The following is a 225,766-nucleotide window of genomic DNA, read 5'->3' as shown; positions in this document are numbered from 1 at the left end:
ATGTGGAATGTTGTATAAATGTGGAATATAAATGAAATCTGATGAGGGTTTTTTTGAAACACGAAAAAGATAGGAACACAATTATGAACGCTTTAAAAGCTGTGTGCGAGTGAAGAGGAGGAAAGCTGGACCATGAATAATCTGCTGTGTGGATTAGGTTGCTGTAAATTTGAGTTTATTGATATGCTAGGATCATAAACTACCATTTGATCCTGGCCCGTTAGAACAAACCATGGTTTAAATCAAGTGAGGGAAACGTATGGCCCTTCAAATATTGTTGGACTACAACTCCCATAATCCCTGACCACAGGCCACACTAACTGGCCTGCATCTCTCAAGAAGGCCAACAGGGATTATAGGGCTTGTAATTCAGTAACGTCTTGTGGCCCACAAGTTTCCCACTCCTGGTTTAAACTAAACAGAGTTTCCCAGAAGTGGCCCCAGTAGCTCACTGACAGCTAGTACAGTGTTTTGAGGATTGAGGTGCCATGATCCCCTCTCCCTGCTTCGGCACAACAACTGAGCAATGGCATTCTGTATTGGCAGCAGTTTCTGAACCATTCTCAAGGGTAGCCCCATGTAGAGTGCATTGCAGTAGTCTGTACTAGAGGCTAACTGTACATGGGTAACAGAGGCCAAACTATTTCAGCTGTAGCCAGCCAAAGCTGGGCCTAGGCATTCTTCACCACTGAAGCCACATGGGCCCTCCAGCGGCATCAAGGAACACCTTCAAGATATGGACCTTCTCTTTCAGGATGAGTGCTACCCCATAAGGATTGGGAATTTCCACAGTTTCTAGACTTGGGGAACTGCTGAGCCATAGCACCTCCATTTTGTAAGGAGTTGACGTCCATTTATTGGTTCTCATCCAGGCCATTGCTCAATCCAGATGCTTTTCCAGCACTTGTATAGCCTCCACTGATTCAGATGGAATGGGGAAACAAGAGCTGGGTATCACCTGCCTGTTGGTGGGGCTGCACTCCTAATCCCAGGGTGATGCCTCCCAGTGGTTTCACATAGATGTTGAATGCCTTGGGGAGCAAGACGGAACCTTGTAGGACCCAACAGGTAGGTCCAAACAGCAGCCTGTCAATACTGTTTTAGTGAGCCAGTAAATACGACTGGAACCATTGCAACATAGGAGCCAGCTCCCCAATAAAATGTTTGTGGATGCTGTCCCCCCCCCAAAGTTGATGAGAATTAACTTTAAAATGGCGTGTGTGCACTGCATAATGCGTTCAATTATGCAGGCCCCCCAAATATTTTATTCAATGCAACCTGCACTGCAATGCAACTGGGCAGTACATGCGCCATGGCTCTGAGTCAAGGGAGGGATTTTCCATGGGCGAGTGTGATTCTACACATGCCCAGCACCCTAAACTGGATTGGTTCTGCCCCCACCTCAGCTTACAACCCTCCCAGGGTGACAGAGCTATCTGAAGGAGAGTCTAACTTGATCTCATCCTATGGGCAGGTTGATAGAATTTGCCTCTGTTCCACATGAGGCAGAACATTGTCTCTCTTGTCTTTTCAGAACCTATTGAAAACCTTCCCCTTTCAACAGGTCTCTTAAATGGAGATTATTATCCCAGTCTGCATCTGTATTGGAGCTATTCTTTTAAGTGGAATCATTTTTAAATGTCTGTGTGGTGTGTATGCATGCAATTGTTTTATATAGGGAACTGTTTTTTGTTTTTGTTTTGTTTTACTCTTTTCTATAGAATCATTTTTGAGTTGGAAGAGGCCCTAAGGATCTTCTAGTCCACCCCGCTACGGTGCAGGAATCATGCATTTGTTGTATCATCGGATATTTTATTGTGGCAACCCACTCTGAGACCTTATGGTGAAATGAGGATGGTGAGAAATCTAACAAAATAAACATTGCGTCAAGCTCTCAGGGCACAAATCATATACAAAGCATAGTATAAGATTTCCCATGATGTGCAAAAGAATATAAACTTGAAAAAAATGTGTCTGGACCACCCTGGGATCTATGGGTAAAGGTAAAGGTACCCTTGATCGTTAGGTCTAGTCACATACGACTCTGGGGTTACAGTGCTCATCTCACTGTACTGGCCAAGGGAGCTGGCGTTTGTCCGCAGACAGCTTCCAGGTCATGCAGCCAGCATGACTAAGCCGTTTCTGGCGAACCAGAGCAGTGCATGGAAATGCCATTTACCTTTCTGCCAGAGTGGTACCTATTTATCTACTTGCACTTTGACGCACTTTCAAACTGCTAGGTGGGCAGGAGCTGGGACCGAACAACGGGAGCTCACCCCGTCGTGGGGATTCGAATCGCCGACCTTCCGATCGGCAAGCCCTAGACTCTGTGGTTTAGACCACAGCACCACCTGCGTCCCATTAAAGGTATGGGTAGAGGGCATTATACAAATTTAATAAATAAAACAAAATGTAACCTGAAATCAAAGAGTTAGGGAATAAATAGCTCAGTCTATTTACCTTGGCCTTTTCGTATAATTACATCCATCTCCTCTCACCAACACATTTGAGCATGGGCAGGGGGATTGTCATATGTGAGGCCGATCACATACTTTGTATTTGATTTTGAAGAGATGGATCTCTCTGCCCTCTCTACAGGGCAGGCCAGCCTGCAGATGCTCAAAATAAGCTGTGCACACATGGATAGCGGTGCTGCTGCTGTTGCCAGGCAACCACTCTGAGCAACGGGATGAATGAAGAAATATATATATTTCTGGGTCAAGCGAGTGGATCGCTTTGCCAGTTTAGCTGCTCTTTTCACTTCTGCTCCCTCGGTCTCTCCATCCTGGGCAACAAGGGTCCCTGCCTGTTTATGTGGCACTTTGCATGCCTGTATGCGGGAGCCCATGAAGACTTTCATGTCTATGTTATCTTGCTCATGATGATGCCAGTGAAAAGCATGCTCCTGCAGCTCAGTGTCTGCTGAGCCTTGTGATCCATTAACATCCAGTAACAGAAGTGATGGATTTTTGCCTCATTATCTTGGGGAGCCATTTAGGAGGCTAATGTGTCTTGTGATTAGGGAGCTTTCCCTGGTGCTTAGATTAGAGGCAACTCTGCACAATTTAATCCATCACTCCTTGTTATGCAAACCAGTCCTTATAAAGGCTGTTTGTTGGCTCCCTTTGACCCTCAGTATAATAGATTTCATTCAATATTTAGGCCCAGCACTTAGCTATACTTGAGGAAGGGGGTGGGGGGGTGGGGACGACATAGGAAGCCTTATGTTAAAACTATGGGTTCCCATATGTGCTGTGATTGACAGCTGCTCTCCCAGGATTCAGGAGGAAGCTTTCCCAGTCCCGGGCTGTTTACATTCATATGTATTGAACAGTATTCATTAACATTATTTATATATATATATTAGTGGCCATGTGATAATTTTAGCTTATAAATTTTATTGTTTAAAGTCTTAACTTGTATACTGTATTAAGGTACTTTTATAGCTCTGTTTAAAGTAGGTAATGTCTTGATAATATAAATGTTTTAAGTTTTTTGTATCAGTCCAGTATATTTTCTTTTAATTGTTGAATGATTCTATGTACTTTGCAGCAGCCTTTGGCTATGTGCAATAAAACTGGCTGGCTGACTGTATTGTACAGTATGTGTGTTTGCATTTACATGCATTGGAAAACAATACAGTTGGCCTGCTACCTGACGCCACCAGTGGCAAGCATTGATCCTCATGGTGTTGGTTAGCGGCCAAGTTGAAGTAGCAAGATCAGCAATGAATGAGACAAAAATCACCAATAATAGTTCCATATCCTAGCCCTGGTTAGTACCTCCTTCCTGAAGATACTTTCCCTCTTACTTTGTATTTTCGATTACAATGACTGCTGGATGCAATGCCCGGAAATGCTCAGCCATTGGCACCTTGATGAAAAAAATTCATTAGATGATGATGTTATGCTTTGAACACAACTCATGCAATATTCATTTGCTAGTGGTGCAAGTTATAGGACAGAAATGTTATGCCACTATAGTTTACTGTTAAAACAAAAATCTATATTTATATATAATGGTAATGTATTTCATTTATGAACTGCTTACCATGTTTTCACAGTAGAATAAAAAAAAGAAACAATTGTGTGTGTAAATAATAAATAATGATATGTGTGTGTGTGTGTGTGTGTGTGTGTGTGTGTGTGTGTGCGGGCGCGTGTGTGTAAGTAAAACAATTGCATATAAAGCAATGAATCCAATACAGAGACAGACTCCCCAAGGCTTACTGAATATACAGTATACGGATGTAGTGCAAAACATTTACAGCTAGCCTAATATATAGATGCAAAGATTAGTAACTGTATTCTTAAAGTACAGTTGTGATATTTTTCTTGATGTTACAGTCTATCTTTTGTAAACCACTTTGAGGTTTTTCCCCCCCTTTTACAAGGAAAAGTGGTGTGTAAATATATATATCTATGTATGTGTGTGTGTGATATAATATATATATAAAACATATAAAAATTATATAATTTATTGATCTTTGTATTTTTACAAAGCAGTGTGTTCACGTGGATTTCCTGGATCCGAAAACCAACACTTTAGTCACTGCAAAACAGCAGCTTTCAAAAACATAGACGTTTTCTAAACCCGGGAGTTGCATTTCCCTCTGGGCAGCCTTCCAGGGACCCCACAGACAAGGTCAGAGGCAGAAGTGGGTAGAGCAACAAATGTAAATATTAGACTAGTTCTGCACACACTAACACACTCTCCTCTCTCTTCCACCCAGCCAAGCAAGAAGCCTTATCAGTGTTTGAAGACACATTCCAGTCGGGCAAAAACACTCAGGAAGGATGCAAATCAAGGCAAGTGAGTGGCATGGCCTGGGGAGGTGCGTGTGGCTAAGGAGGGAGTCTGACCCCGGGGAGACTCATGAAGGCTGGATAGAAAGGCCTGGAGGGGCTGCATTTGTCCCTTGAGCCTGAGGTCCCCCAGCCTAGCTATAGAATGGAAGGTGGATTCTTTTCCCCAAAACAAGATGCCTCACATTCCTATAAACACATAGGAAACCAGAGATTCAATGTAACAGAATTCCCAGACTGCAACCCGAGACCAGCATGCTGCTGCTGCTGCAGCATTGCGACAGCTGCCCCATGTATTCCTGTCTGACCTTGGTCTTTAATAATTGCTGCGGCCAGGGCCTCCGCCGGTCACCTTCTCAGAGTAATTTTGCAACAATGCAAGTGAGCACCAGCAAAAATGTCTGAAAGGGGAGATAAAAGGCGAGTTCTCGGCTGCTCCAAAGAAAGACCACTCTGCCTGGTGTGAAGTCTTGAAGACCTTCTATTCATGGCATCCTGTGGGCCTGAAAACAGCCGGGGACAGTGGAATCCAAAGCAGCAGCGACCCCGGACTGTTCAGCCGTGCTATGAATACACTGCTTCTGTTCAGTGAAGTGCCACCTGTCAAAAATGCATCTGTGTGCATGGATCTCTAGGTCAGGGGTTCCCAAACTCTGTCCCTGCCCCATCACCATGGACCACTTGAAAAGCGCTAAGGGTCTTGGCGGACTCCTTAATGATTTCCCCCCCGTCTGTTGTGGCAATTGTAATGTGCTGGGTAAGATGCTGTTTTACCCCTCGCTACTTGGTGTCTCTCAGCAATGCCACAAATATTGACACTGCCCAAGGCTGTCGAAGAAGAAAGGAGACTTCTGCTTCAAAGGGAATTAAAAACTGGGAAACAGTGGGGGAAGGAGGGTGTAAGCAGGGGATGATACTGTACTGGGCCCGGGGGTAACCCATGAAACACAGTCCAGGACCAGTCCAGAATCCGAAGGTTCCACTGGGAGTCATCCGACAGGGACGAGGCAGGAAACCAGACAAGGATAGGTACAGGATCTAGTATACAGCAATGTTGCTCCCACAACCTGGGGCGGGGTCCGACAGCCTTTTCTCTTTGTCGGGGTAGCAGCCAGTCCTGATCCCCCGGTGACTCACCTCCCTTTTTCACCAGAAGGCAAGGTACTCAGGCGAGTACTCAGGTCTCTTCTTCTCTCAGACCTTAGTCTCTGCAGCTCGAGAGACGGTGGGTTACTAGACCCAGGAGCCGCCTCAGCCTCCCCTGACCAAAAGCGGTAGTGGAGCAGCTGCAAGTGATGCCCCAGCTGAAGGCAAAGAGGTAATTCCCGCATCTGGAGCCAGGGCAGGCTCAGGCCCCTGACTCGGCCCAGCTGGTGTTTGTTGCAGGGGAACCTGTGCAGACTGGGACGCTTCAGGGTCAGACTCCAGACTTGGTTCAAATGATGCCTGAGGCAAAGGATCCGGTGCAGACTGAGTCTCCTCTGGTTCTGAGTTCGAGCCTGAGTCCCAGGTCATCACAGATACCATGGCTTGGCCACACTCTCAACATACATTTAAAGCACTATGACAGGCTTCCTCAAACTTGGCCCTCCAGATGTTTTGGCCTACAACTCCCATGATCCCTAGCTAGCAAGACCAGCTGTCAGGGATGATGGGAATTGTAGTCTCAAAACATCTGACCTAGTTTGAGGAAGCCTGCACTATGATGTCACTTTAAACCATGGATAGGCAAACTAAGGCCCAGGGGCTGGATCTGGCCCTATCGCCTTCTAAATCCGGCCTGAGGACGGTCTGGGAATCGTGTTTTTACATGAGTAGAATGTGTCCTTTTATTTAAAATGTATCTCTGGGTTATTTGTGGGGCATGGGAATTCATTCATATTTCCCCCCATAATATAGTCCGGCCCCCCACAAGGTCTGAGGGACAGTGAACCGGCCCCCTGCTGAAAAAGTTTGTTGACCCCTGCAAGTTTAAATAGTCATGGTTTTCCCTCCATCCCTCCAAAGAATCCTGGGAGCTGTCACTTGTTAAGGGTGCTGAGAGTTGTTATGAGACCCCTATTCCCCCCACAGAGCTACAGTTCCCTGGGTAGAGGAATTGTTTGTTAAAACACCCTGAGAATTGCAGCTCTGTAAGGGGAATAGGGGTTGCCTAACAACTCTCAGCACCCTCAACAAACTACCATAATTCTTTGGGAGGGAGCTGTGACCGCTTGAGGTGGTATCCTAGTGCTTCAGTTGTATTGTGTTTGCCAAGCTCTCCCTTGTCTGACTTGCTCTGGGCCTTGGCACACATGCACAAGAGTGGGAAGGGCCACCAGGAGGATGCCGGCTCCCTCCCTTCTGGGCAGAAGACTTTGAAAGAGATAAGGGAAATGCTGGTTGCTTTGCTAGCCGTGGGAGAAGCAGCAAAAAATGCAAAGCATCTTCTTCAAAGACACACCATAGACCACCATCATGAAGCTCATGGACCACTCGTGGCCCATGAACCACAGTTTGGGAATCTCTGCTCCAAGTAATAATAGAGAGGCATGGGGAGACAAGAGGAAAAAGTAGGTTGCAGATTCCTTCACACTATTTATGCCGCTGGGGTCTCAGATTTGGCTACTAGCAAGGCAAAAATAGGATGCCATAAAACTGAGCTGGCTGTGTAATTTGAGAAATACCTCCTCCTCACTTTCTGCATATTTATATATTCATAATTTATGGATGCCTCAAAGTGTTTCTAAAGTCTCAGATCGTGTTTAAAAAATTATCGCTCACAGACAGAGCCTCTGGAGTGGAAGCTATTTTCTGCGTGTCAGGGCTCATTCATTTAAATACATTTTCACTCAGCAAAAAATGAGGGATTTCTAGCTTCTCCTGTGGTTGCTCTTCCACTAGGGGCAGAATTTCGTAATATGGCATCGTGAGTGAGGACAGCATTTGGTGCCACCCACCACAAATATTTCTTATTTTCACAATAATTCCTTTCGGTACAGTAGATTTATTAACGGCTCTTCTCAGTAGGTACCCAAACAAATCTAGGTTGCTGTCGTTGTTATGCACCCCCAACCGCCCGCACTGAACTAAATCCAGTGCTGCTTTCACTCTTGCATCCAATTTAAGCTGCAGCCCTTTTCTTCGAAACCAATAAAACTTTATAGCATAACTCAGTGGTGGGCAGCCTTTTTGGAGTCAGGGACCACATCCCCATGGAGAAACGTGGGTTGCGGGACATGGGTGTAGCCAGAATTTATTTTAGGACGACAGGTTTTATGTTGGGGGAGCAGAAATGAGTTGTCTGCAATGCAGTTGGTCAGTTAATTAAATATGTTTATTTATTTGCTTAATTTGGGGGGGGGAGCTGCCCCCCAGCTATGCCCATGTTGTGGAACATATATCACTGACAGCAAAATTTCTTCCCTTCTCTGTCTCCCCTTTCTTCATCCATCATGATCCATTCATACTTTTCACTTCCCAAGTTCAGACCATATTACTATGCAGTTTTTGTAGGGACTTCTCAGTGTCGCAGGCAGATGTGAAGGAAGACAAGCGCCAGTGTAGAATAATGGCTAGGATGCTGACCCCAGTGTCATAAGTGCTGTGCTCCACATTGGCCACCACTGCCCCTAACATACCCCCAATTTACCCACTTTTGGTACCTACCCATGTTGCAGCTCATCCAGGGGCTTGGAACCTCAGGACCTCTGCCAACTCTCTGATTCTGTTATCTACGATCAACTGGGCAAGAGCAACAGAAGATTCCTTTGGCTACTGGGATGCCCAGGGACCATAGGATTGCAGGGTTATAAGTGAGTAATAATAAAAACATGAATGAATGTTGGTAAGTAGCTGTAAGGTCTATGGAATAAACGTTGTTGTTGTTGTTTCTTATTATTTGCATACTGCCCTATACCGCTAGATTTCAGGGCGGTTCACAACATAAAATCACAATGTAAAAATACAGAATAATAATAATAATAATAATAATAATAATACAAAAATAAATGAACTACAGTGGTACCTCGGGTTACATACGCTTCAGGTTACATACGCTTCAGGTAACAGACTCCGCTAACCCAGAAATATTACCTCGGGTTAAGAACTTTGCTTCAGGATGAGAACAGAAATCGTGCTCCGGCGGCACAACGGCAGTAGGAGGCCCCATTAGCTAAAGTGGTGCTTCAGGTTAAGAACAGTTTCAGGTTAAGTACGGACCTCCGGAACGAATTAAGTACTTAACCCGAGGTACCACTGCATATATATTTACAAGGTACCTTCAAAGCACAAATTTAAGTAAATTCAGCATATTTCAATTTATATAACTGATTAAGAACAATGGATAGAAACGACACAACTCTCCTAGAATTAGTTACTCAGAGGGATGTCTATCTTATAGGACTACTGTCATCAATTATAAATTGCCTAAATATGTGCTAGGTGCATGGGAGGACTGTGGTAATGTATTATGTTTGCTTAGGTTGTCTTTGACTGGAGACAATAGATACGGAAGGGGCAGTGAAAAGACATTGCTGTCTTGGAAAAGACAGCGGCAGGTTTTACATAATATTTGTAGTAAAATGATCAAAGTGAATTATATTTATAAAGACTTGGTTGAAGTATGTTTGATTGGTATAACTGTACAAAATCGCACTATTATTATCATAAATATTTTTAAAAGGTAATAAAAGAAATGAAAGTTTGCTATCTGGAGCGAACAAAGCATCTGATCCAACACTCAGATTGCTTAAGGCTGCAATCCAACACACACTTACCTGGGAATAAGACCCATTCCAAGACCCAAAAGGGTATATACCTCAGAGCTGAGCAGGGGTTGTGCTGCAAATTCGATTGACTTTAACGAAATTTAAGCAGACTGGCTAATCTGTGCAGGACTGCAATAAGAGCTGGATGCTGGCTCATTAGTGGAAGCAGTTAGATGGTGGAGAGGGTTAAGGCTTAATCAAAGGAGGAAGTTAATTAGTTAGTTTTATTTTGCCTTTCAGGAAACAAACTCTTCCAAGTCAGTTTACAAGAACAACAAACAATATCAATAACCAGGATCCCTTCTACACAGGGCCCTTCTGCGGCTTGGGTGCAGGGAGTTGACAGCGAAAGCCCAGATGCGCTTTGCTTACATCCACACTATTTTAACATTTACTTTGTCGGGGCTCCCTGCCTAGAAAAAACACACCCCAGAACTATAGTTTGTTAAAGGTCCTGAGAATTATTAGGACACCCCCACATAGCTAGAATTCCCAGCACCCTTAACAAACTACAATTCCCAGGATTCCTTGGGGGGGGCAGGCATGGCTGTTTAAAGTGGTACGGTACTGCTTTTAATGTATAGAGCACAAGGCATTACATAATTCCTTCCTAAACAAAAATGTTTGTAGCAGGTGCCAAAAAGAGTACATTGGAGGTGTCCCTTGATGTCACTAGGCAGGGAGTTCCAAAGTGTGCCTGCTGTTGCATTAAAATACATTTTTCTTACAAATGCAAAATGAGCACTTGTGTGGCACCTTAAGCCGTGCCTGTTCCACAGATTGAAGTGATTGAGTGGGCATATATGGGATTATTATGTAAATAAAGACAAAGCAACAAGCATTTGCTCATGCATTAAGTCTGGGATCTGCTTGGATGCCTAAGACGATCCACTTCCTGATTTTGCTTGGATTATTTCGATGCTGCTATAAAGTACCTGCAAGGGTTTTTCCTGCTTATTTTGGCAAATTCCTGGGCTAAGGTTGGGGTGGTGGCAGCACAGAATCCAATTCTTCTTCCTCCAGATATTTTAAAGCCCCCTAAGAATCTGAAGTCCAAGATACATGCCTGATTGGTCTGTGGGTAAATCTAGATTTTTCCAATCATGCGTTTGGAAAAGAAAATTGAAAAGATCCAAACTGTGTGTGCTGAGACTTTGGATGGAGTTGCCTTTAAAAGAAATCTCTTGTCCCTGGTTCTTATTTGCAAACCTCACCAAAAAATAAATAAATTGGAATTTCAAAGCAAAGGGGGTTGTTTATTTATTTAGCGCGAGGGGAGAGAACTGCTTTTCATTTTAATCTAATGTTCACCAAGGAGGGATACTCCTGTGCTTGTCCTTTATGTGACCTTAATTTTGTGTTGCATAAAGTGCTACTGGGAAAGAAGGGCAGTTTTGTTCAGAGATTACAGCTGCTCCTTTCAGCAGTCCTTCCACTGGCTTGGGAAGCGGGGAAGTGGCAGAAACTGCACCTGGTGCCTTCTTAAGTATTAATGCATGGGAGAAGAGTGTGCATGGAATGATTCTGGTGATTCTCCAGAACAAATTTGCGAAGGGAAGGAGGGAAAAAAAAGGAGACCCTGCATCCTCATGAGTTTTAATGACTTCCAAAGTTCTTATTCATCGCGAGCCATCACACCTTCAAAGTATTCTTACAATCTAATCCTCATTTGCTTCAGCAGAGCACACCGTACACGAGCCCATTAAACTGCAATCCTGCAGGCATTTTTTAAGGGGTTCCTGTCCTTTTTAAAAGTCAGTTATGTATTTATTCTTCTTGTTTCTATTTTGTTTTCAAACCAGGGCAGGCCTCCAACCTATCCGGAACCGGCTGACATACTGTCACTGTTTAGGAAAGAGTACAAAATTATTTGCTCAAATGCCAGTTAAATGGTGAGAATCTCTTGTTGCTCTCCTCTGCATATTCACATTCATTCTTGACCACCCCTGCCCCCGCCGCTCCGTAGTTAAATCTAGAAATCTTTGGCCTTTTCCATAATGTGAAGTGAACCAGTTGCTGTGCATGTTGATAGATTTGAGGTGACAGCAGGGATTGGTTTAGAGGTTTCTGATGTCACGGTGTTCCGTAAAGCAGGGATTGACAGCAGTTGTTTTTGGCTATTATCACATTTGATGCCCCTTTTAGAATAGGTACAATCACATCCATGGTGGCAGGGCCCTCCCTCTGCTGATGCAACTCTGCAAGAAAACCGCCAAATCCAGTCAGAGAATGTCACTCAGCAGCAACTTAACACACTGAAACAACTTTGTCGTGCCTCTTTCTCACAAATATCTACTTTCCGCTGAATCGTGTTATATATTGAAGTTCTCACCCTAGCCAAAAGGAGTATCGCGTATGTAGTTTTCACTCAGGTCCATGTCAGTTACTTTAGGCGGGAAACCCTGGGTTGTTGTTGCTACAATGTTGACAGCCGGCTGCCTATAAAAGCAGGCCGGCTGAGCTGTTTGCTGTTCAGTTCTGTTCCAGCTTACAAATAAAGAGCTGCTTTGGAGAAATTGCTGTGTCGTCTGCTATGTCTACCCACAACTTAACAGTAAGACAAGAGGAGAAAGAGGGTGATAGGAAAAATCTGATCACAGGATTATTATTTATTTGATATATTTGTATACCGCCCTCAGGGCAGTTCACAACATAAAATTCCAATATAAAAACCGCAAAATACTTAGTAAAAATAACAACAAACCAATAATTCCGCCCTCTCACAATACACTTAGAAGAGCATTGGATGTCAATCATCTAGAGGCTGGGTTGTAGAGGAACGTTTACACCTGGTGCCTAAAGGTCTATCATGAAGGCCTCAGTTGAACCTCCCTGGGGAGAGCATTCCACAAATGGGGAGCCACTGCAGAAAAGGCCCATTCTCGTGTTGCCACCCTCCAGACATCTCATGGAGGAGACTGCTTGGCAATTTGATGCTTTATGCAATGGTGGCTGGTACCCAAGGGCTGGAAGGGCAGAAGGAAGGGAGACCAATAGTGGGGGGAGCCCATGCCAATGAAAGACAGTTCTGTCCCCATCCTCTTCCCTGCTGAGTTCTAAGAGGGCAAAACAGAGACCAAGGAAAAGGAAGCGAATGGCCAAAAACACTCCCTGGACATGTAGTATATATGAAGGCAGGCAGATGGGAGCTGGCTGAGTCAGTGGGGCAGTGCCCCATTTGCCCTAATGTGCCAGCTTCCCCTGCCTATGCCACTTGTTAAAGAGGTGCCACTGCAGCAATTCTCTGCAGACAGCAGCAGGATTGGACCATGCCTATTTCTTTAGTGAGAAGAGCACACAGCTTCATGTAGAACATGGCTGGTAAGGAGCCTACAAAGCCATGCATTCTGATGCTCTGTTCAGCTTCTCCTGTTACCGGACAGGCTAGAAATGTGATCTATTACAGAGCCACTTTACAATTTCCTCTATTTTATCGAGGACGACTTGTATCTGAAGGGACGAGTGTCGGCACAATGCTTCGTTTCCTCCTTGCTGTGATGTATGTGTGGCACGCCGGCAGAAGACGGGGAAGAGAAATCGACTTCGGTTGGGGAGGCCGGCCCGGCAGAGGAACAACTCTCGGTTTACCGCGCCAGCATTGCCGGCATCCTAGGAGGACCTCGGAGGCCTTTTGTTCTCGCGCCGGGCGGGAAAGGGGACGATGCCGGGGATGCCGCCGATGCTGCGCGCGCGCGCGGGGGAGAAATCGGAGAATACCGTCGCAGCGCAAGGAGGAGGTTCCCGCTTTCCCTTGCGCGCAGCTGAAGGGCGCCCCCTCCCCAACCCCCAGTTCCCCACGCGGCGCGCTCCCGCCTCCTTCCCAAGCCCCGCGTCCGCTTGGCGCAGCGCACGGAACCGCAGCGGGGAAGAAGGGAAGGAAGGAGAGGCGGAGCCGGAGCTGGTGACATCACGACGCGCCCCCCCCTTTAGGAGCCCGCCTTCCCCACTCTCCCCCCCCCCAAGTTGTGAGGCGAACCGGGGGGGGGGGTTGCTAATGAAAACGTCTGCTGTACTCCGCCTCCTTCCCGGCGCGCCCTCGCTCGCCTTGCACTACCCTGCCAAGGAGTTGGTTGCGCCGCGCGCGCGCGCGCCTTCCATGCTGGGCGCCACCTCTCCGGCTCGCTCGCGCGCAGGTGTTGCCCTCTCCAGTCGCCGAGCTCTTTTGCGCTCTCTCTTGCCTTCCCCCCGCTCTCTCGCCCGCCCGCCGGCCGCGCTCTCCTCTCTTCCCTCCCGCCCGGGAAGGCGGAGGACGGGCTCCTTCTCGGAGGAGGGGCCGGGGAGGAGGAGGAGGAGGAGGAGGAGGAGGGAGCAGCCAGGAGGAGAAGAGGAGGGAGGTTCCCCGTTAGCAACAGCGCCGCCGAAGCCTCCCCCCCTCAGCCAGCGCCGCCTTCCCACGTGAAGAGCCGGGAAAGGCCAAGCAGCGAGCGGCAGCAGCGCCCCGCCAGCCAGCCGGCCAGCCTGCTGGTGGAAGAAGAAGACGAGAGCCGCGGCCCAGCCGCCGCAGACCCGCTCGCCGCCTCCGCCGCCTCTGCCTGCCTGCTCCCCTCCTGGCATTACAGACCCTTCCTTGGCAACCCTTTTCGGCGCCCTGCTCTCGCCTTCCCTTTACGCACAGCTCTCCCCCCCCCACCTCTCATGTGACCTTTCTCTAGATCCCCCCCCCTTTGCAATTGTGTGCACCTCCCTTTCTTCCCCACCCCAGTGCAAGACCTCCCTCCCCCCCACTCTTTCTCTCCCCCAGCCTTGCATCCCCCCTCCCCGTTTCAGCGCAGGCTCCCCCCCCCCCTCCTCCTCTCCATCTCTTGCAATTGCTCCGGCTCCATCCTCCCACGCCTTCCCGCTCCCCCCCCTCCCCCCGCATCTCCCGGCAACGGGATACTCCGATCCACTTTCCCCTCTCTTTAAGAGGATCGCCTCTCCTTTCACTCCGTCCCCTCCGTTACGGCTCTCTTTCCCCTTTTCTCCTCCTCCTCCTCCCGCTCCATAGTTCAGGCTCTCACTTTGATTCTCTCTCCTGCCTCCCCCCACTTGTTCTTCGGAGCCTCCCTCCATCTCTCCCCCCTCCACCTGCTTCTCCCCTCTGCTCCGACCCCTCTTATTTCACAACAATTTTCGGGAGGTGGTGGTGGTGGTTCTGCCTCGGCTTGGAGAGCCGGGGAGGGGGGCGCCTGGCTGTAACCCCCTCCCCATGCCTCTGACGCCCGCCCGCCTGCCTGCCGGTGTTGGATGCTCCAAGGAGGAAGCGGGGAGGCCTCCCGGCTCTTTCTTCTGGGGGGTGCGCGGGGGGCCCGAGATGATGACTTGATGCTTGGCTTTGCCATGGATGGGATGACATGCTTCATGGTTGCCTTGGTCACGCTGCTGCTCTCTTGCCCGGGTCCACCTTGGTGCGTTGCCCGCCGCCTGGTGCTTCCGACGGGTCTCCCGGTTCTGCTGCCTCTGCTGCTGTCTCTGCCGGCCTCTCTGGCTTCCCCGGTAGCAGGTAAGGGGATGTGGGGAGGCTGGCTTCAGTCCTGGGCGGATGCTACCTGGCGTCTAGGTGCTACTCTCAGGCTTCTTTTGTTGGGACCCTGGAGGCCAAGATAAGCTTCCCTCTGGCAACCTCTTGCAAATTCTCCTCTTTTGCGTTGCCAGGATATGTTGCACTTGGCCACTGGATGTTTTTATCATTGAGCATATACAAGAAAGCCAGAGCAATCTTTTATTTTTATTTAATGAAAGACACCCCTAATAAGAAACTCATATATTTTTCAGGGTTACATAACTGAACACCCACCTAGCAAAAAATAAATAAAAAGGCAGCAGATGGGTCTATTGGAATTGAATTAAAATATAAGAATTGTGCTCCACTGTAACTTGAAATAGGTTTGGAAATTGGGTATCCAGTCTTCTATGACGTCATCTGAAAGCTGATGTACAGCTGAAGCCCATTTGAGATTTGCTTATTTCTGGGGAATGGTGGAGTATTTTATTTTTTTTAATATGAATGCTTTGGCACTTTTGAAGGTTTTAGTATTAGCTTGTAGTAGCATTTCTAGGATTCCAGATATATTCACTGGGAGCTCAGTATGGAACCGCAGAGTTTGGAAATGAGGAAGGTAATCCACTATACAACTTTGTAAGACTAAACACTGCTCACTTCAGAAAAAATAAACACCACGTAATGGGTCTGGTTTTTCCATTGAAACAATAACTATTGTGCTTTGTTAGTATTTTTTCAGTACTTTGAAATTGCAGAGACTATTTTCATCTGATAATAGAAAAATATACAGAATTATAATGCAGTTGCTAAATTGCAGCAAATGGTTTCCGTATGCAGACATCCACTTGTAGAAGAAACCCCCCCCCTTCTTCTGTTTGCTCTCTTTCTCAGAAAAGGAAAATGTTATCCTAAAGTTCACAAAACATAGTTGAGAGAGCCAGTCACCACCTGCTATTGTATGCTTTTGTTGAAATCAAGTTTCTCTCTTTCTCTTTTTTATCAAAGATATTAATAAAATAGTACATCATAAATCTTTTTTTCAGTAGCCATCCAGAGAAATAACTGGAAAGAGTAATTTTACCATTGTCAAAAGCTTAATTTCTTATTAATAGCCAAGCAGTATTCAATATTTTTCATTTTGGTCATCTTTTCCTGTCTTAGGCTGCAGCCCTAACTTCGGTTACTGGGGAGTAAGCCTCACTGAAATGAATATGATTTACCGGAACTTCTGAATGGATGTAGTTAGAATTGTGCTGTTACTTCCTTAGTATTTGCATTTTATCCATGGAAGCTAACCAAAAGAATGACAGTAAGGGAAGGGACCATTCCATTAATCTTACTGGCCATTGAACTGGGTCAAACACAAGGTGAAAATCAGAGGTAATTTTGACAGATTTAGCATGTGGACTAAATAAATGATACATCCGTGTATGGCTATATTGGAGTTAATGGTTTTCAAGCACGCAAGTGAGATGTTCAACATCGAAGGTGTCATTGGAAATATACTGTTCATTAGGAGGACACAGCTGACTTTTCCTATTTCATTAACATCAACTGGAAAGTATGACAATGGGCATATTCATGATTGTGGCATGGCTCTTGTTGCTAACGTTGTGCAGCCAGATGATACGGTGAAAAGCCCTGTGAATTTTTTTAAAAAATGAAGTAGCCTCTCCAAAGTCATAAGGAGGTTTTTAAAACATAGTTTTGGTTTCTTGGTCTTTAAAACATAATGTCAGTGTTGAAAACTTCCCTTAGATACAAGCAAAGCATAAGAATTTCTCAGCAAAGGAAACTCTGACCTCTGAATTGTAGATAATCTATCTGTACTCTTATTCTTGGAAAGTGTTGAGTCCCTTCAGCTTGCTATACTGTTTATCTCTGAGCGCAATTCAAAATGCAATTTTCGACCCTTAGGTTTTGACCTAAGCAGCTCGGGCTTAGGGTATCTGAAGGACCTCTTAATTGTATACTCTGCCATTTAATATTTTAAAAGGGAACTGTGCACTGTATGCTACCACTAATAGAACTTGGTAAGTATATGAGATCAGGCCTTCTCTACGGTTGACCGTAAGCCAGGGATGAGGAACCATTAGCACTCCCAGATTTTGTTGGTTTCTGCCTGCCTCGACCAGTACAACCTGTGTCAGCGATGATGGAGGTTGCAGTCCAACAACATCTGAAGGAGCATAGGCCCCTTGCTTTAGGTTTTGCCTCTCTTCCCTAAGAGGTGCAGTTGAACGATAATTTTAAACAATGAAACATCATAAAGTTATGTAAGAAATACACACACCATACAGGCCAAGAGCAGATAACCAAAAGCAAGTGAGCTGTTGATGCAAGAGCTTGCCAGTGCTTGAGCGAACAAGGATGTATTCCGTTGAATGCCTTGTATAAGGAGGAGGAAAGCTGAGGATCACCCCTCTTCAGCAGGTTGTTTTCTGATATTTAATTCCTGAAGTTTGTATGCTGAAGACAATTGACCTCCTCACGTGTTTTTCCATGCCAGGGATGAGGGAACATGGGGGGCTACCCTGTGGTTTGACCCCAGCTCTCATCACCCTGACTGTTTGATGGACATTGTAGTCCAAAGCATCTGGAGGTCACCAGGTTGGGGGTGGTAGCTCTAGACACTAGGCTGGGGAAAATTGGGATGGGTTGGAGCTATTGGGGAGGGAGAAGGCTCGGCAAAGATAATGGGTCTTGGGCTTCTCTTCTAGCTTTGATGGTTGTAGGGATTTGGGCTGTACCATTTCTAGAGAGAATGGAAATGTATCCAACCCTTTTTGAAAGACAGTGTCGAGGCCAAATGCAATCGGAGAGTATGGCAATATTTAAAAATATATTTTTAATTTTAATGTGTGTTAACCATTGCATACATATTACTGTTGCATAAGGTGGAAATAGTTCTTATTTCTTGCATAGAAAAGATGGGTGGTGCTCCTTTTTTAAGACTTGTTAGGTAATTTATGTCTTTCAGAGTTTGCCATGCATTGCTTTTGCACAGCCATCCCTCTTTTCCAAGAAGTTCCAGCTTCCTTTGTCAGCTCCGTCTATTCTTCCTGATTCTCTTTTAGTCTCCTTTACCAGAATGCCTGTCTCCTTTCTTCTTGATATATCAAAATTTACTTCTCCACAGACAGTGTTCCTGCTGCTGTGCAAAGTCTGTTCCCTGTGCTTGTGCTGTCTCTCCTGTCTGCAGTGAAGACAGGTGTGGGAACAGTGGAGCTAGAGAGCTGGTGATTTGTGGGCAGCAAGGCTGGATGCACATGGGAAGCTGATATGATTACCCCTACCTCCACGAAAGCAGTGGGTCGTATCCCTCTAAGTTATTCTCTGAATAGACCCATTAAAATTAAAGGAGCATAAGAACTGGTGGTGCATCTCTTAGTAGCTGCTTGAGCGTTGATATGAAGAAAACAAGAACTCCCAACTGTTGAAGACTGTGAAATAAAGGGGAATTGTATAGATGGTTAAACTAACTAATATACTAATGAAAAAATTCCTTCCAGTAGCAACTTAGAGACCAACTAGGTTTGTTACTGGTATGAGCTTTCGTGTGCATGCACACTTCTTCAGATACACTGAAACAGAAGTCATCAGACCCTTATACGGTATATAGTGAGAGGGTGGGGAGGGGTATTACTCAGAAGGGTGGTGGGAATGGGTGATTGGCTGATAGGTGTGGTAAACCTGTTGACGACTGTTACGACTGCAATTGGTCTTACAGGAAAAAGCAAGGGGTGAGATGGCTAAAAATAGTTTTATCATGTATAATGAGATAAGAATCCAATGTCTCTATTCAGACCAGGTCTCTTCCTGGTTTTAAGTTTGGTAATAAGTTGCAATTTAGCAACTTCTCTTTCCAGTCTTATTTCTGAAATTCTTTTGTCATAAGACAGCTACTTTGAGATCTTGTATAGAATGTCCTGGGAGATTGAAGTGTTCTCCTACTGGCTTCTCTGTCTTGTGATTCCTTATGTCAGATTTATGTCCATTTATCCTTTGGCATAGGGTTTGGCCTGTTTGTCCAATGTAGAGAGCTGAAGGGCACTGTTGGCATTTGATGGCATACACAATGTTAGAAGATGAGCAATTAAATAGTCCTGAGATGGTATGATTGATGTTGTTGGGGCCAGCAATGGTGTTGTCTAGGTGTATGTGGCAGCAAAGTTGGCATCTCGGTTTATTGCAGGCTCTGGTACCAGTGTCCATGTTAACTCTGGTTGTTGTATTATTGTGGATGAGGAGTTGTTTAAGATTGGGTGGCTGTCTGTAGGCAATGAAAGGTCTTCCTCCCAGAGCTTGAGAAAGAGAACTGCCATTATCTAGGAGAGGTTGTAGATCTCTGATGATGCGTTGAACTGTTTTAACTTGGGAGCTGTATGTGATTAGTAGTGGTGTTCTGTTATTTTCTTTTTTGGGTCTGTCTTGCAGCAAGTTATCTCTGGGTATCAGTCTGGCTCTGTTGCTCTGTTGTTTAACTTCATCAGGCGGATATTTTAGTTCTAAAAAGGTTTGCTGTGGATCTCTTAGGTGAGATTCTCTGTCTGTAGAGTTGGAACAGATGTGGCTGTAACGTAGGGCCTGGCTATATACAATGGATTGTTTGGGATGGTAGTTAGAAGCATGTGGATATGTTTGTTGGTCAGTTGGTTTACGGTATAAGGTGGTGCGTATAAGGTAGTGTCTATATGCCCCCAAAAATGTATTTCTTGCATAGATTAACAATGAACCAATCTATGCAAGAAATACATTTTTTGGACACTGCTATAAAAACACAGGATGGGCGTATAGACACCACCTTATACCATAAACCAACTGACCGACAAACATATCTACATGGCATAAAAATAATCTGATTTAGATTCTCCCCTAGTTGCTTTTCTTTGTTATGTGGTATGCTCAGAGAGAGCTATATCCCAGACCTTACCAAACCAGTAACCAAGTGAGGAAGGTGAGCAAGATTTCCACTGACTGGCTATTGATATTCTTGCCACAACTAGTAATAGAAAGACCAGGGTGTTCGGAGATACTCTGGTGTCTGCATTGCTTTCTGTCGAAAGCAAGGCCAAGAATGGATCTGGTGTTACTGATTGCTCTATGATTTGAGAGATAATGGTAAGAGCCTTTATCCAAAAGCTCTATAAAACTTTGATGTATTGGATGAATATTGATGATGATGATGATGATACAAAAGAAAAAAGGAGGAGGAAAAAAGTAAGGAACATAAGATTGTCATAGCTATTAATTTCATTGGGTCTGTACTGAGCAGGAGTGTTGGATAAAGCCCAGTGTGTGCAGATGTTGTCCTACTGTAACTTAAGGATGGTAGTCTTAACTCAAGAAGATAGGAGGCAGGAAGATATGAGGCACCCAGTGTGTTATGTACAATTGCAGCTCCTTCTGGGTAGTCATCTTTAAGTACCCTGGCCAAGAGGCAATACAAATGAACATTCAACAAGAAATCTGAGATACTTGGAAGCCTGCTGTAGTCTCTTTGACGGGGTGCGTGAGTTTATGCTAATTTTCCAAATATTTTATTTTCTGTTAACCTAAAGCGAAGAAAAGGTTAAATATTGGGACCCCAAATAATTACTCAATAGGTTGGTTTCACAACTAAAAATAACTAGATAGGTCATCTCTGCCTCGGCCCTGCCTCCTTATATTCCACTCTGGTAACTTTTTCTGGCTTGCTTACTCTTCCCAGTTAAGACTGAAATCTTGAAGCCAAGGATATACTGTCTTCTTTGTGGTCCTCTGCTATTTCCACATTGCAAACGGACTCCTGTTTATCCAGTCTTGTGATTTATCTGTATATTTGGGATGTTTGCAAGGTTGTTCAGGAGAAAAAACACCAGTTCACAGAAATAAGTATTTTCAGTACATTAGCAGTAGCTGTGTTGTTGTTTTTGTCCACTGAGGACGATTCTTGACTTTCATGACTTTTCTGTTTTTGCTTGGTCTTTTTTATTTTATTTTAAGATGCTGGTGAAATTTGTTTCTTCTGCTGTGTGATTATAAATCTGGCAGTGAGGAAAAGATCATCCTCGTACTTTCCTGTTCAGCATGATGCCATTTAAAGAGCTGTCTTGTCTTGTATTCATTCCTGTTATGACATTGTTATATTTCATGCCTTGTTTCCAAAACATGTTTAAGGTATTTTGCCTGAGCTGCTTCATTGCTTATCACTTTGATGAAACTGGCAATTTCTATATAAGCTACTTGCTTATTTCATTGCCTCATTTAACCAGTAACAAAGTCGTATTCTACTTTAAAATGCTGTACTGTGTTACGATTAGCAAAACTAATGACTTTTATATTAGATTGAATCATCCTTTCAGCTATCTCAAGAGTTACCTCATATCTAGCAATCCTAGAATAATTATTGTGTTATATAGAATAAAATTGTCAGCTTATACCAGTTAGTGATAAAGTTTCCAGATTTGTAAAACTTTTTTTTTTCTGAATAGGCATGTAAACTAATTGATTGCTACTAGAATGAAAGTATACCTAGTAGGGCTTTTACTTGTATTTATGGTTTAGTGTCACTCCATGATACAGAAATTAAACACCTGTACTATTGGGTTGACATTCTAAATTCATAATAATCCCAAGAACATTTGATTTAAAAATTGAGGGTTTTTTTTGTCTCTAGTTTGTTCACTTTACATATAAAAGCAAGCATTAACTCGCTGACCATGGGACCTTTAGCATAAGACCATGATTTTAATTCATATAACCCTGATCTAAAACAGCTGCATTTCTGGGCTGAATTCAAGGTGCTCTTGCTAGTTTTTAAAGCCCTAAATCACTTAGGTCCCAAATATCTTCTTCCCTACAGTTCATCTTTGGTGTTGGGATCAGAATGGGCCTTCTTGGTAGTTCTGCTGCCCTCAGACGTTCAGAGGTGGTCAAGGGTGGCAGCCCAGGAGACAACATTCTCTGTGTCAGCCCCTAAGTTGTGGAATTCCTTTCCCACAAAGATGTATTCAAGACCCTCACTATGTAGTTCTCAGCAGACGCTGAAGATGCGAATAGCAGCCTGCTGCCGGCGCGTGGGGCGCCCTGCCCTCGCTTCGGGCAGACACCGGCCAGCCCCACAAGCTTGGGGGACAGCGGAGAGGCACAGCGTCGCCATCCCGCTCTTCCCTGACCTGGTTTGGTTTCCCCGACCTGGTTTTTTTTGGGGGGGGGAATAAAGGAATTCCCCCCCCTTTATTTCCCCCCCAAAAAACTAGGTTCGCCCTATGGGACGGAGCATCCTATGGGACGAAAAATACGGTATAACAAATTCACACTGGTCCTGAATCAAAGATGATTTGGTATGCATTTACTGGTACTTAACTTGGAAAAAATATAATCTCTCCCCCCCCCCCCAATTCACAAGAATTCTCAAAGTGGGAACGATTTTTTTAAAAAAAACAACAACCTTAAAAACACAATATAAAGGATACAGTAGCATGGGATCTACTAAATATATAAATTAACCCAAAGGAAGGTTATTAATCGTACAGGACAAATAATGAAATAACTGATTGCCAAGAGTGGTTGTTGTTTTTAATTGATTTCTACAGGGCTAAATTTCTCATTAATCTCTAGTTACGAGTGAATTTATGTATCATTTTTTAGAAGTGGGATAATAACTGCTCTTTTCTGTTACTTCAAATATGGATTATTTTATTACTTTACGCCCACCAACCCCATCTATATGCAGCTCTGTGTATCTTTAATTTTGCTAATAGCAATGATGGCTTAAAGTTCAATCTTCACTACATGTGTTCATTCATATACCGGTAATTAGTGATGTCTATTCCATGCCATTTAAAGGAAAAAGGTTTAGGCTGCGCTATGAAGTGATATGGAAAATGGTGTCATCAGTAAACCTGCGTCCTCTGGAAGGAGGAAACCCATGTTGCCAGCCTGGGCTCCTTTGGGCGTATGGGTGGGAAATACATTCAATAAAAAAGAAAGAAAAAGAAAATGTATACTATGGAAGCTTAGTTTTGAGGCATATGTATTGATTTTAAAGCAAACCTTTTTCCTGCTGGGTAATCAGATTTTGCAACATGAGTCTATAGTGAAGATTTCCCTTTCTCCTTTACCCTTTGCCCAAGTAAGAACTTCGCTGAATATTGAATGGCTGAAATGCTCCTTTCAAACAGTGCTTTGAAAACACTTTACTAAGTAAAAAGTAGCAGTGCTCTCTACAAACTGTTGTATAGTATTTGTAATTTTTGCCCGAAGAGAGACTAAATTCTTATAGTAGCTTTCCCAGTGACTGCTCCCAGATTGTGTAATTCTCTTCCATGGGAAGTTAGGTTCTTTTTGCTTTCCTTTTGCAGGTAGGCAAATACTTTTTTTTTTTATTCCAACAGGCCTTTGGCCACTGATTGGCTATTGTGGCAGCGACTTCTAAGAGTGGACATTCTTCATCTGGTCCGCTGTCCCCCTGGTACTTTAAAATGGTTTTAAGAATTTTTAGTTCTGTTAATTTTACTTAATTATTTAATCAGTTTTTAAAAATATTGTGTTTTTTAAAGCTGCATTTGTTTTTATTTACACGGTGGGTCACCTTGGGCCCTGCACTGCGAGGAAGGTGGGGACCATTTTGCGCAGGGGTTCCAGTTCCTGCTGGAGCATGTATAAGCACCCTATGCCCCATTATTCCCCGCCCCTGTTGCCCTCCATTCCACCCCTGTTCTGCTGTCTTCTGGGTCCAAAAGGACACGTACGTGAGCCATCACATCAATTTGGGATGCAAGTGGTGCTGTGGGTTAAACCACAGAGCCTAGGACTTGCCGATCAGAAGCTTGGCAGTTCGAATCTCTGTGATGGGGTGAGCTCCCATTGCTCGGTCCCTGCTCCTGCCAACCACTCTGGCGGGAAGGTAAACGGCATTTCCATGCGCTGCTCTGGTTCGCCAGAAGCGGCTTAGTCATGCTGGCGACATGATGAGGGAGCTGTACGTCAGCTCCCTCGGCGAATAAAGCGAGATGAGCGCCTCAACCCCACAGTCGGTCATGACTGGACCTAATGGTCAGGGGTCCCTTTACCTTTAACGTGGTCACTGCCTGTATGGCTTTTTAAATATGTTTGTGGGAAGGGGCTATTAATTTGTTTTTTGTTTTATTATGTATTTTGTATTCTCATTTTTTATTTTTATTTTTCTGCTGTGAACCGCCCTGGTATCTTTGGATTAAGGGTTGTATGCAAATTTAATAAATAATAAGGAAAGGAAAGGAAAACAAAGTATGGCTGAGCAGTAGGCAGGACTGTTCAGCACAAGCTGCCAAGGCAAAATTGCAGAATTTTGTTTGTTTGTCACCTTAAAGGATGACCAGGCCCTCTTGTGTGTTTCATCCTACCTGCTCCTTTTAGGTTGTTGCCAGGCTTTACTTGGCTGTCAAGAGTGTCTGGAGTTGCTGACCTCAACAAGACATTATATTTATGGGCCACTTTAGTGGAAAGAAATAGAGGGCTGATCAACAACAGCAGCGATCCTTCCCCATCACCCCCGGCATTGTCTTGCATTCTCCACAGAGCCTAAAACAGAACACCCATAATTTTTCTCTTGACGCACATGGACACAAAAAGCACCGCTGCACCAGCCGACAAAACAAGATTTATAAGTGACAGTTGGCTGTTTGCTGATAAGGCGGCTCATGGGAGGTTTATATTTTAGTCTGGGTTTTCAAATTGTGGTGGTTCATGTTGCATGCAGGTCGATAACACACAGCAAGCTATATATATGTTTTAAAAAGTCCCTGGAACCTCTTTTTCTTACACTGAAATTACAGATGGACTGTAGTGCACCTTTCGTGTTAAAAATTCTAGTCCGTAATAATGTTTCATTCTTTGTGGGGTTCAGTAGGAATAGTAGGGGACCCCAGCATGTGACTGAAGCCCGATCCCCACATCACATTTTTTTATGGTATACAGATGTGAGGATTTACTTGCACATGCGCAGAAGCAGTCTAGCTTTGGAACAGTAACCCATACACCTGAGAATTTAGGACATTAGCTTAGTACATGAATGTCTGACTTAGTGTTAGAAACTCAGATGTGTAAGCTAGAGGGCAAATGGCTCCTTAAACCAAGCTTGTCGTCACCAAAATGGAATGTCTAGTTGCCATTTGGGGGCAATATGGCTCTAAGGTTTTTCAGATGATGGAATGCCTGTGATTGATTCTCAGTTAAACTCCTGGCTAGTTCAGATGACAACCCTGAGCCTAAGATATTATTTTTTTCCCAGAAAATCCAGTTCATGAAATGTGCTGTATTAATACTGTATTATTCTGCCTTTCATGCTGGGTAGGTTATTAAGAGTTTGGACTTGGTATCCCACTTGGAAGAGTTTGGACTTGGTATCCCACTTTATCACTACCCGAAGGAGTCTCAAAGCGGCTAACATTCTCCTTTCCCTTCCTCCCCCAAAACAAACACTCTGTGAGGTGAGTGGGGCTGAGAGACTACAGAGAAGTGTGACTAGCCCAAGGTCACCCAGCAGCTGCATGTCGAGGAGCGGGGAATCAAACCCGGTTCATCAGATTATGACTCTACCGCTCTTAACCACTACACCACACTGGCTCCCAGAAGAAAAGTCACTTGATCCAGGGACAGTACACATGCACATTGGCCTATTCCAACATCTTTTTCTTCATGGTGACTGACTGTTCCTGCTCAGGCTTCACAGAAAAAGCATTTTGGTTCCAGAAATTTATTTTGATTGTACAGATAAAACATAACTGGTAGAATTCTGCAGGATATTATTCCAAAACCAATGATTCCCAGGTATGTGCCTCCAGTTGGTGGAGATGTCAGGCGCCATTCTGGTGCCCAAATATCTTCACTGGTTGAAAGCCAGGTGCAAAATGCACCTGGCTAATTTCAAACACTGGCTTGACTGCCTGCAAAATGTGTGCCCTTGCTATGCTACATCATATTTCCCTGCCCCTTCATAGGAGGCTATTTACAGGTGACTTCCTCACCTTCACACATAACCAATTTGAGTTGCTCCTAAGAGGATCAATCAGAGTTGCAAAATCCCTATGGGTGGAAAAGAAGGCAGATTCTCAAGATCTGAAAACCATGTTGGGCTGCCCGAAGAACTAACACCCAGAGAGAGAGAGAGAGAGAGATTACACTGTTCTTTCCTTAATGTGATTTCAGGAAAGCACTGTTTTGGCTTTTCTAAACAAGAGGGCATCATTCACAGACACAGCTGACTATGTTGGGAATGCTTTTTGCCTCAGAGCATATATGCTGCTGCATAGAGACTTGGGACCAGCTGTGAAATATTTCTGAGTAAAAGCAAACTATCCATCAAGGATTTCTTTAAGTCTTCTGTTGCAGCGGACTGTGTCTAAAATAAACTGTATACAACAAGATTCGGGTATCATATGCACACAGAGCCCCTCAGCTGTCAAGAAGATGGTTTGTATCTGTTACATTATGTATATAGCGTATCCCTAGAGTGAGATTGCTTCTTAATTTAGTGGCTGCTGTGTGCCACGGAAAAGGATTAAAGGACACAAGATATACACCATATTCTGGAATCTAGCATCTTTACAAATTCCAGACTCTATTCGTACAGATTCATCGTGGAAGGCATCCTTTCCCTGTCCAGAAAATCCAGTTCATGAAATGTGCTGTATTAATACTGTATTATTCTGCCTTTCATGCTGGGTAGGTTATTAATATTTTAATTTTGGCATCTTTTCGAGCATGGACACCACCTCTTTCCTCCCTCCCCTTTCCAGTTATGCAACAAAGCAACAGCTGCCAAGTTTTAAGCCATGGGGAAATCTTAGAAATTTAGGACACAGAGAGAGTCTTGCTTAAATGTGCTGCAGCAAGAATCACAGCTTTGCCTGGTGGGGGCAAAAAGATGCACATTCACAGCTGCACCCCCAGTTGAAGTGAATTGAGTGCGCCCAGTTATCCCATGGCTTCATTTCCATGGCGTGGCACATGGTTCCATGGTTTGGAACATGGAGTTTTGGTGAAGAGGATGTTCTCAGAAGCCTATTCCCAATTAGCAGAATATTTCTCGACCCCTCATTGCTTTGCCTTTTCCAAAGGTTTGCAAATTATTGTTGTGTTGCCCTTCACCAGCAGGTCCCAAGGCAGGTTGCGACAATGTAAAATTGAGAGTTAAAACCAGAGTACAGTCACCGGAATAGGGTTTGCCCTGAAAACACACATCTCAAGGGCCAAAGGTCAGGGTAAAGAGGTGTGTCTTCAGCATCCTCCAAAAGTTTTACAGGTTAAGAAGCCGGACACAACTCTGGGGGGAAGGAATTCCACAACTTAGGGGCTACCACAGATAAGGCCCTCTCTTGGGCCATGCCACACCCCAAACTTCTGAGAGAGGTGGAGCTACCAAAAAGCCCCCCCCCCGCTGCTTTTAGCATCCAGGGGGATCTTTAGATGGTCTTTCAGCTATGTGGGGCCTAAGTCGTTTAAGGCTTTAAACACCAATGTGAGCGGCTTGAATTGGGCCTAGAAATGAACTGGCAGCCAATTAACCGTGGTTAAGATTTGTATTGAGGTAGGCATAATGTTGCACCGTGGCTATTTCCCCCCCAAAAGAGAAAGGGGCATTCATGAAGAGAAAGAATGAGGTGCTGTTAGGAGACCCCTGTTTTTCTCACAGTTACAGTTGTCCAAGCGGATTTACAATCAACCCCTCTTCCCAGGGAACTCTTGGGATTTGTAGCTGGGGGTGAGCAGGGAGAAGTAGGGGTTGCCTAACAACTCTTGACACCCCTTGACAAACCACAGCTCCCAGAATCCTTTTGGGGGAGCCATGACTGTTTATCGGTGGCATCCTAGTGCTTTCAGAAGGAGCTGAAGGAGCGTCTCCACCCCCATCGTTCAGCCCGGACACTGAGATCCAGCGCCGAGGGCCTTCTGGCGGTTCCCTCATTGCGAGAAGTGAGGCTACAGGGAACCAGACAGAGGGCCTTCTCGGTAGTGGCGCCCGCCCTGTGGAACGCCCTCCCATCAGATGTCAAAGAGATAAAGAATTACCTGACGTTCAGAAGACATCTTAAGGCAGCCCTGTTCAGGGATGTTTTTAATATGTAATGCTGTATTGTTTTTAATACTGATTGGGAGCCGCCCAGAGTGGCTGGGGAAACTCAGCCAGATGGGCGGGGTATAAATAATAAATTATTATATTATTATTATTTCAGATCTACAGTGTGGCTGTAGCCAAAGCTAGTCTAATTTTGTATGTTGGATACTACCATGCTGTATTTCTTATGAAGAGCATGGCCTGTAAATTATTTAGATAGATAGATGATAGATAGATAGATAGATAGATAGATAGATAGATAGATAGATTAATAATAATAATAATAATAATAATAATAATAATAATAATAATAATAATTTATTATTTATACCCCGCCCATCTGGCTGGGCCTCCCCAGCCACTCTGGGCGGCTTCCAAAAGAATATTAAAATACTATGATACATCAAACATTAAAAGCATCCCTAAAGAGGGCTGCCTTCAGATGTCTTCTAAAAGTCTGGTAGTTGTTGTTCTCTTTGACATCTGGTGGGAGGGCATTCCACAGGGAGGGCGCCACTACCGAGAAGGCCCTCTGCCTGGTTCCCTGTAACTTGGCTTCTCGCAGTGAGGGAACCGCCAGAAGGCCCTCGGTGCTGGACCTCAGTGTCCGGGTAGAATGATGGGGGTGAAGACGCTCCTTCAGGTATACTGGACCGAGGCCGTTTAGGGCTTTAAAGGTCAGCACCAACACTTTGAATTGTGCTCGGAAACGTACTGGGAGCCAATGTAGGTCTTTCAAGACCGGTGTTATATGGTCTCGGCGGCCGCTCCCAGTCACCAGTCTGGCTGCTGCGTTCTGGATTAGTTGTAGTTTCCGGGTCACCTTCAAAGGTAGCCCCACGTAGAGTGCATTGCAGTAGTCCAAGCGGGAGATAACCAGAGCATGCACCACTCTGGCGAGGCAGTCCACAGGCAGATAGGGTCTCAGCCTGCGTACCAGATGGAGCTGGTACACAGCTGCCCTGGACACGGATTTAACCTGTGCCTCCATGGACAGCTGTGAGTCCAAAATGACTCCCAGGCTGCGCACCTGGTCCTTCAGGGGCACAGGTACCCCATTCAGGACCAGGGAGTCCTCCACACCTGCCCGCCTCCTGTCCCCCAGAAACAGTACTTCTGTCTTGTCAGGATTCAATCTCAATCTGTTAGCCGCCATCCATCCTCCAACCGCCTCCAGACACTCACACAGGACCTTTACCGCCTTCACTGGTTCTGATTTGAAAGAGAGGTAGAGCTGGGTATCATCCGCATACTGATGAACACCCAGCCCAAACCCCCTGATGATCTCTCCCAGCGGCTGCATGTAGATGTTGAAAAGCATGGGGGAGAGGACAGAACCCTGAGGCACCCCATAAGTGAGAGCCCAGGGGTCTGAACACTCATCCCCCACCACCACTTTCTGAACACGGCCCAGGAGGAAGGAGCGGAACCACTGTATGACAGTGCCCCCAGCTCCCAGCCCCTCAAGACGGTCCAGAAGGATGTTATGGTCGATGGTATCAAACGCCGCTGAGAGATCCAGCAGAACTAGGAAACAGCTCTCACCTTTGTCCCTAGCCCGCCGGAGATCATCAACCAGTGCGGGTGTGATGGCCTGGGATTCCGAGTCTGAGAGTGATCCGGAGGAATCCCAGCCGGCGCAGGAGTCCCCGCCTCCAGGGCCGGCTGAACTGGGGCAAGGCCTAGTTGCTGAGGAAACTCAAGAGCAGGCACCAGGTGAAATCATTCAGGCCCCAGAGGTGCTGGAAGACTCAGTGGCTACAGGTGAGCCTCCCCCGGGGCCCAGTAACCCTTCGGCCTCTCCTGATCTGCAGAGGCTTAGGGCAGAGAGGCGAAGGGAACTGGTGTCTCCCAGGAGGAGTGCTCGCCTTAAGGCCAAGAGAGGCGGGGCTTCTGGGGGCCGGGACCGCCCCCGGCCTTAGAAGAAGATAAAGGTCAGGCAGCCCGGTCCCAGGTTGCGGGAGCAACGTCGTTGTGAAGTATCTGCTTTACCCAGTCCTTGTTCGGCACTCCCAGTGTGCCTGTTCCTCGCCCGGCTTCCTGCTTCTGCCTTACCAGTGTTCCTGTTCCCCGCCTGGACTCCTGCTCTGCCTTACCAGTGTTCCTGTTCCCCGCCTGGACTCCTGCTTTGCCTTACCAGTGTTCCTGTTCCCCGCCTGGACTCCTGCTTCTACCCTACCAGTGTTCCGGTTCCTCGCCTGGCTTCCTGCTTCTGCCCTACCATCGTTCCTGCTACCCCGCCCGGCTCCCTGTTGATCTTGGCCTACGGTAATAGTACCTCATCCCCCCTGGGACCAGCACAGTTTGCTCCCGCCATACCCGCACTCCCCCTTCGTAGGGGTGCGTTCGGGAAGAGCCAGAGGCCATGGCTGACCAGGCGGCTGCACTGGTGGATTTGGCCCAGAGGAACCAGACCTTGACTCACACCGTGCAGCAGCTCAGTGACGCGGTTGTGGCACTTCAGCAACGCTTGGAAGCCCTACCGGCTCCTGGGGCCGACGCCCCGGCTCCTGGCAAGTACCCAGTGGCTTTGCCTGAGAAATTTGATGGAGCCCCGGCCAGCTTTCCCATGTTCCTGGCCCAGGCCAAGCTGTATATTCAGGGGCGAGCCCGGAACTTTCCTGACGACCGCACCAAGGTGCACTTTTTGATTAGTTTGTTAAAGGACCAGGCGGCCAAGTGGGCGTTGCCGCTACTCAGGCAAGACTCCCCCTTGCTGGCAGACTATACGGGGTTTTGCAATCATTTGGAGGCCGCGTTCGGCAATCCCCAGAAAGGGAGTCAAGCCAACCGGGCGATTCGGCGTTTGAAACAGGGCAAGTCCACGGTGGCCGCATATACCACGGAGTTTCGGCTGCTGGCACAGGACTTGACCTGGAATGATTCGGCACTGCGGGACCAGTATCTCGAGGGGCTTTCAGACGAGGTACTGGACCAGTTGGCCACAATGGAACGCCCCACCACGCTAGACACTCTCATTCAACGGTGTCTACAAATAGACGATCGGTTGGAGGATCGTCGTCAGGCCCGGGGTCGCCGACACTTCCAGTTCACGGCACCAGCTTTTTCCAGCAGCCCCACGGTCACAACTGATTTAACGGAGGAGCCTATGCAGCTCGGGGCAGTGCGGCCACGCCTTTCCCCTGCAGAGAAGGCGCGGCGTCGGGAGGGAAATCTCTGTCTTTACTGTGGCGGAAGTGGACACTTCGCTCGGTCTTGTCCAGAGAAACGCCAGCCGCAGGGGAAACCGCCAACCCCAGTAGCTGATGGCCCTAGCTACCGGGGGTCCCAAACAGCACAGAATGGGGCCGCACCAATTGAATTACAACACCTTATGGTTCCGGTACATCTATACCCTCCAGGAGGGCCATGGATTCTTACCCATGCTCTGGTGGATTCAGGGGCAACCCGCTCTTATATGGACGCTGCTTTTGCTGCCCAGCATCGGGTGCCACTTCGGAACAAGCCAGAACCGGTACAGGTGGAGGCAATCGACGGACGGCCACTGCGTTCGGGCGCCGTCACTCAAGAGACCCAGCCCCTGGTCCTGTGCCTCCAGCAGCACCGTGAGAGGCGAACTCTGGATATTGCTTCCATGCCCCGGTTCCCCCTGGTGCTTGGGATGGACTGGCTAGAGGCTCACAATGTGCAGATTGACTGGGTCAAACGGACTGTACACTTCCCAGACCCCAATTCTCCTGCTGAGACTGAGATGCTAGCAGCTGCGCCCACTGAGGAGGCGGCTGCGACGCTCCCCGCTGAGTACCGGGACTATCACGACGTGTTCGAGGAACGGGGGGCAGACCAGCTGCCGCCGCATCGGTCCTTTGACTGCGGCATAGACCTCCAGCCCGGAGCGCCTCTACCGGTGAGTCGCTTATACTCGTTAACAGAGCCAGAGCGCGAGGCTTTGCAGGACTTCTTGCGCAAGAACCTGGAGCGTGGGTTCATTAGACCCTCTACCTCGCCCACTGCTGCACCAGTGCTCTTTGTTAAAAAGAAATGTGGGGAGCTCCGCCTTTGCCATGATTACCGGGCCCTGAACAAAATTACCATCCCGGACCGGTACCCCTTGCCCCTTATTTCGGAGTTACTGGAGCGGGTGCAAGGGGCGCAGGTGTTCACCAAGCTAGACCTCCGGGGAGCCTACAATTTGATTCGGATCCGCGCCGGGGATGAGTGGAAGACAGCATTCGGGACCCGGTACGGACAGTTTGAATACCTGGTTATGCCCTTTGGTTTGTGCAACGCGCCTGCTGTGTTCCAACGGTACATCAACCACGTGTTCCAGGACTTGCTAGACAAGTACGTGGTGGTGTACTTGGATGACATTCTGGTTTACTCCCGTGACCCGGCGTGCCACGAGGGCCATGTCCGGACCGTGCTGCAGCGCTTGCACGAGCATCGTCTGTATGCAAAGCTCAGCAAGTGCGAGTTCCATCAGCAGTCAGTGGACTTCCTGGGTCATCGACTCTCACCAGGTGGGGTGCAAATGGATCCTGGGAAGGTGGCAGCGGTTCGAGAATGGGCGGCACCTCGGAACCGCAAGGACCTACAGCGTTTCCTGGGGTTCGCCAACTATTACCGGACCTTCATTGCGGATTATGCTCACCGCACCACCCCGTTGACCCGGCTTCTGCGCCCCAAGACGCCGTTTTCCTGGGACAAGGAGGCGGAGGAGGCATTTCAAGGGTTGAAGGCCTGTTTCCAGAGAGCGCCAATCTTGCAACATCCGGATCCTTCTCGACCCTTTGTGGTAGAGACTGACGCCTCCAGTACGGCTCTCGGTGCCGTCTTGTCTCAGCAGCACGGACCGGAAGCGCCACTCTTACCCTGCGCCTTCTATTCCCGCCAGCTCCTTCCAGCGGAGCGTAACTATACCGTGTGGGAGCGGGAACTGCTGGCCATCAAGGTGGCCTTTGAGGTTTGGCGCCACCATCTGGAAGGAGCAAGACACCCGGTGGAGGTGAGAACCGACCACCGGAACCTAGAATACCTCCAGACCACCCGCAAGCTGAACCAAAGGCAGATCCGGTGGGCGTTGTTCTTTTCCCGGTTCCAGTTCCGGATCCGCTACATCCCTAGCTCCCAAAACCAGAAGGCGGATGCCTTGTCCCGGAAACCTGAAGACAACGCAGACACGGTTCAGCAAGCAGCACCCACCACGATCCTACCACCAGCTGCGTTCCTGGCCACCCAGGAGGTCGAGCCACTGCAGGCTCGGGTGCGGGAACAGCAGCGGGTCGACGCTTGGGCCCAGGAACGACTCCGGGAACTGGCCGAAGGATCATGCCCTCAGTATCCAGGGCTGGTCTCGCATCAGGGTCTTCTGCTGCACTACGGGCGCCTGTACATCCCACCAGGGCCGCTGCGGGCTGAGGTTCTCCGGATGACCCATGACGCTCCAGCGGCGGGGCACTTTGGGCGGTATCGGACCACCCATCTGGTAAGCCGTGAGTTTTGGTGGCCCCGTTTGAAGGCTGACGTGGCTCGCTACGTCGCTGGTTGTGACGTCTGCAGGCGGGCCAAGGGGCCTACCGGGCGACCCCCCGGCCTCCTTCAGCCGTTGCCGGTTCCACCACGTCCTTGGCACACAGTTTCTCTAGACTTTGTAGTGGAGTTACCCCCGTCTCGTGGCTGCACCTGCCTTCTAGTTTTCTCCGACCACTTCACGAAGATGGTGCACTGTGCCCCCTGCCCATCCATACCCTCAGCTAAGGAAACCGCGCAGCTGTACCTTCAGCATGTCTTCCGCCTGCATGGCCTACCTGAGCGTGTAGTATCCGACCGCGGCGTTCAGTTCACGTCCCGGTTTTGGCGTGCTTTGCACCAGGCCCTCGGAACAGAGGTCTGTCTCTCATCTGCTTACCACCCACAGACTGATGGCCAGACGGAACGGGTGAACGCGGTACTGGAACAGTACCTCCGGTGTTACTGCAGCTACCAGCAGGACGACTGGGTCGACCACCTAGCATTGGCGGAGTTCGCTTATAACAACGCGGTGAATGCGTCCACCCAGCAGACCCCGTTCCAAGCCAGTTATGGCCTTCATCCACGGTTGTTTCCGGATGTGCTGCCGGCATCTACGGTCCCTGCGGTGACAGAGTGGCTTCAGGAGCTCCAGTCCCAGCAACAGCTGTTGATGGAGCAGCTGCACCAGGCCAAGGAGGCGTACAAGGTCCAGGCCGACCGCCACCGCCAGGTGGGGCCGGAACTTCACGTCGGTGACTTGGTATGGCTTTCCACTCGCCACCTCCACCCTTCTCGACCTTCGCGGAAGCTGGACGCCCGGTTCACCGGCCCGTTCCCTATCGTGGACCAGGTCTCGCCTGTGGCATTCCGTCTCCGGTTGCCAGCAAACCTGAAGGTTCACCCGGTATTCCACAGGTCCCTTCTGAGTCCGGTGGCCCCACCCGACGAGTTCCACCCGGACCGTCCCCGACCGCAGCCAGTCTTGGTGCAGGGAGAGCCTGAGTACGAGGTGGAACGCATTCTGGACTCCCGATACCGCAGGGGAAGGCTGCAGTATCTCATTGACTGGAAGGGGTATGGGCCAGAGGACCGTTCCTGGGAACCAGCGGTCAACGTCCACGCACCTGCCTGCATCCGGGAGTTTCATGCAGCGTACCCCAGCAAGCCGGGTCCGGGCCCTCAAGTGAGGGGGGGGCCTGGGAGGGGGGGTGGTGTGATGGCCTGGGATTCCGAGTCTGAGAGTGATCCGGAGGAATCCCAGCCGGCACAGGAGTCCCCGCCTCCAGGGCCGGCTGAACTGGGGCAAGGCCTAGTTGCTGAGGAAACTCAAGAGCAGGCACCAGGTGAAATCATTCAGGCCCCAGAGGTGCTGGAAGACTCAGTGGCTACAGGTGAGCCTCCCCCGGGGCCCAGTAACCCTTCGGCCTCTCCTGATCTGCAGAGGCTTAGGGCAGAGAGGCGAAGGGAACTGGTGTCTCCCAGGAGGAGTGCTCGCCTTAAGGCCAAGAGAGGCGGGGCTTCTGGGGGCCGGGACCGCCCCCGGCCTTAGAAGAAGATAAAGGTCAGGCAGCCCGGTCCCAGGTTGCGGGAGCAACGTCGTTGTGAAGTATCTGCTTTACCCAGTCCTTGTTCGGCACTCCCAGTGTGCCTGTTCCTCGCCCGGCTTCCTGCTTCTGCCTTACCAGTGTTCCTGTTCCCCGCCTGGACTCCTGCTCTGCCTTACCAGTGTTCCTGTTCCCCGCCTGGACTCCTGCTTTGCCTTACCAGTGTTCCTGTTCCCCGCCTGGACTCCTGCTTCTACCCTACCAGTGTTCCGGTTCCTCGCCTGGCTTCCTGCTTCTGCCCTACCATCGTTCCTGCTACCCCGCCCGGCTCCCTGTTGATCTTGGCCTACGGTAATAGTACCTCATCCCCCCTGGGACCAGCACAGCGACCAAGGCAGTTTCAGTCCCATGATGAGGCCTGAATCCCGACTGGAAGGGATCCAAATGGTCCGCTTCTTTCAGGCGTGCCTGGAGTTGTTCAGCAACCACTTGCTCAATCACCTTGCCCAAGAATGGAAGATTTGAGACTGGGCGATAGTTGGTCATCGTGGCCGCATCTAAAGATGGTTTTTTAAGAAGTGGTTTGATAACCGCCTCTTTCAGCGGGTCTGGGAAGGCTCCCTCACGGAGGGAAGCATTTACCACCCCACGAAGCCCATCGCCCAGTCCTTCCTGGCTAGCTTTTATAAGCCAGGATGGGCAAGGATCAAGGAGACAGGTGGTTGGTTTCACTCGTCCAAGCAGCCTGTCCACATCCTCGGAGGTAACAGATTGGAATTGATCCCATGCAATTTGACTAGACAGGACTCTAGCACTCTCCCGCCCCGGCTCTGCTCCCACGGTGGCGTCTACCTCTTCCCGAATCTGAGCGACTTTATCTGCAAAAAACTTTGCAAAATCATTGCAGGAGATCATGTGGCCCGTACTGGGCCCCGATATAGCAGGTGGTTCCGCTAAATTGTGGACCACCTGAAAAAGTCTCCTGCTGCTGTTTTCTGCAGATGCAATAGAGGCGGTGAAGAAAGTCTTCTTCGCCGTCGCTACCGCCACTTGGTAGGCTCGACATTGAGCTCTAACCTGTGTCCGGTCAGCTTCAGAATGAGTTATCCGCCACCGGCGCTCTAGCCGTCTCAACGATTGTTTCATTGCCCTCAGATCCGTGGAAAACCACGGGGCTCTCCAGGCTCCATGCAATCGGAGAGGGCGCTTCGGAGCCAAACAGTCAATAGCCCTGGTTAACTCCACATTCCAGCGGGCCACCAGGGAATCAGCTGAAAGGCCATCAACATGGGATAAAGCATCCCCTACCACTCTCTGGAAACCATTTGGATCCATTAAGTGGCGGGGGCGGACCATCCGAATCGGTCCTACCTCCCTGCAGAGGGGAAGGGTAGCGGAGAAGTCCAGTTGCACCAGGAAGTGATCTGACCATGGCACTTCTTTTGTTTCACTTTTAGTTAGTGTCAGGTCACCAACATCCGTAGAGGTAAACACCAGGTCCAAGGCATGTCCGCGGCTATGGGTTGGGCCAAACTTATTCAGGGACAGCCCCATGGAGGCCATGCTTTCCACGAAGTCCCGAGCGGCCCCTTGTAAGGTCGTGTCGGCATGGATATTAAAATCCCCTAGGACAACCAAACTAGGCGTCTCCAGGAGAACATCCGCCACGACCTGAAGCAGCTCGGGCAGGGAATCCTTGGTGCAGCGGGGAGGTCGGTACACCAAAAGGAATCCTGTACTGCCCCTATTGCCCAACTTCCAGAACATGCACTCAGAGAACTGGGTCTTCCCAATAGGACGCCTGGTGCAAACTAATGATAGAGATAGATTCTTCCTCAGTCCCCTTGACTTTTAGAGAATTGTGCTCTTGCTCTCGTCTCTGCAACCACTGTGTATTTATACATAAAAAAGCAAGGACTGACAAAAGAAGTTGCCATCCACCAGAGGATAGTTAATTTGTCTCTACAGCTTGTCATCCCTTTTGTTCGTCTCTTGCACTGCAGACTCCTGTGCTGAAAATCCTGTTGGCGTGTGAAGGCATGGTGCCTTGGGCTATTTTCCAACTACAGTTCTTACTGGTGACGTGGTATCTATATATTTTCCCCCCCTATCTGGCGATAGGGTACAGTACTTTTCAGAGAATAAATACATAAAATAAAAAATAAAAAACACCGAATTGTTCTGGATTTTGGTGGTGGCTGGAGATCAGCCCTTAAATTGCGTTAATTGCTTTCCAGGCAATTAATGTCACCATTGATAGATGCTGAGAAGACCGAACAGATTGCAGACCACAGAATACTCTGCAGCCTTCAAAAATCTGCCTTAATGTCATATGCTTGATCTCCAGCGTTTATTACACAGGAGGTACATGTGGCGCCGATTGAAGGGATCACAGTGTGAGAAAATCTGCATTCCTGTGGTGCCTGGTGACTCACATTATACAAATTGTAACTGTAAATTTGCCCACCAATAACGATAAACATTTTGCACATCTTTGTATTCACTGAAAATTTAACTGCTGGATATTATTTTTTCCCCAGAGATTCAAAACTCGGTATGTGTTAACAAAGTTATTAGAATGCCTTCTTTTGTGTTTTGCTGTCAGCACTTTCAGCCGATTGCATCCTATTGTACTCGTGCCTAGTGTTTGTGCACATTCATTATACACCAGTTATTGGTACGTGAAGTAAGAAAATTGGTATTGTATCTGTTAAATAGGGACAATTTAATGCTGTGCACCTCTAGAACTAAAATGCCTATGGAATATTTCACAGTTTTCTTTTCAGTACTGCAGAAACAATTTTCCATCTCTCATATATATGAAATGTGTGCTAAATAAGTTTTTGGATTACAGAAATTTTGGATGGCAGACATGGACCTTTTAATAAAAATTACTTGCCGGTCTCTTTGTAGCCAGAGCAGCAAGGAAAATTCCTCCTGGCTCAGGCGAAATTAATTCAAATAGGACCATACTGGCCTCCCATTTTTCCTTGGCTGATGAAAATGTCCCGACACCCTCCATGGAAATTACCTAGCAAAAGGAACTTATTGAAGGAGGTTCCCATTCATCATTTTGACACCCCACTGCCTGAGAATTACCAGCCAAGTTAACTGGCCCCATGGATATTCATAAGCTTTTGTTGATCTTAACACTAAATGAGTTGTCTAGCTTTGCAGCCCTACATGAAGCAGGTTTGTTATTGCTGAGAGGGACACTTTTTCCACTTGGCAAAAGAGTGGAATTTTTATTAGTTAGACATATTCCGGATAATATTTTCTTTACTGTCAAATTAAGTCTTCAGAGTTGCAGTGACAGCACTAAGAAGTATCAGCACTTCCTGTGAAGTATTTTTCTTGGCACCGTTGTGTTGCGCTGTGGGCACTCTGAAGTCCTGCACTTCTGCACCCTGACACCCCCAACTGAACTTTTTAATTGCTCATATCATGGTGCATTTTTCTGCCTTGAAGTGAAAAGCTTTGGGATGGAAGTATTGCAAGTGTGTATCTGTGCCACAGCTGACAAGAAAAGCAATGGGATTAGCTTCCCCCTTTTTAATAACAACTAAGAGTCCTGTGGCATCTTAAAAGACTAAGAAATTTATTATGCCCTAGACAGAGTCATGGGTTCAAAAGATTCCTGCATTGCAGCGGGTTGGACTAGATAACCCTTGTGGTCCCTTCCAACTCTACAATTCTATGATTCTATGAACTTTTGTGGGCTGCAGTCCATATCAACCTATGCAGGGATCAGCAAACTTTTTCAGCAGGGGGCCGGTCCACTGTCCCTCAGACCTGGGGGGCGAACTTTTTTTTGGGGTGGTGAACGAATTCCTATGCCCCACAAATAACCCAGAGATGCATTTTAAATTAAAGGGCACATTCTACTCATGTAAAAACACACTGATTCCCGGACTGTCCGTGGGCCGGATTTAGAAGGCGATTTCGCCGGATCCGGCCCCCGGGCCTTAGTTTGCCTACCCATGAACTAATGCATGCGTCAGATAAAATGGACTGCATACAGGCCACAACCGTCTGATGTGCACATTGAATGAGGCGGTCTGCAGTCCACAAAAGTTACAGACCACAATACATTTCTTAAACGTTAAGATGTTGCAAAACTTTTTGTTTTTTTGCTGCAGTAGACTAAGGTTAGTTCTACTGTTAGGCAGAGAGAGGCAACCACCTCAGGTGGCAGTTTTGGCAGGGCCAGCATTCCCCTGAACTGGCCTCATGCCCTTAGGTGCTGTGGAAGATGCTGTCCGTTGCCAGTGCTGGAAGAAACTGTCAGTTTCATCAGCTTCTGTTTGTGGAATGAGAGGCATCATCTTGTCCTTTCCGTTGGGCAGCAAATGTCTTGAACTATCCCTCGCAGCTACCCATCTGGAAGTTAAATTTTAAATGCACCCAGAATAAACTCCATAAGACAGCACAGAAAAGAGAGGTGGTGAAAGACATTTGGGTCTGCAGCATTTTCTGACACCTACAGTGTGAAAAACTATAGTTTGTGGGCCACCTAAAAAATAGGTGTCTGGCACCTGGATTCATGCACAGGGCAAGAGCTCTGTTTCCTTTCCTCACTTGTGGGCTGCTACGGACTTGGCTATTTCTCCTCCGACTCCTACTTCCTCAGCCCAAATTGTACCCAATAGTCTTTTGCAAGACGCATTACTCAGAACTCTAAGGTGATGATTCCATGTAGGCTCCCCTGGAAGGGGATAAAAAGAGAGAAGAGAACAGGAACTGACCTCTCCAAGGCAGACTCAGGTCTCCATGTCTCCTCCCTTCCAAGTGGAGCTTAGTAAATCTCTCTGGCTGCTAGGTTTGGCCAACATCTTTTTGGATGACTGCATGTGTGTGGAGAAACCAAGCTCCATGTCCTATTCCCCATATCTGGCCCAGTGTCTGGAGGAGCGCAAGTCCATGTAGCCCCTCCTCACTCATCCACACATGCAGCATCCCTGTACGTATGCATGAAGATGGGATATGGCAAACACCATTTGCATGCATGCACTACTGTGCACAAGTTTAATATTTCCTCATAAAACCAGGGAACCAGTCCGGTGCGTCTCACCTTTGTGTCTCAAACTGCACCTGCAGAGGTTGCATCCATAGTTTACAGCCAGTCTGTTGCCCCAGACAGCAGTTCAGGTCAGCCGCCTCTCCTGTTTGAGGAGAGAGGGAGAGAAAGAGGGAGAGTTAGGTGTGACCTTGTAAGGTGGTTCTCTGCAGGACACCATAGCGCAGTTCTCATTGCACCGAACAGTGGCTCCCCATTGCCCACAATGGACAAGGCCCCATAGGTAGGAGTAGTGCCACTGCAATGCAGTACCCCCTACACCTAACCTTTGGAGCTGGTCCAGAAGGATGCTGTGGTCAGCAGGATAAAAAGTAGCAGCAAGGTCAAGGAGAAGCAGCAGAGTCGTACTGCCCCCTCTTTCTCTTCTTACAAAGTGCATTAACCAGGGTGACCAAGGCTGTTTCAGTTCCAAACCTGGCTTGAAGCTAGAATGTATAACCTGTTTCTTCCATGCCTGCCTGCTGTTGAACATCTTCTTGAGCACCTCAAGGGAATATTTGTGACTGGGTGGTAGTTATTCAACACTTACAGGTCCAGGGTGTTCCTCTGAAGGGAAGGCAATGCCACCACCTCCTTTAGGGCTGGCAGCACCTGCCTCTCCCGCAAGGAGGAAATAGCCACTTCATGGACCCCTTCTAATGTAGATATCTTCACTAAGTTTTTTTTTGGGGGGGGAGCCAAAAAAACCTAGAGCACATACACCCACACTCCTTTATTTTCCAGAAGTGCAGAATCAGTTTTGCTGATGTTAGCATCTTTGAAAACTATGCCACCAGCCTTTTGGCTCCTGGACTTAACTGGCTTTCAGCATCTCTGCTTGTCTTTTTAGAAATTCCCTGGGGACTTTGAGCCCTTGTTTCAATATTCAAGCACAGCCAGTCTCTGAGATCCTTTGTACCTAAAGATGATGAACCCTTCAGGGCACCTGTGATAGCAGCCTATCACATTGATCAGTGTGATTTGCTTTTCTCCTTTTCATATTAATCTGGTACATTTTAAAACAAGCCTCTAAGGCTGGTGAAAAGCTTGAGATCATAGATAGGTTCCTGCATGTCAAAATATAGGGAGATTTCTTTTTCTTGCTCTGGTTTTTGCCTGAGGTAATCTCTTTGCTGTTCCTCAACAGAATAAAATACATTTGATCTTGCAGCACTAAGATGGGGTACTTCTGTAGGTGGTAAATCACTTAAAGATCAAGCATGGCGGTTTTGCTTAATTTAAATTTCTCAAGAAAGCTGTTAGCTGCTCATGGCACTAGTTGCCGGCCAAGTTCTTGTGGATTCAAAGTCGTTGGCAATATGTGAAATGCTTTTATTTCCTTGCAGCGTTTGCAGTTCACTGATGCTGCTATCTAGACCCAGTTCAAAGGACTATGCATTCCCCTGCAAAGGCTTTGATTTTGGCATATCTATGACCCTCAGTTAGTTCCAATATTTTGCCAAACCATCATTCTGTGCTGTATGAGTGAGCCTTGTTCTCCCGTTCACTTTCCCCCTTGCACACTGGTTTCCCCTGAGCAAACCACAGCTTGCTACTGAGGGCACACTATGGGTTGGCACTAAATGGAAAGTGATGGGGCACTCAGGGGAAGGGAGAGGAGGATGCACAGCCCCAAACCACAGCTTGGGATTGCATCTGAACTAACCCATTGCCTCCATCCCCTGTGTCCCATTGCTATATCTAAAAGTGACGTAGAAAATGGCCTTAAGTACACCATGGCAAGTTAGACTCTGAGGAACATAGACATTCTTGGGTTCTTCCCCTGCAGTTGTAGCATTTTCGTTTCTTGAAAGTCACTAAAACAGGGTTAAGCTTGGTTCACACAATCATTCCCAGCTTTTAAACTATACGGTTTATGAAGCCAGTAATGAATGTTGCGGCCAAGCATTCCTCTGATTCTGGCTTATCATCCTGATTTATTAACTGACTAAGCCAGAGTTCACTGATTTAGATATAATCGGGAACCTGGGCTTAATACAAGCTGAGAATGAAGCACTGTAGCTGCTGCATGAGAGCTTGCAGGATCAAAGTGGGATAAGAGAAGAGAGCACACATGACTCACTGAGGTGGGAAAGAGAGTTTGAACAATGTGGTTTCCCTCTGTTTCGTTTAATTTTCTTGATGGCTGTTGTCAAGTAATTGAATTTACTGGGTATGTCTTTGCCTTCCATTTATGTACCACCTAAGACAGTATTCAGTTGCTGACATGAACCCATCCCACTTGGATCAAGAAGAGTAAACAACAAGCCAACAAACCCAGCATAGTGGCAACCTCTCATTTAGTCATTTAGTCTTCAGTTTCAGCAGCAAAAGGTTTCCAGACACTTGAAGAATAAGTCTGGATTACTTCATGGTGCTGGCTAACAGCCATTTGTTAAAACAGGCAGCATGAATTTGTATAATCTTTGCTGCGCTTTCCAAGGTGCCTCAGAGTAATTAATTCCCCAGGTTAATTCACAATATATGATGCCCCGTCGTTAGTGGAGTCAATCTCGTGAGGTTTGCAGCTGGACCTTCCTTTGCTTCTTGGTGCAAGAACACTCCCGATTCTTTCCTTTGAAGTTGGGTCACCTGATGCCATGGTGACATCAGGTGATTGGCGGGGGAATAACACCCCCCTTGTCAAAGTGGCTTGCAGGGGATGGGGGAGGTCAGGATTTGAGCTGCTGGCTGGATCCTATTCCCTACCCCAAGTTAAATAAAGGTAAAGGAACCCCTGACCATAAGGTCCAGTCATGGCTGACTCTGGGGTTGCGGCGCTCATCTCGCTTTACTGGCCGAGGGACCCGGCGTACAGCTTCTGGGTCATGTGGCCAGCACGACGAAGCCGCTTCTGACGAACCAGAGCAGCCCACGGAAACGCCGTTTACCTTCCCACCGGAGCGGTACCTATTTATCTACTTGCACTTTGTTGTGCTTTCAAACTGCTAGGTTGGCAGGAGCAGAGACCGAGCAACGGGTTAAATAGTAACTTACTAATAAAATTACTGTGATATACTCAATATGGGCTCACTATTGGTGATTTTTTTTGGGGTGGGGGAGCTATACCTCCCCTTTCCTCAACCTGGTGCCCTCCAATTGATCTGCCTGGATGGAAGAAAGACCATCTGGGTGTCTGGTGTATGTCAGCTTGAGTTCTGTTGTGAAGGAAAGGCAGGATATAGATGAAATAAATATGGCACACGTCTGTGTTAATGTAAGCACGGCGAAAAGGAATCCTTGAAGACTCTGCCTTCCATTGTTGGACAATAGCTGTCTTTCTGTGATTTTGATTCAGAACAGTGATGAGAAATGGAAAAGGTTCTTGAGCTTTTTGAATGTGTCCTCCAGTCAACTTAAAGGAGTCCCTTCAGGAATTAATTTTGCATTGTAAAAATGCAGCTTGGGCCTGACGTTATGTCACTTTATAACTGAATTTTCTGCCTAGATTTAACTTTGTTATTTTTAGTCCACGGCTTGTGTGTTGATACTTTTTATTTTATTTTATGGACTCTTTATTTTAATTTCTTATTTTATAAAGAAGTGATTCAGAAACAGGACTTTTTGAGGCTCCTCTAAGAAAAGATGTCCGTTAAGCCAATTTCCTTTTGTATGGAGTAAAATCGTAAGCAGATGTTTTTGGATTTTATGGAAGTTATGCTTCCCTTGATTATTTAACTGAGCCAGCATGTTTTTTATCTAGTAACTCTGTAAAGGTATGAATTAGGCACCTGCTATTTTCTAATCGTCGGTGTCTTAAAGGCATAGCTAGGATGATATGCTAATTTAGAGATGCTCTTTAGAGAGCTATCCTAAGCATGTTTCTCAGTTTAGGTTGACAAGATTTTCTTGAGGTCTAGTACAGAGTTTTCTCACATCTGTGTATCTATCCATCCATCCATCCATCTATCAATCAATCAATCAATCAATCAATCAATTATTGAGAGGTCTGTATGTGAAGACTTCAGATTTTAGTACCCTGGCTGTAGTTTTTTAATACTTCAGGCAGTTGCACTAATTTATGCTAATAAAATTATCCTTCTGTTTGTATATAGTTGCTTACAAAACAAATAATAATAATAATAAATTTTATTTATATCCCGCCCTCCCCAGCCGAAGCCAGGCTCAGGGCAGCTAACAACAATAAAATAGTACAACATTCTAATGGGGAAAAAGAAACTTTGTCAGCTCACATTAACAATAAAAATAACCATCAATCCCCCCCCCCCCCGTCTCTTTCACACACTGTTGACTCTGGTTAAGCTTGTGGTTTACTAAGACCCCTAGATCCTTTTCACATGTACTACTGGCAAGACAGTTATCCCCCATCTTATATTTGTGCAACTGGTTCTTCCTGCCTAAGTGTAGAACCTTACGTTTGTCCCTATTGGAATTCATTTTGTTAGTTTGGGCTCAATTCTCCAATCTGTTATGGTCATCTTGAATCCCAATTCTGTCTTCAGCTGCATTGGCTACCGTCCTAGTTTGGTATCATCTATCATCTTCAGATTAGATGAGCATCCCCTCAATACCTTTATCCAAGTTGTTTATAAAGATGTTGCAGAACAATGGGCCCAGGACAGAACCCCCACTGGCCAGTTTTCCCCAGGGTGACGAGGAACCTTTAGTGAGCACTCTTTGAGCTTGGTCAGTCAACCAGCTAACAGTTATCTCATCTAGTCCACATTTTACCAGCATCGGGAACCATGAACAACAATTTCTGACCAGAAAGAAGACACTGTAGGACATCTCCACATTATATTCTTCAAAGAGCTGTGGACAAACAGTGGCTCCCTCAGCCTGAAAAGCGAGATGAGTGCAGCACCCCAGACTCGCCTTTGACTGCACTTAACCGTTCAGGGGTCTTTTATCTTTACCTTTTACATCACCAGCATCTATTTGAACTAGCCAGTTTCTTTCCATAAAGGCCCTGTGGAGTCCATTATACCTGGAACATCGATTTTTGTTGAACCTGTCTCAGTAATGCTTCTTTAGATTTAAAATTTAGCAGAATTGTTATTATTTCATTTTTCTTTCATCACAACCTTGTGATGAAGGTTAGGCAGTTTTGCTTTATGTGTAAATATGTATATTCCAGAGTTAGTGTGCTATAATGGCTTCAAGTGTTTGGAGAACATTTTTTCAAGACCTCTGGTAATATTTGGTTCTGTTATGCTGTTTTTCCAGTAGTCATGGCCTGATTTTGGTACATCAACAACAGAACGTCAGCTGGCATCTTCTGTCCATTTCAATGCTATTTTTGCCTGTCTTTTGCCATTTTCCAGGTCTTTAGGCGGTGCCAGTCACTGCGGTGCCTTGCATGGTTACGTAAACCCAGAGCTTCCTGTTTTGTTCTCTTTTAATATAAAGCAAAGCTTTGCACTCTGGCACCAAACTGCATTGTTCCTGCTTCCTTCCAGTTCATCTGTTTAAGGGGAGGAAGGCAAGATGTGATACAATGGCTCTGATTCCGTTGATCTGCCCTCTATGTGCTGCAATCCACAAGCCACTTAAAGAGGGGCACACTTGCATTTTAGCTAACTTGTCCGTCCGTCCCCCCCCCCATTTCCATACTAGTTCAGTGCAGAGATAGAGAGCTAATATTTCGATATTATGGTGTTTTGTTTCAGCTAGTATAGCTTTAGCCAGTGGTTTTTTTCTGGGGGGACACAGGGGTAGTCATACCCCTAAAGATTTTGTGGATCTAAGTTTGGCCTCATTGAGGGGCAGTATTTCAATATGAGTAGGAAAATGAGAGTACCCCTAAACATTAATTTAGGGGGGAAAGCACTGGCTTAAGCCATAGATAGCCCATGCATTGCCCTCCAGATGTGGTCAGCTCCCATCATCCCTGAGCATTGACCATGCTGGGTGGGGGTTGGGAGTCTGGCAACATCTGGAAGGCACCTCATTGACCAGCCATGGCTTATCCTTCTCCAGGCGTTTTGCTTTGTCTTCTTACATTTAGCAATTTATTTCATAGAAGGCACATCTCTTTTAACAGGAAGGCTTTATAGTCTTAGGGCTGCAGTACAATGAAAGGTAACATACCTACATTTCTGCTTTCTCTTTTTTCAGCCTAAGGGCCACATTCTGCCATGGGCAGACATCTGGGGGCCAGAAGGCAAAGGCTCTGGCTCCACGCAGAGGTTTCTGCATGCACAGACATTTGTCCATCCGCCATACAGATAAGTGAGATGAGTCATCTCTGCCCAAGGACACATTCCACCCAAACAAAAGCAATTGAGTTGGGATCAAAGCAGGGTCTGTAAGGGATGTGGGCTCTAGGGAGACTTCTACGGGCCAGATTTTTTAAAAATATATAGTTTTATTGATTTCCAATATATAACAACAATTGCAACAAAGGGAAAAGATACAAAATCCCCTCCCCAGTCCAAGGCAGATCAGTCTAGTTAAGTTTGCCCAAGTCCAATCTGTGATTTCTGTGGTTGCTGTTCTTCAGGGTTATCAGTAAATACTTTTTATAAAAGGATGCCATATTTCAACGAATACATCATTTGTATTATTTCTACATCATTTGTATTATTCAATGCATGTAATCTCTTGGTTTATTTTTCTGATTCAGCCATTGACCCTGCATTGTGTTTCCAATGAGAAATACAGTGGTACCTTGGGTTACAGACGCTTCCGGTTACAGACTCCGCTAACCCAGAAATAGTACCTCGGGTTAAGAACTTTACCTCAGGATGAAAACAGAAATTGTGCGGCGGCAGCGCAGCAGCAGCGAGAGGCCCCATTAGCTAAAGTAGCGCCTCAGGTTACGAACAGTTTCAGGTTAAGAACGGACCTCCAGAATGAATTAAGTTCTTAACCCGAGGTACTACTGTACAAGGGCCGGATTGAGAGAGCATTTGGTCTGTCCCAGTACCCACCCCGAGGTTCCCCACCCATTACTCTAGTGCAGAGCTTTCCCAAATTTTCATGTTGATGGCACACTTTTTAGATGTGCATTATTTTGCAATGTAGTAATTCAGTTTTCCTAGAAAACCGGAGGTTAAACTAACCCCTTTCCAACCCCGGGAGGACCACAAGGGAGCGTTCGCGTGACACACCTACACACTGCAGCTGACACACTAACGTGTCACATGACACACAGTTTGGAAAGCTCTGCTCTACTGCATAACTTTGCAGACATGGAAAGATGTGGCAGATGGTCTCAGCCACTCGCTTTTGTTATTTCTGGCGGCAAAAGGTTTGTTGTAGAGAGGTGTGACTTTATAGATCCTCAGATACCTTCGGTTTTAATTTACGTGAGGAAAGTTAATCATTGCAGGATGGTGTGCATAAGATTAAAATCTGCACCCAGACAGTTCAGATTCTGTGCTAAGAAAAGAGAAATTTGCTAGCACATGCTCTGTCTTCTGAGATGTCAGCAGGCATTGCCCACACACTGTCAAACATAACTTCAAAATTATAAGGGCTAAATCCTCCCCACCCATTAAAGCAAAAGCTGAACTTGCTAGCTAAACTTTTTTTGCACCCAGTATCACCTTATGTACTTTTTTACTGCCTCCTGCATATTACAGCTGTAGCAATCGGTTTTGATTGCGTAGAGGATAGCTGGGAAGAACTTAATGCCATAACTCAAGTCTTACAGATAAATTTGTTTATACTTGCCAGCTTGCAGACCATTTCCCCCCAGCCTGCCCACTCATGTGTTTATAGGACAACTTCAGCAGCAGGACTGGACAGCTACTTATCCAGAAGTAATTGTTGTTTGCTCCAGACATGTGGCCGACTGCCAGGCTGCAATAATGGAATACAAAACTCTTGCGTTGCTCATTTGTGCCATCTGGAATATTCATGGTGCCTGCCTCATTTCAATTGGAGAGATTCTGTGTTGACCCTGTCGGGAAACACTTGCCACAACTGTGTCTGACCAAAAAATGAATATAAAAAGACTATTATATGTTTGGGGAACTTTATCCAAGTCTTTTGTTGCAGAGGACTTTGTCACCTTGCTTTACCTGTAAAGTATATCTGTCAGTTCAGTAATATGCTCATTGTTTTTCCAAGGTTGTCTTAACCATATTGCGTTTCTTGTCTTGGGGCTTGGAATTATGTTTTATTTATTTAAAAGAAGCAAATCAAAACTGCAGCACAATTTAACCATGATCAAGCAGATTTTTTAAAGCCCCATTAATTTAAAAAGTGTTAAAACTCTGTGCTGAAGCCTCTAACTTTGAAATCTGTGGGATTCAGAAATATGTAACTTTGGCTTACCATTTACTTCAGACTTCCCCAACCTGCTTTTACTAGCAAACCAGAGGTTGAACTAACCTCTTTCCAGCCCCGGGAGCTGTGCGGGGAGCGTTTGCACAGCACACCTACATGCTGTAGCCAACACCAATGTGTCTCAACACACAGTTTGGAAAGCTCTGGTTTACATCATCGCATGGGGTTGATAGGAGCTGAAGTCCCAAGTTTCTGGAGCACACCACGTTGGGGAAGACTAATATTCTTTCCCCTGACACCTGGCTTACTGTAGTTTTGACAGAAACCAACACTTCATGCTGTTATGTTGTGGTCACATAGTATGTGTATTAATGGCCAGTGCCTTTTTTCTAAAAAAACACATTTTGGGGTACTCTCATTTTTCTATTCCTGTTGAAATGCTGCCCTCAATGAGGCCAAACTTAGATTCACAAAATGTTTAGGGGTATGTGTCCCCCCAGAAAAGAAACACTGCTAATGGCTGTAAAATCTCAGGCAACTGGGCTTGTGGTGGGTGAAACCAGAGGAAGCCCCCTTATATAGATCCAGATCGCAAATTAATGTTGCTTAGTATTGTGTGCATCAAGGGGCCGATGAACCTTTTTCACCCTGAGAGCTGCGTTTCCCTGTAAGGCACCTTCCGGGGTCACCTGCCAGAGGTGGTTGAAGCCTGAGGCAAAAGTGGGCGAAGCAAGACGCAACACCTCCCTTTGTACAGAAGGCTACATTCCAGCCATGTAGAAGCTAGAGGTTCACCTGTTCTGTCTATGAAGGCACACAACAGGCGTTATCGCTGCTGCTTCAAGTGCACCTCCCAGTTGGGCGAAAGAGCCCAGGAGGGAACAGAGCGGGTTCAACGAGGGGTGTGGCCTATGGAGAGGGGTGTGGCCGAGGAAGAGTACTGAGGGGGTGGTTAGAGAGGTATGGGCCTGAGGTTCCTCACAACCAGGCATACACTTCACAGGCACCAGCTCTCCAGGATCTCAAACAGAAGGTTTCTGATTGGTGCTACTGGGGATTAAATCTGGGTCCATTTACATGCAAAGCAGCTGGGTTTTGAGTTCTCAAAGCATTACACTGCTTGTAAGTGGGTTTTTTTCTCCAGAAGTCTCTGAACATGTACAATGCAGTACCCATAATTTCTTTTCTTTTCTTTTCTTTTAAAGGGCTGCTTTTTCATTTAACAACAGTTTTCTTGTTGTAAATTTGGTTGCTGCCCTGTAGGGCAAGCTTTGGCTCCATGCTGAGACGTTTTGACATCCTCTCCACTATAAGCGTGAATACTTTTTTTACCTAGTGGTTGAGCTGGAAAGCGCTTTGTTAGTTCAGAAAGGTCCAGGTCATTGTGAAGGGTCATGTGTCTGCTTATTCTTGTAATACATAACAGCCCTACAAATTGCTTTGTGACCTGGAGTGCAAGCTAAAAATTTAAAACTGATCCATAATACTGGTTGCTCGCATGTTGCTAGTGACACTGAAAAGGGAAGATTTTTATTGGCCTCATGGATAACCAGTAAAATCATTCCATGACTTCACTTCGCATTTTTGTGGTCATTCTAGTTTATTTTTGGTTCAACCTGCCAGAAATTCCATCAACACACAAGTTGCATTAAAATAAAATAAAAAGTTGTAACTACAGAAAACTGTTATCTGATTATTTTATAACACACTCTTTAGATTTTAAAAGTTTGACCTTAGGTGATACATCACTTTTTCTTTCAAAGCCTCTGCATTTAGTATGATTTTTAACCTAGCTGTTTTCTTTTATTTCCAGTTATTTAAAACTATTTTTGAATCAGTGAGGTTTATATGCTGCTTAAGATGCTGCAGTTTGGCTTGTAAAGCCCACAAAGGATTGCATAATCTTTGCTAAAATGATAATATGGTTTGAATTAGTGTTGTATAAATTAGCTTCCTTTGTAGTTCTAAAGGAAAAATAATAAAAAAAAATAATGTTATGAATTTACTTAAGTTACTTTCTATTTTTTATTATTGTGGTTTGTTTTTTAGATATTCCAGTTCCTTTAGACATAGAATCATAGAATTGTAGAGTTGGAAGGGACCACGGGGGTCATCTAGTCCAACTCCCTGCAAATGCAGGAATATTTTGCCCTGTGTGGGCTTGAACCCACAACCCTGAGATTAAGTGTCTCATGCTCCACTGAGCTACTCTTACTCCCAGACACTGTATTCCTCTCAGTTATGTGACTTTGATAACTTTAGCAACTTTCCTGGCAGACGACATCAAACATCTACACCACAAAACTAACATTTGCCTTTCTCAAACTTGGACTGTGAATCCATGGTTTTCGTCTTCAGAAGAGAAGCTCACTCTGGCTTCATCTATTGGCCAAAAGACTAAGGATCACTGGGAAGCTGAACCCTCTTCCTCCCAGGAAGAACCTCGTGGCAAGAGAAAACCAGCCTGGCTCCATCTGCTATCCAGAGAAGAAGCTTGATTCTGTGCTCCCACCCTCCACGCCAGAAATAACAGTCTGCCACAAAAGGTGTTCTGACTCCACCCATAAGCCAAAGGACCAAGAATAGCTTGGGGTGTGTGAATTTCTGGCAGTGTAGGAGAAGCAAGTTCCCTGAAGCTGCTCCTTCTCTGGCTGCAATATAAAAGCTATTGAAGATTCGAAACAACAGTGACATGGAATATCTGGGACTGCCTCTTCCCACCCTTTAAAAAACCCCACCCCCCAAAAATCTTTAAAACAGCAATGGTGTTCGTATGGGTTTTGTGTGTGTGATTTAATCAGAGGCAAAACACTGGAATGGTGTAATATGTCTTAGACCTGCTACAATGGTTAGTTCCTAAGCTTTGTTCTTCCAAGGCTGTGGTTTCACATTTTGTACTTCTTTAATAGCTGGTTGACTGTAATAAACATTTGCTTGAACAGAGTAGTGGTGCCAGGGAAAGGGGTTGTTCATCCTTCCCTCGCCCAGCGTTGTTCTCCAATTGTAAAAATCTCTGCTGGGAACCTGCTCTTGACTCCTACCTGGGTAAATACAGAGGCATTTATAATATGCCTGCATATCTTACCCCTGCAACCCGCTCTTACTTGCTGGCGAGTAGCAGTTTGGGGAGGACATTAATAGTTGCAGGAGGAAATTAAATAATCCTCCCTACTTCAGTCAAAAGCACATCCCCCTGACTTAGTGGCTGCTTTCAAGCTTTAAAAAGGTAAAGGGACCCCTGACCATTAGGTCCAGTCGTGACCGACTCTGGGGTTGTGGCGCTCATCTCGCTTTATTGGCCAAGGGAGCCAGCGTACAGCTTCCGGGTCATGTGGCCAGCATGACTAAGCCACTTCTGGCAAACCAGAGCAGCGCATGGAAACGCCGTTTACCTTCCCACCGGAGCGGTATCTATTTATCTACTTGCACTTTGGCGTGCTTTCGAACTGCTAGGTTGGCAGGAGCAGGGACTGAGCAACGGGAGCTCACCCCGTCGTGGGGATTCAAACTGCCAACCTTCTGATCGGCAAGTCCTAGGCTCTGTGGTTTAACCCACAGCGCCACCCACGTCCCTTCAAGCTTTAAAACACCCCAAAAAAACATTGGGGGGAGCCATTCACAGATCTCCTGCGTTACATCTGTTGACAACCCTGAAATCCTAATTCAGGGATAGTCAGTATGGTGCTCTCTAGACGTTCTGGATTACAACTCCTACAGTTAGTGATGCTGGCTGGGGCGAATGGAAGCTGTAGCCCACAATGTCTGAAGGTACAACATTGGCTCTCCCTGCCGTAATCGTAGGTCGTGTGTGCTTGGCAACAAATCCCACTGTATTCAAAGGGGCTTATTGCTTGTAAGGCGTCTAAGGCTGATGGACGGTACCAGTTTCTGGGGAAGATGAGAGTGGAGAGTGTTGCTGCACTCACGTCCTGCCTGTAGGCTTCCAGTCTTGTTGGCTACTCTGGGAACAAGACTAGATGGGGCTTTGTACTGATCCAGCAGGACTGCTCTTAACGTTCTTAACCTCCCTCTTTTACTTTGCACTTCTAAAATGCTTCTGTTTCTCAAGGTTTCATCCTCTGGAGCTTTCCAGCCACCTCTTCTTGGTGCTTTTCATAGGGTGTTCATTATATCTCTTCTGGCAGAACTAGGACACCCGCAGTTTTCAAGTTAGGGGCAGTTGTAAGCAATGCACTGTTAAGAATTTACCAAGGAAAATCCCCCTGTGTTTAAATGATAACACAACAACAGAAGGAATTCAGCAGAGACCAACAATTCTCTTTGGGAACCATGCGAGGTAGTTTTTACTGTTGTGGGAAGATGTTTGAGGGGAGATGGGTTAACATGATTAGAGCAACGGTTGGCCTCACTGTTCATCTCCCGTTACCCTCAAAAGACCACCCCTTTTTCTTTTCCCAGTGGCTACTGGTGCGATTTATCGATTGTCCAGAATTTGGCATGAAGATTGAATTCTTAGGAACTAGTATTTAAATTTCTTCAAAGAGTGCCATTATCTGCATGCATAAAGCATTAAAACTACTTCACAGAGTTTGTGGTGAGGATAAAATGGGGAAAGGGGCTTGTGGGATCAAAGGGGGCAGGGCGGAAAACCATGTAGGCTGCCTTAGGGGTAAAGTAGGATATATATGTAACAGTCTCCAGCCCAGTTGCATAGCCACTTTAAGATGCTGTAGAGGTGGGTACCAGCCCATTCCCTAGCTTGGAAAACACCCACCCACACCCACCCATCTAGAATTAATCGAGCTCTGAGCACCAAGGAGTTTTTGAGAGAGACTACAGACAAATCTTTGACCTTTGAGTTAAGGATGAGGAACCTGTAGCCTTCCAGATTTTGTTTCACTCCAACTCCCATCATCCCTTGGCCACTGGATGTGCTGGCTTTGGCTCATGAGATTTGGAGTTCCAGCAACTTTTGAAGGACCACAGGTTTCCCACCCTTGGTTTAAGATACGGTCTTTCTTTTTCTCCATGCTGTGAGAAGGCAGTTTATTTTTAGGAAAGTTAAAAGCTACAGATCTGTTGACTGAAAAGGAAAGCTAATGAAAAAAGTAAATATGGTTTTGTAAATGCCAAAAAAGGTAGCAAAAGTGTATCTGACTGTTGAAACACCCCTGTCCTTTTAAAGAGGAGACTTCTTGACATGGCTGCTTCAGCTTTCTATGTAGTGGTCTAAATTTGCATTTTCCTTTAACCCAGCTGAAGTTTGTCCATGCTGCCAGGTGTGTCTGCTCATACCGCTGTGTGTTTTTGCTCACATGAGTTCCCTACCACCACATGTGAGCTACTGTATACTTGTATTTCCTGTGCTCATCCTTGAGCCCATCTGTCTGTCCAAGCTACTGTCTCCTGGAAATTAAAGAAGCAAAGTAATTGTGTATATCTGTTTCTTCAACTTTTTGGACAATTTGGGTAAGGAGAACAGATCTCAGGGATTTGCAGATCACCAAGTTACCCGATTCCGTGGTGTCTAGAACCATTTTAGCAGCTGTTACCCTATGGGGAAGTGGGGAAGCAAACACGTTGTATAAATGAGACAAAACACTGTTGGTGCTTATACAACACATTCTGTGGTCATAGAAGAAACTTGTACCCTATACAAAACTTTACCAACCTGGTTCCTTTCATATACGGTACTTTGAGCTACAGCTCAAGGGCTGAGGCCCTTGGTAGTTGTAGTTCAAACATCTGGAGGGCACCAGGTTGTCAAAGGCTGCCCTGTACAGTTCTTCATTGTCTACTTTCATGAGTGATTAAACCAAGACCAGCTGGAGCTGACTTTGGGGCAGCAGAAAAAGAAAATATTTCATCTTTCGTATTTTTATTCCGTTGTCATCTAAGAATCTAAAAGTGGTCATAAATAGTTATTTCATTTATTTGTCTAAAAATTACTATTAGAAGGGGGAAGGTTTATACAGAAAAGTAAGGTTCCTAATTCAGTTTTGATTTGTACCAGCAAAATAAAATTATTTTGAATTCCAAAATCTGCTATCCAAGCTTCCCCTGCACAATCAAGTGAAATAAAGCAAGTCAAGCCCCCACTTCCTTGGCTTTTTAAAGATTTCTTAACAGCTGGCTAGTTAAAAGTGTTATAAACCACTTCCTACTGGTGTGTTCATGACTTTTTATGAAAAAAAAGTTGGCACATATTTTTAGTTACGTTTGTTCTGCTTTGCTTATTTGTTTTGATGTTTATTGCCCTGAACTCTTTTTGAGGAAGGGGGAATCTATAAATATTCTAAATGAAAATAAATTAAATATAGCCTGATTTTTTTTAAAAAAACTAGTAGCACTTTTTTTTTAAAAAAAAAAAACACAGTCTACACAAACTGGTGACTAGCAGTCAAAGATGGAGCGATCTAAACTGCATGAGGCAAGGTGTTCCATAGCACTGGTGCAGCTATGGAAAAGATTCCTCTCTCCCAACCAATCATGCTTCTGCTATACGTTGGACACAGAATCTAAATGATTGGGGGGAGGGGCTGGATTGGGAAGAGACCATAGAAACCATATTGTATGTATGTGCACGCCTACTCTTTGCTTCCATCACTTGTTATGTGTTACTCCTTAACTCAAGCTAACAGCATTTGTAGTGGCAGTAACCCATGATACTAGCAATCAGTGTGGCCCTCTTAGCAGTGGCTCAGCAGACACTAAGAGCTACTGCTATTGTAGAGACAAGTGGGAGGTAGGAGACCAGCCAACATGGCCAGCACCCGAGGTAGCGGAAAGCCTTAAGCAACAAGCCAAGAACCCCACTACTCCCAGGTCACCAGGCATACACTATCTGTGTCATTTCCTCCCATGCAAAAACAGCACATGTGCAAAACAGTATACGACATGATATTTTTAAAACCTAGATTTGCCTTTTTGCAGTCTCCTATTAAGTATTGCTTGGTAAAAGATATTAAATAAGGGGTGGGAGCCCTTTTGTTTTCCCATAGGCAACTTTGGCTGCCAATAAGCACAGTCCATTCTAGCATTTTGTTCTTAATTATGGGAATTTGGTAGCTTGGCTGAGTGTGCATTCCAAAAATGTCATTGAATTTATTACGGGGTGGTTTTATGTTTTAGGCCCTTCCCCCCCCCAAAAAAGGACATTATTTTTGCGAGAAAATAGCAGTTTGAGGCATAATTTAGGGTTCATTGAAATTATCATTTCTGCAGTTGTAGATTGCAAATTTAAAACAAGATTCTTCTCTGAAGTCTTCCAAGGCATTTCTCTGTTGGTGACAGCCTTTGTGGCTCGGGATACAAAATGAAGCAATTTTGGTTGCATATAATACAGACCATTTAGTGGCATTTTTCATTTGATATTCTAGTCTTTTCACTTATTACCATCATCTCAAGTCCATTTTAAGGGATACTGTGTTGATAGTATGGTGCATTCTTTTCTGTGAGTTACATCATACTGTGTGTTCATTTCCATGAGTAATTCTGATCGGTGGATTTCCCCTATGTGTAAGAGGCAGAGTTAATTTCCTGGATGGTAATTTTCTTTACGGGTTCAGTGACCTCTTGCATAAGGGAATAAACTTTACTTGTTCTCTAGTCACTGATGTGGATAGGCTGGAGCATGGGCAACATCCAGTGTTGTGTGAGTGTACATCCACTTCTTTTCCACCTAGCTTTCTGTAGCCTTGTTAAAAGGTAAATGTAAAGGGACCCCTGACCATTAGGTCCAGTCGTGACCGGCTCTGGGGTTGCGGCGCTCATCTCGCTTTATTGACCGAGGGAGCCGGCGTACAGCTTCCGGGTCATGTGGCCAGCATGACTAAGCTGCTTCTGGCGAACCAGAGCAGCACACGGAAACGCAGTTTACCTTCCCGCCGGAGCAGTACCTATTTCTCTACTTGCACTTTGATGTGCTTTCAAACTGCTAGGTTGGCAGGAGCAGGGACCGAGCAACAAGAGCTCACCCCGTCGCAGGGATTCGAACCGCCGACCTTCTGATCGGCAAGTCCTAGGCTCTGTGGTTTAACCCACAGCGCCACCCGCGTCCCGTAGCCTTGTTAGGTGCTTCTAATTTGCTCCAGAGGGTCTCCCGGCCTTCCGGAGCAGGTTTGGAGAGTATGTGGGGGCTGCAGACAGAAAATCAATTCTTCTGCCAATGGTGCCCACTGGTGGACGGACGCAGGTAGATTTCACTCAAAACCTCCAAGGGCTTTGCTTTTCATTCTTACTGTGGCCCTAAAACCGATGCTCTTATCTTGAAGCACTGCGCTAGGTCTGTGGTTACATCAGCTGCCTTTGCCAAAGATGTTCCTGTTACCGGCATCTGCCACATGGCCTGTGGCTTCCAAGATCTGATGTGAAATGAGCTTTGGAAGAGCTATCTTGCACGATCTCTTCATTTGATAGTCCTCTGTTTCCTCATTTGGGTAACTGAGCTCACTCGGCTCCCATGTGGAGGACCGCACAGAATCTGCAAAGAAGAAAACACAGTAGCTCACCAGTAACTTCTGCTCATTGAGTGAGCCTTCTGTGCAGCCCTCCCTCCTGTCTGCTGTTCCCTCATTAGGAGACTCCCCAGAGAGTCATGACCGCAATTTTAAGGGTATTTAGGTCATGCTCTCTGTGACAGTCACTGGCTAGAACTGAGCAAATACGCACCGGGTCTGTCTTTGCTCCCCACGTAAGGAACACAACTGTGTGTGGTTAGATGAGGACAATGCCTCGGTTCTTCTGGAGCTGCCTCATAAGTCCTACCTGCAGTCTTCCCAGGTGCATTCCTTTCCATGGTACAGTAAAGAAGAGTAGATAAGAAATCATGTTTTTTTCCTGAATGCAAGGAGCAACAACTGGGTTATGCTAAACTCATTCGGTCAATCAATATTGCATATTGTCCTCAGAGGAATGTGCATATTGTTCATGTCTCATGGAAGAGTATGCTAAGTTTTCTGCCAAGAAAATACTCTTTCTGATTTGAGTCTCTCCTGTTCTGAATAATTTTTTGATTACATTGTATTTCAGACTCTCAGAAATGGGATGCTTTGGGGCATATAGGCAAATATACTACCTGTGCCATTATATCATTTATACCCCTGGTGTAATCCTTGGACTTTGTGTGCTAATATAATGCCCTGAGCTTGGCACCTGAAACTTGAAGGCATGTTACACCAGCATTGTAGTGGGCACGTTTACTGAGTGGGCCATTTAGGTTGCTAGTGTTCCAAGGGTCTATCTTGCGCATGTGTAATGCTCTCAACGGCCTTTGACACCATTGACCATGACATCCTTCTGGACTGTCTAGAGGAGTTGGGAGCTGGGGGCACTGTTATGCAGTGGTTCTGCTCCTTTCTACTGGGCCTTGTCCAGAAAGTGGTGTTGGGGGATGAGTGTTCAGACCTTTGGGCTCTCACTTGTGGGGTGAGAACATCTATATGAAGCCGCTTGGAGAGATCATCAGAGAGTTTGGGCTGGGTGTTCACCAGTATGTGGATGATACCCAGCTCTACCTCTCCTTCATATCAGAACCAGTGAAGGCAGTGAAGGTCCTGTGTGAGTGTCTGGAGGCGGTTGGAGGATGGATGGCGGCTAGCAGATTGAGGTTGAATCCTGACAAGACAGAAGTACTGTTTTGGAGGATGGGGGCAGGCAGGTGTTGAAGACTCCCAGGTCCTGAATGGGGTAACTGTGCCCCTGAAGAACCAGGTGCACAGCCTGGGAGTCATTTTGAACTCACAGCTGTGCATGGAAGTGCAGGTCAATTCTTTACCTCAGGTAACTGGTTACAGAATTGCATCCGTGGTCTCGATTCGACCCAATGAACCAGGATGTGCTTTGGAGGGGAGGGGGAGTTATAAGCTGAAAATTATCTGGGGCGTAGACGATTTGCACTCTGTAGTGTTGGTGGTCCCCCCCCCCTTAATTAAAGAAGGCAGATGATAGCAGGGCAACATTGCAAATGAAAAGAGCTACCATTGCACTGAATGCACAAATGCCATCAAAACAAAATAATCTGGCACTCCAGGGGAAGCAGCCTTGTTGACAGGCAACATTCAGTAGTTTGGGTTCATTTACTTGGAAGAATACATGAGGTAGCTGTATTATAATTAATGAGCTTGCTAGTAACAATTTATGATTCCAATTTATGTAACTGGCCTTTTAGGGAATGCTGAAGGCTTGAATCCTGGCACTTGAAGGCTCCATTTTTTAAAGTCTCTTGTTTAATTTTTTCTTAAGCTTGCTGAATTGGCAGGATGCATTGGAAACGGAAGCTTTTTTAGCTGTTAATCTTTCTAAAAACAACAACAACAAAAACGGTGAAGTTTTTAACCACCCATGTGTAAGATTCTTAGTAAGTTTTCAAAAATGGATACAGCCATTCTGTATGTATAGATGATACTGATATATCAAATGTCCAATAAAAATTGAGTAAGAGGGTTTTTTCCTGCAAATGAAATTACCTCATGCATCTTGCACGCTTTCAAGTGTTTCATATACATTATCTCTCTAATCCTTGCAACAACCCTGCAAAGCTGTCCTCAAATTTATTTATTTATTTTTTGGGGGGGAGCTATTGGCATGTGTCCCCCACTTTACTTTGTATTATGAATTGTGGTGAAGCAAATGGCAGTCATTGTTGGTTGTCTTCATCCCATAAGACAAAACCTTATTAATTTATTCTTGTGTTTTGTCTGGATTTCTTAATCCCCAGCTCAGATTCCTGTTTAAGCAGATTGTGGTCTCATTGGCCGCACCCCCGGTATAAAGTCTCTCCAGGACATTCTGTGGTTAAAAGCAGTGATTTAAATCAACACTGCGTATCTGGGGGATGCTACTTAATTTCCCCACAATTCCACAGAGAGATGCTATGTCAGAGGCATTGTGTGGGAAACTTACACAGCAGCACCAAACCCCCTCAAAGCACTATTGCCAGCAACACCAGACCCCTTTTTAAATTCCCTACAAAATTTCCCGGGGTTAAGCTATGCCAGGGAGCATTGTGGGAAATTTTAATTTCAGCACCCGGACTCGGTAGGTCAGTTTTATTATCCCCATATTGCAGATAGGACTGAGACTGAGAAGAGAATTAGCTTGAGGAACACCTACAGAACTCACAGGAGAGATTAAAATGAAGGGAATTCCTGGTTTGTAGCTTGGTCTCTAAACCATTATTAACTCTTTGAACCTGTTTTGTTTTTGAAGAGCACATAACTGGGAGGACAGCACTGTAAATAAAGAGGGGCAACAAAATCTACTGTATGAAGGGGGTGACATTTGGCAATTTCTAGGAACCTTTCATTTTTTTTTTTTGCTTGTGATTTATACTGGATTCTTATTGCCCGCCTTCAGAAACTGAAGAAACTCTCCTTTTACCTGGAGAGCACATTTGATTTAAGTGGAACTTCCAAGAAATTGTAGTTTAGGCTTTTAGCCTTAAAATTGTCTGTTGTTGGGTGATAATTGGGCAATAATTGGTGATTTATTTATTTTTATGCCCCAACTTTTTTTCTTTTAAGCTTTAAATCTCTCTTCCCCTTCCCTTGATAGTTCTTGGTTTGCACAAAGACATGCATAGTAAGAAAAGAAAATAATTAGTGAAGGGCTGGTGGGTTTGTAATCATTAATGTATTTTCTGTTCAAACCTGTTTAATTCCTTTGGTTTAAAGAATGCTTAACTGTATCTAAAACAAATATCCGCCCTGGACTGCATCTATATTCACATCCTGTGATTATTTCAGTAGTAGTTAGTATTCAACACATATATGTTGAGAAGCCTTATATAATTTCAAAGTTCGCACTTTCAGCATTTTTTATTATTCATTGGCCCAGTTAAAGGAGCTGCCTTACTTACGCTGTGTTTCTTCTTAGTGATCAGCACAACTGCTTGGAAACTCTGTCAGGTTTTTAGTTTTTGTTATCTCACTGGTTTTTAGAAAGTGAGCTAGCTCTGACCAAATATTTTGAGAATGTTCCTGGGCTGCACTAGATAACAGTTATGTTAATCAAATAAGTTACAATGGTAGTTTTTTTTTAAAAGGTGACCCAAAGGCTGAGGAATTTAATCAATATTCTCCCGGTTTGGTGGTGACTGACTTACAACACAGAAGTCAAAATGAGAGATAGCGGAGTTATTTGGCTCTCTCCTACGTGGCTTTTATTTATTTGTTATTAATATAAAGTTATACCCCACCTTTCTCTGCAAAGCAGGCTCAAGGTGAATTACATTTGACAATTTATATTTGACAATTTAATATATCATTCCTCGCTAATGAATTCACATGAAAGCAAATACACATTTATATCTTAGATGTGCGGGTTGTTGTTTCCTTCTTCACTGTTTCTAACTGGGATGTGGTTTGTTTGAGTTGCTAAAATAACCACAACGGTTCTACAACACAACGGCAGAACTATTCAAAATCCAAAGCAGTACCAGCATAATACAATAAAAAGAGGAGACAAGTGCAGGTTCCAGGGTCTTTAAACACTACAGTGCCCCCCACCCTTTAACTAAAGAATGTCTGCTGGAACAAAACAGCTTTTGATGCCCTCTTAAAAGCTAACAATGAAGGGATCAGAGGCGCTGGCCCAGGGAGGTCATTCCCATCCTTCCACATCCTGGATGCCATTATGGAAAATGACCTTTCTCTTGTCTCTATCAGCCATAACCACCACTGGTGAGAAAGCAAGTGCAGCCTCAAAAGAGGAGAGGACTTTAGGTTTAACACGTTTAACTTTAAAATATTTTAAATCTTTCTGCTTGTTTTTTTGGCATCGTTATTTGACACCAAGATTGAAGACTGACCTTCCAGCTTCCTTAAACACCGTGGCCTTATATGCACAAGCAGGCTATTACATGGTGTGTCTGCTCCTTGTAGATTTCAGTTTTCTCCACACAGGGAGAAATATTAAGAGGTTTCCATGGTGTGTTCCCTTTGAGTTCGCCTGGCCTCAATATTCCAAGGTTTATGGTGGTTAATTCTGTTACATGCTTGATGAGCTGAATGGAGAGCCAAAGACAGTCTTTCCCAATTGTATAATTCCAGCCAAAGCAAGTAGCTTAGGCTAGACTTGCACTGACTTCAGGTGTTAAATAATAATGACTTAACAACCATCTTCACGTGAAATATTTAAAAGCAAACCTCTCTCAGCTGCTGTTGGAGGGTGTTCCCCATTATTTAGATGGGTCAAGAGCATGTTAATCTTATTTTACTGCCTAGCTTGACAAAGCCTTTTCCTTTCTTTTTGCTCATGTGTAATTCTTTAATGAGATGAACTGATTTTACAGATGGGGAAATGGAAAGTGCTCAAAGCACAAGACTTGCCTGTGTGTTGCTTATGACTAAGCAGCTTAGTCATAGCTTTTAAGTTGGAAGTAAAATAACTTTGCCAAATAATCCGTTGGTCAGAGGTCACCCTTTTTGTACTGTTTTGCTGGGATCAACTTATCGTTTCACATGTTTGGAGACTGCCGGCTGTTTTTCCTAGTCATAGCGCACACTGCTGGTTTAAAAATCAGGTTTACTGCGTTTCCCCAACGGTTCCTGCAGAGAATCACTTACATATTTGGCAACACAAGGCCAAGCTAAGACAAGCTAGGACTGATGAGACTAGTAGTGAGAAACATAAGGAGAACACCACCCTACTAGTGACGTAGCATGGGTTGCCAGTGTCCAGGGCTCGATGGAAGCACGCAGCTGTATTGAGGCAGCACCGGGTGTTGAAATTTTGCGCCCGTAACAAATTTGCACCCTGGGCAACCGCCCCTGTGACCCTCCCCATGCTACACCACTGCACCCTATCATAGGTAATCATGGCTAAAGCACCTCTGGAATGAAATGTTATGTAGTTGTTCAGCGCTGCAGCCTTTTTACTCTGTCTTTGAAGCAATCACACAATGGCTCTGTAGAGGGAAGAACCCTGTCACAACAATATTCTTGTTAAAAACTAGACGGCTTGTGCTCTGGTAGTAAGTGCATTGCGTTGCACTTGACCCAGTGATATGTACCGTAATTGGAGCTTTCCCCAAAGCCGTCTATGCTCTGGGAAATGGATACTTGGTTTGAATCAAATGAGCAGGGGCAGGGGGAGAATATTGTTTGTGTGTGTGAGAGAGAGAAAGACAGACAGACAGACACAGGCTGAGAAAGCACTGCTAAGCATTTATTTCCTCCAGAATTAATCTGGGGAAGCCCTAATTATTCCTTCGCCTTGCTGCCTGCATTCTGAGCAATGGTGTACAAGGTTAAAAGCGTTGAGCGGCCACAGCGTAAGATATTATTCATGAAAACCGTGATTACTTTCAGGCATCTATGTCATAACGAATGCCAGTAACTGAAGTCTGTTGTCTGGATAAAGGCAGTTGAATCAGGAGTTGAAACAAACTTCAAGCACTGGGAATTTATGGGGCAGTGGGGAGGGGAGGGGAGGCTTAAGGCAGAAAATGCATTGTAAGTCATGAACCATTCTGAAAAACGGGGATTTGCCAGCCCTGTGATGTCATCACTTGGCTTCAGACTCGACTGAGCATGCTCAAATGTTGTGAACCCTGTGTGTGGCACTGTTGATTAGCCCTTGAGGCCGTGGGTACAGATGTAGAGGCCAATTAAGGCTGAAGGCAGGCAGTTGTTTTTTAAAGAGTTTAAAGTATTTTGAGAGAGGCGCCATTTCCCATGGTGCATGCAGACATTCCTGTTGACCCACTGTCACCTCTGTCAATTTTGAAGGCTTTTGAAATGGCACAAAAACTCTTTAAAACTCGCTTTACCAGAGTACAACTGTAGCATCTATGTACACATTGTGCTCTTGGTGAAAACCTCCTTTGGACCTGTGAAAAAAACATAATGTCTGTCTCTAGTGATGGGCAAATTCTCTAAGTCTCTCCTCAGTTTGGCACTTCTTGTTTCTTGCTTACCACGGTTGGGGAAAGCCTTGAAATTTCCTGAGGTAAACCAAGCACTCAGAAGGTTTTGCTCCATCACCCTTCCACCAACCCCAAAGCTGTTTCTGCTACCCCCCAGGGCTGAGAATACTCCCTTATCTTCCTTCCCCCCTTACCTTTTTCAGCAATTTGATGAGAACAGCAGCAGGGCATTCCCTCCTTCCCTTCCGCTCTCTGATTGCTTACAATAACTTGGGTGTGGAGGTCTCTGGGTGGGGTAGCTTATTCTAGAGCATTGTGAGTTCTTCAGAGAGGAAGTTTGAAAACCGGAAAGTTCACATCCAGTTTGAATCTGGGTCTTCTGAACTTCCTGGGTTTGGATCAAAGCCAGATTTGGGCAACCACTTGCATTCAGCTACATGTAGTATAGAATCATAGAATTGTAGAGTTGGAAGGTACATCAGGGGGTCATCTAGTCCAACTAAATCATACATGACAGATGGCCATCCAACCTCTGCTTAGAAGGAGTGTCTACCACCTCTTGTAGAAGTCTCTTCTACTGTCGAACAGCTCTTACAGTCAGAAAGTTCTTCCTGATGTTTAGTTGGAATCTCCTTTCCATTGGTTTGGGTCCTAGCCTCCGGAGTGGGAGAAAACAAGCTTGCTCCATTTGATGGCCCTTTAGATATGTGAAGATGGCCGTCATATCTTCTCTCAGTCTCCTCTTTACAAGGCTAAACAACTTGGTCACCCGCCTCTGCACACATTCCAGCTTGTTAGTATCTTCCTTAAATTGTGGAGCACAGAACTGGACACAGAACTGCAGGTGACCAAGACAGAATAGAGTGGGACTGTTACTTCCCTTGATCAGGATACAGTCGTACCTTGGTTGTCCGACAGAATGAGTTCTGGGACTCCGTTCGACTCCCGGAACCGTTCGAAAACCAAGGCACGGCTTCCAATTGGCTGCAGGAGCGTCCTGCAGCCAATTGGAAGCTGCGCCGGATGTTCAGCTTCTGAAAATCGTTCAAAAACCAGAACACTCACTCCTGGGGTTTGATTGTCCTGGAGCCGATTTGTTCAGGAGCCACGGCGTTTGAGATCCAAGGTACGACTGTATATTAAAGAATTAAGCCTTTATAAAGCATTCTTTAAAAAAGCCCCACACATTCATTTTACAGATGTGAAACACTGCAACTGAGACCTCTTCTCTACATAGACCTCCTTGGTTAGGAATATCTGTCATAATCAGTCTGTATCTACAGCACATTCACACGAAACACCAGTTGCTTCAGGCCATGGCAAAAGAAAGCCAAACAGATTAGAAAAGAACATCAGGGCAGTTTAAAAGCTTCTTTTTTAAAAGCATCAAAATTTTGCCTGCACTTTTTCCCCCAATGTAGTGTGGCTTGGTTCGGTTGAATTGATTTAACGTTTCCAGACTCTCTTAATGTAGTCTAGTTAGTACACAACCAACTTAGCTGCAGAATAACTCCCAAGTATTTTTTTTTTAAAAAGGGGAGATTTCTGCCGCCGAATAATAACTGTTCTCCTTCAACTTTACTTTTCCTACCCACACTCTACAAGTTGAAATCTGCTGCATTTTTACGTGTATCGGAGCACACAGTATGCCAGGCGGCTGAGGCTGTGTCCTCATGGTGAACAAAGCCATAAATTGAACCATCTGTGAAGTGAAAGCTCCACAGTCTTTACTAATACCGAAGCCTTATTGTGAAATCATAAAACTAGTTGTGTGGGTAGAAAGAAAAAGGCAGGCCGCTCTTTCCTCTTGGTTTTCGGTTGCCAGGAAATGATGTGATGCTCAGAGCAAATTCTGTGAAGGGTCTCCCAGGAGTCAAAGCCACAAACAGTACTTGCTCTATTTATTAGAAATTGGATACTAGAAAATAAAAGCCTGCCACAGTCCTCAGTCTAAGAACGTAAAATTCATACCGCCTGCTGTGGGTGAGTGGGTGGGATTTTTCCCTCCACCCCCACTGTATTGTTTATGCCTTCCAAAAGAGAGAGGATTTTAACATATAATCCAATCCTGGTTTTGTAATGACAAGCCCCTGATGGCCATATTTTAAGGCTGACCTTCAGCTGTGGAGGGGAATATCCTGGTAGCAATTTTGCATTTTCTGAACTCTTTCCTCAGAAACGCATACAGGCCACTTTCTCTTCAGCTGTTGTGGATGCTGTTTCTTTCTGGGGTAGAAAATGAACACTAAGCTGTAGCTGTTGCCAAATATGGCAAACGGCTTGTAACCTATTCTGAAACATGGGTTTTTTTTAAATGTACAGGATATAGAGGAGAAACTCTAAATATCCTAGTGGTTGGACCAGTATCAAGAAAATACATGGTTAAAAGCCATTGGAGACTATCAACCCAGCAGAGGACCCATATGCTGGTAAAATTTCCTTTCTTGGACTTCAGGACAGTTGAGTCCACCGCTGTTGGACTCCTCTCAATATTACACAGACCTGAGGGGATCATCCATTTACCAGTTTGGGAAAGAAGCTAGTGAGATTTCCTGCTCCTCTCCTCCTTTCAGGGACCTTTCCCATTAGGAAATGGGAACTTGCTTCTGGGGTTTTATGGACAAGTTCCAATCTCCCATGGTGAGGGTGAGATGGAAGGAACAATTTACTTATGCTCTAATCTCTCTTTTGGAGCCGCAGTTTGGTTGGTAGAAGGACAAGCAATTTGGGAGGGTGGATTGAGAAAGGGACCTGCAGTTGGGTGGTGGTGACAGTCTATGGGCATCCTGTACAGAGAGCCCACAAAAACCAGAGCCCTGCTTAGGGGCCAGTTCACACATACACAAACACACAAACAGCTCCCAGCTCTATCTAGGAATGTAGTGTCTGGAAGAAGCGTACATTGTGATAATGTGATCACAGAAATTGTTGCCTGTTGTATCTCTCTGGTCACTTCATTTGCATGTTAAATGTTGGTCCGTGTTAATGAATAGCCAATAATTTTTGGGAAAGTGCATCATTAATTAGAAATACCATTTACAAGGAGCTAAATAAATTCCTACTGAGTTACATGAGGGACGGTGGATCACAAGGTATGGCTAAAGGGAGATTGTGTGTTATGAGCCCACTTAGAGCTCTGTGATTTAATGTCAGAACTATTTGGGTTATAAAAACTCCACCTGACATATCTTTGTGCAGCTAAATATTAATGACCAATCAATGTTATGCCCTGTAAGTAAATTATGAATGACTTAAAAGCATACTGCAGAACTGGATGAGTAGATAGACATTTTTATGAATGAGTTTTCAAAGGACTTTGGCAAAAAGGAAGAACTTGGCTGCTCTGGGGCAATGTTGCAATCAATCACAATGACTGCTTAATTGAACTACCCATTGAATCAGTATTGTCTCAAGATTATGTCTAAGTGTACATTATAATGCTCAACCGTGTATTGATAGATGTTCAGGTAACCATCCATGCAGACAGCATCAGGTTGTCTTTTGAATGTATGGCCAGAAATTTAACTTACAATAAAATTTGTAGTGACAAAAGAATGCTGTGATCTGGAAACATTTTCTAAAGTTAAGTATTTGGGTTGTAAGTCCTTTTTAGAGCAGAACCATTGAAATTAATTGATTGAATGAATGAGTCATAGCCATTAATTTTAATGAATCTACTCTAAGTAGGACTAATATTGGATACAACCCTTTGATAATTAAATGTACAGTGGTGCCTCGCAAGACGAAATTAATCCGTTCCGTGAGGCTCTTCGTATAGCGGTTTTTTTGTCTTGCGAAGCAAGCCCATTGACAGCTTAGCGGATTAGCGCTATTAGCAGTTTAGTGGCTTTTAGCGATCAGCTGATAAGCGGCTTAGCGGCTTAGGAAAAGGGGGGGAGGGGGAAAAACCCGCAGGAACTCACAAGACATTTCGTCTTACGAAGCAAGCCCATAGGGAAATTTGTTTTGCGAAGTGCCTCCAAAACGGAAAACCCTTTCGTCTAGCGGGTTTTCCGTCTTGCGAGGCGTTTGTCTTGCGGGGCACCACTGTATGTGTGCACAAGGAAAATCATATTATTTTTGTTATACCCTTGTTGCCATTCTGTTATCTTCCCTCAGTTTTACAGTATTGTTGTTCTTGCCACAACCACCGTCACCTGTCATAAGTTTAGATTGTGAATTTTTGGAGGCAGGGACTGTTTTTCCATTTTTGTTTCTTTAAAGTGCCAAGTGCACTGAGGATGCTGTATAAATAATAACTTTATCTAAATACAGTACAATCACAGTCACAAAAGGAGGAATGAGGTGATACTGTATCCTATTGTTCTTCCCATCCACTTTTTAAATAAATTGAATAGTATACAGACAGCTCAATTCCAAGGGAATTGATTGTGAATTGCAAAAATGTGGAGAGCTAAGGGAACTGAAATTAACAGATATTTCTATTCCCAATTATGGCATAAACTTTTCTGAACCAGACTCCCAATTCAGTGCACCTGTGTTTTTTTTTAAATGTAGAGCATTTATTACTTATTTTAAGCGGGTGGGGGCAGGTAGTTACCTTCGCCTATGATAGCTCTCAGTGCTACTAACAATGATAATTAGCTTGCAAAAACTTGCTTTTCATATGACAACTTTTTAATAACTTACCTAAACTGAAATGTTTTAAAGTGCGATGAATTGGTAGTAGCTTTTCCAGCTAAGTGACAATTACATGGATCTTCCTTAACCAACATGAAAATTCTTAGATTGATAAATGAAATTATTCTCTTGTTATAGCACTGACATTTTAAATTGAATGTTCTTCTCTCTTCGCTCTCATTAAGCATGCTTATGTATTACTGCAAATAACCACAGACAGTGCCGTTCATTGAGTTAAAAAAATGGATTTGTTTTCCTCTGGCAACTTGGAGCAATTTGGTGCCTGTTAATAATGAAACAGATAAAACATGGGGGTTGGGGAAGGGGAATCTGACTTTTGATGCAACATCTGAATAGTCTTGAGATTATTAAGAAGTCCTCTTCAAATGATTGGGGACATAGCAGAGAATGGAATTAAGACGCAAGGAGTGGAACTTTCCTCAGGTTAGCTGGGTTTAATATTGATGTTATTGTCTGTGGCTTTGTGTAGTCTATTGATCACTTAGAATTGATCCTCTTATACCCACCCAGTTCTTCTCAAAATTCCTACCATGAGGCAATGGTTTCTACAATGAATTATCTTCTGAGGAACCTCTGTACTTTGGCCCTCGACTGACCTCATATCTTGGTTGGCTATTGGATCCTCTTGAACAAGAAGGAATGTCTGAGGCCTTCCAGTCCTAGTTAAGAATCGCTGTAGGCATAGTGTCTTCTTGAGCTCTGGCATGGTCCTGTGTCTTTGACACTGACTTCTGGCTTGCAGCTTGGTCTTGCCTCCTGGGTTCTGACTTGCTCTTTGATCCTGACAACAGACTGGTCCCACAGCTGCTTGCTCACCTCAGATTACCAGCCCAGGGCCCGCCCATGATAGCTGATTGGTTGTAGGGTCACCCAGTGAGCTGTATGGATGCACAGCATTTTTTGAACCCAAGCCTAGCAGCATGCAAGCCAGTCTAATGTAATGAATACCTAGTCCTGGGTTCAAAATTCACACAGATTTATCAGAATTGATTATTGATGTATTTGGGGAGGGGGTTGGAAATTGAGAAAAAATATGGTACTGTGGGAGATGCAGTATAATTGTCTCTACAATGAGGGTGTTTTTTTGAAGAGTTGATGGGGTGGTGAGCTCCTTTTTTCACAGTCAAGCTTGCAGCAGAAATGGAATAAATAGCCGTGTCAGGAACATAACTCTACTGGATCCTGGTTTGTTTGTTTTTTGGCAATCAATAGATGGGCAGACTTTCTAAGAATTTTCTTTCCATGCTGATGGAAACCTTTTAGCACAGGATGTCCATTAAGGGTAACCGCAGAACTTGAATGTGTAAAAACGCAAAAAATTAATAGTCTGGGACACATTATGGCAGGAGTGCCAAATTACCCACTCTTCCACCATTCATCATCTTTTTTTAATGGATGTGTTTATCAGGGCATCATGGGAGATTCAGCCTCTGTGGAGCTGAAGCATTACTGCTAAATGGATGTGAGGCTCCAGCCCCTTTAATGGCTTGAAAGCAACCTGCCTTAGGAAAACTGGCATGGGGTGGGGTGAGGTGGGAAGATATATGAGGTATCTACTGTTTTTCTGGGAAGCATTTGGATCATCCCCACAGTGTGCAAAGCTTATTGTAAGTTAGCCAAATAATGTATGGTTGAACTAATCACATCAGGTTGTACGCAACGTAGCTCTAGAGAGAAAGTTCTATCAGTGCAAGGACTTCTGTTTGTGTGGCTGAATGTTTTCCTCTTCCCCTTCCCCTATACCACCCAAAATTTATTCTGGTGGGTCCCCCCCCCCTACTGGCCCTGGGACCCACCTTTGAATAAAAAAGTTGGAGACAACAAGAGTTAAAAACAAAACTACAGTGGTACCTCGGGTTAAGAACTTAATTCGTTCCGGAGGTCCATTCTTAACCTGAAACTGTTCTTAACCTGAAGCACCACTTTAGCTAATGGGGCCTCCTGCTGCTGCCGTACCGCTGGAGCACGATTTCTGTTCTCATCCTGAAGCAAAGGTACTATTTCTGGGTTAGTGGAGTCTGTAACCTGAAGCGTATGGAACCTGAAGCGTATGTAACCCGAGGTACCACTGTATTACATTTTCTACGGAGAGAGTTTGAAAGCCAGGGTACCACCTCAGAAAAGGTCCTGTTTCCACTCACCTCCCTTCTGATGGCAGGTGTACCTGTTGAAGAACCTGTGAGGCATATGTTAATATATGACAGTGTCAGGTCTGCCTCTAGATCCCAGCTCACAGAGGACCAACGCCCGGTGGATATAATATACTAAGTCTTTATTGAAGTTTAGTTTCCATTTCAAGGCTCTGGGCGCACAGACCCACGTCTCGACGCTAGACCGGCTAAGTCCCCTCTGACTCACTGCTCCTCCCACACCAGTTTAAGATCCTCGCCCGGCTCCACCTCCTACGCTGTTCTTTCCTTCGCTGGGTCTTTCTGCCCTCTGGGGTCTCCTCCTTCCTGGACTCTTCTGACGCTGACCCCCCTTGGTCTTCCCCTTCCTTCCGGCGGGCTTTAGGACCTGGCTCCCTACCCGGGCTCCCTGCTGTGCCGCTCGCCTGTACATTTGAACTTGGCGCGCCCGCCCAGCCGGTAACCTTCCTCCTGACCGTTTCCCCGCTTCCTGATGTGGGCGTGACCAAACCTGACTCCTCTCCTCCCGCTGGTGGTGAGAGCACTGGTCCCGATTCCTGGGACTCCCCCTCCCCACTGCGCTCTGGTGGGGAAGCTGGTCCTGATTTCCAACTGCTGCTCAGGGACTCCCCGCTGGCCCCTTCCTCCTGGGGCTTCCCCCCTGGAACCCCCCTCGCCCTGGCCATCGGCGCTCCCTTCTGTGAGTCCTCCGATTCGCTGGAGAGGCTTGTGGAATAACTCTTTCCACTGTCACTGCCTGCTCCCCCCTCGTACTCCTCCTCCTCACTCTCCATTTGCTCCCCCTCCTGTGTCTCTCCTTCTGAACCCCTGACAGACAGGTTCATGTGAAAGGAGGTGGTCTCTTAAGTAATCAGGTTCTAAGGCAGTATCAGCACTTTTAATTCTGGTAGGAAATAGAACAGGAGAGGGTCGAGGGAGAAGGCTTTAGGTTCAATCCATGGCAACTCCAGTTAGAAGGATCTAACATCTGGTGATGTCAAAGACCTCTGCCTGAGACCTGAGAGAGCAGCTGCCTATCAGACAATTCAAGGCTAGGTGTAAAAATCACCTGAAGTATTGCAGTGCCTATGCTGATTCTTTTATAACTGTATAATCAACCTTTTCCCTTGAAGAATGCCCCATATCTTCAGATTCGGCATTGGTTTAGTCCTTTAGCAAATCGGTGCATGGGAATGGGAAATGGATCCATTTATTTCACTCTAATTGGGAAAAGTCTTGGGAAGGAGGAAGGGTCACTGCTTTGCATTTGTCGAAGGAGAATAATTTTCCAATATAGCAGAGTTCTATTACATGCCAGGTAAATAATTGAAATGTTGCTGCAGGAAACCCTAAACCCCAAGGTCATATTGGAGATGGTAGAAGCAATGCAGTGTAAAGGATAGGCTGCAACCGGTAAAAGGGAGCATTTCTGAAAGCATCAAAGAGTGCATATAGTTGAAAGCATTCACATGATACCCTGCCCATCCCCTTTCTCATCACTGGGATGAATAAGAGGCTATTATATTTCACATGCCTAATAGCCATCTGTCATAACAAGAACATGTTCCCCAAGGCTAACAAGGAGAAGAGTGCAACCTCTTCACTGCTCCTGGCTCTAAAGCATCTCTCTGCTGAGGCCTCATTAGCATTCTTCTCCACACAAAAATGAGGTTGCCTGATCTATTCCCAGCAATTTTCTCTTGTCACTCTTCTTTTCATGCAAAGCCAGGTTCAGGTGGGGCAGAACGCTTCGCTCTCTCTGCTTGTTAAACTCTTCAGCACTGGCAAGCACCCATTTTACAGCTTTGTCCATTATAAAATTTCAACCCACACCTATTGAAAAATTATCTGGAAAAGCTAGCTTCTCAAAATATATTCTTTCTTTTTTGCTTTTTACATAGAAAGAAAGCAGTGTTTTCTTGGGCAGCTACTGTATGAAAGAAAGGGGAATATGGAGTTCTGAGGACCGATTTCATTACCCAAGTACAGGGTGCAAACTCTGTTAAACAGTCAGGAGTTCAGCTTTTTTATGCAAGTGGTGCAACTAGCCCAGTGTGTTGAAGCATCAGATGAGAGATCAATGTGGATGGGTTGTTTGCAAGCAGAACACTCTGACAGCAGTGATCAAGCCTGCTTTTTAATGCATTAGGCCAAATTCAGGCCAAATAAGAAGCTTCTGCTCCAGGCAAATGTCTTTTCCTGGAAAATGATAAGAAAAGAAAAACAGCATTTGCTTTTGCATGTCACTTTTAGCATAAAGGGAACAAGGGAAACCGACAGGCTGATTAAAATTGGATGTCATGACCTTTTTTTAACAAACTCTATGCACTTTTTAACATTAAAACCTCTTTCATTCCTTACGAAGCTGTTTGTGACCTAAAGATGCACACTTAACTTCAGCATCTCATTCTCATCAGCTGCTTCCTCATTCTAACAGCATCCCAAATAGCATTTAAGGGACAAAACAGATGTTATATTAGTCATGCCCTTGCCCTGGTTCACATGATTTTGTAAAAACAAAGACTCGGGATTGAGGATACTAAGAGTCAAATTTAGACCAGTTTGTGGTTTTTTTAATCCGTACATTGGTTGTGTGCATGCTTTTACGTTGTGAAGCAGGCAGACATTTCCTTTGAAGTGAACTTCCTTTAAACCCTCATTAATATCTGAATTAAATTTGTTTATATTCATATGCAGTGCTGTGTATGTTGGGGTATAAATGTAATAATAAATAAATTGTTCACCTAGAAGTAGGCCACACTTCTTATTTTCAACCAAGTTCATAAAGGATTTCAGCTCGAACAATCCTTGAAGCTCTAGGATGCCAATTTTATTTTTATTTTACAAGATCCTGACATTTAATGTCTAGGGAGACTGGATAATTGGTACCAAAAACTGTGTTGACTTGAACAATTTGAAGAGCACTGAAAGGTGATGGTGGTGGTTGTTTCTTTTGCCTGTGTCACAATAGTTAAGGCTTTATGTCAGCGAAAAGCTTCCCTGTGGATAACTAGGTTACTAGGATATAAGGGGAAATTCTATTTTAATTAGCCCAGTTCAGAAGAGAGTTTTGCTGCTCTCTTGCATTCGTATATTGGAGTTCAGTCAGCTGCATCCATTCTCTACTCAAGTCTTATCAGGGCTGAGCAATGGTCAGCAGTTTGAAATGACCAAGAGACAGGAGTTGTTCCAAGAGATCGGAATCAGGGTGTGTGTGTGTGTCTGTCTGTGTGTGTGTGTGTGTGTTAAAGCTCCAAGTTAGGAGAGCAAGTCAGGCCTAAAGGACAAACCAGGACACAGACCAAGCCAAAGGTCAGGACCGAATAACAACCAAAAGATACAGGAATAACATACAGCTTGGGAAGGTCTTATTGCTTGGGTAAGCTTGAAAAAGGAAGCCCATGTGCTCTTGCCTGTCCAGGAGAGTCCAGTGATCAGCCTGGATAAATGGGGTCTTGGACTCTGTGTAGGCCAGGGGCTAGGGGACCTGTGGCCCTTCTGAAACTATCAACGGGATGAGCTCCCGTTGCTCGGTCCCTGCTCCTGCCCACCTAGCAGTTCGAAAGCATGTCAAAGTGCAAGTAGATAAATAGGTACCGCTCCGGTGGGAAGGTAAACGGTGTTTCCGTGTGCTGCTCTGGTTCGCCAGAAGCGGCTTAGTCATGCTGGCCACATAACCCGGAAACTGTACGCCGGCTCCCTTGGCCAGTAAAGCGAGATGAGCGCCACAACCCCAGAGTCGGTCACGACTGGACCTAATGGTCAGGGGCCCCTTTACCTTTACCTTTACTATCCCCAGCCAGCATGGCCTTTGGTCAGGGATAATGGGAGTTGTAGTCAAACAACATCTGAAGGGCCACAGGTTCCCTACCTCTGGCCTATGTAGATGCTGCAACCTGCAATTCAGTGGCTCACCGATTCAGTGCTTTGTTCTAGGGAACCCAAGATACAGTCAGACCATGAACCTAAAATGGGCGTGCATCAACTTCATTTATAGTCAGAATACCTAACCAAAAAAAGAATGTGTATCTTGAAAGTTTAGTCCAAACGGGAAGACTAGCTTTATCCCAGAGAATTGCCTGAAGGCACTCTTGCTTGGGGTGAGTCCAGGGGTGTGGAACCTGTGGCTCTTTAGCCACATCATGGCCACTGCTCAGGAATGATGGGAGATGGAATCTGACAACAACTTGAGGGCTACAAGTTTCCCTTCCTTGATATATAAGGGCCTACGTTGTTTTAAGTAATTAGCAAGGTGATCAAACCAGTAGTGTTTTTGAAATGAATGTTTGTGAGTACTGTTGGCTTATTCCTGCTGCCACACATGGCTCCTGCGTTACCATATACAGCTAAATGCCAAAAAGCAAAAATGCCCCAAGAAAAAGCTACAATGTTGAAGTATGAAGTGCAGTTCTTTACAACAGTTGAGTATGTACTACGCAGTTGCTTTCTGTTTTCCTAGCTTTATGAGTTGCCTTTTCATAAATGTGAGGTGTTCTTGCATTCATGTCCTCCAGCACTTGGAATACTTTGGCCTTTGAATAAATGATTGTTGACTAGTGTTCACATCTGGACTGTGGCAAAGTCTACTAAGGAGATATAAAATCTTATGGCAATCTGATCTACTTGCTGCTAGGCTGAGTCTTCAGTAAAATATATGGGTAAGGCTAAAAAGGGAAAGCATTCACAATACAGTTTACAGAAATAAAAAGTTTTAAAGCACTTTAAAACACAACCCACGGGTAAGTGTATTACAGTCAAACACTCCACCCTTTCTTAATAAAAAAAATGTTATGTCTCTGGGAATGTCCTCTGCACTGATTTTTGCATTTTGACATTTCAGTGTATTACAGTAATAGTAATTTTGCTTAATATGAACAACTTACCTTTGCCTTTCAATTTTTTTTTAATAGATGACATATATTTGGAACAGCAGAATATTTCTTCTCTTTTGCCGAGTCAAAGCACCATGGGCAGTATGACTCACGAAGCCTTAACAAAAAGCACAACGGATCCCAAGGCAAATAGTGTGTTTCCTGAGGGGTTGTTGTCACCTGTTACCTCTCCTGAGGTGACCTCATCGGACCAAGAAGGAACAAGCAGAGTCTCAGCTGGACAAAATGTACCACTGTTGGATACTTCGGTAACAAGCAACGAAGCCGTCTTAAGTAATGATAGATTGATCAGCTCCTTTCCAAATGCACAACAAACCCCTTCATTGAAATCTTTTACAGAGGACTATCATTCAGGTTCCTTCCCAGTGAAAGCAACAAAAGAATCCTTGCAAACTTTGCTGTTAGCGCCTTCATTACCTGCCATCTCCTCACTGGACTACCTGGAAACACTGCAAACAACATTGCAAAGGGCTGCCTCTGTCCCCCATGTTCCTCTGCCCTCTTCAAGGCCTTTTGACCTGGCAGATGTAACTCTGACTCCAAGCAGAGACTTGCTGATGTCCTCTACGTACTTAAGTTCTGTTGCATCTGAGGCAGTGGATGCAACGGTTGGAAAAGGAGGAGAGAGTTTGCTGTTTTCTGTGCAATCCTCAGCATCTTTGCTTTCGGATACTACTGCGAAAGGGTCATCCTTATTCCTGAGACAGCTTGGTGAGGTTGCCCAAGTTATGCCAGACATTTTGACAAGTACCGACACACACACAGAAGCTCGCTATAGCATTAATAGCAGTAGTGTCACAGGAACTCTAAGAAGCTCGCCTGTCCTGAATGTTTTGAATGAAATTCCTGTTTTGTTAACTAACGCAGGGACTGATACGTTTTCAGCTCTGTTTCCTTTCGTTTCTCCCCCTGCTTCCCCAGCTACACTTTTGACTGCCTCCAGTAGTTATTTTAATGAGGAATTGTTTACACATGAGTTTTCCTTTCAATTATCCAGAAGTACAGCATCAGTTTTGCCTGACGGTTCAGAGAAACAAACTCAAGCTGAGTTCTTCAGTGACATCGCAAGCCCAGTGCCTTCCACTAGACCATATGCTTCATGTTCTTACTGTGACTTCACCTCAGTTCTCTCAGAGCCAGTCTTTTCAGTGGCACCTTCAGAAAATGATGTGGGCTCAGGTGATTATGTTGAGACACCGTCATTCACGGCCTCTGAGGTAAACGGTGTTGCGCCACTTACATCCGTAGTTAGTGACTTTTATGACCTGCAAGAGCCTCCTCCTGAAGTCTTCGATACTACTTTCCCCTCAAGACCTGTTGTTTCATTCTCTTCAAGGTTTACAGAAATCTCCATGTCAAATGCTGTGGACATTAGCCTTAAAAACATAATATTTACATCAGTTTTCCCTTCCTATGGCCAGTCTTCTGAAATAACATCACTGGAGAGTGTTCCTGTCAGCTTTCCCTACTCTGTAACTGAAATGGTTATGTCTAGTGCTGTAGAACTATCCTCTCTCCTTGCCACGGTTCCCCTTGAATCTGCCTTCACCGAAAATGTGAACACACCATCCATGACAATCAGGAACTCAAGTCTGGAAATATCCGAATTAATGCCATCAGAATCTACCGTTTTCCTTAGCAAAACACTTGTGGGTTTTCCCACAGAAGAGCCTGTTGTAAATAGATCAGACATTCCATCCAGCCTTCCATCAACACCTTTCCCCTCTGAGCCAAATGGCTTCTCACATTTGTCATCTGCTAGAGCCACATCATTCTTGATAATGCCAAGTGATTTGACAACATCTTTACCTCATGTTTCGCCGACATTCCTTCCGTCATCTGTATTTCTTGACAGTTCTTCTAGCTGGGGTTCAGCTGAGCTCCCAGCTGTTGACATCACAAGCATAGAGGCATCCCAGACTTCTTCATGGCAAACTTCATTTTTTAATTTGAACTCATCTTCCGTTTCAGTCACACATAGTTCTACAACTGTGCCATCATCAAGTCTCTATATGAGCTCTAGGTTACTGGAACCAACATCAATCTTAGTGATGGAATCTGAATTTTATTTTACCTCACCTTCCACACAAGCTACCTCTCAGTTTGAGTCATCACCCATAGCTATTGATGCAACCGTCCCTACACTGGTGCTTCCCACCTCTGTCCCAGAGCCTGTTTTCACCAGCAATATATTGGAGGATGAAACGCATGTGACCTCGTGGTTCACCTCATTGCAGGCAACCCCCATCTTGACATCCTCATCCCTTTTATCTACTATTACCACAACTACTGTTGAGGATGCTGGTGCTACTGCTAACCTTGCCTCGGTTTCCTCATTTACTGAGGCAACTGAGACCACAATGTTTTTTAGAACTACCCCTTATATGCCACCGTTGGCTACGGATGCGAGCAGTACCGCTTCTGCTACTGAATCAGTGGCCATGGTGTCTTCATCTGCACCTCCAGTGACGCCTCCATCTGTGATGACCTCTCTTGAATCTGGACCTCCAACCAGAACTAGTGTAACTGAGTTTACCAGCATGACAATCTCTACTGCCACCACCTTTAGCAGCACAATAGGCCTTTTGACAACTACCAGCAGTACACCAAGATCATCTACAGCACCTACCACTTCTGCACTGGTCACGACTCCAGAAGTTACAGTGGCAACCATTCCAGCAACCAGACAGCCCTACGTTTGTGACATCACGGTCCCTGATAAATATATAGTGAAAGCCGGTAAGACTTCCCGCCCCACCCAGATCTGTTGTTGTTCTTGTGTTATTAAAAGTTGTTCCTTAAAATCCACAAGTTCATGCCATTTTGCTCAAGGAACATGGACTACTGGTATCCTTCCATGTTGCGAATGTCATATACTGTTTATTTTGCACAGCAGTACTAATATTATTCATTTAAAATATTTCATACGCTGCCTTTCAGTTCAATTCTTTACTGAATACTAATGTTTTCTGTCTCAGGCCAGGAGTGGTGCAAATAGGTAGACTGTAGTAGCCTTCCAGATGTTGCTGGACTATACAGTGGTACCTTGGGTTAAGAACTTAATTCATTCCAGAGGTCCGTTCTTAACCTGAAACAGTTCTTAACCTGAGGCGCGCTTTCGCTAATGAGGCCTCCTGCTGCCACTGCACCGCTGACGTGCGATTTCTGGGGCAAAGTTCTTAACCTGGAACAACCACTTCCTGGTTAGCGGAGTTTGTAACCCAAAGCGTCTGTAACCCGAGGTACCACTGTAACTCCCATCATCCTTAACCACTGCCTCCAAGAATCTTGGGAACTTTGTTCAGGGTGCTGAGAGTTGTTAGGAGACTGCCTAATCCCCTCACAGAGCTGCAATTCCCAGAGTGGTTTAAAAATCAATTCCTCTTTCCAGGGAACAATGGGAATTGAAGCTCTACGAGGTGAAACTTTTTTTAAAAAACCAACACAGGTCTTATTTATGCTTATTTATGCTTCTTATTTATGCAGGATTGATGGGCTGCTATGTTTCAAAATACCTATTAGCGTTTCTGACTGAAAATGAAATATGGATAAGGGTGGAAATTCCAGCTCCCTGTAGTTCTCTGCAATCACTTTTTTTAGATCTGTATGCGCATGGTTTAAACAAATAATATATATATTCATTGATTCAAATTTCTAGTTCTAGCTCGGAAACCTATAGTAGAAAACATCAGCGAATCCATCAAAGAAATCCTGAGAGCTGAATTTAGGAGGCTTGTTGAACTGGAGGTAAGCAATATCAAACACACAGTGTGCTGCGTGGCTGCTATTAATAATTTGTTTAATTATTCAGATAATTTGTTTCATTATACAGCATCACAGGAATACTTGAGAGATATGGGTGTAACTGGATATATCGTCCACTTAACTGGTATCTTGTTCCTCAGCGATAGTGCTGTTGCATTTTTCTGCGGTGCCAGTGTAATGCTGTGGCTGTGATGCATTGATATAATAATTGGCATGCACTGTGCTCATTTGCCAGTCCAGGAAGTCCCAGGACAAGGCCTTCAATCCATTTGTCTCACTGGGTCACGATATTATGAATATGCTGCTTTTTAAAGTATGAGCAATTTCCCATTCATTTACAATGCAAACTGTGGTTTAAAATTGTTCTTCTTTGGAGAATGATCCACAGAACCTTCCAAACTTGGGTTCATCTCCTGGCAATCCCTTATAATGCTAAAAAGAGAGGACCTATTTCTGTGCACTTATTCCTGTTTCTTTTGCGATTGGACGACGCCATTGCTGGCTCGCCATCTTGGGAGGACAGCTTTATTTCCGAACTGCAATGTTAATGTCTGGGGTGTTCTCACCTCCCTCAAGAAAAAAGGCCCATGGCTTGTGATGGAATACTGCCAAGGTTGCTATCTTGAAATTGACTGCTGTGCAGCTTAATAACCTACACTAATGAATTGTTGTCAGAGATCTTGGAAATGCATTCCCTAGTGTGAAACTTGCTCCCTGCTAACAGATTTGACTTTACTGTAAGGCTCTGCACATAAACAGGTTTATGAACAGGGAAACCACAGGTAAATAATGTGCGTTCCAGGTTTTGCTTTCCTTACATCTTGCATTTACTGCTCACAGATGTTTCATTTTTATGATGTGTTGTGCAGAGGGTAGTTCTCTTAAATGCAGCACCGTGGCAAAGTACACTTCAGAAAACTGAGGTGTGTGGTTGTAATTTAACATTCATGGCTCAACAATATGAGAGATGATGATGATGATGATGATGATGATGATGTAAAGTGATAACGCTTTCATTTTAACATCTTCTGGCAGCGAAAGGGGGTTCACACCTTTTAGCCCTACAAAGGTCTTAATTATGACTATGACTAAGCTTGGATTGAGTTTGCACAAAGAGAGATGTCAATAATAATAATAATAATAATAATAATAATAATAATAATAATTTATTATTTATACCCCGCCCATCTGACTGGGCTTCCCCAGCCACTCTGGGTAGCTTCCAACAAAACATTAAAATACATTAATCCATTAAACATTAAAAGCTTCAGATGTCTTCTAAAAGTCTGATAGTTGTTGTTCTCTTTGACATCTGGTGGGAGGGTGTTCCATAGGGTGGGTGCCACTACCGAGAAGGCCCTCTGCCTGGTTCCCTGAAACTTTGCTTCTTGCAGTGAGGGAGCCGCCAGAAGGCCCTCGGCACTGGACCTCAGTGTCCTGGCAGAACGATGGGGGTGGAGACGCTCCTTCAGGTATACTGGACCGAGATTATTCCTTTGCAAGTTGTCGGTTGTCACCTATTCTTAGACATGCTTTGCCGTAACACCACCCCAGTAAATGCTATAGTCAATGTTAGTTGGTTGGATTTCATGTAGTTGTGTGTTTAGGAACGTAACGGGCTGCCTTATACTGAATCAGACCATTGGTCCACACTCAGTATTGTCTCTGCTGATGGGCTTTCCAGGTTTTTAGATCAGAGTCTTTTCCAACCCCATCTGCATATACCAGAAATTGAACCCGAGACCTTTTGCATGTAAAGCCTGTGCTCTATCATTAATTTTTTTTTTTTTGGGGGGGATAGATTGTGATAGAACTGTGGGGACTGGGTTAGATGCTGCCAAGGAGGGGGTAGAAATTAAAGAAAGGCAATTACAAGGAGGCTTCAGCCCTTGAATCTGTAACTGGTTCCATTCCTTTATCACAGTGCCAAAATACTATGGTCCCATTGCACTCAGGTTCTGTTGAAATCAATATGAAAATTAGTTCTGACTTCAGTCCCATTTATTGCAGCAGGATTTAAGTGCAACTGACTTGGTTTTGATTCAGCCCTGTACCCCTCCTGTGTAACCTCGTCATTGCTGAACAGCACACCCACCCCTATACAATCTTTCTGTTTTGTAGTGCAATAAATAATGCTCCTTCTGGGATTTTTGGAATTCTCATTTCCCCCTCTTTCTTTTTAATAGGTTTATAGATTTTCTCCCAAATTCTCGTTTCTGGTGACCTCAGGTCCTTTTGTTTACACGGCAATTGCTGTCATCAATGCTCTTGTGGACAGCAGCCTTCTACGCGGGCAGGTACCTCTCATCTCATCGCTACAACCTTCTTTCCCTGTTCCAGACCGCAAGTTTCACGTGCAGACTGGTAAGCTGAGCTGTATCACCCTTGTGTTTTTGCGCTGCGCACACAAAAAGAATCACTTGGCATTATTGATTCGAGATCTGTTGTGGGACAAACATGGGCTCTTTCCCCAAGTTACGGTATATGGTTTAGTGTGTGTGTGTGTGTGTGTTATATCTCTCTCATGCTACTAGAGGCCAGTGTTCCTGCTCACTTCACTCGCCAATCCCTCCTACCCATCAGCTCCATCCCTTAGCCAATACCCTCCCTTGATATCTGGCCAGCCCCACCCCTTAGACCAGGCTTCCTCAGACTCGGCCCTCCAGATGGTTTGAGACTACACTTCCCATCATCCCTGACCACTGGTCCTGCTAGCTAGGGATCATGGGAGTTGTAGGCCAAAAAACATCTGGAGGGCCGAGGTTGAGGAAACCTGCCTTAGACATTCTCCTTTTCACCTTCACAGCACATTTCTGAAGCTTCTATTTTTCAGTTCCCCTTTGCATCCTTACCCCCATTTCCATGCCCATTCCTCTCCTCCCTCCTTCCACCCCATAATCCTCACTCATTTCTCCAAATGCCCTCTCTTCCCCCTCCCCAGCACAGCAAAGATCCCATTATCCTCATCAAGTTCCACCTGCCTGCCTGCCTTTGGCTTTTCACAGTGTTCTCAGAGTGGTGAACCAGATGGGAATCCTGAAATCAGGACCTGATCTGTGAGCAGCGCTCTCCCCGTTTGTGATTCCCAGGCAGCATGCTGCCTCCTCCAGCACTGAACACAGTACATTTCCATCATGGCTTGTAGCCACTGATCGCCTTATCCTCCATGAATTTGTCTAATCCTCTTTTAAAGCCATCCGAGTTGGTGGCCACCCGTTCCTCTTGTGGTAGCAAATTGTATAGTTTAAATATGCACTGTGTGGAGAAGTACTTTGAGTGCTTGATGGTGTAAAGGCAGGTTTTAGTGTTGATAAATAAGAGCAGAAGGATAAACAATGGCCAAAAGCAAAGGAAAGTGTACAAACATAGCGCCAAAGTATTCCATCATTCAGGTACTGTATAGCATAATAAATAATCAAGAAAATATACGGTACTGATGAGAATCAGGCAGGTTCATTGAACTTGGCATAAGTTTTTTTGTGGGCAGGAACAGGATTTGTGTCTGTGACTGTTTGGGATTTGGGGGGGGGGCATTGGAGTATCCTGTAATTCTCGAGCTAACCTTACATCTAGTAACACAAATATTTGTTTTCTACTCCTAGTGCTTCAGTTTGTGCCTCAAAGTGTTGACATTAGGTTCTGTAACTTCAGCCAGCACATTGAAAAAGGGCTGACAATTGCATTTGGGGAGGTGAGAAAACATCACCAGGGTATTTCCAACTTCAGTGTTCAGGTAAGATGACGACAGTGATGTTGGTTCTTATTATTGCAGTTATTCCCAGCAGATGAATGGTTGTTCTAAGGCCATTCATGACAGAACCGAGACTTGAGTTGGTGCCTTTCTGATTTCACACATCAGGTTTTTAGCCATTGCACTAAACTAGCATACAGAATATTTAGACAAAGTAGATACTTTATAAATTTGCCTAGACAGTAAGAAAAGAAAATTCTGAATACCGCTTTTGGAACAATCACTATGCTAGAATCCAGAAGTATATCAAGCAGCTATAGGTATGATGTGTCAGAGTAACCCTGTCTCAGCCAGACAGAAAATTCCATTAACTTTTGTTTAACTTATGTCCTTTGTGACTATTGTATTTTTAGAATGGTGGATCAGAGAAAGAGGAGCAGGGCTAATGTTTTTTTGCTTTGCTCTTACCCGGTCTTTTCAGATACTGAATATAACCCTGGGTAAATCTAGAGCAGTGTTTCGGCAGGGCCCTGTGCAAATTGTGTTTGCCATCCAAGAGAAACACAGATTCTTGAACGGGTCCGAAGTCAGTGAGCTGCTAAGGAACCTCTCTGTGGTGGAGTTCAGTTTCTACATGGGCTTCCCTGTGCAACAGATTGCAGAACGTGAGTATTCACGTAAAACAGCAAAATCTTGTTTTCCTGTTGACCCTTATTGCTTATTTCTTTAACATGTTTATTATGATTATGATTAGTATTATGATTATTATGATTAGTATTATTATCATCATCATCCCATCTTTTTGCTAAAAAGTCTTCAACATTAAAATGTTTTTTTTTCTTTAAAAAATTACAGTCCCTTCCTCTCCAGCGTCATGGTTCCCATAAGGACCATGTCCAATAAGGAGGCATTATCTTCCAATCAGTCCCTTCCCCTTAGCTTACAGGATTAAACTGATGAAAATTCTGATTGCACAATTCTGATATGGCAGAATTGCGCAAGATCTTTAATAGTTAAACTGGGGGCTGCTTAGTGCTCTCTCTCTCTGTGTGTGTGTGTGTGCTGATCTTTCTAGTAAATTAAGCATCAGAAATATTGGGGGAGAAAAGAGGTGACAAGGGGCTTCCTGCTGGAGGAGTCTCTTGAGGAGGATTGGGGGAAAAAACCAGCAATAAGAGGCTCCTTTCCTTTGCTGTATTACCAACAAGATTTTGAGGTGTTTTAAGCTGAAGGTCACTTGAAGGAGGCTTGGAGAGAGGAATTGTCTTAATTTGCAGAAAGCCTGGCACACATGTACACCCCCACTCCGACCTCCACTCAGCGCACTAAGCAATGCACATGACTTGTGCAAATCTGCTCATGTGAGAAGTAAATGGAAGTAGGAAGGACACTCCTTGAAAAGTCACCACAAATGTCACATCTACTAAAAAACAACAACGCACTACGGAGCTTCCAGTGCCAGTTGTGACTGCAGATGTATAAAAGGTTATTTTTTTCTTACCGGATTTTCTCTCAGTAAGGGGAAATCAGGGTTGAACTAATTAAAAGTGTGAGCTGGTATTTTGTTTGACTTCGAACTTTGTGTGGATGTTAAGCAAAAAAAAGTCTGGAAATGAGTAGCCCTGAGCCCACAGTAAACTGCCGCTTGGAAGTGCTCGGGGATTCGGCCTTCTGGGTGCTATTAAACTCTTTAAAAAAACAGCAGGAGAAAAAGCAGCCATGGGGCTTCCACAATCGGGTCTAGTTTGCCTGTAAATTCACCGAGACTCCACGGTCTTAAAGTGTGCTGGGGCCCTGCTCTGGGGAATAGAACAGTGAGGTTTCATTTCGGAAGGGAAGGAATAAAGAGTAAATTATTCCACTGTAGAAATTTACGGTTAGAAGCAGGAGCAGTTCTCGTTTTATGCAAAGAAAAACATAAGATTTGTTGTTGCTGCTGCTTTTCTGTTGCCTTGAGATACCTTATTCCCGAAGGTGGTGCTCTAGGGTTGCCACTGTGTATATCCAAGCAGGAGGCTTCACTACTTTGCAAATAAAATAACAAGCTTTCTAATTTTGTGCTTTAGCTTCCTTCCCCTCCTCCCATTATGCAAGCATATAATAGCTCTGTGGGAATTTAATTAATTTAGTTTAATGGTCAGAATGTAGAGCTGGCAGTGATTATTATCTTGGCCAATTGACTTTCCCCAGGACCTTGGCCAATTTATTTGACTGTCTCAGTATGAATTATAAAATAGCCCCTTGATTCCAGTCTGTTAGATTTCTGGGTCTTTTTAATACATGTTTCCTCACCCATTCCCCTTGTTTCCCCCCTCTTCCCCTCCAGCTGTTTATTACCCTCAGTTGAACACAACTCACTTGATGAAATCTTCCTGGGTAAGAACAGGTAAGTACAACTGTAAGACGAAATAGCTTCAACTGATAACCTCTGTTTGGCATCCATCTGTCTTGGGAGACAACGGAGGCGCATGCCATCTGGGGGTGAAGTCAAACTGTTGGAAGGTCTTAGCCAGATAAGATAAAGAATCCATCATTAAAGTTCCTTCAAATTTTAAAAATGGTGGCTGTGGTTTTGCATGGCAAGGAGCAGATTAACCCCCAACCTCACAAAGCGCCCTCAAAAGGGGCCCCCCAAAGGCCCCATGGGGAACTTAACCAGAGTGAGCAGAGTCAGCGCAGGTAGTTCCTGTGGCCCTGGGGGTGACCAGGAAGGGCATCTGAGAACCAGCCATTGATGAGAACTGAAGCCATTGATGTGAAGAACTCCAGTCTAAGGCAGAAAGGTTTGGGCTGCTTAGAGGCACTGACATCGCAGAAATCTGCTAGGGGGTGGGGTCTTCTCCCTCTACTAGTCTTCTGAGGAGACCCTAGTTTCCAAGATACAAGAATATGAATTGCTATTCTTCTCTTTATATATTTAGTTTGCCTGTAACTGTTTCTTTGGTTGCTGTGTCAGAGGCCAGGATATTTTCAAAGGAACACGAAGACAGAGGGTAGATGCCAAGGACTAGGCTATTCTTTTGAAGTGAGAAAAGGAGATCAAGTGTGACTAAAGAAGAAGAACTTTGGATAACCAGATTCCAGATTATATGTAAATGATACACATCACAGAACATCAGTTAGCAATGATGCATCCTCTAAGCCTTCCCAACACCCCAAGGATAGCAGATCCTTGCTTCACCACGGTGGTTCCGTTAACTAGAAATTGCCTATGATGTGAAGCTTGATGTTCACTGCCATTATTCCTATATATTTATTTTCTCCCTGAATGTTTGTTTCAATGTAGTTGTCCTTGGTGTCGTCAACCGGAAAATTCAAGAGGAAGTTTTCCAGGCTGAGATGGAGCGGAAGTTAGCCCAGTTGTTAAGTGAGGCCTTGGGCAGAGGGCGGATATGGAAAAGGGCGACTTTTGCTGGGAACAACGTTGTGCAGGTATTAAAGTTAATTGAAATGGAAACCTAACATGGGGGAGAAAGCATAAATCATACAGGAGTTGTTGATCTGAACACCACAAACAACCCTTGGAATTACATTTTATTGGCGCTTCTATCTTTTAATTCGTTGAGGCTTAATGCAGAGTTTCATTCCTCACTTTGGCTTGCATAAGCAGAATTTTAATTAATTGTACTGAGTGGGGGTTTTGCTTACTCCCTTTCTTTCACTCTTGCTTCAAATAGATGACATTTTTGCCACTTTTCTTCTCCTTCCTCTCCTGTGCTCCACCAGTCTCCAACTCCTCCTCATTCTCCAAACATAGAAAATATCAGGGGTTGTTTTCTTCCTAACACATGGCAAGCTGAAGCTAGAAAACATTGCCCTGTTAATGTTTCCTTGAATGGTGAAACAGATGGTCACGAATCGGTATGTAACTTAACAGAATACTTCAGAGAGATGCCAGATTCTTCAGAAGTTTAAACTTCTTTCCCCTCCTCCTCCCTTTTTGCTATATTCTGTGTAATTTGGCTGCAAGTTATTTCACCTCATATATTAGTGGGGAATGTAAGAAGGCATCGCTTTCTGTTCTGCCCTCTGTTTGTCACATGGAGCCCTGTTTCTGTTCTGCTGCATTTCATCTTCTGCCAATAGCTACATTATCTCAATTGCCTGCTGCGGTGAAATCAAGTAACTTGCATAGCTAGTTACAGAAATTGTGTGAATGATGTTGTCATTGTGTTACTCCCTTCCAGTCATTTCAAAGGAAACACAAAGCAGATAGTGGGCCAGGGAAAACCTAATCAATTTCATATTGTTTGCGGATGGAAAGCTGCAATAACTGCAAATGCTGCTTATATTCATTGGATTGATTTCCATTCCTGACATTGGGCAGATAAGCAAACATTGGCAGTTTCTGCTCCCCTTTCCATTTTGGTTGACATTCTCCAGCATCCTTAGATATAAGTAGGACTAGCAAATTGGTGACCTTTTATTCAATGGATGATGAAACAGAGGCACAGAGTTGTTCTGCTCAGGGCTGGAAAAAGTTCATAGGTCTCAGCTTCAGGTTATTAGGACCTCTGTTAAAATCAAATAAATAAGATTTCCCACCCAACCTCCACTAACTTGCTAGGCGTGCTGCCTACACTCTGGGCCTGTTACCTTCAGCCACATTTTCTAGCTGGTACGCGCAACTCCCCGTTTGCACGGGGGTTACATTCTGGGTCACGCGTGTGTCCGTGGTTGCACATAATCCCGTTCCTCCCCCTGTTCCTCCTCCGCCCCCTCTGGGGTTGAAAGTGGCGCACGTGTGGGAGAGGCCATACATCAATAGGACGTGTACAAAATGGTCGCCGTCTGTATTTTAATTATTTTTGTTCCAGGATATTCAATTTTTTCCTTACACAGCAGTGGCATCAGTGTGCACAGTGCCTTACAGTGTTAAATCGACATCAGTAGACCTTTTCCTAAGGAATTTATAATCCAAAACAGACAATGGGTAGTGGAGGGAGAGATATGGGAGAGATAGGGATAAGTTTGTGTACAGGTGCAGTTAACGCTCTTAAAGCTTTTCTCACATGCTCCTCTACACAGGAGCAATATCTGAATACAAACCACATTTCCAACATGGGAAAGTTGTTTGGAGGAAGAGCAGCAGAGATAGGCAATTAAAAATTCTATCTGCGAATGCATGTCCATTAGGATGACCAGTAGTGGACTCTTTATAGACTGCAGCTTCGTGCCCCAAATCATTCTTCATATACCTAACCCTTTTTTATAAGAGGCTGGAATTCTTAAATTATTGCTTTTGAAAGGTGTTTCCACGCTGATGAGACTGGTGAGTTTTAAATCTATTCTGACTTTTAACCATTATTAATTTCTTGGTGTCTTTATTGGCTTGCTGTTCACAGTTTTGTTTTGAGATTTGGTGATATGTTCCCTCAAGTGCTGAAGTTATATTAGAAATTTGTGTGAGTCACCCTGAGCATTTTATGGAAAAGTGGCAAGAAATAAATGGCTTCTGTTCTAATCCCAGTTTTGAGATTTATCATTCTGCTGCTGTGTTATGTCCTATATATTAATTGAGTAATGTGTTCTGGTTTGGATGTGATGCTAAACCATAGTTTAGTGTTACAGAACACGAGGTAAGCGGACCATAAAACTGCTAGCTCATTTGCAAAGCTAAGCAGGATCTGGAATGGTTTCGAATTGGAGGGGGGACTGTATGTTGAGATTCCTGCATTACAAGGGTTTGGACTAGATGACCCTCGGGGTCCCTTCCAACTCTATAATTCTGTGATTCTAAGCCTGTTCATGCCTTGTGCTTGAGTGCTCACACACTGCCTCCAGAACAACTGTGAGGAAGAAACTGGAAGCATCTGTTTCTAGGTTGAAACAAACCACAGTTTGTCATTGCACCTAAAGTACATTGCTTGTACTTTAAATTATAGTTTACTGAAACCAGGGTCAGAAAACACCATTTTATCTTGGCTTGTTTCAATAAAACATAGTTTAAACTTACCAGTTTGGCTCTGTTCAGATATAACAACAATTAGTTTAGCCTGTTTTGGTCATGTAGTGGGGTATAGATATGAAAATTAATAAATTGGAGGGTGAATCTGTTCTATACCCTATGCTAGCAACCTGGAAGGAATGTACTACTACTAGTAAAATGACAAGAGAATCCTTTATATCTATATACCTGTCTGAAGCACTCAAATATATTTTTCATGGCAATATTCATAGACCTAAATGTGCAGTGATGATAACCAGAAACGACAGAGCTGTCACAAACTATATATAATAGTACCCTAGCTATCTTCACTTAAATGTACAAATGTACTTTCCTTCATCCTCAATTACATTTTAGGGTTTGAGCTTCAGTTGGTATGGGGAAGAGAGTTTGGCACAGTGGAGAGGAAATCAGATAATAAATAGCTACCCCAAATGTATTTCCGAAGAAGCATAATTTCTAGAATTTAGAATCCTATTGCTTTTTATGGTTAGAGCCTGTTACACAAAGTTTGTGGAGCTGATATTTACAGCAAAGCCCAGAAGCACTGCTATAACTAAAGGTTTGTCAGTGATCCCATTGTAAATTTGACATTTTGAGAAATGTTACCAGTGCTGTAAATAACATTGCTAACTGAAAATAATTTCATAGACAACATGCATTCTTCTTGTGTTTAGATCTTGATAGCAGAATAGCTAGCTTTGTTGAAAAGGCATATCAAAAATAATTTTCTACTGAAATTAACATAGAACTGACCTTGTGCTATGTAATGCCACACAAGTTCATACAGCTTTGAACCATTGATAACACTTTGCTCAGTTTCCTCCCTCCCTCCCGCCCCCCCTCTAATTTATGAGATTACATCATGTGTCCAGTGAAATGGTCTCTGGCCCATGCAAGTTTATGGCACAATAAATTTGTCATTCTATAAGGTGCCTTTGGAATCTTCAATGCTTTTACAGTAATTGTTATATCTCATTCATAACCAGTCCACTAAAACTTATACCATAATGCATTTGTTAATATTATATCCAGTTGTGATTTTTACTTAGTGGGAAGGGTTTTCCCAGCACAAAAGTACAAATAGTGGCACCCAAATTTTGCCGCTTATCTCCTGTCCTCCATTGCAACCCTGTGCTATAATTCATTCTGTTTCAGAAGGTACCTCATACTAAGAAACAGGGATTTTTTGCGCGTGGGGGGGGGGGAGGGACAGGGGACTAAAATAAGTGGGGAGGGAGTCAGAGAGAAGTTGTGTCCCAACTTGTTCAAGTGGAAACACATACCACAAAGGCACTGTTGGATACAGCCTCTAGACTTTGTTGTTTTTCCCATACAGCAACATCTTTTGTCAGGTTTTTGATACAGAATTTTCCTCTTCTGCTTCTAAACAAAACCCACCCATTTAAATGCCCAGTATCTTAATGTCTTTTTTAGACTTAATTTTACAAAAGCAGAAAGAATGGAAAGTCTTATCTGCAATTTTATATGGGCATCTCTTAAGAAATATATTGAAAGTTGATGTCGTTGCACACACAGGCTGTGGATTAATCATGACCGTAACTCTGTATCAAAGTTGTGTCTTATAACGCAGCCAGGTATAGAGCTGTAAAATGAGTAAATCTTGATACATAATTTAAGCTATATATGCCATTTTATGATAAATACAGGGCATTTTCAAGGCCCGTTGGCATCAGAGGCGAATGTTGTGATCCAAAGAAACTGGTAGGCAGCTTCCAGAAAAGGCAAACAAAGATTGAAATGGGCAGAGGCAGACAATATGGTCTGGCTGGCAAGATGAACTATAACACTCAAGGCAATTTACAGTTTAGAATTTGTCTTTGCAATTGGAAATACAGTGGTACCTCTAGTTGCAGACACGATCCGTTCCGGGGTGCCATTCGCACCCCGAAAATTCCGCAACTAGAGCGGCGCTTCTGTGCAAGCGCAGAGCATTTCTGTGCATGTGCAGAACGCTTTTGCACACGCACACACGGCAAAGCCCGGAAGTATGCACTTCTGGGTTTGACACGTTCACAAGATGCAACATGAATCTAACGCAACATGAGGTATGACTGTACCAAAATACAAAAGCAGTGAGTCGGTACTGATACTTTCTTACTCTTCTATCAGTACTCTGTGTAGTAATGTCAGTCATGTGATGTTTGGAAGAAGAAGAGTTTGGACTTGGTATCCCGCTTTATCACTACCCGAAGGAGTCTCAAAGCGGCTAACATTCTCCTTTCCCTTCCTCCCCGACAAAAAACACTCTGTGAGGTGAGTGGGGCTGAGAGACTTCAGAGAAGTGTGACTAGCCCAAGGTCACCCAGCAGCTGCATGTGGAGGAGCAGGGAATCGAACCTGGGTCCCCAGATTATGAGTCTACCGCTCTTAACCACTACACCACACTGGCTCTCTGTGCGTGTTGATGTGTGTGTTGATGTGCCATTTCAGATCGTGAACGTGTCACGCATAGAGGAAGCCGACAGCCCAGTTATGCTGGTGTATTTTGTGGAGGACCAAGATGGAGAGAGGCTTGGTGCTGTGAAGACATCTGACCTGATTAACAGAGTCGATATTCAGAGGGCTGCCATCATTCTAGGATACCGCATTCAAGGCCCAGTGGCCCAGCGTGAGTCTTCCTAAGAAACACAGTGATAAGTGATCCGTTCAGCATTTTTCAAAGAAGCTGGGGTCGACACATGCAACCATTTGTCACCCCTTGTCACCATGCCAGGGGTGCGGGGAGCCTGAGACTCTCTGTGGTCCGTTCTTTCCTCACTAAACTTAAGTGTGATATCTGAACGGTTGTCTTCATTTGCCTGTTATGCTACTTTATTTGGGTTTGCTTATGGAGACTGGAAAGGATGTGGGTGGCGCTGTGGTCTAAACCACTGAGCCTCTTGGGCTTGCTGATCAGAAGGTCGGTGGTTCGAATCGCCGTGATGGAGTGAGCTCCCATTGCTCCATCCTAGCTCCTGCCAACCTAGCAGTTCAAAAGCACGCCAGAATGTGCAAGTAGATAAATAGGTACCACTCCAGCATTTCTGTGCTCTGCTCTGGTTTTGGTGTCCCGTTGCGCCAGAAGCGGCTAAGTCATGCTAGTCACATGACCCGGAAAAACTGTCTGCGGACAAACGCCGGCTCCCTCGGTCTGTAAAGCGAGATGAGCGCCACAACCCCAGAGTCATCTGAGACTGGACTTAACTGTCAGAGGTCCTTTACCTTTACCTTTTATGGAGACTGGAATTAAGGTAACATAAAGCAGAGTATCTCATTGGTTGTATGTAAAATCTGCCATCACAACAAAAAAGAGGGAACTGCTTTAGGGGGGCGCAGGAATAAGATATGAATGCCCCTTGAAGAAATTATAACAGACGTGACTTCAGGCAAAATTAGTTGGGGAAACATATATTACAACTTATTTCCCTTGATTTTCAAACATTATTCATAGGGCTGAAGCTGTTCTACATATCAGTCAATCTAGCTTACGTATATCAGCTGTGCGTCATGATTAATTAGTGATTCCAGTTAATATCAGAAAGAGGAGAGGAGAGCGTATACGACAGTGTGAAGCTGAGCTGTCCTCACATTAAAAATAGCTTTAAACAGCAGGGATATGTAAACTACATTGGAGGATTCAGTACCCCTAAGGCTCACAAGGCTTAATTATGTGTGGGTTTGGTTATGTAACATCTTCACAGAAAATTCATTTCCCTTTTTTCGTTTGCTTATTTATTTTTTTCCTTATGCGTCCTGCTTTTCTTTCAAGAAAGTTCCATTGGGAACTGTGCTTTTTCCTGCAGGGCAGGCAGCATTGGGAGAAGGTTTATTTTTTATTTTATTTACTGATTGCAGTTGTATTCTGCCCTTCCTCCAGGGACCTCCATGGTTTTCCCTCTCTCATCTTATCACAGCAACCCTGTAGATTAAGCTAAGAAATAGTGAGTGGCCCGTTATCATTAGTGAACTTCATAGCTGAAGTTGAAGCCCTGCGAGGGAAGCCCCACATAAGAGCACATCTCAGCAATCCATTCTTCAAGTAACCAAACGCACAAACTACTGTGGCAAGGCTTTCCCGGTCCAAAAATGGCCATAGCTTTCAAAGCAGCCACAGTTGGTAAAAAGCACTTCTAGCCATTGAGTTGCAGGCCTTATTCCCAGATATAGGAGCCACTTACCCACAGCCTCAAAATTCAGCCTCAGATTATTGGCCCCCATCACTCCTTCCAGAGGAGTTGGGATATTAGAGAGGCAATATTATATTTGTTTCTCTGACAAGTAATGCCTGCACAAATTATAAGGATTTATGGATATTTACAAGTGGCTTTATTTCCCTTCACAGGCAGTAGAATATTTTTTTGTTTGAATGAAAATAGATTATAGTTTAAATATGTCTAAATACAACAATTTTATTATATAAAACTGTGAAGGATTTGTCTTGCTCCGCATCCTACATTTGTAAGAGTAGCTATAGGGAAGACGACTAAGCCTTTAAGCTTGTTATTAAGCTGTTTATTAATATATTTTGATACCTTATTCAGAGTTCTAGAAGAGGTAGTGGTTGCATTGACTTACAGAAGAAGCTTAATTCAATTTTATTGTATTTTTGTAATCATATTATTTGCTGTTCAAATAAATACCCCTTTCAGTAAATTCTTAAAGATGATAAGAGCTTAAAAAATCAAGAAAGCATGTCAACATGCAGCCCAGAAGACAGTTTCTCTAGACTAGCTGCATTGAAATCCTCCAGCAGCGGCCATTGACGCCTGTGAAAATTCTCAACGCCCTAAAGGCATGGACCTCTCCAGTCATATACACACACCACATTGAACAACATCTGTCCATTTGGCCATCTAATCACATTGCTAAAACTCTTCTCTCTCCTCTGCTGCTGGAGTTTCCCTTCCCTCCTTGTCTTTTTCAGTGTAGCACTCAGCCATCTCTGTCCCGTTAATAGCTGTGTGCCTGTTGTTTTCTCTTGCCCCATTACTGTGAGTAGAGAAGCGACATTTGTCAGATGTCTTGCAACAGTTCAGAGGTTCAGGTTCAATGCTAGGAATGGCGGGCCTAGAAACCTATCACTGTAGCCTTTTCTCAAGTAATCTTCACACATTGGCTGGTGTCACACTGGATAGCTTCAATCTCTGTGCATCAGCTCTCCCTGTTTCTCGATCTCCATGTGATTTGCTTAAGGTGAACGTGAGCTCCATACATGTAAATGCATAAGATCTGTAATCAAGATCATACCTGATTTTCAATTCAATTGCTTCTAAGACTACTGAGTGAGTGATACAGAGTGTACATCTGTCCCAGATCCAGAGCCAGTAGGTGGGGAGCAGACTCTAAGCTTTCTATCATTTTTAAAAAAGGCTAGCTCCTTTAAAATGAAAGTTACGAAGCAAAATGTGCAAGCACACATTTGTGAGATATGAGCTTGCCTTTCAGTGATTTTAGCCAGTAAGTAAAGTGAGTGCTATGGTTGATGACTGCTAGAGAGAAACTTAGACATGAATGGGGAGACAGAAAAATAGCTTCAAAATAAGCCAGGAAACCCCCTCTGCATTATCAAGAGAAGGAACTTCCTGGGTCATTTTGAAGCTGTCTAAGGGTTAGTCTAGGTGCATGTGTTTCTCTCTCTCAATTCAATACAATGAAAGAGGTCTGCTTGGTTCATTCTGAAGCTTTTTTTCTTTTTCATTTTACATGGCAGAAATGTGATATCTTTCCCAGATAAAATAAGTGAGAAAGCCAGTATTTTAATGTAGCTGTCACATGGCAATAGCATGCCCACCCAAAAGCAAAACACAGCAGCAAAGACATGCTCTGTCTCACTCAAGTATAAAGGTAAAGGGTAAAGGGACCCCTGACCATTATGTCCAGTCGTGGCCGACCCTGGGGTTGCGGCGCTCATCTCACTTTATTGGCCGAGGGAGCCGGCGTACAGCTTCCGGGTCATGTGGCCAGCATGACTAAGCGAACCAGAGCAGCACGCAGAAACGCCGTTTACCTTCCCTCCTATTTATCTACTTGCACTTTGAGGTGCTTTCGAACTGCTAGGTTGGCAGGTATAATTGCATGCAAAAAAAATGTCCTTTTCCTGAGTATGTAAAGTCTTTTCTCTCCCCACCAAACATTTAGTGACCACATGAGGATTATGTGGGAAGAACATCCATGTCTCCATTACTTTTTTAAAAAAATCAACATACATTAGAAGTTATGAGATCTTATGATCACACATCACTAGGGTATTCTAACGCTTTCCCCCCTTACTTTTGCAGCTGTGGACAGAGTCAAAGAGTCACCTCCAGAGTCGCAGAACAACCTCTGGATTATTGTTGGTGTTGCAGTCCCAGTAGCTGTGGTGTTGCTGATCATCATCATTTTATACTGGAAGCTCTGCCGCTCTGACAAGCTGGAATTTCAGCCGGACACCATGAGCAACATTCAGCAAAGACAGAAGGTAATGGCGCCTGAAATATGCTCAGAGTCGAGAGTGGATTTCATGCTCTTTATTCAGCTCATAGTGGTGAGGAGGAATGAAAATCCCCTCAAAGTATCTGCTTTATATACATTATTTACACAATGGGCTGCACATGATTGGCTAATTCCGGAATTCTCCTGTAGGCCAATCAGGTTGTGGATTCACTTCCATCTGGAGCTGGATTGGGTGGCTCCTGCAGACCAATCATACTGCTGCATTGTTCTAGGACCAATCAGACTGCTGCATTCTGAATCCTATTGTTCTGGGACCAATCAGACTGCTGCATTTTGGATCCTATTCAACTCAGTACATAACAGTGCCAGACATGGGTGAGAACGTTCTGGGGAAACTAGAGTTATCAAGGCTGTTGGGCAACAGATTGGAGGGGAAACTCCTCTGATGTATTACCTCAGGACAAACTGTCTTTGGGGAATTGAAGGATGCTCCCCATGACCAGGGAACCCCGTCAACATCATTTTGAAACTATATGTCACTAAAATATTGAAATATATTTCCCCATATGATACTTTTGAGAAATAGAGAGCAAGAGAACAACTGTTGTTCAACTTGGTTGTTATGGTTACCGTAATTTTCGCACCATAGGACGCACCGGACAATAGGACGCACCTTGTTTTAGAGGGGGGAGAACAAGAAAAAAAAAAATCTCCCCCTTTCTGCCCAGCGCCCCTTCAGCGAAGCGGCAGGAGGTGCTGCGCAGAGAGGGGGAGAATTTTCCCCCTCTTGTTTTCCTGCTCTAAAACAAGGTTCCATTTAAGGTGCGTTCAGGCGGCTACCTCGGAAGCCTGGAGAGCGAGAGGGATCGGTGCGCACCAACCCCTCTCGCTCTCCAGGCTTCAGGTTCCCTTCGACCGGCTCTTTGGGGCTGGTGGGGGGAAGCCCACCACCAGCCCCAAAGAGAAGGTCAGGGAGCAGTGGAAAGGCGCAGCGGAGACGCTGCTGCCATAGCCACGCGTCACCTCTCCAGCCGGGAGAGGGTCGCGGGGGGCTTCTTTAGCCCCGCGCGCGCTCTCCCGGCTGGAGAGGTGACGCGCGGCTATAGAGGCTCCTGCCATAGCCGTGCGTCACCTCTCCAGCTGGGAGAGGGTCGCGGGGCTATGGCGTCTTCGCTCCATAGGACGCACACACATTTCCCCTTCATTTTTGAAGGGGAAAAAGTGTGTCCTATAGAGCGAAAAATACAGTAATAAATAAGATAAGTAGCGGCTTTATAGACGATATATCTCTTGCTGGCCTCCATGTCTGGGAGGAAAAACTGGATTAGAGTGATACCTTTTTATTGAGCATGTGTTTGTTAGTGTGAGAGTTACTGAGACCAGAATCCACTTCTGAGGAAATATTTCTGACACAGCTGTTTAGATTGTTGGGCGAATTGGAAAAAATATGTGTACAAAACATACATGAGCTCTGGGCCACAATTAGGTGAATGTGATTGCAACGTACAGCAGTGCGGCAGAAGCTACAGCTATTTAGGCTGTGTTAGGCAAACATTCTGGGCAGTTCCCCACCCTGGTTGCGGAGAATAGATCCAAGCACTGACCACAGTACTCATGATTGTCAGGTCTTTGTGTGAGTGGCAGTCATAACATCACAGTCTTCTTGTGCCCAGAGACTGGTAGGCTGCAGGAGTCCTGCGCTATGTGCCGTACTCTCTGCTGGCCTTAATTAATCATGTGAAAGATGAGAGAGGTAGAAAGTGTTTACTGTTGTGAAGTCACCAGAACAAATGAACGACAGCCCACACTTCTCTCTTCGTTGTTGAGTCTGAATGGTGGAATCGAGGTCAGTCACAGTTATAACCTTAGACGAACTTCTGAACCAGTGACTTCTGTGTTCTCTGCTTTCCTTTGTCTGTGTTGATAATTCAAGGCAGAATTCCGCCTGGGAGAGGCAGGTGTATGGTTTGAGTTCTAAATGCCATCACATATTGAAACCACTTGCAGTGCTTTGGATAAGGGCTTTTAAAAATAAATAAAAAGAAGTAGCTCCTTTAAATGCAAACTACAGAATTCACCTAGGAATCTTTGAGTTGAATACATGTGTTACATGCATTAAGACCATAGTGCCAGTCCTGTAAACAAGTGGAAAGGGGACATCCTGATCAATTTGAAAGTGTTTGTGATACCTGCAAATTATAGCATAAATGAAATCGCACAAATAGATAAATTTCCGTCTTCATATATACCATATTTTTTGACCTATAGGACTCACCGGCCCATAGGACGCACCTAGTTTTTTGGGGGGGAAATAAAGAAAAAAGAAATTATCCCCCCCAGGGGCTCCCTAGGCTGCGGATATCTGCCCGAAGCGCGGGGCGCTCTGCTTCAGTGCGCCCCGCACTCCGGGCAGCAGGCTGCTATCCGCAGCCTAGGGAGCCCTGCGGGAACTCCCGCGGGCTCCCCAGGCTTGCTGATAGCTTCCTGAAGCCTGGAGAACGAGAGGGGTCGGTGCACACCAACCCCTCTCGCTCTCCAAGCTTCAGCGAAAGCCTGCATTCGCCCCATAGGACGTACACAGATTTCCCCTTCATTTTTGGAGGGGAAAAGTGCGTCCTATGGGGCGAAAAATAAGGTACCTGTCTGGAGCAGGGACTTGCACATCTTTTCCAGGAGAAGATGTGTGTGTTAGAATCATAGAACTGCAATGCAGGAACCTCAACTCAGGCATCCATGACAGATAGCCATCCAATTTCTGCTTTAAACCTCCAAGGAAGGGAGTCCACAATCTCCCGAGGGAGATTCCACTGTTGAACAGCTTTTACTGTCAGAAAGTTCTTTCTTGTAACTTGAAGCCATTGGTTTGAGTCCTACCCTCCTAAGCAGGAGAAAACAAGCTGGCTCCATCTTCCTTGCGAGATATTTGAAGATGGCTATCATATCTCCTCTCAGTCTCCTCTTTTCTGGGCTAAACATGTCCAGCTCCTTCAACCATTCCTCATAAGGCTTAGATTTAGGAAGGCGAGCCCACTCTTCCTGTATTATCATCAGTGTCCAAAGCCACTTCCAGTCAGATCCCCAAAGTACTCTGTCAACTCAGGCTTCAAGAAAATTGGTTCCTCCTGGAACAATATACTATTTTAGGCTTAGGTTCACCAACTGCTAACGGATTTTCATGCTTCAGAGATCTTTCGCATTTACAAATGGACCAGAAATAGTTGAATCAGCTTTGTTCATTTTTCACTCTTTTATTCTTTCTTGCTTTGGAATGCTATATACTTTTTTTCTCCTTTCCTTCAGTGCATCTGTAAAATTCTTCGTTTGGATATTAGCATAAACTTGTGGCTTTTTCTATAAGTGTAGACTCTGTGATCTGTAGAATGTGAGTATTAAACATGAAGTACCTTGAAGAGCCACAATATTCTCTCATAAATTCAAAAGGACCATAAAGGTCTAATTATTGTCCAACCATCCCTTAACATTCATATTGAGTAAAACACGATAATTCATGTCATAGCCTTTCTCTTGCATAGTGCAAAAGGAGCCAGTGTCTTCAACAGCTACCTTCATGTAGCCTATAAAGAATCTATTTGTAGGTAGGTGGAACAGTATAATAAAACTAGCTGTGAGTTTCTGACATGGGTGTGTTGAAAGGTGGGTAAATCTCAGTCCTTACTGCTCCAGTAGGTTCTGAGACACAGCAGCCTTTTTAGCTCAGAGAGCTACGTAAAATATTAAAGATCCACTCTGTAAGTCACCATGCATTTTAAGAACTTCACCTTGATGTGATCTGTTTTGTCATGTTGGATAAGGATTTCATTTCCTTGAGAAATAAAATTAAATCAGCGGTGACATTTATATATCACTTCAGTTTTTGCCTCTCCTATTTTCAGCCTGGAAATATGTCATTTCCTTAACTAGATGAATATTCTTAAATGGCAACGGTGCGTGTTCATGTGTACGCACACACAAAAGTTTTCAGATGAAATGATTTTTTCTTAGTTGATGAAGCGTCATCCCAAATCAGTCACATATGAGAATTGCCAAATATGTTCTGCTGATATGCAGACATGACTCTGTATCAGGGCTGAGCAATCCACCTCCTTGCTTCCATCCAACACAGAGAGACAAGTCTTGCTTGTAATTAAGAATGAGATCTTTAGTCAGACAAGCAACTGCCCAGACTTGGCAGGAGATGCAGTGTTCAGGAGTGACGAGTTGGGAGTCCGAGAGCAAGGCAAGAAGTTCAGAAATGGACAGAAGCAATGGAGATGTCTCACCAAGTTTCCCTCTCTCTCCTACCAAGCTTTTAAAGATTAGGTGTAGTGTGGTCACTCACAGTACTTGCCTTGCAGGAAAAATGAGATTGCAAGGGTGTGATCCATTGCAGCAGGTGGGTCTGTGATGGTGGCATCTGGTTCTAGGCTGTTCTGGCTCTAGTTCAGTTGCTGTTCACTCACCCCTGATGGCTGATCAGACCCTCCCCAGCCTCCACTGAGGCTCTATGCTGTGGAAGAAGGTTGGCATCCCTGCTCCCACTTCCCCCAAGGTTGAAGTTGGGGTGGAAAGTGGAGACCCCCTCCTTCCAACCCAGGTTCTCACAATTCACTCAGTCCTTCCCCCTCTGTTTCTTCTTCCTCAACGAAGGTCGACACTGGTGGTGCTACAGCCCTCACGGCACCCACAGCCCCAGGCCTGTCCTTCAGGGTACTTGTTGGAATCCTTCCTTCCCTTCCTAAGCCATTTTCCAACTCTCATGATTCAATGAATGCATTTGAACTGTAGGGTTTACTTACAAGCGAAAATGCATAGGATTGTGGCACAAATGAGATTTTTGTATCTTGACCAAAGACTCAACATTGTGCTTCATGGTAAAATATATTCCTTTGCAGATGCCGCTAGGAATGCAAAGATGTAGATATTTTGTTATTTATTCGTCCTTTATCATTCTCTCTGTTGCCTTGACAAATAGCAGCATGCATCTATTATCACACTTTGAAGATCAGGCTGGGATATAAAGTCTGCGGCTGAGTTTCTGCTGACCCTAAACTGAAGTCATTTCCGCACAAGTGCTTTGCTTATTGGCTTTTAATTTCCTACAGATTTTTTAAAAGACAACTGGATTCAAAGCATTTCTTCAAGCTCCGTTTTGTGGGTGGGTGTGTTTCCTATTTCCCACCACCACCAGTTTTCCAGAACTGTGTACACTAGCATTTTTGCCAGGTCATAATTCACCAAGACGTTTTTACAGGGTCTCCAGAGCTGCTCACAGATTAGCTGCCAAAGCTGAAATATTATTATTCCTGGGATCAGATATGGGTCCTTACTCATTAAGCAGTGTGCTTTGGCAACTTCCATATCAGTTTGTACATATCCTAAGCAGAACAAAAGGGCATTTTGCACGTGGGAGCGCGTATATAAATAATACTTGCGTAGATAGCACATGTTCATTTACCTATATCTACAGGAAAATAAGTAAATTATCTTACACAGTTATTGCGTACGTATTGTACCAATACTTGAGTACAGGATTAATATATAAATCCTGCTTTTCCTTTACACAAAGGTGTTGTTACTCAAAGCAGCGAACAAAAATAAGAATTTATTTTTTATTATTTTTATTTATTAGATTTATAAACCGTCCTTCATCAAAAGATCTCAGGGCATCTCGCAAGATAAAAACACAAATAAATAGTTAAACAAAAAGAACAAAACAATAGCACAAACATATTTAAAAGGTTGTAGAATATTAATTATCCAAAGGCCTGGATGAAGGAACAAAAAGAACGGCGGTAGTCTTAACTGCTAAAACAGAAGTTATTGCCTGGGCTAAACTGGTCAAGCTGTTCCAGGAATGACCACAGCTGTTTTATCAGCCAAAGCTGGTTAAAGATGCTCCCAAACCGTGAGGCCATCTGGAAGTCCAATGACAAACCTGAATGCAGGAGAACCTCCAGACTATGTACCTGCTCCATGGTAGGCAATTGACCCAGCTTATCCGATACAAGAACCACAAACCCACAGAGCCTCTTGCCTTGCCAGGATTCAAGCTTAGTTTATTTTCCCTTTCCCCTCTTCCAGCCCACCATGGCACCCAGGCACCAGTCCAGTGTTTGCACAGCCGCTCCTGCGAGAAGCGAAACCAATTAATAGGGAAGAGAAGATGAAGCTCAGTAGCCTGATCCAGTCTGAAGGGAAACCAGAAGTAGTCTGTAAGCTTTCAAAGCAGCAGATGAGTTTGAAAACAGTGATGGCATTCAGAAGTTCTCAGGGTGCTGTGGTCAGAGCCATATGTACCAATGGCACCCCCAGTTCTCCAGTTAAAATGCAACTTAAAATGCAGCCTCATTTTAAAAGTAGCCGATAAATCAAGACCATAAGGGGAGGGAAACATAAGGTTCAGACTGAGTCCAAACCAAAGGCCAGGTGGAACAGCTCTGTCTTGCAGGCCCTGCAGAAAGATGTCAAGTCCCGCAGGACCCTAGTCTCTTGTGACGGAGCGTTCCACCAAGTCAGGGCCAGTACTGAAAAGGCCCTGGCCCTAGTTGAGACCAATCTAACCACCTTGTGACCTGGGACCTCCAAAGTGTTATTTGTGGACCTTAAGGTCCTCTGCGGGGCATACCAGGGGAGGTGGTCCCGTATGTACGTGGGTCCTAGGCTGCATAGGGCTTTAAAGGTCAAAACCAGAACCTTAAACGTGTGTGCTATTTGCACACAGACTCACAGAATGGCAGAGTTGGAAGGGGACCACGAGGGTCATGTAGTCCAACTCCCTGCAATGCGCTACCAACTGAGCTTGTTCCCTGCTTGTTCGCTTCCCGTAGGCATCTGCGTGGCCACTGACCCTGCAGGCCATTATTATGGGAGGAAGAAACAGATTGGAATCTGTGGGTTCCAAACAGAAGAACTTCACAGTGCAATGTTTTGCCACGGCCCTCACTTCTGTTATTTATCACATGTTTATCTTGCCCTCAAAAAAAGGTTAGGGTAGTGTATAGGGGTTCCTGCCTCTTTACCCTCACACCAAGCCTGTGAAATAGGATAGCATGATTCTCTCAAAGTCTCTTGGTGTTTAAGTGGCGATTCAAATCCAGGTCTCCCTGTCTTAGTTGAACACATTAACAGTCACAAAAAGCACAGGTTTTTGGTTTTTGGTTTTTTAATAAAAAGCAATGAAGGGATTGGGTATAACAGATAAGATAATTTTTATCATCAAAATTGCAAGTTTCCTAGAATCAAGTCAGGAAATTGTGGGTGTAAATTTGGAAAAGCACACTTTGAATGTGACATTAAGTTAGTGTGAAAAGAGGAAGTGGAGGTAATGGCACATTTTCATAGCAAATTGTGACCCACTGACAAGCATGACGGATGTATCAGCATGGTGGGGTGGATCTTAGGATATGCAGAAGTACTTTTTTTAAAAAACAAAAAAGGGCAACCTCCTACAAGGAAAACAAACCCAGTGAAAAAGAAGAAGAAGAAGAAGAAGAAGAAGAAGAAGAAGAAGAAGAAGAAGAAGAAGAATTATTTATTGTTTATACCCCACCCATCTGGCTGGGTTTCCCCAGCCACTCTGGGCGGCTTCCAACAAAGTATTAAAATACAGTAATCCATCAAACATTAAAAGCTTCCCTAAATAGGGCTGCCTTCAGATTTAGAAGACATCTGACATTTTAGAAAAGTCTGGTAGTTATTGTTCTCTTTGACATCTGGTGGGGGGGTTCCACAGGGCAGGTGCCACTACCGAGAAGGCCCTCTGCCTGGTTCCCTGTAGCTTTGCTTCTCGCAGTGAGGGAACCTCCAGAAGGCCCTCGGAGCTGGACCTCAGTATCCGGGTAGAATGATAGGGGTGAAGATGCTCCTTCGGGTATACTGGACCAAGGCTGTTTAGGGCTTTAAAGGTCAGCACCAACACTTTGAATTGTGCTCAGAAACGTACTGAGAGCCAATGTAGGTCTTTCAAGACAGTGTTATGTGGTCTCGGCAGCCGCTCCCAGTCACCAGTCTAACTGCCGCATTCTGGATTAGTTGTAGTTTCCAGGTCACCTTCAAAGGTGAGCACATTGCAGTAGTCCAAGCGAGAGATAACCAGAGCATGCACCACTCTGGCGAGACAGTCCATGGGCAGATAGGGTCTCAGCCTGCGTACCTGATGGAGCTGGTAAACAGCTGCCCTGGACACAAAATTGACCTGCACCTCCATGGACAGCTGCGAGTCCAAAATGACTCCCAGCTGCGAGTCCAAAATGACTCCCAGGCTAGAAACCAGAAGCCTTCCTCCTGGGTATTGTCGACCAGAAGGTGTTAAAGAAGGACCGAACATTTTTTATGTATGCAACAACGGCAGCAAGGATACTCATCGCTAAGAACTGGAAAACTCAAGATCTACCCACACTGGAAGAGTGGCAGATGCAGCTGATGGACTATATGCAACTGGCGGAGATGACTGGCAGAATCCGAGACCTGGGAGAAGAAAGGATTGAAGAGGATTGGAAGAAATTTAAGACTTATCTACAAAAATATTGTAATTTGGTTGAATGTTAAGAAGGATGCTTGATCATAAAATAATTGGCCACCACTAAATTAGACCGGAATTTTACGATAATTGAGATTAAGGAAAATATAAACCCTCTGGAGAATTGTTAGACTATTTTTAAATGAGTGGAAATAAGATGGTAAATAAGATGATAATTTGCTTGAAAAAATCATTCAACGATGTAAGTGGGAGCAGGAGATATGAGGAAGTCCAAAGAAGTTATGAGATTTTGTTATGACATAACTAATGTTGTCTATTATCTGTGCATTTCTTTTATAAAAAAACCTTAATAAATATTTATAAAAAACAAACAAACAAAATGACTCCCAGGCTGCGCACCTGGTCCTTCAGGGGCACAGTTACCCCATTCAGGACCAGGGAATCCTCCACACCTGCCCACCTCCTGTCCCCCCAAAACAGTACTTCTGTCTTGTCAGGATTCAACCTCAATCTGCTAGCCGCCATCCATAAGGACTGTGCATGCTTAGTGCTCTCATGGTGTCGGCTGGAAAAGAAGAATGGGAAATTGGGATGGGGAAGAGTAAATTGACTTTTTTAAGTCCCTAAGACAGGAGTGAGAAATCTGTGGCTCTCAAGGTGCAGCTCCCATCATTCCCAGCCACTGGCTATACAGGCTGGGGCTGACGGGAGTTAGAAATCTAACAACATCTTGCAGGCCACAGGTTCTCCACCATTTCCCTAAGAGCTTGTAATATCCCACAGGAAAATATGTCTAGCTGGCTGGGATCCTGAAGAGGAACACTCCTGTTAAGGGATGGAGATTTTTGTTGCAGGGTCCCACTTGTGTCTGTACTATTGACCCGAAAGCCTGATTGCATTAGCTGTCTGCATAATATGCAAGGAAGTAGACAGAAAGCATATTTGCCTTTAATGCTTATTATCCCCATCTGCTGGTTGAGATTGAGAGTGCAGCTTTCTCCAACCTGTTATGCAATACAGACAAGGTAGGAGGAACACCATACCGTTCAGCAGTAAGCAACTCGTTTTGTTTAATGTTGTGTGGCTGAAAAAAATAAAGATTCCATGCTATTTTTCACAAACATAACTAATGGAACACATGAATGCCATTTCTTTGTATTTGATTTATGTGTACATGTTTGCATTTCTGGAAATCTCAGGTTTGCATTAAGAACGACAACCCCCCCCCACTTAATTTAATAAATGAGAATGAACTGTTTTTGCACTCTTGCACTCGTAAGGCACAGTTTGCTAATCATGAACATGCTTCCCACATCGTGTGCGGCTTCCCTTACCCGTCTGGGTGCTGCATGTGGCACAGCAACATCATAGTCTGGTTTGCTGTGACGGGTCAACCCGGATCGTGGTTTATGTGAAGTTCCTGGGGTCCCCTACAATGTCCTGTCCTCAGGTGGTCACAAAGGTCAGTCCCGCAGCTACTCTGCTGTGCCCAGACTTCTCTTAAAATACCTGGTAACACCATGTAAGTGACTTTATAGAGAGCTGTAGGGCTCACTCTTGATATTCTTACTCAAATACACAAGACATTGTGGTGAAATAGGCTTACCTAACATCTACCTTGACCAGAATGCAATGTTATACAGCCATACCTCGGGTTGAAGTAGCTTCGGGATGAGTATTTTCAGGTTGCGCTCTGCGGCAACCCGGCAGTAACAGAGTGTGTTACTTCCAGGTTTTGCCGCTTGCGCATGCGCAGACGGTCAACATGACGTCACACGCATGCGTGGAAGCGGCGAATCGCGACACGCAGATGCGGGTTGCGTTCACTTCAGGATGCGAACGGGGCTCCGGAACGGATCCCATTTGCATCCAGAGATACCACTGTAATGTAAACATATATCTTACTAAGGAATGTAGTATATACAGAGTTTAAAGCTTTCTACATAGATTTCCATTGCCTCTCACTTTGTCTCTCACAACCACTCCTCACCCCAACTGCCATTTTTTAAAAACTGGTAGTTTCTACCTGCCACTCACTTTAACTCTGCCCTTCTTTCCAGTCTATAGGATGCGGGTGGTGCTGTGGTCTAAACCACTGAGTCTTTTGGGCTTGCCAATCAGAAGGTTTGGCAGTTTGAATCTGCACGACAGGGTGGGCTCCCGTTGCTCTGTCCCAGCTCCTGCCAACCTAGTGGTCCGAAAGCACACCAGTGCAAGTAGATAAATAGGTACTGCTGTGGTGGGAAGACAAACCATGTTTTGTGTGCTCTGGTTTCCGTCACGGTCTTCCATTGCTCCAGAAGCGGCTTAGTCATGCTGGCCACATGACCCGGACAAACGCTGGTTCCCTTGGCCTGAAAGCAAGATGAACACCGCGCCCCATAGTTGCATAGTTTCTTCTACTCCCCTGTGGTCAACCATTCTTGCACTAGCACTTGTGTCACAGTTTGTTCCAAACAAGCCATGAGTGGCAAGCCAGAAATAAGCCAGCAATGAACCGTGGCTTATTTTGGATTTACCACTCGTGTTTCAAACAAACCACAATCCAGCTTCATACAAGGCAGCATGTTGTGCTGTAATGTCGCTTGTACCATGAAGATGGAGGCTTGTTTGAGTTTAAGCTGTGGTTCAGAAGAAAGTGTATCTTAGTGTGATATGCAAACTAGTTCATTATGAGCAAATGGAAGGTGTGCCCAAAGTAGAAATGTCAAATTGCAGGAGGAGGCAATGGTGCCCAATGGCCTCTAAAGCCTCTGGGCATCTCTGTAGCACCTACTCATATCTTCCTCCTTTCCCCACAATTTGCCTTTTAGGGAACGCTATTTTTTTTTATGAGAGGTGCCTCTGGACATTGTAGACACACACTTTGTATTTCATTGTGGGGTTTGTCCCTTTTTTTGGACTTTGCTTCTGGACATTGTTCAAAGAGGTGGTTCAGGACCTCTTTCACATGATATTGATTTTGGACAGCAGAAGTGGCTTCACTTTGTGTAACATAAATCCAGATCACACCCATACTTTCAGGGTGTCTCTCCCTACCCCCCACCCCTGGTAGTTCATGTATTTCTGTTCTGTTTTCGTGGTATTATGTCATCCTGCAGGACTTACCAGCCAGATTTTAGTTTGCATGTTTTACCATGTTGGCTCATCATTATTTTTTGTCTTCCCTTTTTAATTTTTTTTAACACTCTAGCTGCAAGCCCCCAGTGTGAAGGGCTTTGATTTTGCAAAGCAGCATTTAGGGCAGCACAACAAAGATGACATCCTGATCATACATGAGCCAACTCCTCTACCGGGACCAATTAAGGACACCACGCCCTCCGAAAACGGTGACCTGCCGAGCCCCAAAGCAAAGATCTCTTCAAAGCCATCCAAGAATGTCCGACACAGAGGGAGGTCAGTTCAGTTGATGAGAAACTGCTTGGCATGGATTAAAGTTAATTAGTTATGGGGGATTATTTTTGCTTCATAAGGGCTTTTATTTCTCAGTTTGAATAGCCTTTGCTCAGGAAGTTGCCTTTTACATTAATCCACCAGGATTTGTGTCCCGTTCTTTTTTTAGGTTCTTCTGCTGCGCTTCTTAATTGTAGTGATTTTTCACTTAGAAGTATGAGATGAGCCAGGATAGGCAGTGGGCATGTGGGCACTAAATGTGATTGCACAGCTAAACTGTCTGATCTTTCTAGCCTTTACAACCTGGTGGGTAAACTGACAGAAGTCAATTCATAGCTAAAGTCCAAGGTGATTTTTTTCAATCCCTGCCTTGTTCACCTCTTAAATGCTCATTTCAATTCCAAATTGGATTGCTCATGGAGACCATAAGACTAGCAAGCCACAAAAGCCCCCTTTGTGCCATTAAGAGAAAGTGCTTCCTGGCCCCACCCCTGGCCCCACCCCTTTGTGCTGGCTCAGCTCTTCCCCCCAAATGCCTATGCTCTCAGGGTGGGTATCTGCTAAGAGTCACATGCGCTCAGCACATGGAAGTCTGGAGAGCAGCACTAGCCAGTGCATGTTTAGCATGTGGAAGTGAGCTACAGGGAGCCCAGTTCCTAGAGGTTGGCTGCCTCCGTATATGGAGGGTCTATTTTAGTTTATGGATGGATTGATACTATTTATAGGCTTGCATACAATCAAAGTATAGAAGTGGCTTATATTATAAACAAGAACAATTTTTTTAAAAAAATCACCACCACAGTAAAAATGCAACAGCATAAATTAATAAAACAGAACTATAGAGTCAGAAAACAGAAAGCACTTTGAAAGCAGGCTGCATAGCATTAAATCAGTTAAAAACACAATGCAGAGGAATAGAAAGCTTACAGAGGCTAAACAAGTCTTGTGTCTGGTCTTGTGTCTGAATGAGAAGCCACCTGAGAACACACTGTGTACCGCCTCGGGTTCTGTCGTGGAAGAAAGGTAAAATCTATACATGCAAAATAATATACAGCCATTTTAATTTTTGTTTGTTTGTTTGTTTGGGATCTGATGCCTGCAGAGTTTCCCCATCAGATGCTGACTCCACAGCAAGTGAGCAGTCCAGTGGCCGAGAAACAGGAGAAGGGCCTGCAAGACCACAGATAGCTGCAAATGAAGTGAAGCCACACAGAGTCAACAAGTCTGGTATGTTGCCTCCTCACGCACCACACTCTTCTTCCTGTCTCCATTCACACAGGTGTGCCAGGAATAGGGAATCTGCTGAGTCATTTGTCTGGGCGCAGCTTGAAATGCATCTATTATTATTATTATTAATATATACCACACGGCTAGAAGGCAAATTGACATCACAGAACAGATAAATACATTTAAATGATGCAGTTGAATAAAGCCACACTCAACAGACAGCTTACAGAGTTTTAGGCCATGATGTCTGTACAATTGTGTGGAATTCTATCCCAGTGCTGTAGTCATTCAGATCTGTTTCAGTCCTTAAAAACAACATGCAGTGCATTTCTCCAGAATCCAGGTGGTGGTGGTGATAGGTGGTTTAAAGCAGTCACACCTCAAAAAAAACCCTGTGCATCTCACAGTGAAGCATCATTGAAGCATGCATTCTTTCTGCATTGGTAGTGTGCACTCATAAAAACCCTGTGCCATTTGCTTTTTTAAACATTTGAATCAACTCCCTTTTGTTGAAATTTGGAAATTGACATACCTGTGTTCTTTTTGGGAGCATCTGGCTCTCCTTCTGTCACTACTTGCTGAATTATAATGACACTATTTTTATCTTTCTCTTGATGCTCCAGGAGTAAACCGAGTGGGTAAGTTTCCCCTAAAAATGTGCAATAAGCCTAAGATGAGAGAGTCTTAATTGTAAATGTGTGTGGAGAGGGCTTGGCTTTCAGTGCCTAATAGCTAGGGCTGGCTTTTGGATGTTTCCTCATGTTATAGCCAATGGGAACCATTATAGGCATCCCATCTGCCAGTAAAGGATAAACTAATTATATGCACATAGGAAGTTGCTTCCGTTTTACCTATTCTTGGCTGAAAGCGACTCTCTTGTTGGCATCTGTCATATCACTTGCTACCTGGCTATTCAACTGGAGACGACAGGAACTGAATCTCGGCCTTCTGCATGTAAAACATGGGTTCCGTTGCTGAACTGTTCCTCTCCCTTCTATAGGATACATGTTAATGGGTGTAATCGTGCCCCACTGTTCAGGATACATGTTAATGGGTGTAATCGTGCCCCACTGTTCATAAACAAGTCCTGTTTGAGAAGGGAAAAATAGAATGGGGTAGCCAGAAGTGATTGAACTGTTTTCCCTCCTGGTGTTTCCAAATGCTTCTTTCACCCCCTACAGAATTTCATGTGTGTGGTTACCTATTTCTAAAGAAGGCTTTGCTGTGCTCCTTAAAATGACAACAACTCTGGGGCATTGTTATATGCACATATTTAGCCCTTAAGCCACATCAAAGCAGGAAAGAACACAAGACTCATTCATGTAATACATTTAGCATTGTATTGTCCATCTCAGTTTAGCCTTTTCCAGCCTTTTTGAATCCCATCATCGTCTCAATTTGTCGAAGATTAAATGGGCTGTTCATTGAGAACTATCACGTGGCTTCTATAAGGAAAACCTTTTAAGCCCTGGAAAGTGCAGTGAAACTATTTTTGGCATAAGGAGCGATTCTGGCTGTAGTGGATAAACCTTCTAGGAATTAATTAACTTGTACTGTGTGCAGCGTTTGAACTGCCCTCTATTTGTCTTTCTCGGTGTATTTATTGTAGGCCCTTTTACATCCACAAAATAGAAGAGTTTCCTGCTCTCAGCTCTCCTCTACCCCATACCACACTTAAACCTGTAGCTGCAAGGGTGATACAAACACAGAGAAACAGACAGACAGACAGATTGAGACAGAGAGACTGAGAGATGTTAAAAGCACTGCAGAACTAGCTTCAAAATATTCAAGTAACAGTGTGAGTTGCCCAGAGGAAAATAAAGCCGTTTCTTTTTTATTTTTAAGGGCCTTTCTAGACTGCTGTTGAGCCCTAAACAAGGGCCCCCAAATTTGTGTACAGTACAGGAAAACAAGAGAATCGTTGAACAATTCAAAACATTACAAGCAACTTCTAAGCAAAGAATGAGCACAGAGAACAGAACAATGATCTAAAGGCCTTGCCTGTCTTCTTACAATCTCTCTCTCTCTCTCTCTCTCTCTCTCTCTCTCTCTCTCACACACACACACACACACTCGTGTGTGTGTGTGTGTGTGTGTGTGTGTGTGTGTGAGACAACCCTGTACACTCATGTTATTAGTGTTGTGGTAATTTGCTTTTGTTCAAAAGGTGTAATTCAGATGGTGAGCCAATCTCTTGATGCCGAATTTTTTTTTTGCAAAACCTTCCATTCTTTGGGGCTTGAAACAATATTTACTACCTTTCATTCATACTTTTAAAAATTCAGGCCCTCCGCAGATCAGCAATGGAACAGAGCAACACTCTTCAGCCTCCATCTTTGAGCATGTGGACAGAATGTCACGTTCCTCAGAGGTCAGCCGAAGGGTTCCTAGCAAGATCCAGTTGATTGCCATGCAGCCAATTGCAGCACCTCCAATTCAGAACCAGCCACTTGCTGACCGAGTAGCAGAGACCAACAAGATTAACAAGGAGGTAATCAATCCCTTCAGTAAACTGCCTTACAGCCTGTGAAAGCATCTTGCACTAAGAGCATAGATACACCATGGACATATAGAAAATACTGTTTTTACACCATACAAGTAAAGCACTTTTATGCATCTTCTCACAGTCATGGCCTTCCCCCAAAGAACCAGGGAGCAATAGTTTCTTAAGGACGGTGAGAGCTCCCACAGGGTTACATTTCCCAGCAGCCTTAATGTATTACAGTCCCCAGGCTTCTTTTGAGGAAGTCATGACTGTTAAAGCGGCACAAGAGCATTTTAAATGTATGGTGTGGGTGTGACATAATAAAAGTCATTTAATAAAGATCCCTAGTTCCCACTTAGAACTACAGTTCCCAAGATTCCCTGAGGAAAGGGAATGACTGAATAGGTTCACTGAACCACAGTTCCCAGAATTGTTTGCTGCAAGCCATGATATACCTTCTGAGTGTCACTTGGAGTGTCTAGAGCTCAGCTGGGGAATCTCAGGGCTCACAGGCCCTCCCCTTTCAAACCTGGGCACCTGTGTTTTAGTAATCCTACTCTTGAATGTGACCACAGCCTTACCTTGCTGAACTAAGCCATGCAAGTGTGTGGGTTCTTAGGCAAACAGGAGTGTGAACAGCAGAGGGAAGTAAGCTTCTTCCATTCTAAGAGCAGTTTCTTCCATGCAACAATTCCTTAGCGTAAATCCCAGTTCTGCAGGGGATGGTTGAAAGGGAAGGGCAGGGAAAGCAGATATTTATTATTGTGTGTGCCCATGTTCAGCCAGGAGAGAGGGAACGTTTGCCAGTCCCTACTAACAGCAGACAGAGAGACAAATGTGAAGTGCTATAAACCCTCAGCAAGCCTTTGTCCAGACACTGATGAAAGGAGGAGATTAAAAATGGGGGAAGAGGGGAAATGGATGAACCTGGCCTCTCTGTATGCTTTGGTTTTGCCTCCTTGCATTCAGCTTCCACTGGGGTAGATAATTCTGAATCTCTGCAGTAAAGATTGTGTGACAAGTCAGTCAGTCCCAAAACAGACACAGAAGAATTAATTGCACCCTGAGAAGTCAGGTCTAGTGCAGAGTAGAGGTGTTTTCCTCCGAGTTGGATAGTTCTTACTGTTACGCACAAAAAAAGGAAGTATTCTGAGTTGTGTCTCTTAATTCCCACCCACACCCCATTTCCACTGTCAGAGGCAGTATATTTTATTTAAACACTTAGGCTTTAGTACAGTTAAAATATATACAGTACATATTTTAAAAATCACATACACATTGCTACATTAAAAACGTCACAACACCAGCCCTTTCCTTAAAAGTAAACCACCCTAAGAGAGAAGAAAGTTCCAAAGGGCTGTGTCAGGGAACTGACATCGGAGCCAGGAGTGGAGGCAGAGCTCCCAAGCGATGCTGGAGAAGGGCCAAGCAGGGAGAGAGGGAACTCATCGGCTGGGGAAGGAAATCAGCGTAACACCAGGGATAAAGGGGGGGCGGTTGGGGGAATCGGAGAGGGGTCTCCAGGACTCTTCGCTGGAGACCAGCGGGGAGAGCACTGGTCCTCCTCTGCCCACACCCACCCTGCGCAGAAGACTTCCGCGCAGGGAAAGTAGGCGTAGACTTGGTGTCAAGGAGCTTTTGTGCTGGAAGAAGTTTAAGAAACGCCCACTGATGGATTCTGCTAGCGACTGAACAGCCACGAAGTGAAGGGCTGTCCAGTCAGGAAAGGTTTAACCAGGCTAACTAGCCAGGCATGGTAGCAACTTACGCACGAGCAACCCCCATACATTCATTATAGGCTGATTGCAGCAAGCAACTGATTCTGTAGGTTCACCCCATCTATATTTAAAAACAGGAAGAATAAGATTACAAGATAATAAAACAATAATAGAAATCATTAAAAAGAATGAATGGCTTTAAATACAGTGGAATACAAGGTTCATAATTCTACCAAACATACCAAATATTCGTGAATGTTGCAAAATAAACTCTTCTATTTAGTGGGAATGTGCCAACCATGAGATTGTTTGGTCTTATAACAGCCCCTAAGCAGAAGCAAAGTCTCTAATTTTAATCCATAAGCATGCATTCACACATGCATGCATGCACACCCACACATTTTTCACTGTGTAAGCTTCACAGATAACTGTAGTCTAGATCTCTTCTAATTTCCTTGCTGCTGGGCTTTTATGGCAACCTGCAGGAAGTATAATTTGCAGCTTGTCAAACATTTTTATTAGCATTGTGTGTTCCTCCCCTCTGTCTCTTAATTACCCATGCTGTGTTAATCATTATGCGGTATGTAAAAATTCTTCTACCTGGAATGAGTGTGAATGATTTGCAAGCTGGAGAATGAGATATTGAGGTGTAAGCTGGAGGTCCATTCAGCATTTTGCTTCCAAACTCTACTCAGTCACTTTCCATCAAAGCAGAGAGAAGTTGTGCGTTCCAAAACGTTTATGCTCCTCTCTTTCTTTTTTTAAGATACAAACAGCTCTGAGGCATAAATCTGAAATTGAGCATCATCGCAACAAGATCAGACTTCGAGCCAAGCGCAAAGGACACTATGAGTTTCCGATCGTGGATGATATGGTTATCATTGACACCAAAGAGCAGCAGAGAATGTACCGCAAGGCGCAGATGCAGATAGACAAGATCTTGGACCCTGGAGGCAATATGCCAACTGTCTTCATAGAACACAGAAAGAGGTAACAGCAACACAGAGACAGCCGGGGATGGAATTCTTTCTCTGTTAAATGTGAATGTGTGCAAATGCTTGTCATAAAAGATAACAAGGTAAGCATGCTGCTTTACAAAAGGATGTGGAGATTGGACAGAACAGGAAGTCAACCACAGAATGCACATTTAACAAAAAATACGGTACTTTTTATTGTGAATGTTTAAAGGAAGTCAAATATAAAATGCTCATTTCAAACAGCATAATGAGCAAGAGGATAAAAGTATTATCATAAGCATAGAACATAACTGCTACTGTGGCTTCCAGCCCTGCCAATGGCAGTTCATGGTGGGCGGCTGTTGTGGAAGTTCAGGCTCGAGGACCTGGGTCTGCGCTAAGAGACAGCCAAGGTGGTCTCTGGCCTCTTCAGCGGCCTCAGCTTTTGTAGCTGGAGTCAGTCAGGGCCCTGCTCTCCCAGGCCAGGTGGGAAAAGACCTACAAGGCTGGGAGCGGGTCTTCCAGGACTCATAGCCAGGATGGTCTCACAGCAAGACGTGATTGCAAAGGAACAATAGGACGCAACCCCTAAGCGCCTGAATGTTCCTTTGCAACTGTGGCCTTACCTGTCCCACACCTAATGTCATGTAAGTGACAGGCGGGTGTGGCTGGTGGAAAATGACCCGTGGGCTAGTGGTTCCCCACCAATGTACTACATGAGCAAACCTTCATAATGTAAGGTTTGCACACTCCACATTCCCCTCGCTTCCTGAATCGGCAGGAGAAGGACATCTGAGTTTAGTTTCAGAATTTCAGCTTGTTGAAATTCCTAATTTCAACTTAGGAATTCTGTTTAAAACGTACTGGTTAACGCCCCTTCGGATGCTACAAACAAACAGGAGCTTAAAGACTAAGTAGGAGAATTTTTGTAAACTAAGAAATATTTAATAAAAAAATTTATTAAAAAGAAAACATACTGGTTAACGTAATATCCCAACTGCAAAAGCCAATGTTTTAAGTTGACTTAACATTAAACTAACCAGTTTGGTTTAATGCGGGATCCCTGGTGGGGACACACAAGCCCAAGGCTTTGATTGGTGCATGTAGTACTAAATCATGTTTTTCTGTTATGTGCAAATGATGCCTTTGTGTCCAGATTACTGATTAGCTGACTAAGATAAACTTACACCATTAATTCAGCTTTATAGTTTGACCGGTGACAGCTCCGTGTGATGTGGCTCTTTTATCTCTTTGCTTGCTATTTGTCAGTGATATTTATCTATTTATTTAGATTTGGCCAAAACTCTCAGAGCCAATTGCACCAATAAAAGCAATACAACACAACAAATAAAAGCAATAAACAGCAACAGTGGATTAAAACTCCCCGCATAGAGCTTCCAGAGACAAATGGAAACTGAAAAGGCTATAAAGACTCAGCAAATCAAAAAGCTTTTATTTGGTTCAGATTCTACAAAGACTCTTAAATTTATGAAAGATGCTATCTTGAAGAAAGGCTCAGAACTGCCCTGCCCCCAACTGGGATGCTCCTAGGAAGCCCTAAGATGTTTTGCTTTTTCCTTCTTTTTATTTTTACCTAGTTCTCGAGCCAAACGTTCTCCGAAGCAGCGTCGGAGGCATCAGATTAATGGAAGTCCCATGGATGCTGACAAGGACCGGCTAATTACAACTGACAGCGATGGGACTTACAAGAGACCTCCAGGAGTCAACAACTCTGCATATATTGTATGTTTAAAACCTTTTGGAAGGCAACATTTTCTTTCTGCTTGTATGATAAGTTGCGGGTTGTGGGAAAGGCTTTCAGGAAGCACTAGCCTTGCTGGCTTGAGATTGAATAATGCAAGAACCCACTGTGAATTATGGCCTTGTGAAACCATGAGCTTTCACTACAAACGTCTTCTGCATAGCCCTTTCTCAAATCCATTATCTAGTATACCTGCCAAGAGTGGCCGGGGCAACCCAGCCAGATGGGCGGAGTATAAATAATAAAAGTAGTTAGTAGTAGTAGAAGTAGTAGTAGTAGAAGTAGTAGTAGGGCAGGTGTAACTGGCTACTCAAGAAGTCTTCATTCATTGTGGACCAATTCACTCTGCAAACCCAAAGTTGAGCGAGAGGTTTGCAGTTTCTTGTTGGCATCAGTGGTTCCTGGATTATGCACAACTCACCACCAAAGGGATGCGCTATTAATGATTTGCATGCATATCTTGTAATGTCTGCAGGTAGATGTGCAAAATGCCACACACAGACGGCATCATTGCAACACGTAAAACCGTTCTTGAAACACTGGGAACTTTGACAGTATAACAGCTGTTCAGGCCGTGCTTTCCTCCTTATGCTGCCATCTTCCTGTTACCTTTGCAGTCTGATCCTGACCTTCCTGCCGAACCCCAGACGCCTTCTTCAACTGATTTGGGGAAGTACTCAGGCCTCCCCCCGCACCCTGCCCAATACATCCCTCCTCAGCCATCCATTGAAGAGGCCCGGCAGACAATGCATTCTCTCCTGGATGATGCCTTCGCCCTGGTGGCCCCGAGTAGCCAAGCATCCAATTCTGCTGCCATCACGCACTCTGGAGGGTCAGCGGGGCAGCCCACAAACACTCCTGTTCGAGCAGCGAGGGACACTCCGAGCAGCCAGTGGGGGTCACCGTACGGTCAAACACACACAGTAAGCAGCCCAGTTGGTGGTCATTTCAAGACTCCACTGTGCAGATTTAGAGCCTATCCTTACTTTGGCCATTGTGCTTTCATGGTTTTTATTTCTTCAGATATCTAGCCCAAGATTTGGGGTGGTTTAGGTATAATTCTACTGTGTATGCATGGATATCCAGCACTCTTGAATCTTGGTGTGTGTGTGTGTATGTATATATATATATATTTGCTTTCGTAGATTTTCACGGGTACAGGAATGCAGGTTTTGGTGTCCTCGGGTGTCTTCCCGTGTAAAAGTTGGGGTGTCTAGGCGACGTTTCGACGAGGTCTCACTCGTCATCTTCAGGCTGGTGCTTTCGGCTTCTTGTTACTGGAACAGAGCAGGATCTCAGTGTTTGAGTTCCTATAAATACTGTAGAGGGGGTGTGGTGTATAGCCTCCAATGTTCTGGGCAGAGAGGAAGTTCCCAGGCTAGTGTGCCTTTTCTTCTTTTGTTCCTTAATTACTTGAGAGATATCTTGAGTGATTTCTTGAGTGATATCCTGAGTACCACTTAGGTGGGTCATTAGGTGTGGATTAGTTGTTAAAGTCTTTGTGTCTTGACCTCTTGAACTTTGTGAAGAGTTTTCCTGAGAAGATGGCTGTACTGTACTTAGTTGTGCTCTGGCTTGGCTTCGTGTATAGGGGCGAGCTGTGGTTTTGTGGCTTGTGTCAGCCAGATCTGTGTAGGGATTGCAGGGGGGTGCAGCATCCGGAGGTGCCACCATGGATTGGCTACTGGATGGTGTCTGTAATTCATCTGTGGAGAGGGTCTGGGTTTGGGTCTGGTGTGGTTGATTGGTGTTGGCGTTCTGTGTGCCTCTGGATCTGGTGTCAGTTTTTGTGGGGAGGGCTAATTTCCAGATGTCTGGCAAGCGGGATGTGTCGTCACGCTTGTTCATGTTGTGAGGGTGTTTCTCTATCTCGATGGCTTCCATGATTATTCTCTTGTGGTGATGTTCCGTGTTAAAGAGCAATTTGGAATCTGCAAAATTAATTTCGTGTCCTGTTTCTTTCATGTGTTGGAAAAGAGAGGAAGTTTTTTCTTCTTTTTTGACGGCATTCTTGTGTTCTGCGATACGTGCATTTATTCGTCTGTTTGTTTGTCCAATGTACGTGGCTGGGCAGACTTTGCAGGGTATTTCATAGATCCCTTGGTTTTCCAACTGGATTTTATCCTTGGGGTTTCTGAGGATATTGGCTATTTTTTGGTTGGTGCAAAAGGCTGTTTTGATATTGAAAATTAGCAAAATCCTCCATAAACACAATATCAAAACAGCCTTTTGCACCAACCAAAAAATAGCCAATATCCTCAGAAACCCCAAGGATAAAATCCAGTTGGAAAACCAAGGGATCTATGAAATACCCTGCAAAGTCTGCCCAGCCACGTACATTGGACAAACAAACAGACGAATAAATGCACGTATCGCAGAACACAAGAATGCCGTCAAAAAAGAAGAAAAAACTTCCTCTCTTTTCCAACACATGAAAGAAACAGGACACGAAATTAATTTTGCAGATTCCAAATTGCTCTTTAACACGGAACATCACCACAAGAGAATAATCATGGAAGCCATCGAGATAGAGAAACACCCTCACAACATGAACAAGCGTGACGACACATCCCGCTTGCCAGACATCTGGAAATTAGCCCTCCCCACAAAAACTGACACCAGATCCAGAGGCACACAGAACGCCAACACCAATCAACCACACCAGACCCAAACCCAGACCCTCTCCACAGATGAATTACAGACACCATCCAGTAGCCAATCCATGGTGGCACCTCCGGATGCTGCACCCCCCTGCAATCCCTACACAGATCTGGCTGACACAAGCCACAAAACCACAGCTCGCCCCTATACACGAAGCCAAGCCAGAGCACAACTAAGTACAGTACAGCCATCTTCTCAGGAAAACTCTTCACAAAGTTCAAGAGGTCAAGACACAAAGACTTTAACAACTAATCCACACCTAATGACCCACCTAAGTGGTACTCAGGATATCACTCAAGAAATCACTCAAGATATCTCTCAAGTAATTAAGGAACAAAAGAAGAAAAGGCACACTAGCCTGGGAACTTCCTCTCTGCCCAGAACATTGGAGGCTATACACCACACCCCCTCTACAGTATTTATAGGAACTCAAACACTGAGATCCTGCTCTGTTCCAGTAACAAGAAGCCGAAAGCACCAGCCTGAAGATGACGAGTGAGACCTCGTCGAAACGTCGCCTAGACACCCCAACTTTTACACGGGAAGACACCCGAGGACACCAAAACCTGCATATATATATATATATATATATATATATATATACTCCAGGCATGCATTCTGTATAAGGGTGCTACAAGCAGGGGGAACCCGCTGTTTGTAAACCTTACCACAGCTAACTTTGAGCTTTTTTTTACAAGTGGCATATAAATTTTTATGAAATAAAACTAATTCTGTTGTTAGTGGTGACAAAGGTGAGGCAGGCAAGCAAGTGTAGCCACTCTCAGTTAGCAGAAAATTTGCAAGCAGGGCTGATGCAGTGAGGTGCAGTGCAGGCACAGCCGTGGGAGAGTCAGATTGGCTCCGCCATCGCGCCTGCACCATGCTGACTTCCCTGCTGCCTCACCCACCTCCGTCTCAGTGAGCGGCAGTGATCCTAACATTGGGAAGCCATGTAAACAGCACCCCCCACCTTGCCCCGCTTTGCTGAATGCTGCTGATTTGCTGTATGGGTGAAGAGACCTACAGCCCTGTAAATAATGTAACGGCTTATAAATCCAGAAAATTCAGATATATTACTATGAGTGAATGTTGTGCAAATAGAATTCAGAACGCATCTTTCTAAAAACAAGATTACTTGTTTATGGGCTGATTAATCCCCTCCAGTACTGCTGAGAGAGGGTGTTTAGAAATTCTCCCTGTCCGTTTTACTTAATTGTGAGTTCCCATGCCATTCAAACGGGTTTTAGCTAGTAGTAACTGGTTGGTTTCAACAAGCCAGCTTCATTACCTAAGGTTTGAAGCGGCCATGATTTAAAACTAACCCTAGTTAATGTTAAACTGCATTCCCCTGTTTGGATGACAGAAGAAATAGGGGTTAAAGCAGGCATAGGCAAACTCCGGCCCTCCAGATGTCTGGGACTACAATTCCCATCATCCCTGACCACTGGTTCTGTTAGCTAGGGATGATGGGAATTGTAGTCCCAAACACCTTGAGGGCCGGAGTTTGCCTATGCCTGGGTTAAAGGAAAGCAAATGCTTCTGACCAATCTCTTGGCAGATCCTGGGAGGGGGTTAGGCACACTGACATATCACTAAGCCATGTTTTAGTGTTATGTCTGAATTCAGCCATTGTGATGTATCAGTAAGTGGTTTTTAATCTTCATTTGTTCAGAAATGTTCAGAAACTAGAGCCATGGATCGTTTTAATTTTAAATCCCTCTTTTAAATGTTTTTTTCTGATGCATGGTCTTTTTCCAGAGATACATGGAATTTGGAATGACCCCTCCAACAGCTCCAGGCCTGCTACAGAGGTAGTTCCCTGAAAGTTTGTTTGATTCATGCGTTTCTTCTAGTTGATGTTTTTATTCCAAGTAGACCAGAAATCGTCAGCAACTGTGGGAGATGGTTACTACAGATGCTTCTTTCTTCCTGATCTTGTGCCAGATTTTGAGGTACTAACTAGACATTATGATGGGGGACACAGGTGCTGCATGGTTCAGTCCCTTTTCCGGCTGATGTCTGGTTTTACACAGCATCTTGTGTGATGTCGTTGGGCTGTGCCCTTCCCAATGGTGGCCAGTGATCTGTGGCAGAAATAAGGGAGTGCCCCATGTGGCAGCTTAGGTTTGTGCATTGTGTAATGACTAATTCAGGGGTCCCCAAACTAAGGCCCGCGGGCCAGATAAGGCCTGAGGGCCTCGTTTACCCGGCCCGCAGTGACCCCCGCTGTTGCCACCTGCTCTTACCGGTGCCACGCTGCACTGTGCAGCTGCCCACTTCTGGGTTAGAGGAGACCAGAAATAGCTTGTGCGCATGCGCAAACGTTATTTGCTTGTGCGCATGCGCAAACGTTATTTGCGCATGCGCAAGCATTATTTGCGCATGCGCAAGCATTATTTGCGGTGCACATCCAGGTCGGAGGAGGCCTGTGCACATGCGCACAAGCTATTTCCAACCCGGAGGTGCACCGGAAATAGCGTGTGCACATGCGTATGGGCACGCGCTCCCCTGCCCTCCGGCCTGCCGCACGATCAGCGCTGGAGACACCAGCCCAAGGCGCAATAAGTTTGGTGACCCCTGGACTAATTGCATCCTGACCATCATGTGAGATACTGCATTGTTTGCTTTTGTGTTTGTGTCAAACATTCACAAGCTGCTTTCTTTTTCACACATGACACTGAGACAGCATGCAGGAGTAAAATCAGATTTTCTGCTGTTCTCATAACAAGGCAACGTAGCATCCTTTTGTCCTAAACTGCACCAGCCACAATTGCGATAAAACACTTAACTGCCCTCAGATTTTCTTCTTTCAGAGTAGGCAGCTATTTCTGGATTAGGCAATTTGGATGGTGATTTATTCTTCATTACTGAAAAGAGAAAGTGAGCAAGCCCTTTCAGTCATTATCTAATGAATGCTGTCTGGTTATCTGAACCCCATTCATTTTTTGTGTGGAAGCCCCATTGAATTTAATGGAGTTGGTGAACTTTAGGGCTGGAGGAAGAAAAGTTGCCGTGATACCAAACTGTTAATCAATGTCACAGTCAAGTGGTTCAAATAACCAGTTCTTGGAACAGTGACTGGAAAAACAAATTGGTCTTTTTCTCTGCAGTAATGTAATTAAGATTATCAGTGGGCTGGAACCAAGCTGGGTTCTGCATGTATTGCTCATGTAACTCCCTTCCAGTACGGTAAGACAGAGAAGAGCTCCAACACCTAGACAGCACTTAACTGAAAGGCAATGCAAAATTGGGAGCGGGGTACCAGGGTGGGGTGTGTGTCGATATTCTGCATTTAAACTTTCTGATTGTGCAAACAGAATTTAAAGTTCTGAAATTTGAAAAATGGTAGATACATGCTTATTGCATAGCTCTTAATTGTTGTGTTTCTCCTAGAACTTGGCTCAGTCAAATTTCAAAGAGGCAAATTCAAAACAAGCAATAATGTTAGGAGGGAAGGAGTCGCCATCATCATTAATGAAAAATGGAATAAAAAATCAGTGGAATGAATGAATGGAATTTTCTTTGTCAGAAGCACAACAGACGAATAAGAGCTAAAATACCCAGTTTGCGCAAAAAATTGATCACATTTGCCCAAATACCAAATGCTGTCATTTTCAGATCTTAAAATTTGATTTTGACGGACTCTAAAAAGTTGAATTAGCGAGTTGTCAGGCAATAGCTGTAAATCTTATTTAATAAATACAGCAGCAGTGTCCATAACTGGGAATGTTAAAAACACTTGAATTAGGGACTATGTTTTGCAAGCATGTTTAAATCTGGAGTTTGATTTGAAAATTGAGAACCTATTCCATCTTGCAGTGAATGGAAAGCCCTATCTCCCACATAATCTCCATTGTTTTATTCAATAATACATGGGGTTGCAGGTTTCCTCAGCAGCTAGGCAAAATGTACAAATACGTACCATAGCACATATTTAAAGTTTGTGAATAATTATTAGAGACCACTCCCAGCCTGTGCAGGCTTTGGCCACAACTGTGGCAGCTCTACAACACACTTCTTCCCTTTCCTCTGTCCTTAAAAGGCTACGGGATGTTTTCAGTCGAGAAGGGGCACTACAATGGAGGCTTGCTCTATATATCATTGTTTTATTTTTTAAAATTTATATTCTACCATTCCCCCAGAAGGAGTTTAGACACAGCAATCATAAAACATTTAAAACATTTAAAAACCAACAGCTAAAAGCAGTTCTATATTTTTTATTAAAAAATTATGAAAAACAGTGATCTCAGGGTTGCCAGGAACAGTATCTGTCAGCTTTGTGTGTTGTTTCCAATCTTTTCTAAGCATAAAGGACTTCTGGCTAGATCTTTCAGGCTAAAGCAGAGGATGTAATGCATGTGAAGCAGCCATAGCGCTGTGTTTACATGGGGCAGAGCTATAGAAGTTGCACACACACAGTGTTTTACAGAGTCCTTAGTGGACAGAGAGCTGCACACAGTAAAGCAAGCAGTGGTACATTGCGTGGTTGGCATACGGGATGCTGCTGTCTCTGGAGGTCAGTCATTCTGGCATTGTTCTTTTGTTCTTGATCTACCAACAGGCAAAACCTGGGCCCAGGTTTCCTTCCCCCGGTCGAATTAATGCACCCAGACCAGCAGCCTTCTGATGTTCAGTATTCCACAAGGGGGATCTACCCGGAGGAAATGCCATCCGTGGCCCGGCCGCGACCAGTTGGAAGCACTGCAGGTACATGAATGTTCCTTAAGCTATTGCGCACTTGCACTGACTCTCTCATAAGCAGCTGGCCCCATTCCACAAGTCAAGCATTTATTGTGAGCAGATGTGGCTGCATCTAGAATGCAAACAAGGAGCTTGCTAGAATAATAGAACCAAGAGAATTGTAGAGTTAGAAGTGACCCAAGAGTCATCTAGTCCAATGAAGTCCCCTTCAACTCTGAGCATGTGCATCCTGCGTGCATGGTCCTAGGGAGGAACGGGATGGATGAAGCTACTTATAGAAGGTGCTCATTGGTCTCCTAATAAAAGGAATGGGAGGGTACCTAACATAATGCATTCTTAGCTGAGCACAGTTACAGTGCACATATATATGTGCATTCTACTTCCACTGCCAGAGACATTATGCCTCTGAATACTATCTGCTGGGAATCACAGGTGGGCAAACTGCTCTTGGGCTCATGTCCATCTTGCAGGCTTCCCACAGGTGTCTGGTTGGCCACTGTGAGAACAGGATGCTCAGCTAGATGGGCTAACGTCCTGATCCAACAGGCTTATCTTATGTTCTAAATACTACGTTACACATCTGGGTAGCTTTCAGTGGGCATCTAAAATGATATAGTGAGGGCACCTGCCTAAATTCAATAGGCAGGGACTTCCAAAGCACCATTGCTGCCACACTCAAAGATCGGCTCCTTGCAAATGTGCAATGAACGTTATGTGGAACTTGCAAACACAACAGTTTCTATGTGTTCTAAAGGGAGGTTGTTTCGTTTAAAGAGGAAATGTACACATTTCATAACTGATTCCAGTATTTGAAGCAGGCTTGAGGACATCTCCAGGATACTGGTCTCAACTTCACAACTAGCCAGGAGTTATAGGCAAACTGGTGTTACGTCTGTAGAGCTAAGTGTCTTGCAGTAAGCAAATATTTCTGCTCTTCCACTAAGGGCAAATCACTAGCATGCAAACCTTAAAACACACACACATTCTTTTCAATTACATATTAATAATACTTGCAGTATTTATAGGGTCAGTGGGCCAGAGGTATTACCTGGTCTGTTCCTTACCTGTCTACCTCCACCATGCCTAACAGAACCCTAATGTTTTACCACACAGAAACACCTTCCCATTTGCAAAAGAAAAAGGGGGGAAAAAAGGACATGCATGCAAATGGGTCCTTTTGTTGCCCTTCCTTTGGGAGCTTTTTTTAAAAGAACGGAAAAAAAGCTTTAGTTTGATTAAATGAAGTCAGACTTTCCTTTTCCTCACACGCCACTCCCCGCTCCCCCCCCCCCATATACTTGTTTTGATCCCCTGCTGCTGCCAGTTTTCATTTGCCCTTCACCCTTCTGTTGCTGCATGGAAAGACAAAACAGAAAACAAACAAATATTTGCTTTTAAGGTTCTCAGATACAGCACCTCACTCAGGTGGGAATTGCTAGCAGGATCGGAGGTCAACAAGTGGAGATCCCCTCAGGCAGAGCAGGGCATGGCCAGCTGGGGGAACCCGGGTGGCCCCCGTATCGTGGAGAGGATGAATATGCTAGGAGAGAAGCAGTGAGTACTGTGCTTCATGTTTGAATAGTTTCCGAAGCAGTGTTCTGTTCAGCTGTTTCTTCCCCCCCTTTTTCCATCCTGTGCTGCTTGGGGAACTTCCTCTCAAGACATCTCTACCTGCTCCTCTGACCTCAGCCCGCTGCTTTTGTCACTTTCGCATTCCAGCCCCCAAACTCTGCTTCTCTGTCTTCTTCATTATCACCCGTGGCTTATCTCCTCTGCGCCCAGAGGATGGAGAGCTTGTGGCCCTCCAGATGTTGCCCGGACTCCAGCTCCCATCAGCCCCAGTCAGCATGGCCAGTGGTGAGGGATGATGGGAGTTGCAGTCCAACACCAGGGATGTTTAACAAACCAGTTGCGTTCGAGCAAGATTTGAATGCTGGGAATCGCAGGTGGGAAGAGAGCGCTGTGGAACCCGTGTCCAGCTTGCAGGCCTCCCGTAGGCATTGGCTTGGCCACTGTGAGAAAGGCCTGACCCAGCAGGCTCTTCTTACGTTCTTACGTACCATCTGGATGGCCGCAGGTCCCCCATCCCTGATTCATGCTCTCGGTGGGCTCTGCTCCCCTGAAATCATCTCATGAGACCACTGTAAGTAGAGAGCACTAACAACAACAACAACAGCAACAGCAACAAAGACACAGATCGTCTCGCTGATGTTAATGGAGCCTTGTCAGTTCCTAACATCGGCTACAGAGTTGAAGTTGCCTTGAGCACAGCAAAACAAAATGCCATGTGTTTGCACAGGGATGTTTTAGTTTTAGAAACCAGTTGGGCAAGACACTACTTCTAGAACATGGGGTGGCCTTAAGTTTTTCTCAAGAGCAGACCCATTGAAATTAAGAAACCTAAAAAAAGTGGGTCACATGGGGTGGTTTGTTTTTTGTTTAAAGTTTTTAAGTATGATGAAAGCCCACTTGAACCTACTTGAGTAATAGTGGGATTAATCTGCACAACACGGTCAATGCTGTCTTTGTCATGCTACCTTCACCTTTTGGAGAAGACCCCAAAACATTGCTTGTTCCTTTTTGTAATCAGCCGTAGCTCACTAGTGAGTTCTCCCAACTCTCTCTTGTCTTGTCTCTTCAGCTCCTTCCTTCATTGAAGGAAGACGCAGTACCGCCTGAAGTGCATTATTGCAAGCAATAATGGTGTCCCCAGTCCACCCACCCTATCTGAGCCCCAAAATGGAGAAATAACTTTTAAAGAGACTCAGAAAAAGAATAAATCACAATGCATTCCTGGCTTCCCAAAGGAAAAGTTGGAACTCTCAACACTGCTGCTGATCAGACATGACGTTAGCTAGGGATGGGCAATTGGTCCCTATTATTGGGTCATGGAGGCAAACTTCTAGTAAGTGGTGTACCACAATAACCATAGTGAAACTGAGGCCTTTGTGGAAGGGCCATAGCTCAGTGGCAGAGCACCTGCTTTGCATGCAGAAGGTCCCAGGTTCAATCCCTGGTATCGCCAGGGCAACTGCTGTCAGTCAGTGTAGGCAGTATTGAGCTAGATAGACCAGATGATCTGACTTGGTATAAGACAGGTTCCTCTGCTCTGTAACCCTACAATCTTGCCATTTCGTGCAACATTACACGGTTGCCTCAATGCAACGAAGGGGGAAGGGAAGAGATTTGGAACACCCCAGACAAATTTGGCCATCTGTCCCACCGTCTCTCCCTTTAGTATATTTTGTATTAACCCTGCAGGTGACAAGACGCTTGTGAGAGACCTGTTATTTCAGCAGACACGATGGTGGCTTTAGGTGCACCGGGGCCATTCTACAAGGAAACGTGCAGCAGGCCTTGGGGAACACGCATTCTCCTGTGCCCTATATAGTTTCCTTATCACCATGTAAAACCATAGCTGCCCAGCTGGTGCTGAAAGGTGGGCAAGTGCTCTGGGCGGATGAGGGCAGGAGGTAGGCGATGGGCAGGCCCAAGACTGGTGCGGTGCAAGAAGATAACCTGGTGGCTTCCCTCCAGTTCAGGGAAATCAATTTATCTGAAAGCTTTAGATCAGGGGGCGGCACTGGATTGGCCTTGTGACATCACCTGACTTTGTGGCCCAGGAGGATTCTGGTTTCCTGTGTGACATCTGCGAAACTTCGCTTGTCAGCGCTATAGGCAGCCTGGTTTGAGCCCCACAGCCTCTGATACCAAGGTCCAAACATCCATATATTTGTACTGTCCTCAGAAACACATAATTGAGTATCTCTCTCTCTCTTTCTCTACCACCTGCTGGTTCTAACTGGGTTAAACTCCTCTGTACTTGTTTGCCATAGCAATTAGCTGAATTTCTGCTGCTTTTGCATGCCCTGCCATTGCTAATATTGTTGGTTCAGTGTTGCTTTGCAGCCCTTTGTTGGTTCTTTCTTCCTTTGGCCTATTTTTCCTGTACTGGGCAAGTTTTTGCAACTTCTTACAGTTTGGGTTTGTGTGTGCTCTCCTTTCAAGAGCACAGGGGAGTATTCTGACCTGAAGCGGACGCGGTTGGTGTGCAAACATTGTTTAATTTTGATGATCAGTGCATGCATCGCCCATTTAAATGTATTTTGGTAAGGCTACTTATTACAACCCAACGACCGTCCTTTTGTTATGACTTCCCTTCATCTTACTCACCTTCATGCTTTTCAGAGCAAATTAATTCCCCTCTTCCCAAGTTCGAGTCTGTGGCTCTTTTTAGACAAGCCAGATGGCGTGTTATAAATTGACGCTGTCAGCCCTGCTGCAAAAATACATAACAGGCATGCACCTTGACGTGGTCGCCTTTTTGTGGTCTCAAAGCAGATGTGAAAACAGTCTAGGTATTAAATTCCTGATACAAATAGATGGTGCTTTCTGACCCACTGCACGGCCATTAATCTCCAGGTCACTGAAAACAAGCCCTGCACCAAACCCCAGGGCCTTTTGGCACACCTTGGAGGTTAGCATTATTATGGGATAAGCAATTGTGGACTGGAATCCACTTCATCAGATTTATGAATGTTTTAATCCTAATTTGGGGTGTGTGTATAAAATCACACAAACACACAGTTGTAGCGGGTGGGGGGAGTGAGCAATGAGGTCAGAGAGAAGCAAAGCACAAAAAATGTAGACAGTATGCAAAATAAGCCTACATACATATAACGTAAGTACAGCGATCACTTCTTAATGCCTCCCCTCTGCATCCACGCATGTACATCATGAATCAGTACTGACTGTGGGAAACACAACACTCCTTGCTGTCTCGTCAGTTGGGCCACAGCAGATACATGTTTCATCCTGGAGGGTATAGAATTGTAGAATTGGAAAAGGACCATGAGGGTCAATAGTCCAGTCCCTGGCATTGCCTGAATCTTTTGCCCAGCCCAGTGGGGCTTGAACCTACAACCTTGAGGTTAAGAGTCTCATGTTGTACTGACTGAGCTTTGCTTCAGAGTCAGTCTTGATATCTACGAGGCAAGTATTTGGCCTTAAATGTATTATTATAGTCAGTCCAGCTGGGTGTTATTACATCTGATTTATTTTAAATACTTTAGATTGGTTGTTGGAAATATTTTTGCGTTTATTATTTGTGCATATGCCAGGCTGGCACACTTATGCACACACCCATACATTAGTGACCACTGAAGAAGGCCTTTTTTTCAAAAAGTGTTTGTCTCTATCTATCTATACATACACCCCCCCTGGGCTTTGACATCAGGACCTCCTGTTAAAGAGCAGCTAATAATGGGAGTGGTGATGATGATAATTGTGTTTTTCATAGAACTACAACAGTTCATTCTAATTTTGTTCTCTCAATTAGCTTGCCTGCTGTCATTATACATACCTGCTGACTTTGTATATGCATCTGATGAAGCAGACTCTAGTCCATGAAAACTTACACCATCCTTCCTAACATGTTTTAGTCTTAAAAGTGCCACAAGACTCTGGTTTTTTTCCTTTCTTTTTACTGCAACAGGCTATTACAGCTCCTCTCTGGAAGCTGTGTTTTAACAGTTGCTTGTAGAGCAGCCCTGAGACTCCAGGAGCGCCAACATTTCTCCCAAATAATTGCATGCGTTCAAACTTTTCCAGTTTTGCGTTTCAGATCCAAGAGAAACTCACTTGCTTTCTTCTCTGCCTTGGTTTTTGTTTGTTTGGTCTTCTGCCTCCTCATCTTTTCACCTATGCTTCCCAAACAGAAAACGCAGTAACCCTTTGTGCCTTTCCCCCAGACACATACGCCTGGACATCAAGAATATTCCTCCTCACCAGTATTCCAGATGCCGAGGACTTCGGCCCGACAGCCCTCAGCTCCTCCTGTGCAGCTTCCACACAGCAACCACCAGGGCCCGGGGCTCTGCTACAACACCAGCTCCACTGAGGACCTGCAGCCGGGTCACTCGTCGGCCTCTCTCATCAAAGCAATCCGAGAGGAGCTCCTCCGCCTCTCTCAGAAACAGACCGTTGTGCAGAACTTCCACAGCTGATTTGCCATGTCGCTGCAAATCTGCCAAGTGTATCTGCTTCCCGTGGAAGCTAGACTCACAGGAAATCAGCAGGAGCCCTGTTCTTCTGTCAGAGGAATGAGCGTGTACAATACAAGAGAATTGGGGCACGGTGAGAAAGAACTCTGCAGAATTGGCGGCAGCACAAGAGAGAAATTCGTTCTTGAGGGTGAGGGAAACCTGGGAAGATGTAACAAGCATTGGGCTTGTGTGTCTTTGATTGGGATCTTTGGTTGGAACTGTTTCGATGACAGTTCTGGTCTAGAAGCCAAGCGCTGCAAGAGATGGCAAAGCCATCCCCTAACAGAGCAATGCACGAAACTCCATGTTTGAGGAAGGAAAGTTTGCAAGATGGAGTTATAGCTGTTTTCTCATGAGAGACTGCAAGAGTCTGATGGTTTCAAACACCCCCAAGAAGGTGGGCCGTGTGCGCTGCTGATAAGTGTCACTTTGAATACACAAGAAGCCGTGTTGATCCTGTGCAAGCAATTACTTTAAAGAAACCATTGTTAAGACTCCACAAATAAAAGACTTGGAGCCACCTGTTAACAAACCGGAACAATAATAGTTGTTGTTAAATATTGCTCTGTGCTTCCAAATGGAGCCGTTCTCTGCACTCTCCCTTGTTGTTCTTCTGGTGCTGAAGCTTCAAAATGTCCCTTCATCCTGATGTTTGCAAAGTTGAAATGATGGCCTTTTATAAAACAAAAACAAAACCCTAACTAACTAACTAACTAACAAAAAAAAACCAAGGATATAATCATTTGTATTCATTCAGGCTGAGAGAGAAAAACAATTCTCCTTTTTTAAAAAAAAGAAAGTAAAGACTTACTTGGTATTCATAATTGATAGGTGGAAATAGGAGGGGATGGAAATGTTTTAAGGCAGTTTCACAAGTGACATGAAGACACTATTCTACATGGTGAGGACATCTCAACACCTGCATTAATGACACTGAAATTACACCTCAGGCAGTGGGGGAAAGGTGATGTACAAATGCTTTAAATAAACACAAGTGGCTCCAGTTTTGTGATGAAAGAACATCAGAGAGCCCCTAGCTAGCCCATTGCCATTCCATTTTTCTGCCTCCTCCCCACCTTACAGTGGGAGCCGGTGTGGTGTATTGGTCAAGAGCAGTGGACTCGTAATCTGGTGAACCGGGTTTGCTTCCCCGCTCCTCCACATGCAGCTGCTGGGTGACCTTGGGCTAGTCACACTTCTCTGAAGTCTCTCAGCCCCACTCACCTCACAGAGTGTTTGTTGAGGGGGAGGAAGGGAAAGGAGATTGTTAGCCGCTTTGAGACTCCTTAGGGAAGTGTTAAAGTGATATATCAAATCCAAACTCCAACTCCTCCTCCTCTTCTTCTGCTTCTAACCTGAAAGGTGTATGCCAACAAGGGGAGAACATGGAATGTGTACATTTAATGTGCCTCCATGCTATTTCAAGTAGGTCACCTTCCCTTTGGCCCCATCCTCTGCTGCAGAAAACCAAGAGCCTTTCATATTGAGGCATTTCTCCACTCCTAATTCTCATCATTATTACCAGGGCATACTTGCATCCAGAACTCATTGGAGCTCAGTTCCGGCACCTCTCAGGTGGGCACCATTGCCATTCTAAGAGGACAAGGGAGGTGTTCATAGTGTATTCCAGCTCCTTTTTTTCTAGAAAAATAGTACTGATCATTACCATTTAAAAAGAGAAAAGCAAATGCACCATCTTTCAGATGCTGCACATACTCCCAAGGGGTGAGCCTAGTTAATTGCTTCAGCTTCAGAAAGGGTGGAGACAAGTCTGTTCAAGATTATGTTTGTCCACGGCTGACCCAACTAGCTATGAAACACTGGATGGGAATGTCAATCCACTTCCTCATTGGTGCCTCCATTTTAAAATGAGCATCTTCTAGGACACGGTAAGCCAGTGGACAGCATTCACGTGGCAGGAAAGAGGCAGAGGGCTTTTCTGCAGTTTACACGAGAGCCAGCCCACGTGTGCAACCAGATATACAATTGATGGGGAGCTAAAGCTGATCTTGGTTCTCAGGTTAGTGAAATGTAAGGTATACATGGTACCAGACATGCTTCATTCACTTCATTCATTTCTTCCCTTAAAAAAGTCATTTCCCACACACTGTATTTTTAAAGTGTATTCTTTAGACATGTTAGGTATTCACTTGAAATGCAATGTTAGTGGAGGCTGATCTGTAAGGGCAAATGGGGCACTGCCCCACCAACCTCAGTCTGCTCTCAGCCAGCCCCTGCTTGCCTTCTTACTTGCAACCAGCCCAGAAGGTAGCACTGCCTGTTATCTTCATCCTCTATAGAGTCAGTGTTGCTCTTGCGGAACTCAGCAGGGAAGAGGATGGGGACAAAACTGGAATTAGTTTTGCTCTGCCTGTCGTTGGCTCTGGCTCCACCTACTGGTGGCCTCCCAGCCTTCCACCCTACCTACCAAAATGGGCACCAGCCCCGACTGATAGTAACATGCAAATTGGCCTTGAAAGGCAGTCTTAACATCACTTGTGAAAACTCCCTTTGTGTTTAAGCTGGGGAGGAGGGGGAAGTAGATTAAGCTTTTGTGTTAATTTGCCAAAAGGTCACAAATGCAGAAGTGCCGCGTTTCTTATGAGACTTAAAAGCGGCAAGTCTGTAGTTTGAAATGAGACGAGCAGGAGAGGCCAACCAGGATGATATCACAACACCAGCACTAGTTTGTCATAAACCACCCTCTGCATTTGGGTTCTTGATAAAGCCTACAAAAAAAGTGTTAACCTTGTGATGAAAAAAAGGACCATTTTAGAATAACAAAAGCTTAGATTTCACCATTAGATGCAACCTCTGCATTTGTACGTGTTCCTACTGATAACGACGGTACATGCCATCCAGGCACTAGTTTTTACAGAATTTTAATTTTATTGCTAGTTGTGAGGTGTAATTTACTGTCCTACAGCCATTGCTTAATTGTAACCTGCGTAATAATATCGAGTGGAAATTCTAACTAAATTATTTTATTTGTTGGAGTGTATTTTTTCCCGTTTTCGTTTTTTAACTTAGACTAAATTAAAGCTAAAGCAGTGGCACAAAGACAGTCGAAAGCAGTTATTTGTGTGGAGGTGTGGCTTCAATGCATTTACTGTCTTAAGGTATTAATGAATGAACTGATGGTCTACCCCCTTGCTTGATTCACCAGTGTGTTTAACCTTGCTTTGTTGATTTTTGAAAACGCACTCCACATTGTATACCTTGACACACACACCCTCCACTAATGTGTTTGGAGCAAGAGTGCCAGTGCATCTTGGTTCAATCAAACAGAAGGAGCTGATTCACATATCTTTTGCTGGTAGATTTGGTTCCTTTCCCATGGATACCATTGGGGCCCTCAACACGAGCTATGAGATCCACGTGACAAATACCAAACTGTAGACTGGGGAAATTGAGACTGCTGCGCTCTTTGATGAAAATCCTATTCAGGGCTGTCTTAAGCATATGTGGCGCCGGGGTGCAAAGATCTGCCTGGCCGCCCCCCCCCCAAGGTTGCTCAGTCCTAGGCGCGCAGGAGGGCGGAGCCTGCCAACCACCTCAGTGTCTCGCTGGCTCGGTTGCCCCCAAACGCGCGGCACTCCAACCAACAGGCAGGCTCTTCCCAGGACTCAACTCTCAGGCCCTGGACTCTCAGCCTGGCGCCCTCTGGTGCCTCACACCCCTAGCGCCTATAGGTAAGACGGCCCTGATCCTGTTGCCTAAGAGGGGCTGATTCATCATAGGTTGAAAATAGATGTATAGAATGAAGAACAGGCACAAGAAGCCAAGGCTGTAATCGTATTAATAGCCAATATTATCAAAAGCATGCAAAAAGTAATTTTAAGTCAATGGCAACACTCAGGCGCAACTTCATAACCCATGGTAATGAAAGCATGGATGAATGATGTAGCCATCTCTCCTTCCTTGACTCTCCTCTCTGCTGGTCATGTTCCAGTCTTGGCATGAAGATCCTTGCTGGTATTAAGCTTATTATCTTGGTTTGTTAACTAATCTTAGCCCTAAGTTCCTTGGTTCTTATGTAAAGGGAAATGCTGATGATGCAAACCAGGATCTCTGTGCTGAAGCTGGTATGCAATGGATGGAGGGAAGAGCCATAGGCACAGCCACAGACGAATATACAGATGTGGCCAAAGTCAGTTTGTGACAATATACTAAGGTGAATCCCATCAGTTAGCATGGAAGTGGCTAGCAAAGAGGTGTCATTATCCTATAGTGTATTTTAATATACATCACAAAGTCAGCTCAGGCTAGATACTCATGCACACTAAATATATAACAAGGATGAAAGGACTTTGCTTTGACATCCACAAAGTGGGTGATCAGTTGGTCCTAAGTTGGTTTAGCTGTCTGGAGTAGAGTTAATAAACCTTTCACCATACATTCCAGTTGGGTGGTATATAGCACTCTTAATGTACATTTACTTTAATTACGGGTTCTTTCTTCCTGTTGTGTGTTTGATAAAATACCTTGCGTGACACACTTAATTGCTGTTCAATATAATAACGTCAAAATCCTGCCTATGTGACTTTTTATGCACACACAAGACTGTGGTATAAATAAAATATATAAGTTTTGCTTCTCTGAAAGAAATTAAAATGGGTATAGAATCCTCAGTAGGATAGTTTTAAATTATTTAAAATATCTATTCCTGATATTTGTGGGAGGAGAGAAGAGGGGGGAAAGGTGTGGGAAATATTCTATAAATATATATATATATTTCTTGAGCTATCAAATTCCACCAGTGTTCCTTAATAGAAGCATTTGAATTGGGTGTTTTTTTAAATCAGGCCATTTGGTTTAGTAGTGTTGTGTATACTATTTGAATGCAACATTTATAGTATTTATCCAGAAAGAGCACTTGTTCTCACTTCTATTAATAAGCAGAGCATTCTGCATGTGCTAGAATTTTGCTAACTGTGTAGGCAGAGCTGTCCACGATGCTGTTCACATGTGAGTGAGTGTGCTCTGTGCACAAAAATTTTGGGGATCGAAATAATATTTGGAAGTCGTATATAGCAGTAGAATGGGAATCCAAACAGCTAGTTGGGTTTCATCTTGAAGTCCATAGTTCTTTGCCACAACAAAGTGATGTACTTCGAACATGGAATTGGTGGGTGGGTTTCTCACCACTGACTTCAACATCAAGGATTGGTCCAGGGGGGAAAAAGTATACCCCAAGGTTAAAATAGCCCCTACTCCATAATGTTTTGTGCACACGAAAATCATTGAAGAACTTTCCTCAACATATCTCCAAGTTTAACTCCCTTTGTTACCAACTCATTTGTTACACTGAGAGTAAGGGCCAAGTGAGGCATCAGGAGGTTGGTGTAATGCAGGGGTAGGCAACCTAAGGCCCGTGGGCCAGATGCGGCCCAATCACCTTCTCAATCATGCCCACGATCGGTCCGGGAATCGGCATGTTTTTACATGAGTAGAATGTGTGCTTTTATTTAAAATGCATCTCTGGGTTATTTGTGGGGCATAGGAATTCGTTCACCCCCCCCCCCCCAATATATAGTCTGGCCCACCACATGGTCTGAGGGACAGTGGACCAGCCCACAGTTGAAAAAGGTTGCTGACCCCTGGTGTAACGTATCTACATTATTAAAATTGAAATTTTCTAGGCCACAGATCTCAGCTAAGGATCAATGAGAGGGGGCTACTTAACTCCTGCCTGTTTCCCACTTCTTAGGGAGTGGGAAAGCAGTTTAGGCATGGGATTGAGTGGGCAAATAGTCCAGGGGGTGGGAAGAGTTAAGTAGCCCCTTTTCACTCATACCAAACTCCCATTGCCATTTCTTCACTGAATTTGTGGCCTCATTTTAAAAGAAGCATTGGAAGACTTGCCAGCATCTGTGCAACATCAAGACTGGCTCTAGCTATTCACAGTATTTCAATGGAATTGCAATGTTTCCGTGGCCTTTCTTTTTTTCCAGGCTCTCAGCACTTGCCGCCCTTTCTGAGGAAGTTAACCTTATGTGCTGGTATTCTCTTTGTGTTTAGCCTGCGCACAAAAGAAGTCCTTTTGTTTGCCAGTTTTCATCTCTGTGCTGAGCTTCCAAAGGGCAATCATTCTAAATTAAGTGGCTCAGACTGTTCAGTGGAAACCCCACGGAATCATCTTTCAGATCCAAATGTGGAGGTGAGGAGTTCACCCGCAACAGAGGTTAACAGGAAGGCTAAGAGAGATTCTTGTGACATGTACCTTTTGGGCACTTTTAGAAATAATTAATGATGACACGACAATACTTTTTTGTAATAAATTAGGGACTGAAGAACAATATAAAATTTTGTCTCTTCCCCCACCCCAACTTACTGATTATTGGTTTAGAGACACACATTTCAAGAAAGAGATTTACAGAGTGGAAAAGATTCCAGGTGGAACGAATATGATGAAGGCTTTTGGCTGTGTATATCGCGAGAGGAGCAAGTGAAGGAAATGAGCATGATTGAACTTTGAGAAGATGGCAGCAGCAATTCCAACCACTTTCCACCTCACTTTTGTGAGGCGGGCGTAGGGGCCGGGGGGATTGTAACTAAAGACTTCGTGCAAAGCTTTCTTTGGAAGAAAATAATGTATGTTTGCCTTATTGAAAAAGGAACAAGAGGTCATGTATTCTATATGTAGCAAAATCTTCTGTTTAGTGAGTCTACATTAGTTCTGTGCACACTCCCAACCCAGGGACAACCAACCCCAGATCTGTCCCCAAATTAATTCAGGCACATGGCTAATGTTTAACCCTAAAATATGATTGAGATGGGTTGTGGGAAGATGACACCCCACAGGACTGAATTCCAGTGTCCCCTTTCCAGACAGGACTTCCCACAGCCCATTCTCAAGGTCCTGTTGCTTCGGTAACCACCCAAATCTCCACTCAGAGTGGGTGTAACCACCCAAATACGGTTACCACTCAAATCTCCACTCAGAATGGTCCATATTATTGCATCATACACCTTAGGGCAGTACTTTAGGGCACTGCCAAATTGAGCTTCAGTTTGTCCACATTCAGTTTGTCACTGATCTGTGACGTTGAAGTAAACCTTCCATGGCCAACTGGACTGAGGTGAGTGTGGTCAGGATTGTGGCATCAAGCTCCATCTTTCCATATGATTTCTCCTAGTTGTTTGGTGTTCAGGTTACAGCAGCATAGCAGATAGTCTACAGTGGTACCTCGGGTTAAGTACTTAATTCTTTCCGGAGGTCCGTACTTAACCTGAAACTGTTCTTAACCTGAAGCACCACTTTAACTAACGGGGCCTCCCACTGCCGCCGGGCCGCCAGAGCACAATTTCTGTTCTCATCCTGAAGCAAAGTTCTTAACCTGAAGCACTATTTCAGGGTTAGCGGAGTCTGTAACCTGAAGCGTATGTAACCTGAGGTACCACTGTATAGGACTCTGAGGGACACCATAAGACAATAGCCATACAGTAGTATGAAGCAGAAGGCCCCTTCTGAAAATTTCCTCCAGCGTGTATCAGAGCCACAGCAAAACTGGTCCTCAAGCTTCACCCCTACCAAAAGGATATCAAAGTTATAAAAAGCCACAGAGAAGTCCCGCAGAACCAACAGGGACAAACTGCCCCAGTCCAGTTCCTGGTGTAGCTCGTCACACAGGACAGCCAAGGTTATTTCAGTCCCAAACATTGGCCGGAAACCTGATTTACATGGTTAGATAGAGTTCAAACCAACTTTACTGAGTGCAAAGGCTTGATATAGTTATTCCTGGACACACACATGAAACTATCACTCTTTAGTTGAAATTTCAAACTTGGCTACATTCCAGCTGATCAGGTGCAACTGGGTCTTGATCTATAGCTCTTTGTACCTCAGTAATGAGATGTAAATTAACCCCACACCTGATTTCATTCCATTCAGGCCTGGGTGCTTAAACTCTGCCTCCAGCTGTAAGGCAGACTCACATGCCCATCACATGTCAATTACCAGTATCTCCTGCGTTCATGTGATGAAAAGAGTGTGCAAATATGTCCTTGCTGCAATGGTGAGTTTTTTGTGTTTGTTTTTAATTAGACTCTATCACTTCTCAGCTGTGTACTGGGCAAATCTGTGTCCCAACCTAACTTATGTGGTGGAGCACAACTAGAAAACAGTACTGTGCACTGAAAATTGAATATATATTTACTGCCAAGTCACTTGACATATTCCCTGATTTATGCTGGGCTTTTGTTGCAGCAAAGTGTGTGCTTTTTACCTCCAGGAGAAAATAAAATGCAGCATGTCAAATAAGACCTAGTTGCTCCATTCAAAAAACCGCAAAAAGAAACATTTACACACAGAAACACTAGTTCTCAGATATTAGAGTTGTAGTTCAGCCTATTAGCAGCCTTTATGTAGGGTGGGTTAGATTTTGATTCAGAGAAACATTGAACACTCTAATGACTTTCTCCTCAGCGAGAACTAGGCTATAGTGATGGGCATTTCTCTATACATAATGATTTGTCTGTGACAGATAACACACAACAGGTTATAAGGAGGCTATCGGGCAAATATTTGTGATTCTCTTTTAAATGTATGGTTCTGTTTTTAAAAATGGGAGTCAGAAGGGTTATTTTGCTTCCCTATACAGTGGTACCTCGGGTTAAGTACTTAATTCGTTCTGGAGGTCTGTTCTTAACCTGAAACTGTTCTTAACCTGAAGCACCACTTTAGCTAATGAGGCCTCCTGCTGCTGCTGCGCCGCTGGAGCATGATTTCTGTTCTCATCCTGAAGCAAAGTTCTTAACCTGAAGCACTATTTCTGGGTTAGCGGAGTCTGTAACCTGAAGCGTATGTAACCTGAGGTACCACTGTATTGTAGTCTTATTGCCAACAACGTGAAAACAAAGTTTCCTTGCTCTTTAAAACATCGCAGTGAATGCCGCAGATTAAAAAAAATAGTGAATAGACCATAATATTTTGGGCGGGGGTGGTGGTGGCAGTTTCTGTATGGCAGTTGAGAAATGAGCTGAAGTAGAATGGAAACACAATTAAGTTGTTGTGCAAGCATCTGATCTTGTGTTTACTGTACAGCAGAAGCAGGTTAGGGTGGGGATTTCCTCATTTACACAGTGCCTGTCTTGGGTTCATACAAAGAGAGAAAGCCGCTGACCATTCAAAATGTCACAGCATGTGTCATCAGAAGTAAATGCTGGCTAGCTCAAGGTTTACAGATTCTCCATCCCAGTTTCAGAGGGTGTAAATTGTTCTTTTCACAACTATGACAGAAACCAGGGCACACATATTTGACAGACCAGCTACAAGAAGGAACGAGGATTTTCTTCTAGAGGCTTGGGAAGTTACAGGAATTTTTATAAAAACAATAAAGCATATCTTGGCCATGCTTTGTTCCTCAACTTAGGCCCTTTTTATGAAGCCATGAATAACGTCCGTTTTCTGTACTTAGCAGAGCAGGCTAAGTTACTTTCTTCATCCCCTTGTTTCATCCTGTGCGACAGAAAGATATAACTAGCTGTAAGCTTAGCCAAGTGTTATGCTTCCAAATATTTGGCTTCATCAGGTCTGAGCTTCATGAGTTTATCAATGCAGAGAAGGATAAGCGTGAGGAACCAGAGACTCCACCCGACAGCTGCAGCAATCCAGCCATATTCATCCACTCCAAACTGACAACATCTGGAGGCCTCTGAGCAGAAACTGACATCTGATGACAGAGAAAGAGAAGAGAGCCTGTCTTGGGTTGATGATATATATACTGTATATGACTTTCTGCTGGTACAACACAAAAGGTAGGTTGAACCTTGAATGTCTTACCAATATGGAGGTCACCTCACTGCAGATTGTACTCTGTACACAAAGGATAGCGACCAAACCATTTTATTTAGAATAACTTAAAATAAGCAGGGGAGCAGCCAACCAGGATTCTGTCTTCCTATCTATTCCTGCATCGAAAGGAGTTAGGTGACCCTAGGGGTCCCTTCCACCTCTATGCTTCTGTGATCCTTCAGCTGCCTCTGGGCTCCACCACTCCTGAGCTTGGTGTAAAACCTGGATGCCAGACTCTTGGGAACTGGAACATACAAAACGTTGTGAGGGTGACATAGCCACAGCAGTGAAGGGGCAGAAGGAGTCAAGGCAAGCACTTGGCAGCAATGAATACCTGACCGTGCCTTACACCCTGACTCCTGGATTACATTAACTAAAAGCCCTACAACGAATGAATGAATTTATTATTTCGGTCACAGACCAGTTCCAGCCTACCTACAATATCAAGGAAGTCATAAAACACGATAGGGATACATTTGCATTTGCAATTAGGTACAACAGGGACAATACAGATATAACAACAGTTAATATAGATATAGATATATATAAATTAAAACTTAGTCACTAACATATAACCTAAAATTATCACTTAAGGCCTTAATCATTATGATAGCACAGCTTGTTCCCTAAGTTTTATGGCAACCAAACAGATTTTGGCTACCCTTAATGTGATCTCAGGATCCTTGTCCTCTACCAGGGATTTTAGACATTGAAGTTCGGATTCATTTGGCGATTTTTGCATAGCAGGGGTAATAAATACCGAGCGTATATCCCCGTAGAAACGGCAGTGTAACAAGGCATGAGAGACAGTTTACACTACAACGATTTCTAACACCACACAGCTTTTTCAGAATGTACTGCCACCATGCGTGGCATTACATTTGGATTCCGTAAGAAAGGTTGCTCACATTCTGAACACTGGAAACAGAAGTAATGATACTTACGAGGACATAAGTCTGAAGAGTTGGAAGAGTGTCCATCGGTCGCTAGAAAATAAGAGAAAGCTATGCTTTAGACTGAGAAACCTGAGAACAGATTTAGATTCCTACCTTGGGAAAGCTGAGGAAGTGCCTTCTCCATCTCCTACACGGAGACAACATCCCTAAAGAATTCCTTGATCATGTGCTCATTATTTTTTGTTCCTAAGAAAAGGTCAGATCTCAAGAGCTCTCTGAATTCACGGTAGCTGCCTTGCTGGAGAGTGAAAATATGCACTCCATGCTTATTGCCGTCCTCCTCATACACTTCTAAATACTGTTCTGCACCATATATATGCATGGGGTACCTCCCAACACTACAATTATGTGATTCTGTGACTGAGAGCACACCCAACTCACATTCAAAGCACATGGCTTTCCCCCAAAGAATCCTGGCAACAGTGGTCTGTTAAGAGTGCTGGAAGTATGGCCCTGTGGGAGAGGAAACTACAGTTCCCAGAATCCTTTGGGAGAAACCATGTACTTTCAATGTGCATTGGGTGTGCTTTAAATGTATGGTGCGGGTGTGCACAGTCTTGTGAGTGCGCATGTTGTGATTAAGTAACTGCCCAACCAGTTATTGATTGATTGATTTTTGAAATTAAGCAATCACAAATTACTAACATGGAAAGTGCGAATTAGTCCCAGTCATGAACACAGAGAAATGGAACTACTTCATGGGTTGCCGCTGCAGTGCTCACAGGCGCACTGCCTGATTTCTGCAGCCTTTCATTTCTATCCTCCTCAAATTGGACTGGGATGGTTAACTCTGGATTCCCAAACTGCACTCTCAGGAAAATCCCTCCCCAAAGGGATTAGGCTTGGGGTGGGTTGGGGAAGCAAAAACACTTTTTGAACCAATATCCTGGATTTGAGGGGGGTAATTAGTCTGCATGCGTGTGCCTGGTTGCAGGGAAAGTGTGCCCATCTTCAAGGTGCCGCAAACAGCTTCTCATTTGCAAATGTGCCCATTGGGCCCCCTCTGGTCTGCTCTTGACTGGCAGCAGCTCTTTGTGGTTTGGGGGGGGGAGGGATCTCCTGAAACCTGACCCTATTTTTTTAAAAAAGCACCCCAAGATTCCAGGGATAGGAAACACAGAACCTTCTGTATGCAAGGCACTTCCTGCCCCACTGAGCCACTGTCTTCCCATTTTTGCACTTCCCATTGCAAAGCTTTAAAACCTTGCCCTAATATAACAGGCATACATGGCTTCCCTAGGTGCCATGTTGAGCCTTTCTAAGCATTTTCCTTATGTGAAATATCTTTAGCCAAGACACCCTGGCCTTTGGTTTATCAAGCCTGATTTTTCATTGTATGTGGCAATTTAATATTTTTTAAATAATAAAAAAACATGCCTTTTTCCAAAGTAGCATCCGTTGCATTGATACCTAACTAAGGTATTTTAAAAACGAAAACGAAAACAAATTCCTTTCCTTGAGGATGACAGTAAGACAGCACATGCATTTCTAAACACAAGCCCCTCTCCCACTACTAAGCCAAATAGATTGCCAACTTCACCCCCACACACCTGTGCAACAATATCCCAACTACAACCCTAAGTTGTGACAAATCAGAAAAGGATGAATCACCTTTCGCAAGCGAATTCTGGCACGCAGAGGATAGCAAGAGGATGGCAATAGCAATCCAGGTCAGCAGTTCCATCCCTGAATTTTGGCTCCTGGCCCGCAGTCCTTGTGGTGATCAGAACTGAAGCCTCTGTCAGGAAGGAGAGAGGTGACTGTAGCAATTCAGTGCAAAGTCAAATGCCTTGTCCAGACCGGTGGGTGGAGAAAATTAACTTCCTGCTGTGCCGCTCAGACACCTTGAATTCACCTACTGGCGGGTGAGTTTAACCCAAATAAGAAACAAACAGCCCATCCTCCCAGGCTGTTGTGATCTTTGGGGCTTTTAGGGATGTTAATAGCAAATAGCAAAACACTCATTTCCTTGCATGTGGCAGCAGTTATACTTCTCTGGGACCCTGCTAATTTGAACACATGCTATTCCTAAGAAGATTTTGATATTATTTATTAGTACAGGGTGCTCATCAATGGTTCCTCTTCATCCTGGAGAAGAGTGACTAGTGGGGTGCCACAGGGTTCTGTCTTGGGCCCGGTCTTATTCAACATCTTTATCAACGACTTGGATGATGGACTCAAGGGCATCCTGATCAAATTTTCAGATGACACCAAACTGGGAGGGGTGGCTAACACCCCAGAGGACAGGATCACACTTCAAAACGACCTTGACAGATTAGAGAACTGGGCCAAAACAAACAAGATGAATTTTAACAGGGAGAAATGTAAAGTATTGCACTTGGGCAAAAAAAAATGAAAGGCACAAATACAAGATGGGTGACACCTGGCTTGAGAGCAGTACATGTGAAAAGGATCTAGGAGTCTTGGTTGACCACAAACTTGACATGAGCCAACAGTGTGACGCGGCAGCTAAAAAAGCCAATGCAATTCTGGGCTGCATCAATAGGAGTATAGCATCTAGATCAAGGGAAGTAATAGTGCCACTGTATTCTGCTCTGGTCAGACCTCACCTGGAGTACTGTGTCCAGTTCTGCGCACCACAGTTCAAGAAGGACACGGACAAACTGGAACGTGTCCAGAGGAGGGCAACCAAAATGGTCAAAGGCCTGGAAATGATGCCTTATGAGGAACGGCTAAGGGAGCTGGGCATGTTTAGCCTGGAGAAGAGGAGGTTAAGGGGTGATATGATAGCCATGTTCAAATATATAAAAGGATGTCACATAGAGGAGGGAGAAAGGTTGTTTTCTGCTGCTCCAGAGAAGCGGGCACGGAGCAATGGTTCCAAACTACAAGAAAGAAGATTCCACCTAAACATTAGGAAGAACTTCCTGACAGTAAGAGCTGTTCGACAGTGAAATTTGCTGCCAAGGAGTGTGGTGGAGTCTCCTTCTTTGGAGGTCTTTAAGCAGAGGCTTGAAAACCATATGTCAGGAGTGCTCTGATGGTGTTTCCTGCTTGGCAGGGGGTTGGACTCGATGGCCCTTGTGGTCTCTTCCAACTCTATGATTCTATGATTCTATGAAAACAGCATATAAGCTGTACTCCCTGGTGAAAACCGAGAACTCACAATGCTTTGGGTTCCACTAATACATATCTGGAAAGGAGAGCAAAGGAGAATTCAGTGGTATTTAAATGTGCAATAGACTCACTTATAGGTCAATGTAAAATTTTTGAATGCCATATATCAACTATTGTAAAGGGACCCCTGACCATGAGGTCCAGTCGCGGACAACTCTGGGGTTGCGGTGCTCATCTCGCTTTATTGACTGAGGGAGCCAGCGAACAGCTTCCGGGTCATGTGGCCAGCATGACTAAACCACTTCTGGTGAACCAGAGCAGCACACGGAAACACCGTTTACCTTCCTGCCGGAGTGGTACCTATTTATCTACTTTCACTTTGATGGTCTTTCGAACTGCTAGGTTGGCAGGAGCAGGGACAGAACAACAGGAGCTCACCCCATCATGGGGATTCGAACCACTGACCTTTTGATCGGCAAGCCCTAGGCTCTGTGGTTTAGACCACAGCGCCACCCATGTCCCATCAACTATTTACTTTGATTTAATTAAAAATACAAGACAACTCACTGTTGTGAGTAAAACGGTGCCCAAGTGGCTTGTGTGCCAGAGATGGATGGTGACCATTGGGTTTGGCAGGGCAGAAGGTAGAGAAACTAAGAGGATGTGAAGTCAGAGCCACCATCTGATTGGCTCTAAATAAGAGGCGGGGGGGGGGGCAGGCTGAGGTTGGTGTGGCAGCACCCCATTCACCCTAAAGGACGAGTGTCAGAGCTGCCTCTAGGTCCCAGCTCACAGAGGACCAACGCCAGGCTGATGTTATGTACAAAAGTCTTTATTGAAGTTTAATTTCCATTTCAAAGCCAGAGCGTGCAGCCCTACGTCTAGACTCTAGATCGGCGAAGTCCCGTCTGAGTCTCCGCCCCTTCCACACCAGTTTAAGATCCTAGCCCTGCTCCACCTCCTGCGCTGCTCTCTTCTCCTCTGGGTCCTCCTGCCCTCTGGGGCATTGCCCTTTCTGGACTCTTCCGACGCTGAGTCGCTTAGCTCCTCCCCCTGCCTCCGGCGTGCTTTAGGACCCGGTTCCCAATCCTCACTCTCTGCTGTCCCGCGCTCCTGTACATTTGAACTTGCTTCTCGCGCCAACCCAGTGACCTTTCTCCTAACCGTTACACTACTTCTATCACTGCTTCCCTCTTCCGTGACACTGGCCGGATCTGACCTCCCTTCCGTTGTCCGACTCTCCGAGGGAGGCGTGGTAGACTCTGCCTCGTCTCCTCTCCCTGGTGGGGAAAGCACTGGCCCCGATGCCTGGGACTCTTCCCCCCCACTCTGCTCTGGTGGGGAAGCTGGTCCTGATTTCCAACTACTGCTCTGGGAGTCCCTGCTGCCCCCTTGCTCCTGGGGCGTTCCCCTTGGGACCCCCCTGCCCCTGGCCACTGGCGCTCCTTTCTGTGAATCTTCCGATTCGCTGGAGAGGCTCATGGAATCCCTCGGACCACTGTCCCCTCCTACGCTCCCTTCGGATTCCTCCCCCTCGCTCTCCATCTCCCATCTTCCCTGTGCCTCAGCTCCTGAGCCCCTGACAACGAGCCTCCAAGCACTTTACGTTCTGAGTCTGCTGCCCGGCTGCCAATGTTGCCGGGCAACTTCAAGGCCTGCTACACTCCGTTCTTCAAGTTCTTCATCTATAAACCAAGTTGGGGCAAGGTAGTCCTTCCAAGAGCAGGCAGTCCCCTATAGAGGACAGATCTTGGGATGAACATCCAATCATGGTTGATAAAAGAGATCAACGGTGATCTGTGACTTTATTCACACCAGTTTTCACTGCTTGCTAGATTAGTCCAATGGCCCAGATAATCTAGCATTCTGTTCTTTCTGTGGCCAACCAATACCCACAAGCAGGACCTTTTCATTGTCCCACAGCAACCTGTATTCAGAGAGAGATTCCCTCTGGTACTGGAGGTAATACAACAATCATGTTTACTGATTTATTTGCTATGGCCTTTTCCATCATGAATTTATCTAAAATTCATGAATTTAGGGAAGGGCCATATCTCAGTGGTAGAACATCTGCCTTGCATGTCTTGAAGGTCCCAGGTTCATCTCCAGGTAGGGCTAGGAGAAACACCAGCCTCAAACCCTAGAGAGCCCTTTCCAGTCAGTGTAGACCAGGCTTTCTCAACACCTGGGTCTCCAGGAGTTGGTGGACTACAACTCCTATCTTCCCTGACCACTGGTCCTTCTAGCTAGGGATGATGGGAGTTGTAGTCCAACAATATCTGCAGTTCCAAGGTTGAGAAAGGCTGGTGCAGACAATGCTGAGCAAGATGGATCAATGGCAAAAGGCACCCTCCTATATTCCTAAGTTCCTAAAGCACTTTAAGAAATGACCATAACTACATATTGTGGTAGCAACATGTGAAGATATAGGTGAATTCTGCTCCCCACCTCTGGCTACACACAGCAGGAATCCAGGATGAGACAATGTAGACAGAACAGCTGTTCTGTTCAAACTGTTTGGTAGCTTAAAAGGAAATATTATTAATGCAAATGTTGACATTTTTGTAATTGCGACTTTAGCCCAGCTATTTTAAGTCTTTTCTTACATGAGTCAATATTTGTCTATGGATCAGTATGGATTTTTTTTTATTTTTTTTTTGTATATTTAGAATTAACCTTCAGTGTTTGGTGTTACAGGTCAGTTTTGTTTTCTATTTAAACTTCTAAGGAAGTTGTGGCAGCCTCCACCCAGTCTCTGATGTCCCGTTCTTGCTGGGTCTGCCCTTCTGTTTGTTGATATTCAAACTGGATTAGGACGGCTTTTATCCCTCTTCTGAGTATGTTACACACCAGTCATCTTTCCACAGCTGCACATTAAGTGTGAACTAACATTAACACTCATCTTAAAAGGCAGGACCTAAAATCAATGCATGAGTTTGTCTTGATTTCTCACCCCTGCCCTACAACATTCATTCTCTCTTTATATATATATATATATATATATATAAAGCCTGCTTAACCCAGGCTGCTATTGGGGTGCCCTCTAGATGTTGTAGACTGCAACTCCCAGTATCCCTGGCTATTGGCGATGCTGGCTGGGAATGATGGGAGTTGTAGTCCAACTGGAGGGTGCAACATTGGCTACTCATGGCTTGACCCAGACATTTGATTGCATCCACTTCAGAAAAGGAAAGTTCCCTGTCATTGCTCCTTGCGTTAATCAGTCTCTTAGCCTTCTGGCTGGACACTGTGAGAACAGGATGCTGGGCTAGATGGACCATTGGCCTGATCCAGCAGGCTCTTTTTACATTCTTATGCTCTTACTGATGTTGAAAGGATTTCCATCTCCCAGCAGCACGTTGCAGAACTGAAGGTGAACCTCATACACGCATGGATTATTTCATGTAGGGGGTGGGTGGGAGGTACAGCCCCTTTCTTTTCTTTTTTTAATTTAAATTTTATTAGTATTTTCCACACAACAACAACAACACAAAAATATTGAAAAATAACAATACACAAAACACAAAAACCAACATACAAAAAAAATCATATCCATATTTTACAAATTACTAATATAAACACTAAAAAGAAAAACAAACATTGACTTCCACCAATCCCACAACACCTCCTTTACCTCTCATTGTGTCTTCCTGTTCTCCTGTTTTCCTTACCATCTCTATCCTAGCATCTAGATATAAATCCCTCTTTCTTATCCTTTCACTTCACAAGGTTATTCCAGACTCAGCCAGATTTCTGTCCTTGAACCTTGACTTTTAAGGTATTCATTTAGACACTCTAAATGTCTAAGTGTCTAGAGGCACAGTCCCTTTCACCATATATTCATATATAGTCTTGACTGGAAACCGCCCCCCTCAAAAAACCTATCACAACATATTTAAAGCACACCCCTCTGGAATCCTGGGAAATGCCATTTGTTACGAGTGCTGTAGTTTTGTGTGTGTGAACTACAGTTCCCAGCAATCTTTGGGGGAGATGTGTCCTTGAAATGTGCTTGGAATGTATGGTGGATACACAGCCTTTGATAAGCCTGCCAGATTATCAGGATTGGATTGGAATCCATTACTATTACTATTATTATTATTATTATTATTATTATTATTATTATTATTATTTCTCCACCCATCTGACAGGGTGGCCCCAGCCACTCCAGGTGGCTTCCAGCAGATATAAGGATGCAGTAAAACATTAAACATTGAAAACTTCCTTCAGAGGTTTGGTACTGCATGAGAGTTCAGAGGACAGACTGCAGCCTGCAGCCTCTTTTGCAACCTGCTCCCCTTTCTCTTTCCTAGCAGCCGTTGTAAAGCGCTGCCTGGAATAAGAGATGTCTTGCAGCACAGCGTTGATCACATAGGTTGCATGCAGCTGGTCCCAGGCTCAGCCCCCAGCATCTCTTGCTGGAAACACTGGACAGCCTTTGCCAGGAAATGCAGTGACAGGGCAGAGCTAGATGGATTAATGGTCGGACTCAATATAAGGCAACTTCTTCCATGATTTTCAGGAGGAGCATGACTGCCTCCCTCTTGGGTGATTTTTCTTCTTCTTACTGCGACCTCAGGCATACCAACCACCTTTTTGCCCTTAACCTAGTTTAAAGGGATGTAGCCTAAACAAATTGGGATGGAGCTCTATGTACAAGCACATCACACCTTGTTGGGGCAACAACAGCCATACCGAAGAGATAAAAAAAAGCCTTCTCTTCAGGACACTCTCCCGCTGTCACAAGGCAGTTGAACAAGAAGTGCTGCATCTGTTATTTGGCTGTAAAATGGGTGTGAGTTGTTGACGTTTTGGGTTGCGGAAGGAGAGGAGCACAGCTCCCTTTAACTTGCCACATTCCACAGCATTGCAGTGGTACCTCGGGTTACAGACGCTTCAGGTTACAGACACTTCAGGTTACAGACTCCGCTAGCCCAGAAATAGTACCTCAGGTTAAGAACTTTGCTTCAGGATGAGAACAGAAATTGTGCTCCGGCAGCGCAGCGGCAGCGGGAGGCCCCATTAGCTAAAGTGGTACCTCAGGTTAAGAGCAGTTTCAGGTTAAGAACGGACCTCCCGAACGAATTAAGTTCTTAACCTGAGGTACCACTGTAATCTGTTTCCACTTAGCCTAACTCTGATATGAGAAGTGAACAGCCAGGAGAAAATGGCACAAAGCACCAGACTTTGGCAACAGAGGGCAGGAGAGAGGAAGAAGGTTTTGCTCCCCTCCCTATGTGCTATTTTTTAATAATAAGAATAATAACGACCCATCATATAGCGGAACAAACAAGGTTACATCTACATGTACATATACCACTTCAACAGTCTCTGGCATTCACTAAACTGGGAGCCGTAGGCTCGTGAGGTCCGCATGCATGACAAACTACAGTTCCCAGCAGTTGCAGCCTGTGGGGCAGCACAGGGGGACTCCATTGCTCTCCCAGCTTCCCAACACTGTGGGTCACTGCCGCTAACCAAGAGACAGAAGTGGGAAGTGCAGGGAACATGGCTTTTTAGATATGAAATGGAGGAGGCACCATCTTGTCCCTCACCTCAGGTAGCAAAATGTCTTGGGATGGCCCTGGTAGAGAACTGTGTTTGGGGATGCTTTCAGGAAGGAGGTCTGGGAAGCTGCCTTATAGAGTGAGACCAATGGTTCATCTGGCTCTGTACTGTCTACAATAACTGGAATTGGCTCCCAGGGTTTCAGGGGTGGGAAGTTGCCCCCCCCCAATGTTGTAAGACTACAACTCCCTTTAACCCTGACCATTGGCTATGCTGGCAGGCACCGATAAGAGCTGGAATCTGACAATATCTGGAGGACCACCAGCAGTTTGATGGAGGTCTTTCATTCCCGTATGTGTAAGCTAACAGTGCTCTTCAGCCCTACGTCCCCAGAGGGAACTACATTTCCCATCATTCCTAAACTGGCTGTGGATGATGGGAGCTGTGGTCCAACAACATCTGGGGACTGAGCTAACATATTTAGCAACAATCACTTCCCCCAGTGTCTTCTCCTAAGAAGGAAAGGAGACCTGACCTCTGTATCCCAAACTTCTAGGGGGACATTTGCAGGGTAATGCCTTCTCCTTCTCCAATTCCTGTTTTCATTCTGCAGTGGCCTTTCCCAATGTTGGGTCTGCAGATGTTTTGGAAGTGCAACTCGCATCATCCCTGAACATTGGCTATGCTGGCTAGGAATGATGGGAGTTGTAGTCTGACAACAGCTGGGGGCCCAAAGATGGAGAAGGACCGCTGCGAGGTGAGAACGGCAGAGAGATTGAAGAAGCAGAGGTATTTGTCTTCTGTTCTGCTGCATCTGCTTATAGAACAGGATAACCACCACCACCCCAACACACACGTTGAGAGGGAATGGTTGTGTTTGTAATGGCAACACACACACACTGTGCTGACACAACACTGTTAGTTCTTATCTCACAGATCTGACACGAGAGGTTTAGATGGAGCAGCATGGCTCCTGATATTTCCACTCAACGACTGTAAGGAAAGGTCTCTCTGGTCTGGCCAGGACCAGTTTAGCTGTCCTGAGGACACATGCCTAGAAACTGCAGCTCACCCCAGTGTTTCAGTTGGAGCTCTGTCAAGCTGGAAACAGTTTCAGCATTCATTCAGGCTGCGCAGAGAGAAAGGAAACTGAAGAGCAGGTGACTGAGGTGAGATCTTGGCATGGATAACTAGCGGCAATTCTCAGAGGGGCATAGCCACTTCTCTGCATTCGCAGTGCCTATTGAATTTTCCTACAGATGGAAAATCACCTCAACATATGGATCCTGAATGTTTTCTTCTTCTTCTCCCATTCAGAAGCAAATGGCCTCTCCCCTCTCCCCCAGTGAATAATGAAAGCTTTGATTAAATAGCTAAAGATGTATTTTGAAACCAGCAATTAACATCTAACAGCACAGGATTCCAAGGCTCTTTAATTGCTGGTGTGCTTGATCAAATTATAACCTCGGTACGAAGAAGCGAACAAGAGGCTAGCAGAAATGAATGTGAATGATTATTGCTTTTCATAAGCTGATGTGGATGAGGGATATGAATTGCATTTTAATCCAGAGGTGAGGAGCGATACGGGATCAGTTTAGCAATATTTATTCTTGAACTCTGCATGTGTGGAGGACAGCCCATGGACTTAAGAGGACAGCCCATGGACCTTTGTGCTCTTAGCATCCTTGAGGGTGCTTTGGATATGTGTAGTAAGGTCAAAATCTCAGGCGAATTACATTTATTGTCGAGTATATCCTCTTCATGCAGGGAAGAATCATAGCTTGGTGGCAGAGGGCATGCTTTGCATCCACAAAGCCCAGATTCAGGTCCTGGTATCATCCATTAAAAGGAGCAGGTATTAGGTGATGGTAAAAAAGGTATTCCTGAGACTATAGAGAACAGCTGAGTCAGATTAGACAGTACTGGCAGAGAGGGGCACATATTACGATCCAGTATAGAGCAGCTTCTTGGGATTTTACTTCTTTATGTTGGCTGTGGATTGTGCCCTTAACCATCAAGGATGAATGTCTGGTAAATTTCAGTTTCAAAGTTTCTAGTCCTTGTAACCATATACCTTAATTCTACTTATCTTAATTTTCTGATACTGCTCTATAAAGCAAAAGCCTCTCTAAATGTTTTTATTATTATTATTATTATTATTTTAAATACATATTAAGTTTGAAGCTGAGGTGCCAGGATGGGCTTAAGATACTGAAATGTGTTAGGTTTATGGAAACCCATGAAGGAATCTGGACTTCATTCCTAGAATGCTCTGTTTAAAAGAGTGGGTGCCCTTGACTCTCCACAACTCTCTGCCCTCCTATCGCTTCTTTCTCAGTTTTGTTGATTTGTTTTGTAGTAGTGGAGAAGAGAAGGGATGGCGTGTGATCCTTAAAATAGCCTTTAAATGCCCATTCAAGATCCTATATTGAGCATTTAGGGTGCGCACCTTATTTCTGTTATTTTGGGTCATCAATATTGTGTGTTTAAATGTTGGAACTCGCCCTGGGACTTTGGGGCGAAGGGCAGGTAATACATTCGGTAATAGCAACACCAATTAATAATAGTAATAACGACGACAACAACAATTTATTTAACTTATTTGGAATCTGATAAAACCATGGATAAGGAGCCTGAAAGCAAGCCCCTTCCCTTCTTTCAAAGCCCCCAATTATTGTCCTTCGCATGCCCATTCTGTGATATGGTCTGGTGGTGCACAATGCCACAACCCTGCTGAAATTAAACAGTTCCCGATCTGGTTAGTGACTGGATGGAAGGGTCTGGAACAGCACAATCTGAAACTCTGCTTTTCCAAGGCTTCTGACCACGTGCAGAGAGTCCTATGCAGGGACAGTTGCATGCATGTAGGCACTGTTCTGGCATGCAAAGAAATAAATGTAGGTGAGGGTCATCTAGTCTTGTTTTGTCTACTTGGGCTGGTAGCATCTCTCCATGGTCTCAGGCACAGCCTGCTCCCCCTTAACCTGCTACCTGATCCCTTTTAACTGGGGGTGCCATGAACTGAACCTGAGAGTTTCTGGGTGCCAGTGGTGTGTTGTACCATTGAGCTATAGTTCCTCACCAAATTTATGTAGATTAATTCAATGGAAGATGCTCTAGCATACATCTAGGATCCCTTCTCTGGGCTGGGGGTGAACACTTAATTGCGAACTCAGCTGATGCATGCCAAAACATCATGGTAGCCAAAGTGGGGCCAAGAGAAAGTTTTCCACAGCCTCCAAAGTTTGCAAAAGTACACAGGTGAAAGAACTTAATGGGTCAAATGCCAGTAACCCAAAATAAGACCAGTGAGAAGGGCTGGGTATTCTACCCTGCAGTGTTTTGCTTCAGGTGAAACTTGTGAGCTTCTGATTCTGAACAGCTGCAGGAATTAAAATTAAATGATGGTTAGGGCAGATTACAGACAACATGGATGGAAAAGAGCTAAGGGTCTTACAGGCCTTGACAGGCAGCCTTCTTCTCCTGCTCTGTTTTCCAAGGTAAAGAGTCATGGAAGCTTCTCAGTTCTGCATGTCTGCCTCCTTCCCTGAAGGGGATGCTGCGACATCCCAGTCCTTCCGCCAAATTTATCCCAGAACCCTCTTGTTCCCCTTCCTTGCAGAAGCAGGAATGGGACGGAAAGGAAAGGAAAGCTTTTGGGAGGCGTGGAGGAAGTTGCTACAGAGCAGGCCCTCTTTTTATACCTGCTTTCCCTCAGAGTTTGTTCTCTTCTTTTGACACCTCCCCATTCTTACGCAGCTAGGAAGTTTGCAGCGTGAGGGGTGGCAAGCAATTGAAATAACAGGCCTGGGAGGGGAAATCAGGCCACTGGCTCCCAAGAGAATCTAATAGTGAATACTAGTGATTCATTCAGATTCTGAAATATACTTTCCAGTGGTATCCTAAGTTTTGCTGAACGTTGGTTCTTAAAAAAATCGCATGTTAGGGCCTAGGAAGAAACTTGCAGTATTTTTCTAGATGTGGACGACATTCACATTAATTAAAGGAGGGGCTGTCTCTGATATTCTTTCCCCCAAAATTATGCCTTATTGTAGTATGGAATTTTAAAATATATGTGCTTAACCCTCAGTCTTTTAAAAATATGCCTTTACTTATTAACCAGCTATAGCCTTACTTGATTAATCTACTAGTCATATGACTTAAACCTTACAGTCTTAATTTTTAAAAACTAGCACCTGTTCTGGTGTATACTGAATTAGCGCTCCTGTCTTTCGTTGGAAAAGCATTGCTGTCTACCTCAGAGATAGAGAATCTGTTGTTGTTTTGGGCTACGACTCTCAACATCCCTGACCCTTGCCATGCTGGCTGAGGCTGATGGGAGTTGGAGTCTAAACATCTGGAAGGCCACATGTTCACACACCTGCTCTGCTTTATATGGGAAAATGGATCTTGCATACTGGAATTCTAAATAATTTAATTTTACTATGTGCTAGAGAGAGAGAGAGAGAGAGAGAGAGAGAATGAATATAAGTGAGTGTGTGTGTATGAATTCATTATACATTTAATCATGCCCATTAATTTCAGTGGATCGAATCTGAGTAGGACTAAGCTTGGATGCAACCCTGTTGATGCTACCGTAGCAAAACATCTTTCTTGGTCAGTGCTACCAGCCCTCATGGAGGGAGCTTGCAGTCCTTATACAGAGCTATCGTTTTCAGCATTTCTCTCAATATCCCCCACAGAAGAAGAAGAAGAACATGCAAGATGGCGTCAGTGTTCAGGAGCGAAGAGATGTGCCTGTCGCAGCTTTTCCTACAGGTGGAGTCTGCTTATTGCTGCGTGGCAGAGCTTGGAGAGCTGGGCCTGGTTCAGTTCAGAGATGTGAGTAGACATGGCAACCTGTGGGGTGGGGAAGTGGTGTTGGTTGCACTCCCAAGAACCAGCAGCAAGGGTTAGAAGGTTCTTCAGAAGGTTTTCTTGCACTTATATGTACGCGGTGCCTTTTCTGTCACCATTCAGCCCCATGTAGAATGGATTGCTATAGTCTAGATGTGAGGTTACCAGATCGTGCACTGCTGTAGACAGGCTATTCTGGTTCAGGAAGGGCCAAACTGGAAATAGGCTCTCCTGGCCACTGAGGCTACATGGGCCTCAAGGGACAGCAGTGGCTCTAGGAGATATGAACCTTTTTTTCAGGGGCAACTCCATCTAGAGTTGTCTACCCAGTTTCTCCATCTTGTTGCGATTCAGCCTCAGTTTATTGGCCCTCATCCACCTCATTATGTCCTCTGGACACCAAAACACCTTTCTTGGGGCTCGTCCACACTTCCTGCTTTCCCTGTGCCTAGAAAGCATGGGTCTGAGAGCGGTCTTCAGTGCTGCATCAGAGCAAACATCAATCCAGACAAAACCCAGATTGCTGTTTGCTCTGATTGAGCGCTAAAGAGCAGTTTTCACTGGGGGGGAAGCAGCAGGACAAGATCAAGTGTGCTTAAGTCACAAGACCAATCAGCCTCTTCTGATATTATAGAATCATAGAATTGTAGAGCTGGAAGGCACTCTGAGGATCATCTAGGGCAACCCTCTGCAATGCATGAATCCGATGCTTGAGATGCTCCTCCCTCAGAAGTTCCTCCATCAGACAGTTGATCTGGGTTGCATACGCAATGCATTTAACACACACGTGTACACCCCTCAAGGAATCCTGGGAATTGTACTTTGTTAAGGGTGCTGGGAATTGTAGCTGAAGTTCCCGGGATTCTTTGGGGAAAACATGATTTGCTCTAAATGTATGCTGCCAAGACCTGCCAAGGAAAATGAAGAATATATTTATGTATGCGACAACGGTGGCAAGAGTTTTAATAGCACAAGGATGGAAGAATGAAGAAATCCCGACAAAAGAACAGTGGCAAGAGAAATTGATGGACTATGTGGAATTGGCAAAACTGATGCACAAACTACGTGACCAGGATAACTGTGACTTTAAAGCAGAATGGGAACCTTTTACAAAGTATCTGAAGTATCAACCAAATGAGTTGGACTCCTTGGCAGGTTTTGAATAAACATACACAAATTTATTTGTTAACATAATAGATAGATAGCTTAGAGATTCTTACACTTTTAAAATATGCAGAGAACAATATGTGTTAATAAACTAGAAAGAGGAACTGAGGGAAGTCGTAGGGGGTAGGATATGTGGGGGTGTGAGGGAAAAAAATGGGGAAAAATATAATTGTTGAGATAATTTGTTATGTGAAAACTGTTAATAATTTTTTTTAATAAAATAAAATAAAAATAAATGTATGCTGTGTATGCAGTCAACTTAAATCCTCACAGGAGCACCAATGGCTCACAGGAGCACCCTCACCAACACCAATGGCAGTTCTGCCTGTCTTGGCTGTGACGAAAGGCAGTCTCTGCCTGGAAGCACCTTGACCCCAGTTAATATATGAGGTGGGAGCAGAAGAGGTAACAATGTCTGGACCAGAAGGATAGGGCAGCCTCTGCCGCAGAGTTCCTTCTCCTTTACTTTATTGGGATTGATAACATCAGTCAGTGCTGGCCTTTAGGCTCTCAAATTTCAGTGGCACCCTTCGCAGCGCTAAAATTCCTCCCCACCTCACACGCTCTGTTCTACAGTATTATTTTGGCGCCCCCTGCAGGGCAGCGCCCAGTACAAGTGCACTGGCTATGCTACCCTAAAACCACCTCTGCTTCAATCCGTAGTGGCGAGGCGCTGTTAACAACTGTTTGCGGGATTTTGTACTCTGAAGGTTGCACTGTCTGTGCATATACAGATGGAAAGATTTCAAGAACGTTAAGATTTGTCTGTAAGATTGGCCCAGGGACAGCCAGTCCTTTCAGATGAGCCTTTCTAAATTCATTTTGTTGTGGTTGGATTAATTTTTAATTTTTTTTTTGCAAATATGTACAAATCAAAACTTACAAACTTGAAAAAGAAAAAAGAAATTAAGGTTACAAAAGAAGAAGAAAAGAGAAAAGAAAAAAGAAAACCAGAAACATAAATAAATATCATACACTGATACTGTTAAATCTTAATAAAGAAAAAAGAAAATCATAAATAAAATGACATTGTTATTCATTATTAAACTATTACTTTACAGATCAAACACATATGTTTTAAACAATTACCTCTTCCATGTCATCCATTTTCCTAATAAACTAACATTTCTTAAATATTTCAAATTTTTTCGTGTTTTTTGTTCTTTCGTTCTTTGGTCTTCCGTCAGTCTCACAACAGTTTATTATTCCTAATTGAAACTAACTTACCTGTATTTCAGTGCATCCCTCGGCTTGGTATCAGGGAGTTTTTTTTCACTTTTGCAGAGTTACTAATTTTTATTATTAATATTTATTTAGTTGAATGCAAATGTGAACAGCTTCCAGCGAAAATTTGTGAATGAAGTCAGAAGATGCGAATCCCTGGAAAGGATCCTTCGTAAGTAGACTTGTAACTTTCTCCTTGTGCTATTCTTCACTAAAATGAGCTACGGAACAGGTTTCTGTTTTATAAAAAGAATAGTAACTCGAGGATGTAGCAGTAAAAGATGCTGGCTCTTTTTCTGAGAGGTTTATTTTAGCATATTAAAAAAAATAACCCCCCCCCCCAGAAATAGAGTGTAAACAGAAGACAGCATTAGGCTAGGTTCAATTCCTGGTATCGGGGCATTTTCAGGATACTGTTCCCGCAGGTGGGTGTGGTTTCAGACCCCTTTCACAATGGATTTGTTTTGTAATTTACTAAACAGGCCATTATTCACCACTGGGCTATCTCTTCCCTTGACATGGCCCACAGCAGAGAGCCACCAACCTTTTTGAGCCCATTTTAGGCCCATTTGCAAATAGGAGAAGTTGTTATAGACATCCTACACGACCCCAAACAAATAATAATAATAATAATAATAATAATAATAATAATAATAATAATAATAATAACTTTTTATTTATACCCTGCCCTCCCCGGCCAGAGCTGGGCTCAGGGCAGCTAACACCAATAAAATCACAGTAAAAACATAAGGGGGGGGGGAACCAATTTAAAATACAGGTTAAAATGCAATTTAAAATGCAGCCTCATTTTAAAAGCGGAGGGAAACATAAGGGTCAGACTGAGTCCAAACCAAAGGCCAGGCGGAACAGCTCTGTCTTGCAGGCCCTGCAGAAAGATGTCAAGTCCCGCAGGGCCCTAGTCTCTTGTGACAGAGCATTCCACCAAGTCGGGGCCAGTACTGAAAAGGCCCTGGCCCTAGTTGAGACCAATCTAACCACCTTGCGACCTGGGACCTCCAAAATGTTGTCATTTGTGGAGCTTAAGGTCCTCCGCGGGGCATACCAGGAGAGGCAGTCCCGTAGGTACGTGGGTCCTAGGCCACACCAAACGCACACCACACCCTATTTTATTGGCTACAACTGAATGCTTCTTTTGAGCTTCATTTAAGAGGGGTGGGGAGGGACCTTCTGGGAGCCAAGGAAGACCTCTGGGGGTCCATGCACACCCGTGGGTACCATGTTGGTGACACTTGACGCATAGTATAGCAATGTTTTACATTCAGGTGAAAATTAGATGGCACCTTTCTTTCTGGTTTGCTCACAGGCTTTCTGGAGAGTGAGATGGGGGATGATATAGTGCTTTTCAAGCCTGAAAAATGCCCAGAGACACCACTACCTCGAGAAATGATTGACTTAGAGGTAAGGAGTTTGGTACTGGTACATGCATGTGCCAGTCATGTGCTGGGGAAGTGTTGTGTGTGGCATTGGCAGTTGACCCACTGTACATATTAGGAGAACCGTATACTTCTTAATAGAAATACACTGCAAGGAGTTGTATTTGTCCGTCTGAGTGGGGCGGGGAGAAATCCAGAGTTAACAGTAGGGCAATGCTTTTGTTAGAAGCAAAAATAAACACAATGAAGCACTGTGATGAACTACATTAGCTAAAACGATGAATGGTGGATGCAAATTTCTAGCAGATCTTGCAGCTAAGGCTGTTTTAGGGTCCAGCGTTCTCCTAATTTTCTTAACTCATTCAGGCCGTAATCCTAAAATCAGAATGGGGAAACTAGGGTTCTCCAGATAATGTTGGACTCCCAGCTTGTTCAGTTCTTTGTGACATTTTTGTTGGTCTTCCACATAAAACCATTCCCAGTGGCTTTCCATCATGAGAACATTATTGGATCATCAAGCTATAAAGTACTCTCTCTTATCTCTCCTGTGTCTCTGGTATAATCTCTATTGATATCTCATATAATGAGAAATGAAAAGGGACCTATGTCTTTCCTCTACACTGAGAGTAGCCAACTTGGTGCCTTCCATATGTTATTAGACTGTACCTCCCATTGTCTCTGACCATTGGCCATACTGGCTGGGGCTGATGGGAGTTGGAGTCCAACATTATCTGGAGAACCCTAGTTTCCCCATTCTGATTTTAGGATTGCAGCCTGAATGAGTTAAGAAAATTAGGAGAACTCTGGACCCTAAAACAGCCTGTGCTACGAGATCTGCTAGAGATTCACCGTCACCATTCATCATTTTAGCTAATGTTGGTGAAAGGAAGATTTGTTGTGTTTCCTGTTACTTGTTTTAGTGTCTACACATATCTTGAGTAATCCATGAATAATTCATTCCTGGGAACAGCGCTGAGATTTTAATATTCACAGCAAGATTGCCTAACATGCTGAGACGTATTTTGAAATGTTTACCGTGTAATAATCCATCTTTATAGTGATCTGTTTTGTCAGCAGTGAGGTGCATGAAAGAATAATTGGGCATGCCTTTTGTTTTGCTCTGGGTATAAACAGGGAGTTTTGGAGAAACTGGAGGCTGAGCTGGAGGAGGCCAACAAGAATCTGCAGGCACTGAGGCAGAACTTTCTGGAACTCACTGAACTGAAACATCTCCTGAAGAAAACGCAGGACTTCTTTGAGGTGACGTGATTTTCGAATACACTGTTGGCTTCTCGGAAGATTCTACTGGTTGGAAGCAACCTCTTAATTATTTGTTTGAAGCCCTGAGGGAAACCTTGGGCCTGTGGGCAGAATGTGGCCCACCATGCCTCTCTCTGTGGCCCTCAGAACTCTCCCTAGCCACACACCCTTCCTAGTCACGCCCTCCTTGAATATTTTTGCCTGGCTGAGATGCATCCTTGAACTCTGAAAATGCTTCTTGCTTGCTTGAGTGGAGGAAAGAGAGAGCTGGGTGTACGCCACGCTTAAATCCATTAAACCCCTCCATTTTTGCCTATGTCTCTGGCCACCATTGACATTTGGCCCCCAGAAGGCTGCTCAGTCAGGAATGTGGCCCTCAGATGGCTAAATATAGTAGATGTGATCAGTGCCCAAACGGAATTTTCCTGGCCACGATAATGAACTTGGGATGAAAGAGCCCTAGCTCTCCATTTCAATGATCCTGATTATTCTGCTTCACCCTCCCCTAGTCAGTCAGTTGCCCTGCTCAGCTGGTGCCCTCTTGCTTGGGCTCAGAAATTGCCTGCAGGAACTAAGGAATTCTGGGACTTGCAGCTCTTGAGAAAATACATCACATACGGCAGCATAATCTCTATAATCTCTCAAACTCCCAAGTCTAGTTTTAATTGTCCTTTTAAAAATGCCTATGTGCTATAATAATAATAATAATAATAATAATAATAATAATAATAATAATAATTTATTATTTATACCCCGCCCATCTGGCTGAGTTTCCCCAGCCATTCTGGGCAGCTCCCAATGGAGTGTTAAAAATAATACAGCATTAAATATTAAAAACTTCCCTGAACAGGGCTGCCTTCAGATGTCTTTTAAAGATAGGATAGCTGCTTATTTCCTTCACATCTGAAGGGAGGGTGTTCCACAGGGTGGGCGCCACTACCGAGAAGGCCCTCTGTCTGGTTCCCTGTAACCTCACTTCTCGCAATGAGGGAACCGCCAGAAGGCCCTCGGTGCTGGATCTCAGTTTGATGAGGGTACATAGGCTTATATATTTAGAGATTCCCAGCCTGGCTGATACCTCACAGAACTACAGTTCCCAGGAAACAACAAATGTCTGCTTAACTAGATGACGCTCAACTCCAACTCCCATCATCCCTTGCCATTGGCTATGCTGGCTGGAGCTGATGGGAGTTGGAGTTCAGCAGTATCTGGAGGACCACAGGTTCCCTACCTCTACTCTGATAGTCGCCATTCTGGTGCCAGGTTCAGACACATTTTAAATGATATTTTAATTGGAACTGCCTTTCTGCCCACCTTAGCCTAATGTTTTTAGCCTTTCTTAAAAAGAAAAAACACTTTAGATTTTAAAAACCAAAAGATTGTTTGTGGTTGGTTTTTGCTTTTAAACATTGTGTTCATGCGACGTCTGAATAGTTTTGTTCACATTTTTTGTACCTTACCCTGGAATCTCATGTTGAAGTGAGGTTCATAAATATTTTAAATAATGATATATACATACATAAATCTTTCTGTTCTGTGAACTTTCAAATTAGACCTGTAGGATAAATTTAATTCCTGATTTCAGACGGAAACTAATTTGCCTGATGATTTCTTCAATGAAGACACCTCCGGGCTGTTGGAGTTAAGAAGCACACCTGCAGCCGTTGCTGCAAAACTGGGGTTAGTATCATTTGTGCTGATTTATGTTCTCGCAGAAAGCTCAATATGTGGAACTAAGTGAGAGAGTCAGGAAATCAGTCAGGAGGAGAAAGTCAGTGACACAGAGGAAAGGCACATGGTGGATCTACACACGGGGCGGGGGGGAACATTATAAATAAGTCAGAAATTAAATTGTTATGGCAGAAGAAAAAAACCCTATGTAAAAACGCTATAGAAAGGTTTTGTGTTCTCTGGCGCCATCTGGTGTTGCATGTTTATAACGCATTCAAATCACTTTTTTTGCTAATGTAGCTGAGTTCCACAGTTTGAGGGAATATAGGCTGGGAAAGGCACGTTTACAGTGGAACCTCTATTTGTGACCATAATCTGTTCTGGAGGTCCATCCGGAGGTCAAAATGGGTCGCTGGGAGAGGCGCGTTGTGTGCAGGTGTGGGCGACCACTGCCCGCTTCTGCACGTGTGTGAACGGCAATCGCCGCCCCTGCGCATACACAAACGGCGGCACACCTGCCAGTTACTTCCAGGTTTGTCGTGATTGCGACTTGGAATGACTGTAAGAAGTGGTGGTGGTAAGTAGAGGTTCGACTGTATTCTGTAGCAATAGACTTTAGTTTAACACACCTCTGGACACTTCCTCAGTTGAAGAGTCTAGAATATTTCAACTGATGAACCTGATCTAGTTGAATGGCTAGTACCTTGAGGAGAATTTTTCTTTGATATTCCTAGCCCTACATTAGTTGCAGAGGTGGAGCTTTGTTGCTAAGTTGCAAACCTACCTTGTGTTTTATATGTAGGGAGTAAATTGGGGAAGTATATTTAATCCTGAAGTCCCACGTTATGTGGGAAACTACCAAAGAAATGGCTGGCTGCTTGAATTTAAGAAGCATGGGGCTTGACTCACTTTCTAGCCAAAAGAGCCCCCAGCAGCGTTTAAAAACACAAGTTTATGCAGGGTTTGTGAAGCAAGGGACATATAGGCTTTTAGACCTTTAAATACCCCATTTTTGACGCTTACAACATGCCCCTGCATTGCACCTCCATCTCTACCCCATTTTCGGTGAATAGACTACATACTTTAGTAAGGTTTAAATACTTTACTTACATAATTGGAGGTCTGGTTCATGCACCAGCCAACGCGGCAACACAGGCAATAACGTCACGAGTACAAAACACAAATATGTGTAGTGCTTAGTGCTGAGATGGTTGACTCATGACATATCTTTTCTGTTTGTGTAACACGCAGATTCATAGCTGGCGTGATCAAAAGGGAAAGAATGGTGCCTTTTGAGCGTCTGCTGTGGAGAGCCTGCCGAGGAAATATTTATCTGAAGTTCAGCGAAATGGACACACCCCTGGAGGATCCTATCACTGTAGGTGGAGACGGTTTAAAAAACAAAACAACCAAAAAAATTTTTGTCACTTCTGCTGTTGTGTTTGGTATGCGCAGCGCCATTAAATTGCAAGCGTAGTATTTCGTCGGCTGCGACTATTTTAAAATTCCACTTGGGTTGCATTTATTTTCTCCAGAAAGAAGAGATGAAAAAGAATGTGTTCATTATCTTCTATCAAGGGGAGCAACTCAGACAGAAAATCAAGAAGATTTGTGAAGGGTAAGAGGAAATGTGCTGTTGAGAAAGGAGTGCTGGCTGTAACAGAGGTGTTTTTTCCAGTGTGATAAACAAGAGATTGGGACAGAACTAAGAATCCTGTGCGGAGTGGCATCCCCATCCACCCCCCACCCCTGTATTCCACATACAGAAACCAAGTGGAGCAACAGCTGAATCTTACTTTAGCACTGGGGATGTGGGACAGCACCCTCCACCACACCTGAGGACAGCAAGATACTTAGGGTGTGTGTTGCAGGCTGTCTAGCACATATAGCTTTTCCTTCCAACACCTCCCTGCCTCACTCTGCCTAATGATAGGGCCGGTTGTGACTAAATAGGTTCATTTCTCGAACCTGAGCATGAGGCAACCAGTCCGCTTTGCAAAACTGTACCTCCTGCCTTTATCCCTCATCATAAGGTCACCTACCTCATTTGTCTAATGGTAGGGCTGGCCAAGGCTAAGGCCCTGCGCATACCCTGCATTTTTAAACACGTTTCTGCCCCCAGAGAATCCCGAGAACTGTAGTTTTTTAGGAGTTGTAGCTCTGTGAAGTGCAAGCTACAGTTCCCAGGATTCTTTGGGGTGTTGTGTGTATGTTTTAAATGAGCTTTAAATGTTTGGTGTGTCGTCGGCCTTAAAAAGCCCATCTTATCATTCCCTGAGCAGTAGGAAACCAATCCGCAAGACACCATCCTACTTCCTAGCTCTAGCAGTTATTTTCTTTTTTCTTTTTTTAAAAAATACATTTTAATTGAAGAAATTTTAACATAATCAAACATTCAAATTACATTTTACAATTTCCATTAAACCCCCCTCCCTGGCGACTTCTAGCAGTCATTTTCAATAATTCCTGACTCAACTTCAGGAAGAACTTGATGGTGCTACGAGCTGTTCGGCAGCACTGGGTCAGAAGGTGGTTGACTATCCTTCGTTGGAGATTTTTACCATATTTTTCACTCCATAAGACGCACTTTTCTCCTCCTAAAAAGTAAGGGGAAATGTCTGTGCGTCTTATGGAGCAAATGTGTGGTCGATCGCTGGCTCCCTTTCCAGCCCCGGCCCCTTGCCCAGGCCTCCATTGTTGAATGTTCTGCAGACGGAGGCTGTTTGTTTCCCCAGCGACATGTGACTGGCTGATTGGATTATCTGTCTGGAAACTGTAGAAACTGCTCCCTTTCCTTTCCTAAAGAAGCTGCAGGACAGTGAGTTGAACCCCATAAAAACAGGATTTTTTCCCTTTGCAAAGTAAGCTCAACAACTTTGAGCTGATCCTCAAAAAGGGCTTTTCCCCTTTGCAAAACAAGCTGCACAACTGTGAGCTGATCCCCCCCAAAAACAGGGCTTTCCCCCTTTCTGCCTCTAAAAACTAGGTGTGTCTTATGGTCAGGTGCGTCTTATGGAGCGAAAAATACGGTAAGCAGAGGTTGGGTGGCCCATCTGTCAAGGAGTCATTAACTGTGATTCCTGCATTGCTGGGGTTTGGAGTTGATGACCCTTCCAGCAGCACAATTCTACGATTCTGTAGGTCAGAATCATGCCCAAACTGGGTGTGTGCTGCTGTAGTCCATTGGCGATTCTGGCACATTGTTTTTGACAAGATGCAAATACAAATAGCTAATAGGCATCTGAGACAGCAGTACAACTCCAGCAGTGCAAGAGCTTGCGCCTCTTGTTTTTACTGCAAGTTGTTTTTAATTAGTGTCATTGCTCTGCCAGTTTCATGCGTGGCAAATCCACACGCAGACCTATCAAAATATATAAAGTGGAATAAAAAATAGTGGGTGTTACCTGCATCCTCCTCTCTTTAACTTGGAGGCGCTTGGATGATGCTGACTGCTTCAGCAGATCTAACCGCCTGAGAGGTGCTCCCCAACGAATTCTCCTTGAGTTTTCTTCACATCGCATGTGCCATTAGGGTAAAAGTGACATTCTGTATGCAAAAGGGCTGTTAGAAGATCAAAGCCAAGTTACTGTGATCGTGTGGGAAAAGTACGAAATCTGTGGGCTGCAGTAAAGAGGAATAATCTTTCAGGCACGATTTAAAAGTCTAATTTGAAGATGGGTTCAGAACTCAGAAGCATATGAAACGGAAAAAATAATGAAAAAGGGCTAGGAGGCTTGAGGCTTTCTTTTCTTTTTTAGAATATTTTGTTGGAGATCCCATTTCAGAGTTGAAATTGGAGCAAAGATTCATTATTCTTTCGTAGCGCTTTCTGCCTAAAATCAAGGAGCAAAGTATTATTGACTTTGCCTTGTACTCTGGTTCATGCATATGCAAGGACTGTCTTGTAATCAGATGGTAGCTTGGCAAACAATAGACAGCCCAGCCAGTCCGTGCATTATTGGAGAAAAAGATGTGGTACTTCAGGCAAGCTTATTATGGCTACTGTGTACTCGTGATTAAGGGATGGGGCTGAAATTTGATTAGATTTGCATTTTAATGCGAGCCTGCCTGATACGCACTTTAGAAACAGCACACGAATCGGAAGGTAGCTATCCTTTGAAATTTCTGCTTTTCCAAATTTTGCCGCACAGTTTGCCAGCCAGAAAAAAGAATTGTGCGAAAAAGGGGTGTGTGTGTGTGTGTGTGTGTGTGTGTGTGTGTGTGTGTGTTAGGAGAAAGTGTGCATCAGTGAAAATAGCAAAATCATTTGATTTAGGGGCAATTGCTTGCAAAAAATTATATATTAGGCAAAATGGGGAGAGAGATGCACAAAAACTCTTGCAAAATTTTGTCAGGACTTAAAAAAAGAAACCCATGAGGTGACCCGAACTTCAGATGGGGAAGGGGGTGGGGAATGTGAAACTAAAAGAAAATTAGATTGACAGATTTGTTCATGCCTATTCATGCTTAAAACTCTTGGTCATGCTGTACCATTGAAATAATACTGTTCTGAGGAGGAAGGAACTTGGAGCATAATAATGTGTTACAGAGAATGTGAAGCTGCCACCCTGTGTGACCCAAGCCTTTGTTGTTTGGAATGGAAAGCACCTTTGCTGTAGTTCTGCATGGAATGAACATACAGAGAGAAGCCTGTTCCCCAGGGTTCCATTACAGTGGTACCTCAGGTTACATACACTTCAGGTTACAGACTTCACTAACCCAGAAATAGTGCATCGAGTTAAGAACTTTGCTTCAAGATGAGAACAGAAATCGTGCTCCAGCAGCGCGGCAGCAGTGGGAGACCCCATTAGCTAAAGTGGTACCTCAGGTTAAGAACAGTTTCAGGTTAAGAATGGACCTCCGGAACGAATTAAGTTCTTAACCCAAGGTACCACTGTACACTGCAAAGGCTTCCCTTTCCTGACAAGGGTCTGTTTGACTTCCTAGTGGTTCCATTAAGTGCTAGGCAGGCAGCAACTGTTTGAGAGGGACATAATGCCCCTTGTCTCACTAAGGCAAAGGTTTACATAACCTCCAACATTTCTCTGATGAAAATAGGGACGTTCTATTCTTATTCTTATACTCCACCCATGACTGGGTTGCCCCAACCACTCTGGGCAGCTTCCAACATATATAAAAATATAATAAAAGATTAAACATTTTTTAAAAACTTTCTTATGCAGGTCTGCCTTCAGATGTCTTCTAAAAGGTGGTATCGTTACTTATCTCCTTGGCTCGGGGGTTGGATAACTGCATACCCTCCAACATTTCTCCAGTGAAAACAGGGACATCCTAAGGAAAAACGGGACATTCTGGGATCAAATCATAAACTGAGATGGCTTCTGTAAATCTGGGACTGTCCCTGGAAAATAGGGACACTTGGAGGGTCTGGGTTTAGGCCACATTCACAAGATACCTCTTTAAACAGTCTTAACTTTCCCCGACGTATTCTGGGAGCTGTAGCGTGTTAAGGCTGCTGAGCGGCTTAACAATCAGAATCTCATCCCAGGGAACTGTGGTAATTGTAGCTCTGGGAGGAGAATAGGGACCTTCTAACAGCTCTCAGGACCCTTAACAAACTACAGCTCCCAGAATACTTTGAGGTAAGGTATGATGCTATCACGGTGCTTTAAATGAATGTGGCCTAAGTCCCTGACCCTGAGTGCACCAAGAATTATGCTTACTGTTGGCCACTAGCAGTCCAAGCACAGCCAAGTGAGTCAGTCACTCTTGTTTTCACCAGAGTCACCACAGAAGAATTGCTGTGATTACTAAGTAGCTTGATGGTGTCCCCTGTTGCCTTATTATTATCATAATTATTGTTTTATCTATACCTCACCCATCTGGCTGGGTTTCCCCAGCCGCTCTAGGCGGCTTACAGCACATTAAAAATGGTAAAACATTAGACATTAAAAATTTCCTGACACAGGGCTGCCTTCAGATGTCTTCTAAAAGTCAGATAGTTGTTTATTTCCTTGACATTTGATGGGAGGGCGTTCCACAGGGCGGGCGCCACCACCAAGAAGGCCCTCTGCCTGGTTCCCTGTAACCTCACTTCTTGCAGTGAGGGAACCGCCAGAAGGCCTTGTTCTCAGTACAGTGGTGCCTCGCAAGACGAAAAGAATCCGTTCCGCGATTCTCTTTGTCTAGCGGTTTTTTCGTCTTGCGAAGCAAGCCCATTGACGGCTTAGCGGATTAGCGCTATTAGCGGCTTAACGGCTTTTAGTGGCTTATCGGCTTAGCAGATAAGCAGATAAGCGGCTTAGCGGCTTAGAAAAAGGGGGGGGGAGGAAAAAAAAGTCGGAAAAACTCGCAAGACATTTTCGTCTTGCGAAGCAAGCCCATAGGAAATTCGTTTTGCGAAGCACCTCCAAAACGGAAAACCCTTTCGTCTAGCGGGTTTTTCGTCTTGCGAGGCATTCGTCTTGCGGGGCACCACTGTATGTAACAAACACGGTTGTACAAGGATTGTCACTGGCTTGTTTGCTTTCAACTCGTTCCCCCCCTAGGTTCCGTGCCACGGTGTACCCTTGCCCCGAGTCAGCTGGAGAACGCCGGGAGATGGCTGCTGGTGTGAACACAAGGATTGAGGATCTAAACACAGTAGGTCGCCTTGGGCCTCGTTCCTGTGGCTTAGTGGTAGGCCAGGCCTGGGCAGGGTTCTTCATGTATGTATGTCCTCTGTTCTCAGGTGATCACCCAAACTGAGTCCCATCGGCAGGGGCTACTGAAGGAGGCGTCAGTGAACCTGTGGAGCTGGGGGATCAAGGCAAAGAAAATGAAGGCCATCTACCATGTCCTGAATTTGTGCAACATCGACGTCACCCAGCAGTGCGTCATTGCTGAGATCTGGTTCCCTGTGGTGGACGCAGGCGGCGTAAAAAGGGCTCTGCATAAGGGAATGGTAAGGGTCTGGGCCTGGAATTCTTTAGCTGATTTCCAGAGGCTCCTCACTAGCATGCTCTGGGGGAATGGCTGAGGGATACAGCAAAAGATCTTTTTTCTGGCAAAAGATCCTATGTTCCATGCCTAGAATCTCCAGATAGGTCTGATGAAGACCCTGGAAAGATGCTGTCATCCAGCACAGACAAAGCGAGGTGGACCATGGTCAATATAAGGCAGGTTCTTTTGCATCTAATTAAGTCGTTTACAAGGACCACTTGGAAATTGTCAAGGGTCTTTTTGGACCACTTAATAATGAGTTGACGAGGGCGATATCTGGTTTTCAGCATTATGATATATCACCAGCTAAGCATCATGATAAACTGATATACAGTGGTACCTCGGGTTACATACGCTTCAGGTTACATACGCTTCAGGTTACAGACTCCGCTAACCCAGAAATAGTGCTTCAGGTTAAGAACTTTGCTTCAGGATGAGAACAGAAATTGTGCTCCGGCGGCGTGGCAGCAGCAGGAGGCCCCATTAGCTAAAGTGGTGCTTCAGGTTAAGAACAGTTTCAGGTTAAGTACGTACCTCCGGAATGAATTAAGTACTTAACCCGAGGTACCACTGTATATCACGACGTCTGAAATAAAGATGGAGCTATGTAGAGGCAGTGGCTGGCTTCATGGTTTTCCCCACGTTGTGATTTCTGCATATTGCATACACACATCATGATTCATGATAGATAGCCAGGTCAAAAATTATGAACCTGATATGGTAATATGGGCGTCAAATCAGTTTGGGACGATACAGTGGTACCTCAGGTTACAGACGCTTCAGGTTACAGACTCCACTAACCCAGAAATAGTACCTCAGGTTAAGAACTTTGCTTCAGGATGAGAACAGAAATCGTGCTCTGGCGGCGCGGCAGCAGCAGGAGGCCCCATTAGCTAAAGTGGTGCTTCAGGTTAAGAACAGTTTCAGGTTAAGAACGGACTTCTGGTATGAATTAAGTTCTTAACTCGAGGTACCACAGCCTTAAGATGACATAGGACATAGCCACTGTGGCAAGCAAATTCATTAATAGTCCTCCATGAATTTGCTGGATCCTCTTTTAAAGCCTCCCACGTGTGAAATAGCACAGGGATAGACCTGAGCCAAACATTAAAGTTTCAGTTTTTGGGAAGGCGGCATCCATATATATCACAGGCAGGGCAGGTACACCCAGTGTGTTACAAGGGGGACCCAATCTCACTTCCCTACCACATACAGCCTCTAAGGCAGTCTTCATCAAGCAGGTGTTTCAGACTACACAGGTGTGCCGACTGTTCCGGATGGAACTGGTTGTCCCAAATATCTGGAGGGCACCAGCTTGGCGAAGACTTCCCTGAGCTCATCTGAACCAGGCCATGATTGCTGGATATTTTGCAGGTAGTATTCCATGGCACAAAAGTCTTTCTATGAAGTGGGAGAGAGCGAGGGAAGGAAGGGTTGTTTGAGAAGAAGAAAACAGCTGTTGTCAGCTTCACAATAGCTAATTTTGGAAACATCGGAAAACAAATGTCCCTGATGCTGGGGAAATGAAGCTCAAAATGGAATAATCTGCAGTATTTGCTGACAGTAGCCATTTCCGTTTTCTGGTCTGTGTGTGGTTTATTTATTTATTTAATTCTTGCTCGTTCCATTTTAGTGCTGTCTGACCTTACCTCTGCTGCATAAGCTTCTATTTTTAATATATAAACTAGTGTTTGGGCCCAGTTGATGGATGTAGAGATCTTTGAGGTGGCATCTGAGATACTAGGGTGAAAGTGGGGGACAGTGTCCTAAAGGATTCTGTCTTCATTTGTTCGTTTAAATATTTTGCATTTTATTTTGTTGTTGCGTCTAGCTATATTACCAACTTTTTACCTTCTGGATAAAATGAGTTTGGGACTCTGCAGAAATACTTTAAATATATAACTCTTCTGAGCAATGTTGCCTCCCTCTGTAATCCTAGGTCACATCAACGCTACAGATCAGCCTAGTGGGTTTCCTGTACAAAGAACCCTGGAAAGTGAAAAAGCACTTGTGTTGTGTGTCACAAACACATTGGCATTCTGCTAAAGGGTTCGATTCCCTTGGCAGCTCTATAAACGCTTTGAAAATGCTCACAATTTTAAAGCTCACAATGGAAAATTCCGGTTTCAGCTCTACAGTGTTATTCTAAAGCAGCAATGCAGCAGCAAGCAAAGGCTCTAACAGCTCAGACAGCTGCTTGTGGCTGGAAAGCCAAACAGGATGTATGTGACTGCTGCCATGGAAACAAAGGGGCAGTCCATCCTTATTGAGCACAGGATATGAGCTCAGTGTGTATATATGACCTGTACAGGATGTACATGGGTGGAGTTCGGAGTTTCTCTCTGTTTGTTGAAGAGAGCTGACGTCTTTGACTGTATGACTGCTATAGACAGGAATAAAAGCCATGTAGTTACATTTCTGTCTGTGTCTGATTCCCCTCCCTGGGGATATGCAGGGAGCAGGGAGGAGGAGAAGCAGTTGGTGTGTTTTTCTCACAGCCTGAGGAAAATCGCCGGAACGGACCTCGTGTTGTTTTTTCCTGCCGGGAGTCGCCGGAGGGAGGTCAAAGGAATTCAGCCGGTGCCTGGAGAGATAGGCACATACCTCTGACCGAGCCTGAATTCTAACAGTGGTAGCAAGAGCCAGATGGTTGCTTCGATCCATGGGAGTCTGCATCAAGAAGAGTGGCAGAGCTGCTGTTTCCATTGCTCCATGGAAGCCTGAAGTGAGGGGCTATTTCTCTGCAGCCAGAAGCTCACCAGAGGAAGCTGAAAGCCAAGCTATGGAGCCCAGGTATGAGATTTTCGGGCTTAGAAGTGTGAATGCAGGTTGATTCATTCTCTGCTTCGAGGGAGCCGCGTTTGGAAAAAACAGCTCCGAGAGAGAAGGACTCTGCATTCCAAACATTCCTGTGGTTTTCCTGTCCAAGGAAAAGGAATGCAGTTACTTAGCAACACAGGCCAGTTTCAAGATAAGGGCTGGAAGTGTTTAGACTAGGCCCTTAGAAACAAACTCTTGAAAGCGACATTGCAAGCGGACAGTGTTAAAGCTGCCAGGTGCACAGAGTGTAAACAAGCCAGCTATTGGATTTTAGAGGCTTGTGTTTGAGAGTCAGTGCAAGGACTCAAAATGGATGCTAAGAAGGGGGGAGCCCTGCCTTCTCCGCCCCTTTTTGACCAGTGACAATTATGCATCTTGGTCTATTAAGATGAAGGCCCTGCTGCAGAATCATAGACTGTTTGGGGTGATTGAGAACCCCATCCCTCCAGCACCAACGCGTGCATGGGAGTCACAGGATGTGAAGGCCAGAACTGCTATAATTCTGTGCGTGTCAGACTCTGAGCTTATCCATATACAGGATTTACAGCACGCGAGAGATGTTTGGGACACGCTGAGAAGGACACATCTGAGAGATGCAGGTTCTTCAGCGTTGCTGTATTTTGAGAAGCTGACCAACCTGAGGCTTGCGCCTGATGGAGATGTTCAAGCGCACCTGACGGAAATGAAATTTCTGCGTCAACAGATGGTGGAACGCAATTTCCGTCTGCAGGAGGAAGTGTTTTGCTTCATGGTCATCAACAGCCTGAATCGGACTTACAAAACGGTTGCCAGTCAGCTGGGGTCTCTCCCAGCAGATGATCTAACGTCAGAGAGGGTCTTTGCTGTGGTTCTTTGTGAACATGACAGACTCGCCGCCCTGGAAGTCAAGGACAGGGGGAGACAAGAACGGAGTTCTGACACCCCCACTGCTACAGCTACTGGAGAAAATGCCGTAGCTTTGAACGTTGTCCAATGCTTCAATTGTGGACAGACTGGGCATCTTCAGCGGTACTGCAAGAAGCCACGTCAGAACAAGGGAGCCAAGGGAAGCTCCACAAAGTCTGAGGCGTCAGGCAGAAGTCATGCCAAGTCACAGACGAAGCCTGCAAAGGCTTTGATGTCGAAAGGAACCAAGCCGGATGTGGAGAACGCTTTTATCATAGACACAGGAGCGACGTTTCACATGACCCATCGCAGGGATTTGTTTTCGTCGTTTAAGAAGCAAAGCTTCGTTGTACAACAAGCCAACGGTCAAGAGCTGGAAGCCACCGGAATTGGGACTGTGTATCTTAAAAGTCAGAACTTGACTATAAACAATGTTTATTTGGTTCCAGAGTTGAAGTACAATCTGCTCAGCGTATCGCAGATTGCCAAGAAGGGTCTAAAACTGTCCTATGATGATCAACACTGCGAGATCTACAAAGATGGAGAGTTGTATCTTTCTGCCGAAGAGAAAGATGGACTATATTTGTTGACTTTTGATCAAAGTGATTACATGGAATGTAATTCTTGTGATTCTAACATGATTTCTTTTGCAGGTGTAGCCAAGAAGAACGCCAACCAGGTCACCTCGAGGGTCGACAAGGCATTTCAGCGGGTGTATGCTGATGTGATTGGTCCTTTAGCACCATCTAGAGGCAATGCAAAGTATTACCTAATATGTGTTGATTCTTTCACAGGTTTTGTCTGGATTTATCTTTTGGAAAGACCGAAAGAAGCCTTAGAAAGGTTTAAAGAGTTTTGTGACAAAATTAAAAATATGCATGATGCTGACATAGATTGTCTTTGCACAGATGAGAAGCCAATTTTTCTTTTACAGGATTTCCAGAGGTTCCTGAAGAAGAAAGGGATAAGACACAAAATTGCAGCTTCAGAAGAAGCTTGGAACAGATGTGTCTGTGTTAGGGTGAACAAAGAATTGCAAAAGGGAATGGAAGCGCAATTGCTTAGTTCACATCTGCCACATGAGTACTGGGCTGAGTCGCTAACGTCATATTGTTATACGTGGTTGAGAAAGTTTTCAAAAGAGTTGGGAAGTTCTCCTTTTGAGAAACTGTTCCACAGAAAACCTTCTGTTGCCCATTTCAAGGTTTTTGGGTCTCATGTGAGAACAGAAGCTCCGGGTGGAGTAAAGAATGCCAGAGGCATTTTTGTGGGTTATGAGAAGGGTCTCTACAGAGTAATTTTGTCTGAATCTGGTCAAGTGATTCTCACAAAATTCCTAGAGAGTGCTCCTGAACAGGAGCGAGTGATTGTTCACACATTTCCCACAGGTGATGATGATTCTGATGATTCTGATGATGATGTTGATTTTGTTGAGTTCAGTAGTACTGATGACAGCGATAGCTCAGACAGCTCAGTTGTCACAGTCATTGAGAGGAAATCTCACGTAATGACTAGACCCTCAGAAGAGGAGGAAGATGAACCATTGTTTACAATTGGTACTGGTTCTCCTAAGAGTCCAAAGGCTGAACCAGAGAGCAAAGAAGAGCAGCACTTCTTACGTAGGTCTGAGAGAGCAACGAAGGGTGTACCACCCAAGAGGTATTCAAAGGAGTTTGCTAACCTAGCTGTTGCTATTGTAAACAACCAAGGTCAAATTGAAGCTGTGTCTGAGTCAGAGACAAAGGCACAACAGAGAGTTGTTAACCAAGGTAATGCAGATGCACTCATTCCTTGGGAGTCACACAACCAGAGAGGTACATTGGTAAAACCAATGGCGGGTAGTTCCAAGGGTGGAACTGAAACAACAGGGGAGTGTTATAAGTATAACAACTGTTTGTTTTCTTCTCTGGATGACGCTTTGCTCGCAGCACGCATTGATACTTTAGGGGGAGTATGTTATTCTAAAGCAGCAATGCAGCAGCAAGCAAAGGCTCTAACAGCTCAGACAGCTGCTTGTGGCTGGAAAGCCAAACAGGATGTATGTGACTGCTGCCATGGAAACAAAGGGGCAGTCCATCCTTATTGAGCACAGGATATGAGCTCAGTGTGTATATATGACCTGTACAGGATGTACATGGGTGGAGTTCGGAGTTTCTCTCTGTTTGTTGAAGAGAGCTGACGTCTTTGACTGTATGACTGCTATAGACAGGAATAAAAGCCATGTAGTTACATTTCTGTCTGTGTCTGATTCCCCTCCCTGGGGATATGCAGGGAGCAGGGAGGAGGAGAAGCAGTTGGTGTGTTTTTCTCACAGCCTGAGGAAAATCGCCGGAACGGACCTCGTGTTGTTTTTTCCTGCCGGGAGTCGCCGGAGGGAGGTCAAAGGAATTCAGCCGGTGCCTGGAGAGATAGGCACATACCTCTGACCGAGCCTGAATTCTAACACCACCTGGTGTCACAATGTTAGAATGCATTTATAATGTTTTATTTTTACTAATGTAGCTGAGTCCTGGATCATCTTTGCTGTAGGTATTTTATGTCGTAGATATTTATCCAGTTTTTGTTGCAGATGTTTATACATTTGTTTCATAAAATTTATACTGGACTTGATTGTTAAAAAAACAAAAAACAAAACCACCACAACCCGTCAAAGTACCGTATTTTTCGCTCTATAGTACACACTGGACCATAGGACGCACCAGACCATAGGAGGGGGAGAACAGGGGGGGAAAATTCACTCCTTCAGCGAAGCAGCAGGAGAAACGGAGCCCCTTCCATTTCTCTTCCCGCTTTGCTGAAGGGGCGCTGCGCAGAGAGGGAAAACTGTGCAACGCCTCTCCAGCGAAGCGAAGCCTGGTGGGCAAGAGGGATCGGTGTGCACCAACCCCTCTCGCTCTCCAGGCTTCAGGCGGCTATCCGCAAGCCTTCGGAGCACAGCGGGAACTCCTTTAATGGAGTGAATTCAGACTCCTTGGCTTCAACGAAAGCAACCCGAAGCCTCCGGAGCGTGGGGGGAGCTCTCCCTCTGCGCTTCGGAGGCTTCGCGTTGCTATCGCTGAAGCCAAGGAGCCTGCATTTGCTCCATAGGACGCACACACATTTCCCCTTAATTTTTTGAGGGGAAAAAGTGCACCCTATGGAGTGAAAAATACGGTAGTTTACATAAATGAGAAAACAGTAAAATTATCCATAAAAAGATCTAACAACATTACTTTAAAACACTAAAAAAATTAAAATCAACAATAACCTGAAAACAGATTAAAACACACATCAAATTTCTAAATATCTGGGTAGGCTTGTCTAATTGAAATGTTTTTAGCAGGTACCCAAAAGAGGTGAGTGAGGGCAACTGCGTGGTATCAATAGGCAGGGAGTTCCAAAGTCTAGGTGCTCCCACACTAAAAAACAACAACACCTGAGTTCTTACAAATGCAGGACAGATATTATGTCTAGCAGTGCCAGTTCCGCAGATTGAAGTGGTTGAGTGCGCATAGATGGGGTAGCGAAATCTCACAGGTAGGACCCTAATCGCCATCTATCTGATTGCAGGAACGTAGTGGCTCTACAATCAACCCAATCCTGACTGCGATACAGACCAAGATGTCTCCTCCTACCTTTAACAGGACCAATAAGTTCACTTTGGGTTTTCAGACTATTGTAGATGCCTATGGCGTGGGTAATTACAGGGAACTTAATCCAGGTAAACAGACTATGTTCTATTTTTTGCTGTAGCTTGGTGGGGTTTTTTTAGGATTCAAGATTTAAAATGAAATGCAAGGTGCTTTTATTCCTCTGTCGGTCCCTATTACTTCAACTTAAACCAGGGCTGCATGCCTGAAATGCAGCGACATTTGGGTTTCTATAGATTGAATGGGGGTTTTTTCAGAAGGGGGGAGGGGGGAAAGCAACATGGATATGTTCTGTTTATTGCAAGCCATGATTGTAAGGGGGTGAACAAAAAGCGCTGTCAGCAAGGCAAATGTTTCTTTACAGGACATTCAGTGCAATCACCAGTGCCAGGTTTTCAGAACAGAATCTCACCAATCATCAATTATAATGAATTTTTGGTAATGAAAATTCCCATCCTCCTGCTTGCCCAAAAAGAGGCTTCACTGTGATGTATAACAGTGCCACCTGGTGATTCCAATTAGTTCTCACAGGCTAATTTACTTTATTTGCTGGAACCAGCACTCAATGAAACCCACAAGCTATGCCGCCTCTCTAATTTTAGGCAAATCCTGCACCCACCTGTAACCTTTGAGACTGTTTTTGTTTTTTTAAAAAAAGGGTGTCATAATTCAATAATTCAATCACCAAATGCATTTGGCTTTTTCTCGCTGGCATATGGGGAGATTAGCATTACCTCCAGGGAGCCTGGGAAACGAATTTCCCAGTGCCACCAAATGGGGCTCCCCATGCTGGGAAATGGGAGTTCCCGGTGCTCCTTGGATCAGCAACCCCCTTCCTTTCAAGGAATGACCTTAACGCCTTTCTCTGTCCCACAGCCCCCTACATTTTAATCACCTTCCCTTTTCTGTTTGCGGTGATGTTTGGCGATTGTGGCCACGGGACTGTCATGCTGGCCTTTGCTCTCTGGATGGTCAGCAATGAGAAGGCCCTCTTAGCCCAGAAAACTGACAATGAGGTGAGTGGTTTCAGGCAGAACTGTATGCGGATGGCAGCCTTCAAAGGTTTCGCTCCGGGGACAGATTAATTTATTTCCAAACCAGTAATTTGAAGTGGGGATTGGGAAAGGAGAGTGACAATAAGTTCTTCCAAATGGCTCTTCATATACTGAAGGGATAAAGGTAAAGGGACCCCTGACCATGAGGTCCAGTCGTGGCCGACTCTGGGGTTGCAGTGCTCATCTCGCTTTATTGGCCGAGGGAGCCAGTGTACAGCTTCCGGGTCATGTGGCCAGCATGACTAAGCCACTTCTGGTGAACCAGAGCAGCGTACGGAAACACCGTTTACCTTCCCGCCGGAGCGGTACCTATTTATCTACTTGCACTTTGATGTGCTTTCGAACTGCTAGGTTGGCAGGAGCAGGGACTGAGCAACGGGAGCTCACCCCATCATGGGGATTCGAACCGCCGACCTTCTGATCGACAAGTCCTAGGCTCTGTGGTTTAACCCACAGCGCCACCCGCGTCCCACACTGTAGGGATAGGGAACCATTTTCACCCCCCAAGGCCACATGCCCTTCTGGGCAATCTTACGGGGGCCAGGAGTGGGTGGAGCAACAAATGCAAATTTTACACAGCAGGCCAGTTTCTACACACAAGGACACTCTTCCCTCCTCCCTCCAGGCAAGCAAGGAGATTACCAGAGTTCAAGGACACTTTCCAATCAAGCCAAAACACACCAGGGGAGCGGAACTGGGCTAGCGATGGGAAGAGTTTAGAGGGCCAGAAAGTGAGCCCTAAAGGGCCACATTTAGCCTGAGGCTTGCCAGCCCTTGTATGCTGCTCCTGATATTCTCTTTGCCCTGGCAATCGCCCTGTGCAGATCTGGAACACCTTTTTCAGCGGCCGCTACCTGATCCTCCTTATGAGCATCTTCTCCATCTACACCGGCTTCATCTACAATGATTGTTTCTCCAAGTCGTTCAATATATTTGGGTCTTCCTGGTCTGTCCGCCCCATGTACAGCCACGGGAACTGGACGTAAGTGGTGAGCTGGGTCCTTGTGAGCCAACCTAGATGCTACCCTAAATGTGTGATGGCCGCAGAAAACGGCAGCCGCTAATAATAATAATAATAATAATAATAATAATAATAATAATAATAATAATAAATTTATTATTTATACCCCACCCATCTGGCTGGGATTCCCCAGCCACTCTGGGTGTTTTTCAACAGAATATTAAAATACAATAATCTATTAAACATTAAAAGCTTCCTTAAACAGGGCTGCCTTCAGATGTCTTCTAAAAGTCTGGTAGTTGTTTTTCTCTTTGACATCTGGTGGGAGGGCGTTCCACAGGGTGGGTGCCACTACCAAGAAGGCCCTCTGCCTGGTTCCCTGTAACTTGGCTTCTCGTAGCGAGGGAACCACCAGAAGGCCCTCGGTGCTGGATCTCAGTGTCCTGGCAGAACGATGGGCGTGGAGAGGCTCCTTCAGGTATACTAAACTGAGGCCGTTTAGGGCTTTAAAGGTCAGCACCAACACTTTGAATTGTGCTTGGAAACGTACTGGGAACCAGTGTAGTCTTTCAAGACCAGTGTTATGTGGTCTTGGTGGCTGCTCCCAGTCACCAGTCTAGCTGCCGCATTCTGGATTAGTTGTAGTTTCCGGGTCACCTTCAAAGGTAGCCCACATAGAGCACATTGCAAATGTACAGTTGTTGTGTCTCCCCCGACCTTCCACAATGTCTTCTGGAACATTCCTCGGGTTGCAACCGTCCTCATTTCCCTGTCCCACACCATCAGTGTCCAGGGGTGCAGAGCAGGAGCAGAGAAATAGCGAGGGGCAAACTCCCTTTGCCTCAATTCAGAACGGGTTTGGCTAATGCAAAGTGATTAGCAATGGTTTGGGGTTTGAGTTTGGTGTTACTGTTTCTTCAAGCATCAAGCAATGGGGAAAACCCATCTCACTCCTGTGGGCAACCTAAGCAAATCACGTTTCTCTCTTCATCCGTAGGGAAGAAATTGTTCATAAGTCAGATACCCTCCAGCTGGATCCGGCAGTGGCAGGAGTTTTCTCTGGAAACCCCTATCCTTTTGGAATTGATCCGGTAATCAGAACTCCTCCTGCCATTCATCTGGCAGTGGGTCATGGCGGAGGGAAGAGGGGTGATCTGTTGGTTGGGCAAATCTAAGATTTCCGGGGAAATAACAGATGGTAGCAAGTAGCAGATTGGGGTAACCAGCTTTGCTTTCTGTGTCTTTTTAACAGCTGGAGGATAAGCAGAAATTCAGCAGGTGAAGGGTCTAGCCCAGGCATAGGAAAACGCGGCCCTCCAAATGTTTTGGGACTACAACTCCCATCATCCCTAGCTAACAGGACCAGTGGTCAGGGATGATGGGAGTTGTAGTCCCAAAACATTTGGATGGCCGAGTTTGCCTATGCCTGGGCTAGCCTTTGCTGCATTGCTGTGCTGGGGAAAAGCTTTTGCTTGTTGAATTTCTACCTGCCACTCAGCTGATCAAAGCATAGCACTGCGTCCATGTCGTGCCAAGTCAACTTCTCTTGGAGGCAATTTAGCGAGATGCATTTACTGAGCCTTCCCCAACTTGCCATGGTTGGATTGCAGCTCCCATCAGAGTTGACAAAACGCACCATGTGGTTCTAATGTTATGTTTAATGAAATTCAAAGTTTTACTTGGAAATTGTTTGTATTGAAATACATGAAATATTTTAGTGCAGGGCAACTCAGTAACGTACACTCCCTCACATCCAATTACCTGGGAGGAGCCCCATTCAGTGCAATGAGACTTAACTCCTGACTGGACATGTGCATTTATTTATTAATGAACTTTCTTCCCTGCCCCTCCCCATAAGGCCTTGATTACAACCACAAAACCATTTGGTCACAACAACATCAATGTACAGTATAAAAGGAAGTGGGGACAGCAAAACCCTTCCAACCAGAACAGAAATAGTACAAATTGAACAAAAGACCTTAATCGCTGAATGCCAGCGGTGAGGTGGTATGTCTTGGGCATGTAAGCAGAAGCTGTGCAACAAATGTTAGACCCACACCTCTGTGTGGAATGACTTCTGCAATTCAGGGGCTGCCACAGAGAAAACACTCTCCTGGGCTGCCAAGCCCCATGTTTCCAAGGATTAGCTTTTAAGGGGGGGAAACAATGGCACTGTAAATTGGAAATGTCAATCTGCATTCTGCATTAACTGATGCTGGTTAACATTTTAGAAATGGAACAATGGAGTAGCAAATTCCCCCCCCCCCCCGGGACATTTTCTTCCCCACATCATTGCTGCCTCCCATCAAAAGAACTCCACCTTGTTGAGGCTATTTGAAGCAAGCAGGAGAGAGCTTCCCAATTAACGGCTTAATGGTGTCGGCCAAGTATCTGGTCACTAGATGGCAGCCTTGGTTGCAAGTAAACCCTTCTCCTTGGAGACCCTTCTAGCGGCAGTCATACAGCGGCAGACTTTGGGTGGCGCTGCATAGGCCTCATCCTGTTTCAGTCCATCAGTCATATTTGCCTCACTTACTACTTTCATTATGTTCACATGTCTTCTTTCCTGTTTCTCCAAGATTTGGAACATTGCAAGCAACAAGCTGACATTTTTAAACTCCTACAAAATGAAGATGTCTGTTGTCATGGGAATCACACACATGGTCTTTGGGGTAATACTCAGTCTCTTCAACTACATGTAAGTTTAAATGTCCCGTTCTTAATTCATATGTTGCTTGTTGTAGTATACAACTGTGATTCATTTGTAGGTTTCCTGAACTGGAATCCTTTTTTTGCTGTTCTGCCTTGGAGATCTTGCTGTTTCCCAGGCCCAGCTGCCTTGGTTCTTCATTTGTGATCTCTTTGCTCTCCCTATTTTCATTTGACCATATCTTCAGTGTCTGTGTCCCTCATGTAGGAGACTGTTGGGCTTCACTCCTCAGTGTTGCTGAGAGACTGAATTAATTAAACTCTGCCAAGAGACGGTCCCTTAATTACCACTCAAGACTGACCAGTATTTTAAGAATGCAGGAAGTAAACTACCTTCTTAGTGATTTGGTCAAGGCATCAGATTGGAAGAATAACTTGCAGTTTCTGGAGTTTAAAGGCTTTATTCATGCAGGAACTATTTGCAAGATGGGTGGAGATAGGAGAGAAATAGCAGACATCTTTTCTGGAGGAATAGCAAACAAGACGACTCAACTTTTAGGGGTGGAGTTAACTTAAACAGAGAAGTTACAAGAAAATTCTGGCTAGATTGCTACATAAGCAGTGTCCTCTGGTTGTTTAAAACAACACATGCATTAATTAGAACCTTAAGAGAAGGAAGCATACTGCTTTCCTCCAACAGATGATTCTTCTTCTTAAAAAGAATTACCAATCTCCATGTTGTTGAGCACTTTCAGGAAGGTGAAAGCCATCCCACCACCAATTATCATCTCATTGACTTGATCCAGCATGTTTTGGGTCAGCTGAATCTTATCTTGAACTTCAACACTTCTAAGGATTGCTAGGAAGGGTCACTCTGAACTTTCTAGAGCAGCCTTTTTTCAGCCTGGGGTCCCCAGATGTTTTTGAGCTACAGTTCCCTTCATCATTGACCACTGGCCATGCTAGCTAGGAATGATGGGTGTTGTAGTTCAACAACATTTGGTGACCCAAGGTTGAGAAAAGCTGCTCTAGAGCTTTAGCAAAATATTCAAGTTCTTTCTTTATCAGGAAACCAGCAGTTTTGAGGTAGATTGAACCCAACCATGGAACTGTGAGCTATCTGTGCAGTTCCGTAAGCATCAATGATAAAATCATCTCCTAGTTTAGAAAGTGATGCTCTGAAATCACCTACCTTTGCTGAATCAGCCTTGATTCAGTATCTTCCCCTTTCCCTTCCTCTTCTGCATGGAATCAGAAGTTTCCCTGAAGAGTGACTGAGCTAGTTTCAGGATCAGAATCAGCTGCTTCCACCTCTGAACCCACACAGTCTTCCAGGAACAAGGCATCCCTATCAAAGTTCTGCGGCTACAGGTTGCAAGGAGAATTTCTCAGGCGTAGGAACTCCACCAAATCACCCCAGGTGACTCATCAGTACCACAGACCTATCTCTGTGGTCCAAGCAATGCTTGATGGGACAGATGGGTTGGGACAACTGCCCTGATTCTCTGGTGGTTGGTTAATTTGTTGTCTTTCATTGGGACATTGAAATCAACCAGCATGACCATGTGCTTGCCCTTTACGTTCACATTGTCCAGGATGGGCTTAGTAGAGAGACTTTTTCTCAACAGAAGATGATGGCTCAGTCTTGCTTGACCAAATGATTGCAGCCTCTTCTTCCTTCATTGGGTGCAGGTGAAAAGAGCAATCCTTGTGTCACTTGTTTTCCAAGTACCTTGCAAGATCGGTAGTATCTGGTACTTTGCAGAAGCAGGATGTTCCTATCTTGGCTGGCCACAGTCTGATGTAATACAGCAGTCTTGGCTGGCCACCTAGGAAGCGATCTGCCTTATCTTGGCTTCCTGTTTTTACTGACTGTTAGAAACGGTTGCACTAGACTTCATTTAAGCTGGCAAAAAGTGAGAGCAAGGCATATGTGGGGGGAAAAGCCAGATGTATGTAAAGCTAACACCCAATCAAGAAAGCTGGATTGTAATTTTATTTCAAGATCAAATCAGTATTATTTTGATTGGTTGTCGCAGGGCTCCTAAAAGGCCCATAGGCCAGTGCCTACTCTGCCTATTTAGTAATCCGGCACTGTCTGGTGGCTTCACCTTACCAGAATAAACCAACTGGTGATTTAGTATGGCCCGATTGTCCTCCTTCCTTCCACATCATCCTGTAAATCAGCTTTCTCCAACAGGCTGCCTTCCAGATGTTGTAGGGCTACAGCTCCCACCATCAGCTCCATCTAGAATAGCCAATGGCCAAGAGGGACGATGGGAGGAGTCCAACAATGTCTGGACGACCCCACACTGTGGGAAGCTGCTGCAAACTCTCTTCTCTTCCACACTGATGTTTTTTCTTTCTCTTGGCTCCTGTCTTCCCAGTTATTTCAGGCAAGTCCTCAACATCATCCTGCAGTTCATCCCACAGATGATTTTCATCCTCTGCCTGTTTGGTTACCTGGTTTTCATGATCATTTTCAAGTGGTGCCAATACGGTGTTGCTGACGCCCAAGACGCCCCAAGCATCCTCATCCATTTTATCAACATGTTTCTGTTCAGTTACAGCGATGAGACAAATGCTCCTCTGTATGTGCATCAGGTATGGTCTCATTTCTCTTTTGCTAAGAACTTTGTTACCGAGGAAGTACACTTTAGCCAAGCCTAGAGTTTTATATGCTAACCTTTTTTAAAAACAACGGGGGGGGGGGGGGGGTTTCACAAATTAAGTTAAGATAAAATTCTGGCTGAGACTGATGGGAGTTTTAGTCTAAAATATTTGAGGGGCACCGGGTTTGGAAGGCGGGTTTAGGGTTATTTTTGACTATTTGTCATGGACTAAGGAGGATTCAGAGTCTAATGTAGCTCAGGGCTGCCGGATTTTCCCGGACATTACCGAGATTTCAAAGGCGGAATTGATGTCCAGGGGGGATTTGTAAAAGGTGGTGCTTTGTCCTGGATCTTAGGCAATTGAAAAATTGTGGGGTTTTTTTGCGTTTTTGTAAAAAGAAGAAGAAGAAGAAGAAAAGCTGCTGGTTTTTATTTTTTGAAATATGGCCACCCTAATGTAGCTCTGTGTGTTGGAAACGGTATGTTTTCATGCTGTAGAGCCCTGGATCTGCCAGTATTGAGAAAGGGGTTCTTGCCTTATAAAAATGAGATGTTGAGAAAGCAGGCAAGCAGAGACTTCAGGTGAAACAGATAAACTTCATTTTGTTCAGAAAGCTTAATCTCAGAGTAATGAAAATGAGAACAAAACAACCCAGCCCATTTCACAACAGACTTCTATGTGCCCTGTAAATGGCACAGAATCACTCAGTTCCAGGTTACAAATTAAAAGTACATACATGAGCTTGCAAGTAGCAGGTTGGCAAGTGCTCTTGATTTATGAGCACGCTCTTGAGGAAGGAGAATACAGGCAGCATGCGTGGCAAACCATCTTAAATCAAAAGCACAGTTTGAAAGTTGCGAAACATTTCCCCAAAGAGTCCTAATTAATCATGTTGGTAAGGCGGCTTCAATGTTCAGTGGTTTCCCAGGATATGTTTCTGTTTCTCAAATAGCAATTTCACTGATCTTCAGCCAGAATGGTTGAGTTTTTCAGAACACATCGGGCCATTTCTTTTAACAAAACCGTATTGCCAAATCATAGTTCCTTCCCTCATGGTAAAATAAACTTACTTACAATGGGTCTCATCTGCACCATACATTTAAAGCAGTATCCTACCACTTTAAACAATCATGGTTTACACACCCCAAGAATCCTGGGAACTGTAGTGTGTTATGAGACCCCTATTTCCCTCCAGACCTACAATTTCCAGAGTTCCCTGGCAAGAGGGGTCAAGTGTTAAACCACTCAGAATTGGAGCTCTCGGTGAGCCAGTTTGTTATTTTCCAATATCACAGCAGAATTGCATTTTTGAGAAAAGATAATTGACACCGAATTTTCCTTTAAGCAGGTGTGGGTGGGTGGTGTGTATTGCTTATCTAACAATCTTATTTCCTTCCTTCCTTGTAGCAAGAAGTACAAACCTTCCTGGTAATTTTTGCCCTGATTTCTGTTCCTTGGATGCTTTTGATTAAACCTTTCATTCTTCGAGCCAATCACCAGAGAGCTCAGCGTATGGTAAGAATAAAAGTCTCTTGAGACATTTGGCCTCCTGGCTAGAGGTAAAGGCAATCTTGGGTTGAGTGAGATGAGCTGAAGATTCTGTAGCAAAGATTTGCAGAGCTCATGGTTTGCAAGTCATTACAAAACCAGGTTCTGAAAGCACTGAATTGGAGAGCTGGAAGAAACCTTGTAATTCAACTAATCCAACCCCTTTCCAGTGGAGGGAATCTGCTGCTACAGCATCTGCGATAGGTGATCAACCAGACTGATTGGAATTGGAAAGAAGATATATCAATTATACTAATCTTCTAGACACCCAACGTTTGTGGGTTAACAACAAAGGAAAACTGGCTGGCACCTGTTTCTAAAACACAGGGGTTTGCAATACCTCCAGCAGCAGAAAGCCCCATTAGCAGAGTTAAAACTCACAAGTTTATGCAGCAGCGTAGCTTCAGTAATATATAGGCTACCCATTGAGGTGGTCTTAGCTGAAAAATGGTAGCTCGACCAATAGCTATCCAATAAACTTCATTTTTGAACAAAAGGCTGAGTCCGCTTCTCTAACTTCCTGTCTGCTAGGCCGCAGTCCGCTCTTGCTCATATAAAAAGCAGCTTTCTGAATTCAATCCATTTGAAAACTATTATAATTCAACCCAAACATTAAACCACTGGAAGAGACTTGCTAACAAGTGCCTGGTTCCCCTCCACCCCACCCCGCCACAATATATGCAGTATTAATTTCTTAGATGGGTGGTGATTTCATCCAAATATTATTTTCACTGCCCTGTAATTCATTGTTTCGCCATCTGAAGTACATTTAGACATTCCCCATAGCAACTGACTACTAATGAGCCCATTTGTCAGCCAAAGCCTTATTCAATAATCAGAACCGTTTTTGTAGCTTGTTAAGATGTGAAATTGATGTCTGGTAAAAATTTTGACAGTGAGGCGACAGAAAAATGGATTGCCTGATGCATGTATATAGAAATAGGTTGATTACTATGCAATTGAAGGATATAGTCTCTTTAAACTAGGACTGGGGAGCTTCAGACTCAAGGAGCCAAACGAGAACCTCCTGGTTGCTTTATCTAGCTCTCAGGTTTCTCCTCAGGACAAGCTCCCCATCAGACCTTCTCCAGACATAGCTTGACTGATTCTGCCTGACTGTCGTGTGTGTGTGTGTTGAAAGCTCTTGCCTTTGAGGGGCTGTAATGTAGCCAACTGTACTGAGGTAAGAATTGCATCCTGAAGGAGCGTCTCCACCCACATTGTTCAGCCCAGACACTGAGGTCCAGCTTCAAGGGCCTTCTGGCAGTTCCCTCACTGTGAGAAGTGAGGTTACAGGGAACCAGGCAGAGGGCCTTCTTGGTGGTGGCGCCTGCCCATCAGATGTCAAGGAAATAAATAACTATCTGACTTTTGGAAGATATCTGAAGGCAGCACTGTTTAGGGAAGTTTTTAATGTTTGATCTTTTATTATGTTTTTTCTATTCTGTTGGGAGCTGCCCAGAGTGGCTGGGGAAACCCAACCAAATGGGCGAAGTATAAATAATAAATTATTATATTATTGTCCATTGCCCAGCCCACCCCTGGCAGGCAGGTCCTGGAGGCTTGACCACAAGAATTGGGCTGAATGGGGGTACCAACCTGTGATTTAGACTAAATATTATTATTTTAAAAAACTATTTCTGCAATAAAACGTCTTACCTTTTGCTGGATCTGCTCCCTTTGGAGACCCACGTACACTGACATAAGCCGTTCTCTGTTTTGCTTCTCTTAAGCTGGCCTCACCTGAGCTGTCGGAGAGCCCCACTGGGGACATTGAGGTGGAGATCATTAAGTCTGACTATCCTAAGAAGCCAGTCCAAGAAGACCACAGTGATGGCGGTCACCATGGCGGGCATGAGGACCATGAGGAAGAGGTAGGGGCAACCAAAAGTAGGGGAGGAAGAGGTAGGGGCTGGAGAAACTCCCCTATGGAGGGGGGGGGGACACATGGTTTCTGCATTTTGAGGCTTTTTAGTTAAGAAGAAAAATGTGCAGGAAATTATGTATGCTGTGGGGAAAGTGAATTGGGAGAGGTTTTGTCTTTCTCCCTCCCTCATAGCACTAGAACCCAGGGTCCTCCATTGCAGCTGATTCTACTGTTTTGCATATATTCAATAAAACAATCCAATGAACATTAATAAACCAACCATGCACTGATGTACAGTTACTATAATGAGACTGCATTTGTTTTGTTTTGTTTTTTTGTTTATCAATGCCTGATGAAGCTGATTAATGTGAGCTTCAGGCCAGACAAAAGGAGGTGGCTCTTCACATAGCATGTAGGCCACTTTCAGCCAAAATGTTTGAAGAATTGTGTGCAGAGGTTATATGGCATCACTGTCAAGTGGCCGTTATCCTGTATATATACCGTATTTTTCGCTCTATTAGACGCACCAGACCATAAGACGCACCTAGTTTTTGGAGGAGGAAAACAAGAAAAAAAATATTCTGAATCTCAGAAGCCAGAACAGCAAGAGGGATTGCTGCGCAGTGAAAGCAGCAATCCCTCTTGCTGTTCTGGCTTCTGGGATAGCTGCGCAGCCTGCATTCGCTCCATGAGATGCACACACATTTTCCCTTACTTTTTAGGAGGGAAAAGATGAGTCTTAGAGAGCAAAAAATACGGTATCTATATAGCTAGAGATATACAAGCAGACACTAGCAGCTTTGTCTCCAACATTGCTCAGGAATTCTAAAACACACACAGACACACCCTCAGATTTGAAAGGGTCTGTCTTAATTCAACATGGTGTCCAGTTGGATCCAAATGTAGATGAAAAGTCAACAGCATTAGTGTGATTAAAGAATGAAGGGAGTATTGGTAGCAGGTGCTCTATTTGAGAAACAAATCCAAAATATTTAGAGGAGAACTGGTTATGTAGTATTTCTTTATTTATTAAATTTTAGTAATACAGAAAAAGAAAAAGAAATGCACCCTACTAGTGCAAAAACGTCCCACCCCCATATCTTCCCACCACCACACCCCTCCACAACATCTCTACTTCCTTATCTTAAAGATTCGAAACTATCATTGCAATTTTTAAATTTTGATCTTCAAGTTCTTCATGAATCATACCCCAGTAGGTCTTGGTTTTTTCGCAGCTCCACCAGATATGGAACAATGTTCCTTCCATTTTTCCACATTTGCAGCATAAGTTAGACTTTTGTTTATAAATTTTGGCAAGCTTTGATGGTGTTAGGTACCACCTGAAAAACATTTTCTTGAAATTCTCTTTTATGGTGTAGCAAGCGGTGAACCTAATATCTATACACCAGAGCCTTTCCCACTGTTCCAAATATATCGTATGCCGATGTCTTGAGCCCACTTTACCATCACCTCTTTAACTTCTTCTTCTTGTAGGTCCCAATCTAATAATAGATTGTAAACCTTTGATAATGTTTTCTTATTGCTTTTCAATAGTACATTGTGCAATTTCGATTCTTCTGTGCCAAATCCTCGGTTATGTAGTTCTTTGGGTGCTCCTGGCCACAATATAGATGTCATTTTTTCCCTTTAAAATATCTTTCAGTTCAACTTTGGAGACATCTTTGTTCACCAGGCTATTCACACCATTGAATATTGCCTGGGTTGCATTTCCAACACAGCTTCCTACCTTCGGCTCTGGGCACTGAGCTTGGCTCATGCACGTGAGTTTTTCATTTGTGGTGCTCACTGTGTTTTATGTCTCTGAATCTCAGAGTTGGAAGGGAGCCTGACGATCATCTAACCCAACCCCTTGAAGTACAGGAATATGCAGTTGTCCCTTACAGGGATTGAACCTGTTTTGGCATGGGATGAGAGAATACTAATACTAGGCATCTCTGTAGAGTTGGTGTTGGGAACCTGGTAACTACCAGGCATTGCTGGACTCCAGTTCCCATCAGCCCTTGATGAAACTCAGTCCAATAACATCTGGAGGGCCTCATCCCTCCCAGAGATTATTTGAACCACCAGCAGATAATTAGGAACTCAGTGACAATGTACAAGGAAGGTCATACTGCATTCAACTAAGTTTTACTCGGAATAGAGTCATTGACATGAATGGATCTAACTTATCCATGTTCATTAATTTCAACAGGTCTACTCTAAGCAAAGCTTAGTTGAATACCACACACAGGCGCATTTAAGCTAAAAGTGAGCCCAAAGATGGGGGGTGTTTTTTCAACGTTTTTGGCATTGCCAAGAAAACACCACCACCCTTCTGGGGCAATTTGGTGGGCCTTGTATTGAGAGGAGGTGACAAAGTTCACCCACATAGTCTGAGGGTGATCAGTGGTCCAACTGAGTTCAACCAAATGACTGACGCAGGCAGCAGTACCCTCGCTCAGAGTTGGCTTTGTTTGCTCTTGGTGATGTCATTGGAAAGCCAGTTCTGATCAGTTACAGAGCTGCGATGCCATCACGTTCAATATTGGTTGGGCGCACTCTTTAAGAAAGAACAGAGCCCTAGACAGGAAAATTAATGGCACTGATTCATCAACAAAGAAAGTAGAAAGTGGCAGTGAATTTCAGATATTGTTGTATTACAAAGGTTGAAGCTCCATCCACTGCTAGCATGTGGCCCTTGGGAGGTTGCCCAGAAAGGAATGCTGCCCTCTGGCTAAAACAGGTTCTGGCCTTCATGGGGGTGGGGGGAACAGAGGGGAGCTGTGACTTACTCTTATTAGGGGGATCTCCTGCCTGAATGGTCTTTAATGTCTTGCTGTTCATGGCTGTTTCTTGTGTGACATTTGCCTCTGTAATCTCTCCCCCCCCCAATGTGGTGTAGTGGTTAAGAGTGGTAGACTCATATTCTGGTGAACCAGGTTCACGTCTCTGCTCCTCCACATGCAGCTGCTGGGTGACCTTGGGCCAGTCACACTTCTCTGAAGTCTCTCAGCCCCACTCACCTCACAGAATGTTTGTTGTGGGGGAGGAAGGGAAAGGAGAATGTTAGCTGCTTTGAGACTCCTTCGGGTAGTGATAAAGCGAGATATCAAATCCAAACTCCTCTTCTTCTCCAGAGCTCTCAGAGGTCCTCTGGGGCCAGGTGCTGATCATCTCATTCCACTCCAGTGGCAACTGGATAGGACTCATCGTAATCTTCGTCCTCTTTGCCGTCTTTGCTGCTCTGACTGTAGCCATTTTACTGATCATGGAGGGCCTCTCTGCCTTCCTGCATGCCCTGAGACTTCACTGGTAGGTAACCTGGGTGCATTTGAGTAGGAAAAGGGTTGACAAAGAAATAACAAAAGGAAATAGTTTGCAAATGTATCGTTACAGGTTCCCCACATTCCCAGTCGGCTCAGTGATACTCTCCTACAGGAGAGAACTTGGGAGAGTTGTGGAGCTTCTTGAAACGTTTAGTTTATTTACAATTATACAAGTTGAGCATAGGCGGAGGTGATCGGTGATACACATTCCTACCAAGGAGTACATCTGCTACCTTATATCGGATCTCCAGAGAGAGACACCTACATCACAAAGAGGCTTCTAGCCTTTAGATCACAGCTCATTTGTTTTGGGATGCGGGGGGGATTTGATTCAGTTCTCATTTGAAGGCGAAAGACAGTGTTTTAATGGATGCATTGTTCTGATCTTCTCTTTTCAAAAATGAAAAAAAAATGCTTAACTATTTCCTTTTGTAAGCCACTTTGATTGCTGTTTAATAGAAAAGTAGGATAGAAACAGGGATGCGGGTGGCGCTGTGGGTTAAACCACAGAGCCTAGGGCTTGCCAATCAGAAGGTCGGTGGTTTGAATCCCTGCGACTGGGTGAGCTCCTGTTGCTCAGTTCCTGCTCCTGCCAACCTAGCAGTTCGAAAGCACGAAATGCAAGTAGATAAATAGGTACCACTCCGGCGGGAAGGTAAACGGTGTTTCCGTGTGCTGCTCTGGTTCCCCAGAAGTGGCTTAGTCAAGCTGTACTCCGGCTCCCTCGGCCAATAAAGCGAGATGAGCACCGCAACCCCAGAGTCGGTCACGACTGGACCTAATGGGCAGGGGTCCCTTTACCTTTACCTTAGGATAGAATAATAAACTTGACCAGTGGTTCACAGTTCTCAGGGGGTCTGTGTAACCCACCCAGTGGGTCTGTGGCACCATTCACATAATAAAAACTACCATAGCGATAGGTAGGGGGGTCCATGGCTTGGCTTTTGAAAAACAAAGGGCTGGCTTCTACTTGGCTAATTGAGAACTGCTGAATTAAATTAAACTAACCCCTCATTGAAGACAGAACCCTGTTTATTTGACATGCCTTTCTTTCCCCTCCCATTAGGGTGGAGTTCCAGAACAAATTCTACTCTGGAGCAGGATATGCATTTGTACCATTCTCCTTTAAAGCCATCATAGAACGAACAGAAGACTGAAGCCCACTTAGAGCATGGAGATCTAGAACTTTCAAGATTGCTTCTCCTCCTCTTCCTAACTCTCAAGATTAGCTTCCTCCTCCTCCAGCTGCAAGGGAAAGTTGTTCAGCTTCAGGAATACTTCACAATATTTCCCTCTATAAACCATTGTAAAAACAAACACGTGAGTCAGTGGTTTATTTAAAAAGAAAGATGTACCACCCAAGGTTTCTTTCACCTCTGCACTCATTTTGTTCAATGTTACTCTGCTCCATGCGAAAGGAATCTGCAGTTTGGACCTAGCAAAGTCATAAACAAGTTTATGTTCCATTTCAGATTGCAGGTATGTTGTTGTTGTTTAGTCGTGTCCGACTCTTTGTGACCCCATGGACCAGAGCACGCCAGGCACTCCTGTCTTCCACTGCCTCCCGCAGTTTGGTCAGATTCATGTTTGTGGCTTCGACGCACACAATTGGATTCTCCAACATGGATACCAACATGGGGGAATGGACCATTTACATCATTGGTTCTCAACCTGTTGGTCCCCAGATGTTGTTGGACTACAACTCCCATCATCCCTGAGCCTTGCTAGCTAGGGGTGATGGGAGTTGTAGTTCAACAACATCTGGGGACCCACAGGTTGAGAAAGGCTGGTCTACATAAAAGACTAAGGGCCAAGGATATGTTGCAATGGAGTTTCATGTTTGGAGCCCCTGTTGAAATTTTCTTTTTGTAAAAAGCAGCTGAAAGGTCAGGGCATACGGGGGATAGTGACTGACCCACCCTTGGGGATCCATTAGCCACATGGGACTTAAATGTTTCAGCCTGCAAGCTTTTCTTTCTGTGAGTAATCACAATTGGATGACTGGGGGTCTGATCCAAATTGGGATCCCCTCCAGCGAGTCCCCATAGCTGCTTTTACAAAATAATAAAAGCATTGAGGCTTCAAAAGAGGCAGCTCCCAATGCAATATGTAGTTTGGCCCTTGATGTCAGGGGAAACCATTCTAGCCTAGCCCTTGCCCATCCTGCCAGTTTTCAAGGTGCAGGGCACATTAGTTGTATAGAGGAGCATTTAAGCATCTGAGCTCCCTTCTGTATTCTGAAGTGGTACGGCCCAGACATAGATTTGCCATCTCAATGAGAACTAGGACCTTGGTTTCTGCTAATGTAATACTTCCTAACTTTGCTGTGCCACACCCAGCCAGGAGGCAGACTTTTGTTGATGCTTCCTATAGCTTTTGGCTCCCCAAAATCCAGTAACAACATGCACTTCTGGTTAGCAAGGGATGCTAGGGAACTCTGCTACAAATTGAAATGGCTGGCGGATTTGCATTTCTGCTGGACGATTTAATGGCAACAGGACAATTTCACTGAGAGTTCAGAAATCCATTCCTTGCACAGCAGGATTCAGGAGTAGAGTATATGTAGATGAAGCCTGTGTTGCATTGACATAAATGTGTCATGTCATGCAAGGACAGAGAAATCCAGTGCATGCTTTTCTGGCATTGTAGGTTGTTGCCCAAGGCTTGCTCAGACAGAGAACGCCTGGCTGGTGTCATAGGTGATGCTGTTAGAGCATCTTGCTGGTCCAGGAGGCATTTGTACATGCCCAGCATAGCCTACAATGCTTGTTAAGCATCTGGAGAGCTCAGCAAAACATGCTGTGCCTTGGGGAGGTCTGCAGAAGAAACAGCCAGTCTAGAATCTCAAGCAGGTTATGGAAAGTTCATAAATGGCTACGCCTGCAGAATCTTTTCCAGAGTGGAACCAGGTGATTTATCCATATCTGGTGCTTAGGTTATAGTTGCTTCACTTCTATAGCTAAGTAATTGCATAGACTAGAAACAAGCTCAGAAGTTGCCGCTTTCCCTGCTGTTGGGCTGCAATGATGGGAGAAGCAACTTGCCAATATTATCCCTTCTGCATAACTCTTAAAGGCACATCAGACCTTTACTATATTTCCATTAGACAAGGATGAGGAACTTGTATCCTAGGCTTGCCATAGTTTTTTGAGTGGGGGGGGGGGGAGGACAACAAAGTTGTTGAGCTTTTTTTGCAAAAACAGTTCAGAAGCACGCAGTGCAAGTAGATAAATAGGTACCGCTCCAGCGGGAAGGTAAACGGTGTTTCTGTGCACTGCTCTGGTTCACCAGAAGCGGCTTAGTCATGCTGGCCACATGACAAACGCCAGCTCCCTTGGTCTATAGAGCGAGATGTCTATAGAGCAAGAGTCGTCCGCCACTGGATGGTCAGGGGTACCTTTACCTTTTTAGGTAATTTGCCAAAACTGACATTTTTGGTGGTCAAATCCTGGCTATGTAACCCTGCACAACATCATCCCTGCTATAAGCAGAAGTAGGTATTACTGTGTTTAATAGGGTCATAATTCTTGATAGCTACTCCTAGGTCTACAGCTAACAGACTCCTATCTTTCATTTCCTGCTCTTCCTCAGACTAGTGTACAGTTAGGGATCCAGGGACCCCCTCTCATTTGAAGCCCTCTCTTAATATTTATGGCATCTGGTGGTAACGCACATGAACTATCCTGTTGAAACCCATTGACAAAAACCAAGGGCTGCAACAAGCCATTACTTCTCTACTAGCAGAATAACACTGTGTGGATATAGCTTCATATCCTAGTGTTAAACTTTTATTGCTCCATGGAAGACAGTTGTTGAAACCTATGTATTTTCATTAGAAAGTCAAAACTGCTTATTCATTGATTTGGTAGCATAAATGAATAAATTGCTCAAAACCAACTCAGGTGTGGCTGTCTCTCTTGCCAACTCATGAAGATTTTACCCCCAAAAAGCATGTTTAGATATTGAAGTTGATCAGGTTACCAAAATGGCCAGTAATCCTCTTACAAGATCACATTTCTTTATCCTGGCAACTGAAGAACACAAACAGGATTCAGGAATGACTGAGTGTTTTCAGCATGTAAACATAACTTCATTGTAAGAACCTGCATATTATCTTAATTGTTCCACAGCTTAACATTAAACTAGCTGGAGATTTTCCCACACATCATCATGAGGAACAGTCTGATCTGGATCATAAACTATTAAATGTAGATGTAAAGAAGAGGACTTACCAGCTGCAGACCAGAAACAAATACTTCCTCTCTTCTCTTCCCTCTTTGAATAAGATAAATCAATAGCCCTACTGCACCTGAAAGACAAACACATTTATAACCAACTTAAGGTGCTGCAAGATTCTGCTGTCTTTGCAGCCACAGTCTATCACAGTCACCCCTCTGGAAACTGTTTTATATGGGATTAGTGCTTTTATAAAGTGCCACATAATATTTGTTCCATACTTGCAATAAATGAACTGTTCAGTGTGGCAGGACCTGTTTTTTTAGAATTCCCTGCTTAACAATATTAGTCAGGGCCTCCATTATACTGTTTTCGATGTCTGCTAAAAACTTCATTTAAGCAAGCCTACTCAACCATTGCATTTTATTATGTACCTTTGTTTTTAAAGCTTGTTGACTTTATCTACAGGCGGGATTCAGTTTATTATTCCTGTTAGTGGGAGGCCATGCAAAGAATTCTGCTAGTGCCATGTGGCTTTCCCTTCTCTCCTCCCCTTGTGTGTCCCCAGGGCCCCTCAAAATTGGATCCAGGTGGGACCCCAAAAAGAGCATGGCAGGGAGAGGGCAGATTGTTCCGTCTGTGAAGCTGAAAAGCTTGTGCTGATGGAATAACTATCCACAGCGCTTTGTTGAATTCCTCCCTGTATTTATTGGGTGTTACCCAACTAGGTTTTACTCAAAGCAGACCTATTGAACTTAATAGACCTACCTTAATAATGTTCATCCATTTCGATGGGTCTACTCTACATAGTTGAATACCACTCATTATGCCTTCACAAGTCTGGTTTTGTTGATATCTTCCATATTTTATACCATTTCATGTGAACTTATTTAGTAAGCTGTATATAAATCTTGCTAAATAAACGTGGAACAGTTGAAGCTGCTTTATACCGAATCAGAATCAATATTCTGCCTTGCGGAACCCTGCTCCTCCTGGCGACTCATTAGATGACCTTGTTGAGGACTGGAATAACCGGCTCTTGGCAGCCATTGATGTGATCGCGCCTAAGCGCCCTCTGCGACCCCGTCGAAACCGGGCCCCTTGGTTTACTGAGGAGCTCCGGAAAATGAAGCAGGATCTCAGACGGCTAGAGTGAGTATGGCGACGGACTCGTGACGGAGCCTCAAGAACATCTTATAGGACACTTATGAAAGCCTATGAGATGGCTATGAAAGCTGCTAAGAAATCTTACTTCGCAGCTTCCATTGCATCTGCTAGCTCTCGCCCGGCACAACTTTTTAGAATAATTAGTTCAATAACGTCCATAGGAGGACAACCAAATTTAAGCACAAATTCGACCCACAGCTGTGAGGCATTCGCGAGTTTTTTTGCGGAGAAAGTCCTGTTGCTCCGCCGTGACCTCCCTGCCAATTTAGATACAGTGACTGAACTGGAGGCCCCTTGACTGACTTCAGGTCCAGTGTTGGACCATTTCGATCGGATACTCCCTACTGATGTGGGTAGATTCCTCCAAGTTGGTAGGCCCACCACCTGCCTCCTTGATCCGTGCCCGTCTTGGCTGATTAGGGAGTGTCCAGATGTTGCGCGGACCCCCCTGGTTGAAATTATCAATTTGTCCCTTGACACGGGGACATTCCCAGGGGAACTGAAGGAAGCAGTGGTGTGTCCACTCTTAAAAAAAACTTCATTAGATCCCTTAGACCTATCCAATTAACGCCCAGTTTCAAATCTTCCATACCTGGGTAAGGTAATTGAGAGAGCGGTTGCTGAACAGCTTGGTAGGTTTCTGGAGGAAACATCGGCATTAGATCCATTTCAGTCTGGTTTCCGTCCTGGTTTTGGGACGGAGACGGCTCTGGTTGCCCTAACAGATGATCTCCGTAGACAACTGGATCGAGGCGGGTCAGGACTGCTGATCCTTTTAGATTTGTCAGCAGCCTTTGACATGGTCGATCATGATCTTCTGGACCACGGCCTCGCAGACGTGGGGATACAGGGCATAGCCCATAACTGGTTGTGCTCTTTTATCTCTGGTCGGGGACAGAGGGTGGCACTAGGGAGGGAAATGTTGTCGCGCCACTCCTTGGTGTGTGGAGTGCCGCAGGGCGCAATTCTCTCCCCGATGCTTTTTAACATCTTTATGCGCCCCCTTGCCCAGATTATCCAGAGCTTTGGGCTGGGCTGTCACCAATATGCTGATGACACTCAGCTCTATCTGCTGATGGATGGCCACACCGACTCGGCCCCGAACACACTGACCAGATGCTTGGAAGCTGTGGCTGGATGGTTTCGTGGGAGCCGATTGAAACTAAATCCTTCAAAGACAGAGGTCCTATGGCTAGGTCGGGATGGCATGGGGATGAGGGACCAACTCCCTTCTCTTGTGGGGGCCCAATTAGTGCCATTGCCTTCCGTTAAGAGTTTGGGTGTAATCCTTGACGCCTCCCTTTCCATGGAGGCGCAGGTTACAGCAACAGCCAAGGCGACATTTTTCCACCTTCGCCACATCAAGCAGTTGGTCCCTTACCTTTCCTGCCCCGACCTGGCCACAGTGATCCATGCGACGGTCATCTCCAGGCTTGACTACTGTAATTCGCTCTATGCGGGGCTGCCCTTGAAGCTGTCCCAGAAACTCCAGTGGGTACAGAATGCTGCAGCGAGGCTCCTCACGGGGTCTCTGCCATGGGAGCATATTCACCCAGTGCTTTTCAAGCTGCACTGGCTCCCGGTGGAGTACAGGGTCAGATTTAAGGTGCTGCTTTTCACCTTTAAAGCCCTTCACGGACTAGGACCCTCGTACCTACGGGACCGCCTCTCCTGGTATGCCCCACGGAGAGCCTCAAGGTCCATAAATAGCAACACCCTAGTGGTCCCGGGCCCTAAGGAAGTTAGATTGGCTTCAACCAGAGCCAGGGCCTTTTCAACTCTGGCTCCGGCCTGGTGGAACGCTCTGCCTCATGAGACCAGGGCCCTGCAGGATCTGATTTCTTTCCGCAGGGCCTGTAAGACAGAGTTGTTCCGCCTGGCCTTTGGCTTGGAGCCAATTTGATTCCCTCCCTCCCTCTCTCTTTTTCTTTCTTTTCCTTCTCCTCCTGCGATGAGGCTACATTTTAATATTTTAATGTTCCATTATTTTAATGTTGTATTTTATTTTTGTTTTTAAGTTGTAATCATTCATCTTGTTTTTATTATTGCTTGTAAGCCGCTCTGAGCCCGGCCTTGGCTGGGGAGGGCGGGGTATAAATAAATAAATTATTATTATTATTATTATTATTATTATTATTATTATTATTAATATTGTCTACACTGGCTGGCAGCTAACCAGACCTCCTGCCGCCACCTAAATCTTTGGGAAAGCCAACGAACCGGGTGGTCAGGTAGCAGGTCTAAAAGGGTTTCATTCTTCCGTGTTGTCCCTCTGTTCTCGCTCGATATCCCTGATCTTCCAGAACATAATCTGCAAAGAAGAAATATCACACGAAGGGGGAAGAAAGGCAGAGTGAAAAGGGATATCCCATTTCTGTTATTTGAGCTGATGCACTGCATGCTGGATCATTCATGAATGATACAGGAACATAGCAACCTGCCTTATACTGAAACAGACCATCGAGACATCTAGCTCAGTTCGCCTACACTGACTGGCAGGCACACCCCAGGGTTTCCCCAGCCCTACCTGGAGATGCCAGGGATTGAACCAGAGGCCTTTTGCACATCCATAGTAAGGATGGGGGATAAATTTTATTCGGATTTATTAACTTTACGCTTTCTGGAACAATACGAAAATGGAAACATAGCCGTCCTTTGAAATTCGTGCTTCTCTGAATTTTGTGGTGCAAAATTTAGCTGCAATCCTGTATCTGCCCTGTAGTTTCTTAGGGAATACTGTGTTTTGATGTGTATTCCACCCCCACCCCCCAAGCAGCTTTGATCCAAACTGAGCAAAACAAAAAGCAAGCAGCATTTTAAGCCAGTAATGTGTACACAGGGACACGGATGGCGCTGTGGTCTAAACCACTGAGCCTCTTGGGCTTGCCGATCAGAAGGTCGGCGGTTCGAATCCCCGCGGTGGGTTCAGCTTCCGTTATTCGGTCCCTGCTCCTGCCAACCTAGCAGTTCGAAAGCACGCCAAAAAGTGCAAGTAAATAAATAGGTACTGTTTCCGGAAGGTAAACGGCATTTCTGTGCGCTGCTCTGGTTTCAGTGTCCTGTTGCACCAGAAGCGGCTTAGTCATGCTGGCCACATGACCCAGAAAAACCATCTACGGACAAACACTGGCTCCCTTGGCATGAAGCGAGATGAGCTCTGCAACCCCAGAGTTGTCTGCAACTGGACTTAACTGTCAGGGGTCCTTTACCTTTACCTAATGTGTACACAGCCCAAGACTTTAGATGCAGCTACTCTCAATGCTACCAGACAGCACATCACTCCTCCCCCCCTTTTTTATTGGCATTGCAAGGTTTTGTTGCAATGGTTTCTTTCCAAAGGATTGGACTTTAAGTGGGGGGAAAGCTGGATGGAATCGAATATGTGTGTGAAGGCCAGGGCCTGCTACAAAGTTTGTTTAATCTCCCCAAAACCCCAACATTTCAAATGCATGGAAGTCCTACAACATGGAGTAGCTTTTCCCATCCTGGTGTCCTTCACATGCTGTTGACAATGACCAACATCATCCCATGATGTCTGGGGCTGATGGGAGTTGGAGTCCCACAGCGTCTGCAAGGCACCATTAAAGGTGAGCATGTTCTCAAGTGATGGTTGCGGATTCATCAAAATCCTGGCCGAGTACAACATTAAATAGGACAGAAGAGGGCAACAAAGTCTAGGGGCACATATTGAAATTGCCACACTTCCCACCTCACTAGCTTGCACTCATGGGTCTCCTATGCAAAGGAAACATTTCACTGCAGCAAAAATCACTGCCCTTACCAGCTGACAGTCTGCCATAGGGCAGGGACATCAAACCTGTGGCTCTTCTGTTTACTGCTGCATTGGTCAAGCTGGGGTAGCTCAGTGGGGTACAGCATGAGACCTTTTAATCTCAAGTCATGGGTTCAAGCCCCACATTGGGCAAAAGATTCCTGCATTGCACATGACCCTCATGGTCCCTTCCATCTCTACAATTCTATGACTACAGCTCCCATCATCCTTGACTATTCACCAGGCTGATGGTAACTGGCGACCAATAAGAAATAGACGACTACAGGTTGCCCATTGCTGCCCTAGGCTAAGGCTGGCTTTGCCTTCTCGTCAGTTCACCAGGACTAACCCACCAGTTTTCTTTAGCAGGCTGCCCAGAGCAGCTGCACGAACAGGAAATTCGGATGGCTAAGGAGTTTGTACTTTTGCAATTGTACTGTAGTCCCTTCTCCGGTTTCCTTCGGTCAACAATAGTGAGCACTGCCCTTTTCAAGAGGTGGTGATGATGATTGGGGGGTGGGGTGGCTGGTGAAGTGTGTTTCCTTGAATTGATAAACATAGCCTATGATTATACCCTCGTTCAGATACTGCAGGTGTAATAGCCACCTGCTTGCTCACTCGCTCTCTCAAAAAAGGCAAGGAAATAATTGCTCTGAAGAATCTTAAACCTGAAATCTCCTACAAGACAAGAGGCAGAGATTTTAAAGCACGGAGTACTTCAGGCTATGAAGAAAGCCGCCACAAAGCTGCAGCAAGCGCAATCAACCCACAAAAAGGTGTGTATTTGAAAAGAAGAGGGGAACAAAACTTCTCCATTTGGTAATTGAAAGGTAAGAAACTTTTACTGCGGAAGCAGAACAAGTCAGGTGCTTGAACAGTTGTTCAATTAACAAATGAGGACTTAGTATTAACTAATAAACTCATGTGGCAGACTGGTGAGCGTGCTGGAGAGATTCAAAGCAACACTCAGCTGTGAAGTTTGAGCCAGACATGCTATCTGTCTGCCCAGCCTACCTCTCAAGGCTGTTGGGAGAATATTAAACAGGATGAGCGAACCATGAAGATCTCCCTCTGTTCCTTTTTTTAAAATGTCACAAACTAAGCATTGAATGGCCGTCAGCAATCCTGTGCATATTTACTCAGAACTAAATCACATTGAGCTCTATGAGCCCTACTCCCAGGAAACTGGGTGCAGGATTGCATCCTTAATCATAAAACCTCTGCTAAACATTGCCGCACTCCCACTTTCCTGCTGTGATTTTCTGTCTCTTCAGTTACTGCGAGGTTTTCAAATTATACCAACATGCATGCAGTTATCATTTTATAAGAAACTTGCTATTGTTCTTGCCCAAGGCAGAAGGAGGGAGGGGAGATGATGACTTCATTTGGATTTTTAAACTGTGTTTAATGCATTAGATGTTTTTTGCAAAAGTGTACCCAATCCAGATGGCGGTCATGCTGGGGAAGCATCACAGAACAACTAATAAAGCAGAATTATGTGTGGACTGTCCAGTATAAATGCACCACTAATGTATTATTCTTTTATCAATGGCATGTTCCAGAACACCCCTCGCACCAGTCTGAAGGGGTCGAAGATCTGTAGCTGCTCATCCCTGCAACCAGGGTAAGAGGAGATTTCTTTTATTCCTATCACTAAAGGCAAGGATGAAGAAACTGTGCCCGCCTTGCCTTGTGTCATGCACAGCTGCAATAGCTGCGGATTTGGGTCTTGCTCTTTGCAATAGGATTGTTGTTGTTGTTGTTGTTGTTGTAAGTTTGGTGAAACGGAAGGCAGTATGGCCGAGTCCCTTCTAATTCCAGAGTGGATTCAATTGCTGGAACAGCCAGACCAGCTTCTTGGCCATGACCCTCTAAGTTTGGGTCACTAAGGTTAAAAAAAAGAAGTGGCTCTGTGCCAGAAAGCAAATGGGTCGGGCCTTCTCCCTCCCTCAACTGTCTATTAAAAAGACAAAAGATGGAGTTGAGGTTTGTGAGCTAGAAGATAGAAGCAGGCTGCAGGCTGGGCAGCCGAGAGTCAGAACCATGCCTGATTTCTTCTGGGGTCGAAAGCTGCGGCTATGGGGGAAGCAAGACCCTTTTGGGGTGTTAATGCTGTGCACCCCTCTACTGTAGGCTCAGGATGTATATATATGTAAATAAACCATATATCCTAATGACACCACAGTGTCCGCAATTGCACATTCTGAGGAAGCCGAAGTGTGGGTAAACGCCTGGAATCTCACACTGTTCAGAGATCAAGTGTGCTTAAACAGATACATATACAAATTTAATAAATACTACTACTACTAATAATAATACAGATACTTGTTATATGATTAGCGATTGCTGAGACACAAATCTTGCCACACCTCCCTATGCCTAGGGTATACTAAAGAGATTAACCTGGGACATAAACTATGTCACCAACTGCCAAGGACGGGGGGGGGGACATCTTTTCCCCCCAACATATGCCTTATATCTAAGTATACATCTCTTCATGAGCTAACCTGGGCTGAATCTTGGGACCTTAATGCAGTTAATATTCAATAAATATCAGCAGTCTATGAACATTTAAAGCACCAATGCCACAAATTCAGTTTGTGAAATGTTGGTTTACCATCATCCTCTTCTTTCTTTTTAACTGTAAAGGGAAACCAATACATTATCCAGCCAAAACCTCAATATACTAATATAATTTGAAGATGGATGACAAGGAGAAAGAAGGAACAGGTGACATTGCCCTGGAGGAAATGGGAACTCAGAAACAGGAGCCAAAGATAGGTAATCTACTTCTGGGCATTCTTTTCTTTCTCTACCCACAAGAGGCCTGCAGTTTTTGACTAACCTTCCATCCAAGTTCTGATAGACAACTGCAGCTGAGGACCTTCTAGAGTTGTGTTTCTATTGTTTCCCAAAGAGGTGTGCTAAGTGTGTTGATCTGCTGGGGTTGGTGGAAGTGGTAAGTCCGAAACATCTGGAAGGAACCATTGAGGAAGGATGTTGTTGACTAAATCACGTCTGATTCTCAAGTCCAATGGTAGCTTCAGTCACTCTTCTGGTGGTCTGAGTTCCCCTACGTTTATTCATGCCTCTGTAGTGTGGAGTTGTCCATGCTTCATTCTAAATCTGAAATGACATTTTGCACAAGTAAGACCAAGGGAATAATGTTATCAACCAACTGGCTAAATTCAGTACTTAAAATTTTCAAAAACAGGAGTTGGTAGATCTGTTTCTTTCTATTCTGGGACATTTCCCCCATGTTTAACCCATACTTTTGTTCCATTTCTGTAAAAATAAATAAATGCATAATTGAAGATCCTCCCAAAATGTATATGTAAATATGTATTTTGATGTATTTAAGTTATCAATACCAGCATCGCAACTTTAAGGAGCAAAATCCAGTAGACAGCTGAATCTTGGCTTGCACATTAATCCCAGAAGTACAAATCTGGTCATTTCATCAGACAATTTGCAAAGGCTAAATTGCTCAAGCATCCCTAGATAAAAGTGTCCATAATTGAGAACTGAGGTGGTGGGTGGAGAGAGAGAGAACCAGTTGTGGGGAAATACACATTTCAAATTTTGCCAGCAAATTGAATTAAAATTTTGCCTCAGGATCCTTCTCCCTTTCCAAATTCATTTCGGCTCTATTTTCTGCCCCCAGGGCGATTCTGCTGATTTCTCCTCCTCCCTAATCTTCAAAGATTCTGGCAGCTAAAAGATCTAATTCCATTTAAGCTAGTAGAAGTTTTGTGCTCTTGAAAACTCCCAGAGCTTTCCTGATCGTTTCACACAGCAGCTTGATAGCAAGCCAGTTCTCTTTTGTAAGGCTGTAGATTCTGTGTGGATAGTGTCCATATATAGATTAATCACTAGGTGGCACTAGACTCAGCTGTCCAGGGGTGGGGCCAGGAATTTCCTGTTGCTGTTCCGTTCTTGCTGGAAAGAGACAATAAAGTTCTTGTTTACCCTCTTGGCTTGGGTGTTCCGTAAGCCTTCCACAACAGTGGCATTACTACTACTAACACTGCCTCTCTTTCTTGACGTTTTAGAGCAGAAAACGTTTACGGTGGAAGAAGCTGTAGAAACAATTGGCTTTGGGAGGTTTCACATTGCACTCTTTTTGATCATGGGCAGCACAGGTGTAAGTTTCTGATTCTGAAAATATTCATCTATGTGCAACATTTTGAAAGAATAGTTTTGTAAAACATACGGATTTGAGAGGTGGTTTTTGACCACTTACTCATATGTGTGAGCAGAACATTTAAACTTAAAACAATTACAGATAGGTAGCCGTGTTGGTCTGCCATAGTCAAAACAAAAAATTCCTTCCAGTAGCACCTTAAAGACCAACTAAGTTAGTTCTAGGTATGAGCTTTCATGTGACCACGAAAGCTCATACCTAGAACTAACTTAGTTGGTCATTAAGGTGCTACCGGAAGGAATTTTTTGTTAAAACAATTAGTCAGCCAAGTTCAAAATGCCATCCCTTGCATCATCATCATTTTATTTATACCCTGCCCGTCTGACTGGGTTGCCTCATCCACTCTGGGCATCTTACAGCATGTTAAAAAAACATAATGAAACATTAACTTCCTGATACAGGGCTGCCTTGCATGTCTTCTAAAAGTTGTGTAGTTCTTTATCTCCTTGACATCTGAAGGGAGGGTGTTCCATGGGGGGGGGGTGCCACTACTGAGAAGGCCCTCTGCCTGGCATTAAAGTGGAAACTTGGGGACTAGGCTATGCAGCTTTATTGCAAATTATCCAGCCTGAGGATTCCAACAGTAACAGAAACAGAAACAAGGCAGGCAATTTCTACTTCTAGATTATAAAATACATAGTCGAGTTCAAAAATGGAGTCTCTACTTGAGTGGAGACCAGAGAGATTTCCGTCTGCCTCAGAATCATGGTAGGAAAGGGGCTGAGTTTTGAGACAAGGGGAAGTAGAAAGGATTAAACCCTCTGCCTTTTCCCCACCAGAGAATTCAAGGGATTGCCAGTGTGGTGTAGTGGTTAAGAGCAGTGGACTTGTAATCTGGTGAACTGGATTCAATTCCGCGCTCCTCCGCATGCAGCTGCTGGGTGACACTTCTCTGTAGTCTCTCAGCCCCACTCACCTCACAGAGTGTTTGTTGTGGGGGAGGAAGGGAAAGGAGGTTGTGAGCCGCTTTGAGACTCCTTTGGGTAGTGATAAAGCGGGATATCAAATCCAAACTCTTAAGGGAAGTGACCTCACACAGTGCCTTCTCTAGTAATCAGGAACTCTGAGTCTTAACCCCTAACCTGCTGCCTTCTCTTGGATGTTGTCGGACTGCAACTCCCATCATCCCTGACCATTGGCCATGCCTCTTGAGACTGATGAAAATTGGAGTCCAACAAGAAATGAAGGGCACCAGCTTTGGGAAGGCTGTGATGGGGATGGTCTCAGGCAGAGTATCTTAGTGTGTGTCACAGTCCTGGCAGAGCTCAGTGGAGGGAGAAGTCAGCCAACCAGCTAAGTCTCAGGGGTTTACTTGCCTGAAGGCAGAGTCCGTATACAAGATTCAGTCCCGTTCTAAGATCAGGAGGATCTCAGCTCATGTAGTCAGATGATCTGGGAGTCAAGAAAGCTGAGGGTCCAAGGTCATGAGAAGCAAGAAGCAGCAAGGTCTGGTCAGGAAGGACAAATCTTGTTTCCAGCAACTGAGTAAGGCTGGTAACCCTGCTGAAGAAAGCTGGAGCCAGCTGGTTCTCATCAGGAGCAAGAAGGCTGATCAGTAGCAGGTGGAGTCACCTTCTACTCCTTCAAGTGAAGCTGACTTTTGGCCCATGACAGTATGAGAACTTGCGGGGGGGTGATAAGCAAGTCCTTGTTTTTATTGTCTGTGAAATGGTGGAAGGTTACCGTACTTTTCTGTGTATAGGACTGTTTTTCTAATTTAAAAATTATGCTAAAAAATGTGGATTGTCTTATACATGGGTAGTGCATAGGGTGGGCATTTGATTGGTTGCTTCCATGGCTGTCAGCGGCTATTGGGCGTGTTATTGGTTGCTGCGTCAAGGCCTGGTGCTGATTGGCTGACACTGTGGCAATTGGGCTGGCAATTGGCGGCAAGGGGACAGACGAGAGGCGGGTTTTGCGCTGCGTGCGGGTGAGCGATTTTTGGCAATCCCCCTCCAAAAAAATGCTCAACAACTCTGAGCCATCTCTTAAATTCTTAAATTTGAGTCCCCCAAAATAGGAGGCTTCTTATACATGGGGGCGTCTTATACACGAAAAAAATATGGTAACTGCATGTGCTTATCCCTGAAGGTGGCTGAGGCCATGGAGATAATGTTGATCGCTGTGGTGGGTCCTGTCATCCGCTGCGAGTGGCAACTTGGAAACTGGCAGGTGGCTTTAGTGACAACAGTGAGTAGAGTTTCTTACTTTTCTTCTAGGTTGATAAAGGTGGGGAAAGAAGCTGTAGAAAAAGCATTTCCCTCCACTGAACAGCCATCGTATTTTTAACCATCTAGCTAGGAACGTTTGTGTTGTCTCTTCCCTGCCCCTGTGTATTTTGATATGTCAATAATAACATCCTTTCTGGTCCAATTCTCACATTATGCTCTAGGGTAGGAGAGAAAAAAATATTTCAGTTCACAGTTCCTGAAGCAATAGGCAAACTGAAATGCAGTCATCCTTTGCACTTCTCCAAATATTGCAATTTAATTCTCCGAGCAAGTAATGTGTACAAAAATGCATATAATAGTTATGGGGTGTGTGTGTGTGTAACATTTTTGCAAACAATTTCCCCTGCTACAGAACATTTTGCACACAGTTTTTCCCTAATACAAAGTGCATTGTATTAGGGGAAATTGTTTGCAGAAATGTTTGTATTAGGAGAAAATAGCGCTAAAATGCTGATAAACTTCCATGATAACATTTAAGAAAGGAATTGTAGTCAAAATTAATTCTTTTGATTACGCAGTACGCTGGACAATTTACATATACTAATTGGAAAATTGATTAAGTGATTATGTGATTGGAAATTTGATTAACTGATTAAATCAGTGTTCAGTATGTGCATTATGGTTTAGTAGAATATGGAAGAATTTGCTGGGAAGTTTAATTATATGGATATGAATACAAAGGGGAAATCTGACTTTCTTACAATGCGACAGAGAAAAGATTAAAAGTTGGATAGAGGAGAGTATGGGAAGATACAGGTGGCAATGGAGGCTATAAAGGACATTTTCTCTAATGAATGAAAAAATATGAAGACTGGAGAGAGGAAAAAGAATTTTAAGAGAAAATAAGCTAGAGAAGCTGAGAAATCTAAGAAAGGAGAAGAGAGCATTAAGGAGCTATTTCATGAGAGAGATTCAAGATTAATGGAAAAATTAATGAAGTATCAGAAGCAATTAAAAGCGATGATAAAAAGTTCAAGAGGCTCAGAAAGAGGTTCAGACACAAGAGGAAGCAGGGAGAAAATTAAGGAAGTGATTGATTAGGATGCAATAACTGGTTGAGAGATTGCTATTGAACAACACCTACACAGACGTGATGTTAGTAAATTATAGGCAAAGGCTGAATTGATAGATTTAGAATTAAGACACATGAATTTGAAGCTGAGAGGAGTTCTGGAGGAAAGAGAAGGGGATGGTATGGTTGGTTGGAGGCAATATTCAAGGGGTTCTTAGAAATAGGTGAGGGTTGCAAAACTGGCACTGAAAGGGCATCTAAGATGAACCGAAGACATGCAAAAAAGAACAAGCTGGTTAGATGGCAGATGCTGGGTGGATAGAGAGTGTTAAAGTAAAGATGCAGCATTAAAGAAAAGAAGAACAGGAACAGCATTAAAAACCAGCAGTCATAACACTGAAGTACTTGCAAATACAGTCGTACCTTGGAAGTCAAACAGAATCTTTTCTGGAAGTCCATTCAACTTCCAAAACATTTGAAAACCAAGTCGCAGCTTCTGATTGGCTGCAGGAAGCCCCTGCAGCCAATTGGAAGCCGTGGAAGCCTCGTGGACATTCGGGTTCCAAAAGAACGTTTGCAAACCAGAACACTCATTTCTGGGTTTGCGGCGTTTGGGAGCCAAAACATCCGAGTTCCAGGGCATTCGGGATGCAAGCTACAACTGTATAAGTTCAGAGTTAAGATTTCTAACAATATGCTTGAGACAGAAAACCCATCCTAGATGGCACTCTCCCTTTGGTCTGAGTGCCCAATAATTTACCAAGATTCATTTATTTCCAATCCCTTCAGATGGTGTTTTTTGGCTATATGATATCCAGTGTCATCTTTGGAGTTCTAGCTGATAGATACGGCCGCTGGAAAGTAAGTGATGCTCTGTCTTGGTTGGGTCTCCGATTTAAAGCCAGGCAAAGTTGCCGCTACCTTTTAGTGCTTCTGTGTTTTTAACACCAGCCTGACATGTAGAGATGTAGCAGGATACATTTCTCCCAACCAACATAGGAAGTAAGTTATTTATTTTGCAATCCTTTTTTTACACCATATCAGACCAAGATCTTTTCATGCTATGCTGTCTAGGATCACTATAACTGATTGAACCTGGGGCCTTCTGCAGCCAAACCATGTGATGTAATAGTAGTAGTAGTAGTAGTAGTAATAAATGTATTGCTTACACCCCACCCATCTGGCCGGGCCTCCCCAGCCAGTCTGGGCCGTTCCAAACAGAATATTAAAAACACGATAAAACATCAAACATTAGAAACTTCCCTAAACAGGGCTGCCTTCAGACGTCTTCTAAAAGTCAGATTAGTTATTTATTTTCTTGACATCTGATGGGAGGGCGTTCTACAGGGTGGGCGCCACCACCGAGAAGACCCTCTGCCTGGTTCCCTGTGACCTCACTTCTCGTAGTGAGGGAATAGTATAAGGAAATACAGCACCCACATAATTTGCTGCAAGTATGATCAGTTCTTTCCACACACATCAATAAATAATAATAATAATAATAATAATAATAATAATAATAACTTTTATTATTTATACCAAGCTCATCTGACTGGGTTGCACCAGCCACTCTGGGCGGCTTCCAATATATATATATTGGAACATAATAAAACCTTAAACGTTTTTAAAAAGCTTCCCTACACAGGGCTGCCTTCCGATGTTTTCTAAATAGCCCCATGGGTATTGTAGAACTGGAAATGTTGAACAATGGATGGGTGGCCCTAGGCAACATTAAATCAGCACAGTTCAATACTGTCTCAGCAGCCAGTGTGGAGTTTTGCTTGGGTGTCATCTGACCTCCTTTCTCTGTCTGCCCTTTCAGATTTTGTTCATCTCTTTCATTTGGGGAGCCTATTTCTCCTTGCTGACATCGTTTTCCCCTTCATACATCTGGTTCGTCTTCCTCCGGACCATGGTGGGATGCGGAGTCTCTGGCCATGCTCAAGGGTAATGTTGTGTTGCAAACAGCACGGGAGTAGGAGCATCAGCAGATGACAGCTGAGAACGCCACACCGGGAAGACAGATTATCCATATTAATATGTACTTGCTGATCACTCAGTTTTGCAGTTAGGGAGGTGCTTCTGGGTCTGCAGCTGCTCTGGGAAACTCTGGTTGCAGTGAGGCACAAGCTACCTTGTCCCGAGGGCTTATCCACACTTCCTCTCATCCTGCTGCTTTCTCCCAGGAAAAACTGCTCTTTAGTGCTCAATCGGAGCAATGGCAATTGGGTTTCTGCGGATTGCCATTTGTTCCGATTTAAAGCTAAAGAGCGCGTTTTTCTTGGGAAAGGAGCGGGGCAAAGGGAAAACCCTGCCTTCTGGACACAGGACAAGTGATAGGGTTAGGGTTAGTATTGCCTACACTGACTGGCAGCAGCTCTCCAGGGTTTCAGATGTCAGGGATTAAATGGGAAACCTTCTGCATGCAAGGCAGATTCTCTACCACTGAGCTATGGCTCTTCCCCCATATCATCTCTCTGTGAATTTTTGGTGCATATACAGGTTTGCCCTGGGCAAAGTGTCCTCTGGTGTACTGTAGCAGAGAATTTAGGGGAACACATCTGGTTTGGTTGCATTGGGTGCAGGGCATCAGGGATGCTGCAGCTAAGATGTCGAATGGAATGCAAGAGGTGGGGGCACCAAATTTTGGCATTGCACAGGGTGCCACTGAAATTTGAGACCCCGAGGTCCATTTCTGGCTGTGATGGACTTTCTGGCTATACTGGAAGCTCTAACGACAGGGCTTGAGTAGGTCTAGCCATCTTTAAATTCTCACAATGCCCCAGACTGATAGGAGCACTGTAGATGCAGTAAAGTTGGGGGTAAATTGAAAGGAGGGCTAGGTTGAGCTATCAGGCATTGCTCGGAGTGCTGGGTCAATAATTGTTTTTTGTGTGGGTGAGGGTCCAGGGAGCAGACATCAGCAGCAGGCCAAATCAGCTGCCCAAGAACGCCTGGAGTGATGCTGACTATCTTCCTATACATATCTAGCTATTGCTTACCAAGTGAGCAGAATGCAGAAACAGGCACTGCCAGTCACAGAATCACAACTTGGGCCAGCTGGAACCATGGAAATAAACTTGGATATGGCTTATATATTTCTTTGTCTCTCTATAACATTTTTTTTGCTCTCTCCTCCTCCTCCTCCTCCTCCTCCTCCTCCTCCTCCTCCTCCTCCTCCTCCTCCTCATTCTTTAGGCTTATAATAAAAACAGAATTTCTGCCTACAAAATACCGAGGCTATATGTTGCCGTTATCGCAGGTAAGTTAGAAGTTATGCTCACTGAAAAACAAAATGTGGAAATTGCTGCAAGTTTGTTTTGGCTCAGTCTGGCTCACAGCTGTGCTGTCTGGGTGACTGCAGGTATATTTGCTTCTATGGTTGTCTTCAGGTGTGTCACATGAGGCCTGTTTTTGAACATGCACACCAACTCAAATTTGAAAGACTCAATACGAAAAAACACACCTCAGGATTTTCTGTGTTTTCTATAAGGCTTCCACCTGCCCCAGAATTGCACAGAATTGCACCTGCCCCAGAATTGCTTCTGTCTGTGAAATAGCTCCATCGTCTATCTGTGTTGCTACCCTTTGCATCATGAAATGTGTGCACCTTTATCCAGGGAATAAATTTATTCTCCAATAAATTGGATGCTCCATATATCACATTCTGAGAAAGTCTGGCAGCTGACATTCAACCTTCCAGGGCCAAGTTGATGAGTACATTGCTTACTTTATCAAAATCCGTATTGACAGTTTCGTAGTCGGAAGCCAGAGTGCATAACTAAATCTCTTTGCTTAATAATATTTTATGTGGCAGCAGCAGCTTGAAGGAAATCATGAATGCTGATGTGACTGTATGGAGAGGAACAGCTGCTAAAACAAATAATGAGAAGAGAATCCCAACACCTTGTGTTTTAACCTCTGTTTTTCCCCCATTTGACAGGTGTTTTGGTTGGCAGGCTCCTTATTAATTATTGGACTGGCATCAGTGGTTAACCCAACCATTGGGTGGCGGTGGCTAATACGAATTGCCTCTCTGCCGGGCATTGCTCTCCTCCTAGCATTTAAGGTTTGGAAGACTTACAACCAAGTTACTAGTATACACAGTTATATTCTGCTGTAGGCTAAGTCATGTAAAATGCCTGTACATGCTTGCTGAACTGATCAGTCTTCGGCCATGTAAGACAAACCTATGTGGTCTGGCAATTGTGGATATAGATAGCGGCAATTTCCATGATCATAGCAGCACATTTCCCAGGACGTCTTCTGACTAATTACATGTGGTTCACGCTCGTCCCCATGTGCACCTGCCCTAGGATGGCTCACGTGGACGGGAAAAGTGTGGTGTGAATTGACCAACACAGTGTCTTTGTATTAATGTTGCTGTGAGTTCTATAAGCTTGCAAGAGTAAGTAAAATCTGCTCTTTATGTTAGTAAGAACTTGGCAGAAAGGCTGTAACATGCAAGGTGATGCTAGAAGCTCTGCCACTTAACTTTTCTAACCTGTTTGCCTTTGCAGTTTATCCCCGAGTCCGCTCGCTATAATGTGTCTTGTGGGAATGATAAAGCTGCTCTTGCAACGCTCCAGTGGATTGCTAAGATGAACCGATCTGTTATGCCTGAAGGAAAGTTGGTAGAACCCACTGATGTAAGATTCAGAATACTGCCATTGTACAGACTGATCAGATGACAAAAGACAAGGAGCTCCTCTCAGTCCTCAACCCTTTCATGCCCTCCTTCCTTACTTTGGATAGGTTAACACAGTTAACCTACTTTGCAGTACAGTGGTACCTGGGGTTAAATACTTAATTCGTTCCGGAGGTCCGTTCTTAACCTGAAACTGTTCTTAACTTGAAGCACCACTTTAGCTAATGGGGCCTCCTGCTGCCGCTGCGTGATTTCTGTTCTCATCCTGAAGCAAAGTTCTTAACCCGAGGTACTATTTTTGGGTTAGCGGGGTCTGTAACCTGAAGCGTATGTAACCCGAGGTACTACTGTATTGGATACGGCTATCTGAGGGTGGAAAAACCAGCAATGCATGCCAGCTCCTGTTCCACATGCGGACACACAGAAGCAATCTATATGTTTACAAGGTAGAGGGTGAGGGAAGGAAAAACATGGAATGTCAGCAGCTTCATATATCCTCTAAGCCAGCTTTTGGCAACCTGATGTCCTCCAGACTTTTTGGGCTACAACTCCCATCAGCCCCAACCAGCGTGGGCAGAGCTGCTGTGAGTTGTAGTTCAAAGCATCTGGAGTGAAGGCTATGCTAAATCCTCATGCTAGTCCTCATTGCCCACCCACTGAAAGATGTGGTTTGTTTTTGAAAATAGATTGGGGGAAATTGACCCACAAGCTGTATGCCGGCCACACCATAATTTCATGTGGCCCACAGAGATGGCGTATCCAAGAGTATGGGAAAGGGAAATGGGAAGGCAGAGAGAGGGGGAGAGAATCCCCCTCTTGCCACCTACCATTGGCTGCAGCCCACAATGGACTTCTCACTTAAATCAGTGGCATTCTTGGGCGGGGGGGGGGGGGAAGGTTCCCACTGCTGATTGGCTCTTAGTTTTATTTCATTGGCTCTTAGTTTTATTTAGCTTTATTCCAGGTGCTCACAGACAGGACACAGAGATGATGTCCTTCCCCTGTATCAGGGCCAATCCCAGATGAGGAAGAAGCACAAGAGAAACACAGCAGCTTCCCTGGTGCTCCACAAACACATACACTTCTACAGAGCCAGTGTGGTGTAGTGGTTAAGAGCGGTAGACTCGTAATTTGGTGAACCGGGTTCGCGTCTCCGCTCCTCCACATGCAGCTGCTGGGTGACCTTGGGCTAGTCACACTTCTCTGAAGTCTCTCAGCCTCACTCACCTCACAGAGTGCTTGTTGTGGGGGAGGAAGGGAAAAGGAGATTGTTAGCCGCTTTCAGACTCCTAAGGGTAGTGATAAAGCGGGATATCAAATCCAAACCCTTCTTCTACTACTACTTCTAGCCTTTAGGCAGCGGCCCACAGGTCTGAGCCCTACGGAGCAGTTGCAGCAACAGTAGGGCCCTTCCCCTCTTCTGGCTTACATGCTGTCCTTTGAGACTTCTCCTGCAAGGAAGTCATTGCTGCTCTTCCCTTTTCAAGCCCCTCCTAGTTCTAGGAGATGGTGGGACCTGTCTCTCGCCTGAACCATCCCTTCTTCCTCCATCATGTCCTGTGTGCCTTCCTCGAACTGCCCTGACTCTCCCTTCTCCCCTGGCTCCTGCCTTGCACATCCCATAAATCACTGGTCCCCTTGCCTGGGTCTCTTGCCTCTGCCACAAACTCTTCACAGCCTTGCCATTCCCTGACACCCTGCCCTTTTCTCCAGCACCCGGTATACAAAAGTATGCTACCTCTGTATATTTTGTTGTCATGGCTAATTGCCGTTGACAGATACATCCTCCACGAATCTTTCCACTTTGCTAGATGACATGGACTCTACCCCTGAAACTGCCTCCAAGCTTGGGGCTTCAGAATTGCAGACTTCAGGGCTTCAGCCACACATTCCTAATGTGTTTCATGCTGTTCCTTTTCCATTCTTTTCAGGAAAGAAGGGGTAGGTTCAAAGACCTAATGGATCCCAAGTACTTACGGACAACTTTGCAAATATGGATTATATGGTAAATGTGTTTGATTTGCTTCTTTCAGATGACAATGCATAAGCAAATTGAAATCGATGGAATCGGTCAAGGGAGTAGGCTCAGATGCATCCTAAGGATCAAAGCTATTATTCAGAAACTAGTCAGTCAGAATGGGAGAAAATTGGTTATGGTAATTGAACTCACAATTCCCTTTTTTCCCCATTTCATGAAAAGGACTATATTCTGCCAGCTGCCTCTGTGTTGCAGGCAGAGGGACCAGAATTGCAGCTAATGACATTCCGCTTAAAATCTATTGCTCCCTCTCTCTTTTATAATTTGGGAAAGTAAATGTGGATAAAAGATGAATACAAAACAGATTATAAGACTGTATGAGAAGCACTTGTAAATGTCTAGATCCATTGAAGTGGTGCTATTGTATAGAATTACAGTGCAACCGCTGCTTGCCAGAAATTCAGTCCATGATCTTACTCTGTTGGACATGTCATTTAGCTGCTTAAACATGCCCACATGCCCACACACTCTGAATTCTGCTAAACACATTGTTATAGCTGCGAGACATAGTGGTACGTACACAGCAAACCTGTCCATGCATTTGGGGCATAATGAGCTTGCTTTCTCTTGCAGTGTTGCAACCTGTCATCGGACTCCCAGTCCCTTCATTGCTCAAGTTGAGGTTTTTTGCTCATCTGTCTAAAAAGTGGCTCATGGGTTCAGGGTGGAGAGAACTAGAAGAGGGACTTAGTCTTGGTAGACTCCCCAGTACATGCTAGCATGTGAACAGAACCTTTGCCAATCTGGCCATATGTTCAAAATTCTGCTCCAATAGACTATTCAATGTCTAATGATCAAGACATTTAGCGCTGATGTGTTATACAGTCTTCATGTAGAAGTGTAAACCTGTAAGAGAGTTATATGTCCATGCATAGATAGATTCACATACACAGACATTGCATGTAACATTTCACCTTTACCCAGGTAGGAATTTCATAGAACTATAGAATTGTAATAAATGGGGAGCTGCCACAGAGAAGGCCCTGCTGGACCACACCCATCAGCAGAACCACCAGCAAGACTCCCCCTCCCCACATGGATATTAAGGCCAGAGCTAGTTGATATTGGGGGAGGCAATTTTCAAAGTGCTTTGGCCCCAAAGCATTTATACATCTTGAATTGCACCTGGTAGCTCATGAATAGTCAGAACAATGTTTTTTAAGATTGGTAGCGCATGGGCCCAACCTGCTCCCCCACTCAGCAGCTGTATTTTGCACCAGCTGTAGCTTCCAGATTATGTCTGCGGGCAGGCCCACACAGAGTATATGGCAGTGCTTCAAGTGGGACGTCACCAGAACATGACACCAGGCTGTCCAGGAATGGCCATAGCCAGCTAAACCGGCTGGAGATGGATGTAAGCACTTCCTGACACCCAAAACACTTGGTCCTCTACTGACAGATTTTAACTGAGGAGCATTCTCAGGCTACATATCTGTTCCTTTAGGCCATAGGTTTCTCTAGGGGAGTGCAACAGGTTGCCCTCCTGATTCCTGGGCTGGAGAACCAGCCACCCAGAGTATGTCTGTCTCATCCAGCCCATCACTGCCTTCAGGCCGCTAGCACATTCAAAGCCTTGTGCAAGCAAGGAGCAGGGAAGGGCAACATGTTTCTGGGTGTTTGGATGTTGCTTTCCCCTCCTTTTGAAACTGCAGGTTTTTTCATTAATCCTGCGAAATGTCTTAATCTGTTTACAATTGGTTTGCAAATACTCAATAAACCATTTCCATTCCTTTCTAAAATAATAATAATGTTAGCTTGATTTCTTATTCTCCCAATATAATTTTTTTAAAATAAAAAATTGTCCAGTAGCACCTTAGAGACCAACTAAGTTTGTTCTGGGTATAAGCTCTTGTGTGCATGCACACTTCTTCAGATGTTCAGATTATTTTCCCGGTTAGTTTCATCATTTCTGCGTAGTCCATTAACTTCTGTATCTATTCTTCTCTCATTGGGACCTCTTCTTCCTTCCATTATTGGACAAATAACATTCTTGCAGCAGTGGTTGCATACATAAATAAATTTCTATACTGTTTAGGTAGTTCTGATCCCATAATTCCCAAAAGAAAAGCTTCTGGGGTTTTTTAAATAAATGTTATCTTAAACATCTTTTTCAGTTCATTATATATCATTTCCCAGTAAGCTTTAACCTTATTACAAGACCACCACATATTCTTTCTCTTTACATTTCCAGCACATATTTGATTTGGATTTATACATTTTTTGCCAATCTACTAGGTGTTAGCTACCATCTATAAAACATGTTCATATAGTTTTCTCTTAAACTATAACATGCTGTAAATTTTATATCCACGTTCCATAAACATTCCCATGCTTCAATTTCTATTATGACCAATATCTATTGCCCAGTGTATCACTGAAGATTTCACTTGTTCATCCTTTGTCTCCCATTCCAGTCACATATTATACATTTTAGACATCATTTAACAGGTCTCTTTCTAGTTGTGATGTTTGTTCCCCAAACCCCCGCTTCATATCCTTTTAAAATACTTCATTCAGGTGGTGATATTGAACATCCGTGAAATATTCACTATGTTGAAGAATTTAACTTTTCGGCATCTACTTCAATGAAACTAGGATTTATTTGTAATTGTTGAAAAGTGCTCCAGAGGTGTAATTTAATAGCAGGCCTTGTTTCCATATTATAGCACAGAGCTGTTTTATGAATTGCAATTATTTTCAGATCCCACAGTAGTCAAGCTCTGTGTGTTATTAACTGGCTGAAATGCTGTCGCCAATGCCCTCGGTTGCTCTCCTTTCTAACATTTCCCCCTCTTTTTCATAGGCTTGGGATATCCTTTGCTTATTATGGTATCATCCTGGCCAGCGCAGAGTTGCTGGAGAAGAATCTGGTTTGTGCCACAGGGGGAGGAGGAACCAGCAAAGGGGATGAGTTGGGGGATTATTCCGAGGAGACCCACAGCCCTTGCCTCTGTCATCACTTCGCCCCCTCTGATTACCAGATCATGATCATCAGCACAATTGGAGAGATCGCATGTAATGTCTCCTGCTCTATCTATTTAAAAACAGGATGTGGGGAAATCTCTAAAGCAGAGGCAGGAAGCTGTGGCCCTCCAGATAATACTGGACTCCAGCTCCCATCAGCCCCAGCCAGAATGGGCAGCAGTCAGGAAGGATGGGAGTTGTGGTCCAACAGTATCTGGAGGGCTACATCTTCCCCACCTCTGTTCTAAAGGTCACAGAACAGGAGCTACAGACCCACACAAAGGAATCTTAGGAAGTGTACTGGGAGGGATAATTTACTTTTTATTTTCACTAATCATTGCAACGCTTAAAGGGCTGCCTATGCAATAAAGTTGTGGCCATTTTTAATCCAGAGCATTGTTGGTTTAAGCTTGTACTGTCCCCCCTTACACAGTATTAGGCCAGAGACACTGTGACTGGGACCATGTCTCCATTTCTCTTCTTAATGAGCTTTCAAGAAAATAAATCTGTGGCCCTTTTGCCACTTTTCCTTTCCCCTGCATTAACTCTGGTAGTGAGGTATATACAGCGGTACCTCGGGTTACAGATGCTTCAGGTTACAGACTCCACTAATCCAGAAATAGTACCTCAGGTTAAGAACTTTGCTTCAGGATGAGAACAGAAATCATGCAGCAGCGGCACAGTGGCAACAGGAGGCCCCATTAGCTAAAGTGGTGCTTCCGGTTAAGAAGAGTTTCAGGTTAAGAGCGGACCTCCGGAATGAATTAAGTTCTTAACCCGAGGTACCACTGTATGTCCAAAACATTCCCAGTAATCACAGCGAAGTAATAAAGCATGTAGGTGTTGAAAGTGTCTCCCCTGAGGCTGGAGTGGGGCAGGTATCAACACAGCATAATATCTCAGTCGGGTCATCTGATTTTGCAGCCTGACGTTCTCCCCTCTCCCCTTTCTTGTTTTCCAGTAAATCCTCTAAACATTCTGGGCATCAATTTTCTGGGAAGGCGTCTCAGCCTGACAATCACCATGGGATGCACTGCCGTGTTCTTCCTCCTGCTCAATATATGCACTTCAACGTAAGTGTTTTCAGGTGGGGGGGGTGTGCGTGCAAAGTAAGATTTAAAAAGTCCTGTTTGCACTGCACCTCACACCTTTCCGGCACCGGTGATGTCTACACTCTGTGTGCTAGTCGGTTAATTCTGAAAATGCAACTCACTTTCATCCCTCCCTACCAGACTGGCCATTCCTGTTTCAGGAACTACACTCTTCATAGTTGGTCAGGGTTAAAGATGGCAAGAGCTATCTGCAGTGCGGATGCTTCCGGCGCCTGCAGAAACTCAGCAATGTGCTTCTTTACCAATATAGCATGCCACAGAGAGCTTGATCCAAAACAGCCACTGCCAACCTGATGCCCTGCAGATGTATTTGACTGCAGCGCTCATCAGACCCAGAGGGCATCAGTTTGGCAAAGGCTGATCTAGAACTTTAGCAGACTCCAGCTGACTGTAACTGGCATCTTGAGGGTTGCAGGAGGTCACCAAACAGGGGGAATCCTGGAGTTGGTGCACCTACAAATGTGACAGAACTATAATTCATGGGGGAAACTCAGGGTTCTCAATGCTAATGTAGGAGAGGATTTGCAGAGGAGATTCAGCAGGCAGGAGAGAGTGTTTAGCCCTTGCGGTCCTGCCAATTCTCCCCTGCACAGCAACCCCTCAGTTGTTTTTAGTTAATTTTCTCCCCAGTTAACTTCTGAAACCAGAAGTAAGCCTAGACAGGGGCATGGAATGACCTTGGGGGACATTTGCTGAGGAAAACCGGCACATTTGGAAGAGGTTAAGAACCCCTCCTTCCCACAGCCTTTCCCTATAACTAGCAACGGGCCCATCTGTCAATCTTTGTTTCTCTCCGCTTCTCATTTTTTCTTCAGTTTGGTTCTCTGCACATCTCTACATCAGATTGTGATTAAAAACAACTGCTCATGAAAATTCACCAGCTTTTGAGTGCACATTTCTCCCAACAGACTCAGCTTTTCAAGCACTTTTGTCTGTTATTTCCACCAAATATGTGCACTTTACTTTAAAGCACATTTTATCCCAATAAACACATTTTTGTACACATTACTTGATTGACATCACATTTCTCCTCCTCTTCCACTGAATTTCTCCTTCCTTACCTGTGGGGAAGAAACTAAGGTAGGGAGAAGGCCTGGTGGCATGACCAGAAAAGACCAAAGTTGCCACGTATATACAAATGGGTGCAGGTGTGGACACCTCCGGCGATGTTCAAATAATGCTCAAAAGTGGGCAAGCCTTTATAGTTAGGACCTCTTGCACCTTCATTAGCTCAACAAAAGCCGGTTTGGAAACTTTCATTTGCCAGATAACGTCCAGTTTTGCCTTCTAATAAATATACATTACAGTTTCCTACAGCAAAGGCGGGGGGACGCGGGTGGTGATGTAGTCTAAACCACAGAGCCTAGAGCTTGCCGATCAAAAGGTTGGCGGTTCGAATCCCCACGACGGGGTGAGCTCCCGTTGTTCCTGCTCCTGCCAACCTAGCAGTTCGAAAGCGCAAGTAGATAAATAGGTACCACTCCAGAGGGGAAGGTAAATGGCATTTCTGTGTGCTGCTCTGGTTCACAAGAAGCGGCTTAGTCATGCTGGCCACATGACTCGGAAGCTGTACGCCGGCTCCCTCGGCCTATAGAGTGAGATGAGCGCGCAACCCCAGAGTCGTCCACGACTGGACCTAACAGTCAGGGGTACCTTTACATGCAATGTCTAGGAAGCGTATAGTTTCTCTGTTTACTCTAGGCAGTGAGCCTAAACTATGGGCTGAGTCAATATGGCCACTTTAATGTAAAAATTATATGACGAAGCAGCGTGAACTTCAAACCAGTTTTGCTCCAGCATGCAGCTCCTGGCAATGAAGGGCATTTGTGCCAGTGGAGGATGTTTGAGGATGCCAGGGTGAACAAAGTGTACCAGCTGATTAATACCAAGACTTTAATCTTGGTTAATTGCTTGACTTACATAAGCTTGCAATAAACCTCCTTGTTATTATGAAAGGGAGAAGAAAGAGAGAGGGAGAGAGAGGGAGAGAGAGAATATGTCACACACAAAAATGAATTATGTTGTTTCAGTGGTACAGATGAGTCAGGTATCTATATCTATATATATGCAGAGCTAGAGCTGGAGATATACTGGTTTTCTGCTTCTTCTAAGGAGAGGGTTGAGTAACTCCATTGGGCATCAAAGCTTTTGCTGTTGTTGCTGTTGTTTAGTCATGTCCGACTCTTCGTGACCCCATGGACCAGAGCACGCCAGGCACTCCTGTCTTCCACAGCCTCCCGCAGTTTGGTCAAACTCATGTTGGTAGCTTTGAGAACACTGTCCAACCATCTCATCCTCTGTCGTCCCCTTCTCCTTGTGCCTTCAATCTTTCCCAACATCAGGGTCTTTTCCAGGGAGTCTTCTCTTCTCATGAGTATTGGAGCCTCAGCTTCAGGATCTGTCCTTCCAGTGAGCACTCAGGGCTGATTTCCTTAAGAATGGATCGGTTTGATTTTCTTGCAGTCCATGGGACTCTAAAGAGTCTCCTCCAGCACCATAATTCAAAAGCATCAATTCTTCGGCGATCAGCCTTCTTCATGGTCCAGCTTTCACTTCCATACATCACTACTGGGAAAACCATAGCTGACATCAAAGCTTTACTGCCCTGAAACTCTTCAGCCCATGCAGTATCTACTACCCCTCCCCTAACACCCCATACATTATATGCTAGGAGTTCTGGGGATGATTTGGGTTGCAGGATAGGTCATATTTGGTGGAGGGGCCAGGGCAGCAGCAAATGCCCATCTGCTAGAATATCTTTTTTTGTTTTGTTTTATGCGCTGTCTGCAAATGTATGCGTCTCTTGTGACTTGGCTCATTCATACCAGTCTGATTTCATTGGCGCTTGGAACATCCAGGTCTTTGTTCTAGAGTTTAGGCACACGGTGAGCACATTGGAATGCACTCCGCCGGGAGATTAGGGTGGTGCCAAGCGTTTGTTCTTTTAGGAAGCCCTTTCCAAGGTTTGTTTGTTTTTTGTTTTTTTATGTAACCAGGATTTTTCAGGGTAGCATTGTTAGATATAGCTCTTGCCGCTTTTACAGAAGGATTTCATGTATTCTTTTTGTTTTAACTTTTTTTTGTAAACAAACATTCTGTCCTCACCTAGAGTTTATTGTATCTTCTGGAAACTGCTGAGAAGATGCCACATTTATGTTGATAGGGTAAAAGGCCATAGCTCAGAGCAGAACATCCGCTTTGCATGCTGTAGGTTCCTGGGTTCAATTCCCAGCATCCTTAGGTAGGGCTGGGAGAGGATCCTGTCTCAAAACATGGACAGCCATTGTCAGTCCCTGTAGTAGAGCCTTGTGTAGGCAATACCGAGCTATAGACAAATGTTCTGACTCATTATAAGGCATCTAATTGAGCACAGTTATTTTATTGAGACCTTTGATCACACATTCTAGTAGTATATGGCCTGGGATGTGTGTGATTGGCTTGTGATAAGACTGCAAGCTACATATTTATTTATTTAAACCAGGCTTCCTCAAACTTGGCCCTCCAGATGTTTTTGGCCTACAACTCCCATGATCCCTAGCTAGCAGGACCAGTGGTCAGGGATGATGGGAATTGTAGTCTCAAAACATCAGGAGGGCTGAGTTTGAGGAAGCCTGATATGAACTATTTATATCCCAACCTTCCATTTAAATGCACCACAGGTAGCTTAGATCATATTAAAACAGAGAAGTTGTGGGGCCTCTCCAGGTGCTGTTGGACTACAACTCCCATCATCCCTGATAATCAGCCATGCTGAGACTGATGTAATTTCAGCTCTGGCGACATCGAGAGAGCTGTAGGCTTCTCATCCCCGAATTAATCTCTGAATCTGAAAACGCATAAAAAGCAACAGGCAATGTTAGGGTTCTCTTGGAGCAGACTAGAACCACAAAAAGGCTTCCAATCTTTTTTAAGCGTTTCAGAGGGATCCTTCCCATTCTCTCTCCGTTCCCTCCCAGCTCTCATCCAGGCGCAAACAGACTTTCTGGGCACCACAACTAAGTGGCTCTGCTTATTCTAAGGGTGCCCGCGCACAGCTGCTCTAAGCATCCATTCTCTCCTGTGTGCTGTCTTTGAAAAGGGTCACCACTTTTGAAGCTATTCATATAAAATCCCCTTTATGGAATTCTTGGTACGACGTACAATCAAGGACTTCAAATCAAATGCTGGATAATGATGTGAATTTCCCCATGCATCCTCTTTCTTCCTTTTCTAACCAGCTCGGGCCTCATTGGTTTTCTCTTCATGTTGCGTGCCTTGGTCTCTGCAAATTTCAACACCATCTACATTTACACAGCGGAGGTGAGATGCTTTTGAAGCCGTGAATTGTGGAAGGGGAGGAACACACAACAGAGGTCTCTCATCATAGCTTTCCATAATAAATGCATATTTACTTAGAAGTAAGTATGATTTAATCCAATGAGATTCCCATACTAAGTAAGTATCGGGTTGAAGCCTTAGCTGGGTAGCTGGAAGGAGCAAGCAGGCAGTGCACAGCTAAAAATATTTCTGTTCAATTCCTGGGATTTGGATGGTGTTGATATGCTTGAGCAGGATTTGACCAAATGATACTTCCTCTCTTAATGAGTAAAGGCGGTGGTGCTTGAACAAACAGCGCCATGCTTACCAATGAAGGATAGTATTATCCACACATTACTACAGTACCACTCCTTTTTGTGATTTAACAGAGCATTGTATGCTTATATTGCATACATGAACAAACCTAAATGATTTAGCAGCTCATAAAAGTTGGTGTGCAGCAGAAGAACCACCTCAGACCAACTCTTGCTTGGTAGTAAATGCTACTCTGTTCTTCATAGGCTGACATAAGAATATCTATGTTAGATAAGTATGGAATAATTTATAATCTTCCACTTTGAGTCACCTGTTCTCATGCATATCTGAAGTCCAGAAGTGAATAGCTGAGGCTGATTTTGACATTAGTTTTTTGTGGGGGGGTTTTAAGGCAAAAAAATCTCTTTCAATGTCTGGAAACCTGAAATTGAATATTTTATCATTTTATCATTTTTTGCTGTCCCAAAAAATAGTTGAAATATCCAAGTAACAAAACAATAACCAAGTAAAATTCAACATTTTTATATTTCCAAACAGTAATGCTTTCATTGCTTTCATTATTAGCCTTTGTAAACTAAATGGGCACAAAAATTAAGCATATTGTATTTTCTCATTTAAATTAATGGGGCTTTTTTTTTTTTTAAAGCCTTACTTTTGACTGGATTCTGCCAAATAACATTTCTAAAAGCAGTATCTTTTACAAGATTGTCAATAGAATCTTCTGCAGATACCATCTCTGGGTCAACGGCCACCTAAACTCTGGGACCCACAATAGATGCTCGGTTGACAGTTTCCCAGTTTCCCTTTCCTCCGGTCTATACTATAGATCTGATCTTGAATTATATATTACTGTATTACAGGTTTATCCAACTATCATGAGAGCTGTTGGCCTTGGCACTAGTGGTTCTGTATGTCGTATTGGTGCTATGGTGGCACCTTTTATAGCCCAGGTAAGATGACTTTCAATAAAGTTACTTAAATATATTGTTTTGATTCTTTGGTTTCTGACCTGAATTCATGTGTATTCTCATCCACATTTTTAAATAAGAGGATGATACCAAAGCTAATATTGACCTTTGTCAAGCTATTCTTGCTTTTGGAGGATCTTCAAAGGGCACCTCCAGACTGCTGTTTTAGTGCAGGTGTATTCCCCAATAAGTTCTTGACGCAATAGTGGTGTGTTTATCCTGCATTATTAGTTGTTCTGTGATGCTTTTCCAATGCTACCCAGCCTGGAAGGGCTATGGTGCAACAAAAGTGGGGCAGAAAACAAACCAGAACATTCATAGTATAAAAAGTTACAAGTAACGAGCTGTGCACTGATTGCAAATGAAGTAGTATAGCCGCCCTGAAACCTTTGCCACACAAACAGTATTTAAAGAGGAATCATGTATGACCCCCCTGATAGCATCACGAGCACAAATAATCATGGATATGCAATTAAAAAATGATGTCTAGAGGGGCTTTAAGCTAGAGTAGTACTATTGTATTCCCAACTATTGTATTCCCAACAACTACATGTCGCAACACCACCTGTCACCATATATGTTAAAATAATCCTAGATTAAAGCCTGAAAAGGTATGCCTGCAGGTACCAGTTGCTGAACATTTCAAATGGGAAGAGTACTGTTGCAGTCAAGTGCTGTTTGTGGGCTTCCTGCAGGAATCTGGCTGGCCAGTGTGAGACGTGGATGATGGACTGCATAGGCTTCATGGCTCTTCTTAAAGGCTTCTGCACTGGATTGTTGGCCAACATGCTAAACTTTGAGAAAGCTAGAAAGGAAATCCTATGGGCTTAAAAAAAAAAAGCATTTGACCAAGTTGCATGGCAGCGTTGCACTAATACATTGTTTCTTTGCAGGTGCTCATGAATGCTTCTTTCTTGGGAGCCCTTTGCCTTTTCGCTTCTGTTTGTATCGTGTGTGCTGTCTCTGCTTTCACTCTGCCCATTGAGACCAGAGGGAGAGCGCTTCAGGTTGGTAAACCTGTCTTCCGTAGTGTAAGGTCAGAAGCAGGCTCCTGCACTGCTGAAGGCCACCGCGGCAGCTTCCTTTGAAGTTCACCCCATTATGAAAAACAAACAAGTTTCATAGGAGGCCTCTCCACATCAGGAGCAACGGAAATTGGTCTTACTGTGAATTTCTGTTTGAAGAGTGGACTGGAGGACGTTTGCTTAGCAGGATGACTCCTCCCACGTCCTGTTAACTGAATGTCCTCCAGTCCACTCTTGCAAATGATAACCTTTATGCCATCCATATGCCTACCTGAAGGAACTTGAAGACCCAAAAATAGGAGTGATTATTTGTATCATAAGTCAAAGGGGGCTTGGGTTGTATAATTACAACTGACTCAGTCTAGCAAGGCCAATCTATTTGCAAAGTGAGCTAGTTAATAGACTAACTGCTTGGATATATTGATGTAGGTGCACACCATTAACTGCCCCAATTCAGACTGGGACCAGTGAGATTTCCAAATTACAGCTTGCAAGCCTGATGAGCTCCAATTTGTGTCATTCAAGAATAATAATTCAGGCCTTTGGGAGGAACCAAGGCAGTGAAGCTATTTATGATATTTAGGAGTGTTGGTGACTGATTGTTTGTCTCTGTAGCATAACATGCCTTCTTATATTTAAAGACTGTATACTTGCTGTATACTGCCCTGTAATTGTTTAATGAAACACAGTAATGAAAGACAGTCTAGAAATATTCTGTATGTTTATAATTAATAATAATTACCAGCAAACTGAGTTATTGGGGAAATTAAAATCATTGAGTGGGGCCCGCAGCAAAATGATATGTAGTATATCCCCAGTTTCTGACAAGAATGCTCCTGTCGAGAGCTCAAGCCAGCCTGGAAGAGACAAAGAAATACACCTTTCACCCTTTCCTGAATCTTGGCTTTGGAGATGCCTGCCAACCTCAAATTCAAGGGTATTGTTGCTACATCAAGGTTTCTGGAGGTTGGCAATGGGAAAAGGTCTCTCTTTTCCTCTCCTCTCTTCCAAAACCTCAGTACAGCGCAGGGAGGGATTTTTTAGCCCTACAAGTGATTATCATCTTGTGCCTCATTCTGTGTCCAGGACACCATATAAGTTGTTAGGCACTCAACTGACAAATTTCTTCTTACTGTTTCCCTTTTCTTCTCCTGCCCCACCACCCAACACTGTGTAGGCTGTTGAAGTCACTGACATCCTTGGATGGCTTAGGGTTGTGTGTGCAGTTTCTTTTCATATTCTTTACATGCTTTTTCTTAATAAAAAAAATCATGCCCTTAAAAAAATATATCATAAGGAGTCCAGCAAATACACAAAAAAGCCCTACCTTGTTTGTGGGTGGCTATTACACTAAGCTGACAGGCACCAGGCCACTTATAATTTGTTATAAGAAGTAATGACATATAATTAACCCAGTGACCCAGAAAACCCCTCCCACCAATTTATAATAACTTAACACTGCGAATAAAAATCACGCTTTCAATTAGGGTAATTCATTCCTTACGTACCACTTAGATCTCATTTAGGCCTCTACATGCTACCCTGTTACCAGCGGCAAATTGTCTCTTGCACAACCTTCGAAGCTTTAATTCATCTGCAATTGGCTTGGTATGCAGCAGCAATGAAGAGAAAAGAACATTTAATGAGCTATTAAACAATATTTGGAGATTGTTTGGTGGTTGTAGAACCACCAGGTTCTACAGACCTGGGCAAGCTGCATTTCAAAGCAGATGTGCACCTAAGCTAATAAATACAGAGGCAGAATCTCAGCATAAAAGGGAGGCCATTATCCATGTACAGGGGTACCTCGGTTTTCGAACACCTTCGTAGTCGAACATTTCGGAACTCAAATGCCAAAAACCCGGAAGTAAATGCCTTGATTCTGAACGTACCTCAGAGAAGTCGAACAGGAAACGCGGCTTCTGTTTTGAGTTTTCCGTATTGAGGCTCCTGTTTACAGTTTTTGAACATTTCAGAACTCGAACGGACTTCCGTAATGGATTGTTAGAAAACCAAGGTACCACTGGAGTTGGATCAATTTCTGGCTAGCTGTCTCCAGCTTTTCCACTTTGAAACATCAGTTCTTTACACCTGGGAGAGAGGTGTGGCATTAGAAGCCAATGGGTTCAACTGAAGATCTTGTGTAATTTGCATTGATTCATTAACTGAATGGGTGGTTTCAGGAAAGCTATTGTCTTGTTTCCTTCTACAAAATTAAAACAGCCCACGTCACAACAAATACACAGAAATATATGTTGCTTCTTTTATATACAAAAAAATGCTACTTAGGTTGTAAATGAGAGAGATGCCTTGGCAACAGTATAATTATTTTATGGCCTTTCACCCTTGCTCTTTGGCAGAAAAGGCTCCAAGGGTGGCTTACACATATGTAATCATTCATCGAGAAAGACTTCATGAAATGGCAATGTGATTTAACAACTGTGGAACCAACATATAGTTTGGAGGGGCCGTATCACATGGAACACTTGCTACAGGCAACCATTTAAGGCAGCCAATAACACACAATGGGAATGTTTCTGTGTATGTAGATTGCAGTGGAATGGAAAAAATCCTTCAAACAAACAAAAAGGCTGGAGGGAACCTGGGTGCCAAGCTCCTGTAGGTCAGTGGTTGCTGCATTGGGACCTTTGTCCAAGGAAGCAAGTTAAGATAGATGTATCTGCTGCTACATGGTGGCTGAGTGGGCACTGAACTAAAAGAATTAGAAGCATTTAATCCTGATTGCAAAGCTGACACCACTTAATTCTTGCATAGGTAAGTCATGGAGACCTGTCATTCTTAACACCTGATTTTATCTTTTTAGCAAAGGAAATGAAGGTGACCACTAGAAAGAGGAAAAACCCAAGAAGGCTCTGTTACATTTAATGCATTTGAGCATATTTTTCAGAAGAGCTACTGAGATTTTCTCCACCCGCATTTCCAAAAAAAGGTGTTTCTTGTCTTTACAACATTTGAATAAACTTCTGCACAAATAAATGGAACTGTACCCCATGTGGTAAGTTGTTTTTTTAAAAAATGTGCCCAACATCATGCTATATCCAGGCTTGAGAAGGCTCTGTGATGTGCGCAAATGTCTTGTCCCCCATTCATTCAAGTCACTATATGCACATGGCAGAACATGCTGTATGAGCCCACTGATGGCAGATACGTAAACTCATTAAAATAATTTTTCTGTTCCTCAGGTAGGTGTTGGCACTCTATGTATGCAGATGTTAGTAGCTCCTGTAGGAAGTGAGTCCTAGAGTTTATGCACAGCATGAAGAAATACTTCCTTTTATCTGTCTTCAATCTTCAAATGTTCAGCTTCACTGGACATTCATGAGTTTAGTGTTTTGAGAGAGGGAGAAAATCTTCTCCTGTTTCTCCATGCCATGCATGATTTTATAAATTTCTATTGTGTCACCTCTTACTTGCCTTTTCTTTAAACTAAAATGTCCAACATACTATATAGGGGAACTTTTCCATTCCTTTGATCATTTTGATTGCCCTTTTCTGAACCTTTTCCAACTCTACAGTACATCCTTTGAGGCGAGACAACCAGAATTGTACACAACATTCCAAATGCAGCCACGTAAGAGATTTGTAGAATGGCATTATATCAACAGTTTTCAATTCCTCTCCTAGTGATCCTCGCATGGCATTTTACTTTTTCACAGCTGCCTCATAGTGGGACAAAAACTTCATTGAACTGTCTACTTCACCCCCAAGGTCTTCTTTCTGGCTAATCACCACCAATTCAGACCCCATGAACATATATGTGAAATTAAGAATTTTTTGCCCCAACATGCATTACTTTGGACTTGTTTACATTGAACTGCATTTGCCATTTTACCGCCTGTTCACTCAGCTTGGAGAGATCCTTTTAAGAGCTCTTCATTATATCTTTTATTTTAACAAAAACGAACACTTTAGTATCAGCAGCAACCTTCTGTTGCTCAGACTCGCCTCCTGCAAAGATTAGTTCAGGCACTGGGATCTGCCCTGTATATTCCGTTGTGAAGACAAATGCAAATAATTCATTTAACTTATCTGTAATCTTATTCTTCTTTAGCAGTTGGGGAACTGAAGTGAAGGGAAGAATCTTACTACACTGCCACACATTGAATGCCTCTGCAGGCTCCCTCTCATGAGAGCTTGGCACCTCCAGTAGTGTCAAATGGGTGAGTTTACTTCCCTGACCTCTGGAAGTGAATAGTGGTCATTCACTTATTTAGGCCAAATTAAGTTAAAAGGATGAATGAAGGGAATTGTGGTGGAAGCTAAACCAGATGCTGTCATCCCTGTTATCAGGAATAGGGGCAAGTTTTGTCTAGAATAAAAATTATTCCATGGAATTTCCTCATGGCATTCATTTAAAAGTAATTTCATATTGTGCAAGTGCAGTTTACACTTGTTATTAGTTCACATTTCAATGCTGATTTTGATGGCACTCAAAATTTGAAGTGAGGATACAGTGGTGCCTCGCAAGACGAAAAGAATCCGTCTCTTT

At 44.5% G+C, this 225,766-nt stretch overlaps 4 protein-coding genes across 8 annotated transcripts; 3 read left to right on the top strand and 1 right to left on the bottom strand.

The window, feature by feature from the left end:
• The first annotated feature begins 13,691 nt into the window (after positions 1 to 13,691).
• KIAA1549 lies at positions 13,692 to 131,221 on the top strand. Its single transcript, XM_081878778.1, is given in 23 exon segments — positions 13,692 to 15,035; positions 74,913 to 77,633; positions 78,553 to 78,641; positions 80,846 to 81,023; positions 82,262 to 82,392; positions 82,832 to 83,015; positions 84,677 to 84,736; positions 85,637 to 85,782; positions 90,752 to 90,929; positions 94,579 to 94,760; positions 106,408 to 106,610; positions 107,710 to 107,834; positions 108,458 to 108,472; positions 110,120 to 110,325; positions 112,804 to 113,027; positions 114,592 to 114,736; positions 115,373 to 115,678; positions 119,175 to 119,227; positions 121,978 to 122,123; positions 123,517 to 123,637; positions 123,639 to 123,671; positions 127,868 to 128,150; positions 128,153 to 131,221. Coding segments are annotated over 23 exon segments (6,306 nt in total). The 5' UTR covers positions 13,692 to 14,779; the 3' UTR covers positions 128,474 to 131,221.
• A 6,013-nt stretch (positions 131,222 to 137,234) lies between these two features.
• TMEM213 (transmembrane protein 213) lies at positions 137,235 to 140,672 on the bottom strand. Its single transcript, XM_081879035.1, has 3 exons — positions 140,525 to 140,672; positions 138,902 to 138,943; positions 137,235 to 137,835 (listed from the first exon to the last, which is right to left on the bottom strand). The coding sequence occupies exons 1-3, from the start codon at positions 140,595 to 140,597 to the stop codon at positions 137,666 to 137,668; spliced, it is 285 nt and encodes a 94-aa protein (XP_081735161.1). The 5' UTR covers positions 140,598 to 140,672; the 3' UTR covers positions 137,235 to 137,665.
• A 10,365-nt stretch (positions 140,673 to 151,037) lies between these two features.
• On the top strand, positions 151,038 to 188,680 carry ATP6V0A4 (ATPase H+ transporting V0 subunit a4). 2 transcript variants are annotated; one of them, XM_081878887.1, is made up of 21 exons: positions 151,038 to 151,218; positions 152,209 to 152,341; positions 154,841 to 154,919; positions 156,072 to 156,166; positions 157,276 to 157,401; positions 158,987 to 159,081; positions 160,324 to 160,450; positions 160,608 to 160,690; positions 165,582 to 165,675; positions 165,764 to 165,976; positions 173,269 to 173,419; positions 174,225 to 174,364; positions 175,228 to 175,385; positions 176,362 to 176,455; positions 177,944 to 178,062; positions 180,401 to 180,617; positions 182,034 to 182,141; positions 183,908 to 184,048; positions 185,705 to 185,822; positions 187,179 to 187,353; positions 188,434 to 188,680. In XM_081878887.1, exons 1-21 carry the CDS (start codon positions 151,130 to 151,132, stop codon positions 188,522 to 188,524), a joined length of 2,646 nt encoding a protein of 881 aa, XP_081735013.1. In that variant the 5' UTR covers positions 151,038 to 151,129; the 3' UTR covers positions 188,525 to 188,680. The 2 variants fall into 2 exon arrangements, with proteins under 2 accessions (XP_081735013.1, XP_081735014.1); XM_081878888.1 differs by lacking the exon at positions 151,038 to 151,218 and having other exon boundaries at positions 152,206 to 152,341.
• Positions 188,681 to 199,131: 10,451 nt separating this feature from the next.
• On the top strand, positions 199,132 to 224,263 carry SVOPL (SVOP like). Of its 4 annotated transcripts, XM_081878949.1 has the most exons (15): positions 199,132 to 199,263; positions 200,535 to 200,626; positions 202,778 to 202,876; positions 204,719 to 204,790; positions 205,752 to 205,876; positions 207,128 to 207,191; positions 207,873 to 207,998; positions 208,450 to 208,578; positions 210,509 to 210,582; positions 213,419 to 213,630; positions 214,541 to 214,652; positions 218,909 to 218,990; positions 220,124 to 220,213; positions 221,125 to 221,238; positions 224,081 to 224,263. In XM_081878949.1, the coding sequence occupies exons 1-15, from the start codon at positions 199,185 to 199,187 to the stop codon at positions 224,090 to 224,092; spliced, it is 1,482 nt and encodes a 493-aa protein (XP_081735075.1). In that variant the 5' UTR covers positions 199,132 to 199,184; the 3' UTR covers positions 224,093 to 224,263. The 4 variants fall into 4 exon arrangements, with proteins under 4 accessions (XP_081735075.1, XP_081735076.1, XP_081735077.1 ...); XM_081878950.1 differs by lacking the exon at positions 200,535 to 200,626 and having other exon boundaries at positions 199,205 to 199,263; XM_081878951.1 differs by lacking the exons at positions 199,132 to 199,263; positions 200,535 to 200,626 and adding an exon at positions 202,199 to 202,248.
• Positions 224,264 to 225,766: the final 1,503 nt, after the last annotated feature.

Source organism: Podarcis erhardii, assembly GCF_964252035.2.
Source record: "Podarcis erhardii genome assembly, chromosome: 10".
Classification (NCBI taxonomy): Eukaryota; Metazoa; Chordata; class Lepidosauria; order Squamata; family Lacertidae; genus Podarcis; species Podarcis erhardii.
This window is presented reverse-complemented; position numbering and strand designations above follow the sequence as displayed.

Bases quoted from the DNA above. Each gene is read 5' to 3' on its own strand.
- TMEM213 (XM_081879035.1), bottom strand. From the start codon at position 140,597: ATGGAACTGCTGACCTGGATTGCTATTGCCATCCTCTTGCTATCCTCT. The intron at 138,944-140,524 runs GTGATTCATCCT...CTTATTTTCTAG, and splicing joins CCAGAATTCGCTTGCGAAAG to CGACCGATGGACACTCTTCC. The intron at 137,836-138,901 runs GTAAGTATCATT...CTCTGTCATCAG, and splicing joins CTCTTCAGACTTATGTCCTC to ATGTCAGTTTCTGCTCAGAG.
- ATP6V0A4 (XM_081878887.1), top strand. From the start codon at position 151,130: ATGGGACGGAAAGGAAAGGAAAGCTTTTGGGAGGCGTGGAGGAAGTTG. The intron at 151,219-152,208 runs GTTTGTTCTCTT...CCACAGAAGAAG, and splicing joins TATACCTGCTTTCCCTCAGA to AAGAAGAACATGCAAGATGG. The intron at 165,977-173,268 runs GTAAGGGTCTGG...ATCTGATTGCAG, and splicing joins GGGCTCTGCATAAGGGAATG to GAACGTAGTGGCTCTACAAT.
- SVOPL (XM_081878949.1), top strand. From the start codon at position 199,185: ATGGATGACAAGGAGAAAGAAGGAACAGGTGACATTGCCCTGGAGGAA. The intron at 200,627-202,777 runs GTAAGTTTCTGA...TTATCCCTGAAG, and splicing joins TGATCATGGGCAGCACAGGT to GTGGCTGAGGCCATGGAGAT. The intron at 210,583-213,418 runs GTAAATGTGTTT...TCTTTTTCATAG, and splicing joins TTGCAAATATGGATTATATG to GCTTGGGATATCCTTTGCTT.